The 282,815-nt window shown below is 54.6% G+C and overlaps 2 protein-coding genes across 2 annotated transcripts; one reads left to right on the top strand and one right to left on the bottom strand.

Annotated features, from left to right (window-relative positions):
- The first annotated feature begins 54,746 nt into the window (after positions 1–54,746).
- Positions 54,747–162,734, top strand: HPCAL1 (hippocalcin like 1). The gene is made up of 4 exons (XM_080813049.1): positions 54,747–55,035; positions 156,533–156,928; positions 158,832–158,937; positions 161,667–162,734. The coding sequence occupies exons 2-4, from the start codon at positions 156,551–156,553 to the stop codon at positions 161,762–161,764; spliced, it is 582 nt and encodes a 193-aa protein (XP_080669175.1). The 5' UTR covers positions 54,747–55,035; positions 156,533–156,550; the 3' UTR covers positions 161,765–162,734.
- Positions 162,735–171,895: 9,161 nt separating this feature from the next.
- On the bottom strand, positions 171,896–179,812 carry ODC1 (ornithine decarboxylase 1). Its single transcript, XM_080812944.1, has 12 exons — positions 179,518–179,812; positions 176,453–176,600; positions 176,057–176,190; positions 175,623–175,796; positions 175,260–175,432; positions 174,681–174,815; positions 174,483–174,564; positions 174,214–174,297; positions 173,368–173,530; positions 173,170–173,282; positions 172,869–173,083; positions 171,896–172,372 (listed from the first exon to the last, which is right to left on the bottom strand). The coding sequence occupies exons 3-12, from the start codon at positions 176,156–176,158 to the stop codon at positions 172,228–172,230; spliced, it is 1,386 nt and encodes a 461-aa protein (XP_080669070.1). The 5' UTR covers positions 176,159–176,190; positions 176,453–176,600; positions 179,518–179,812; the 3' UTR covers positions 171,896–172,227.
- Between the last annotated feature and the right edge of the window lie 103,003 nt (positions 179,813–282,815).

Genomic DNA, 282,815 nt, shown 5'->3' with positions numbered 1-282,815 from the left:
TCCAGGTTACAAACACACCTGTTTATTAACCTACCTGGTGAACTTAGCAAGCCCTGCCCTTCCCTGGGCCTCTGTCCGAGAGCCAGGAAGCCCCTTCAGCTTGGCCCCTGCAGACTCCCGGGGCTGGGATCAGGTGGTCTCTTTCCGTGTCGACAGATGCCCTCAGAGAGGGGGAGAAGACCCCTAGGATCCTGGACAGCGGGGAGCAGGGCTCGGCCGGGAGGCAGCCTCCTTTGGGTGTCATGCTGCCTCTGGGGTCCTCAGCTCCAGGCTCCTCCAGAAAGCCCGAGGCTGGACTGAGGGCCTAGAGGGGAAGTAGGAACTCAAAGGAAGGGTGGGGTCTCTGGGGCCCTGGGGGGCTGGGGGAGGGAGGCCATCCAGGGGCCTGCCCGGAGGGTATTTTCCACGCAGCTCCCCGTTCCTCTCTGACATGACCTGTTCGTGGCACGGACCTTGCTAAGGAAGTGGAGGCCTAACCACCAACAGACACTCGTTCCCCCAGTTCCTTCCTGAAAAGAGCTGCACTCACGCGAATACCAGGGCCTGCCCTCGCTCTGCTTCTTCCCTCTGGAATAATTCAAAGACGTGAGACCGAGGTTATTGCTGGATTCCCGCTGGGACGCCCGCTTGGTGTTGATGACCTGCCTCGGTGGAACATCACGCCACCCGGTCCCTCTTCCAGGCAGCACCCAGTGACCGGCCCTGCAGGGGCCTCTTGTCGCATTGGGGTTTTTCCTAAGGGACTGTTAGCCCCACAGGAAGAAGGGCCACTCGGTGTCCTACCATCACAGATTCAGGCGGCACGGAGAAAGGATAGAGAGTGGGACGCGGACTCGGGCAGACGGAGTCCAAATCCTGTTTCAGTCCCTTACCAGCCATGGGAGCCCCTTGTGATTCATCTTAGAGCCGATGACACCCCACTGCTCCCCAGATCCCCCTCCCAGGTCTGCCTCCTGTCCTCCCTGCCCTTCCGCGTGGTCATTTGAGTGGGTCATAGCGGGCGGAACATGAGCGTGCATCTTGAGCGAAATTCCTGTGTCAGGGATTCTGAGAAGTAAGGATGCGCTCTCCCACGTCTGTTGTCCTCTGTCCGCTGAATGCAGAGGACGTTGAGGCCCACGTAGCCGGTGGAGCCCCAAGATGGAAGGAGTCGTGGTCTCTGAAGTTCTACCTCGAGTGAGAAGCAGACCTCTGTTGTGGCCGGGCCATCGTGTATTCTGGGCTGTTCGTTGTAGCATCTGGAGCTACTCTAAGTAACACTGTCTCCTAGCACTGTTGGGGACATGGAATAAAACATGCAGCAGGGCCTAGCACGATACCTGGAACACAGAGAATGGGGGTACTTACTAGATGTTAGCTTCTTTCTTTCTTAATTAGCATTAACTTTTCCCAAGCACATGGGTAGACGTGGCCTCGGACCTTTCTTATGACTCTGGATTGATGGCTTAACCTATTTTATAATTATGTTATTGGCTAGTATGAATTGTAATATATATATATTGTCATTTTATTATGACTCTAAGCCTAGACTTTGCTAGGAACCCAGTTTTGTTTTTTTTTTTAATTTTTTAATTTATTTGAGAGAGAGAGAGAATGAGCAGGGAGAGTGGCAGAGGGAGAAGCAGACTCTCCGCTGAGCAGGGAGCCCAATGTGGGGCTTGATCCCAGGACTCTGGGATCATGACCTGAGCCAAAGGCAGATGCTTAATTGACTAAGCCACCCAGGTGCCCAGGAACCCAGTTTTTAAGATGCCACTATCAAATACTTTGTGTTCACAAAGCTGTGGCAGTCAGAGAACTTTGGGTTGTAAGCGACAGAAAACCACTTCAAACTGGCTTAAACAAAATAAGCAGTTGATTGGCAAGTAAAGACACCAAAAGGAATGCCGATGCTTACAATGTGTATGCAGGTATGGCTGTATCCAGGCACCCAAATGATGCTTCCGAGTTCTCTCCCCACCTCTCAGCTCACCTTCCCAGCCGGGGGAATTTTCTCCTGTATGGCCACACCCTGTCAACTCAGCACCCAGCTCAGAAGAAAAGCCCCTCCCCAACATTGCAGTTTTGGAGGGAATATTTACATTTTACACATCTCACATTTGACTGCAGGGACCAAGGCACTGCCACTACTGTCCTGAAGCAGTTTTACCAAAGTCTCCAGGTCCCTTTCTAAATACCCAGACCAGAAACTTCCTCTTATTTCTGCCCCTCAGGCCTGCCAGACAGAAAACCAGGTCACAAGGGAACAAGGGAACAAGCAGAAGGGACTAGGAAAATTTTAAGCTGGAGAAGTGATGCTTGAGGAGGTCAGGAAACTGTCTTCAATCTTTGAAGGGACAGCTGGATTTTGCTCAAGCCGAGGGAGCACTTTTTGCAAGTCAGGACACCCCAGTTCTGGAAGGGCTGTCTTGGGGTGGTAAGCTCTCTCCGAAGTCGTGAGGGTGCTCAGCCTGAGGGGACATTGCAGGCAGAGTCAGGACCCTGGGGAGGAACGTGCTTCGGGGCTCTGCTGTGGACCTCCGGAGCCCTGGGTTTTCTTCTGCCCAGAGGGATAATGATAACGCCCTCCTGGTGTGGAGATCAGGTGATGGTAATTGAGGTGGTGTTTTGCAAACAGTAGCATGCTAAAACAAATATGACCAAGTTCGGTCCAGGAAGCTTCAAGGGCAGAGGACAGTGGGAGCTCAGGGTCAAGTGCGTGCACATGCAGACTGTGTGTGCAAACATTAGGGGAAGAGTCAAGGCCAAGAAGGGGTGCTGACTGGGTGCCATGGGCCAGAGCTCTGCAGAGGCCGCTGACCAGAGTCTTCAGGTTCCTACAAAACGCCAGGCTCCCTTCGTAGGGCAAGGGAGACAGGACTGGAGCAAGCTTATTGCTGAAAGAAGGTGTGATCAGTGCTTTGGGGGGAACGTGGGGCAGGATAAGGGAGGCTGAGGGCGGGCGCTCAGGAGCTGCACGTTCACAGACCTCCAGGAGGAGCTGGGGTTCCAGCAAGAAGAGGAAGCGTGTGAAAAGTCTGAAGCCACACTTCCCACTGGAGCCGGTCCCGCCCCGCGAGCCTGGCAGCCCCGGCTCCCAGCTGGGGGACTCCCCCAGCGGGCTGAGCTCAGGAGCCACTGGGAAGAGCAGGATGGGGTGGGAGCAGAGGCTCTTCCTGTAGGAGAGTCAGGGGGACTCAGAGAGACCGAGCCACCCTCCCCCCAAGCAGCCCCCAGGCCACCCGAGGTCACAGGGCTGGCCTGGAGTCTCGGACATGCCGGCAGACCAGCAGGCGTCATCTTACCAACATCTCAGGAAACACAGACCTGTGTGTGCGTCCCTCTAACCACTTCCCGTCCGTGGGGCTCCAGGCCAGCCCCTGTCCGCTTTCCTGGGAACATCCTAGGGGGCGGCTGTGGGCTGCAGAGTGGGCAGAAGAGGGTTCTAATCCCCACTTGACCCTGGGGCTCGGGATCCACCGTTGGGGGCCTTCGTCCCTTCTGGAACTGAGGAAGGTGGCAGCTCCTCTTAGGGTGACGGTCAAAAAGGTCACGACCAAGGTGTGGAGCCGGCGCCTGGCTTGTGGGCACTGCTCAGGAATTCCCAGCAGAAGTGGGGGCGCGGGCAGGAGGCAATGGGCCTTGAGTGGTTGTAGCGATCTGGACCCTGGCCCCAGCGCTGCCATCCTCCCAGTGGGACTGTCGGGAATGTCCCAGGAGATGATCACGGGACAGGGCTCCTCAGGGAAACAGGGGGCATTACAGATCATCCCTGTTTCAGGATTGGGAATTTTCCAAGGAGCTTCTCAGCAGCTCGTTGTCCTCAGATATGGCCTTCCCTGTCTTCCCAGGACTGTTCCTGAAAGAGTAGGAAAGTCATCCCATAACCGCTTCCCACCCTTCCCATCCGGGAGCACCTGCTCATGAGGACGTGGCAGTGACTCGTGGCTTCTGATTAGTGCTGTGGAGTTTACGAAGTGAAGCCACATCTGCTCTCTCAACTTGCCCTCAGACACCCCCCGGGGTTATGTCTTACTGTACCCATTTTCATAGATGAGAAGACTGAGGCCCAGAGAGATCAGGTGCCATCCTCAGGGGTACACAGCTGGCAAATGCTGAGCTCAGCCTAGCCCAGGTCTTCTGGAACAGGGTGTGTGTGTACCTGGTGTCTTGACGGGTCTCGGGTATTTCTGTCACTCAGCACTACACCCTTTGGTTGTGTGCCTTTTCCGCGCCCCAAAGCTCCCTGTTTGGATTCTAAGTTACATGGTCTGACATGAAGGCCATGATGGTTTCTACTATATCCCCGATGATGTGCAGGGGTTCAGCCTAAATGGGAGATCACAGCCCACCCTGTAGAACGGGGGGGGAAGGGGAAGTAATCCGCTCCCCCTGCCCTCTGCTTCAGGTGGATTGATCCCAGTCCAGCCTTTTCCAGCACCAGACGGGCACTTCCCTGTCTGCTGTCCTCCCTTCCACTCCTCCCTCTCCTATTCCATCCTTCCAGGACTCCCTGCCGCTCTGGCCACCTGCTCCCCCCAGCTCTCCAAGAGTCCACACGCAGACACCCCAGCGGATCCCCACTGGGCACTCTCCAGGGACAGCTCTGTCTAAAGATATGGGTGTGGTCCAGCGGATCCTGATGTGCCCCCATCCCTCACCACGGGGCACCCACCCTCCCCCCCCAGCTCTCACCACTGGGGACCCACCTTCATCCAGAGGCAGAGCTCAAGGACCCTCAACCAAGTCAGCCAGACATTGCCAGGTGCTGCTCCCCTCCCTCCTTTCCAGCCACGTCTCACTCAGGGTACCCATTGCGCTGACGGACCCTGAGACCGATGTTCTAGGTCCAGGGGGTGGCGGGAATAGGAGGGAAGGAGCCCCTCCAGTTGCAGACCGAGCCGGTTGGGGTGTAATGGAGCCTGGGACCCTGTCTGCGGTAGAAGGTACGTCCCAGATCCAAAGAGCAAGCGTTCGGAGACATCGGAAGGGTCCCATGAAATGCGTGACTCCCGTCCGAGCTCAGGTAGCGGGCGGACGCGGGGGCGGGTGACTCACGCGTGGCTCTGGGACGGATCCCCGGGAGTGCCCTGGAAAAGTACAAAGCCATTATTTACAGGGCAGCGTGACGCCAGCTTCCTTTGACATCGATTGTCGCTGGGCCGCTGCTGCCTGCATTTCTGAAAATGCCTCCGGTGGGTGACATTTATCAGATCAAGTGCTTTCTAGTTTTATTCCCCATTTACATAGACAATTCTCTTTGTAGCTGACGTTGCCAGCCCACCCAGGCCTGCGCGTTGAATGAGGTGAATGATCCAATCGTAGATGGCACATCTCCTGCCGGCGGAGAGAGGGGATCGCGGGGCACGGGGAGCAGAAAGCGGGAGCAGCTCGTCCTCTTCAGCCTTCTCCTTCCTAACGGTGCTGTGTTGGTGCAGATGGGGTGAGGTGGCAGGGCCCTGTCCCTGCTGGCGTGGTGCACAGATCTTTGGAGACACTCAGGCCACGGAGGGCCTTCCTGCAACCCGACCCCCGAGCTGGGCCCCAGCCGGGCCGCGGTGGGAGGCGTGAGCAGCAGCCGCCCTCCTGTTGGTGTCCAGCTCCGGAGAGCTGTCCATCCTCGTCAGCCAGGGTGGCTCCACCGTGGGCCAACACGAGTGATCAGCCCTGCGACCCCACCCCCAACTCATGCTCTCTTGCCACCTGTTGGAGGAAGCGCTGTGTGCCAGGCCCTGTGCCAGGCTCTCCATGGTCATCCCGTCTACCCCCAAGGGATAGATTTTAGTCTCCTCCCTTTTTATGGGCAAGAGTGTTTCCCTGCCCAAGGTGACCCGCCTGGCGTTGGGCAGAGCTGGGGCTGTGTCCCTTCTCTTGCCCTCTGTGCTGCGCCCATGACCTTGACACTGTTGCATTTGCTCTTCCTCCCGGCATACACGGGCGGCCCTGCCAATGGCTCCCTAGGCTGGGCTCTTTCCAGGGTCAACCCTGAACCTCAGGACGCGCTGAGGGGCCCTTGGCAGAACCTTGGGATAGAGGAAGCCAAGTCTGAGATCCAACTCCCAAACATCTCACCTCTGATTTGGGGAGGCACCCCTCTAGAGGCAGAGCACAGAGAGGTCGAGATGGCCTCCCAGGCCCTCCGGCTCCTGCTCCCGCTGCTGCCGTGTCCCGTGATGTCCTGGGAGAAGCACGAGACCAGTCACTAGACGGACGACAGTTCCTTCGGAGCGGCGCCTGAACACCGACAGCCGAGCACGGTCTCGGTCAGGACAGACCCGCAGGATGGCCAGAGCCGGGCCACGCACCCCCTCGCTCAGCGGCTGCTCCTCTCCGGGCTCTCGGGGCTGCCGGCAGGGGCAGCCGTACCCGACGGCAGGTAAGGCAGTGAAGCCCCGACACGAGAGCCCTGCCTGCCGCCCCCTCCACAGAGGGAGAACCTCCTTCTTCCTGCCTCCGGATGGGCACCGAGTGGGTGAGCGTTGTGACGTCTCAGACCCGCGGGGTCATCTGGGTTCCACCCTCTCTCTGTGCTCGTGAGGAACTGAGGCTCAGGCGGGCGGCGTCCCGGAATTGGAGGCAGAGCCTTCCAGAAGTTTCATCTTGGAAGACGTTTCATCCCCAGCCACCCACTGTGCGCCCTCCTTCCTGCAGGGGGATGAAGTTTCATGTATCTTGGACGGGTCTCGGCTGTTACTCACGCACATCTGTGTCTCGGTCAACGATGCTGGTAATGACCTAGCCCACCCTGACTCCCTCGCAGTGCGGGCTGCCTTGACGGCATTGGTGTTCCTAAAGCCGTCTCCTCGCCCTGAGGCCTGAGAGTCAGCCCCTCCCGTCCCTCCACCACGCCGGAGGAAGGTCCAGGGGCTTGGACCCAAGGAGTCTTGGTGGCAGGCAAGACAGGAAGGAGTGTGACTCCTTACCGTGGGCCTCACAGAGGCCTTGGGGCCAGGTATTTCTACAGCACCCCCCTGAGGGGACAGAAACTGCCCGATGAGACATCTTGGTGCCCCAGATGAGCTGTCCTTTCCAGCTGGCTTCCGTGGAGTCCCCACCTAGTCCCTACCTCTGCGGCCCGGCTCTGCGTGAGGTCTCAGGTGACCCTTCAGAGGCGGGGCGGGGGAGGGCACCAGGCCTTCCAGCCCACCCCACCCTGAGGGGCTCAGCCTGCATTTTCAACATCTACTTAATTCTCTTTCAAATGGAAAGGAAAAAAAAAAAAGGCCAAGGGAAGGTCCCAGAAGCTCTAAAAGGTTTTCACTGCTCGGAGCACTTAGGCTGCTGGCTGAGCGGGGAAGTGCCAGGCGTGCTGGGGGGAGGGCACACAGGGACACAGAGTCACAGGCGGAATTTTCCATCACGCCCTCCTCCCGTCATGGTGTGTGTCCCTGGGAGGGGGTCCCTCAAGACAGAGTGTCTCAGAATCCTGGGGCACCTGCTTTGTTCAGCGCCGATCCCCAGCCACCCACTGCGTGCCCTCCTTCCTGCAGGGGGAGCAAGGGGACCCCAATGCACAGGGGTGAGTCAGAGGTGGGCTGGGCTTGCAGTGCTGGCGGAGAGGGGCGGTGCCTAGACTCACCCCTGAGCGGACGAGGCCCTACTGTGTGCTGGCTGCAGGAAGCTTGGAGGGGGCATCCCAGGCAGCAGCACATCCTAACCCCGAGGAGGCCCGCTTTCTCAGGGGAAAGTGGTTTCTTTTAACCCAGAGCCCGCACCGAGCCGTAGCCCCCTTGGAAACCCCTCAACTCACACCCAGGCCCTCGGCCTCACCGTGCCCCTTTCACACCCCCGCAGATGGCTGCCCCGGCCCAGCCGAGAACAGTGCATACAACGGATTCACTGATGTGCGCTTGACCTCCATCCCATGGCGGGGCAGGTCCTGGGGGCCTGCGGCGGGTTCCCTCACCTCCCCGAGCCTCAGTGTCCTCGTGTCAAATACAGCTGGTCACATCTCCTCCCTGGGGGGTCCATCTGTGCGGCTGGGGCCTGCCTGGCTAGAAGGCCCTGGAAAAGACCACTGCGCTGCACGCACACGTGTACACACACGCACCATGCGTGTGCACACACATGTTAGCTGGCACACCAGGGCTGAGCAGAGGTTTGGCAGGGAAGAGCTCACGGGCAAGAACCTGGGCACCTGGGTCCGCACGTCCCGGCAGGAGCGCGGGGGACTGAGAGGCAGCGGGCAGGGCCGGCTGGGGGGCACGGTTCCTGCCTCTGCAGATCCCAGTAAAACCCCTTCACACCACAAGTTTCCTGGGGTGATGGGGGTCCCCAAGCCAGGAGCGTTTCCCAGAAATGGCTGCCTCCTCCCTCATCACCATCTCCCGTCACGAAAGCCCGGCCTGGTGTCTGCAGTTCGCATTTTCCAGAGCCACAGCCTCGGAGATGAATCGTTATCTGCAAACACTGCCTATTCATCACGGTCTCGGCAGGGCATGAGCCGCTGCTGCTGGCGGTTCGGAAGGAATGAGGTGGAGGCCGTGAGAGGCAGGCAGCCTCCACCGTGGACTGGAGGCCGCAGATCCGGTCTGCCGGCCCCGAGCAGGCCGACGACCGCGGCCGGGACCGGTGCCGGGACCTCCGGGGCTCTGAGTTGTTAATTCTCGCGGCTCCCCCGGCGGTGGGGCAGGACTGGGGGCGGGGGGCTAGACTGGAGGCGAGCACACCCACGTTCAAGCCCAACTGGCCGCGCGAGACCCGTGCCCTCCAAACTCGCCCCCGGGACCAGCCCCTACCTTCTCCCAAGTGTCTTTGGATCATTCAGCGGCCTCTTCTTCGGGCGCAGAGATTTTATAAAGCAGGTCAGCCAAGGGCACTTCTGACTCAACCTTGTATTTCTAAGAAACACTCACATTCATGTGTAGCCTTCCCCAGCCACGGATCGGCCCCACGCTGCTGACCACATCCACACTGGGTCACCACTGCCAGCCCAGCTCAAGCCAGCTGGAGTTTGGAGAAAATGCAGGAACATGCTGTTTCTCCACATTTAAAAAAAAAAGGTTTATTTATCTACTTGAGAGAAAGAGCGCCGCGCACGCATGCACACACACATGGGGGAGGGGCAAAAGGAGAGGGAGAAGCAGACTCCCCGCTGAGCAGGGAGCCGGATGCGGGGCTCGATCCCAGGACCCTAAGATCATGACCTGAGCCGAAGGCAGAGGCTTAACCGACTGAGCCTCCCAGATGCCCTTATTCTCTCAATTGTTAAATGGAGTATTTAGTTTCCCGGGGATGTTGGGGTGTGTCCAATGCTGTGACGCATGTATGGGGAGTGACCCTACTCCCATCTCACTCTTTCTGACGTTAGATGGTGGGATCTGCGGTTGGATGAAGCTGCGTCTTCGTCTGCTCACACGAGCCTAATTCTGTGCCTGGTGTCCCCTCCTGCAAGTGGGGAGGTGGCAGCAGAGACCGCTCAGGCCTCTTGCGGCTCTGGGCCCTTCTGGAGGACACCCCGGCCGGTGCGCACCAGCCAGGGCTCCTCGCCAGCTGTAGGGCCCCAGCCCCTCCCCGCCCGAAGCCCCTCGCCCCTCGCTGCGGAGCCAGGACGTAGACGCCGCCCAAAGCATCCGTTGCTGTCCTGCTCTGTGACGGTGGGGTGTCGAGAAAGGGGCGGCCCCAAGAAACTGCCTCTGACCTTCGCTAAAATTAGGTCCTAAGTCCCAAGGGGCAACTGAAATGAGGATGAAAAATGAGAAAAAGAATTGAGGCACCGGAGAATGTTAAAAATATGCGTCTATATTAATGGAAGCCATGAACGCAGGGCTCCCACAGGCCGTGAAGCGCTTCTGTGGCCATCATTATTATCGTCGTCAGAACGTGCAGGGCCCCAGGGGCCCCGGGGAGCTCCTGCTCCTCCAAGCCTCTTGTTCTACCGACAGGGAAGTTGCCCACGGCTCTGGGCGGGGGTGGGGGGGGCCGGTTAGGGGGCAGGGACGTGTCCGAGGCTGCAAACAGAACAACCCTAGGCCAGGCAGACATGTAGACCCAGACACCGCCCTGGAGGGAAGGACCCTCAGCCTCGAAGGGGCAGGATTTGGTGTGCAAGGGAGGGTTGCCTCAGCCCCTCCCGGCTACGCAGCGCTTATCACTGGGCCCGGCATGTAATCGGTGTCTAATAAACTTCGCTTATTGCCTTCATTATTTCATATTGATCAGTGGAGTGGAGTGACGTGAGGACAATGTTTGCAGGAAATGACTTCTCCCCAGCGGACTGGGTAGGGAGGGAAAAGCAGGGCTGGGCCGGCCCTGGGCTGGGTGGGGAGGTCAGAGCGGCCAAGGGTGTGACGCCTGGGTTCATAGACAAAGCGGCAACAGATCAATGATGGGAGCCCGTGTTCCCCCTCTAGCCAGGCTTCCCCCGCCGTCTTTCACCCCTGCTGGCCTATAGACCCCACCCTGAGCAGACCCCTCTCCCTGGAGCTCGCCTGGGGCAAAGGGCACTGGTTCACCTGGTCTGCTCTGGGCCTCAGTTTCCTCATCTATTCGGTGAGCCCCAAGTAACCCTAGAAGCCTCCAGCTGGAGAACAAGCCCAGGATTGCCTCCCGGGAAAGTTCTGCGGGTCTGGCACAGCCTTCATCCTCACGTGATGTCCTCTCCATGGGCTGGGGCCCCGCGCGATGGAAAAGGGACAACTTTCCTTGCCCCCGGTAACTAAACACAGAGACCAGGCGCGGGATGGCGTGGAGAAGCCCCAGTCCTGCCCTGGCAGGAGAGCACCCAGGACCCCAGGCCCTGTAGGCTCAGAGCCCCCTGCGGAGCCTGGTTCCAGGACTAGAGGGTGGGAGGGCGGAGGCAGACGGTAGAAGAGGAAAGGGGCGAAGAGCGGAAGGTGGGGGGCTCTGCCCCCTCCCTGGGTTCCACCTGACTTGTCTGCGCAATCGGGACGTGTATTGGGGTGATTTTCCCCGCAAGTGACAAAATTCAGTGCTAACTGATTTCCGTGATAAAGTCTATTTGCTCCGCTGGTCTCTATTTGAAATATTTCATAATACAAATACAAACACGAAAATGAGTGCTAAAGGGATGAACCGCTTCGTAGCTCCATCAAGGAGAAGGAACGGCTCACCTGCAGAAAGCCCAGGCATTGTCATTTTCGGGCCTGGTTGGAAGGGTCCTGGCTGTTTCTCCGCAGGTCTCCGGGCTAAGCCAGCATAACGGGGACGCTCCCGGTCACCGGGGTGAACGCAGCCTCACTTGCTCTCTGGACACAGAGGGGCTTTCCCACAACCTGATTCGGGGCAGGACCCTCATGAGAGGCATCCCACAGGCCTCACACTGTCTCCTGGGTGTGGACGAGGCGGATCACAGCTAGGCTGGGCTACAGAGCAGGATAGAGAGCCCAGAAATAAACCTGTCCTTGATGGTCAGGGACCGTGCAACAAAGCAAGCAAGGATGCACAATGGAGAAAAGACAGTCTCTTCAATAAACCGTGTTAAAAAAAAAAAAAAAAAAAACAACAACCAACAAAAAACCAGACAGCTCCACGCAAAAGAATGAAACTGGACCGCTTGCTTACACCGTACACAAAAATAAACTCTAAAGGGATCAAAGACCCGAGTGTGAGATCTGAAACCATAAAACTCTAAAAGCAAACAAAGGCAGTAATCTCTGGGACATCGACCTTAGCAACGTAGTTATGGATCTGTGTCCTCAGGCAAGGGAAGCAAAAGCAAAAAGAAACAAGTGGGACCACACCAAAATAAAAAACCTTTGCATAGCGGAGGAACCCATCAACAAAACAAAAAGGCAACCTAGTGACTGGGGGAAGATATTGGCTAATGATATGTCTGATAAGGGATTGCTATCCAAAAAACACAAAGAACTTCTGTAACTCACATAATCCAATCAAAAATGGGCAGACGCCCTGATCAGACATTTTCCTAGAGATCATTTATTTATTTATTTATTAGAGAGCCAGAGAAAGCACGAGCAGGGGGAGGGGCAGAGGGAGAAGCAGGCTCCTCGCTGAGCAGGGAGCCCCATGCGGGGCTCGATTTCCGAACCCTGGGATCATGACCTACGTTGAAGGCAGACGCTTAACCGACTGAGCCACCCAGGTGTCCTGAATAGACATTTTTCTTTCCAGAGAAAATACACAGATGGCCAACAGACACATCAAAAGATACTCAGCATCGCTCATCATTAAAAAAATGCAAATCGAAACCACAACGAGACATCACCCCACCCCTGTCAGAATGGCTAGGCTCAAAAAGACAAGTCGTAACCAGTGTTGGTGAAGATGTGGGGAAAAAGGAGCCTTGTCACTTCGGTTGGGAATGTAGTTTGGTGTCTCTGCCTAGAAGCCTCCAGTGGCATCAGTCCCAGGGCAAACCGCACCTCGTAATGTCCTGCAAGTCATGGGCCTGGTCTGGCTCCGCCCCTTCCAGCTCCCTCTCCTGTCACCTCAGCTCTTCCTCCTCCTGGACACCCAGAGCTGCCATGTCCTCAGGGCCTTTGCACAAGCTCTTCCCTCTGACCTCTGAAAGCTGGGCTCTTCCCGTCCCTCGGGTCTCAGTGTCACCTCCGTGGAGAGGCCCTCCTCGACAGGAGTCACAAAGCTGGGATACATGGAAGGTTTGGCAGGTTGAGGGGAATAACGAGACATGTGTCTTTTGGACAGAAATGTCCCGGGAGGTCCCATGCGTCCTCTCCCACACCCACCAGTCTTAACTTCTGACCCAACCATCCTGCTTGCCCAGAGCCAAGAAACTCTCACTGTGCAGTCCACGGGGCTCACTCCGAGTCTACCTTTCACTCACTCATTTGCGTGTGCATGTGTGTGGCGGCCTGTGCAATGGTGCCCCACGTGCAGCCGTGTGTAACCACGGCTACCATCGAGATCCCCGATGACGCCACCCCACAAGGCTCCCCACGTTGGGCCTTTGGAGTCACGCGCGCATCCTCTCCTCTCCCATCCCGAAGGCACGGCTCTGTTTCCACCTCTGTGATGACGTTATTTCTCGAAAGCCACAGAACTGGAATCACGGGGCAGGTATCCTCTTGAGATTGGCTTTTTTCCGCTTCCCATCACTTCCTTGCATTCTAGCTGCACTGCGGTGTGTTTCAAGAGTTCATTTCTGTGTGTTGCTGCAAGGATAGAAGTTGGCTTTTTTAACCATTAACCCCTTGAAGAACATGGATCGTGTCCACTTCGGGGTTACCGTGAATAAAGAAGCGTTTCCGGAACAGCCCTCCAACGAACTTGTTGGAATGAAGAAAAGTAGAAGCCCGAGAACACTGTGTGTCTGTTGTGGTCCCAGGGAAAGGGATGGCGGGTTGAGCCAGGATGTTGGCGGGAGAGATGGAAAGATGGTCAGATCTCCCTTGTGTTTGAGGTGGAGTCAGTGAGGTTTGCCGACGCGGGGAGTCGAGAGCAGAGAGGAATCTTATGGTTTTGGCTTAAGAAATAGAGCAGACAGTGGTGCGCCAGGGTTGTCCCTGTGTCTGAGCTGGAGGGCGGGACGGAGCCGCAATATTCGCACGGCGCGGGCGCTCAGGACGGGGTCTCGGGCCGCGCACAGCTGGAAGGAGCTGAGGGTTGAAGGCCTGTGCTTGCTGCAAGTCCCAGAGACTCCCCGCTCGCCTCCCATCACCTTTCCTGCCGCTACTCCCCTGCACGGAGGGAGGCTCTCAAACTTGAGTGCGCGTGACAGCCACCGGGGACATTCGAGCCTTGGCCTCGAGACTCCGATTCGGAAGTCTGCGTGCGGCTCAGGACTCTGCTGGTTTCGCCGGCTCCCACAGTGGGTCTGGTGCAGCGGGCCTGAGCCGAATCTTCCAGATCCCTGCAGAGCCTGCAGGGGTCAGTGGGGGAGCGTGGAGGGTGCACGGGCCCCACCACGAGAGCCCCCGTCCCAGTGAAGCCCTTGTGTGTGTGGGAGAGCAGGGGGAACTCTTGGAGGGAGATGAGCTCAGTCATTCGTTCTTAACAGAGAAGGGTGTCTCCCTTGAAGGTCTGCAGACCGCAGCCCCCCGGTGAAGGTGACAGCAGGGAAAGAGTGGGGTGTTGGGGACATTCCCCTAACAGGAACTCGGCTCCAGCACAGCCCGTGTTCGGCTCGAACGGAACACACCTTGCACTCCACGGTTCAAGCAGGGGACGATGCTGGCACAGCTGCCGCGGGACAGAAGTCTAGGGGGCGTGGGGTGGGGGGTAGGGGGAGAACGCTGTCTGACCCCCGGGCGGGGGGGAGCAGGCTCCTCACAGCAGCGACCCTCCCCCCCCCCCCCCCACCGCCGCCTTGAGGAAGGATGCTGCCTTTCCGGAGATCTTCTCTGTGCACTGGTCACTGGCCCCTGGGTCACTGGGGACACGGAGGGAAAAGCGAGGAGGCAGAGGGCAGCGGGGGCTGCATGGCTAGCGCAGCCAGATGAAATAGGGGGTGCTCAGTTAAATGGGAGCTTCAGATAAACCCCAAGTAACTGCTTTGTATTGATCCCAAATAAGGCACAGTTGTATTTGCTCAATCTGGCTGCCACGTGCACAGGACATGAGGGCCTTTTATACACTAAATACTCTGCTGAGTGATACTTTCAACTCTGCCCTTTGTTCTGTTAATTAATACTGATGGGGCGCCTATTAGGTGCGAGGACCATTCTAGGGGGAGAGAGGGATTCAGCAGTGAGCAAAGCAGGCGTAAACCCCGCCCTCTTAGCATTTGCCTTGGAGGAAGGGGACAAGAAGGAAATAGGCAGATAAAAATATAACGTCAGGTGGTTAAAGAGCTAACTAGAAAAGAAAGAAGATTGATGGAGGAAGGGGGGGCTCTGTTGCTAACCTCCGTGGGGAAGAAGAAAGTCTACTCTGCGCAGAGACAGGCAAGGAGGAGAGCGTGCCTGAGCGAGGCACTGCGGGCAGAAGGACCAGCATGTGCAAAGGCCCTGAGGAGGACATGTTGGGAGACATACAGGTGCAGAGAGGCTGGAGCAGAGGGATCAGGGGCTGGTGCTATAGGGAACAAGGTGGGAGCAGGACCCACGTGGTGTCAGTCACCACGGGGTTTGGTTCTGAGCAAGACGGGAGCCCTAGGAGGCTTTCAGCCTAAGAAGTCCCAAGAGCTGCTGTCATGTTCGAAGGCTCACTCCCGCTTTTGATACTGGATCTCATCCCATCCGCACAGCGGCCCTGCGCTCACTCTACAGGTGGCCAGATGAGGGCTGGGTGCTCCTAGGTGCTTGCCTGCCCTGCCTGCTTGCTGATCTCCGGAAGCCAAGGAGGGACGGGACTTAGAGGCAGCTTCTATTGGCAGCAGGAAGGAAAGGCCGGTCTGAAAGCTGCTTGCTGGGAGGGGAAAATGTCACTGTCATCCACCCGGGTAACAGGAGGGGAGGGGCCGGGCAGGCCCACATCCATCACAGAGAGAGAGCTGCTGACCGTGCCCTGCATGGCCACCGGCGTCTTCTCTAAGGGCAGCCTGGGGCTCCCAAAGCAAGAGGTTCACCCATGTTCATGACCAGACTCAGGTTCAGGAGCCCCCATGGCTTCCAGACCCAGGAAGGGGCTCTGCAGTTGCTTTTTGTGTTTTCATGCATTTTTTTCATTCATTTATGTCCCACAGATGTTTCCCGAGGGCATGGCAGGTGCCAGGGGCTCTGCTAGATGGCATACCCAGGATCATTCCAGAAGGCAACAGTAATGGCAAAGCCAAGGACAGGGCAGGCTGACGCAGAGCCGATGAGGGGGTGGAAGATGGGGGAGACCAGAAAGCCCCCCTGAGAAGGGGGCACCTAGAACAAGGAAGGAGAGCGTGGACAGAGCTGCAGGGGGAGGCGGCGCCAAGCCCTGTGTCATCTGTAACCCCCAGGTGGGTCTGCAGGTGGGCATCAGATCTCAGTGCCTGGGGGCGGCATCTAGTGGGTGTCAGGCTGAACTTGAACCTGGCCTTGGGGATGGCAGTCTTCACTCTTATGGGCAGCTGGGGTGTGAGTGCTCCCAGGAGAGGCGGGGTCATCCTTCAGCGGCCAGCAGAGCCCAGATCTCTGTGGCTGCTTCCCGCCCAGGGCTCTTTCTGTCCCCAGCTCCGTCCCTCTGTTTCTGGTCTTGCGTGGCCGGCCTGTGGTCCCGGCACCCTAGCTGACCCCAGGGAATCCCCTCCAGCCTGTGGTCCTGGCAGCCCGTAATGGCCTTCAGGTGAACACTCTGGCCTGATACTGAACTGAACACTCCTCCTCCCGTCCGGGACCAGCCCTGCATTTTGAACCTATTCCGAAAGGTCTGCTCTCGGGGCTCCTCCCCAGAGAGGGGTGGGGGGCAATCAAAGAGGCCCAAGGCCTGGTGAATGCTCAGCCGGCCCAGCTCGGTGCGCCTTCAGGTCGGGGGTGGGCTCAAGATGGCCTCTTGACTGCCCCTGGGCCCCCGTCTCCATGCTTGGCAAAGCCAACTCTGCGGTTCCAAGGATGGCGTTCCTCTCCCTGATTTGGCAGGACCACGGCTGCCTGCAAGGTGATGAGTCATGGCCAGGCCGGTGGGCGAGCCCCGCATCCAGCAGCCACCTACAGACAGCCCTGCTGCCGGCCGGGCTGCGGGCGCCGAGCAGACGCAGAACGATGTGGGGAAATGCTCGTCTTCCTTGAAAAATCCGCTGGGCGGTGGGGAGCTGTTTGCTGGGCTCTGTGTGTATGTGTCTATGTGCGGTGGGGGGGGGGGGGTGGTGCGTGTGTGGTGTGTATGTGTACGCAGTGTGTGCATATGGGGTGTGTGTGTGTGCATGGGGGAGTGTGTGTATGTGCACATGCACGCGCGGGTGGAGATCCTTGTGGACACTTGGCCGGGGGCGGGGGGCCCGTATACACCATCAACACAGCTGCAGTCCCATGGAGCCTGGGGGTGGAGTGGGGGGGGGTTGTGCTGGTGGAGAGGTTGGGGGCTGGGTGCCCCTGCTCCCGACTTCTGCCCCGACCCCCCACAATCATCATGATTGCCCAGGCAGGAGACCCCCAAGTCATGCTCTATGTCTGCCCTGTCCCCGCCACCCCCCATCTTGCAACCATTTCTCGACTCTGCTGGATTTCCCCGCACCCCTCCCAGACAGCAAGAAAAACTGGTGAGTGGCACAGCACCTGCAAGGAAGGGTGCCTGAGTCAGTGGTTCAGAGGCTTCTCTGGGAAGGGGGCTCCTCCTGGACTTCTTCCATTCTGGATCTGGAGAGGATGTGGGCTGGGAGCATTAGCTAAATTCTGAGGGCACCATCGGGAGGCTGCTCTGGCAAACAGCACCGGCTTTCTGGAATGTGCCGGAGTCCTGTTAATTTCATCCCTCCCTTGGGCTCGCTGGTGTCCCCGAGGCCACCCCGGGACATCACTTGCCAAGAAAGAAGTGGAGGCCCAGAGAAGGCAGGCAGTGGGTGGCAGAGTGGGACCCAGGGCCAGGACTGTGGGAGCCCAGACTGGCCCTTCCGTCTGTCACCGCCGCAGAGCCGGGAGTCTGCTCGGTGACCGTCACCTACGCCACGCCTTGGCACCTGGGAGGGCTGAAGGGTGGGGGACTTCCACCGGCTGAAGCCCCCTGACTCTCAGCCCACTTTACAGATGAGAAAATGGAGGTTGAGCAAGCTGCGGGATCCTCGGTGAGGCCGAGAAGCTGAAGAACCAGGAGTCAGTCCAGGGCTGTCTGGCTCCAAGTCTGGCTCCCCTCAAAGTCCTCCGGGCCAGGGTCCTCAGGGAGGATGGGTTGTGTGGGGCGAAGGGGTGGGGTGGGGGGTGTGCTGAAGGCGGAGCCCTCCCGCGGCGGGAGTAGGCGGGGTGGCAGGAGTGCCACGGGGAGGACAGCGCGGGGAGGACGGTGTGCAGAGCTGGTCCCGGCTGCTCGGCCCAGAGGAGCGGCCCTCCCAGGGCATTGAGCTGCTGTTGCTGGGCGCAGGCACAGGTCAGAGCCGTTCCCAGGAGGGACAGAGCCTTCCGCATATGCTGCTGCGTTGTTTTGCTTCCAAGGAAAAAAAAATGAACCTTTGCCCTAGCCAGCTGAGCGTGTCCCCTGGTAGCTCGTGACTGAGCCCCCACAGCTCCCCGGTGGGGCAGGGGTGGTCACACTGCCAGCTGGACCAGGGACCAGAGCCCACTTTTCCTGCTGAGACCTGGGAGGGTGCTGGAAAGGGAGGGGAGAGGCACGATGGAGGGAGGGCATATCTACGGTGACCCCCTCTTTTGATGGCCCTCACATGCCTGTGAGGGATGGGAGTGGGAGGTGGCCGGCAGGGCACCCCTTTGTCCCCCTGCTGCTGGAGGAGGGGTCTGCTGATCACCCAGGTGGGCCCGTGCCCTGGCAGCCTAGGGAAGGCTTGGGTTAGGGTTGGGGTTAGTTCACTGATTTAAATGTTTGACTCACAGAAAATTCGCCTCCCAGAAACATCCAGAATAATGTTTGACCAGAGACCTGGCACCGTGGCGCAGCCAAGTGGACACACAGAATTGTTGTTATTATTATTATTATCATCATCATTATTTTGCTCTGATCGAGAGGAGACAGACCAACAGGACAGGAAGGGAAACTTCCTGTGGGCTGGATGCTGAAAATCCCCCCTCCGGGTGGCCGCCATCATGGGGGACCCTGAGGGCCGAAAGGAGTGTGAGAAAAGGGGTAGAAAGCCTCGGTGGTAACAGACCCCTTGAGTGTGGTGCTTCTGGAATTCACCAGCGGTTGTTAACTCTCTGGGGCCTTGTAAGAGTTCCTGGCCAAGGGGGAACCCCAACACCATCTCTCGACTCCCTTGAGGCTGATGCATCCGTGCTCTACTCAGTGGTCCCCACTCAAGCCTGGACCCCACCCCCTGTCTATGGCACCCGTCATAGGTGATAACCCCTGGCTCCCTCCTTTCCCTGAAACTGAGGGTAGGGCCCGCGCCCTATATCGGGGTGCCAAGATGGCAGGAGAGACCCGTGGTGTCATTCTGAGAACCTGGGGTGGGGGGCAGGACCGAGACAGGCTCCCAGCGGGCCAGGACACTGGTGAGTGCAGGTGGGAGGGACCCAGTGGGGAAGTGGGCTGCCTGGGGTTCTGGCGATGACCTGTGGTTCTTAGGGTAGCCCAGCCAGGTGCCCTGGGCCTCGTGAAATGGCAGAGGAGACCGTCCTGCTCCTTGTCCCTCTCCTGCCCCCAGCACCCCACCTTGGGGGTCCGCTGTCCTTGCCTATATGATTTGCCCTAGCTCTCCATGCTGTGCCTGGGGCCGCAGGGTCGTCCCAGGTGTGGGGGTTAAGGCCGCCATAGTACCCAGCATCCTGCCTTCCCCAGCCCTGGAGCCCTGGCTTACCTGCCGATGCCTCTTGAGACTCGCTTTCTGGCCGTTCAGCTCCCAGCCCCCAATCCCAAATACAGCTCTCTGCGTTCCAAGGTGAGCCCCCGCCTCACCTGTGGGAGGTGCAGTTTCCAGGACCAAATGCGGGGAAGGTTCTGATGCACGGTCTCTCCCAGGTGCCTGGCTGTGCTCCCTGCCAGGAACTCAGTCTCCTTCATGCCCTCCAGCCCCTACCTGGCCAAGGCAGGGAGCGCCGGCAAGGGCTGCTTCCAAGTTCTTCCTCCCTCTGTCATTCCAGCGGCCCAGAGAGAGAACACATTCCTGCTAGACTTTTCCTTTTCTGATCATGAGCAGCATTTGACTGGGGATGGACTGAGCCAGTGGGTTGGAGAATGACTCTGATCACAAAGCTGGGGTTTGTAAATGTGCTGGAGTCTTCCCTGCCCTGGGCCTCCCAGGCTCAGACCCGCAAAACCCAGAGCAGACTTGTCTGTCTGCAGTGAGTGTGATTGTCCCTTATTGTCACCAGGCCCAGCACCTCCTCCACCCTCTCCACACTCCCATACCATGTTTGTTACCGGCATCGCTGCACCAACCACTTGTTACGTCTTCTATTTGGTGGGCACTGCTTTGTACCCTCCTCGCACCATATCTTATCAGATATGGCCCCCAGCAACAAACAAGCCAACGCCACAAACGACAGTGACAAGATTACATCCAGGGACACACAATATACCTGGAGCTTTACTGGAGGTTGGTCGCTGGGGGACATGGTGGGCTGACTATGCTGGGAGGGAAGGAGGGAGCTGCGTGAGCCCCCAGAGCCTGAAGAAGGCTGTGGGGGAGGCGAGAAGCCTGGAAGACAAAGTTCTGCTGCAGACCCTCTCGGGGACCACCTTGTTCTTGTGTCTTGCCTGGGTCTGCCCTCTGCTTGTTTTTGAACCTCACGCAGAAATAGCTCAAGGTCGCACACTGTGTTTCTGTGCCAAGCCAGGGCCTAGAGACACCCAGCAAATGTAGCCTCTTAGAATCCCCCGGTATATCGGAGCAGAACACACTGCTCCCTGGTCCGCGTGGCCCGTGAAGGTGAGCTCACGCTTGTGCGATGTGAGTTCCCGCCCACCTCCTTCAGCACCTTCGAAGCCCCTGTGGGCTCCCTTCCTTTGTGCTGGGCTGCCATTGTCTCTGGGACCTGCTCCCCACATCCCCTCCCCCTCGGCCAAAACGCTTTCAAGCAATGTCAGGGAGGAGGGTAGCACAGGGGTCTTCTTGTTAAAAAAGACACCAGGAGCCAAGCAGATCTGGGAAGAAGCAGGGGCACAGGAGGAGAGTGAGGGCTGGGACGGGGAGACACACCTGTTCCGCAAGGCCCCTCCTCATTCTGCACGGGCCTCAGGTTAAGGGAGCCCCAGGGAAGGCTGTGGTTCTGGAACAAAGCATTGCTCTTTAGCTTCTCTGAGCCAGGACGTAGGCACTGATGACCTTGTCTTCCTTATAAGCAGCACCTAATACCTACCTCTCCGTTCCCCCATCTGCCTCTACTGGAGCCGGAGGATCAGGTGAAGACAAAGGCGCTTTGCGCACTGCAAGTCAAATGAGAAACAGGCCGCGTTGTTTCGCATCTGTCTGATAGGAGTGTGTTAATCAGCTGGAACTAAAAGGAATTTATTTATTTATTTATTTATTCAATAAACATTTGCAGAGTGATGTCCCCAGTTGTCTTTGCGGAAGTCGCCCGCCCAGCGGCCAGGTGGGAAGGTTCCTAATACCACCCCACGCTGTTAGCGCAGAAAAAACAGGACTTCACCCCTAAGCTGGTCCGTGATTCCCATTTCTTAAACCACCAGAAAAAAAGCAAACCCCTGTCAGGCTAGAACCAGAGGTCCCCTCCAAGATCACACACTGGGGAGCACAAAGCAGGCCAATAGGTGGGTCTGTTCCCAAGGGCCCCGCCAGAGCTCCGAGCCTGCCGCGACGGCCTGACGCAATCCGAGCTCATGCCCAGTGATGTGCCCATTGTGCTGAGCGAGGTGACAGCCTTTGCCTGGAACCCTAGAGCCTTTCCAGCTGAGGAGAGGCTGGCCCAGCCTTAGTGTAGGTCTGGATGTGCGGCCGGACCTTGGGGAGCCCAGAATGGACCCAGTGCCTGCCTCTGTCTCTGCCTGTGGCCGGAAGCATGGGCCCCAGGCGTCCCGCCGAGGTTCCTGCCTGTCTCCTGCACGGCCCACAAGCTCTTCTCTTCCGGGGTTCCCACCTGGAGCCTCAGGAGAGGCAGTGCTGGGGCGTCCCCGAGGGGAGTGGATGCCCTGGGCTCATCAGGCACTTGTGCACAGAAGTCTCAGGGGGCCTTGGGGCTGGGGCCGCTGTGTCCCAGGTGCGAGAGGGAGGGCCAGTGTCTTCCCGGACTGACTCCCTGGACCCTCACAGCAGCCTGAGCAGGAGGCACGATCAGCACCATTTTATAGAGAAAACGGAATTCGAACCAGCTCTTTCTAAGTCCAAAGGGCCTTCTTGCCTGAGGCTGTCGTTAAATCTTGGGGCTTGGGTATGACTGGAGCCATCCCAAGGGGCATCTAACGGCAACAGTGGAGCCGAGGCATCTCAGAATTCCACTCCCCCAAATGCGGTGGGCGCTCTCTGCCTCAGTTTACCCGACATCACCTAGGTACATCACCTCTGAGACGTCCTGGACAAATACAAGTTCACTTCCAAACTGCAGGGCACAGCTCTCCAGAAGGATGGTTAATGCCCATTGTTCGGGGCACACCTTGACTGCCTAGCACCCAGGAGTGGGGTGTGCAGTGTTGGGAAGGGGGTGATTAAAACTTTATTGCTCTATTAAGTTTCCCTGTGGCAGACCCAGTGCCATACTTTGGAGACAGGTGAATTAAGCTAAGTCAGTGTCCTCGAGAAGCTAAGGACAGAGGGAGACAAGAAATGTCTTAAGAGCCAGGAGCCTTCTGGGACACCTGGGTGGCTCAGTCGTTTTAAGTGTCCACCTCTTGCTTTTGGCTCAGGTCATGATCTCAGGGTGGTGAGATCGAGCCCTGAGTCAGGCTCTACACTCAGCACGGACCTGCTTGAGATCCTCTCTCTCCCTCTCCCTCTACCCTTCCCCCACTCCTCTCTCAAATAAATAAATAGATCTTAAAAAAAAAGAAAAGAAAAGAAAAAAGAACCAGGAGCCTTTTGGTTGCCTATGGAAGAAATCTAGACCATTCCAAAAGGAATCGTCTTTGGCCCACATGGCTGGGGAGTGCAGGGGTGAGGCAGGCCTTAAATGATTCTGTCTGGGCTCTCACTGTCTCCTCCACGTCTCTATCCTGTTTATCTCGGCTGCTCTGGGCACATTAGCCTAATGCTCTCCTGCTTCAAATGGGCCCCAGACTTAGGAGGAAAGAGAACTGCTCTTTCCTCTTTTGGTTTGCTAATTGAACTAAACTAAAAAGAGAGAAGAACGCTCCCTTTCAGCAAGCATATGGACGATCTCCTAAGGAGGGTTGTAGAGCGAGCTTGGGTCCTAAGCAGACGTCCACAAATTTCAGTGGCTGCAGTATTGGCTGGGGTTGGCTGATCTCGGCTGGGCTCTCTTCCGTCTTTGCATTCAGCTTTGCCCCTGACCCGTGGGCGCAGGCTCGCTCCCCGTGCATCTGCTCTGGCGGGGCTGAGGGCGCAGCGGGCATCCGGAGAACCTCTTTTCATGCTGATGGGAAGGGAAGTGCAAAACTTGAGCAGAAACACTCAAGGCCTCAAGCCAACACTCAGAACTGGCACCTTCTCTCTCTCTCTTAGTCCCGGGGTGCGCTGGTCGGCAGGGGTCCCTCTTCCCCTTGCTCAGGTTGATGGTGTGAGGAGGTGGGGCCTTTGGGAGGTGCTGAGGTCCCCAAAGTTTGGGATTAGCGCCCTGGTAAAGGAGACCTTGCAGAGCTCCCTTCCATGATCTCTGTGAGGGTCTGGAGGAAAGACGGCCATCCAAGAACCCAACACCCAAGTCTGCTGGTGCCTTGATCCTGGATGTCCAAGCCTCCAGAAAGGTGAGAAATAAATTTCTGTTCTTTATAAGCCACCCAGACTGTGGTATTTCTACTATAGCAGCTCAAATGGACCATGACCAAACCCGAACTTCAGTGTCATGTGGCGAACGTTCTGACTGTAGGAAAGGTGAAGGGTTGGAGCCAATCACACCTTGACCACAGTTATGATGGGCCTGATGGGCGCACGACATCCCACTGTGATGGGTCAGGTCCTGGCCAGGTGCCTGGATAGAGGGCCCCCCAGAACCCCAGGACCTAGGGAGAGGGTGGACAGCTCCCCAAGTGGACAAGGGTGCTGGGCAGACAGAACCCCACGCACGTCCCCTCCACTCAGGAAAGCAGGTCATGGCCTCCATGGGACAGAGCAGTCATGAACCCAGAGTGAGGGGAGCCTGGAGGGGCTGGGGAAACCCTTCTGGAATGAGACCCCCAAACTGAGGCTGGAGTGTGGGCAGAGGGCCGTAGGAGCAGGGGAGCCAAGCATGAAGGGACCACCATCCAGGGAGAGTGTTTGGACCCCGGGTGGAATGCGAGTGGCGACAGTGGGGGTGGGGAGGCGGGCAGTGGGCAGACCATAGAAGAGCCATGGCCAGGGGCAGGGGCTTGGGGTTGGTCCCAAAGGCAGTGGAAATCCCTGTGGGGGTTTAAGGAGGGACATGACGTGATCAGCCCAATGTGTGGGAGGTGACGCCAGCGGCAGCAGGAGGATAAATGGGGTGGGTCCTGCAGACCGGTGAGGGGACAAAAGATGCGGAGGCTGGAAGAACAGAGAGTCCACCCAGAGACACCCGGCACGTCGATGGCCGGGGATCAGCTTCTCTCTGATGGGAGATAAGGGAGGTGGGGAGGGGGTGGAGTGAGGCCAGGTTCAGCGGGCGGGGACCTCGCCGTCTCAGGAGCTCAACACAGAAATCTCTGTCGCTCAGGCGATAGTTGGATCTGAGTGTCCGGGGGGTGGGGTGGGGGGCAGCTCTCCTGGGCAGCTCGAGGTAAGCAGAGACCCGGGACCCAGGCTTCTTCCATCTCGTAGGGCTACCCTTTAGCCACGTGGCTCCCAAGGTCACCCTGCGGGCTGCCTCCCCTCCAGCCCACTAGGAGGGAAGAGGAGAACAGAGGGTGAGCACAAGAAGGTGGTGACGGGCCAGGCCCGAGAGAGCCGTAAGTCACATCCGCCATCCACCCCAGTCCCTGAGAGGCCTGATGGACGTCTACGCGGGTATCTAAGCGAATGCACTGCCATGGAGGGGCCAAGAGGGCAGGTGGGCGATCTGGGGGAGGAAGACCTCCGTGGGGGCTCTGAACAGAGGAAGGAGGAAGGAGTTCCTACCAGAGCCCGAGTCCCGGGAACACCATCTTGATTCTGGAGACAATGGGGAGTCATTGCAGACCTTTGAGCAGGGGAGTGACCTGTGTAGACTGCTTTGAAAGGAAGGCCACCCCTGGGGGCCCCCCACGGGGAAGGGAAGCTGGGGGGTCTAGGGGCCGGGGGCCAGGTTCAATGAGCCTTCTCTGAGCCCATGACACAGGGAGGGGTTTGGTTCTTGTTAATCTGAGTGGAAGCTTATTCCTTGTCTTGAAGCTGTTTTTGTTTCCTGATTAAAGCCAAATCCACTGAGAAAATTTTTGTTAGGAGAAAACCTCAGACATTAGAATCAGGAGAGAGGAGGGTTGATCTGGACCCAAGTTAATGGAGGTTTTCTGTTTTAGGTTTCTTTATAGTTTCTGCAAAATACGTGACTGCTAATGTTTTAGCTTTCAGTGAAAGCAGAGACTGGGGATAAAAAAAAAAAATCAGGAAATTAATCTGCTTTTTCTCTAATTGAGATCTAACCTATTTTCCCTTTCATTTTCTTTCCCTCATTTGTCATATACTTCCTTGATTCTATTTTCAGAGTCTCTCGTTGGTGCGTTGCAAACCCCTCCTGAACCCAGGCTCCCCGTCCCTACATTTGTGCTTCGTGTCCTCGCTCCCTTGTGACCTGATTCTGAAACCTGATGATTATCAGGTGCTTTCCGGGGTAGGAGGGGAGGGTTGGGGGAGGGGAGGCCACAGCCTCCCAGTGAGCGTCCCCTGCCCCTCCCAGTCCACCAGCACCACCGGCTCCAAAGGCAGGCGACACCCCCGCCCTTGTTGGAGAGCCCTTGGCTTTCTCCTTACCTGGTGCTTTTTTGGTTATGTCTCCTGCACGTCACCTTGGTCCATACATTCTTTTTTTTTTTTTTAAGATTTTATTTATTTATTAGAGAGAGAGCGCAAGTGAGCACAAGCAGAGGGAGAGACAGAGGGAGAAGCAAGCTCCACGCTGAGCAGAGAGCCCGATGAGGGACTTGATCGCAGGACACTGGGATCATGACCTGAGCCGAAAGCAGAGGCTTAACCATCTGAGCCACCCAGGTGCCCCTGGTCCGTACGTTCTTGAGCTCAGTGGCGTCCCGAGTAGGGCCCCTTGACTCTGGTTGGTCATGGCTTCTGATACCTGAGAATAACTTCAACATGGATAATGTATTCGTCTCCCACAGGTGCTTAAAACCATGCACGTTCAAGAGGATGAGAACACAAGCTCCAGACTGGGTGAGAATATTTGCAGAAAACATACTTGATAAGGGGCTGTTACCCAAAATATACAAAAACCCTTAAGGCTCACCAATGAACAAATAACTTGATTTTTTAAAAAATGGGCTAAAGATCTCAAGAGACATCTCACCAAAGAAAATACGCAGATAGCAAATAAGCAGATGAAAAATGCTCCCCCGTCATCGGTCTTGAGTGAATCGCAAACGAAAATCACAAGACAGCAGTTCGCATCTAGTGGATCGGCTAAAGTGCAGAGCACCGCCAACACCAAATGTGGCGAGGCCAGGGAGCGAAGGGACGCTCACTCACCGCGGGTGGGAACGCAGAAGGGGCTGCCACTTTGGAAGACCATTTGGGGATTTCTTACAAAACTAAACATACTCGTATCATATGATCCAGCAGTCATGCTCCTTGGTGTTTCCCCAAAGGAGCTGAAAGCCACTGTCTACACAAAAACCTGCACACGGATGTGTGTAGCAGCTTTGCTCCTAATCGCCAGCGTTTGGGAAGCACCCAAGACGTCCTTCAGCCCGTGAGCGGATAAACCGAGGTCGTCCAGACCACGGACTATTGCGCAGCACTAAAGGGAAATAAACTATCAAACCATGACAAGACACGGAGGAAACTTACATGTATGGTCCTGAGTGAGATATTGCAGTCTGGAAAAGCTGTAGACTGCATGATTCCAGCTACACGACATTCTAGAAAAGGCAAAACTCCAGAGTCAATAAGAAGATCAGTGGTTGGCAGAGGTTATGGAGGGGAGAGGGGAGGGATGATCGGCAGAGCACGGAGGGTTTTTAGGGCCCGGAAACTACTGTGTCTATGATCAGGGTGTTCACATGCACCTGTGTATGTGCCCAAACCCCTAGAACGTACTACACTAAGACCAGACCGTGATGTCAGCCATGGACTTGGGGTGACACTGCTGACGACAAGTCACTGTAGGGTCGCCAACTATAAAAAATGTCGTGCTCTGGAGGGGGCTGTTGATAACGGGGAGGCTGTGCCTATGTGGGGCAAGGGGTAGAGGGGAACTCTCTGTACCTTCCTCCTAATGGCGCTGTGATCCTAAAACCGCTCTAAAAAATAAAGTACATCCAAACCCAAAACACCGCATGTTAATTCCTTTACCGTTCTGGAGGTCGGAAGTCCGAAGTCAGGTTCTCAGAGCTGAAACCCAGGTGCTGGCGGGGCTCCCGGGGAGAGTCTGTCTCCCTGCCTTTCGGTTCTCGGCGGCTCCATTCTTGTCCCACGGCCCTTCCCACCACCTTCAAGGGCAGCAGTGGGGGCATCTTCAGATCTTTCTCCGATTCATCTTCTCCCCACTTTCTCCTCTCTGGGAAAAAACTCCTTCTGCCTCCCCCTCCTAAGGCCACCCGGGGGTGTGTTTAGGACCCTCTCTGATCACCCGGGATAAAAGTCCCATCTCAAGAACTTCAGCCACACCTGCAAAGACCCTTTCTCATACCAGGGAACATTCACAGATTCCTGGGATTAGGACACGAATGCCTTCTGGGGCTGTGACCCAGCTGACAGCAGGCAGACAGGGGCCCTGGGCTGCACACGACCCTGACAGGAGGCCGGGCTGCCCAGAGTCCCTCCTTGTGGCAAGAACACCCCTGACCCTGGTCCCCGCCCCATGCAGTTGTTCCCTGGGGTCGGCTTAAGGCTGACCACTCCCAGGACCCCACTCTCCCCTTCTGGGTTCTGGCCGATCTGAGTCTGGTGCCCAGAGTTTCAGGGTTGAGTGGGACCTTGGGATGATTCCCCTTCTGACCACAGGAGACACTGTGAAGCTCATGGCCGGGAGGGCCAGTCAGCGGGAGGGCACACTTGCCCCCTGGGACCCGTGCGCCCTGTCTGAGGCTCTTCACTCACACGGGCAAGTCCAAGTCCAAATGTGGGCGGAACTTCTCTGGAGGAGGCTGCCCCAACCCCCGGACCCAATGCCAGAGGGGCTGGCCTCTGTATGGTCCTTTGCCTCGGAGGCTTGTCCCCCTAGGTCACCTGCTCTGGAGGAGGAATTCAGCTCACCTCCTTGGCAGACATCCTGCTCTGATTCGGCTGTCTCCTCCCCACCTCCTCTGAGCTCCCAGGGAGGTGGTCCTAGGGGCTCCTGGTGTTCTGCGGTCCCCAGGATGGGGGAGGGGGCGTGTTCTTCAACACGAGTAATGGGCTGCCTGGTGACCAGCTTGGGCCCTCACTCTCCAAGGAAAGGGTCCAGGGTGGAATTTGCTGACTCAGGACCAACCTCGGTTTCCCTGGGGAACTTGTGTCTCCTGGGGCTCAGGGTTCTTTCTTGTACCACGAGGGCAAGCTCTTGAGTCCATCCCGTTGAGTGCCGGTTCCCGAAGCCCCGAGACTGGCTAGCTTTCAACTTGACCAAGCCCAGGGCAATGATGAGGTCTTGGTTGGTCTTCATTTTTTGTTTTAAATCTTTTTTTTTTTTTTAAGATTTTACTTATTTATTTGAGAGAGAGAGAAAGGGCATGCAAGGGAAGGAGCAGAGGGAGAAGGACGAGCAGACTCTGCACTGAGCACAGAGCCCGACACGGGGTGCGATCCCACGACCCTAAGATCATGACCAGAGCCAAAATCAAGAGTCAGACACTCAACCAACTGGGCCACCCAGGCGCCCCGAGGTCTTGCTTTTTTTTTTTTTTTAAGATTTTGTTTATTTATTTGAGAGAGTGTGTGTGCAAGTGGGGCGTGGAGGGAGAAGCAGACTCTCCACTGAGCAGGGAGCCCAACATGGGGCTCTATCCCAGGACCCTAAAATCATGAACTGAGCCAAAAGCAGAAGCTTAACTGACTGAGCCACCCAGGAGTCGCGCTCCCCCCACCCCCTCGACCTCCCACCCCTGCCCCGAAGTCTTGGTTTTTAAAGACTTGACAAAGTGGCTCTCAAACTTTTCACTGCAGAGCGCCTGATGGCAGAAGTCTGAGAATGAGTGGTCTGGAGGGTGAACGTCTTAGGGTATCCCAGGGGGCCTGCCTATAAACCAGAAATGTTCTCGAAGATTCCCGGTTCTAATCCAAAACACACAAACATAGTTATTTTTCATTTACTTCCATAAAATATCTATGTTTGTTTGAACATAAAAGTTATGCTTTCCTTCCCAGTCTGTGAGCGGAGAATGCCCCGGGAGCGCCCAGCACCAAAGCAGTGCCTTGTGTACGCTCAAAGCCCACCCTCTGAGGCACTCACACCCCAGTTTGAAAAGCCCAGGTTTCGAAGATACGGGGTTCTTGGTAAAAACAAACACACAAAATAAAAAAAATGACAAACAGAAAAAAAAAAAAGAGGGAAAGACCTTTATTGACTTCGCCCCCAAAGTGAGTCATTTATATGGGGTTTTTAGGAACTATTCCAGGATCGTGGTGGAAAAATATATGGGTTCTATTCTGTGCCTCTCACATCTCCTCCCTCCTTTACCCTCCACACTCTGAGACCTGCCTGGAATGAGAATGAGGACCCAGACCCACAAGGCAGGCTCCCCCTTTCTTTGCCTGTTCCCAGCAGTTTGGAATGACTGAGGAGGCTGCCCTGATCGCTGGCTTTGTTCCCTTCACCTTTCTCCAAGTCCTGTGAACTTTCTAGAATTTTCTTACTCACAGCTGGCATCTCCACGAGGACACCCCCAAGGAGCTGCCCCAATGCCCCCAAAGGCCTCCAGACGGTCCTTGGCCCCTGAGGCTTGTCCCCCTCGGGCCCCGTAGCCTTCCTCGTGTCCCCCTCCTCTGGAGGAAGAATTCAGCTCACCCCCTCTGCAGACGTGCTGCCCCGATTTGGTGAGAATTCCTGAGCGTTCCAGCTGCCTTAGCTGTGAGCGCCCAGGGGGCTAGTGTAGGAAAGGCCACACGAGTCCGTGAGGGCCCCGGGTCTCAGTCCAGATTAAAACTTCACTCGGTGGCTCAGCCACCTCGCTGCTCCTTCCCCTGCCCACCCCCTGGTGAGTTTAAAATATTCAGTTCCACAGCCCTGTCTTCGGTGCCCCACACTGCGATGGGTCCTGGCCTGGGGGCCCCGGAGAGAACAAGGAGGACAATTCCCCGGAACTGTAAGCAGGCGGGGAGCTGTGCCCAGCGCAGGGAGGGGGGGCCCAATTGGTGCCGTCGAGAGGCACCTCTGACCAGAGGACGTCCCCGGAGGCTACCCTGGGGCCATGTTCCCCCCAAGCCGCCTTTCCTCATGAGGATCTCCAGATACCACCTCTTGTGCGGAGCGAGGCTCCCTGCCTGCTGGCACCGTACGCCCCGCAGCAGCTGCCCTGCGATCCGCCCCCCTCCCCCGCCGCCGCCCCAGCTCTGCCCTCCTTCTGCTCCCAGGAATGGGCCCTTGCCAGCTAAGGTTTCCCGAGCTGACGGGGCAGAACCTGCCAGTCCCCTTTCTCCGACAGCTGGGGGTTGGCTGCGCGCCGAGTCTCGGCTTGGGAAACGAGGCTATAAAAATGGAAAAGATACCCTCCCTCCCCGCAGGTGCCCGCAGCCAGGTGGGAAGGCAGACCCGTGGGCAAACAGGGCAACAGCTTGTCCCCGGACAAGTACACAAGCCGAGGAGGGAAGAGACGAGACCCACCCGGCGTGCCCCAGGAGGCGGGGAGCCGAGGCTGGGCTGGAGTGTTCCTCCTGCAGTCTGCGGGCTGGCCTCACCCCTGCCCCATATCCCTGCCCCAGCCTTCAACTGCTTTCTGTTCCAGCCAGTGCAGGCTGGGCCGCTGGTGCTGGGAGCAGTCTGGAGAGGCCCCCCCATCAGTGATCATTATGATCCAGCGTCCCCGACTGTAAGAGACCACCTACTAAAAGACCTACCTGCAATGGCAAAAGAGCGTGGCGGGGTGGGGGGGGACACCCCAAATGTAGCTGGATTGGGATCAGGATTTTACGAATAGTGTCCCATCGCGGCAGGGGACGCGGCTCAGAAGCAATGAGATGTGGTGAAGGAAGATGAGGTTGGAAGCAAACCGCACCACAGAGATGGTAGTGCAGTGGTTCTCAAAGTTTGGTCCAGGGGCACCCCTGCAGAACCCCAAGACTGGCTCGAGGAAAATTAGTCCAATAAAAATAATAAGACATTAATTGCTTTTTATTGTTCTTGTTCTCTCATGAATGTGCAGTGGAGTTTAAACGCAGAGTCCTCTATCAAGCCAAACATCAAAGGTTATTTGCAAAAATGTAAAAGTATGGGGACGCCTGGGTGGCTCAGTTGGTTAAGCAGCTGCCTTCGGCTCAGGTCATGATCTCAGCGTCCTGGGATCGAGTCCCACATCGGGCTCCTTGCTCGGCGGGGAGCCTGCTTCTCCCTCTGCCTCTGCCTACCACTCTGTCTGCCTGTGCTCGCTCGCTCTCTCTCTCTAACAAATAAATAAATTTTAAAAAAATGTAAAAGTATGATATTTTTCTCACTAAATTTGAAAATACAGGTTTTTTAAATTTTATTTTTATTTTTTAAAAAGATTTTGTTTATTTATTTGATGGAGAGAGAGAGAGAGATCACAAGTAGGCAGAGAGATAAGCGGAAGCAGGCTCCCCGATGAGCAGAGAGCCCGATGCGGGACTCGATCCCAGGACCCTGAGACCATGACCTGAGCCGAAGGTAGAGGCTCATGCCACTGAGCCACGTAGGCACCCCCCCTTTTTTTTTCATTTCAAATGTTATTATGCTAGCATGGAATGGACCTATTTTAAAGCGAATCAATAAGAAATATTGCTGAAATTGTTGTTTTAATTCCTAACCCAGTAAATATCAGTAAATACAACTCCACGACACAAAGCAGCTTTTGGGTCCTCAGTAATTTTTCAGAGCGCAGAGGGGGTCCTGAGACTGCTGGTCTAGAGCTGGCCCTAAAATGAGATCTATTAAGATGTGACAGAGTTACATCAAGTTCAGAGATGACTCTGAACTTGAAGCAGCAGACAAAGGCTTGTGGGCTCTGCACACTTCATCTCTCTGCCCGTCCTTCTCCTCCTGTGCCCGGGATGGTAATTCCACTCCACACCCAGTGTGTGTGTGTGTGTGTGTGTGTGTGTGTGTGTGTGTGTGTCCCCGAGGAGGGACTTGGCTTCAAGCCGAAATTCTGTGCAAATAATGACTTTACCACCTTTCTCGTTGGTCCTTGTGCTTCTCTGGGTATCGGGAGGGCATGTGGCCAACAAGAAGTCCAACTATGGAAGCCACGTAAGTGGTAGACGGGGAGTGGTTTCTTTCTTTCTGTTTCTCTCTCTCTCTCTCTCTCTCTGACACACACACACACACACACACGCACACACACCTGCTGTGGGAGGTTGCTCAGGGACTGGCCTGTTCTGGGCAGGTGAGCCAGGTCTTCTGGCTTTAAGAGCCGGGGAGAGCAGGCACGTTACCGGGAACAGTGGCTGGCCAGTAGGGTCACCTTGGGCATCTTTTTCTTCTGCCATAGCCTCAGTCGGCCAGCCCTGAAGTGAGAGGGTCGGAGTCTCCTCTGGGAGAGGGACTTCTCCAAGGGGAAGGTGCCCAGGGACCAAGCCCATAAGGGCTGCCTGGCTCCACCTGGCAGACGGGCCAAGGGTGTCAGCCGGGCCCCGCGGCCATGCCGGCTGGCCTGCCTGGTGCCAATCCCCTTTCCTGGGCCAACACAGGAGCCTTATCAGGTGGTCCTGCCCAAGACACCCCGTCTAGAGCTGGCAGACCTGGCGTCTTGGGCTGAATGGGAAGCGTGTGTGTGTGTGTGTGTGTGTGTGTACGCGCGTGTGTGTGTGTGTGTGTGTGTACGCACATGCGCATGCTCACATGCGTGCTCTCCCTGTTTACACCAGAAGGACGTTTCTAATCGGCCCCTCCTTGACCTCAGGAAAACGCAGAGCCAGAGGTCTCCGCACACATCTGGGGCTCCTGCCCCAGAGGGACGGCTTGCCCCCAGCCACTGCCCAGGGTGGAGGTAGAGAGGTGCTGTCTTAGACCCCTGAGTGCCAGGCAGGGGTGCGGGCTACAGGGGTTGGGACCATGCTCCCCTACAAGAAAGAGGTTCTGAGGGACACCTGGGTGGCTCTGTCCATTAAGCCTCCAACTCGGTTTCGGCTCAGGTCATGATCTCAGGTTTGTCTCAGGGAGTCCCCTTGAAGAGTTCTCCCTCGGACCCTCTCCTAACCTGTGCTCTCTCTCTCCCTCTCTCTCTCAAATACATAAATTTTTAAAGAAAAAAAAGGTTTTGAACCCAAAGAATACAAAAAACACTAATTCAGGGGTACCTGGGTGGCTCAGTTAGTTAAATGTTAGTTAAATGTCTGCCTTCGGCTCAGGTCATGATCCCAGGGTCTTGGAATCAAGCCCCACATCAGGGTCCCTGGTCAGTGGGGAGCCTGCTTCCTCCTCTCCCCCTGCCCACCCCCGACTCATGCGCTCTGTCTCGCTTGCTCAGTCTCAAATAAGTAAATAAATAAATAACCACGCTAACTCAAAGGGCCCCTGCAGCCCATGTTTATAGCAGTATTACCTACAATAGCCGAGACAGAGAAGCCGCCCGAGTGTCCATCAACCGACAAGCGGATAAAGAAGACGCGGTGTAGACACGCAACGGAATATTATTCAGCCGTTAAAAAGAGAACGGAAACTTGCCGTTCGCAACAACATGGATGGAGCTAGAAAATGCCAAGTGAACCATCCGAGAAAGAGAAGCAGCACCTGACTTCACTCATGTGGGGTTTAAGAAACAAAAGGACAAGCAAAGGGAAAAACTGAGGGTGTCAAAGCAAGAAACAGACTTTTAATTACAGAGAGCAATCTGAGGGTTACAGGAGGGGAGGGCGGTGGGGGCGATGGGGGAAAGAGAGGGCGGGGAGGAAGGGGGGCCCTTGTCCCGATGAGCACTGGGGGAAGTACACAGGGTTGAATTACTATATTGTACGCCTGAGACTAATACCACGTTCTATGTTAACTAAGTGGAATCAACATAAGAACTTGGGAAAAAAGAGGTTTCGAGCACACACCCTGCTATGTACACCTTCGTTCAGCTTCATATTATACACAAGTGTTCCTGTACCGTGTTGCATAAATTACGAAACATTCCCCAAAGAGAAATTTTAAAGGGCGAATCCAATCCCAAGGCGAGGCTTTATTTTGTCCCTTGGGTTGTTCCCTACCCGCACCCCAGGTGGGTCTATCCCCCGACTTGGGGGACCTTTGGAGGGCTCCGGCCTTGGAGGACCTGAGCCTGTCCTACTCAGGTTGTGCTTCCCCCTGGTAGCAGAGCCCTTTCCAGGCCCAGATCCGGGCTGTCCCCTGAGGCTGGCATCGTGCCAGGAAGGCCCGGCCCCTGCAGGTGCCCCCAACCCCAGGGGGCATCCCCACCTGCTGCCCAAAGCTCGCCGTCGCACCCACGGCCAGCCTCTGCCCTGCCCCGCATTAGAAACACAGCAAGACCCCGAATGAGCAGAGGCTGAGCCGATCTGTAGGACCCTGAACCCATTCTCGGCATGTGTGTGCACTCTGTGTGCGTGTGTGTGTGTGAACCTGTACCCTCCCTCTGCTTCCTGCCAGTGCTTCCGTTGCGAGGTGTAGCTCCTGAGACCGATCGCTTATAACCCGCCTTTTCCTTCCCAGAGACTGGAGTCCAACACCCCCAGCCAAGCTGGCAAGAGGAGAAAAACCGAAGTTTCTTTGGAAGGGTGACAGACACTGTCACACGGGGCCGGACTCCATCCGCGCGGCCAGGCAGACCACCTCTGGAGAGGCAGCTACGCACACACACACACACACACACACACACACACGCACGCACACAAACACGCACACACCCCTCCCTGCTTTACTCATTTTCCTTCAGACCGTCTGGCCGATTCATATTTTCCCCAAGTCCTGGTGACCTCACCACGTCTTTATCGCTCCTGTGGTCGTGGCTGGGTTAAAATGTTTTTCCAACTTCCTTTTACTCTTTCCAGCTGATTTAACTTTCCACGCTCAAGGCCAAACTACACACCAGCTACTCCCCGTGAGCAGCGGCGGTACTGGTTCCCGCCGCGGTGCAAGGTGCTGGGTTCCGAGGGGGGAGCCCCCTCCCCACGTGCTCTCCACACAGGTGGGAGGCGAAGTCCTGAGAAGGGAGAGGCAGGGCCGGGTGGAGGGGACCCAGGACCTGTTCTAGAACAAGGAGGCTTCTCCTGCTTGAGCCCACGTTCCATGCTGATGGCTGAGACCCGCCTCCCCTGCCGGTCGCCCCGAGTGCGTCTCCCCACCCCCCACCCTCCGTTTGCCCGGAAAACTCCTACCCATCCGTCAGGACCCGGCTGGGGCAGTGCCGGCTTTGAAGCCCACTCAGATCTCCCGGGATGGACCTGATGCTCTTCCCTCCCGTGAGGGTTGAATTCTGTTCCCTCCAAATTCATACAGCGAAGCCCTAACCCCCCTCAGAACTCGGCTGCACCAGAGATAGGGCCTTGAAAGAGGTAATTAGGGTAAAATGAGGTCACACGAGTGGGCTCTCTTCCTAGGAGACTGGTGTCCTTAGAAGAGGAGATTAGGACACAGAGAACACAGAGGGAAGGCTGTGTGCGGAACAGGGAGAGGAGGCCCGGCTGTGAGCCCAGGAGAGAGGCCTCGGGGAAACTCGCCCCGCTGACACCTTGACCTTGGACTTCCTGCCTCCAGGACTGCGAGAAAATAAATGTCTGTTCTTAAAGCAGCCCACCTCCCCCACCCCTGCTGCGGTGTTTTGTTATGGAGGCCCCAGGCAAACTAATACCCTCCCTTGGCTTCCCTTGGCTTCCCTCCAGGCTTCCCTCGGCCCCGCCCCCAGGGAGCACCTGCTGGAAACACTCTCTGTGCCTCTGTTTCCCTCACCAGCCGGCCACTTCCCTGGAGAATTCGGTCCCTTCCGGGCCTGGATCTTCCACGGTTCAGGAAACGCCTCTTGGAGTGAACTAACCTTTTTTTGGCCTCAACACACCACACTTTGTACAGCTGCTAGGTTCACCGAAGACATCAAGTGTGGACGCAGGTTCAGGTCTTTTCAGCCCTCTCAAGGGCTCCAGGGGCACCAGATGGCTCATCAGCCTCTGCTTCTCCATTTCTGACCCGGCACAGAGCATCTCCCGCTGTCCCTGGGGCGCCTGCCTCCCTGGGCGGCCGCAGCCAGAGGGACCTGATCACCTGTCAGTCCATTTCGCTCCCAAATCCATTTATGTTCCTTACCCTTATTATTATAACGACATGGCGTAATTCAATACACATAAAATGATAAAGTAGGAATTCAAAGAGAGGGTTTCTCTATGAACGCTAAATTAAATGCTTTGAAAAAGATTCATTAAGGGTGAGCTGCTTTAAAACCATCGCTGCCGGATTAAGCTTGGTGGGACAGCCAGTGTCCACACTGGCTCCCCCCAGGGCCGGTCGCCTCTTGGTGTTCACAGCTTCTCAGGGGCTCTCCCACACGGGGTCAAGACTGCTCTGTAAGACCCCAAGAAAACGGTGTCTGTGACACTGTGTCTTCCGAGGAAAAAGTAAAAGGCGTTGCAGCCTCTGCTGGACCTTCCCAGATCGTGAATTCTGGAGGAAGCTGTCCACGCTGCGAGGACACTCCAGCCTCTTTGGAGAGACCCACGTGGAGAGGAGCTGGGGCCTCCCACGGGAGGGCCCGCACCTGCCTCCACCGTGGGGCTGAGCAGATTTGGAGGCCGAGCCGATGGCCCAGAGCAATCCTTCTCTGGAGGGCAGGCCCGGGTGCCAGCTGGCCACAGCCTCAGAGGAAACCCTGGGCCAACCTGTGTGATTCACCACGTACTGGAGTCATTTGTTACGTGGCCAGAGGTAACTAGCTCACACAGGCAAGGCCTCTGTGACAGAAACACAGAAAAACGATAAAAATCTCAGTGGAGCCCGCACTTGGCCTGTCTCACAAGTGTTTTTAAGCTCGATTTGGATTTCAAAGAAGTACTAAGCAGGGGTCAGGAGGACGGTGTGGGGGTTGTCGGAGGGAGAGGGCACACTCTTGCTCCAAGCGTGGGACCCCCGCCCAGAGAAGCCTTTGCCCCTCTGTCCAAGTTGACTGGACAGAGGGGAAAAGAATTTCAGTTAAAAATAAAAATTTTAGGGGCACCTGGGTGGCTCAGTCAGTCAAACGTCCGACTCCCAGTTTCGGCTCAGGTCATGATCCCAGGGTCGCGAGATCGAGCCCCGGGCCGGGCTCCACACTCAGCAAGGCGTCTGCTTGAGATTCTCTCTCCACCCCCCTGCCCCTCCCAGGCTCACCTTCTTTCTCTCTCAAATAAGTATGCCTTTTAAAAAATTTAAAAACTAAAAATTTTAAGGTAGGTTTGAGTTTTTACAAATAATTTTCCGCCTTGACCAACTTTTTGGTGAACTGAAGCGATACCAGCCCTGAGAGGTCGGGAGAGGGATTCTGTGGGCTTCTTTCTGCTGATACACGGGGATGCCCCCTTGCGTGGTGACCTGAAAGGTTATGTGTCGATCGGACTGAGAACAATCGAGTTACACTTCAAACACCCAACCAGAGGCTTCACACAGAAAGGCCCGTAACAAATCCTTTCACCTAGTTTGAGTTCAGGGCGGCACGTCCGCGGGGGGGGGGGGGGGGGGGGGGGGAGGACCGCTACAGAGAGCTGTTCTCCGTGGGTGGGTGGCCCCTCCCGCCCTGAGCCGCCGCCTGACCGAGTCCTTTCTTCCTCTGCGTTTTCACCAACCGAAAGAGGGTTGACAGAGGGCCTGGCAGCTCTGCCGGCCACTGGCTTTCTGCGTTGTGCTAGGTCTGCCCCACACGGCTCCTCCCCGAGCTCGGCTGCTTCCTCCCGCCGTCACCCCCCCCCCCCCGCCCCCAGGCATCCCTGCCCCAGGCCCCATTCCTGCAACCTTCTCTCCCTCACCCAAACCCTCACCCCTCTAGAGCCCTCTTCCAGCCCACGGTGCTGCCATCCACCCCGCTCCTGAGCCAAGAGCCTGGGCTCTTCTCTCCCCTGCTCCCCTCCAATCACCTCCCTTTTTGTTCTCATGGCCTGAGGACCCAAGAGAGGCTGCCTTGGGGCCAGGAGACCTGGGTCCCCAACCGTGATATGCCAGCCAGGAAGAGGGTCTCCAGCAAGAACGATCTACCGACACTGTGACCTCGGACTTCCCCGCCTCTAGGACTGTAAGAAATAGTGGCTTAACCCCCCCCACCCCCCCTGTGAGCCCAGGCTGACGGCCTCAGAGACCAACCCCAGGGGATCAAGCTCTTAAGAGGCTGTTCCAACAGGGAAGAAGTTTGGAGGTTGGCCATCCAGCGTGGGAATGAGGGTGACTCTCTCTTATCTGCCCTCCTGTGTGTCTCTCTCGCACACAGCATGGTAATTCCACCGCCTCCTGAGCTCCCTCCGGGCCCTGGGTCTGCAGGCCGGGGTCAGCATGTGTCTCAGCCCCAGCCCTGCAGAAACGAGGCAAAGGGGAAAGAGCTGCTCCTTTCTTTGGAAAGCGAAAGCCCAGGGCTCTGGGGATGAAGACACACCAGAAGCAGGCCGGGAGAGGGGAGTGCCATGCCGTTAGGCAGGACAGTGACCGTGCCCGTGCCCACGGCTGTTTCCCCGGTGGGCAGCCGGGAGACACGGCAGGCACTCAGATTGAAGAGAGGGAAACACATCCGCACAGGCACACTCTCCCAGTTCCTGCTGATCCCGGTCCCCCCACAGGGTGCTCCTGGGGTCCAGGGTGCGTCCTCCGGGAAGCAGGTGCAGGGTGCTTCGGCTAATTCCCAAGGTGAGGCTGCACCCTGCGTGGAGAGCTGCCAGGAAAGAGAGGGAAGCAGTGGGAGGCCCGGGAGCCTCGAGGGCCCAGCTGTTCTGGACTGAGTGTCCTCTGCTCCACTCCTATGTGACTCCAAGGCGAGTTTCTCCCAGAAGAAAGGGCCTCTACGGGGTACTCAGAGTTAAGTGAGATCATGAGGATGAGGCCCTCATTGGATAGGACTGGTGTCCTTAAAAGAAGAGACACCAGAGAACCCTTTCTCTCTTCTCCCTCCCTTAGCCTCAAGGACACAGAGGGAAGGCTGACTTTCAAGCCCTGGAGAGCTTCCTCACCTAAACCACATCTGCCACCAACTTGATCTTGGTCTTCTGGCCCCCAAACTGTGAGAAATGAGTGTCTGCTGTTTACATCACCCACTTTGTGGTATTTTGTTATGGCAGCCTGTGATACTGTGATTTTTTTTTTTAAGGATTTTATTTATATATTTGAGAGAGAGAGAGAGCACGAGCGATCCCAAGCAAGGAGGAGGGGTAGAGGGAGAAGCAGGCTCCCCGCCGAGCACGGAGCCCGGTGCAGGCCTCGATCCCAGCACCCTGGGATCATGACCTGAGCCACACAGGCATTCTTTTTTTTTTTTTTTAAGATTGTATTTATTTATTTGACAGACAGAGATCACAAGTAGGCAGAGAGGCAGGCAGAGAGGGAGGAAGCAGGCTCCCTGCCGAGCAGAGAGCCCGATGCGGGGCTCGATCCCAAGACCCTGAGATCATGACCTGAGCCGAAGGCAGAGGCTTTAACCCACTGAGCCACCCAGGTGCCCCGCCACACAGGCATTCTGATAATGTGATTGATAATAAGAAATATATATTTGGTCTTCATTTCTCCTGCCCCGCCCCACCCTACTTCCTGGCACAGGGGTCCCAAGTCCTTGGAGTTTCCTAAGTGATAAGAGAGACTATGCTTCTTTTCAACCACACCTGAGTTCACCTTATTGAGGTGACTTTTGGTAAGCCCCTGAGGGTGGGGGCTGGTTGCCGGGGAAACCAACCAAACGATTAGAGGCTTAGAACTTTCAGTCCCAACTCCTGACTGCTGGGCGGAGAGGGGGACTGGAGATTGAGCTCAGTCACCAATGGCCAGTAACCTAACCAGTCTAGCCTCTCTAATGAAGCGTCCGTAAGAACCTCGAAGGATAGGGTTCAGAGAGTTCCAGATTGGGGAAGGTGGTGGAGGCCCTGGGAGGGTGATGTCCGTGGACAGGGGGAGCTCCACCCCTTACCACATCCCTGGTCTGGGGAAAACCCACATGTTTGGGATCCAGAGTATTCTGTGAGTGGACGGAACCGAGGAGTTTTTCCTAGACACAGTGGGTTTGGGACCAATACTGTGAGCAAGGAGTCGAAGTCACCTCTGCTTTCTACGCTGTCCCTGGCGGGGTGCCGGGCCCAAATCTGTCCCAAGGAGGAGAGGGATGACTTGTGTCCCTGGTCACCTCTGGCAGGGGCGGAGCAGTGGCGAGGAGCCCACCTGCGTGCAGGGAGGGCTCTATGGCCTTCTCCGAGCGCCTTCTCACCCGGCACATCCCAGGGAGAGGGGGTCCTCGGGCCCTGAAACGGGTTTGGCAAAAGAGCTAGGAAAGGTAGGGAAAAGCGGGGGAATGTCCCAGCTGTGGCCTTGAAGCCAATGAAGCCTTGGGCTGTCCTCCGAGGGCCACCACGTTGCCTCTCTGCATCACACCCCTCCCCCACTACCTCAATTGTCATGAGAGGTCACCAAGCACCACCCAGCTCGGAGGCCTGTCCCCAGCCGGAGCCTGGCGGCCACGCAGCCCCGTCCGGCTGGCTGGTGTTCTGGGCACTTCAGTTCCGGGCACGTAAGTGCCAGCCTGTGGGGAGAGGTTCGTTCTTCACACCCAGGCCCTGGACCCCTATCTCAAGGCCACTCGCAGCCCAGCCCTCCCCCAACAAGAGCACCTCATCCCCACTCACCCCTCCTGAATGGAGGGGCCCCTTTGGCCGTAGCAGCTCCCAGCCTGGGCAGCTACCCCCTGTCTCTCACCCTTGTCTTCTTGATCTTTCCAACCTGAGGCCCTCGTCTCTTCTTTTTCCTTCACATCAGATCCCGGGAGGGCCTCGGTCCACTCTCTGCTAAGGCCAGGATAGCTTAACTTCCAGACACTTTCTGGATATAAGGGGAAATATTTGCATTTTCTCTTGGGAGGTGAACTCAGCCCCGAAATGGGTTGGATCCCTCTTAAGCAACAAAGAAAATGAAGAGGGAAAAAAAAAAAATCATAGTTTTCATATCAAACTAGGTCGTACCTTTATTTCCTGTCCCATGTCATTCAGCTGTTTGTTGTCAGGGCCCTAACCATAAACTGGGGGCGTGGAGGGGAGTAAGACCAGCTCCTGCCCTCGGCTCAACTCGGCCAGAGCCCAGCGTCACAGCGCAGAGGTGGTGCGGACTGAAAGGGGGCCCCGGGCCACTGGGACTCTGGGGCAGAGGCTTCCTGCTAACCCATCAGGGAAGGCAGGGGGGGCTCCCCTGGCCTGGCTTCAGGACCCAGGCCTCAAAGCACGGAAGCAGGAGGCGCTCCAGCATCCCGGGGAGAAGGGCGAGCTTGAAGAGAGCAGATACCACCCCTGCTTTCCCTCTGGGAGGTCCTGGGACTCCCACGCCTCAGGAACTCTTGGAACCAGGGTGGGAGCTGGGCTGCAGGGAGCGGGGGCAGGGGGTGGGGGTGGGCAGGGGTGCCCTGCCATGCTCCAGGCCTCTCTGCCATTAGGGTGCAGGGAGCTGAGGCCTGTGATGGGCTTGCCTTGTCGGAGCCTGGCACGGATGCCAGGTGGAGTACAAAGCCGCATTGTGCCGTCTGGCAGGCGCTCACGGACCCCGTGCAGGGCTTGGCACCAGAGCGTGGCTGCTCCCGCAGGCTCCATTTGCGGCCGAGCAGAAGCCCCTTCCCCCGGAGATCTGAGCATATCGCCCTGCACAACAGCCTCAGCACCCAGGATCTCCAGGACAAGCGCCTCTCCCCGCTGCCAGGCTGGGTGTCCCAATGCGGGGCTTGGAAAACACAACCACGGATGCTATGCCCGCTCGTGGCCCCAAGACCTGGCCCCGAGATCGTGACCTCTGCGAACCGTTCTGTCCCAGTGGCACTCACCTTTGCAGGCCTGCCGTGACACAGGGCACTTCCTGAAGGGGAACTCGTCCGAGCCCCAGTACACCCACAAGAGGGAAGGCCACGTGCCGTCGGAGCCGCCTCCTGGAGCTGGACGTGGGCAGGAGTGAGGGCTCTGCCTCGGGGCCCGTGGCAGGAGCAGAAATTTGTATTTGAGTTTGAATTCAGTCCATGGCTTTCCCTTTGCCTCCAATGGGCCTCCCCTCTTGTAAGGAGAGAAACTCGGGGAGCGCCTTCCCAGAGCAGGAAGGGAACAGACCTGCAGAGAGGCCCCACGGGGTACCTAAGGGCTGCAAGGAGGGGGTGTGAGGTGCTGGGAGCCACACCCCCTCCTGTGGGGACCCAGGTGCCAGGGGGGAGGGTTCTCAGAGACCAAGGCAGGAGGGACTGTCTGGAGCGGCCACAGCAGAAGCTGCCCGGGGAAAAGGGAAGAGAGGGCAAGGCACCTGTCGCTGAGCGCTGAGCGACAGGATGTTCAGGGCAAAGGTCACGGTTACTTAATTCCTGAATCAGCTCTGGGAGGAACGCTGAGCTGCAATCGCCACTTCCCAGAAATAAGCAAACCCAGACTCAGAGAGGTTGTGCAACACGCCTAAGGCTACCCAGCTGCAAATGGTTTATAGGAAGCTCCAGTCTGACCCCTGGTCCAGGGCTGGCATCTCAGCAACACAGGCCCCAGGTCCTAGGAGGGACGCGAGTCCCCGCTGGCCGGCCGGCCGGAGGAAGTGGCTGGGCTCTCAGCAGGAAGCCAGCCTCCAGTGCTGAGTCACTCTGGCCCCTGGCTGGTGTGGGGCAGGAGGAAGGTGTGGGCCCAGCAGCCCCGTGGGTCCTGTCCAGCCGTGTACGAGCCAACCCACTCACCTCCGGGGGCCTGCTGCACGGGTACTGGACGAGGGCTGCTGCGTGCGGCTCTCAGCATGGGCGGCCAGGGTACAGGCAGGGGACCAGGTAGCAGGGCTCCGCCACAGTGCTCTGAGGGGGCCACCCAGAAACTGCAGGCACAGGCCGGAGGGTGTGGGGGCCGCTCGCGCTAGCAGCTGGAAAGGTGCTTAGGGACATGACATTGAGCCTTGAGACAAGTTCTGAAGGGTGAAAGGTGCTTGATAAGTAGGTAATGTGGGGGCTGCTCTCTGGCCCGGAGCTGCAGGTGAGGCTGGCGAGCGACAGGAGGAAAGAATTCCAGGGTGGGCCTGTGCAGACTGGCCTTCAGGGGAGCAAGGGAGAGAGGAGGCCCATTTTCTGGCTCTGCAGGCCTCCCGGACTGTGGTGGGTCCTGCGTTCTCAGCCGACTCCACTCTAACCAGCTCCTAGGTGGGCTCTGAGCAAGGAAGACTGGTGTGGCTCCGGGAGGGTCCAGAGCTGGAAAAGTCTGCAATGCCCTCCTGTCTTTACCGAGCTTAGAAGACAGGTCTTGGGTGCCAATCCATTGGGCGGGTTCCTACCCATCCACAGGCTTCCCTGGATGTAGAGCTCTGATGGGGAGTCCTATCTGGAGAGCAGGCCTGCTGGGGCAGGGCGACGCCAGGCCTCCCCTGCCTCTGGTGCAGACAGCTGCTGGCCTTCCCTTGCCTGTGCCCTGGGCCGGGCCACTCGGGCCCGGGACTGCAGACGGTCTGTGGGCACAGGGCCCAGCTCCCTCTGAGCTGGGGCATCCTCTGACAAACCAGGACGGCTGGGGTCTCCTGGGAAGGTGGTAGGAGAACCAGAACAGCCCCTGAATCCGAGCTAGCAGATCCCCCTCCCCCACCCACCCCGAGCAGAGCCTGGCACCCTTCCAGCTGACCCAGCACACTGGTAGTCCGCAGCCCTGAAAAGAGAAACAAAACAAGGGGCTTTACTGCCTGCAATGCTTTTGAGTTCCTTTTCTTGCTGGTGTCTTGCCCACCCCTCCTCGGGGACAGTGATGGGGAGAAAGCTTCTGGCCTGGGCTTTGGGGCAAAGGAAAAGAAGGAGGGGATAGCACAGAGTGGGGAGGACCCACTGTGGCTTGGGTGGGGCCCAGAGCCCTGGTGTCTGAGCGGGAACTGTCACTGGCTCGGAGAGGGACCTGGGTCCTCTCACCCTCCTCCACCTGGAAGTGATGTGGGTAGAATATTCCAGACCCAGGCTCCCCGAAGCCGCCTCCTGTGAGCCTCTAGACCATCTGCCCAGGACTCGGCTGAGACGTTCCTGCTAGTATGTCAAAGCCGGGGGTTCTATCGGCACCCGGTCTGAATGCAGGGACCGTGGGCCTAGAAGGGGCCGTCTTTTCCCCAAGCCCAAACACAGCGCTGCTCAGCCAGCCCGGGTTGGGCCCGAAGATAAAAGCCGGGCCCACCAAGCCTCTGCGGCTCCAAGCCCCTTTCCCAGGGAGATAAAAAGAACTTGGGTTACTTCTTTGTTTTGCTTTCCAGGAGGTGGGGAAGGCAGACATGGAGACCCATACTGGGCCCCTAGTTCGTGAATTCAGCCACTTGGTGACAGCCTGCTTCCGTCCAGGCTGTCCAGGAACATATAAGAAAAGTCCTGCCCCCAGGGAACTCACAGTTTGGTGGCAGAGACAGGCCGATACTGAGTTTGTGACAGCTGTGGGACAGACTTCCGGAGAAGCAGGACAGGCAGACAGAAGCCTTCTGCGAAGCAAGGATCCGGGCGAAGAGAGCGAGGCCCTCACCTTACACAGAAGATGTAAACGGGCGCCAAAAACTCAGTCCTCAAGACAATTCAATTTTAATGTCATGTTTTTAAAACTCAAAATTGATGTAAAAAAATCCCTGATGAACAAAATATCGAAAACTAAACAGAGACAGGCTGTTGTTTCTTGTACGAACCTGCGTTACTGAGCAATGGGCACAAGTGTGTCTAATCTACCCAAGGTCACGGCCGATGGGGCCTTCTTGTGCCCTGGACAGATGTGACTGGGGCCAAGGCCTTGTGTACACACTGGGCGACTTGGGGTTTCCATGTAGAGTGGAGTGTAGAGCTCCCTTCCCATTTGGGTTCAGAAATGGGACGAATTGTGATAAGTGTACACAGAGGTGCACACTTCCCTTCAGCCTGGGGCTGTGCTGTGGTTCAGGACTCGGGAGGCGCTTCTCAAGGCTAAATGTGTTTCTAGGTGGAGGAGGGGTGGGGAGAGCCTTGGGCAGAGAGCGTGGTGTGTGCAAAGGCCTGGAGGCAGGAATGCTCTGCAGGTGACTGCCAAGAAGATACAGGAAAATGAAATCTTTTGTTGTTTTTATAACAGCTTTATTGAGATATAATTCACATAGTATGCAGTTTACCCATTTAAGTGCACAATTCAATGGTTTCTGTATGTTCACAGAGCTGTGCAACCCACACCATGACCAATTTCAGAATTTGTTTGTCACCCCAAGAAGAAACCCATCCCCTTTAGCGGATAATCCCGCATTGTACTCATCCCTGACTCCAGCCCTAGGAAACCATGAGTTTACTAAGAAAGTAAAGTGATTTACTAAGAAAATAAGTGATTTTTCCTTTGGATGTTTGATCTTTGCAGATCCTAAACCTGTCTCCGTGGTACAGATACAGATCTGTGAGGACATTTGGATCGTGCGCCTTTGTCGGGACAGCCCCAAGACCTTCACATGGTCAGTTTTCTAGCTTGATCCTTTCCCTTTTAAGCATGCAAAAAAAAAAAAAAAAAAAAAAAGGAAGAAAAGGAAAAAAATATATATCAATCAATAACTTCATCATAGAAATCTGATATTGTGAAAATCGGCCTCACAGTGGTTCTCTTCCTGTCCCTAACATCAGGATCCGCAATTTATTTGGAACTGCAAAGACCCTTTAAGACCCCATTTATCTGGAGGGCAAAGGCCCCATTTCCAGCTTCCTTATTGAAAGGTGTGGCCATATGACTAAGTTCTGGCCAACGGAGATGTGAGCAGAAGCCCTGTGTGGCACTTGCCTTCTCTTTAGGAGGAGGGGATGGCCCTCTTCCCTTTCCTTCTTCCTTCTGCCTGGACAAGGATATAAATGCTGGAGCTTTTGCAGCCATTCTGAGCCATGAGGTGACCTTGAGACCAAAGATCATGGAAGGAGGAGAAACACAATAAAAGAAGACTGTGTTCCTGTTATCTGGGACCATTTTTTTTTAAATTTTATTTATTTATTTGACAGAGAGATCACAAGTAGGCAGTGAGGCAGGCTGAGTTGGGGGGGGTGGGGAAGCAGGCTTCCTGCCGAGCAGAGAGAACAATGAGGGGCTCAATCCCAGGACCCTTAAATCATGACCTGAGCTGAAGGCAGAGGCCCAACCCACTGAGCCACCCAGGTGCCCCTATCTGGGACCATTTTAATCCCAGACTTCCTGTCTCTGGACTACTTTAAAAAAATTTTTTTTAAGTCAACTTTATTGAGTTCTAATTTACTTAAAATGTACCCATTTTAAGTATATCGTTCATTGGGGCTTGACAAATGTATGCCTGTGCACCATCCCAATTAAGATGTAGGCTATTTCCATCACTCCCCAAAGTGTTCTGCAGTCCTCTGCTTTCCACCCCTGCTGCCACGACCCTCCGCACAGCTGCCTCAGGTACCGCCTTCCTGCATTTTGTCCTGTAGACTAGTTCTGCTCCGGGCTGCTCTTCAACGAGAAAGAACTAAACGCTTATCTCGCTGAAGCCAATATTTGGGGGGCCTTTGTGATTTGCAGCTGATTCTAATGCAGAAGTGACTATAGATATATTACACACAGCCTCAAAGAGAGGTTCCTAAACACACTGTAATATTGTCTTGACTGCCGTTAGCCATCCCATATCTTCGATTGTTCCCTAGGAAACAGATTGGGAGATGAGATTTTCAAACCGGAGGTTCATTAGGGAGTGCCGGTGGACACGCACCTCTGCGGGAGGGAAGGGCCACAGGGCGAGAGCAGCTGCACCAGAACCTCAGCTGTCCCCACGTGGAACTCTGAGGCCAAGGTGACCTTCAGAGATGTCCTGGGCTATGTGCCCAAGTCACCAGTTATTGGATGGGGGCTGAACCTGGGGAGCAGGGAAGGCAGCTCTTTTCACTCAAAGGCAATTTCCAGGAAGGAATCAGCCAAGAGTCATGAGCAGCCACCACTCCCAGCAGCGGAGGGATGTGTGTCCCGGCTCCAATGGGGAAGCTGGGAAGCGTGTCACAGCAGTCGTGACACTGTGTCCTCAGGGGTTCCATGGCTGTGTGGGAGCAGCCTACACCTGCTTGGAAGACCTTGGAAGACCACTGATGGGGCAGATGCCTGGCTCTGTGGGTCCTGCCTTCCCCTCTGCACAGGGTCCCCTCCCGCCCAGGAAGCTGTGGTGTCAGACGCTTTCTCTACCTTTCTCTCGAGCTGACCCTTGGTGGGCTGTCTTTACACACGCTGACTTTGGCAATGCCTCCCTGTGTCCTGGCCCTTCCTTATTTTGAGCTTCACGGCGATGCCACTGATGCTTCTCCAAAGATGTGAAATTGAACATCCTTCTGAGCTACGGGCATTTCTCTGCTCTGAGGATGGCTCACTGGTTTCCCTGTGTCTGCCTCATTTTACCAGCGAAGGCTGAATTCAGGACCTGGTCTGCCTAACAGTCTTCTCTGTGGCAAGAGCTGCCCCCTCCACTTGGTCTGAGTGCTGCGTTCCCACAGGTTGGGGTTCCCGGCACTCTGCCATTTTACGAGCACCGGGCATGACCATAAATTAGGATCCAAACTTCGTAACAGATGAAATGAGGGACGAGGGATACTGTTCATGTTACTTTTTTTTTTAATGAGAAATATTGTAAAACACAGATAAATTTAGAGACACATATATATCAGACACATTTATTTCTGCAACAGAGTTGCTATCGGAACAGATTGGCTTCATATTTTTAGAAATAATGCCCGTCAGGTACAGTCGATTAGCACTGTACTCTCTTTCCCATCTCGCCCTGTCCCAGAAGCAATCACTTACAGCAATCCCTGTGCTGTCTTTCAGCCCACGTTGATGCTTTGGCTATGTTTGTATACATTTACACAAATGTACATTGTATTGTTATAGCTGAACTTAACAGTAACATACCATTCTGTTGCCATTCTTTTTTTAAAAAATTCAGTGCTTTTTAAAAAAGATCTCTCCACGTTGATTCGGACATACCTAGTTGATGGATTTTACTACCATTTATAGTAAACCGTCGTGTGAATATAAGGGGCTTTTTTCACTCCTCCCCCCTCCCCTGCCCCCCATGCAGGACACTGAGGCAGCTTTTCTCTCCTGTATTGGGACATGTTCTCTCCACATGGCTTTTCGGCTTATGTATGCACAGAGGTTTTCTCGGGGTGGGTAACTGGAGGGACGATCGCTGGGGTGAGGGTATCTGTCTCTCCAACTTTGCCTGATATTGGCAAATCGTTCCCCCGAGGGACTGTTGCCATTTACACTCTCAGCTCAATGCCTGGGAATGTCTCTTTCCCCATGTCCCCTTCATGACTTTGTAGCAATTACGAAGAATGCTGCTATCAACATCCCGCCCAAGTTTTGGGGTGGATACGTATTGGAAGAACTGCCAGACTGGCCTCCACAGCTAGCACACCGTTTTGTGCTATCACCGGCAAAGAACGTGGGTGGGTTCCAGCTTCTCCGGTCCTCACCAACACTTACTGTTCCTCGTTTTGATTATAAAAATGCTCGTGGGTGTCAAGTAATCTCATCGGGGTTTTGCTTTGTATTTCCCTGATAACTAATAATGTTGGTCTTTTCATGTGCTTTTTGGCCCTGTACGCATATTGTCCTTAGAGAGATGTCCACCCAGAACAAATCCCTTCCCATTTTTAAGTTGGGTCGTTTGTCTTTTTATTGTTGAGTTGTGAGAATTCAATTTATATGCCATAGAGACTCCTTATTAGATATACAGTTTGCAAATATTTTCTCCCCTTCTGGGGGTTGTCTTTTCATTTTCCTGATGGTGCCCTTTGAAACCTCAGAGTTTTAAGCTTTGTCAACTTTTCCTTTGATTGCCTGTGTGTTTGCTGTCATACCTAAGGAGCCATCATCTGATCCAAGGTCCCAAAGATTTACACTTGTGTTTTCTTCTAAGGCTTTATTGCTTTAGCTCTGACATTCAGGTCATTGATCCATTTGGAGTTAAACTTTTGTATACGGTGTGAGGTAGGGGCCCAACTTCATTCTTCCACGGGTGACCGTCTGTGCCCATCCAGTGGTTCCAACATCACTTGTTGGAAAGACTGTTCTTTCTCCCACTGAATTGTTTTGGCGGCCTTGTCAGAAAGCAATCGGTTACCAACGGGAGGGCTTATTTCTGGATCTCGATTTTGCTCCGTTCATCTGTATACGCATCCTGATGCCAGTACCACACTCTCTTGATTACTGCAGCTTTGTTGTAACGATACAGCTTTGCCAGCTGTATATTATAAAGCGCACTTCATCTGTTTCAGAAGACTGCCTAGGCCAGTGGTTTTCAAAGTGTGGACTTCTGACCGGCAGCAGCATCATCACCCGGTATTTTGTTAGAAACGCAAATTCTCAGACGAGACCCTACGCTTTGTGGATCATTAACTCTGGGGGTGGGGCTTAGCCATGTGTGTCCTTGCAAGCTCTTCAGGGGATTCCAACGTACGCGAAAGTTGGGGATCCCTTGCTCTGTATCCATCTAAATGACAGCCGCCGGTCGCCTATGGCTATTAAGCACTCGAATGGTGCTAGCCCGAACTGAGATGTGTGATAAATATAGAACACACACTGAATGTCAAAGACTTAATATGAAAAAAAAGAATGCAAAATATCTGATTCATAAGTTTTGGAGTGATTGCATGTTGAAGCAATAATATTTCCTCTATGTTGAATTGAAACATGTATCATTCAAATTAATTTTGCCTGTGTCTTTTTACACTTAAAAATGTGTCTGCGTATGTGGGTCACATTCCCTTTCTGCCGGAACGTGGACAGTTGGCTAGAAGGTGAAATGAGAGACAAGCAGTGGTGTGGGGGTGTTATTTCCATTCCACATTAGCCGCTGAACTGTTCTGGGCAGAGAGTCACCTGCTGTCCTGCTCAGAACATGTACCAAGTTCTCAGGCTGCAGGAGCTCCATTTCTCCAGAAGAGAACCCATCCGGAGCTGAGCTGGCAAGGCAAGCGGCCTTTTCCGGTTCAGACTGGTTGGGAACAGCGGTCAGAGCCGCTGTTTGTGTTTGGCTTTGGGTTTCATGCTTGAGCCGGAGTGTGGTGCCGCCAAACAGACTCTTGGCTGCTTCCCTCATGGTTCACCAGCGTGCGAAGGATGTCGGGCCGGGTGTGCAGCTTTCCCGGGCTGGAGGCTTGGCTGGACATACAGGGGGCCTGGCAGGCTACTGCTGGGTGCGCCCTGCCTACCCTGGGTCTTCGTGCGGGACACGGACACCGGCCCCCTTGCATCCAGCTGTGCCAACCAGCAAGGTAGACCTGTCCCGGGGCTCCAGTCCTGTGCACGGTGAGCATGGTGCAGCCACGACTTCAAGATCGCCGCTCGAAGTCCGCAGCAGGTGTTTCGACAGGGTGTTGGGCCACTTCCCAAATCCTTGCTGCATCTGACCCTCTCCCTTGCCCTGGTCACCTGTGGGGAGCGCTGTCCTGAGGAAGAAAGCTCCCAAAGGTTAGGGGGTCTTGTTCAGGTGACACAGCTAGAACGTACCAGAACTGGGGCTGGAACCCGGGTCTCCCGAGATTCCCTGGGATGCTCTCTTCTATACATTTGTACTGAGTCGGTCAGCCTTTGGTGAGCTGCTGATGATGCTGAAGACAGTGTCTTATCGAGTATCTACCATGCCGCAGGCCCTTTTCATGCATTGCCTTTTTTAGTCCAAGGGAGACATGAATATCCACGTTTTACAAATTAGGAAATCGGAACCCTGGATTAGGGTTCAACCGGGATGGCTGAAGAGAATGTTTTGGACCTACTAAGGGGGAAGGAGGGAGGAGGGGGGAGGGAAGGAAGAAGGGAGTTATTACCAAGGTCCCCATGCTGGTGACAGCGGGATCCTGACCTGCCTGTAGGTCTGCCTGCCCCGGAACCCGGCTCACTCTCCCCTGCACCTCAGTGGGCGTGCCTTCGGGGACTCTGAGAGACAGCCCAGCTCCTGAGCCCTCACCGGAGAGCCAGGCTCCCCTCCACACCCTTCCCCTGTTCCTCGGGGAGCAGGGACAAGTGGGTGAGGCACTGCTCAAGGAACAAAACAAGGTCCTGAGAGCTCTGGTTCCTGACGATCAGGTCCCGGGGCCCAGCTTTGAGACTCGAGGGGGACAGCTGGGCAGGTGGGGTGGGAAACGGAAGATGAGAAGATATGTTGGCCTGTCTTAGCTTGTGTGGCCATAACAATATCCTGAGACGGAGAGGCCTGACATTTATCTCTCGCAGCTCCGGAGGCTGGAAGTCCAAGACCAAGGTGTTGGCGGATTCAGAATCTGTTGAGGGCTCCTTTCCGGGCTCGCGCTTGGCAGCCTTCTCGCCGTGTCCTCACATGGCCCCTATGGAGAGCCAGAGAGATCTCATTCCCTCTTCCTCTTCTTATAAGGCACCAATCCTCTTGGATGAGGAGCCCATCCTTACGACCTCATTAACCTGAATTACTTCCTAAAAGCCCCCTCTCCAAATACAGGCAGGTGTGCTGGGGCTTTAGTGCACGACTTCCGCAGGGGCGCAGCTCAGTCCCTAGCAGGGGAGTCTCTCTAGGTGAAGGGAGACGCTAGTTTATCTTGGTACCTGGGCACTTGCAAGGGGGAAGGGGGAAGGGAGACCCATCTGAATGTGCCTCTGAGTCACGCTCCCTAGGTAAGCCATGGGTCACAGCATCTGCCTCGGGGTCCTTCACGAGCACTGGTGGACCTCAGGGAGAGGCAAGGTGGCCTCACCCTCCCATTTCCCCACCACTGATCCACGCTGACCCCGGGGAGGATCCAGCCATCCCAGAAAGTCTTGCTATTGGTGCTGCCAGCAAGTTCTCCAACTGTGTCCTCCGGGTTGAACTTCTGGGATCAGGGGCAGGGTGGGCAGCCAGAAGGGCTGTATCTAGCCCAAGGGAGCAGGGCGCACTCCATTCCCAGCAGCCACACTTCTCCCTTCTGCAGTTACAATGACACAGAGGACCAGAGTCAAAAGAGGACCTGGAGAGAGCGGGCCTTCACTTTTTCAAGCTTTCAGAAGCAGGGGTCTGTGGGCTAGAACCCTGGTTATTGGAAAGGACCTCCTTAGATAGGATTATCATTATTATTTTTAAAGATTTTATTTATTTATTTTGAGAGAGAGAGAGCATAAGCACGGGGAGCAGCAGGCAGAGGGAGAGGAGAAGCAGGATCCCCACGGAGCAGGGAGCCCGATACGGAACTTGATCCCAGGACCCTGGGATCATGACCTTTGAGGAAGGCAGACGCTTAACCGACTAAGCCACCCAGGTGCCCTAAGTCAGTTATTATTAAGACTAATGAGGCTCATTCCTGACTTAAATTGTTTATAGCCATGGTATGGAAGACAAATTGTATATAGAGCAGGCCATCTCTAACATGTTGAATTGTTCTCCCATAAAGATGTTGAAGTCCTAATCTCTGGTACCTGTGAACATGACCCTGTTTGGAAACAGCGTCTTTGCCCATGGTCAAGCTCATTAGAATGGGCTCTAATCCAGTATGACTGGTGTTCCTCTATAAGGGGGGGAATTTGGACATGGAGGCAGACACACACAGAGGAACGATGACAGGAAGACAGAGGGAGAAGACAGCCATCTGTAAGCCAAGAAGACCCTACAGAAATCAGGGGAGAGGCCTGGAACAGATTCCCCCTCAGGTCCGTCAGAAGGAACCAACCTTGCTGATGCACGGATCCTGGACCTCCCAGCCTCCAGAGCTCTGAGACAATAAACGTCTTGGTTTGAGCCAGCCAGCCCGGGCTACTTCCTTACGGCGGCCCCAGGACACTCACAGGGAGCCATATCCCGAGTTTGCGTGTTGCTTTGCTCTAGTTTATTAAATTCAGAAGTACCTACTGAGTCACTACCGCACGGCCTGCAAGAACGAAAGGAAGAGGTCAGGTTGTCTCTCACCTGAGGGAGACACTCCTCCTTGAGATGCTCTGAATCGGAGGCGGAGACATGGCGACGTGCTCGCCCACTCCGTGGTTTTCTCCCGGGCACAGAGGAAGCCTGCCATTCCCGGACCCCTGGCAGCCAGGTAGCCCCGTGTGACTCATTCCGGTCCCTGAATGCGGACCCATGTTATGCGTGCCTCCTCTAGGCCTGGCTCCCAATGACCCCGAAACCCCCCCCCCTTACCACCCACCCCCCCAGCACGATCTCCTCCCTCGTTGCTGGCTGGAAGTCAAGGGGCCAGTGGTTCCTCCTAAGCCCTGAAGGAAGAATCTTGAAATGGAAGAGATGTTGGCGGAATCTCGAGACGGAAGGGGCTGGAGTTCCCGAACGCCCGTGAGGAGTCTTCCCCGTGCCCCCCCCGGCCTGGCGCCAAAGCATAGCCCGAGCGAGAAGTGGGTCTTACGTGTGACCACAGCAGAACATGACCCACGCCACTGAACCCAGTATCTGTGGTCACCCGGCTGACGGGCCTGGGCTTGACTGGGGTGCGGGGGCTTCTCACCTACAACCCTACCCTCTGCGCTGTTTGGTGGCCCTGGCCCCTGGTCTGCGGAGAAGGAGAGATGCTGCCCCTGGGTACCAGAGCCATTCCGTGTGACCTCACCACAGCCCTACACGTCTGACTCTCACTGTCATTATTGCGTTTAATCCCCACAGCGGGGCTGCCTAGGAGACTAACTCCCTGTGGGGCTGGTTTTGCCATTTGCTTGCTGAGAGAGAGGTCTGGGCTCTCAGACCACCTGGCCTGCCGGCCCCTCTCTTCCCGCCCAGCCACCCACCAACATTCCTCTCCGCGGCCTCCCGTGGAGTGGGAGTTCACTCCCCGTGTTTTTGTGGAGGAGGATTTGCAGGAGGATTTGAGTTTTCCCCTAGAGACGCCGGAAAGACAGTCTGTCTCAGCCTAACACTAACGCCCAGCTCCGCATTCAGGGCTGTTTCTGTGGTTACCTTTCTTCGGGGATGTTTGGGGTGGGCGGTGGTGGTAGTGGTGGGTGTGGGTATGTGTTTGCTTTTCCCAGGGCCCAGATTTTCCGGAGCTACTGGGGTGAGAGGCTCTGGGAAGCACAGTCCCTTATTCCTTCCCTCTGTGCAGGTGCCTTAGGAGGGGGACAGAGGAAGTCCGCAGGAAACACAGGTCTGTCTCTCTCCCTGACTCCCAGGCCACCTGTCCCTGGCACCGAGATGTCCACCAAACCCCTTTCTCAGCAGAGACTGAAGACCCACAGCATGTCGGGGAGGGAAGGACCAGAAGAAGCCTGCTCCTCCTCCCGTCCATTTTATAGATGGGGAAACCAAGCCCTCCGGAGTCTCAGGGACTCGCCCAAATCACCCAGAACCGACAAAGGCGACCGGAACTGGAACTCGGGTGTCCCTCCGCCGGGTCCTCAGCTCCTTCCCAGAAAGAGGCGCGGGAAGGCTGGTGGTAACGGCTCAGGGGCCTGGCGGCGAGGGTGCCCGAGGGCCCCGGGAGGCGGCCTGGGCCGAATCCGGCCTCTTCCCTTTCTGGGCCACACTTCCTGCAGAGGACCGGGGAGGCGGGGGAGTGGGCGCCGAGCCGATCCCTCCCGGTGCCGCCTCCCCGCCTCTCCCACACCCGCAGGCCAGAGGCCAAGGGTTAGGGAGGCGGAACCGGTGCTCAGCTCGGCTCCTGCCCCGAAATCCACCCAGGCCTGGGGCCGGGTCAGGGCCTTAGCTGGGCGGAGAGCGCGCTAAAGAGCAGCGAGGGACCCGGCTCGGACGGCTCTGAGGCCCGGCACCCGAGGGCCAGCAAGAGGCGTGGCTAGGGACAGGGGCGCGACCCGAGCGGGGTTGGTGGGCGGGGCCGAGTCTGGGGGCGTGGTCGGGGCGGGGGCGGGTCCGCAGGAAACTTGAGCGCCGGCCCCGGCCGCACGCCCCGCCCCCGGCCTCCGCCTCCGGGTCCCGCCTTCAAGTCCCTTCCTTCCCGGCGCTGGCAGGCGGGCCGCGGCGACTGCAGGCGGCGGACGGGCGGACCGGCGGACGGGCGGGCGTCTCCACCTCGCTCCCTCCGTCGCTGCCGGCTTCCTTTTGTTTTTCTGGGAGGCGATGAGCGCAGGGCCGGCGCGGAGGCTGCGGGCGCACGGAGGCCCGCGCTCCTAGCCACCCTCCCGGCCTCGGCGCGCTCGTCCCGGGCAGCGGCCCGCGCCCGCCCCAGCACCAGCTGCGCCGAACTTGGGCTCGGGAAGCCGGCGGACCGCGTCCTGCGCCGGAGCAGGTAGGGCAGCGGGGGGCTGCCGGCTGCGGAGAGTGCGGGCGTGTGCACCGGCGTGAGCTGCGACCGGGCTCTCTGCGTGTGTGTGTGTGTGTGTGTGTGTTCCGCGCGCGTGTGTGTTGGGGTGCCTGTGTTTGCGTCGTGGAGTTGTGGGTGACCGCGGACCGTGGTGTATCCCTGGAATGGCGTGTCCTCGTGGGGATCCGTGTGTACAGTGGGTGTGCACATTTTGGGTTGCGTTTGTGGAATTGTGTGTCCGGGCGCAGTTGCTGGTGGGGACGGGTGCGGGGCGGGTGGCTGGTGTGAGCGGCTGCGCGTGGGGCGCGGGCAGCGGGGTGGGCGTGGGCAGTCCATCCCTGCTTGCGGAGCCCTCTGTCCCCCGCCGGCCGGCGCAGTGCGGAGCTCCAGGGGCCCCGGGGACAGCTGGCATCCGAAGGAGCTAGCGCGGGCCTCTGGGGCAGCGTGGGCTAGCCCCCCTGGGGGGCCGGTCCGTGCGGCCCACGTGGGTGGCAGGTGCGCTACGGGCAGGGTAGGGGACCGGCTCGGCGGCCATCTGCTCCCTCCCCGCTAGGCCGAGGGGCGACGGACAGAGCCGTGCTCCGGAGTTAGGAGCCCTGGCCTCGCCGTTACCCGCACAGCGACCTGGGCCAGACACGCCACCTTCTCTGGTAGAGGTTTGCTTCTCTAGCAAACGGGGACAGTTCTTCCCTCGGGGTCTGCCGTGACATTTCAAAGGAGAACGCACCAAAGATGGCTCTTGGCCCGGTGCTTGGCACATAGTAGGTGCTAAGTTAATTGAATTAGTGTCAATTAGTGCCTCTTTTTTTTTAACCCCTTTTTTTTCCTTTATCTTGGGTGGGGCTATTGCATCCCCTGCCCCCCACCCCCACCCATCACGCCCCTAACTTAACTGCGAAGCACCGAGATTAGAGAAAGTTTAGGCTGCCGGCTGCGCTGCCTGCTCGCCGCACCTCCCTGGCGGCGCCGCCTCGGGCGTGCAGCAGGGAAGGCTCCCGCGCCCGAGCTGGGGGTCCCTCTCCTGGCCAACTGCGGCGGCTGCTGAATGAGTCGGGAGCCTTTTTGTTCAACAAGTGCCTAGTCCCCGGGGCTTGCGGCTTACAGAGTCCGACAGCAAGGGTGTGAAAGTGGCGCTCCCCGCAGAGACGGACCTGGGGCTCCCAGGGCATCCTGGCCGGGCCTGGTCAAGCTGAACGCCATCCCCTTTGACTCCCGGCCGATACCGAGTCCCCCTAGAGGAGGGTGTTTGTCAGGATCGCAAGTCCTGCCTGGGGCCTCGGTTTCGGACCCTCCGACCCTCCCCCCATCCACCCAAGGGCGGTTCTGTTGATCAGCCTTACGCAGGAGCCCAGGGGTCCGGGGGATCCTTCCTCCCAGTCCTACACCTTAATTTTTTAAAATATTTAGTTCGAAGCCTACTACTACGTAGCGCTGAACTGCAGTGAACGCGCACACCCTGGAACCACGATTCGCTCTCAGGGAGAGTCCTGCCAACTGCAGCATAGCGCTTGCTAGACCCAGCGGGGCCAGCTGGCCCGGGCTGGCCGGCTGCCTTCTGCCAGAGCTGGTGATTCCTTCCCTCCATCGCTGTGGTTTCTTTCTTCCTCTCAGGACCCTTCCCAGTCGGAAAAACAAATAAGCTTTCGCGAAGGGAGTAGCGGACGGCATGGTGCATGGTTTTCTCAAAATGGAGCATCCGCCTGGAAGGGTCTTGGGGGGGGGGTGTGGGGTTGAGCAGCTGGGCTGTGCCTAGGGATGGGATTTGTCTCCCGGGGTCACCTGCCTGCCGTGGGTGTGCTCAGGAAAGCTGGAATCCTTTGCAGGATTTTATGACACAGGAGCAGAAAGCTCTTGCTTGGTCTGTCTTCTGCCGGCCCCAAAAGCCGAGGTCTCGGCGGTGTCGGCAGGCCAGGGGACCTGGAGGAGCTAAGTTTTCATCTGATTGGGTGTGAGGGGCGCACTTAGAATGCAACCTGCTTTTTTTCTATTGCAGAAAATGATTTTATAACCTAGAGGAGAAAAGGGCTTTTCATCTGAATCCTACTGGCTTCCCCATAATCAGATTGAGTAATAATGGGGGAAAAAAAATCAGGCTGGCTTTCTTAGCTCAGAAGACAGACCCAAAGCTGGGCTGTTTGTTGTTGCGGTTGTTGTTTCGTATTTTCCTGCTTAAAACCAGCCCTTTGTCTCAAGCAAACCAGTGCTTTGGCCCTAGATCTATTTCTGTTTCACTTTTGAGAGCGCCTCTAATTACTGAGCTCTTGAGGTTTTGTTGGATAAAGTGCCGGAGGGAAGGCCCCGGGGCCCTGCCTCCCGCCTGCCGTGGGATGTGCTGACTTTTAGCCTTGCCTGCTCCCTTCGGGTCCCACTTGGATGCTTTCCGTAAGGTGAAAAATAGATGTCAACGTGCGCTAGTAATTTGGGATCCCGGGCATCGGCCGTCAGACGCCTGGAAGCGCGGACTGGTGCGGAAACAACAGGTCAGACCCCAGCAGAACAGAGATGGGCCCAAACCCGAGCCGGTGACCCGTTCGTTTCCAGTAAGCCCTCTAGAGGGAAACTCTAGGAGATGGAAAGGAGCTCAGACTAAGGCCTTCAGAATTTTATCTTAATGCCCCTTTCTGGCCACTGGGCTGTGCAGAATTAGAAATACAAGCTGTTGAGGGACAAGGAGTGGCCTCGCCTTAGTGCACAGTCCCCATGGGGGCCTCCTCCTTCCGGAGCTCTGTCTCTACCTGGAGCTGCTCTGGAGTTTCATCCTGGTAGAGCAGTAGTGCTGTCTTTTGGGGGGGGTCCCGGGGGGGTGGGGGACTTGGACCCACTGCCTTTTTTGGCTCCACGTGCACACTTACTTGTAAGGGTTGCTTTTCCCCATAGAATACCCTATTGAGCGTTTGTGTATCAGGCTGTCTGACTCCCCCTTACGCCTGTGGTCCTCCCCTCTGCCCCAACTTATCCTGGGACCTTGTATGGCCACTCGTAAGTGACAAAGCGCCCAGGTCACTTGGGGACCGGTGTTAATCCGGGATACTATTAAGGAGCCCCACAGTTATTTGGCACTACGGGGTAAGCTGTTTGGCAGCTGACATTTTATCTAGATCAGGATCAGGTTTGTGTTAGAACTGAGTGTGCCAGCAAGCCCTAAATGAAGCTTGTTTGTGAGGGGACAATCTTTCTAATTTGTGAGTCGCCGGCCTGGGATCAATGGGGGATTAGGTGTGTTTTGCTAGTGTGTCAGTCCCGGATGTCATTGTGTTTGTGGAAGGAGGGCGCTTACCAACCTTAATCGTGCTCTGTCTACCTTGGGATTCACCATCCTTCTACAGTCTCATTGGATTTGTTTGGTGTTTTCCCCGCCCACACGTAAGGCTGTGCATCTCACGTGGCTCTTGTCCTTTTCCCTTTGGGTTGAGTTTCTAATCAGGGGATGACAGGTAGTGGTATATGGAGATAGCAGAACAGGCTTAGGGGCTGTCCCGGTGACTCTTGCTCCATGGGGGGGAAAAATGTTTCTTTCAAATCACTTTCCACCCCCCCCCCCAAAAAAAAGGTTGGAGTCTAGTGGCATGGGTTTTAATGTAACTTCCGGTAATCAGTATGGTTTGACAGGTGAACGTTTCTTAGGTACTGATGAGCAAGGTGCCAGTCTCAAGAATTATTTTTTTTTATCATCAGGAAAGCACAGTAAATCCTTTAAGAGAGCCCTGCCTCGGCCATGTCCTTTCAAGTATAATTGAATTTCAGAGGCAAAGCTTCATATCTCTGCATTTATGAGGCATGACTAACTAAAGACACTTACGGAGAGATCCCAGGCTCTTCCTGCCACAGCCCTCCCCTGCTGGCATCAGGTGGGCAAAAATGTCTTCTTGGGGCTCTTTCCATCTACCTTTTTTTTTTTTTTTTAAAGATTTTATTTATTTATTTGAGAGTGAGAGCAAGTGAGCGAGAGGGAGCGCATGATGGCAGGGGGCGGGGAGCAGAGAGAGAGGAAGAGACAGACTCCCCGCTGAAGCAGGGAGCCCGCTTCGGGGCTCGATCTCAGGACCCTGAGATCACGACTCCTGAGCTGAAGCCAGACGCTTCACCGACTGAGCCGCCCGGGCGCCCCTTCATTTACCTTCATAAGCCAAGTGCACCCCGCCCTCCGCCGCTAATCCAGCAGCCGTTGTTTTCCAGGAGACGGATCAGGGTGCTGGCATCGGTCTCACCTGCCTCCCTCCACGAGAAGTTTCTGAGGAGCGAGTGGTGGGTCGGTGACCCTTGGCTAAGAAACACTCAGGCTAGTTAAGTTTGTATTCCCTGGGTAAGGCTGCCATGATCTGCAGACAGGAAGAAGGCTTTGGGGGGTGTGTGGTTCTCGTGGGAGGGACCCTGTTGCCCCAGCTGGAAGCTTCCTTTGCTCTGTGCCTCTTTCGGCCAGGGAGGGGTCCCTTAGGCACCGTTCTACGTGCTCTCCTCTCACCTGGGCTCGCGTCTGTGCGCTGGCAGGTGAGCAGACCTGAGCTCTCCCCACGCTCAGACCCAGCCCTGTGGTGCCCGCTCCGTGCTGCTCCACATCAAAGCAGAGCCCAGAACTGTCCTCCAGGCGGGTCCCTCTGCCTGTTGTAGTGATTGCCTCTTGCCTACTCGTTCATTACAGCTAGAAATCTCAGGAGTGTTTCTGGGCTCTTTCCCCTTTTTTTTGTCCGTCCAGGAATCCTGAGTTGGTCAGTCCTCTGAGGCCCGAGCCCTCCTCTCCGACCCCACGACTCTGGTCCCTACAGGGCCGAGCTTTTTCATCCCTGATCCTGGGGCCCTGCTTCCACCTGGGTCATTGCTGTCATCAGGTCACTGTGGGAAACAGATTTTGTCATCTCACTCTACACTGTGGTCCCCGCCCCGCCAGTCCCCCACCCCTGCTCCTCCCCACCCCAAGTTCATGCTCTTGCTCTGTAAGACACCTGCTGGGTGCCTTGCTCTAAGCAGGACTCTGAAACCCAGACCCAGGCTTCCTCCCTGCCAGAGCCCAGCTTGGGCTGCGGGTTGGGCAGCCAGCCTGAGGAGCCCTCAGACCTTGACAAGTGCTCCAAGGAAGCTCCTCCCCCTGGGCTGGGGGGCAGGCAGGGGGTGGGGGGGGGTGGCTCCCAGCTGTGCTGGAAGGGGTGCAGGTGTCTGGGGGGAGGTGGGACCAGGAGGGTGAGCCTGGCGGGGTTGCCACAGCACCTGCCTTTCTTCTCTCCCACCCAGATTTCTTATCTGCTAAACTCCTACTCATTCTTGGGGAAAAAAAAAAAATCTTTTTAACTAACAGCTTTATTGAGATACAGTTTATATACCGTGAAGTGTACCCATTTCAAATGTACAATCCAGTACTTTTCAGTAAATTTACAGAATTGTGCAGCCGTCACCACAATCCAGTTTTAGAACCTTTGCATCACCCCAGAAAGCTCCCTCCTGCCCATTTATTGTCACTCTCTGTCCCCGCCCCCATCCCCAGGCAACGGCCAATGGGCTTTCTGTCTCTACATCTGCCCTTTCTTCCTCCCTCTCGGTTTATAGATTTGGCTGCAGGGCCTTCTCCTTGAGGCTTTCCTGGAGTTTTCCATTGAGAATTGGTTGCTCCCTCAGGCTGATCAAAGAGGCTGGGTGCTCGCCCGCAGGGCCGCAGGGCCGGCCAGCTCTTTGATGCCCTGACTTGGTCCTTCTGGCCCCCATCCCTCCCCTAGTGCAGGGCTGGGCCCCTGGGCTGCTCCCAGGGCCTGTTGGCTGCGCTCAGGTGAAGTTGCTCCCCACCATTTCTTTTGTCGGCTTCAGAGTATCCAGCAGGGGGGTTCAAATTTAAAGTACAGGGTGAGGCAAAAGGGGTCAAAGCCATTATTTATTTATCTACGTATATATATATATTTAAAAGATTTTATTTATTTACTTGACAGACAGAGATCACAAGTCGGCAGAGAGGCAGAGAGAGGGAGAAGCAGACTCCCCACTGAGCAGAGAGCCTGATGCGGGCCTCGATCCTAGGACCCCGAGATCATGACCTGAACCGAAGGCAGAGGCTTAACCCACTGAGCCACCCAGGCGCTCTAAACCCATTTTTTAAACGAAAAAATCTAGGATGCCTGGAGCACACCAACTTACCTAAACCCTTGGGCAAGGAGAAGAACCAAGAATGAAGCCAGGTCAAGTTCTCTCCCACCCCTGTTTGGTAGTCAGGATCTGCCCTTCTGGGGCTTTTCCCAGAGTGATGTTCAGTTTCTCTTGTCAGGGTCTCCAAGCCATGGAAATTCCTTATAGGGCATGAGCGGTGCATGGCGCGTCTCCATTTGCCCCAGTACTTGGCTCACAGCTGACGGGGTAGCAGTGACGTAAGCGTGCGTGGGTGCAGGGAGGTCTCCCGGGAGGTAGACAGACAGGGGCCCTGGGAGGGGAGCGCGCTTGCCTGGGTTGTGCATTTCAGAAGAACTTCCTTTCTTGGGTTATTTTTGTTCTTCAAGGAAAAGCAGAGGAGAAGACCCATTTTGCAGATGGCAAATTGAGTCACAGAAATGTACAGGCAGGTAGATCTGGGTCGGGTGTGTAGGCCACTGGGTCCCAAATGGTCTCTCTTCACTGTCTGTTAACTAACAAAATTAAAAAAACAAAAACAAAAGGAAAGCACTCCAGTAGGGGTAAAAAACAAAACTAAACAGAAAGCACAAATGGTCTCTCTCTCCCACTGAGGCAGAGAACTTTCTCGGTAGACAGCAAGAGTGTCTTGTGTCTTTCGGAAGATGGCGGATGTTGGGGTCCGGCAGGCCTGGGTTTGGGTCAGGCTCTGTTCCGTCATTTATCTTCTGGGTGACGCTTTCTGAGCCTGTACAGGAAGGGATTCCGGGGCCACGTTAGACTGTCACGTGGGACGTGGATGTAGAGTTGTCACGGTGGAGTCATCAACTGGTCACGTGTCTGTGGTTAAGTGGCGGCCATTATTGCTGTTTAACGTTCCCGGGAGGCGTTCCTCCTCCGCCACTAAGGTTTTCTTCTCATATTCGGGTTTATTAGGCACCTTTTGACCCAGACTGTGGGAGCAAAGCATCTGTTGTGAGAGCCTGTGCGTGTGTGTGAAGGCTCCAGGAAGGGAAATAGTGTGGGCCATGATTTTGGCGGTCAGGGAGCTGCCATCTTGGTTGGCCCAGCTCATGTCTTCTCAGAAGCCTTCCTGAGGGTCTCTGACACAGCCGTGGTGCACTCGGGGGGCTGCCCAAAGCGATCTAGGTGAGGTCATTCCGTAGATCTAGGTAGGTTGTTCCTCAGACCCAGGGAGACCCTGATCTCTTGATCCCCTGCCTCCAAGAGTGGTTGGAACCATTTTTTGGGTTGGCTTGCGAGCGTGTTCGTGTGCCAGTAGGCTGCCTGGAGACTCTTGGGAACACCGGCAGCATTTCGATTCTCTGCGGCTGTGTGTCTGGATCACAGCACGTTTTATCCCCCCTCCAGCAGCAAAATGCTCAAGTCCCTGCTTCCTTCCTGTGCATTTAACAGACGTTTCCAGAAAATAGAATTGACGACAGCTCCCCACCCTTCCCTGTCACTCCCATCCTTTCCCTTTGCCGTGCTGCAATCCATTTTTGGAGGGAAGCGAGAACCTCTAAAAATCAATCATCTGGGTTTAAAAACAAATCATTTCCAACATCGTACGATTTTCTGTATTTACATGTGGGGCTGGGGAGTCACTCCTGCCAGAGTGAGTGTGGGATGTCTAGAAAAGCCTGTGCCCCAACCGTGGGCCCAAGGCAGGGCTGTGGGTGGGCAGGACTGGTGGCTCTCTCTCTCTCGCTCTCTCTCTCTCAGCCCTCTCCAAAGCGTGGGGCGGCAGTGGCAGGAATAAGCCTTTATTAAAAATCCTCAGTCATGCAGTGCCAATCCCATGCTTGGTGACGCAGCCTGGACAGTCTGGCTCGGCTTCCAAGGGTGGGAGACGAAATCTGTTGGCTGCTTTGCCTTCTTTGGGTGTCTTTCTTGTAAGTACGGGAAGGTAGGAAGAGGCCCGGGACAGGTGCTGAGGCTCGGCTTTCGTTCACGCCGCACCTTTGGCCCTTAGGGTCCATTCTTATTCTCTGGGGTGTGTTTGTCCCTCCTCTTTCTCTCTAAAGGTGGGATAAAGAATTGCCGCTTTTATTAGCTTATGTTCTTGGTGATATGCTATTATCTGCCCTCAAAACAAATGGCCTGGCTGATTGTTTTCAGAGCTCGCTGTGAGGAGAAAGCTCATGCATTTGGGAGTGATTTTTGCTGTTGTTGGAGGAAGTAGGGGGAGGGGATTTGTAGCACAGGTGAGGAATTCCAGGTCCTCTCCACCAGGGCCCCCCAAGCAGTGTGAAGATCTTACTGTGGCCCATTTCTCCCCTGTGCTGTGTCCTGGGCCACATGCTGGCTTCCCAGCACACCTGTGTTATCAGTCTCACCATCACTATCCCCGTCATCACCACCATGACTATCATCACCATCCTCCTCCCCTCCTCCTCACCGTCATCGCCACCATCACCGTCATCTTCCTCATCACCACCATCCCCTTCTCCACCATCATCACTATCCTCTTCCTTCTTCCCATCATCACCACCATCACCACCATCACCATGATCATTCTCTTTCTTCTCATCACCATCATTACCATCACCTTCCTCCTCCTTCCCTCCTCCTCACCATCATCATCCCATGGTCATCATCATAACTATCGCCATCATCACCATCATCATTCTCTTCTTCCTCCTCATCACCATCATCACTGTCATAACATCACCTTCCTCCTCCTCCTCCTCATCACTACCATCCACCGTCATCACCATCACTATCACCACCATCGTCACTGCCATTACCATCATCATCCTCCTTATCATAATCATCACTGTCACCGTCACCGTTACCACCATCACCACCACCATCATCATCATTGCTGTCATCATCATCACCTTCACCACCGCCATCAACACCACCATCCAGTCTCCACATTGCTTCCTCATGTTTGGGTCGCTGCTTCATAGAGCCCATTTCTGTTGAGTTAGCTGTTCTTTGCCAACAGGTTGTGGGGGGACACCTACTGTTAGGAGGGTAATGAGGAGAGTTAGTACAAGATGATGGTAGGCATAGAGAACCCAAATGGGTGGGTGATGGAATGTTATTCTAACAAAGGCTTCGTGAGACTCACTGATCAGGAATATTCTTGGAAAAATCCCACCTGTGATGGTTAATTTTATGTGTCACTTTGACTTGGCTACGGGATGCCCAGATAACTGGTAAAACTGTATTTCTGGGTGTGTCTATGAGGATGTTTCTGGAAGAGATAGGCATTTGAATTGGTAGACTGAATAGGGAAGACCCCCTTCTCCAGTGTGTGCAGGCATCATTCAATCCCCGAGGGCCTGAAAACAACAAAAATGAGGTGGAAGGTGGAATTTGCTTGACTTGAGCTGGAGTGTCTGTCTTCCCTTGTCCTTGGAGATCAGTGCTCCTGGTTCTCCGGCCTTTGGACTTGGATTGACACTTAGACCATCAGCTCCTTTGATTCTCGGGCATTTGGAGTTGGGCTGAATAACACCAGCTTTCCTGGGTTTCTAGCTTGCAGTTGGGAGGCTGTGGGACTCTTAAGCCTCCAAAGTCACAGGAGCCAATTCCAGTAAGTCTCTTTGAGAAATCACCTGCCTGCAGGCCCAGGAGAGACCCAGTGGTTCCTGTTCTGTTGAGCTCCACATGGCCCTTCCAGGGAGGATAAATTTGGCCCCTGTTGTATTGTGTAGGCCCTTTGCTGGCCCTCTTCGCCAGTGCTGGCTGGAACCTCACCTCCCTGGTTGTGCACTGTGCTTGTCTCCCTCTCCTAGGGCAGTGGGCCTCTTTGCATGTAGGACCTTGTGGATTTCTCCTCCATGGGCCCCCATTCCCGGCACAGAACCTGGACCACAGTGGATGCCCAGATGTGTGCCTAAACCACGGCTCCCTTCCCTCGGCTGGAGGATGGTGGGGGAGTTGAAGTAGTTAACCTCAACGCCTTTGCCAAAAGGGCCCGCTTTGCAGGCTGGGTGTGTGATTGGCGGGGCAGCACTATTTTCTGTGCTCATCACTGATGGCAAGTGTTTTTCCCATTCGCTAAAATTGCAGCACCGTGGTGTCGAAGCCATCAGGGCTTTCTGGGCCGGCGGAACGAGCCCCACCTGATTGTCGGTGTCTGGCTTTAACTTGGCGTGAGTGGTTTTTCCTCTCTAGATCTCAGTTTCTTGGTTTGTCGAACGGTGCTTGGGACTAAGTAATCTCTACATTCTCTGTCAGCTCTACAGCTCAGGAAAAATGTTTAAAAATGTAAACTTGAGGAGCATCTGGCTGGCTCAGTCCATGGTTCGTGCAACTCTTGATCTCAAGGTTGTGAGTTTGAGCCCCACGCTGGGTGTGGAGATTACTTAAAAATAAAATCTTTTTTTCTGTAAAGACTTTATTTATTCACTTGAGGGGGAGACAGACAGTACGAGCAGGGGGGGAGAGGGAGAGGGAGAAGGAGACTCCCCACTGCGCAGGGAGCCCAATGCCGGGCTCGATCTCAGGACCTAGAGATCATGACCTGAGCCGAAGGTAGACGCTTAACCGACTGAGCCACTCAGGTGCCCCTTAAAAATAAAATCTTTAAAAAAAAAAAATGTTAACTTGAGTTATAGGGCACACTCAACATAAGCATGGAGAGGATTTTCCTAGCTCAACTGACTGCAAAACAATGAACGTTCTAGAAAGCACAGACACCTTAGCAAGTGCCATTTCATGGGCCGGCACCTTGATTCAGAAGAAGCTGGTCCTGTAGATTGACAAGCCTGTGGAGCACAGATGAGAAGGAAGGGGAAGGGTCAGAGGATACTGAACTTGGGGAGGTGACCTCTGTATGTTTCATCCACCCCTCCGTCATTCAGCATGTTCCTGTAACTTCCTGTCCCAGGACCGGTGCTGTATATGAATGAAGAGGAAAGGGCTCATGGTACAAAGGCGGTGAGCGACGTTGGTGGGAGCACAGAAGCCTGACGGTGGAGCCGCCAAGTTCTCAGGCCCTAGATCTGGTGCCTGATTTAGGAGCTGTTGACTATCCCTTTAAGAGGACACACCCAGGGAAAACCAGTGCAGAAGACAGAGCCCTCCTTTTTGTAATGGTGCAGCTCTCTTCTTGCTGGGAGGCCCTTACCGCTGATGATCACCAAACTGGTAGACTCAACTTTCTGTTTGGACTAACCATGACTCAGGGAGAATCAGGGAGTATTACAGAAGACGAGGAATTGTGTTATTCTTGGACAAAAGCGTGTGTTAACACGAACTCCTGAATTAATTGAGCTAATGTAATTATTGAGAATTCTTTGAGGGGCACCTGGGCGGCTCAGTGGGCTAAAGAGCCAACTGTCGGTTTTGGCTCAGGTCAGGAGCTCAGGGTCGTGAGATCGAGCTCTGTGTTGGGCTCTGTGTTCAGGCCAGAGTCTGTTCAAGGGTCTCGTCTCTCTCTCTCTGCCCTTCTCCCTGTGCTCTCCCCAACCCCATAAATAAATAAATAAACAAACAAACAAACAAGTTAATAAAATCTTAAAAAATAATTCTTTGAAATGAGCGCATTTATGGTTATAGGCTGCTAGGTTTTTGCTAAAGGGGTTGAAAACAAGCAATTTAGGCACGTCTCCTCTATGTACAGGGTTGGGGAGCAAGGTGGAGAGCTGTATGGACAGTTTCATTCCAGTTATGGTAATGAGGGGAAAAAAGAGAAAACGTGAGAAGGGCATACACCGAACTTTCAACAGTGGTCGAGTCTGATGGGATCATGAGTGGTTTCTCTTCCCTGCCTTTTCTTATTCCTCTACGCTCTGAATTTTCACCAATGGCTGTGTGTTACTCTTGCAACTAGAAGGAAAAAAAGGGTTTTAAAAGGAACCCCAAGGACACATTCCTCTGATAACCTTGTTTACCCTGTTATTTGCTTAGCAAACTTTCTTTTTATAGTCAGACTGTCTGGAACCCATGAATTCCATAGTTGTGATGATTTGAATTAATGGAAATTTATCGTAATGCATCATTAGAATTTGCTAGTCTCATCTGAATTCGATGCAGAGTAACTTTATTAACTGGGTATGAAGAAGGATGTTGTGAGCCTTCTTAGAAATTCACCATTTCAACATGGCAAAGGGTAGAGTTTGTTTAAGGTCGAGAATATGCTGCTGCTTTTTTTACTTGCTCGAATTTGGGGGTTCCCTTTGTTTCTTGATCTGGAAGAGCCCTTGTGGCTCCCACTGGGTCTGTCCAGGGTGTTGGAATGAGGTGGTCAGTGTCCTCACCCCGCCCATGGCTGGTCTCGGTTCTTACTGGTTTTCCTTTGCTTTTCTCACCACCCGGTGTTCGGCACAGTGGCCTTCCTCCAGGATGGCCTCCTTGCTGGCTGTCGGTTAGGCTGCTTTTCAGCTCCCTTTTTGAAAATAACTTTTTCTGTTCCCCATCCTTGACCTCCCTGGCTTCATGCCCGCCCGAGAGCAGAGCTGCTGGTCTTCATGTCCTTCCGGTTAGAGGCGAGCCTTCCCCGCTCCCTGTGCTGCTGGGGCCTCAGACCTTGTGTTGACCTGGGTTGGTGCTGGGTTGACATTGGGTTGACCGTCTTTCCTTACTGGTTGGGGAGCAGGACCCCCCGCAGCCCTTGTTAGGGCCGCGCCTGACTTGTGGTGGCATCGCTCCAGAAGTTTCTTAGGCTGCTTTTTTTTTTTCAGAGGTTCGATCTGCCTGAGTCCAGGATACTGAGTCAGCAGTGGAAGGTTATGAAGTTGAGGCCGATCATCAGAGGACTTGGCTAACATGAAGGATAAATTTCAGGGTGAATGAGGGAGAGATCGTGGTGGCTGGGCCGTATAATGTGAAATACCAGATGTTGCCTCTGCTCCTAGGCTCAGAGTCTGCTTATAGTTCCCTGGATTTGAAATTAAAAAAAAAAAAAATCACATCTTTATGGTCTGAGGTCCATATTTCTGGTCCTGAGCTAGAAAATAGTTGTCAGCAAAATTCTGTACACATCGGGTAGACTATGTCAGGATCTTAACCATAAGGAACCCATATTTTAAAAAAAAATTAGTCTGGTTACAGTGTTCAGAAATTATTATTTTTGAAAGCTGGGTCCTCAGTTTATTGTAGGATTCCACATGGAGGCAGGAAGGAAGCCCTCCAAATCACTGGAAACAGGTAGGTTACCGTGGAGACCGGGCGTGTCCCTGTGGTTTCCCAGTTGTCCTGGAAAAGCAGCAAGCCTGACTTCTATTTCTGAAATTCTGTGTGTGAATTAAATTTTTCTAAACAAGGGTCATACTAGTGATTTCTGACATGATTTTGCCCTCCTTTCTGTTTGTCTAATTGTTAATGCTATGTGCCCCTGCCTTTCCTGCCCGAAACACTAAAAAAAAAAAAAAAAAAAAAAAAAAATATCAAGGGAACGCCTACTGGAAACATCAACCAGAACAAAATCTTTTAATAAAGCTAGGGATGCTCTCTTTAGCGCGAACGATGATTACTCTACAGTTCGGCAAATTAGTTCTACTCTTTTGTCTTGTACGCCGGGCTGGGCTCTGGGCCCTGGGGACCAACAGTGAGCACGATGTTGGGGGCCCTGTCCTTGCCAGGCTGGTGTTCTGGTTGTGACCCATAAGGAGACAGTGTGAAGCCAGGAGAGGTCCAGCATGAAGCCACGGAGGGGCCCCGGGCCGATCGGCAGCCGGCTCCCACCAGCAGCCACGGAGCCACAGGCAGCCTCCCACAGCAGCAGCAGCTGGAGGCTCGTGGCGGGCCTCCCTGCCTCCCTCCCTCCCTCTCTCTCTCTCTCCTGCTGAATGCTTCCTTCCGCAGAGAAGGCATGTCCTCTTTGTCCTGCCTGATGCACGTTTGTAGTAAGCAAGGACCTGTGCCACCTCACCATTGGGTGGCCCGTTTTGCACAAGCTTGTTGACTGGTGGGGACCTCAGGTGGGCTTGTCACAGCCTGCAGAGGCTGCCGGTAGGCACGGGGCAGAGCTGGTGGCCACACTGAGCGTCGGGGACGTTGAGGAAGCGGCAGACTCCAGCGTCTGTGCACCCCACGCTTAGAGCAGCGGTCATGGCCGCAGAGGATGCTGTCATCTGAATGAGAAAACCACCCTCAGGCCCCCAGGGTCTGGGGCCCCGAGGAGACTTCCTGCCTCATCGAGCTGCAGAGGGTGACCCCAGACTAGAGCTGTCTCTTCTTGTTTTGTTTTTTTAAAGTAGGCTCTGTGCCCACCATGGATCCCAATCTGGGGCTTGAACTCACAACCCTGAGATCCAGACCTGAGCTGAAATCAAGAGTCGGGTGCTTAACCGACTGAGCCACCCGGGGGGGGGGTGGGGGGGACACTGAAGATGTCTCTTCTTGACGCTGGACTGACTTCTGTTCTAAGGGACAGGGAACAGACTGTTCTTTTCCAAAGGAGAAAAGGCACCTGCGTGGACTCTGTCCCTATCTTGCTCCACTTCCAGAGGTGTAAACAGCGCCCACTGTTGCTTACCGTGCAGGCCCCTTGGGTCTGCTGGAACACAGCCCCGGGAATCCCTTTCTTCATCTGACGTGGGAATTATAAAACCCTCCCTCCCCGGATTGTTGTAAGAATTCGCCGTTAGAACTCTTGTAAACTATAAAGTGCAGTATTCATGGAAAGACTGTAACCATCATTGTCATCATTAATCTTTTTATATTCACATCCTGTAGTCCCTGACCCATGGTGGTCTAACTCGGCAGGTCTACCTTGCTGGGTCTTTATGCCCGCTCCCCTCCCCCGAAACCAAGTTCTGAGTCTTCTGCCCTTTTTCTTCTCCCACTTGGGGTTCCCATTTCCCTCCTGCAAGGTGTCAGCCCGCAGAAGAGGCCCGGAGAACTATATTGTCTGAGACTCACAAAAGAAATGGAAATTTGTATCTGCTCACCCTTCCTCTGGGACTCTTGGATCTTTTCCATCTTTCTAAGTCTGCCAGGAGGGGAGTCACTGGCTGATTGTGTGTCGGGCAGCCTGGAAACTTACTGGTCAGATTAAAAACACTTGTTCAAATACAGACAGTCAGGCTGGGCTCAGATCAGTTAGTGTTCAGCAAGCAGGGCGTTCCCCGTCTGGGGTCTTGGTTCTTGGGTTATGGGGAAAGAGAACACTCACCTTGACTCTCATCCTTTGAGGAGGGGACGCCTCCCCCCACCACCTGGTGAGCCCCCACACGTCCTTCAGGAAGCTTCGAGAAGCTACGCCTTTTTACCTGCCTGCGCCCTGCACACCTGTATTTTACTGTCATTATCAGAGCATCTTTTAGAGGGAATGGCATGAAAAAGTAAGTCTTTCTTCCCAGCACACAGAGTCCCCTGGGGAGTGGAGACCAAATGTGTTCCCGTCCATCTCTCTGTTCCCTGTTAGGCGGCTGGTTGGGGCTGTTACTCCCCTTGTCATGGAGATGGATGTTGAGTGGCATTGGCGGGGTGGGCCTGAGGCAGCTCCAGATGAAGGCTCCCGGGTGAGCCCCTCACGGTTGCACCCCTTATACTTACAGCCCTAGAAAGGCACCCCTGTCTCCAGACTCGAACCACACTTCTCAGGATGAAAATAGTAAAATCTGGAGTAACCAGCACCATCCCAAATGGCCCTTGATCTCGGGCCATGAGAATTAGCCCTCATTCATTCATTCGACACACAGTCGCCCCCAGTGCCTGCTCTCTGCCGGGGACGCAAGGCTGGAGGGATGTGTCCGTGGGGAAGAAGAAATCTCTTGGAGCTCCTCTTGGAACTCACCTGTGCTTCCATTGTCGCTGGTCCACGCTCCTTGAACGAACACAGAAAGCATTCGAATCAGATTTCCCTCTCAGTGTGATGCCAGGATAGTCTAAAGGATGAACTCCAACCTGGGGAAGGTCCTACTGTCTTCTCAGAATAAAAAAGGAGAATGAAGCAAAAACCTACTTCTAGAAAGTCAGCGAAGAATTTTTCCAAACATGAAAACGCTAAATTACTAGCTTTCTTGGGTGCTTTCTTCGGTCCGCCTAGGAAAAACTCCCTCGCTCTGTTGTTATTAACAGGGCGAAGCCCAGAGGTTTAGTTATGTAAAAGCCAATTAAAATAAATTAAATGCAAATACTGTTTCATTGTAATGTAAATTTTGGGAACTGGATCAATCAAAGGTTGTGGAAATGCCAAAGTTGTTAAGACTTTGGTTGCCATGACAACGGCGCTCTGTCGCGAGTGGTCTGTTCCTGGGGAATTCTTGGGGGGCCTGGCTCTTGGAGTGGCTGCGTCTCTGGGAGCAGGGACGGAGCTCTCTGGAGGGAGGTCCCAGTCCAGCCAGGCCACCTGTGTCATGACCTTTTGGGGAAGCCAGAATAAGAGTGCCCGGGGCGGGTGAAGGAGCTGCTCCTGGTCCTGCTTTGTCTGTCTTCCCTGCCCTTTGGTGAAGGTGCTGTTCTCTGTCATCTTGGCTCCCGGCCAGCGGGGACCTTACCTGCCCTGTCGCTCCATTCTGGGTGGGGGTTGGGGAGGTCGGGTGGGTTGTTCGGATGGAACCCACCAGCTGCCATCATCACACCTTCTCAGGGCTTCCGGTTCACAGACAAGGCTCTCCAGCCTTCATTTCATTTTGCTCTGGAGCCCCAGCCTCTGGGGCCATAATTATTTTACAGGAGAGGGATTTACAGACGTTGGGATTCAGAGCGCGACTTGCCCAAGGTCTCAGGGCCTTAAGATAGCCGTGCCAGGATTGCCTTGGGCTCCTGGGTGCTGGGCAGAGATGGCACTGTGTCCCACAGAGGCCCTGGGGACCCACACTTCCAACCCTTTCCCTGCACCTGCTTCCGCAGAAGCCTGATCAGACCTGGTCCCCTCCTCCTCCAGACTCCAGCTGACCAGGCCTCTTGGTTCCTAACGCTGGGCCCAGAGCCGCTGTGATGTCTCTTTTGGGGTGTCCCTGCAAAGAAGCTTCCTAACACGTACGTGCTTTTAGGATGTCAAAATCCCACACAGCGGGTGCATATGAAGCCTCTGCTCTCTTAGCGGGAGGAGGGCCCCCAAGCACCTGCCAGGTGCTAATTAGTGCCTCGGCGGGGCTGCGGTCCAGGGCCTTGTGGATGAGACCCCACGGGCCTCTTTCCGCTCCATGGAGGGGGCTGGCGATGGTTGGGAGATGCTGCTGCAGTTGGGGATCCTTAAACTCTGTAGGAACGAGTTGTTGCCCTGCCGTTCTGTCACCTTCCACAGACCAGTCCGTTCACACCCCAGACAGAGCGACAGCCTGATTGGTCAGCGGACCATGAGGCCCGGAGGAGGTGGAGGCCTGTGAGACTGAGGGCTGCAGGTGGGCCGTGGGCTGCCCCGTGTCCCCTCTCTGCCGTGGCCACGCTCCCTCTTGGCGTGCCTGCCCGCTGGTGCCCGGTGATCACATAGGGGTGGAATAATTCCAGAAGGTATCGGTTTGCGCTGGAGGACAGGTGGTCTCCCCCAGTCTGGCCTGGGGGGTGTAGAGTTTAATGAACTTAGCCACGTTTTCTTGGAGTTGCTTCTCAGAGTAAGCGCGGGGGGTGTCCCTGCCTCATGGGGCCACGAGCAGATGCTGCGCCAGTAGTTGCGGGGAGGGTGGGAGGTTGCTTTGAGCGTGTGTTGAAGGAGGCTGGTGTGTCATCTTCTCGTCCTCAGACTCTTAAAGTGGGTGGTGGGAACCCTGTGGTTGGTCCTGCTTTGGACACCTTGACCTTTGACACTCTTATCCTTGACCTCCAAAACCTTGGCAGGCCACTCTTTGGGGGCGTGGGGGCTGGACACCCGGGCCAGGAGTGAGCCGACCTGGGGCCTGCCTTCGCCTCTGCCCCCAGCCTCGGTGCCCTCACCCGTGTGTTAGGCTCCGCCGGCTTTCTGTGACTCGAGGGGAGAGTGTGCAGGGCTGGCTTGAAGTCTGGGGTGTCCTGCGTGAGGGAGTCTCCTTCCGTCTCGGCGGCAGTGCTGACAAATATATGAGACAGGGCGTTTCTCCCTTTGGGGAGAATTGGGGCACTGTCACTTGACACATATTCTGTCTTTTAGAGAACGCTGCCCCCCCTTCCCCCTCCCGTGCACTTTGAAGTTGGCTGGTGCTTGCTAACAGATGCTCCGGGCTCTCAGCCTGGGCCGCGGGCCACCGTGTCCTCCCCCGGATCCACCCCGCGTTCCAGCTGGGTTGGACCGTCGCCACCCCGCAAACACATCAGCGAGTCCTTCTGGCCTCCGGCTCGCTGTCTTTGCCGTCCCTCCCTCACCCAGCCAGAGCGAGCTTTGTGTCCGGGTGGCCAGAGCACGTGGGGCTGCTCCCTACTTTGACCTGTGGACCCCACATCTTAGAGGGACATGGCCCAGAGCCTCTCTGCTGCGGCGTCCCCAAGGAGGGGAGCCCGTGTGGGGTATGCGCTGAGGCTCCTCTTCCCCGGGACCCCGGCCCCCATGCAGCGTGTGCAGGGGCTCCTGTCGTCCGAGTCTACCCAGAGTCCAGCCTCATCTTCCCATTACTCCGTGACTCGCAGCCGTGGCCGAGAGTTGGAGAAATCCTTGCAAGTGTTCTAGATTGTGCTAGAATCTCAAAATGTGCATTTCGTGGCTGTTGGTTCTGTAACCCCAGAGTGTATAAAACGGCTCCCTGGGCGGCTGTGGGGGGCCTGCTGTCAGAGGACCAGGCCCGTCGCTTCTCGGGATCTCCCGCGGCTCCGTTTCTTGGCTCCGTGAGCCCCGCACAAGTCACTCCGAGCCTCAGTGTCCACCGTGTAAACTGTACTGGCCTGGTAAGGCTGGCGTGAGGATTCTACGAGCTTGTTTATATTAGAGTGCTGTGTTTGTGTTAGTTTGTTAGTGTACTTTTAAGACGGGATAGGAACCAATTTGCCGGTCATCTGTGGGCGTAAGTCCTCTTACCTTCAGTCATTCAGAACAAGAGCCTTGTCTTGTTCTGCCGGAGAATGGTGTTATTCAGAGCCCGGTTGTATGGGACTGAATTCTCCGGGTGGCATTCTTTGCAGCCGGCGTTCACGCTGATGACTTACTATATATGTACTCGCAAGTGGGTAATTTATGGTTCACACTCAACCCGTAACTTTTCATTTCCTGGCTGATGTATCAGAAGCTGCGTTTGTAGCGGCCTGTAAATGTAGTAAGCGGAAAAGGACATAAGCTGAGGCCATTTCTGTCCACAGCTGTGTGTGTGCTTCTAGAATCCTGGCCCTGTGAGGCACGGAGGGGGTGGGTGAGGGGCCACCCTGTGCACCTGGCTGTGTGTGGGCTCAGGTGTGTTCCCCAGCAGGCCGGTGGTGGCAAGGATCCCACTGCACAGTGGGGACGCTCGGGCCCAGAGAGGTTAAGCGACTTCTCCGAGGGTTCACAGCTTGGAAGTGATGATGTGCCTGGCGGTCCGGTGTGTCCCACTCCAGCATGGGACAGTGCCTCGCTTGGAGCAGGTGCTCAGTCAGGTTTTGTCCAAGATCTGGTTGACTCGCCCACCTGAATATTCTGTACCCTAGACATTCAGGCCCGCTGGGGTGTGGGGGTTGTTGAGGAAGATGATTAAAATGCAGCTTCCTGGCCCCAGCCCACCTTGCCGGCATTGGGGAATATAGGGCTGAGCCTCAGAATGCCTTTGAGCCCTTCTGGGGGTCTCTGAACCCACAAGTTAGAAACCACCATTCCTGCTTTGTGGAATCCATCTCCTTCACGGTCACGCGGCACGCGGGATGGTGGCCTCCCCCCCTCCCCCCACCTCCCTGGACGGGGGTCCACATCCCTGATCCTAGTAAGGTAGCCAAGTCAACCTTACATGGGAAAGGGCTTGGCAGTGCAATTAAGATCGGGGATCTTGGCTCAGGGACCGTGTCGCAGACTCTCCAGGTGGATCCGTGACCCCAAGAGGGAGGGGCCTCCCGCAGCTGCAGCCGGTTTGACGCGATGTGACTGAGAACGGGCTGGGAGATGCCGGCCAGCGCTGCGGCTGGCTTGGCGGAGGAGGACGGGGCCACCAGCCAAGAGATGTGGGCGTCCGTTCGGTGCTGGGAAAGGCAGGGAAGCAGAGTCCCCCTGGGAGCCTCCGTGCAGCCCTGCGGCCCCTCTGTCCCGGCGAGGCCAGTCTCTTCCTCGTCACTTCCTGCTCTCCCTCCAGAGCATCCCCCCTTCCCGCCCCTCTGCCCCCACAGCCCCACCCCTGCCGGTGCCCAGAGTCCAGGACTTCGGGGGGCCTTGGGCCAGCGTGGTTCCCAGCTGCAGGAACTCGGAGTTCAGGATCTGGCGGTTTGTGCGCATTTAAGCGGTGCTGGGCCCATCTTGTCGCATTTTTCCTGCATGACGTGGTCTAACCGTCAGAGGGGGTGTAGGCCATGACCGTGACCGGTGGTGCCGGGCTCCAGGACCCTGGCCTCTTCTCTGTAGCTCACTCCCTCCTTCCACCTGCACACTTGGCCTCCAGGGTCCGCAGCCCTCAGAACACTTCCTGTTATTTAAATCTTGGTCCTTTTGATTTTTTTTTTCCCCTTTCAAACTAGAGACTTGACTTCGTACAGTTTTGTGGTGAGCCAGATGCATTTTCTTTTTCCGAGCGGCCCGGTGATCTCTGAGTGTGTGAGGAGGGCCTCGTAACGGGGTCTGTGAGGCCCCCTTGGTGCTCCCCACGTAGACACCTCTGATGAGGAGGAAAGATGATCGTCTTGAACTTTCGGGGGGACATTTACCAGGCATAGAATGTTCTCATAGGAAATGGTCTTCGTCCTTTAAGGAGAGTGGTTGGGAACATTTTCTTTGGAGAGGCCTAGGGGACTTGGGTCCTATGCCTCCCTACCCTTACTGGTGAGTTCCTTAACTGGGCCTCTCCCTGGTGGGGGGGCTTACACATCAGAAATGTCTCCTCACGGTCCTGGAGGCTAAAGTCTGGAGGCCTTCCGGGCCTTCCTGCTGAGGCCTCTCTCCTTGGCTTGTGGACAGCTGCCTGCTGACTGTGTCCTCACGGGGTCGTCTCTGTGTGTGTATCTGTGTCCTGATTTCCTCTTCAGATAAGAGCACTGGCCAGATGGGACTCGGTCATTCCAGTCACTTCTGTAAAGAACCTGTCTCCAAGTCCGGTCACATTCTGAGGTCCTGGGGTTGGGGCGTCAGCGTATCAATGTGGGGGAAACGTACACCTCAGCCCACAGCTGAGTTCCCATTCACATGGGAACTACAGTGCTCGCCGGAATCAGGTTGGTACGGGATTAATTTGAATGCTGATGTATTTAAGTGCTTGGCACACTCAAGAGGTGGCAGCCAGCACTAGCTGTGGAAAATTTGGAGGGATTTTTCTCGAGTGCCTCTTGCATGCCAGGTCTAGGTTCTTGCTAGACATTAACTTGCTTCACGCACCGGCAGTTGCTGTCCGTGTTGTGTTTCTGGAAATGTGGATCCTATCCACATCTATCCAAGACCGTAGGTACCTGGGCCCCATACCAGGCTTTGGGAGTCAGACACCGCTGGGCAAGGGCCTGGGAATTGCATTTTAAGTAAGTATTCCCAAGCACACGAACCGCAGTGCGAGACCCAAGCTCCCGTCCACGGCCCTCATCATTATCTTGGTCCACGCTTGCCCCTCTCCTGTGGACTGGGCTGTCCCCCCTTCCCTGGATGGCTGGTTCCCTTTCCACCTCATACGTCCATCTGTCCTCCCGGCTGCAAGAGTGACTTCTTTGAGCCACATGGCCTCCTGCTCTACGCTCCGAGGCCTTGCCAGCAAACTGCAGAAGGCAGCTCGAGCTCAGGGGACTGCCTGGCGTCCAAGTGGGTCCTGCCTGGCCTCCTGCCCACCTCTCTGCCACACGCCAGGTGTCCCTGGCCCCAGGCTTAGAGAGCCATGTGCCATCTGCTGAGCAGGGCACCCCTCCTGCCTCCTCAGCTTCGCACGTGTCCCCCCCCCCCCGCGCCCCGCTGGAGGACCCTCCCTGGCACCCCTCCTCCTGTATTTCCTCCTGCCTGTGTTCTCAAGCACGGGCTCCTTCGTGTCCTCTGTGGCCCCGAGCACGGTTTCCGAACCCAGAGACACTCAGGAAACGTCTGTCGGACGAGTGGATGTAAGAAGTGATTTTCCAGGGTAGGAAATGAGCTCCCAGTAGCTTTCTTTTTTTTTTTTTTTTAAGATTTTATTTATTTATTTGACAGACAGAGATCACAAGTAGGCAGAGAGGCAGGCAGAGAGAGAGGAGAAAGCAGGCTCTCCATGGAACGGAGAGCCCGATGCGGGGCTCGATCCCAGGACCCTGGGATCATGACCTGAGCCGAAGGCAGAGGCTTTAACCCACTGAGCCACCCAGGCGCCCCGCTCCCAGTAGCTTTCTTGAGGCCGCATCACGGCCCGCGGCCAAGCCGAGCTGGTCATCCTGTCTTCCCGGGCACGCTCCTCGGGCGAGGCCGCGCTTGCCTTTCACGGAGCACCCCCTGCTGTGGTGAGTTCTCGGGTCTCCTACGGTTTCGGTCTCCTTCTTTGTTCACGGCTCTTCTGGTGTCTCCAGCCGCTTCTTCCTTCGTGTCTGATCCTCTGGGGACTTGGAAAGGATCCCGGCGTCACCTGTTGTCATTTCACCAGGGAGCTCAATGTCACCTGTTGTCAGCTCACTGGGGAGGTCTGTGTCACCTGTGTCATCTCAGGAGGCAGCCCTGTGACACCGGTCGTCATTTCACACCCTTGGCTCCTGGCTGTGCGGTAACCCGCCGCACACACGGGCTGCCCGGCCCCGAGCCTCAGTGTGAGTCCGCCCCGGGCCGGCGTGGGGTCTGGTTGAACTGGGGAGCAAGGGGCAAGCAGCCCTACCTGCCTTCCCATCTCAGCCCCCCACCCCACTCCCCATGGGTGCATTTTAGTGAGGTTCTGGGAGTTCCTTTTTTAAATCCTTAGCCAAAGTGTCTGAAAACACGAACCCAGGCGATCTCTAAGGCCCTTCCCGTGCCAACCTTCTTTGGCTTCTAGAACAAATCCTTCATAACCAACCATCAGTGGATTTGCTGGAGGTCAGTGAGGTCAGGTTGGCCTGTCCTGGGTGTCACTAGGAGCTGTCGTGGTCATCCAGAAATGACAGGTGAGCCTGGCTGAGAGGGAAGGCAGCGTGGGGTGTGGTGGGGGGGCTGGCATTTGCCTGACTTTGGGTGTCCGTGGCGTCGCCCCGCCGGTCACTGGGCAGAGCGAGGTGGCAGGTAGGGAGCCTGCTCCGGGTGTACAGCAGAGCCTGGGGCCGTGGCCTGGAGGGACCGCAGCTTTGGGGAGCAGGGTGATGTTGGGGGGGTCCACGCCCCAGCTGACGGGTGGTGGCATGTGCCAGAGGCTGAGCGCCCTGGGCTTCTGTGGTTGGTCAGCGAGTGGCCAAGCCCTAGAGAGAGATCACAGCCTGCTGGTGAGCTGTGACGAGTTTCCTAAAAGTGTGTCAAGTCTCAGCCGGTTGAACTCAGAAGTTAAGTTCTGACTGTTGCTTTGCCCTGCGGTGTGCGGAGACAGGCTGCTGTACGTGGACTTCGCGTGTCACGCCGTGAGCATCCTGAGTGTGTTCCTCCTCCCAGGGCAGACCTGTGTCCCTCTTGCCAAACAGACAGACGGACGGACAGGAGAGAAGAATGGCTCGTTTTGTTGGGACAGTGGTTCCTTATCTCTCGTCCTCTTCCTTCCTACTTCCATGGAAGATGCCGGAGGGCGATTCTGGGGGAAGTGACTGGCCCAAGGTCACACAGAGTTGAAGTCACACTGGGACCCGAGCCCCGTCCTGTCACCACTTTCCCCCACCCCTCCCCCCGCCGACCGCCTTTTTCCTTCTCTCTCCTTCCGGGTCTCCTCCACGTTGACCGTTCACTCCATGGGAGGCCTCACGGCAGCACGACAGTCACCGTGTTCTCTGACCTTTTCCCAGCCGTGTGTTTAAGGCCCATCGGCCTGGCCCGCCGGCCCGGTGTCTTGGGAACTGTCTCGGTGACCCCCAGTCCTCTCTGGGCAGGTGGCGGGGTGGGGGTCACGTGCAGGGCGGGGCCCTGAGCTCCCCGGCCGGGCTGCTGGCTGTCAAGGAAGGACCATCCCCACGCGTGATAAGCGGTGGGGGACCTAGACTCAGGAGGGAGAGCCGCAGAAGGGAGAGCACGGCCCGAATGAGCGGGCATGGAGCCAGCAGGGCTGGGGTGGGGGGCAGTCAGCAGACAGTCCATCGCTCATCGGGACCTCCAGGGTTGGAGGAATCTTGCTGGGCTCGTTGCTCAAGACAGGCCAAGGGTTAATAACACATCCAAGGTCAGGGATGAGGAACGGGGTTAGGGCTGCGGGGGTCAGATGTGGAGGGTGGGGGACTCTCACTGACCTGGCCGAGCGGGGCGGGCGGCGGCAGCCAGGAGGGACTCTGGGGGGTGGTCTTTCATTAGCCTCTTAGGGATTGTGCACCTGTGCAGGTAGAGATATTTCCCTTTAAAGTCACTTGTTGGGGCGCCTGGGAGGCTCAGTGGGTAGGGGCCTCTGCCTTTGGCTCAGGTCATGATCCCGGGGTCTTGGGATCGAGCCCCGCATCGGGCTCTCTGCTCAGCGGGGAGCCTGCTTCCCTTCCTCTCTCTCTGCCTGCCTCTCTGCCTGCTTGGGATTTCTGTCTGTCAAATAAACAAATACAATCTTAAAATAAAATAAAATAAAGTCACTTGTTCCCCTGTGATGAAAGTAATGTGTTCTCACCGTAGACTCAGGAAGCAGAGAGGGCATCAGTTGGGTGGTCATAACTTTTGTACCCGTGGCGCCTGTGCTCTGGGAGTTGGCTTGACCCCCCCCAATCCGTGAGCCCTCGGGGGGCCGGAGCGGAGTGCCCAGGAGCTTGCACGCTGCTGTCGGCAGCTTCTTCCCTTCAACACCGGCAGCAGAAAGCCCTTCCCTACAGGGATGGGAGCCAGGCTGCCGTCTCCCACACAGCTCCCCGGGGGCCTGACGACCTGCCACTTCCCCGGGCCACCCCTGGCAGGCTGCCGCCTAGGATGAGCTTCCAGGGGCCTCTGTCTTCCGAAGATGCAGGTGTTTCCCCCCAAACTTTCCCCTGTAAACTGGAATTCCTTTATGCTCTCAAAACTCATGTACTCCGGTATCTACTGTGGCCATTTTACTGTTGTGTTGATTTAATCTTTGGAGAAATTTTTCATTTTCCTGCACAAAATTCTGCATCACTTTGTAAGATGGGCAAACACAGAAAAACAAAGGGAAAAAGATCCTTTATAAAATTGTAAACACTACCCCCCTCATGTAACCCTTGTTAGGTTTCCGTTGTGTACCCCTCGAGCCTCACTTCTGTCTACAAAACGGTGTCCATGATGTCTGGAAGTGTAGGCAGATAGATACAATGTCATCTTTAATCTGTAAAAGAATTAAAGAGTGTCCTCTGTGTCCAGACTTTATAGATGTCCTATAGAGACGTATAATAAAACTTGTATATATTTTAGCAAAAAAAAATCATAGTTTCATTTCATTTTGACTTACTGTTCTGTAAAGACCCATAAACGTGACAGGCCAGCCAGTGCCCAACCTCTCCTTCTCTCTGCCCCGCCCCTTCCCCAGGGCGCCCCTCTGCTGAGGGACTGGGGCTGTGTCCATCCGTGTTTTGGGTTCTTGCCACAGGCGTGGTAAGAGCTTTAAACAGACATTAGTTTCTATGTGTTAGAAATACTCCTAAATCTACTTATTATTCATATCTTTTAAAAAAAGATTTTATTTATTTATTTGTCAGAGAGAGAGAGAGCGAGCGAGCACAAGCAGGGGGAGGGGCAGAGGGAGAGGGAGAAACAGACTCCCCGCTGAGCAAGAAGCCCCATGCGGGCCTCGATCCCAGGACCCCGGGATCATGACCTGAGTCAAAGGCAGATGCTTAACTCACTGAGCTACCCAGGTGCCCTATTCATGTTGTTTTGTAGTTTGGCCTTTGACAATCCATCCAACACTGTCTTTGAGGTCAGTCCTAGTGATATGTAGATACGGTCCATGATCTTCTTTCCCCTCTTTTGTTAACTGCCGGATAGCGTTCCCTTGTCTCAACAAACCGCATTTCCCAAGTTGTGTCCAGTTTTTCCTTACCGTTACAGAGAGCGCTGTAGCGAGCACTGTATTTTTCTTGAGGGCCCCGGAAAGCAGCCTTGGACATGGTGCCCACTGATCCCGGCATCCTGTGTGATCCCCTGCCCTTGGGTGTGGACCAGACTTACTGATTTGATTCCAAGATGGAAAACAGCAGAGTGTTGTGATGTCACCTTATTAGGTTATAAAAGGACTGCGGTAACCAACTCGGGCGTTCTCTCTTGCCCTCTCTTGGGTCCCTTGCGCTGGATCAAGCCAGCTGCCACATGGTGAGGGCACCCTGTGGGGAGGCTGCCAACACCCATGGGAGTGAGCCCAGAACAGTGCTCCACCCCGACCCTCCACCACTGCCTAGCAGCCCTGGACGGAAACCGAGCTGGAACCCCATGACTGACCTTGAACCAGAGCCCTCCCCACCCCCACCGCCCCAGCTAAGGTGCAGCCAGATTCCTACCTGAAGGACCTGTATTTATTTTATGCTGCAAAGTTGGGGGGATACTGTGTTACACAGCAGTGACTAGCACGAGCGCACTATGAGAGTTCCTGGAGCCGTACGGAATATTTACCAGGGGAGCTGCTGGGTCCTCTGCTCACGCTCCCTGTTACTGGTTCTTATTAAACTGTCTTCATGGCATTTGCGGTGGCTTATTCTCCCCACTTATGAGGGTAAGAGGTTCCTTTCCCCCACACCTCTCCAGCACCGGTCTTCTCCGATGTTAGCGTGTTAACCCGTGTATCTTATGCGTGTAAAACAGTATCTCACGGGCTTTTAATTTGCACGTTCCTGAGTTCTAGTGAGGTTGAACACCTTTTCAGCATATTTGCTGTCTCCTCCACTGTGACTGGCATGTTCCTTCCTTTTGTCCAGTTTCTTTTAGGGGGTACATTGTTTTTTCCTCTTGATTTATAGATATTTTTATATTTTGGAGACTAATCCTTGGTCAGTAATACTATTTCATACTCTGGTTTTTTAAGTTAAAAACATATTGAGAACATTTTTCTATGCAGACAAACACTTTTTTAGCTCTGAACTAACTGAATATTTGATTGACCTCATATGGTAGAGATACGTATATATACACACGCATATCTAGTAAGATATACACGTACTTATGTATAAATACAAGTTGTATATAACACACATGTAACATATATAAACATTGTATATATCTTGTAACATATAGTATGTTATCTGTTAGTACGTATATGTATTACGTTCTTTAGCTGGTCGGTTCTGTTGCTTGCCGTTCTGCGTTAGTAGGAGTGTGGCTGTGTATCAGTCAGCTAGGTTATGCTCTGGTAACAAATGACCCCTTAAATCTTCTGGTTTGCAACAATGTAGGTTTTCTCTTACTTAAGTTACATGATTGCTGGCTATGGCTCTGCTCTCTACCCTTGTCCCCCTGGGGCCCAGGCTGGTGGAGCAGCCCTTTGAGACATTGCTGGTCTCATGATGGAGAGAGAAAAGGTCGCGGAGCAACAGGATGGTCAAGCTTCCTCGCAAAAGTGGAAATCGCCTGTGCCACTCGTCGGTCCTCCCTCCTTTCTTCCTCCCTCCCTCCCTCCCTCCCTCCCTCCCTCTCCTCTCCCTCCTTCCTACCTCCCTCCCTCCCTTTCTTTCTCTCTTCCTTTCTTCTTCCATGTAAATTTTAGGTAGTTAACATACAGTGCACTACTAGTTTCTGGAGGAGAATTCAGGGATTCATCACTTACATACAACACCTGTGCTTATCACAAGTGCCCTCTTTAGTCCCTGTCAGCCATCTAGCACCCCCCCCCCCACCCCCCACCCAGCATCTTTCAGTTTGTTCTCTGTCCTTAAGAGTCTCTTCTGGCTTCTCTCTCTTTTTCTTTTCCTCCTTCCCATATGTTCATGTTTTCTTTCTTAAATTCCACATACGAGGGAGATTGTATGGATTTGTCTTTCTCTGACTGACTCGTTTCGCTCAGCATAATACCCTCTCGTTCCATCCATGTTGTTGCAGATGGCACGATCGCTTTTTTTTTTTTTTTTTTTTGATGGCAGAGTAGTATATACACCACACCTTCTTTATCGTTCAGCAGGTGATGGACATCTGGGCTCTCTCCACAGTTTGGCTATTGTAGATAATGCTGCTCTACACCGGTATCCCTTCGAATCTGTATTTTTGTAACCTTTGGGTAAATCCCTAGTAGTGCAGTTGCTGGTTGGTAAGGCCGTTCTCTTTCCCCTCACACTGCAGTGGCTAAAGCAAGCCATACGGTGAGGCCTGATGTTAGTGGGGTGAGAAGTATCGTTCCCCCCATGGGAAGGGACAATGATGATTTTGAGCAATAAAATTTTCCATGTGCTGTGATGAACGTTTCTAAACCCCTTGCCCTCGCCACTTCGTGTCATTAGGCCTCAAGATTCTTAGAAGTAGAATTGCTAGGTTAGGAACATGCACATTTGTAAAGCTTTTGCTCTTTGTTATATTAGATTTTAACTGTTACTGAATTCCTGCTGTGAAATTATAAATAATTATTAGTCCCGATGACTCATTTTCAAAGGAAAAAAATACTATTACATTGGAAATACTCCCCTGCAAACCGCCCCCCCCCCACCACGGCTATAACAACTTTATTTACTTCTCGTAGCTGCTTTGTGAGGTTTGGTGGTGCAGAGTTTTATCACTCTTTCATAAGCAAGAAGCCCGAGGCTCAGAGAGGTTGAGAAATTTGCCCGGGATTGCACAGCAAGTAATGAGGAGAGACCCTGACTCCTAGTCAGGGCTGGGATCCTTCTCTGCCCCTCTGGCTTTTGGAGTCTGTGACGAAAAGCCCCCCAACCCCTATGTTCCCCCCCGCCCAGCCCCTGCTCCATTTGCAGACGTGCCCTGTGGCTGGCTGTGTGGCCCTCCAAGAGGTGCCTGGCCCAGGCCCTGCTCCGAGGACACCCATCAGGGCCTGCCCTCTGAAGATGAGCCGGCCTTGGCGACACTGGCTTAATCGGCATTAAGGTATCGCTGACCATCTTTGGACCTGGGGAGGGGATTTACTATTATTAGTAAACGTAAGGGAACGTTATAAATCCTGTTAGCCCCCAGAACTGAAGACAGATGCTTGTTTTTCGAGGAGGATGCCTCTTTCCCGGAGGCGGCACATTTTGGACCCGGGGACCAGGGCACGTGTTGGGTGCGTGTTGTAGTTGAAGTAAACCTCACAGGGGGGCCCAACGAAATGCCACATTCCTTCCTCGGCCCCTTGTTGAACCTCATGCCTCTGCTTGGTCTCCAGACCAGAGGAGGAGCTGAGCTAGGAATGGATTGCTTTGAGATCGAGGTGACGTTTGTGTCACGTTATTCATTGTCTCTGGGCCTGCCATTGGCTCATCTGTCAAATGTAAAATTTGGGGCACCTGGGTGGCTTGGATGGTTAAGCGTCTGCCTTCGGCTCAGGTCGTGATCTCTGGGTCCTGGGATCAAGCTTTCGCATGGGGTTCCGGGCTCAGCGGGGAGTCTGCTTCTCCCTTTGTCTCCCCCTCCCCTGCTCATTCTTTCTCTCTCTCTCTCTCTCTCAAATGAGTAAATAAAATCTTTAAAAAAAAGTAAAATTCTTTCCTGCCTCCTTTCCGTGCTGACTGTGGGAGCCCGTGAGATTTCCCAGAGGTGTGGTGTGAGCTGTGAATGCCTAGACCGTAAAGGGATCACCTGCTGGGAGGGCCGGAACCCAAAAGACGGACAGTAACAAGTGTTGGTGATGAAGGGGAGAAATTAGAACTCTCATAGGCGGTGGGGATGTACACTGGGGCAGCCACGCTGGGGAAACAATCACGCAGTGTTCCTCAAACAATTAGTATATAGAGTTACTATGTGACCCGTAGCTCTGTTTGCAGGTATGTGCCCAAAAAAACACACGTCCACACAGACCTGCACACAAAAGCTGAACACAGCAGCGGTGTTCCGAAGAACCGAGAGGGGAAACAACCCACGTGTCCCTGAGCTGGTACATGGATAAACAGAGTGTGGTCTATCCGTGCGATGGAACATTAGTGAGCTGTAAACAGGAGGAAGGTGCCGACTCTCGCTTCGGCAGGAATGAGGCTAGAAGACAGGGTGCTTGCGCAGAAGGCGCCAGACGCAAAAGCCCCATCTCGTAAGATTTCACTGATACGGAACATCCAGGACGGGCAAGTCTGAAGAGACAGATAGTGGATCAGTGGTTGCCAGGGCCAGAGGTGAGGGGGGATGGGGGTGTCTTTGGGGGTCGCGAGAACGCTCTGAATTAGACAGTGGTGATGCCCGCACAACCTTGTTGATACGCCAGGAACCGCAGGACTGTGTCTTCTCAAACAAAACAAAGGGAATGATAATGAACAATATTTCAGTAAGTGATTAGGAGCAACACAAGGGGACAGGGTGTGAACTTCGAAATCCGAAAGGTCTAGATGTTGTGTGATTTTCATCCTTTTGAGCCGCAGGCTCCCTGTTGGTAAAGCGGGGGAGTTGCCACTCTGGCGGGGAGGACGGACTGGGCAAGGTGATGTTTGCATCGGCCGGCCCGAGCAGGTGCTCGCAGAGCTGTAGCGCTTAGGGTTAGGCCGCATTCTCTGGGCCCTGCCCCGTGTGGGCAGCGGGCTATGAAGACGGTAAGGCACAGTCACGACCTGTGACTTGGCAAGACCCCTTGACACCTTGTTTTTGGAGGCTCTCCAGAGAGCCACCCCTGCACCAGTCTTCCTCTGCTGATGTCCCCTCCTCTGATGTCCCTGATCAACCCAGTGCAAGTCGCCAGTGCAGTTAACACACCGCGGACCTGTCTGATGTTTTAGCTTCTTGCCGGGCACGCTCCAAACACTTCCGTCAGCTGACAGCTGGCAAAATCGTCTCACCCGAAGCCTATGTCGTAACCAAGGGTTGAGCATCTCGTGTAGTTTACTGAACACTGCCCTGAACGTGAGAAACAGAATGGCTCTGGGGACGCAGTGTGGCTGTCCGTGTCTCGACTGTTCGCCCTCGTGGTTGCCGGGCGGCATGGGAGCCGCGGCCGCCGTGGAGCATCATGTTGCCAGCCCGGGAAAGACCCAAATTCAAACTCAAAGTCCAGATTCTACGGAATGCTGGCTTCTGCACACCGTCAGGTCAGAAAGTGTTTGTGGCGCCATCGTCTGTCAGGGACTGGCTGTGTCCCGTAGAGCTCTGAAGTGTCCCTGTGAAGTGGACCAGGCAGGTGACAGTGGCCCCGCCCATAGACAGAACAGCGATGCATGGTGGTGGTGGTGGCAGAGGCCGCCTGGAGTGTGGCTGTGGTGGCGTTGTGTCGGCTCACTTAATCAGAGCAAGGGAGGGGTGGGGGGGTGAGAGGGGGTGGAGAGATGGGGGGGTTGGAGGGGGGGCGGGGGTGGGGGGCTGGGCAGGGAATGTGCCCAAGAGGGGACAAGAGGCACCGTGTGCTGGCCTCTGACGCTGGGTCGCGGGTACCTGGCACTCATGGTACTAGTCCTCTCGTGTATTGGCAGTTTTTTTATGAGAAAAAGTTTTAAACACCGACATGGTGAGGTAGGACGCTGTTCTCTTCGTTGTGTAGAAAGGGAGGTCGAGATACAGAGCATGCGAGGTTAGGGAGCTCGCCGCCCTCTTCCGGATGGTGAGGCTTAGGCACCAGGCTGGCAGGGCGGGTCCCCTGGGCCAGGGGTCCTCTTGGGGTACTTGCGACCAGTACTTCCTCCTGCTAGAAGCCTTGAGGAGCCGGGGTTCCCGTGTCCCCAGCCACGGCTGATATGCTCCCCTCTTTGCCTATCACAAGAGCTCTGGGCCTGAGAGATGGGGGGGCGGGGCAGGGAGCCAAAGGCCACAATTTGGGGATTCTTGGTGGTTCTGGCCTTTGTGATGCCGAGGGTTCATTCACCAGATTCTGTTAGTCTGGTAGAGTCTGTGGGCGCGTGACGTCACTTGGTTTCTCATCCTGTGACTTTTCAAAAATGTGGGAATCAAGTGGGGGGTGGGTGCCTGCATTGCTTTCTGGCGCGCCATCCCCTTCCTTGCAGAGCAAAAGTCCCACATACCTCACTGTGACGTTTCGTCCCTCCCTGGCTGCATGGCTTTGCAGGTGTTGTCTAACTTCTCGGAGCCCAGTTTCCTCCCTTGAACGGAAAGGGTATTAATGCCTCCTTTCCTTATTCCTGGAGCTCCTCAGCGTGGGCGTCCGGAATGTTCTGACCACGTAAAGAAATGGTAGGGCCTGTTGCTAGAAACTGCACGATCTCGGTAAAGGGTGATGTTTTCCGGAGGCTGGTGGAGAGATGTTCTGGTTATTAGTGTGTCTTTCCTATTGGATAACTCAGAATACCGCTTATGGTAGAAGGGGGGTAAATTTGAGAGACCTGCTGTAGGGGGGCGTGGCATACCCCCTGCGGGGTGCCACCCCGTTTGTCCCCGCAGTTGCAGGCTCAGAGGGGGCTGAGCTTGCTAGGCCCATGCTGTTGCTGCCCAAAGCTTTGCTTTTAGGCTCTCACTCCAGATGCCAGGGGAGGCTCCTCTGGGACTTGGTTGTCCTGCAACGCCCTGTAAATTTCCTCCTGGCCCCGCCCCCCAGCCAGCCCCAGTGCCTGTAGCCCCTTTCCTCTCCGGTATCTGGGTATCTGCGTGCCTGTCCTGTTTATTGTCCTCTGGGTAAGAAAGAGTTTTTAGAATCATGATGATTTTACTTAATTAACCCTCAGACTTCTGTTCTCGGGGCTAAATCATTCCCCCCCCCCAAACACACCCAAACATCTGTTATAAATTCTAGATGCTATATTGGATCTGTCTTAAACTCCAAATGAATTCCATGTGATGGCCCGCTACACTGTAATGCATCTAGACAGGATCTCAGTAAGGTTATGCTTTCAATGGGCTGTCCTGGGCAGTTTTTCTGACAGCCTGGGTTGACGACCCAGGGGTCTGGATTCGTAATGGAAATCCTGGCAGAGACCGAACTGTATTCACGCCATCGGTCCCTCTCTGTCAGGTTTGGTGGTGACCCCGGGGTGAGGGCTTGTGGGGTCTGGGGTCTTTAAGCAGGAACCATCCCTGATAGGCTGGCAGCTGCCCAGAGACCCAGAAACCTGAATGGGAGCCCTTGGCTTTGTTAAAATTGGAAGTGATTCTGGGGCTGCTCTGTCTATTATAACCTCCGAGGGAGGGCGGGGCCAGCAGCCAGAGCAGGGGCTGGCGGGTGGGGGGCGTAAGGGGGGTTCTTGCCAACAGTGCCACTGTCTTAGGGGCAGCCCCCTCCAATTTCCCTGGAGAAAATGCAAATACTTCTCAGAGTTCCCCAAATCTGAACTTAAAGGAAGGGGTCCTTCCTTTCACAGCGGTGCTGTCGGTGTCATTTAGGTGGGATTCGGTATGAATTAGGATGGCATTTCATGGCTGGTGAGGACTCTGTGATTCCACACTGAGCAAGTGTGGGAGGTGGGGGCTGTGTTTCCCCGGGGGTGGGGGTGCGGCGGGGGGCTCACCGCCTTCTCTCCAAGGCCACAGCCCAGCATCCCCTGTGCCAGGCCAGATAGTTCAGGGTCCTGGCCTCGGGCGATAAAGACTCCAGCCCGATCAGGGAGGGGGTACACGAATAATACCGCCCACGGGGACAAGTGCCCAGAGAGCTCCAGGAGGAATGAATTAGCCCATCCTGGGCGGGGTTAGGGAGGCCTCCCAGGGAGGTGCGTTTGCCTGGGCTTCTAACGATGCTAGACGTTTGGCACGGGAAGAAGTTGGGGTGGGCGCGTTCCAGGCATAAGGAACAGCATATGCTAAGGGGTCTGGGCTGTGAGGAGCCAGATATGTTGAAGCCCCTGGATAAGCTTCCTTCTGTGGTTCTTTCTTTCTTTTCTCTAGCTGAGTTTTGTTTTGTCACTGGTCAAGGACCAGTATGTTCCCAGGCTGGGCCCTCTGCCTTCCAGGGGCTGGGCCAGAACGTTGTGGCCTGGTCTCTGAGGATTCTCTCTGTCTGTCCTGTGTGGCCTGAATCCAAGGCTGTGGCGTGTACGTGGCTGTTTTGTTTTTCCTCTCAGCGGCCTTCATCCCCCTTATGGGCAGGCGGACCCTCAAGCCGGGGCGTGGCTGAGCCACGCAGCAGAAACACGCCGGGCTGTGGCGATGGCCCGCTCCCGGTCAGGGTCCCATGTGGGACAGGAGGGAGGAGGAGGAGCTATTTCCTTCCCCCTACCTAAGGTCAGGGTTGAGAATGGCAGATTTTAGGACAAGAGAAACATTTGTTCCTTTTTATTCCTCTTTGCACCGCTTCCCCTAGCGTGTCCCTCCTGCTGGAGACTGTTCCTTCATAAGGTGCGCACTCCAGCAGCCCGTGGAGGCCTGTCCCACTTCCTAAAACACAGCACGCTCATTACTTCCCCCCTTTCCCTTGCCTCCACTAAGGCCCATCGTCAGAGAGTGGCGTTCTTCTGGAGCAAGAGGAGTGAAACCCGCTGGTAATTCTCACTAGTGTGTGAAGGACTGACCGCACCCGATCGCCCCCGGGACTCTTGGCAGAGGGTGGTGGGCCACCAGGCAGGGGAGTAAACCCAGTGTCTGCCCGCTGACTTCCGCGTAAGCCCGTCCTGCTGTTCCCAGGGTTCTTTCTCTTGGTTCTGGATTTGGAGGTTTCTGGAAGGCTAGCATTTTCAGGGTGAGGAGTGGCTTTGGGTAGAGGACCTGGTGGACAGGTTTGCAAGCCGCAGGTACCTTTGACTGTCGACCCTGGACTGAGCGAGGCCCCTGCTGGCTCAGAGTGATCCAGCTGGTAGTGACTAAAGCCAAAGGCCGGAAACAAAACGCATCCTCACGGAGGGACATTCAGATCAGCCGCAGTGGTGTATAAAGTCTTTCTGCTGTTCTCTTGTTGGGCGGTGGGTCAGGGGTGAGGGGTGTGGGGGGACCAGAGAAGAGAGAGAAAGGGTCCGTCTTGGGTCTCTCTGGTGCAGGCTGGACAAATGGCCTGGGGCCGCACTCTTCCCAAGCAAGTAATTTGAGAGCCAGCCTCCGGCTCAGGAAGACCGGCGCGGCTCTCTGGGTTATTGAGAACATCAGGGCACCCGTTCTTTGAAGTCACAGGCGGCCCGGCCTGAGCCCGGCTCGCGCCTCCGCGGAGAGCCCTGACCTGTTGTGTTCTTAACTAGGTTATTGAGTTGTCGAAGGAGCAGGGATGAAGGGTCTCTTATTAAAAACTAAAACAAGAAACAAAAAAGGCAGGACAAGCCGAGCAGAAGAGGGAGTGCTACGGTGAACTCATCAACCCCGCGGCTTTGATCTTGGAGGACAAGGAGGATGTGGTCTTTGATGTCCGCTCCCCCCACCGGCCGTCCCCGCGCCAGCCGGCAGAGTGCTGCGCCTCTGAGCCGGGATGAATTATGTAAGAGAGCTCCGAGCTCCGATCTCCGCGCGGGAAGGGGCCCTGGCAGGCTCTGCCCGAGTGCCCCCCGGCGTCTCGGGATTAGCCTAAGGCCGGCTGATCTGGGAAGCGTGAACAGGCTCATGTCTGGGAGGCAGGGGCACCGCACGGCGTTTCTTCAATTCTCCCGTTATTGTCTTCATGGAACTCCAGAACAGCTTCTTGGATATCACTCTTCAGGTCCCTGAAATGGAGCCCTGTGCGGAGAAATGAAGAAAAGTATCAGGGCATCCGCAGCCGCTGTTAGACCATCTGGCGGCTCAGAAATATTTTATAATCAAATGAGTAAGACGGGCAGGCGTCTGGCTCGCCGCGCGTAAGAGGCTCCCCTTCTTCCCTCTCCTCCTGTTTGTGCTCCCTGCTGTCTTCGGGAAACACCAGAGAAGCCTTTTGCCAGGTGTGAGGACACCCCTTTTCCAGCTTTGACCTTGGGCGGGCCGGGCGACCTTCGGCCGCTCTGTGGGCTCACTCGTCCTCGCTCCGTTCCCGTGTAACATGGAGGCAGTCGTGCTCAGTGCTGCGAAGGCAACCGAGGCGAGGTTAATAGTGTGTCCTGCTAGGAGGCTGTCCACGCTACTGGTCTTAGAAAGACTTTTTAAAAATTGTGCACCAAGGGGCGCCTGGGTGGCTCAGTCGGTTAAGCTTCTGCCTTTGGCTCAGGTCATGATTCTGGGGTCCTGGGATCGAGCCCCGCATGGGGCTCTCTGCTCAGTGGGCAGTCTGCCTCTCCCTCTGTGCTCTAGCTCTCTCTCAAATCAATAAATAAAATCTTAAAAAAGATTGTGCACTTGAACTTTTTCTGAACAGAACTGTGATATATGCATATTCACAGTAGAATAATTTAAAAAATTAAAGTAGGAAATGAATTCATTTTGTACAATACCCCCTCCCTCCAAAGGGGTGACCACTGAGAATTTGGCCACATTTGGGAAGGTTTCTGGCATGGCTTGCGCACACACACACGCACACACAGAGATGATCTGTCTGCCTAAAGCACGAGGAGTAATTGTGGACACGGATGGAAGCACGAGTCTGAATGTATCTGACGTGTGCACACGTTGTGCCCTCAGAGCTCTCCAGGTCAGAGCGAGGCCCTGGCACATTTCTGTTTGTGCCTTTCTCTCAGAGGAAGTGAGGGTGCTGGTGTTGCCGGGGGACGTGGTCGGGGGGCAAGGCTGGCCTCCCCTGCTGTCCTGTAGGAACGCAACGCGCGTCCCGGGATGGCCAGGAGGTAGAAGGAGACAGACGTACAAATGCTCGTGTGTCTCGTTCAGGACCAGCGTTTGGAGGTGCTCCCTCCGTCCCCAGCACTAACTCTGTCTGCCTGTCTCCCCCCCCCCCCGCTCCCCACCGTGTACCGCCCCTTGTGACTTCTTGTTTTGAGTCGGGAGGCCGATCTGTCTTTTGAGACTGTTAACGCAAAACAAACCTCCTTACACCCTTTGAGGGAGCTTAAGTCTTGAGCCAGTTGGAGCGAATGAGCCCTGCAGAGTGTCCCCCGCATTGGGGTAATGGGCAGCCGAGCTGAGAACCATAGACCCCAGATGGCTGGTGGTTTGCGCTGATGAGGTATGGGGAGGGCTTCATCCGGTGTGGAGCGAAGCAGAAATACTGTGTTTCTGCAAAAACACTCTGAATTCTGGTCTTCTCCCAGGAAACCGAGATTTGCCTGGTGTGGTGTTACTTGAACCTTCTTCCGAAAGCAAGCCTGCCTTTCAGCCGGTGAACCGAAGAACTCCGTGGAGGGGCCTCTCTCAGCTCCAGCCAAATCAAGGGAGTCGATTTCAGTGTTAATTAACTTGCAAAGAAAATGGCAATGCACTTGAGCCAGGGAATCCTGATTAGTGTGGTGTTCTGTATTGCTCCTTTTCTGTATTTCTTGTTGACCTTCTTAACGTTGGGGTGCTTCGTTGGCTCCAGAAACAATGCTGGCCAGGACAGGGTGGCACTTCTGGATTCCTTCCCAGTGTTAGCAGGAAGTAATAGAATCTGGGTCTTAAAAAAAAAAGTATTTTATTACACATTTTCTCTGCTGTAAAAGCAATGCATACTCACTGGAATGTTTTGAAAAAACCAAATGGTAAAAGGGAGATAGAAAAAAAGTGACATCTTGTCACATCTGCCCAGGTAACCGCCATTATATTTGTGTCCCAGAAGAAGCCCTCTTCCAGTGCCATCGGCCCTGGCAGTGAGCTGCTTGATTGAAAAAGATCAGTAAAGAAGGGATCCAAAAAATGATGCAGATGCACCTGAACGTCTTATTTTAACATAAAACATGCATTTGTTCCACCTGTCCATGCCTAATTTAGCAGTGATCGTCCCCAAATATCCAACATTTGTTTCATAAAACAATTCCTTTTTAACTCCTATTCCAATGGTTTACATAAAATTTAATTGTTATGTAATTACATAAGTACAACCTGTGTAGGCAGGTTTGAGGACAAGCATGGCTGAGTCTTGGTGAATTCGGAGAGCAGCCCCCCCCCCCCCGCCCTGTTCCTCACAGGGAATGCTGAGCATCCCATAGTCCAAGGGCAGTTCATGGAGGCATCTGTGCTCATTTTACATATAGAACATTTTACACGATTCCTTAAGAATCTCTTAACTACCCAAGAGAAGTCTCATAATGTTATCAATTCCAGGCTGAAATTTATAAATTAAATTAAACACATAACAGCTAATGTCATACTTAATGGTGAAATACTAAAAGCTTTCTCTCTAAGATCAGGAATTGAGACAAGGATGGCCACAATGGCCACTTATTGTACTAGAAGTTCTAGTCAAAGAGAGCAGTTAGGCAGACAAACAAACAGACAAAAAAACCACAGGCAACCAAACCAAAAACATAAAACCCCATAAATAAATGAAAGACATCTAGATTGGGAAGTAAGAATTAAAACTATTTGTAGGCAAGATGATTTTGCGTATAGAAGAGCCTAAGAAATCCACTAAAAACACTATCAGAGCTTATAAACAATTTCGGTAAGTTTGTGGGATACAAGACTGATATAAAAAATGAATTGCATTTCTGTGCACTTGCAGTGAAGAACCTGAAAATTAAATGAAAAAAATAAATCCATTTGGAGTAGTATCAAAAAGAATAGAATATTTGGGCATAAATTTAACAAAATAAGTGCAAGATTTACTCTGAAACTGACAATGTACTTTGAAAGAAATGAACAACCTCAGTAAATGGAAAGACATCCCATGTTCATGGATCAGAAGGCTTAATATTATGAAGAGGGCATCATTCCCAAATTATAGATTCTGCACAACTCCCTATGAAAATTCCAGCAGAATTCTTTGCAGAAATTGACAAGTTGATTCTAAAATTCATAGGGAAATTCAAGGAACACAGAATAGCCAAAATAGTCTCTAAAAAGAAAAACCCAGTAGGAGGGCTTATACTTCCTGATTTCAAAGCTTATTACAAAGCAATAGTAATCTGTACAGTGTGGTACTGGCACAAAGGGAGATGTATAGATTAGTGGAATAGAGTTCAAACTCCAGAAATAAACTCTCATATTTACAGTCAATTGATTTTCAAAGGTAGCAAATAATTCTGTAGACAATAGGCTTTTCAACAAATGGTACTGGTACAAATCAATAGTCCCATGTAAAAGAATGAGGTTGGGCCCCTACCTCACACTGTTTATAAATATTAATGGATCAAAGACCTAAATGTAAGAGCTAAAATCATAAAACTCTTAGGAGAAAAATAGGTGTAAATCTTCTCGACCTTGAATTAGGCAGTTGTTTCTTGAATATAATAACAAAAGGATAAATGACCAGAGGACGAAATAGGCAAATTGGACTTCATCAAAATTAAAAACTTCTGTGCTACTTAGGACACTATCAAGAAATTGAAAAGACAGCCCACAAAATGGAACACAATATTTGCAAGTCATATGTATTCTATACTTGTACCTAGAATAAAGAACTCAGAACTTAGTATTAAAAAAAATAATAAAAAAAAAAGTAGTAGGGCAAAGACCTTGGACAGGCATTTTCCGTGGTATAGGCCCATGGAAAGATGCTCGACATGATTAGTCATCGGGGAGATGCAAATCAAAACCACAAGATACCACTTCACACCCACTGAGATTTCTAGAGTCGACAAGCCCGATAAATGCAAGTGTTGGCGAGGACTCGGAGAACTTGGAACACTTCAACACTGCCGGTAGGAATGTAACTGGTGTGGCTGTTTTGGAAAATAACCTGGCAGTTCCTCACAAGTTTAGACAGAGAGTTCCCACATGACATAGCAGTTCCCCTCCCAGGTGTACATCCCAAGGAGAGGAAAACTCACATCCCTGTGAAACATGCTCGTACGTGTGGAGACAAGCCAGGTGTCCATCTGCTGATGAATGAGTAAACAAAATGTGTTAGAGCCGCAGAGTGGAATATTATTTGGCAATGAAAAGGAAGTCCCGTTCACGTGTTATACAACAGAAGAAGCTGGAAAACAATATACTGAGTGAATGGAGTAAGTCATGAAAGACCACGGATTATGTGATTTCACCTTTATGCAATGTCCAGAATGGCAAATCTGTAGAGACAAGAAGTAGATTAGGGTTGCCCAGAGCTGGGACTGGGGCTTGGAGGGAAATGGGAATGACTCTTAATAGGCGTGGGTGTCTTTTGAGGGAGACGAAAATGTCCTGAAGTTGATTGTGGTGATGGTTGCACAACTCTGTGTGATTACTGAGTTGCATACCTGAGATCTGTGAGTTGTGTGCTTTGTGAATCATATCTCAAGAAAGCTACTATTTTTTTTAAAGGTTTTATTTATCTATTTGACAGACAGAGATCACACGTAGGCAGAGAGGCAGGCGGGGGCGGGGGGGGGGGTGAAGCAGGCTCCCCGAACAGAGAGCCTGACGCAGGGCTCGATCCTAGGACCCTGGGATCATGACCTGAGCCGAAGGCAGAGGCTTTAACCCACCAAGCCACCCAGGCTACTATTTTAAAAACAAAACACCAGGAGCCCTGCTGCCTATCCACACTACACCCTCGACCTCTCCTCTCCGACCCCTTCCCTTTTCTCTATCTCAGATTTCCAGTAAGAGGTCCCCTTGCAGTATTTGGGACTTTGTTCCTTTCCTAATCCCCTGAGCCCCTCAGGTTTTAGAATATACCTTGATTCCTGCCCACATATTGCTGAAACTTCCCCATTCTGGTCTTGAGTCTCTTTGTTAATGGACTGATTTCCCAGTAGGTTTGTGTCTAATTCTAAATTAATTATCCTGGAAACAACTGACTTCATCCCCCGTCGGCAGCTGGTTCCATTGGCACAGGTCATGCATGCTGGGGCAAGACCCAGGCATGTCCCTTCCTCTCTGTCTCCTGGGGAACTGGTTTCAACATTGGGGGTCCTGAGAGCTCAGGCCTCCACAGAGAGGTGTGGAAGGAGCTTAAGGCCTGGCGCTCCCAGCAGGAGCACTGTTGGAGTCTCCCTGCTCTGCCAGGCCTTCTGGAATGTTCCAGATGTGGAACGTTCCAGCTCTCTGCACTCTCTGGAGCAGAATGAAAAAGAATCTTCTCGTCTTTCTGACCAGCCAGTAAGTTCTTTAAAGGCGGGTACCATTCTTGACATTAAAAAAAAAAAAAAAATTGTGAGCACGTTAGACACTTAATTTTTTATTTGAACCGGTCACTGAAAACACAGACTAAGCGAAGATGATACTTTATCAGTCCTGCTGTCAGAGGGTGGTTAGATGTGTGGTTGGCCAGGATAAGATGAAGGCAGAGAGACTCCGCACTGCCTGGGGCTGGTAGGCCATCAGTGAAGACACACTTCTCTGCCTGCGGTTGGTTTGCTGGAGGAACATGGACGGGGCATTTGGCCTTTCTGTACCTCAGTTTTCTGTCTTGCTAGCCTCGAAGGTTTGTTTGAGAACCAACAAAGGCCTGTGCACGTGCCTTGAGCATGGGACCATGAGGTCAGGGCGGCATCCCATGGCAAGGCAGGTCCCCCGCACTCCTTTGCCTCTGCTGTGGGCATCCTGGGGCTGCAGCCATCCTCGGAGGTAGCAGAGGACCTAGGGGCGTCACACAGGTGCTTCACGTGGGAGGTTGGGTCTTGGAGGAGTGAGGCTGGGGGGGTGAAGAGAAGCCTGAGGGAAAGTCAATTTTTAGGCCCCAAGGAGGTGGCAGGAGCTCCCAGACTTTAGGATCCGAACTGGCAAAAACAAACGAACAAACTAACTAATTAATTAATTAATAGATCAGGGCCCATATAGGGTTACTACCTTTAACTTTTGTCACATAAGGGCATAAAACATTGTCACCTAAATTATTCTTTGTGATAGAAGGGACATTTTCGTAGCAATGATCGTTAAGGGAAAGTGTGATCTCAGAAGAAAAGAGCGTCCTCTGAAAAGGCACCTCAACTTGTAGAGAAACCTCTGACATGGTCATCCTTCCTCTCTCTCTGCTGTGTCTGGTCCCAGTGCTGGCAGTGGGGGGCCCTGGTGGGAGGCCACTGGTTCAGGGCCCCATGGCCTGTGGTGATTTAGAGACGCCAGGACTGAGAGGGTCAGCTTTCCGCGTGGGTCTGGATTCTGGGAAGCCTTCTTTTTCTTTTCTTTTTTCTCTTTAAATCTTTTTTATGGTAGAAAATTTCAAACATAGGCAAATGCAGCAATAGTAAAATAAATGGTAAAAGGTCAAAGAAATTGGGGGGTGGGTGCCTAGGATGATTTAAATTGGGCCTGAGGGCAAAGCAGTGTGTATTATCTGCTAGACACTCAGGGGGGAGCCAACACTACCAGTTGCTCACAGCTTCACTTGACGAGACCATCCCTCTAGAACGAGGGGCCCAGGGCCTAATCTGGCCCCTTGCTTGTTTTTGCAAATAAAGTTTTATTTGCACAGCCATGTTCATTTGTCATTTATGTCATTATCTTCTCAGTAGGCAGAGTTGAAGAGTTGGGGCAGAGACCCATAACCTGTAAAGCCCAAAATATCTACTCTGGCCCTTTACAGAGGTTTGCTGACCCCTGGCCTAGCGTGTAGAATGCTGGAAGTCAGGTGGAAAGGGACTGAGAGAGTTTTTATTCTAAGCACCCACGCAGTGCTTGGGGTTTTCAGCTGTACTATAGTTTTATGACGTGATCTTTCATCTGCTCTGGGCTTGCATTCTTCCAGCGACGGGGTGCTCACCCACCAGCTGCCGTGCGTTCCAGCATCGTGCGGTTCTTTTCCTTATCGTCTCTCAGTTGCAGCTCACAGGTCTTTGTTTGCAGCCCTGCAGGCCCAGCGGGGTTCTGTTTCCCCCTCCCTACGCACAGTCCCTCAGCTGTGCGCTCATTCTCATTGTCGTCCGTTCCCGCCTTCGTCCCACGGGTGTTTTCTGAGTGCCTTCTACTGCCGGGCGGTTACAGACTTCTTGGGAGCCTCAGTGCCTTCGTTCTCCCCTTCACTGTAAGTGGTCCCTCCACTCCACTGCTCCCGTGAACAGATCTCAGAAATTCGGGGTGCACACCGAGGCCGACTTTGCCAAGTTAATGCCGGGTCAGCTAACAGTTAATGCTGTTATCTCCTCCTGGCACCTTACAGGTTCCCTTGCCAAGGGGGCCTGGAGGCATCAGTGTCGTCCTTGCACGGAGGAGTAAACTGAGGCTCCTGGCTCGCCGGGCGACTCCAGCCTCACACTCTGAGGCCCCGCGCTGTCCAGCGGGGGACGGGCTTCTGACTACTCAGACCTTCTTTCTGCCTCTCTCTGGGTTCTTGCATAGCTCCGGGTTGGGGAACGGGGATGGGGGCTTATCGTACAAGTGACCTAGACTTCCCGAGGGCTTCTGATCCTAAAGGTGCAGCCCTGTGCATGGGCCTAGTGTGAAAACTTGTGATGTGACCTTAGTTTTGCAAACTGCTGTTACCTTCTCCCAGCTCCTTCACCTGTCAAGCGCACGGAACCTCCTCCACGAACCAGGCATGGCTGGTTAGGTGCTCTGGAGCACACGGTGGGGAAGACGGTGTCCTTGTGCTCCTGGAGCTCACCGGCTCGTGGGAGGTCAGAAGACAGATGGGCCTCTGCACCAGCCTTCTGAAAGCCCCGGGGGAGCAAGTGGTGGGACACCTTCCAGAGGCGGGCGGTGGCAGCCAAGAGGGAGGGCATGTGGATTGGGCATTGAAGGGTGCATAGGAGTTTGCGGGAGTATCAGCATTAACTGAAAAGGAAGTGGAGCTCTTCCTGGAGACTGTCTGCGACTGTGTAAATTTTGTGGAGAAATACCTGACGACTGGCTGGGAAAATCGATAAGGGCTTGACCTCCTTTGTTATCTGCTTCCCGCCCAGGGAAATGGAGAAGCTAGTTTTGCAAAGGCCTGGGAGCATTAAACTCCGCGTTAGATGTACGCATTTTTTCTAAGTAGATAAATAATGACCTTTTGCACGTTTCCTTTGGCTCCGAGTGTGTGGTGGCGGGGGTGGGGGGGGGGACGACACGGTGCGGGGCACAGGGCATTGCTCTGAGGGTCCCAGGAATCGGTACCTGTTTTCTCTTATTTGGTGAGAGGAGCCCCTGGCTGAGGTGCGTCTCGGAGAGTGCGTTCTCTTCCCCAGGAGCATTAGTCAAAACCAGTAATTTACCTCAGCAACTGCACGGAGTGGGATGGTGGCGATTTGTTGGCCTTTCGGCAAAACATGCTTGCTTATAACTGGCGAGAGAAGCAGCCTGGAGACGTTCTGCGCGACGCCCAACTGCACAGTCACAGCGAGGGCCTGCCCTGCTCTCCCCGTACAGGGGGAGAGGAGAAGGAAGGGATGCGGGGGTGGGGGCGGTGCGGGAGATGCAGAGACAGACAGCGAGAAAGAAGGTGAGGGGTGAACAGGAGGAGGGAGAGGGAGGTTGGCCCCTGCCCTGAGTCCACCCCCACCTGGCCTTTCTCTCTCCTTGGGAAGCACCCTTCGGGGTCAGGCCCCCTGGCTTGGGATCCTCAGGGCCCCTGTCTCACATCTGGGAAGGGACAACGTCTCCCAGGTGCAGGGTTAGGCTCTCCCTCTCTCTGAGGAGTCGGGGCACCTTCTACCGCCCTCCCTCCTGCGTGGGCCTCCCCCGGCCAGCCAGAGGCACCAGCTCCAACGTTCCGGGCTTCCTCGGGCTTGCGAAGTCAGCTTTCCACTCCCTGGCAGGGGCAGTGACATCACCCACGCATGGAGATCCCCCCCCCCGACCCCCGCCCCGCCATCTGCGTCACCGAGCATCGGTCCTGCCCCAAACGCTGTGAACGGAGCTGGGGAAGAAAACATGCCTCGTGCCTGCCCTTGACATGGGCCCACATCAGCGTGCCCCAGCCCGCGAGGGGCTCGGTCCTGATGTCAGTAACGCCTGTCACATGCTCACTCTGCGCCAGGTCCTTTCCTCTCCTTGTTTGTTTATTCGTTTGTTCATTTGCTCTTGCGATTCCAGCAATGACCTTCTGAGGCAGGTCTTACTGTCTTTGTTTCATTATACATTTAAATTGATGCCCAGCAAGGTTAGGTAACTTCCCTAAAGACACACAGCACCTAAGTTCATTGTGGGATACCCCTCCTAGCTTGGGAGGACCTGGGGGGGGGTCTTGAATTAGTCCTCAAAGGACAGCTGAGAAGTTTGAGGCAGGGAGGGGCAGGCCAGGACAGCGGCAGGCGGGGGGGGGGGGCAGCAGGAGCACTGCTCTGTGCCCGGCGCCCGGATGTGGCATCACGCACACAGTCCCCTTCACCCTGCAGGCAGCTGGAAAGGTTAGGTGGCTGGGCCGACCTGTAAAGGTAGGACCGGGACCCAGCTCTGTCTGATGCCATAGTCGGTCTGTGCCCTCTATCCACACCACCCTGGGGCATGGCCATCAGGAAAGGGCACCCCAGTGTTGGTGGTACAAAGTGAACAGTGGGTATATGGTAAAACCCTCACCTTTGTTGTCAGGGCTCTCCCATGGGGTCCTGGGCCCCATGGCCCCGGCTTTCCCCCAGGTCTCAGCCGCCCACCTCCCCTAGGTCCAGCTCCTGCCCTGCCCTGCCCCCGTGCGGGCCTCTCCCCGCATACTCCTCTGGCCTGACCACGTTCAGGGGCTCGCACCGGCCCTGCTCTCATTCCACAAACCCTCACATAACCTCCTTTGCAAAGCTGTTTAAAATAGTGATCTCTCGACTTGTGGGTGAGCACCTGCTCTGGTGTTCCCAGGCCGTCTGTTCAGGGACCTGCATCCCGAGGACCAGGGAGGGGGCCAGAGGCGGTGTGCTGGGAGTACAGGAGTCCGGGACGGCGGGGGGGGGGGTGGGGAGGAGACGAGGGAGAGCCTCGGCAGGTGAGGGCCAGGGGATGGCATTCATGACTCCTGGTCTAGCCCAGGCTCCTCCTTGGACGTGCATTTTCCTTGTTATGTGGCAGCGCTAGCTTGTCTTACTTCTTCCTTGGGGGTGTGAGCTGTGCCAGGAGGCCGAGTCTCGCACCTTCTGCGGGGCTGCCGTGGCCAGGAAGCCGCCACAGGTGCCGCGGACGCCCGCGGGTGGATGCGGGAAGGAGGCTCCGCGCTGCGCGGTTCTGCCCTGATCAGTTTCACACCATCACTCGCGATGCGTTTCCTCCAAGGAGTGTGCTAGGAAGAGCGCAGGTGCCTCTTGCCTCTTTATTGGATCACTCTAGATGGGGACCCACCTCCGAACCAGCAGGTTCTTTTAAACATCGTGACCTTCCCTCCCCGAGAGGTGTCTGCAGAACAGTGATATTTCCTCCTGTCATTTGCCCGCCTGCGGTGGAGAGAAGAAAATCAAGAAACCGTGTTTTTCTCCTCCGCGCAGTCCCATCCCCACCGGTGATAACGACAGAGCTGTCTTCCTGTAGGAAACGGTGCCTCGTCTTTAGGCAGAGAAAGCGTCTTGTTGTGTTTGCCGGGAGCGAGACAGCGGAAGGTGGTGGAGGGGGGCATGGCTACGCCTCCCCAGGTCTGCACCCCCCAGAGCTTCTGCCCCTGGGGGGGGAACATGGCTGTGATTTGGGGCCATAGCCCCTGCCCGTCCTCTTCCCCCAAGCCTGCTTCCTTTCACGTTTCAAACGCAGCTTTGCTGTGTGCAGCTCTGATGAGCACAGCCTTTCTCTGGGGCCCCAGGGATTTGCTGCAAGAAAGAAGAGGGTTTGGCTCCAGTTTCTGGCTACATGTGTCCCTGATCGCAATGCCTCTGGTCTCACTTTATAAATGGGGGACAGATGTGATGTCCGGGATCGCTGGGTTGAGCACCCCCTTTTTTAAAGACTTTATCCATTTATCTGTCAGAGAGAGAGAGAGAGGCAGGCAGAGGGAGAAGCAGGCTCCCCGCTGAGCAAGGAGCCTGAGGTGGGACTCGATCCCAGGACCCCGACATCATGACCTGAGCTGAAGGCAGATGCCCAACCGACTGAGCCACCCAGGCATCCCAAGCCCCATTTTTTTTAAGTAGAAAGTATGAAGAGAAAAGCAGGGGTGAGGCAGGGCCATAACCATCTAGAGAGCCTTTGGAAATACGGTCTCTGGAAATGCCGGGTGACCCAGAGGACGACCGGCTAGCAGCAGGGGTGCTGACTGGCCAGCGAGGGGCTCCAGGCAGCCCTCAGGATGGAAGCGAGGTGTTGTAGGGCAGTGGCTGAGAAGCTGAAACCACGAGGCTTGGTTGCCGTCTCTTCTTTTCCCCATCCTGATGGCCTGTGTGGCAGCAGCAAGTCCTCGAGTGGGCACGGGGACTTTTCTTCTGCTCTCTGCTTCTTGGGGAGCCACCAAGCTATGGGGCCTTGTCTCTCTGGCCCTCTGCCCAGGTAGATAGAGCCTCCCACCTATAGCCCTGTGGCCGTGGAAGGAAGGTTCTGGACCATTAACCCCGACCCCCACCTCCCAGGCCCCCTTGGGTGGCTGGGGCCTCACCCTCCAACCCCAGACAAACCACAGCCCTCGCTTCCCTGCCTCCCGGGATCCTGACCCTGACCCTCACGCCACTGCCTGGTGGGCGGACGGTCAAGCCAGCTCCTCTCCACTCTGAGTAAGGTGCCCCCCTTCCTGGAGGCCAGTACCCCCAGCAGTGGTGGGCAGTTTTAGCTCCATATTTACTGATGCATTAATGGACACTTTTCAAAGAAGGCTGGTTAACTCTGCCGTCTTCACCAGGCCCGGGAGCCCTTGAACTTGCCTCTTAACCCCCTTCCTTATCACCAGCGAGTTTGCCTTCTGGGCCGATCAGTGCCTCCTTTAATTTCTCCATCTGTCCATTCATCCATCATCTGACAGTCCACAGGTCTCGTGCTGTGGGGTGTGGGATACTAGCAAGGGCCCCCAGTCCCGAGAGGGCAGTCATACCCCTAAAGGGCGCATTGACGGAGGAGGCATGGGGCTGGGGGAGAGGCCCTGACTCCCTGCGGTGGGTTGGAGGGTATGGGGGGTGTGTCCCTGGAAGGGGCTGCACGGAGCTGCTGCCTTGGAGCCCCCGGGGTGAGGGTGCCAAACAGGGAGGGCGTTCGGGCTTAGGAAGCCTCCCCCAGGAGACCGAGTTCCCCAGACACCCAGCACGCGTGAGCCGGACCCGTGAGCCAAGGGCTTTGGCTGTCCCGTTGCACGAGAGACTTTCACATAGTTACTGAGTGCTCAGCTATGAACGATGAACAGTGCAAAGCAAAACCCAAAATACAACAATCCTTTCACTAAACTTTCCTTTGGAAAACAAATCCTATGTGACGGGAGACCAGCCATCTTCCAGTACGAGAGGGAGGCCTGTGCACATTCCAGAATTCTCTGGGGTTCTTTCCCTTCCTCTCTCCCTTGTCCCTCGCCTGCCTCCTCCTCCCTCTCCTCCTCCCTCCTCCCCTCCTCCCTCCTTCTCTCTCTCTCTCCTTCTGAACTTTCTTCATTGCATTTTCATCCCTCGTCCCTCAGCCTCCGTCAGTAGAGATGTCAGGGCTCCTGGCGTGTGCCCCGCGTGGGCGGAGCTCTGACGACACAGGGGAGCGAGGTGGCTGGATGTGGGCCCCGCTCTCATGGAGCTCCCCATCCAGCCTGTTGGTCGGGGGCCCTATTTCTAGAATACTACCTGAGGACGGGTGAGCCCGCTGTGTACGGTCACCCCAGGACACTGTCATGGCTCTCTGAAATTTGAATCAGTTACCCTACTTGGCTTCAAATTATCAGACGACAGAATCTCTAACCAAAGTCCTTGACCAGTCCCAGCTCCCTGGACGTTTGTGGTGCCTCCTCTTCGGGGCTGTGAAACCATCGTGTTTGGGAACCTGAGATGAATGATTCGCCGGTTATTTTAAACTGATTCCCTAAGCTGTGTACACAGTGCTTACCGTTGTGTTTAAAGCTCTCCATTTTGCAGCAATTACTTTGGTACATTGGAAGGTTAGAGTCTCTGTTACGGTGATGATATCTTTTCATAATAACATTGGTAACATTTCTGTAGCCCTTGAAAGCTTGCCGATTGCCTTCGTATACTTTAGGTAATTTGAGTCTCATGGTATCAGCTGCAGTTACCCTCTCAGCCATAACAGGGACACAGAAGCTCAGAGAGTGCAAGGAAGGTGCTCAGGGTCACACAGCTAGCGAGCTAGAGAAGGGGCCTAGGGCTGGTTCCACTTGACTCTGCCCCATTGAATCTGAGTTGCTCAACCAATGAGTCTTTATTGAGCGCCTGCTGTATGCTAGCATTATGGAGGTGAGCAGGTACACATGCGGGATCGGCGGGAGCAGGTGGTGCTCGAGTGGTGGTGGGGACAGAGGGTGGCAGCTGGGGGCTGGGACCCAGGCAGGTGGGAGGAGCCCTTGGCAGGTGTGTGGCGGGCATGTCCGGCTGTCAAGTGAGGAAGCGAGGGGGGCATCCTAGGGAAGGTGGAGTGACCGCAGGCCGAGCTCCGGATGGCTCTGGGTCCTGCTTCCCAGAGAGGTCAGGCTGGAATTCTCAGGGGTTAACATCTATGGAGGGACGTTCCGGGGCGTATGAGGGACGGAGCATCCAACAGTGGGGAGAACAGGGAAGGACCGTTTCTGCTTGTCTCTATTTCCTTATTTAGATGATCTTTTTTCCTTCAGGAAAGAGAGATGGGCCGTGGGGATGGAGGGCGGCCGAGGCCTTCACCGTGACCTGATGTAACGTTCTGCCGGTTGGCAGCCCGACGAGGGACACGGCAGTCCCGGGCGCTTATCTGCAGAACCGGATCCCATTTCCGCGGTGGTGGGAGAGGAGGGAGGCAGGCCTGGAGACCGTGTGGACAGCACAGAGGGCCTCTCACGGGCAAAACTGCAGCCCCTTGTGGTCCTGTGCCAGAAAGAAGTGCCCAGCCCCGGAATTGGTTTCAGTGGTGGCTTTTGCACCTCGACGGCCTGGATTAGAAAAGATACGGTCAATTTACTCTGGAACAGAGACTCCCAGGCTCAGAGGGGGAAAGCGGATTTCCCAGAGTTACACCGCCCCAGTCTCCCTCTGTCCCGACCTGTGTCTAACTTTATTTTTTTTCTGAAGTTGACTGGAAGATGAGAAGATTTTTAAATTTTTTATAAAGGCAGTGTCGAGCAGAGCCACAGAGAAACAGATTTCTCCTAAAATGGTCTTCTGAGGTCAATGTGACACCGTGGCAGGGAGCATTTCTGACTCTGGAGAACTCTGCGGTGTGAAGTAAGCCGTGAGCCCTCGCGGGGTGGGGGGCTGGAGGTTTGTGCCCCAGCAGCCCCGTTCCTGTTCCCCCGAGCCTTGGATGGTGCTGGAGAGACACGTGGGACTTTTTTTTGGCTGTTCGTAGAAGCTGCTAGAAGGGACCTCTTAGGATGTGCTGGCACCTAGGCAGGTGTCTGAGTCCTCCTTGTGGCACTCCACTTCAGTGACAGGTGTGGGGCGTCTTTATGTTTCTGAAAGGTGTGGCCCGCCCTCCGTCGGACCCACCAGGCAGCTGGCAGGCTGAGGTGCAGACTCCCAGGTCCTCGCAGTCCTACTGATCAGGGTCTCCAGGGCTGGACGAGGCAGCTGCGTGTTAAGTGGGCCCCGAGGTCACCCCTGGTGTGAACCCCCCGGCCCAGAGCCTGGATCTGGAGCCTGCGTCCGTGGGCTGCTTGACCTCCAGGGACCTGCTTGCCATCCCCGAGCCTTGGGTTTCTGGTCTGAAAGGTGGATCTGCCACACCTACCGTTTTAGGTCACGGTCACCTAACGTGGAGAAAGGCCACCAGCGAGCGGTGGCCTTTACTGGGTCTGGCAAGCAGTTTGGGGAGGGCGGGTGGGATTTAGGGCACGGAGTGGGGTGCAGGCCCCTGGGCTGGGGGACGTCCCTGCTGCTGGGAAGCTGCCTGGCCGGGATTGACAGGGGCCTCCAGGAGGAGTGGGGGGGCCTCTGGGAGTGGGGAAGAGGCTGCGGTTTGGGAAGAGCCTACAGTGATACTGGGTAATGGTGTCCTTTTTGCCTTTGCCCGAGGGCACAGGCTCTAGGGGCACCCAGAAGGGGGATCCTGCTTGGGGTAGCCCTGCTTGCTTTTCAGCCCGGGCTCCCCTCCCGTGGCGGTTTTCCCCGAGAGATGAGGAGGGCCCAGCGAGCCGGACACAGCCACGGGGGACCTGCTCAGCTATCCGGGTGTGGCTGTGGATGCAGGGAGAAGGGGCCGGGACCTGGACTGGGGTTGCCAGGGAGACAGAAGCTGGGAGGAGGTGTGTGCAAGGGGCGGGGGCAGGGGACCCTGGGAAGAAAGAGCCCATAGGTCCCATGGGAGGCACCCTCCCGGCTGTCCACTGATTATCAGAAGGAATGGTTCCCTTTCCCGTTGGCTGGTTTTCGAGAAACTTCCCTTCCCTTCCTTGACTTCTTGCCGAGGAGTCTCCTCCTGCCCGGAAGGTTCTGAACTCTCTCCTCTTGCTGCCGTCCCTCCAGCAGGTGCGGCTCCCCCTTAAAGGAGGGGCTGATTGAAGGAGACGGTCCCCTCCCCCTCCCTCGCAAGTTCCCACTGCTTGTCCTTTCATAGCTGGGGCCTGGGCCCATGAAAGCTGGCCATACCCTGAGCCGGGAGCTCCTATGTGAAGTCACCCCGGTGTCACTGGGCAGGTGTGTCCTGTCCCCTCTGACCACCAGCCTGGAAATGCCGCAAGTCCCGGGGAGCTGGATGCGAGGGATCTGTGGCCCCTTTGCCTGCACGTGTGCAGACCCAGCCCCCAGAGGCAGTCATGGGCAGGGCTGTCCCCGTGCTCCGGAACTTGGTCATCGACATGGTTTATAGGGGAGGAAGCGGATGTCTTGGAGCTGGAACTCAGGCTCCCTGACCCTGCTTTTGCTCCTCTCCTGTGATGTTCTAGGACAGTCAGCTCCTCGCTATCTCTGCGGGCAACCCCACCTTCTGTGCACCTGCTCCAGGCCTGTGCGTGTGTGTGTGCGCATGTGTGTGTATGTCTGGGGTAGGAGGGGGTGCTGTTTGCCACCGACTGAGCCCTGACTCTGGGGCTGTGCTTGGAAATCAGTGCACCGTCTAGCACTGGTGCACGGGTGGGGCGTCTGCCCAGAGTCCACGCGGGAGGCGGGGGGAGCTGACGCCCGGCCTGGGAAGGGACAGGCAGGTCTTCCTCAGAGATGGCCATTTCTGGGGCTTGCAGCTGGGAGCCATTGCTTCTCTGTCCACCCGATCTGGATGGTTCTTCATCTACCTGGCCCCAAAGTCTTCACCTCCCTCCCCGGCTGCAGAGAGTAAGTCGTAAGGACAGCGGACAGACACCAGGCTTTACAGGTCACCCCACCGTCCCTCAGGCTCCCACTCATCCTCCCACTCATCCAGGACCAGTGGCCTCTGGTCCTCGCCTCAGGAACGGGCTCCCAGAAGGCGGAGTATGAGAGTCCTGAGCTGCTGGTCTGGACCAGCCCCAGGTCTCTGGTTTCTGGAATAGCATCGTTCCTGTAGAAGGACCTCCTCGGCTGGACGTGCGTCCCCACCCTGTGTCCCCAGAGGCCCTCCCCCTGAGCTCAAGCGGACTGAATGTGGACCGGGGAGGGACGCTTTGTGTACCAGACAGTCTAGGACAGTCGGCTCCCACAAATAGCCCAGTCTCCCGGTTTGCTTTCAGGGCTGGTTTCCCGAGGGCACGTCCTGCTCCAGGACCAGGGGAAGCACCCGTGCCAAGCTCATGGCGTTGGCCCATCCTGGTGTGCCCCTCCCCAGCCCATCCGCAGTCCCATTCTGTCTCCTCAGGGCTTGGGTGTCACTTCTGGAAGCTTCCGATGCCTGCCTTGCCTGCCATGGTCTCCCCCACGGGCTGCTGTCCTAGTTTCCACCCCCTGATGTGGACACCACCGTGAGGATCTCGGCTCCCAGCAGTGGCACAGGGGGAACTCAGCACCCCGAGACAACAATGCCGTTTGGCTGTCAGATGGAGGATGTTGGGGTCCCCGGGGCCCCCGAGTATATCTCATACAGTGCCCTTGTTTTCGGGGCTGCACCAGCCTGGGACTTTCCGGTGGGGGCCGCCAGTGGCCAGGCAGACATCGGCTCCCCCGGTGTGAGAGGAGGGGTGTTCGGCCCAGCAAGGGGAGCTGGGAGCCACACGGAGTGGTGCCGGCCCTGCCTGTGCCGAGAGGCCCCCGCGTCGCCTCGTGGGGAGTCCGAAGGGGAGGGGTCTTCTAGAGACTTCCCGCCGTTCCTCTAGTTTATTGTCGTCTGCCGAGGACTTAAGGAGAACCTGGTCCCTGCGTGCGTGGCATGTACTGTGAGATATTTAATCTAGGCAGGGTGGGCGGAGACAGATGCGGTTCTCGGGGGCACTTTGTTGTGATTTGAACAAAAATTTTAATATCTCTCTTATTGAAAATTCATAAACTTCAGAAAGAAACCAGTAAAGCAGAACAGTAGTTTTGCCCGTTCTGATGTCCATTTTCAGCTTCCCAGCGTAAGTGTGTCAAAGTGCCGGGAGACACCCTCTCCTGTTCTGCAGCCCCCGCCTGAAACTCCCACGGAAAGCCGTGGACCCATGCTGGGTGGGGGTGTGCACACAGCCGCCCTGGAGCGGGGGCAGCCCTCCGCCCCTCACGCCAGAGCTGGTTCCGTGTGGGATCCCTGCACCTCATCTGGTCCTTGCCCTCTCTACTGTGGGACTGTGCATGTGCACCCGTGTTCATGTGGGCATCTCTGTGCACAGGTGTGTGTGCATGCACACATGTGTGTCTCTGTTGCCAGTGGGCATATATGCATGTTGGTGTACATGCTTGTGTGCACGCTCATGTGTGTCTGAATGCCAACATGCACGTTAGCATGTGTGCTCATGTGTGGGATGTGTGCATGTGTCTGCATGTCAACATGCATGTCTGTATGCTCCTGTGGGGGCATGCATGTACATGTGTGTGCGTGTGAGTTCATGTGTCTTCATGCCACACATGTGTGTCACTGTACATATGTGCCCGTGTACTTGGGGGCGTGCACATGCTTGTGTGTGCATATGCGCTCATATGTCTATGTGTCTCTCATGCAGGCCAGTGTGTACATATGTGCCCATGCACGTGGGGTGTGTGTATATTTGTGCATGTGTCTGTGTGTCACACGTGTGTGTTTGCCCATGTATGCAGGGGCATGCAGACGTGTGTGTGCATGTGTGTGTGTGTGAACTTGTGCCTGCATCTCCAACAGGCATGTCAGTGTGCATATGTGTATGTCCCTGTATATGGGGGCGCACATCTATGTGTGTGCATGTAAATGTGTGTGCATGTGTGTCTGTGCACACATCTGTGTCAGTGTGTGCGTGCATGACCGATGTGCATCCACATTTATTGGACTAGAGCCCCCAAGGGCAGGGCGGGTCCCCTCCTATCAGCTGGTCAGTGGAGCTTTGGGGACGGCTTCGGTGTGGCTGGAGAGCCCCCTGACTCCCCCGGGTGCACTGAGCCCCCTTTCCTTGCGCTCAGCGCGGGTCCTCAGCGTCTCTCCAGCGGCACATCTCCTGAGGCATCGTCAGCACTTCTTTGTGGCCGTGGCTCCTCCCCGGGACCACCGTTCTCAGGGCCTGCTGGCTCTGGCTTCCTCCGGGAGCCGGCCTCCCGCACAGCGCCGGGCACCAGGGCTCAAGGTCGGCGCGTATGTTTGGGCTTGAACGGTGGCGTGTTTACTGGGCTGCTCTGCCACCCACACCAGCAGCTCCAAATGACATTTCAGGAATTGAATTACATTTCAGTACTTGCAGAATCCAGGAATAGATCATTTGATTGTATCTGTTGGAAGTCATTGCCACAACCGGCTTCATTTTCTTTGCCAACATCTATCCGAGTCGGGAGACATGGCAGAGGAATGCCATCATGACCGGATTTTCCCAAAAGCACGTCTCCCGAGTGGGTGGCGGCCCATGCTTTCCCCCCAGACTGGGGGACGGCTGGCACTGGACACTGCCACCGCCACTCAGTGCACTCAGTGCCTGATCCAGTGGCAGAATCTGCCCAAAGCACGGCCAGCCCAGTCCTGCCGAAGACGCCCCTTTGGGGTGGCTGCAGTGAGGGAGCTCTCCCTGGCTCTGTGGGGCCGGAGGGAGGGAGCCAGGAAAGTCGTGGAATGCCTGTGCCGGATTGCCATGCCCCATCTGGCCTTTTAGGGGTATGTTTCCTCGGGGGCTCACTTTGCTCTTCTCTCACCCCCCTGGGAAATTCTCTTGGGGTTTTCCCAGCCTCGTGGTATCTCAGATGCCCTTCCCGGCCCTGGTGGGCACCTGCCTTCCTGCTGTCCGGGTGCTGGGTGGTTACAGGACCAGGAGGCTGGGGGCCGGGTGAGGGCAGCCACTTACCCTGTGCTCGCATTTGGGTTCTCTGTGGAGCCGGGCCCAGGGCCGGGTTGTGAATCCGGAGCTGCCTGCTGCTACAGAGAGGTGGGAACGGTCAGCAGGAAGCGGGTTTCAACCCCAGTGCACCTCCTACCCCTGCTGCTTCTGGAGAGAAGGGAGCTTTCCTAAGGAACTCCCGAGGGGAGAGCCTGTCTTCCAGAAAGCCAGTTGGCAGCCCTCTGCCGCTGCTCCCGCCCCCTTCCCAAGCCCCAGAGTGGTCCTTCTCTCCACCCCACCTTTGCTGTTGACTTGAGGGAGTCGGCCTGGCCTGTCTTGCTCCGGGGTGGTTTATGCTTCAGGTCAAACTTGGAGAGATCTTTCGTCTCCCACTACAGTTCCCACCTGGTGTTGGGCACGGGGCTGTGTGAGTACAAGTGGTCTTGCCCTGGGAAATGAGAATCAGGTCTCTGGCAAAAGTCAGAGAGTTCATAAAAACATGCTTTTGTGTGTGGTGATTTTAACAGGTGAATGCATGTGCCCGTGGATGGTTCTAGATGCATCTGCTCATGGATATTTCTAGATGTGCGTGCCCATGGATGGTTCTAGATGCGTCTGCCCATAAATGGTTCTAGATGTGTGTGCCTGTGCGTGGTCCTAGATGCGCATGCCCGTGGATGGTTCTAGATGCATCTGCCTGTACATGGTTTTGGATGTGCGTGCCTGTGGTTGGTTCTAGATGCACATGCCCGTGGATGGTTCTAGATGCGTGTGCCCGTGGGTGGTTCTGGTTGTGCACACCTGTGAATGGTTCTCCATATGTGTACCTGTGGGCCTCCTGGTCACTTTGTATTTCAGCTCTACCTGACAGGCATCAATAAGCACTGCCTGGTGTGGGAGCAAGTTCCAGAACTGCAGGCCCCTCCCCCGCCCTGGGGTGGGTTGGGGTGGGTGGCTCACAGCAGGTGGGGGATGGAGATAGGGCCCTGGTGTGGCAGGAACCCTGGAGGGGTCCCTCAGGCCTTGTTGGAGGAGGTGGTGGCTAAGCACAGTTGGAAACTGTTCCCTATTAATCAAACAATAACGAATGTGCCGTGTTTGGATCCACCAGGGAAAGTGCCGTGAGCTAAAAGGCAACGTGAGCTCAGGCAGGCCAGATTTACTTGGATTTCGAGAAGTTCAGCTTATGGTTTTGGAAAAGGAAAAGGCTCTGGCCTCACTGGGTCACCCCCCATGTGTCCTTGAAACCTTTTCCCTTCTTGAAATGTGCTTCTTAACATTCTGGAAAAAACAACTTTCTCCTTCTATATATGGACCTTATCTGGACATGCAGACGCATACCTGGTCCTCTTATCTTCAGCAAACGACTGGGTTGGGCCCTGGGGAGGTGGTGGGAGGGGTGGTAGGGACACAGATATTGGATTTGGCCTTGGGCCCAGCCAGGTAGGGCTAAACACTTGTGTGGGGGCCCTTGCTGGAGATCGCTGGGAGCCCTTTGCGGCTTGCCTTCCTGAATTTCTCCTTTCCCTTGGAGGTGACGACTTCTCCGGTGCCCGGCAGTGCCGGGGCCCGGTGGGGCGTGTGGCAGAGGAGAGAGGGGCAGCATGTGTGCGTGTCCCTGTGTGCCCACAGGGACATGCATGGAATTGGTGGGTGGTGGGGGTTGGGATTTCGGCCTGGCGAGTGTGGCCGGTTCCACGCATTTGTGCGCCCCCGTGGTCGCTCTAGGGCCTCGTGCAGAACTGGCCCGTCTCTGTGAGGGGCGGTTAGTTCAGTGCTGACAGGAAGAGGCTCCAAGGAGTGTCGGAGGTGCTGGCCTCGGGGTGGGTTGTTGTGTCTGACTCCAGGCGGGGTCCCCCATGGAGGACAGAGGGGTGACAGTGAGCGGGCCCTCGGACAGGCTGTCCTGGGATGCCTGGACACGGGGGTCGAGCTCCAGACACGAGGCGACCACTGACGCTGGCCCCTTGCAGGCCACGGGAGCCTGCCCAGGGGGGTGACCCACAAAGACACCACCAGAGCCACTCGGTGACAGAGGAAGGGTGCTTGCCTCTGTCAAGTGGCACCCTGCTCCTGGGTCACGACGGGCTTGCAGGTGGCGGCCACGTCGAGGGAGGCTCAGGTTCTAATCCCGACCCCCCCCCCCACAAGCTTCTACCCTCCCTCTCTGTGGTCCTCAGTCTCCCCACCTGTAAGGCGAGGGGCTTATCTGAGGCTGTTACTGAATTGGACATGTTATGGGGTGCCGGCCCGACCCACAGCCTTCAGCCCCAGGGTCCCCAGCAGGGAGAGAGGACCCTGGAGGGACCGCATCCTTCTTCCCATGGCCCGTGGACACTAGCCTTCGTTTCCGGGTGGCCTTCTGCTTGGCCTCCTCACCCCCTGCTCCGCACTTTCCCCGCAGCGCTGCTCCGTTCATCTAGAGAGCCCCCCCGAGCGGCCAGGTGAGGCACCCAGGAAGTCCCCCCTGCCGGGCCTGGGCCGTCTCACCCACGGATGGCAGGTGCCGTGGAGGACAGGGACCTGGCTTCCAGCCGTGGTCCTTAGCTGCCCTTGTGCCGCTGTGCCCGGGTTTGGTCCTGGTCCTGGTTGCGAAACTTCCACACAGCTCCTCATGGGTGATGACACAGAGACCTCGGGGCGCAGGCCAGCCGCCCCCTCCTCGTGTCACCACTGGGTCTTGGGACTTTTCTCTCTCCCCCAGAGGCCCGTTCTTCTGGCCCCGAGCTTCAGAGATGATGGATCGCCCGTGGGGGTCTTCCTCTTACATTAAAGCCCAGCGGCGCGCTGCCGGAATGCGGGGGCACAGCGGACGGTGCCCGTCTAGGGTCACCAGAGGTCCTGATTTCACGTCTGCTTTATCTCCGCTTCTGGTCGTCCCTGTGTGGGGCTGAGGAGCAGAAACACTGCGTTTCCTTGGCGTGAGCCGCACTGGAGGGCCGTGGGCCACACCGCCTAAGGAAGGGGGAAGACCTTGCGTGAGAGGCACTTCCTTGGGGCGCCGTTGGGAATCCACTCAAGTGCGTGGAGCGCCCACTCCATGTCCTCCGTCCATGACCGAGCGCCTGTTGTGTTCCAGACACTGTTCCATGGAGGGGACGCGGGATGGGGGAGGCGGGCCGCCTGCGAGCCTCCGGTGGGGCGGCAGGGGCCCCGCAGCTCCCTGGCCCCGAAGCCAAGGCTATTCCTGGAGAACGTGGCCAGCTTGAGGGTTTCCCCCGCCCCCTGCCTCTGGAAGAGCCCTGGGTACCCCCTCTCTGCCCTTCATCCCTTCGGTGCCCTCCCTGGTGAGCAGAGCAGTGCTCCAGGCCCCCCAGAAAGGGAGCACTGCCTTGCACTGCCTGCACGTTGACCCGACCTTCCCGTAGGAACACTGAACAGGCTGCTCCCCAGAGCAGCAGCCACGGGCCGGGCCTGTGAGGACAGCGGCCCTGAGTGGCTGAGGACAGTGGCCTGTGGGCCTGTGGGCCGTGGGCCCGGGGTGAGGGACGGGTGGGCCAGATCGCCTGACTGGAAGGGGAGGCAGGAGAGGAAACTGAGGCCCCGGGCGGAGGGGCTTGTCCAGGAAGGGGCAGCGCGGGGCCTCCCAGCAGTTCTCTCTCCACCACGCAGAGCCGCTTCGCCATGAATAAGACATGTGGTGGGTGGAGGCCTGCAAGTATCGTCCTTCTCCTCTGACTGATCATAGAAAAATTAAAATTTAAAGTGATCTAAAGTGACAAGTGACAGGAGCGTTCCTAGAAACCGGAGATTGGGTGTGGGAGCGGATCTCAGTGTGGACGATGCCATCACAAAACCCCCTGCTGTCAGTGGGGTTTTAATGTTTCAGAGTTTTGTCAGCCAAGGAAATAAATAAGGTCTCTCGGTTTTGGAGATGGTGGGAGTTCCTTAGTTTTCGCCCCCTCGTGTCCCAGCTCAGGGCTCAGAGTCACACCACAGTGTTGCTTCTTGTGGGAAGTCCTAGGACTTCCGTTCCAGGGACCCTAGGACCCTGGAGTTGGCACCCTCGGACCTGAGGCCCCTTCCTGGCCAGATTCCCCACTGGCCTTGAGAAGCCGGCCCTCTGCCCCGCCGGCCCTCCGCCTTCTGGAGCCAGAAAAGCCTCCCAGATTGGGTATGTCTGGGCCCTTGGGCAAGCTGGAAGCCCTGGCTGGCCCGGCCTCCTCCCCAGAGATCTGTGGTGTCCTTACTCTGGATCACCTGGCCTTGTGCTTGGGATCTCTCTCCGTTGTCCCGATCTGGGTCAAACCTTGGGAACTCACAGTCCAGACCCACCTTAGCCCCCGCTCACCTGGGCTCCTGCGGAATTGGACTTTGTGTACATTTTAGCTTCTAGGTCAGTGTTTTCCCCCTTGGGCCTCTAGCAAACATAGTCTGGACAGGTCCTCAAGTCCCCAAGTCTCCTGACCGGCTCTTCCAGGAGCTGGAGGCAACCTGGCTGGGTAGGCAAGGCCGCCTCCTTGCCGTGACTCCAGGGCTGCCTTCCCTCCCTCCTTCAGGGTGTCCTAGATCATCCCCCTCACGCACCGGGCCCCGTCTTCGAGGTCAGTGGGGCAGAACACGAGAGCCCAGGAGACACTGGACTGCCTGAAACCCTTACTTTAATTAGAAAAGTTATGTAATGCAATACATGACACGCATCAGGAAGTTCGAGAGATATAGGACAAAAAAAAAAAAAGTCACCCATCGTGGCCTTCCAACATGGATGGTCCCCCCCGCCCCACGTGTTCCCTTCTGGCCTTGTTTGTCTTCATACACACCCCTGCCTCGGGGCGTTGCCTGTTGACCCCTGACCTCACCGTTCTCGGGGTCTTTAGGGTGGTGACAGGGAGCAGTTGCTTCTCGTATGGGTATGAAGGCCAGGATGCAGGGACAGAAGCCTGCCCTGCCCCCCGGGAGCTGCCCACGCAGACGGGAGGCCGGCGCTGGCTCTGAGGGAGGTACGGCTTCAAAGCAGCCGCGCCCTCTCGGAGCTCTCGGGGAGGCAGGCACAGGGTCTGATTCAAAGGCAAGTCGTGGGACAAGAGTTGAGGTAGAGGCGGGAGCACGGTGCTGAGTGCTGGGTGGAAAGGGAAAGAATGCTTTGGACTGTGTACATCTGAGAAGGCTTCTTGGAAGAGCCTCTCCGGAGGGCCTGGGAACTGAGCTGAGGGTCCACGGTGGGAGGAGCTGGGCAGAGGGGAGGCGGGCAGAGCCTTGGGACGGAGGGCAGAGGGGAGGCGTCCTGACCCCGCCTCGCCCACCAGAGTGGAGGCTCCATGGGACAGGACCCTGTTGGTCTGCTCGCCACCTGGAACAGGTTACCTTGAAGTGTTGAGTGGAAGGGTGGGCAGACAGGCAGGTGTCTGTGTCCGTGCCTGGCCACACAGGAGTGGTCTTTGGGAGATCTGGGCCTAGAGGGTCTTTGGAAGGATCTGGAGGGATCTGGGCCCAGAGATCTTTGGCGGGGGGAGGGGGGGGATCTTCCCTAGTCAGCTGTCTTTAGGGAAGGAAATCCTACAAGAGCAAAAAGGTGGGGGCAGGGGGTAGAGGAGTCCTACCCGTAATCCCAGCCTAAGAGACCACATTCTGGTACCTGTCCTACCCCAGGAGGACAACCCTGCAGGTACATAGCCCTGTAGATGGCATTTCGTACATGAGATCATTCCTTAGGTACTGTGTGAAAACCTCTTTTTTTCATTCAGCAACACTCTGTTCTCTGTAGAATTCTCCTGGACATTCGGTGGCTCGTCTTGGGCCTGGGGGGTCTTGGGGGCTTTGCTCGTCCCCAGAGCTGTGTCAGAGGCGTCTGGGCAAAGGAGAGAGTACGCAGGCAAACCGGGCAGAGGGCATGGGATCGACAGCCCCCCCTATTTCATAGCGTGCAGGAGACTCAGACTAGATGCAGAACGAACAGGGACTGCAACCACCCCGTTGTCATTCACAGTTTTGACAGGGACCCCATTGTCGTTTGCTGGGATGAACGTGACTTCTGAGGTCAGGGTCTACCTGATGGAGGGAGGCCCCAGACCGTCCTCTTCGTAGCCCTGTGACCTTGGGCGGGGGGTTCTCTGTCTGACTGTGGTTTCCTCCCTTGTGTCCCGGATGCAGCACCTCCCTCAGAGGGTTCTGGGAGAAGATGAGACCCAGGGAGGTGTCTCCATGCCAGTGCCTTACGCGTACCCGGCGCTCAGCAAACGTCGGTTTCCTTTCTGCCCTTCTTTTGTATCTGGGGAGAGAAAGAAGAACCAGCTGCAAAACCACCAATTAGTGAAATAATTAGGAGAGTAGTTGGAGAGAAGATAAATATTTCTATTAGCCGTGACTGCTTATTAATATATAATTTTCAAAAATCCCAATGAAAATGTTATGTCGGGGATCATACAACTGGGTGCATTTGTCAAAACTCACTGAACTGTGTACCTAAAAGGGGTGAGTTTTAGTATATGTAAATTATACCTTAAAGAACTTGCCTTTACAAAAAAAGATCCATTCTTAATGCTGATAAAGCAACTGAAAATACCCAGGTCTTACATTAAGGGGAAATGTGCCCGGTCTAGATGAAGAAGAAAAAACCCCGACATTTAAATTTTTTTGACATTTAAATATTTTGCTATTGTTATTTCTTCGCTTGTTATAGAAGATAGACACGTGAATTCAACAGGTGTGTATTGAAAGCCCGCTGTGTGCCAGGCACTGTTTTCGGCTCTGAGGATACTCCTGAAACATAAAATAACAAAGCTCCTGCCTCAAGGACAGGGGTGGGAGGGGACCAATGTGATAAGCGAGCAAATTACATCACATTGGGAAGGAGCGGAGCAGGGTAATGGGGAGTGGGGGCGTTGGAGGGAGGGGCTTACACTTTGAGATAAGTCAATGGTGGCAGACCTCATTAAGAAGGTGATATTTGAGGGGTGCCTGGGTGGTGTGGTCCGTTGAGCGTCTGACTCTTGGTTTTGGCTCAGGTAATGATCTCAGGATTGTGGGATCGAGGCTGCGTCAAGTTCCACGCTCAGCGGGGACTCTGCTTGTCCCCCACCCTCTGCCCCTCACCTCACTCATGCTCTCTGTCTCTCAAATAAATAAATAAAATCTTAAAAAAAAAAAAAAAAAGAAAAGGAAGAGGTATTTGACCAAGTATGGGGATCGTCACTAGGGAGGATGGTCTAGGCAGAGCCAGTGCCAGATCCAAGGTGGGAGTGGGCCTGGCGGGCTTGGGGGTGGGGGTGTGGGGGGGGAGAGCAATTTTGGAAACAATAGCACCTAGCCTAGCAGGGTAGCCCCGGATCACACTGCCTTATAGTTTCTAGTCTCATGAATGTCAGAAAATGCGTGTCTCATTAAAGTTCACTATAATGAGACTATTTTTTACATACTGCATCATAACCTGTTTAATATAACTTATTGAAAACATTCTTCCATTTTATTAAAACCATCGTTCGTGGCCTGATTCTGCAGGCTTTGGACGTGTTTCATTCCTGGGCATGCACTGCTTAGTTCACAGACACCCTGCTGTTCAGCGCTAGGTCCTTCTAGAAGGCACCGTGGAGAGGTGGGGTGAGCTGGACGGCGTAGGCTGCACCCACCCACAGTGGGTGGTCAGTGGGAGGGGGCTGAGCAGAAGCACAGCTAAGACATGGTACTTGTATGTCCAGACCTGCTGGGCACTCGGGATTCATTCTAGTTTTTTCCACTGCTTTAGCACTTATCCGGAGAGGTGTATGGATAGGACTTGAGAATGTCACTGGCCTACTGCTGGCAGGTGAGTCTGGGCTCTGGCACCCATGTGCCCGGCCGTGCTGGACCCCCCCAGTGGGCACATCCCCTTCTGGTCCTGTGTTGTACACTTTGCTCCTCCTGGCCCACATCCAAGCCCACCTCCTGGAAGGTTCCGTTCCTCTCGGCTCACGTCATGCCGCCACCTACCTAAATGTTGTACTTGGAGGGTATCCGGCAGATTAGCAACTTCAAGGTGGAGCCAAGACCAAGTTACTCACTGTAACACACAAACGGAGGCCGGCTCGCCTCTCCCCCTTCCATTTGGCCCAAGGGCTGTGTTTGGCACTGAAATACGAAAGTGGTTATTAGGGAGTCCTGCCCTGAGGAACTGTCAGCCCAGCATCGAAGGTAAACCGATACACACAGAAGAACATCTAAGGTCCTCCTGGGCACAGCAGGCTGTCCTCTGAGAGGGGACAGGGGGACACGCAGCGTCTGAGCAGCGTGCAGAGAGGGGCTGCTGGAGAAAAACCACCTCACTTGGGGCCGAAGGCCTTCCTTGAGCCAAGCGGGCATTTCCAGGCCGTGGCCTCCCGTCGGCCTGGATGCTGGAGACCAAGATGACACCAGCTCTTTGGGGTAACTTGCTTGGTTTCAGGGCTCTTAATGGGATTTGTGACATTGTGGGATCCTGAGGGTGGATTCAGCTGCCTGCGTCCCTGGGCATTTTCCAGATCCGCTCTGCACCTGCTTTGCCCACGGCAAAGTGCAGGGAGATATAATTTCAAGTTGGGATTGTTTTGTTTTTTTTTAAAGGCTGCTTTGGAGGGAGGTGTGGGACTCACCTGTGCGAATAATCAACACTTCCAAGGTGCTCAGGGCTGGGGAAAATTGGTTGCAGCCGTGTTTTACCCCCTGTCTCCAAAGTAGGGCACTGCCTGGTACAGGGCCCAGCCGCTGGGGTGAGGCTACGGTCCGCTGGGCACCGGGGCTGGAGAAGCGTGTCCTTCAAAGTATTTTGGGTCTGGTTATATAGGTTCGGTGCTCATTGTAAAGAAGGTGAAAAAAAAAGAAAGCAGATCTAAGCCCCCGTCCTGCAATTCAGAGAAATCACAGCTAACTTGGGCCGTTTCTTCTAGTTGGTATGTATTTATATACAGGACGGTGAGTGGACACAGTGGCCATACCACAAATTCATTTCATATCCCACCTTTCCAGTGGGCATCATAGCCCATTCCCCTGGGTGGTTCACAAGCATTTATAAACTTAACTTTTTTTTTTTTTTAAGATTTATTTATTTATTTATTTGTCAGAGAGAGAGAGGAGCGAGAGTGAGCACAAGCAGACAGAGTGGCAGGCAGAGGGAGAAGCAGGCTCCCTGCCGAGCAAGGAGCCCGATGTGGGACTCGATCCCAGGACGCTGGGATCATGACCTGAGCCGAAGGCAGCTGCTTAACCAACTGAGCCACCCAGGCGTCCCAAACTTAACTTTTAATGGCAAATCACGGAAGGTTCTAGACATGGACCCGCTTCGGTTCAGCCTCTCGTTTCACGGGAGGCCAGCCTTGCCCTCCTGGGGATGTCAGGGGGGAGCGGGGTGTGGGCCCGCAGCCACCGTCGTGAACGCCGCACCCGCCCGCCTGCCCCCTCCCGCCGGGAGCACGTTCGAGTCTCCAGCACCCAGGCCTGGGCTGTCCACCTGCGCAAGTCAGCGATTCCAGAGACTGGATCTGAAGTTCGGCCCCGTGCTTCCCCCAGACCCGGTCTCCTTCTTTCTGTTTGCAAAATGTCCTTCACTGCGTGTTTCTAGAAGAACTGTGGAGGTGGGTGAAGTGTTAGTTGTGGGGGTGACTGTGATGGGGCCCTCCCCGCAGGCCTCGAGTGGTGGGGCCACGGCGACCCTGGGCAGCCCCTGACAGCTGCCTTGGGCTCGGCCCTGACTGTGTCTGCATCTTCCCCTGTCCCCGCTGCGTATGACGTCATACCTACGTCACCGTGGATAAAACCGGGGCGGGTGGGGGGGCTCCCAGAAGCTCTGCGAGGTTGAAAGGATGAGTTGAAAATGAGCTGAAACATAGAGTTAAAGGCGGGCCTTGCACTTTGGTTCAAGCGTAGATGCGTTCATTCACGAGTGTACAGGTGTGAGAAAGACCCGAGAAGCCGTGCGAGGCGGGTGCGTACCCCCCGAGTCCGCGGCTGTTCCCCATCGGTGGGACAGGACACGTCACAGCCTCTGCCCTGGAATCAGGAGTGGGCCCGGGGCCGTGTCCTCTGGGCAAAGTGTCTTGTAAGGGAAGATGGACTCCCTACCCTGGGGCCACCTGGGGGTCCAGGCAGGAACCGTCACCCCCGCAGAGGAGCTTGGCACAATTTTAACTGTGCCAGAGCCCGCGCCCCGAGGGGGCCCCTGGAGGCTGCTGGTGCTGCTCTCTTGGCCATAGTAAACTTGAAATTAAAAGAAGAATCCAGCTCTCAGGAAGTGTGCAAGCTTGCTTAGGCCTGGAGACCCCAGGCTCCCTCGCCCTGGGGCCGCCAGAAAGGTAGGTGGGCAGGTGCATGGTGGCAGAGCCCTGGGTCTCAGGCTGCCCCGCTTGTGGGCACAGCGGCCCGTGAGAACCGGCGAGGATCTGGGCAGGGGTGCTGCTGTGGGCAGGGTGTGGGTGTAGGAGTGTTTGCTCTTTGCGTCTCGAGTACACCCAGCCCCTAGGCTTTTCCCAGCCAGGCCAGCCGCGCCGGAACAAGCCTGCGGCCACCTGGCTGCCAGCCTCCCTGACTGTGACCCACCCAGGTGCCTTGCACGTGGGAGCCAGGGGCACCGACCGAAGCAGCCCACTGACTATGGTCTGTCCCTAGAGTGCCTGGGCCCCGAGGGCCTGCCTTGCCCTGTCTGGAAGGAGCTTCTTGGGAAGTCCCTGGCAAGGCTGTTCCCTGCAGTCCTCCTCTCTGCGTTTCCTCTCCCTCTCTGTATGACCAACGCATATTCATCCTTTAGGTCTCTGGATGTCACCTCCTCTAAGAAGCCTTCCCAGATACTTAGGTAGGGCTGTAGGCCTGTCCGTGCCCATGGCCGCCAGCATCCTGCACTCAGCTCCTCATGGCACATGTCACCTTGCCCTGGAATCTTCTGGCAGGGGGCCTGCTGCCATCTCTCAGAGGCATCTGTGTGCCCCAGAAGCAGGCACCACCAGGGAGGTCCATCTAACTATGAAACACCCAGTAGGCCCTTGACCGAGCAAGAAGCCACCTGTGCTCCTTAAAGATTAGAGGTGCTTTGAGCAACAGTGCAGGCCTGAGTCACTGAGCCCCAGGAGAAGTCTTGCCCAGGGACCTCAGATCCCCCTTCCCGCTCAGACCTGTGCCGGCCTCCCACCTTCTCCAGCCCAGGCTGCTAGGTCCAGAGGGTTGAGGGACAACGTGGATGCGGTGGGGTGGGCGGTGGGAGCATTCATCTGAGGCCGAACAAAGGAGACAGACGTTTACTGAGTACAGCGCGGCGAAGTGCGGGCAGGACCTCTGCCGGGAGGCAGTGGGTGGGGCCTGCTTTTAAACGGGGAAGATGAGGAGATGCGGCAGAATCGGGAATTCTCCCTTTTTGGGTAACTGGGCCTGGTTGTAAGTAGCCCACGGGTCAGTTAGGGCCTGTGGGTTTGGGGGGGGGGGTGTGCAGAGCGAGAAGGAGGGAGAGAACCTTCAGCAGACTCCACGCCCAGTGCAGAGCCCGGTGTGGGGCTCGATGTCACAGCCCTGAGACCGGGACCCGAGCTGAAATCAAGAGTCTGATGTTCAGCTGACGGGGCGGACCAGGCACCCATGGATATGTTGAGGGGCGTCACCTGAAGGGCCTGTCCAGGGGGTCGCCGCCGTGGGACCTTCTACCTTGCATTGCTTAAGCTGTTTGCCTCCAAGCGGCCTCTCTGTAAGGAACTGCATTTGTCAGGCTCCCTCTCCCCTGAAGAACTTGGGGGGCGGGGCGTGCGTTGCTGATACCTTTTGTATAAACTCCCCACCCAGGTCCCCTGTACCACTAGAAGAACCTCCCGCCTGTAGAGCTCTCTGATGGAACGTTTGAGAGTTTGGCCTGCAGAAAAGACCCCCTCTTGTGGGATCTTACAAAAAGTTGGGGGGGGTGCGCCTGGGTGGCTCAGTCAGTTAAGCCTCTGCCTTTGGCTCAGGTCCTGATCCCAGGGTCCTGGGATCGAGCCCCGTGTCGACCTCCCTGCTCCGTGGGGAGCCTGGTTCTCCCTCTCCCTCTGCCCCTCCCCGCTCTTGCTCCCCCTCCCCCTCTCCCTCTCCTTCTCTCTCTCACATAAATACATAAAATCTTAAAAAAAAAAAAAAAAAGGGCACAGAAGGAAATGGCCACATGCCAAGTCCCGCAGGAAGGGCCGTGGCCGAGCTTCCCAGCCCACGTCAGCCAGAGCAGAGGCCCTGGGCTGCACCCTGGCCCGTGTGGGAGGAGTGTCAAGTGCATGTGCCTGCCGTCACGGCCGAGTGTGGTCTACGCAGGGCTGCATGTCTTCCTGTCCCGCCCAGCCACACGACAGGTCCTTCCCCAACTGACGCGAGTCCTCGACCATTGGAACTCGGCTGCCGAGAGCCCCTCCCTGCTGGAGAGAAGCGTGAGGCGTGGGCTTGCTTGTGCAAGATGTTCTCTGTGCCCTGCAGGACCGTTGGTCCTTTATTTGGGACGGAGGGACCTGCTTCCATCAGGGAAGTCCTCACTCAGGGCAAGGTTCTGTCACCAGATGGGGGCAAGCAAAGGGGCTCTCGCCCCCTGCACAGCTGGGGGTCCAGCTTCATCATTCTGTGTGGGGGGTGCGGAGGGCTCCTGTTCCTGGAGAAGGTTCAGGGGCGTCCTTGGCCTCCGCCTGCTAGATGCCAGGAGGGACCCCAAGCCCCAGTTGTGATAACCAAAAACATCCGCAGGCACTTCCAAATGTCCCAGGGGAGCAAAATTGCCCGCAGAGGAGAACCACTAAATTGTGTGTGTATGTGCGCGTGCGTGTGTGTGTGTGACAGCATGCACACACACGCATGCACACACACTCCTTTCTGCAGGTAGCTGCGGGTGGGCAAGCTTGCTCTCCGGCCGGAGTCGGCTTCCTGTCCCTTGCCCCCGCTCGTTAAAACAAATTTCCCTTTCATACACAGACAGCCAAGCAGCTGTTGACCGCCGCCCTCAGGGTTGGGGGGGTGGCAGCGTGGAGGAGGTGGGGGCCCCGGGCTGAAAGGTCAGTCATTTCTTCAGTCAGGTCAGAAAGGTCAGAAGGCGTCTTTGTCCCCAGGAGCCCGGCAGGGCCTGGAAACCCCGCAGGCCAGGGCGGTTCTTGCGCACACGGGTCCTGGAGGGGCGGGGACAGAGGGACGAAGCCTGTCTGCTCCTGTCACATGGCACGACTAGCTTCTGCAAAGAGAAAGTGGTTAGTTTTCACTCCCCACGCTAACCCTGTGGCTCTGGGCCAGGCGGTGTGCTAGGCCCCCAGGGTAAGACCTCGTTCTTCAGGGCGCCTGGGTGGCTCCGTCGTTAAGCGTCTGCCTTCGGCTCAGGTCATGATCCCAGGGTCCTGGGATCGAGCCCCGCATCCAGGTCCTTGCTCAGCGGGAAGCCTGCTTCTCCCTCTCCCACTCCCCCTGCTTGTGTTCCCTCTCTTGAGAGAAACATCTCTCTGTCAAATAAATAAATAAAATCTAAAAAACAAAAAAACCTCAGTCCTTGTTCTGTCCCTCTGCTTGTGGGACTCCAGATGCTGGTCAGCACGTTGCAGCAAAGTGAGCTATAGAAGGGAGTGCCCGCCGGGAGTTTGGGGCGGGGTGAGGGGCGCTGAGAGCTGGGGTCCAGAGGAAGGAGTAAGTAAAGACAAGCGCGTAGCTCGTTGGTGGGCCAGAGCTTGGTACTCAGAGAAACCTCCAGGCTCTCCTTCCAACTGTGACCCGAGCTGAGCAGATGCGAATCAAAGATATAAAATTGGAGATGCGAGGCTCTGCAAAGACCCCGCTGTGAGCGGCCTCCGCTGAGCGCTGGTGCGTGCAAGGGCTTTGCAAATGTTCTTTCTTGCCATCCCCCAAAAGCCCACCAGGGCACCTGGGGCCACAGAGGCGAGAACCTGCCCTGGGTTGCCCAGCGGTGCGAGGCTAGCTGTGCTGTGATCGGTCCAGGTGATTCTTCCTGGTGGGCCCAGCTGGAAAGTGCAGTGTTCCCCGCCCCCCCCCCCGCTTTCCCCCCCTCGCAGGGCTGAATCCTGGAGGTGTCTGGGCCCAGAAATCCGCATGCTAGCCAGCAGGCCAACTCCGGGCTTGTGTCCCTGGTCCAGATGGTCGACCCTGTGGCCCCCGGGGGGAGCGGTCAGGGTCAGGAGGTGGTGGGTAAAAGGCCAGTCCTTCAGTGTAGACGCGCTCTGCACAGAAACCCCACGTCTCCCAGGCCAGGCCGGGCTGGGCTGTGATTTTCCATTTGACGCTGGGTTGATGTCACTCGTGGCTGCAGGGTGGAAAGCCGTGTGGGCAGGTCTCGGGCGACAGCCGTCTACATGGGGTGACGGCGGAAGCCAGTGTCTGCTCCGCAGAGCGGTGTTGCTAATAGGATTCGCTGAGCCTTTGGGGGTGTTTGTGGTGCCTTGGCTATTGCAGGAACTGAGGGGCTGCTCATTTGTGGGGAATGAATAATTTATTTGTGTTTTCGGATGACTTACTCCTTCATCACAGATACGGCGGCCGAGCTCAGCATGCTACGTTGGCCACTGAGTAAATGGCTTGAGCAGGAGACCTGGCCTTCATCCCCATGGCCCCGGGCGCCCGTTTCCTGGCTCTTGGTTGAAGGCTGCGTTTTGGGGGAACCAGGTCTGCCCCCCTCGGGCCGCTTTCCTTTCTGTCTGTGGGGAAATTGTGCTTTCTCTGCTGGTCTCCTGCTTCAGCCCCCAGCTGGCTTGGGGTGTCTAGAGTCCAAGCTGTGTGTGGTCACAGTCGCCCTTGAAAATGTCCCATTTGCACAAATGCCTGTGCCTGGGTTGCTCCCCGCTTTGGCCCCCCCGACACCAGCCTTCACAATGCCGTCCTTCCCGCCCAGCCCGCCCAGCCCGTCTTCCTCCAAGCCCACGCCCGAGAGTCCACCATGGCCCTGTGTTCCAGAAGCGACACGGAGCCCCGTGTCACAAGCCCTCCGTGGGCCGGCCCTGTCGTTGCCCTGCAGCCCCACCCCACGTCTCGTCTCTGAGCTGCCAGCTCCCTGGTTCGTTCATCAAGCAGGGACCAAGAGCCCCCCGTGCCCCAGGAGCCGTGTCGGGGGTTTGCTGGGAGTCGCGGAAGCAAGACCTGCTCTTCCGAGGGCCGGGGAGCCCCAGCAGAAGGGTTCTAGGCAGGCCTCACCGACCCCCAGCGCCCTGGGGACGCTGGGGACGCTGGGGACCAGGGAGGGTTGATGGCAGGGAGGCTCAGAAGTGTTGGCGTCTTTAACCTGCCACACCTGCGGGGGAGGTTGGGGCCCCCAGCGGTAAACCACCTGGGTTGGGGGGGCATGGGACCTCCAGCGCCTTCAGTGGGGGCGAGAGCCCGGCACCCGGAGCCTGGCCTGAGGGGACCGCTCTGCAGGCAGCCTGGCCCGGAGCCGCTCTGTCCACCCCCCTTCTCGCCCCTGCACCGACCCCACCTCAGGCCTCCCCTTTGCGCTGCCTTCCACTTCCAGACGTCCTGGCGCTGCCCTCCTTGCTCTTTCGTCGATCCCTGAGGGCAGAGTCGGGTCTCCGGCGTCCCTGTGGCCGGTGGGGGACACGTGGCCTACAGGCCAGCTAGTCTCAGTGGGCACAGTTCTGCCTGTGTGGCCTTGAGAACGCGGCTTCCTGTTTCTGAGCTGGGTTTCCCCATCTGTGGTTGGGGCGGTGACCCCAAGAGTGGGACGAGGTGTGGATGGGCCCACAGGTCCTGGGGTAGAGCTTTAATCGCCACCGTTAGATCCCGGGGTCAGGCGTCGGGGCTGCAGGAGCGTCCTCGGGGCTCATTGCTTCCCGGGGTCCTCGAAGCTGCTTCCGGGCGCCCAAGAGCAGGAAGGAGAACCAGCCCCAGAAGGACAGGTGACTTGCCCAGGGCCACATGGCAGTAAGTCAGAGTCCAAATCTGACGCGTTCTGGGCCTCGTGCCTGGGAAAGGGAGCTTCGTACCCTCCCCTGCCCCCCACTCCCAGCGCTCTGAGTACCTGCTGTCCCAGAGGCCTCCAGGCGGGGAATAGGTTTTCTGTCCTCTGCCACCTGGCCAGCCCCATGGTTATGAGAGGAGGGGACTTTGGGATGGCAGGCGCAGAAAGGGTGCCCCTCACCCCCCCCCCCCAGCTGGGCCTGCATCTGGAGAGCAGAGAGCCAGGCTGTCCCCATGCTGCAAGGCTTGGCCCCCGTCCCCCAGTGACACCTTCCTCGGATCCTGCTTCAAATGCCAGGCAGAGCGGCGGGGGGACCGGCCAAAGGCCACTCCCACAAGTCTGGGACCAGCCTCCTCCCTGGGAGGAGCAGCCCCCTTGACCGTGGACCGGGGCAGCCTCCGGGCGTGACCGTGCCTCAGCCCACTTCCCTGAGTCGCAGTCCGGAGCCCACGCTCCCCTCCTCTTCCTGGCTCTGGGGCTCCAGGGAAGACCCTGAGCTTGTCTGGGCCTCAGTGTCCTGGTGCATGAAGCGGTGGGGAGACTGATTTGCTGTGCCCACCCCGGGCTGTCACGGAGGCTGGCTGGCATTACCCGTGTGGACCCGTGGCTGCCGTTCACCCGACGTGGAATGCCCGCGCTCTCCTGTACCACGGGCGGTCGCAGAAAAGGGCAGTCTTGACAGCCCGTCCCAAATCTTTTCTGTCGCTCATTATTAACTCCAACCTCCAACCTCATTATTAACAAAACTTCGCAGGGCATTTAAGGGAGAGGCCTGTGGCCTGGCCCATGGGCTGCGTGGCACAGAGCCTGAGCACCAGGAGTCTGAGTGTACCCGGCAAACCCAGGTGCCTGCGTGCCCCCAACCCCGAGTTTGGGGCCCCACTTATGTTTCCCCTGCGGTCACCTCATTGTTGTGATGTTGGCAGAGGCTCGATTTTTCTTCGTCTGACCGAACAGGACACGCCTCCGACACAGCCGGAGAGGAACACCAGAGCGGCGATTCTGCGGCCTCTGGTCCAGGGCGTGGGGGCATCGGAGAGCGGGGCAGTCTTAGAACACGCGCTAAAGATCTGGGTGCTGACCTGAGAGAGCAAGACAGGAGGACTGGGGGTTGCTGATCGGGTGCCCCTGTTGCACTGGACAAACTGGAGAGAGACCCATCATCGGTCGGGGGAAAGGAAGGCAGAGGCTCTTAGATGAACGAGCACGTCTGGCTGCTGAACTCCCGGTTGGAAACATGGCCCTGGGAGTTCCACTAGCACGAGCGCCCCGAGGGCTACCCCAGCCCTTCGCTTTGCCCGTCCTCCTTCGAACTTCGAGATCTCTGAGAATCTCTGTCTTTCCCAATGATCACACACAACCCCTGGCCACCGTGGCTTGGTTCTGAGATGCTCCTTATGGCTGGTGCTCGCTGACAGATGACATCAATTATTATCTATCGTAAAGAGGGGAGACCCTTCCCTTGTGAGGCGAGGTGGCGGTCGGAGCGATTTCCTTTCTCCCCACCCATGACCAGCGTGGCGGTCCTTTATGGGTGTTCCAGTGCAGTCTCTGTGTGTTTGTTTGTTTATTTATTTTTTGCCTTTTGACCCCTTTCACCCATTTTTCCTGCCCCCCCCCCACTTCTGTCTTGTTACTGGAAAGTCAGCCCTTTGAAGGCAGACTGCTTGACAAAACCCAGGAATCCCCAGTGCCTGGCACAGAATAATTTCTTATAAATTTCAGCCTAGTAAGTGCATGGCTGGTGTTGCGGGGAGTGCAGTCTGGCCACTCGTAACACAGGGCCGTTGCTTCATGGACGTTCACATCCCTGGGAGCCTCTCCGGACAGATGTGACAGCCGTGCTCAGGTGAGGAAGGTGGGGTGCGGAGAGGCTAGCCAGCCTGGGGGAGGTCAGGGCTGAGCTGGCTTGCTGTCTTCCAACCGTTTCACAGGTGACAGGTGATGAGAAGACACCCCTGGGCTATGGCCTCAGCCAGGCTGGGGAGTGCTGGGAATCCTTCAGCCCTGCTCGGGGAAGGCCGGGGGTGGGGGGATGCAGGGATCACAGGGGGTGCTTTGCTCTCTTTGCTTGGCTTTTTGGTGAGGTTTCACTTGTGTGCATTCAAGTACACATTTTCCCAAGGGGAGACAGCGCCCAGAAGCCCCCTTATGACTTTCTAATCCTTACCCCCGCCAGGCATAGCCAGACTCGATTTCCATCACCGTGCATTTGTTTCGCCTGCATCCATTCTTCTCGTAAATGGAACCCTAGAGCATGAAGTATTGTGTGTCCGGCCGTTTTGCTCAGTGCCCTGTTTGGAGATGTGTCCGGGCGCCGCTGAGGTTCATTCTGATGCTTTGTGGTCTTCCGTCGGTACGAACACCCCACAGTTCATTCACTGGTCTGTTGCAGATGGACTTGGGCATTTCCAGCAGGGGCCGTGACACATCTTGTGTTTTGGTGGACGTGTGCCAATACGGCCGCTGCGAATCGAGCAAAAGGTTGAGCTCCTAGTGTATGCGTGTGTGCGGGCACCTTGGTAAATAACTCAACAGTTTCTCAGAGCGGTCGGAGAGAGGCTCTTTTGGTTTTGTGGCAGGATCACAAACCCCTGGTGACGGGAGCGGCTGCGGGCGCTACCACCAAACAGCAGGCACACTCATTGGAAGTCGGGGAGGCCGTCGGCCACCATGCGGTGGCCCAGGTGGCCAGGGGGCTGGTGCCAGGCCATGTGCGTGGCTGTGCCGGGCTCAGGCATTCTTCCCCTGGGTGTCCTTTCCAGCCCTGCTCCCCTCTGTGAAACTTGTGGCCTGGGTGGGGTCCCCTCTGGAGGGCGCGCAGCCCCTTGCCGTCCTTGAACCGAGCAGTGGAGGAAAATGCCTCTCGCAAGCGGCTGTTGTGTGAAACGTCTGTGCACAAGCATTCTGCGAGCGTCCTGGCTCACACCTGGGGACCGTGCTGGAATTAGTCGTTCCTAAGATCGCAGTCCCCTCAGACATAGTCATAATCCAAAACCCATCCGTCTGGACTCCAGACCCCACTCTATTTTCCTCCCTCGGGGACTTTGCTCTCTAATGAAGTTAGAGTTCAGGATATATTAAAATAATTTGTCAGCTCTTGAGCACACATCCGCCCCTGGTGTGAGCGGCGGGAGAGGCCGTTGGGTTCTCTGCGGGTCCCAGGCGTGGTGGAAAGTCTGTGTCCGGGTGTGAGGAGGCATCGGGCACGGAAGGAAGATGCTTTCTAGCTGTTTCCTCAGGACTGGCCAGCAAGGGCAGTCGGCACTGCGTCCCTCCTTGTGTGGGTCCAGGAACTGGCCCCAGAAAGGCCCCCAGAACTGTAACTCCTTAGGTGGGGCGGGGAGGGGGGCTGCCTGGGCCATTTCGGGAGCTGAACTGAGTGTTCAATGCCATGTCCCTCCCTGAGTGTGTATCCTGAGAGACCACCCCCGCTTCCTGCCGTGCACTGGGTCACGCCCTTGACTGCAGAGCAATGGCGTGAACTTGTGTCTGGGCCCACCCCGGACATGGGGTGCACATCTGAGCGTACCCAACTGGCCGCTGGCTCAGAAGTGGGGCTGTTGTCCCTGCGTCTCACACATGCGTCGGGCACACACGCAGCTTGTGTGCAGAGTACACGCTGTGTCTGGCAGGGGTTCTCCGAGGCAGGGCTGCAGCTCAGCCTGCAACATGTGCCTAGGGGACACGTTCCCGGGTTCGAGGCCACCAGGCTCTGGTGGGTAGCCCTGCGGTTTGCCTACCTGCTCCTGTGAGCCCGCTCTTTGCCCTTCTGTCCATACACCTTGACCTAGAGTCCTCCCCCCCGCCCCCAACAGCTTTGTTGAAGCATAACTCACATGCCATATAATTCACCCATTTAAAGTACGCAATGCACAAATAAAGTACACAATGCGATGGGTTTTAGTACATTTGCACATGTGTGCAACCATCCCTACAGTCAATTTTAGAATACTTCCATCACCCTGAAAAGAACCTCCCATACCCTTTGGCTGTCCTCTTCTATCTCCCCATCCCCCAGTCCTAAGAAACCATGAATTCCTGTCTCTATAGATTTCTTATCTGGACACTTTATATAATGGGATCATGTCATATTTATCCTTCTGTGTCTGATTTTTTTCACTTAGTGTAATCTTTTCAGGATTCAGCTATGTTGTAACATGTGTCAATTTCATTTCTTTTTATGGCTGAATAATATTTCACCATATGAATATACCACGTTCTGTTCTCATTCATCTGTTGATGGACATCTGGGTTGTTTCCGCCTTTTGGTTATTATGCGCAATGCTGCTGCGAACATTGTGTATGAGTCTTTGTGTGGCTCTGTGTTTTCCTAGTTCTTGGGTATATGCCCAGGAGCCAAGTTTCTGGGTTACATGGTGACTATATGTTTAATCATTTGAGGAACTGCCAGACTGTTTTCCAAAGCAGCTGCACCATTAAATTCCTAATAGCAATGTATAAGGGTTCTGATTTTTCCAAATCCTTGTCAGCGCTTGTATTGATCTGACTTTTTAATTTCTAGAAATCTTAGCAGGTGTGAAGTGGTATCTCATTGTGCTTTTGATTCGTGTCTCTCTAATAACTAATGATGTTGCGAATCTTTTCATGTGTTTTATTGGTCTTTGTATGTCTTCTTAGAGGACTATCTATTCACAACCTTTGCCCATGCTTTAATTAGTTTATAAGTCTTTCTATTGAATTGTAAGAGTTCTTTATATATACTAGATACAAATCCTTTATCAGTTACATGATTTGCAAATATTCTCACCCAATTTGTGGGTTGTCTTTTCATTTTCTTGTCTGTGTCCTCTAAAGCACAAATCTTAAATTTTGATGAATTCCAATTTATTTATCTTACCTGGTTTTTTTGGCTTTTGGTGTTGTATCTAAGAATCCTTTGCCAAATCCGAGATTATGAAGATTTAACCTTATGTTTTTTTTTCTAAGAGTTTTATAGTTTTGGTTCTTACATTAGGTTCTTTGACCCATTTTGTGTTAATTTTCTATATGATGTGAGGTAAGGGTCCAGCTTCATTCTTTTGCATGTGGCTATGCAGTCGTCCCATCACCATTTGTCTACAAGATACTCTTTCCCTATCGGCTAGTCGAGGCACACTGGTTCCAAATCAGTTGACCAGAGATGTGTGGGTTTATTTTTGGATCCTTAATTCTGTTTCATTGATTCTGATTCATGGGCCAATACCATACTATCTTGGTTATTATTGCTTTGCAGTAAGTTTTGAAATTGAGAGGTGTGACTCCTATGTTGTTCTTGTTCTTTAGGATTGTTCTGACTATCCTGGGTCCCTTGCAATTCCATATGAAATTTAGAATCAGCTTGTCAGTTTCTGCAAAGAAGTAAGCTGGGATTCTGGTGTGGGATTATATGGAATCTATAGATTAGTTGCGGAGTATTGCCATCTTAATAATGTTAAGTCCTTCTGATTCATGAACATGGATGTTTTCCCAATTATTTAGATCTTCTTTTTTTCCCCCCAGCAATATTTTATATTTTTGAAAGTATAAATTTTGCATTTCTTTTGTTATATTTGTTTCTATTCTATTCTTTTTGATGCTATTGCTAATGGAATTATTTTCTCAATTTCATTTTTGGATTTTTCATTGCAAATATATGGAAATACAATTGATTTTTTAAAAAGATTATTTATTTATTTGACAGAGAGAGAGACACACACAGGGTAGGGGAACACAAGCAGGGAGAGTGGGAGAGGGAGAAGCAGACTTCCCATCGAGCAGGGAGTGAGATGCGGGACTCCATCCCAGGACTCTGAGATCATGACCTGAGCTGAAGGCAGATGCGTAATGACTGAGTCACCCAGGTGCCCCACGATTGATTTTTGTATATTGATCTTATATCCAGCAACCTTGCTGAAAACTGTTAGTTTTTTGTTTTTGTTTTTGTTTTTGTTTTTTTAGTGGAATCTTTAGGATTTTCTATATACAAGATAATGTCATCTGAAGATAGAGATCATTTTACTTCTTTTCTAATCCTGTACTTCATTTTCCTGCCTTATTAGCCTGGTTAGGATATTGTTGAAGTGGTGAGAGTGGGAATCCTCGTCTCAGTGCTCATCTGAGATAGAGAGCATCTCGTCTTTCACCATTAATTTGGATGTTAGCTTTGTCAGGTTGAAGAAATGCCTTTCTACTCCTAGACTACTTAGTGTTTTTATTATGAAAGTGTTGGATTTTGTCAAGTACTTTTTCTGCATCAATTAAGCGTGTGATTTTTGCTTTTTATTTTTATTGATGTGCTATACTTCACAAATTGATTTTCAGATGGCAAACCCACCTTGCATTCCTGAGATAAATCCCACTTGGTCATGGTGTAAAATTCTTTCTATTCTTCAGGTCACTGGTTTTGGTACGCTAGTGCTTTGTTGATTTTTGTTTGTTTGTTTTTGCATCGGTGTCCATTAGAGACCCGGTCTGTATCTTCTCTGCTGAAGTCTGTCTGGTTTTGATATCAGGATAATACTGGCCTTACAGGACAAGTTGGAAAGTGTTCCCTCTTATTCTGGTTTTTTGGAAGAATTTGTGAAAATTGGTATTGATTCTTTCGATGTTTGTGGAATTCAGCAGTGAAGCCCTTTGGGTCTGGGCTTTTTTGTGTGCGAGTCGTACTTTGCTTGCTGATTCCATCCATGGCCTCGTCCGTCACAGGCATTTTGGATGGTCTCCTTTGTTTCAGCTTGTCTGTTTTTCTCCAGGAAGGTGTGGTGTCCGGGTCTTTCTACCGGCTCTGAGTCCTAGAAGCACGTTCCTTCTGCTCTTTTGGTCACTGTTCTCATTCACTGAGCTCTTCTGTGTGCCAGACACATTTCTGTGCATTAGCTCGTTTAGTTTTTACAAGAACTGGATGAACCAGGTGGGGGCGATTATCATCTCCCTTTTACATACCTAGAAACTGAGGCAGAGAGAAGTTAAACAGTGGGTCAGGGTCACACAGCTGGGCAACAGAAGAGCTAGGATTCGAGCCCGGGCGGTCCGGCCACACGGCCCTCTCCGGTGTCCTTCTCCCTGCTGTCCCGAGGCCCCCGCTTTCTGCTGGGAGCTGGGAGTACAAAAGTAGGTCAGACCTGGTCATTGCCCAAGTGACTCCCCAGGAACCCCAAACCTGAGAGAAGGAGGTATCTTATGTCTAACATGAGCAAGGGGCTGGGGAAGGTGGGGTGTCAGGAGGGACCCCATAGGGCAAGTGATGTGGGAAGCGAGCTTCGAAGGAGGGTCCAGTTTAGGGGTGCTTGTGGCTTCTGTCCAGGCCTTTGTCTTCCGTGTCTCGTCTCTCGCAGGTGCTTGGCAGAAGGGCCTCACAGAGACCCTCACCCTGGGATGCTGATGGCCTCTCCCTGCTGGCGGGAGTCTGGAGCAGTGGGACTGTGCCCCGTGTGTGTCTGTTTGAATCACCCAGGCCTCTGCCCTTAGCTCTTCTGGAGAGGAAGAGGCCGAGCATTTGCAAGACAGTTGCTAGACAGAAATCAGGAGTCACCAGACATAACTCAACATAATTATTTCTGCATAATGACTTCTGCTACTTGATTCAGTCTTGAGCAACGACTGTAATCTTTATCTGTCACGGAAAGCTGGTGGCTCGGGAGCCCCTGTGGCTCAGCGATAGAGCCCGGAGGAAATTTGCAATTTGAGTTAATGGAGTGTTCCCAGGCAGCTGGGGAGACAGAGCCTTCAAGGCCTCCGGAATGATGGACCCTCCTCTGGCGAGGAAGCCTGATGGCAGAGCCAGCCGGCCTCTGAGGGGACACAGCCCACAGGCTTTGTCGCAGATGGGGAAACAGAATGGCAGAGATGACAGGGCGTGCCCAAGTGACAAGGCCACTTAGCGGCAGAGGCACACCCGGAAACAGAGCTCCTCCTCTGCTCTCTTGCCACAAAGTACTTTCCCCGCACGAGCTCGTGTGTGCCTTTGGGACAGGAAAAGCTGTGATGGAAGGTGTCTGTGTGGACCAGGAATGTTCTCACCTGGCACTTGGGGCCCTGAGCTGGTCACTGAGCATGTTGACTGTTGAGGGCTGCCCCCAGGAGGCTGGAAGTGGTAGGGCCTTTGTAGCAGACAGGCAATTGACCTTGACCCAAGTGTGGCCCAGCGGCATGAACCACTCAGTGCGTGTGGTGGCTGAGTGTGTCCTGGAGGGCGGGGTCTCCCTGAGAGGGCTGAGGGCTGGGGGAGCCCTTGCTCTGGCTCCGAGCTCCCCTGACCCACAGGGGCACCTGCTCACTGCATTCCCACAGTCTCCTAGAAGCTCCTGAAATTAATGGAGAGAGCAGGCATGGGTTTAGGCATTTGCATTTTTGGCATCCCACTTAGCCACATCTGACCATGGCAAATGTCCCCAAGTATGTTTACCCCTCTGTAAACTGGGGGTTAGAATGGGCTCTCCCTGCCAGGACTGCTAAAAGGGTAGGACTCAAGGCTTCTAGCACATTCTGCTGCTGGCTCTGTTATTGGGTTTTGCGCAGGCGACCTTGGGGAGGGCCCTTGACCCCGTCTGGACCTGATTTTCCCTGAGTGTCCAAAGCAGAGTTTACGGAGCCACAAGATGGCTTAGGTAAGATCATGGACTTGAAAGCGCCTTTTAAAAATGTGGGACAAGGGGCACCTGGGTGGCTCAGTGGGTTAAAGCCTCTGCCTTCGGCTCAGGGGTCCTGGGATCGAGCCCCGCATCGGGCTTTCTGCTCAGCAGGGAGCCTGCTTCCTCCTCTCTCTCTCTGCCTGCCTCTCTGCCTACTTGTGATCTCTGTCTGTCAAATAAATAAATAAAAATCTTTAAAAAAAAAATGTGGGACAAGGGGGAGCATAGAGGACTTTTAGGGAAGTAAAACTTCTCTGTATGATACGGTCATGGTGGACATATGTCGCCATAGACCCGTCTAGACACACAGAAGGAACACCAGCAAGAGTGGATGCCAGCTATGATTCGGGGTGATGTGTGTCGACCTAGGTGCATCAGCTGTCAGAAACGTGCCGTCCTATGGGCGCATCGATCCTGGGGAAGGCTGCTCACGTTTGCTGTGAACATTAAACTGCTCTAAAAATAAAGTCTATTTAAAAAAAATTATATAATGGAATAAAATATATACATAAATATTTGAAATACCTGTATACACACGTGTGTGTGTGTGTGTGTGTGTGTGTGTGTGTGTGTGTCTGTGGCGCTGTCTAAAAACTCAGTGACCTTCCCGTGGGAATTTCTGGTGGGAAGATGTATGACTTTTCTACTCGAGGCCTCAGAGCCCAGCAGGGAGTTTAAATAACGTACTTGGCTTAGAAGTTCTGTATCGGTGACTTGGGATAGAATTTTAACCCTGAGGCAAGTGCGCTCTGCTTCCGGGAATGTCCCTGTGATGCCTCTGGGGGCCCTCATTTGTCAAATGTTGATTACTTATTGAGTGCCACTGTATACCCGCTGCCAGAAGCGGAGGCAGTCCCTTCCGGCCCTCCCGCCGCTCCGAGCCAGTTGGAGGAGATGCAGCCCCTCCTTCTGCAGGAGCAAAGGTGCCAGGGGAGCCCCGCTCACACCTGCACCGTCCAGGGGCTGTATTTTCTGGGCCGAATGAGCTGCTTGGCTCCCGTCCACCGGACCACTCCAGTGAGTGTGTATAAACCGTGGTCACTGTAGGAGACAACCACGGATTACAGGAAAAGAGCTGGGACGTGTGTTTAGATTAGGAAGAAGAAGGGGTCTCGGGCGAAGAGACGCGTGACAGGGGACTGAGGCTCGAGAAGGAGCCAGCCAAGGGGAGGCGACTGCCAGAGCCCAGGACGGTCTGGGCTCCATTCTGGCTCTGCCGCTTGGAAGACACATGCCCTGGAGCGAGTAGTTAGTGTCTCTGAGCCTCAGTTTACCCACCTGGAAACTGGAGTTAGTCGTTACGCCTACCTCATAGGGCCGTTGGGAGGATCGAACTGGCCAGTGCAAATAAGCGCCCAGAAAGTTCTTAGCGTGGCCCTGGCAGTTGGTGACCATGAGAACATTGTATTTACATGCCCCGTCCAGGGTGCAGCCCGTTCACAGGAAGGGGTGAAGGAGGAGGTCAGCTCTCCGTCAGCCACGCAGGCAGGGTGTGTGGAATGTGCCAGAAGCTGGTGGTGTGATGATTGGAGGGGGTGGGGGAGTGGTTCGGGCCACCCAGGACGCCCACGGTGCCTGGGCATCTCTTCTCACAGTGACCGTGTGACTCCGAATGGTCAGCTTGAGGTCAGCTCGAGGTCGGCGATGCCCTTGGACCGTTTCTGCATGCAGGGGTGGGAGCTTGTCTGCGGAAGCCCCTGTGAGCCTGCTCTGAGCCAGGCCACGGTGTGCACGATCCCGGGGCCCTGATGGTGACCCTGTGGGTCAGAGCGTTGGGACAGGCCCCAGTGACTCAGTGACGCTGCCAGCACCCCAGCCCCGGGTGTGCGGACCACAGAGGCCGAAGGCCACTGGCCTGGCCTGGCTTTTGCTCCGGTGTGTGGTAGCTGGTGCCCTCACCCACGGCATGGCCAGCATCTCCCCCGGAGGGTGCTCCCAACAGGACCGCAGCAGGGCAGCAGGGACATATGCTCGTGGCCCTTGCCCTCGATGGCTGGACCTTCCTGGGCTCAGTGTGGGGCTCACAAAAGCTGTAGTCCCCCCAATAGGCACACAGAAGCCACCAGAAAGGCAGTGGGCTCGGGGCTGGGGCTGTACGTGCCCTAAATGACCCATTGTTCCCCTCTCCCGGGTCATGGTCTCCAGCCCAGACAAGGCTGTGGAACGTGCCCCTGCAGCCTCCAGTCCCGACTGTCTCCACCTCCACTTGGCCTTGGGTGAGTCACTTTGGGAGGCCAGAGGGGCCTGGAAGCAGGGAGGACCCGTCGCTGGGGTGGGGGAGGTCCTGCCTGTCGCTGGCGTGTGAGGACTTCACCCAGCTCAGGGGAAGAGACCAGGAGTCGGGGGACAGCCTGCCCGGCACACCCACGAGGTGGTCGGGAAACAGACTCTGGGTTGTGAAGAGCCCACCCAGGTCCCGTGACCGTTTTGGTTCTCGCCTGAAGCCAGCCAGGTCTTTGTGGTAGGTCATTTGACCTGTGATGCTTTGATCTGGGAATTAGAACATTCCTGAAGCTTCTATCTCCCAGGCCTTGCCCACCTGCTACCTCCACAGAGGGGGAAGAGCTGCCTTCCTAGGGCCCCAGGGCTGAGCCTCCCCGCCCCTACCTCCTTTCTCCCCCAGGCCTCGCTGGGGCCTCTGAAACCTTGAGTTCAGATGCCCCCCTTCTCTGGTCCCACCCCTGTCCTCCTAGACTTTTCTCTGGCCTCCCAGATTTCTCCCAGTCCCTCCACTTTGCTGTCCTTCCTGCCGCCCCAAGGACCTGACCAGCCTTTCTCACTCACAGCCCCGCGCCCCTCCTGCCCTCCAGTAGCACAGCAAGGCCCTTGCCGGGCCCGGCCCCCAAACCTGGAGCCCAGCTGCTGTCCTCTCAGTCAAGGGGTCAAGTCCACAGTAATTCGCATGACCTACAAGCCCTTGGGCTTTTTGAACCCACCACCCTCCGGGCCCCATCTCAGACCGCTGCCTGCTTCGGGTTCTCGTGAGGGCGGAGGGCCTGTAATGGCAAACGTGCCGTCCAGCCCGCAGGCCTTTGCTCACTGGCAGCCTCTGCGTAGACCACCGTCCCCTTCCTTGGCCTGGCCCACTCCTGTCCATCCTGTACAGCGGAGCTCAGGGGTTTCACCCTTTCTCAACGCCTTCCTGGCCCCCGGGGCTGAGCCTACTGCCTGTCCTCTGTCCTCTAGAGGCCCTCCCTAGGGCTCCCTTGCCATCAGATGGTGTCCCCAACAGGAAGTGCTGGCTGTGCACTGAACAAGCCCCCCTGGGGGCCCAGGACCCCACCGCCTCTGCTGTGTTGTCTGTCGCTCCCGCTGGGCTCAGGGTTCGGTTCTGCTCGCAGGTGAGGAAGTAGGTGGTAAATGGGAGAAAGGGCTCTGCCCTTGGGTTTGTGCCCTCAGATCCCGTTGGGCTCACTTCACGGCCTCCCCGCCTCATCTGTAAGAGGGTCAGTCACGCCTCCCCCTTGGGGTGGTTGCAAGAGTAGAGGCGTGGGGAGGCCTCAGCTGCCCCACGGCCCTTCTTCCTTTTCCTCCTCCTGCCCAGCTTCTGGTAATTAGGACAGTGGCTGTCATTAGTCACCGGCCTCGCCCTGCTCGGCCTGGCCCACCCCAGTACTGTGAGCCCCAGCTGAGGCCCAGGATGTGGGGTCTGTGGCCGAAGACCAACCGACCAAGGGGCAGGAGGCAGCGTGGGGGAGGGGCTGCTGGGGGCTCAGCCCTGCGGGGCCAGGCCCAGCCCAGGAGAGCCTAGCCAGAGCCCTCGCAGAAAGTCCAGACTTTTCTAGGCCCTCCAAGCAATCACCTTTATGGCTCAGCTGTGAGGCTACGATTTGCACCCAAAACCTACCTCAATTTCCACCTTAATAAACCACCCTGAGGTGGCTGGGTGCCCTGCACTCTAGCCCTGAGGGCGTCTGAGGGGGCAGAGGTCTGGCTGCTCGTTCCCCGTAAGTCCCCCCAATGGCTGTGTGTGGCAAGTGGGTCCGAGCAGCAGGCTCCCAGCAGCCCCCAATAGCAGAGCACGCCCGCCTCCCTGCTCCCTCCAGGACGCCTGCATCTCTCGGGCATGGGGGTTCCCCCATCTCTTGTTTGGGTGTCCTTCCTTCTCTCATCTGTCCTCCTCACCTTTGTGAGATGCTCCCGTGGTAGCCTCTGCTTCAGGGGAGAGAGGAGCGGGGAAGGTACAGCTTTCATTCGTTCTGTCCCTTTCCGCCAGCCCTGTGGGAGCTGGGAAACAGGCTCTGTGTCCCCCAGAATGCGACACAGAGACGTGAAGTCAACAAATGCTCTTGGGCAATGCCACTGATAGACTAACTTGATGCGTGGTTGCGACAAACCTTGAATTTGTAAAAAATGTATTATCCGCGGGGCGCCAGGGTGGCTCAGTCGGTTAGGCGTCTGACTTTGGCTCAGGTCATGATCCCGGAGTCCTGGGATCGAGCCCCGTGTTAGGCTCTCTGCTCAGTGGGGAGTCTGCCTCTCCCTCTCCCTCTGCCCCCCACCTCCGCTTGTGCCCCCTCGATCTCTCTGCAAATAAATAAATAAAATCATCAGAAAAAAATGCATTATCCACGAGGTACAAGACAACACAAGCCCGGTAAAACTGAGGTGTACCTGTACACGTGTCCCAGCTAGAGGCTCAGGGGTTGGCACGGGTGCATGGGTTGGGGTTGGGGGAGGCTTCTGGCCAGGTCAAGTCCTGCTGAGGCTGGTAGCTAGATGTCAGGAGCAGGGACGGGGCCCAAAGGGCATCAAGAAGTGTTTCTTCCCAGCCCAGGGTCCCAGTGCCCACAGCAGATACCCACTAACCCCTGCTCCCACCCCCACTGCTACCACCAAAAGAGATGAGGAACTCTGGGATTCCAATGGTACTTCTCACACATCAGTATTCTTAGCCGTGGGTGTCCTAGGTCAGGTGACGGCAAATGGGAGGACCCCTTCTTTTTGACTCCCAGGCACTGGAGGAGAAGCACCTGTGTGTGAGGCCGTGGGTTCCAGGCGTCCCAGCAACCCTGCGTTCATTTACTTAACGGATACTTATTGATCACACACTCTGCGCCAGGAAGCGTCTAGTTTCTGGGCTTCCGATAGAGAACAAACCAGAATAAAGCCTGGCCCCGGGGACCTTGCCTTCTAGTTCTGGGGGGAGAGAGACAATGAACTCAATAAAATACAGAGGGAAAAATCAAATAGGACAGGAGAATAAAGAATGTGTGGTGGGGTTTCGGCTTTGATATAATACTAGGGAAGGCCTCGCTGGGGAGCGTGTTGAGGAAAGACCTGAAGGAGAGGAGAAAGCTATTTTATATCTGAGGAACAGCCAGTGCAAAGGGCTTGTGGCAGAAGACGCCCAGGTCGTTAAGGAGCAGCAAGAGGGTTGGTGTCACTGCCTGGGGATGAACAGGTGCGGGGATGGATAGACCAGGCAGGTGGGATGGGAGTGGGCGTAGGTCACACACGGGGGCAGGACACCTGCAGCGCTAAACCCGACGAGGAACACGGGGGATAACGCGCCATCTCAGCGCAGCCAAAATCAAACCATGCAGGGGACCTCCTTGGTCCTTCCAGTAGTGACCCCCTCCTCAAAAATTTCATCTGAGATCCGATGATTTCATCAGAAAATTTCATCAGAGATCTGTGTAGCCACGGTTCTGCGGGCAAATGTTAGGTGAACAGGGGCAGGAGACTTGGGTTTTGGATGACACTGGGCTGACCTCTCCTCTGGGTACTGGCCTTGTGGCCCGCGAGAGTGTTGCTGGTCTGCGGGTCCCAGGGGTCTGTGGGTCCCAGGGGGCAGAGAGCGGTCCCCGTGCCGCTCTGGAGTGGCCTGCAAAGTAGGAACGGCTCCAGTTTTGAGGCAGGGCGCCGGGAGAGGGGAAACCCTTCCTGTGTTGCAAGTTGAGGGTTATTTTTATAGTGACTTGGGATGACTTTGCAGTCTTGCTTCCTGTGGGCATCTCCTTCAAGCCTCAACCCAGGGAGCAGGTCCTGCATGGCGGGCACGGTGGGCAGCCTGCAGTGTGGGCACCTGTGTGTGTGCACGCACAGACACGCACAGACACACGCGTGCGCACGCACCATGGGCGTGCACGACTCGGCTTGGCATTCTCATCCGGTGGGGAATCCACGGAGGGAGTGTTGTTCCGGCCCAAATCAGGACTGCCAGCACCGGGCCAGGGAATCACTGTCTTGGGGATCCCTGAGCTTCTGCTCAGGGTAGGATTCTGCATTGTGTTGGGGAGATGAAAGGCAGAGGTAAAAGGAGGAGTGCTTCACCTGCCGGTCAGCCTTTGCTCTGTGCCGAAAGGGCGGGACACAGAGGGAGCCTCCACATCCAATGAATGAATGAATGAATGAATGCAAGCGATGACCCCAAGATCTTGCAGCTTGTTGGCTCCTGGCCCAGGGCCCCCTGCCAGGTCCGCGTCCACGCAGGCCCTTTCTCTTAGTTCAGCCGACACCCATCCTTCTCGCTTCCAAAGCCCCGATGTCCGGGTCAGCTCACATTTCATGTTTTCTGTCCTGTGGACCCCTTGACTGTTCTTGGACCCGTCAGACTGTATGTGTGGGTTTGTGGCTAAAAGTCCTCCCTAGGAACATACTTCACAAATGTTTGCTCTGGTGGATGCGCCTGGGACCTCCCAGCATCTCCCGGAGACAGGCTCCTTCCCTGAAGTTGAAGACTGTCTGGGTTGGGAAATTCAGAGCGCCAGGAAGGTGGGCTCCACGGGGCCAGGCCAAGTTCCCCACACGAGGGCTGGGCCTGCAGAGGTGCTGGGGGTCGTCAGGCCCACCTTTTCTCCCTGTGTCCCTGACTTCCTTCTTCTCACCGAGTGCCAAGTACTGCAACTTTCCCATGTTTCAGGCACAGTGCTAATTGGTTACAGGCTTCCTCCCAGCTGCGCTCCGGGTGAACGGAGCTCAGCTATGTCCTTGGGGAAGAGGGTCAGGAAAGGACGTGGGTCCCATCCTGAAAGCTAGAGTCTGTCAGTTCCTCCTGGAACACCACCTTCCGTCGCCCCCCTTTATGCCACCAGCCCTGGAGCTCGGTGCCTGGCCAGCAGAGGCGCTCACTCGGCATAGAGAAGAAGGAAGGGATTCATGCCTCGCCTCCCCAACTGCACCGTAAGCAGTCTGAGAGCCCCCGTCCTTCTGTGTGTCCCCAGCACGTTGCACGCTGGTTTTCACTCAGTATGTGCTCAGTTAATGTGTGCCGATCGACATCGTCCGTGCGTGAGTTTGCGTATAGGTCTCCGCTCTCCCTGCAGATCCGTGGCTTCCGGTGTTGTGATTTAAAGAATGAAAATGGCAAAGGGCAGCTTTTATGAGCCGTCTGCACTCCTGATTGGAAACACACTCCTAATGACAAGTGAAGACCGCACCCGCCGTGGTCACCGAGGGCAGCCGGCACATCCCCGTTTGGGGACCTGCTGTTTTAGCCAGGCTGATGCCGTTTTTGTTGCGAATGACTTCCTGTTTTTATTTCTTCCCAAAGACATTAAACATGAATCAAATAGCGTATGAGATGATTCACTGGAAGTTTCCTTCCAAGTTTAAAAAAAAAAAAAGAAAGAAAGAAAAAAATTTCCAGACTAGGGAGCTGCGCCATGAACAAGCTACCAACAGGCCCCTGGTGGCAGCTAGGCACTCCGGGAGGTCTGCTGTGGACAGCACCTCGTGCAGTGGACTATCCTGGGGACAGAGCCACTTGTCGGCGCCCACAAAACCCCAGGGGGCTCTGCGCGTCTTGAAAACATCTTTGAAATCGGTATCTGTAATGACATTTCTTACAGACGGTTTCTATCCTTGGTGTCTTAGGATGTGGCCAGACCTCGTTCATCGGGGGCACGTGAATTCAGAGTTTGGAAGCGGTTCGTTTGGGGCGTGTGTGTTGTGGATTGAGCTGTCACTCAAGCAGGAGCCTGGTAGAAACTTAGCTTTCTACCTGCTGCAGGGAGAAGAGCTAAGCGAATGGGTCTGCCGGCCGGGATCCTGGGAAGGGACGCCTGGGTGGCTCAGTCAGCCAAGCTTTGGGTCAGGTCATGATCCCAGGGTCCTGGGATCGAGCCCCCAGCCTGGCTCTCTGCTCAGCGGGGAGCCTGCTTCCCTTCCTCTCTCTCTGCCTGCCTCTCTGCCTACTTGGGATCTCTGTCTGTCAAATGAATAAATAAATAATCTTTTAAAAAAAAAAAAAAGGAAAAGATCCTGGGGAGAGGGACATACATTCCAGCCAAGCAAGTGGGCTTGCTGAGTGCCATAGAAGCCTCCTCGGGGCTCAGACATGCCCCAGGGGCCACTAGTCCCAAGGCATAATTCACAGATGAGGAAAGCAGCCCTTTGAGGCACAGGACTTCCCAGGGACCCCACTCTGTTCTGACGTTGGGAATGACAGCTATGCTAATAGCCACTCACTTGTTACCATGCAAGCCTCCTCAGCTAGGTCACAGAGCTGCCGGTCCAGCTCTCACCCTTTACCAGAGAAAGAATTCAGAGGCACCTTTTTAGGTATTTTTTGAGTTGGACTTGACACATGTGAACCACACTTTGACTAATTAGTCTGAATTCCTTGGATCTGATGGTACTTTTTCTTCTGTCCCCTAGCTGCCCTCCTCCTCACACCCTACGTTTGTTAATCTATCCCTTTGTTCCATCCTGTCCTGTACTGTTCGGTACTGTTATATTGCTGGCCCAGTCATTGCTCATGAAGGTGTTACCTCAAGAGGTAACAGGCCCAGGGCTGTGGAACAGGGGCCGGTCCGGGCTGGTGGCCTTCTCCCAGCACCCCCAGGGTAAAGTCCTGAGGCTAGCCCTGCCCACCCCTCAGCCGCGTGCCCCAAGCCGGCATTTCTGCAGCCACACTGTGCTCTTTCACGCCGTCACCCACACCTCTGCGGACACCGGGGACTCCTCCTTGAAGGCCACTTTTCAGCCCTTCTCCGCTGGGAGAATGTTTTCCCAGACGGCAGCTCTGGTGGCCTGTCCCCGCCCGCCCCAGCAGAGGCCCCGGCGTGTTCTTCGTCATGTCGGGCCCGCAGTGGCTGCCTTTTTCCAGCCTGGGGTCCTGGTGCCTAAGGAGTCTGTGCAGATTCAGTGCGGGGCAGGATAGCGGATAGCCGCGGAGTGAATGAGCGAAGGGTCAGCGTGTCCCGTGCTGTTTTCTCTAAGATGAGACACCCCCGGGGTGAAATCCTGGCCGTCCCAGGCACTGATGAGTCGGAAAGGTCTTGGTCCTGGGAGCACCTCCCGCCCCTGCCCAGCTAGGCCTGGGTTCTCTTCCGCCGGCTCCAGGGAGCAGGCAGAGGCATTGGGACAGTCAGCGGTGTGTGCATACGCGATGTGTGTAAGCCGTGTGTGTGATGTGTGCGTAGCGTATGTGCCGCATGCTGTGGTAGGGTGTGTGTGTGTGTGTGTGTGTGTGTGTGTGTGTGTGTGCATCCTGTCCCGCATAGATCTGAGCAGCCCAGCCTCCTCAGAATGCTGGGGATCGCTCTGGGCAAATTCCAGACCTTTCCTTCAGTCTCTGCAAAGCTCCCTGTCCTTGCGGGCATTTGTCCTGTGCAGAAACCAGCTCCTACGTGGACCGGAACTGGGTAGAAGCCACAGACTCCCCAGGAGACATCTTGCCCTTAGAGCACAGCCCAACCGCTCCCTGAGGGGTTCCCCCACCTTCTCCCTCCCCCGGGGGCCGGTCACAGTGTCGGTGGCCAGCGGGAGCGGAGCGGGGCTCACGGAGCCTCAGGCGGCTTTGCCGGACTCGCAACCCGGGCAGCGCGAGCTCGCTGGAGGCTCTGCTCCGCCCCCGGAGGACTGTCCTTTCCTTCTCTCCTTTTTCTCATTTTCTCTGAAGAACAGAAGTTAGAATTTCAGGGACTTGGACCTGCACTGGTTGTATCTGGGCCGCCGGGATCCCAGGTTTTCACGCTCTGTGCTGGGCATGCGGGCGAGAAGTGAGTGCAAAAGCGCGGGCAGCCCATGAGCTCTCGCCTGCCTCTGCCTCAGCCTGAGCCTCAGCCTCAGCCTCAGCCTCCAGCCTCCAGCCCCCAGCCTGGCTCCGCTTGATCCTGCAATTAAGCTCATTAAGCTCATTTCCTGTATCCTAAAAGCTGTGATGTGACTTCCAGATATTTGACGTTTTAAATTCGTTAGTCCTTTTATGCCTTCATTTCCCTCTACCCTCGCGGCGACACGGGTCACAGCAGCAGGCGAGGGCTGTTATTCCCATTTACAGTTCAGGAAACTGAGGCCCAGAGAAGTTATGAGACAGCCGAGACCGTGAGGCGCGGCAGGGGAGCCCGGGGAGAGCACGGGCTGCCCATTTTCTGTGCACCCGCTGCCCCGTGTGGCCCCTTCCGTGCACAGCCGCCACCGAGCGGGTGTTCTGGTCCCACGACGGAGGAGTGAGCAGACGCTGGCCTGAGGCACTGAGCCTGGGACCCATCGCACCCCGGGGCCTGGCTCAGGGCACCCCCCGCCTCCCAGGGGCGCCCCGCTGGCCAGGGTGTGTAGGCACCGCCTGTGGGTTTCCCTCCCACGGGGGGTGGGGTGGGGTGGTGGGAGGACGGGGGTCCGCATCCTGGCCGGGAGCATCAGCGCGGAATCCGGGGCTCGCTCGGTCACATGCCCTGCGGATCTGTCCCACGCAGGCGGGGCCGGCGCTGGAGTCGTTCTGTGGCCCGACACGCGCAGCCTGGAGGCATTTGTGCAGACGTGCGGGGGCTGGCGTCCCAGATCTCCATACCTGAGAAGCACAGCTGAGGCGGGTGGGAGCCCCCCCCAGCTCTGTGCCCCCAGGGCTGACTGAAGGGGGGGTCAGATCTACGGAGGGGGTGGGGGGGGACTTCTGAAATCTCAGTTTTCCATTGAAAGAGCATCCAGCCCTGGTGGGCTCCGGATCCCATCTTGGGGTGGGGGAGGCGGGTGATTCCCAGGTGTGGATGGTCGAGCAGCGAGAGAGTCTCTGAGTCCTGGGCTGGTTGTCTCGTTCTGAGGGTTTCGGGGGGCTTGGACACGTGCTGGGCATGGTGAGCGGACATTGGCAGCCTCACCTGCTCCAGTCCCCACTTGTTTCTCTCCTGGATCCTCTCCTCAGTGTTGCGTGGCTCCACAGTCGTCCTCACTGACAGCGTCCCAGGTTCTGTAGCCTCGGGTGGGCTCCCTCCCAGCCTCCCCACCCCTGCGTGAAGCCCTTTCCTTCATCTGCCCACCTGGAGAGCTCCCCGGAGCCTTTAAGCCTGGCCCAGACCTCACCTATCAGACCTCCCAGCCATTGCCTGGGGACAGTCTAGCTCTGCTCCTGGTCCCTCCTAAGGAAGCCTCCTTGTGCACAGTACCCCTGGGGCCCATGGGTGTGCCGGGGGAGGGGCACTTCAGGCACCTTTGTCTTTGTGGTTCATCCAGCTGTTCCCACACCTGGCAGAGGGGAAATGGATCTGCTGGAAATGTTTGCCGGTGCAAGGGAGCAATTTCAGAAACCTCCAACTCCCCCCTCCAGCCTGGCAGGGGCGGGCTCCCACCAGAAGCCCCCGAATCTGAAACTCACATATGGGTGGTCCGACAAGGCAGTTCGGGGTTAAGAAAAATCCCAGGGTCTTGTTTTGGATCCTACCTGGAATTCTTGTCCTGTTGTGTTAGCAGATTCTACAAGGGGGAGGATCGGTCTCCCCGGTCTCCCCAGTGTTTTCTCTTCCTCTGCCCTCAGGCTTTTCTCCCCAGAGGCTCCTGTGTCTGTTCCTCTAAGCCACCTTCCTCCACTGGGCAAGCCCCTCCGAGGGCTCAGAAGCGATGTTGCTCTGGGGGAAAGATCCCAGCTGGAGGGGGCAGTGGGAACCCTGGCTGAGGGCCACCTAGCTGGGGTGTGTTCACGGACAGAGAGAGGGGACGGCACCGGTTTGGTGATTGGACCCCGGGGTCTGACCTGCCCCAGGCAGGCCCTCTGCTCAGCTATGGCTGTTCCCGTGCCAGTAAATGGAACTTTCCAAAATACCAAGTCTGGATTACAGAATGTCCCTTCTTAGAGCTTCAGATCTGGGCAAGAGAGTGCTTTAACGTCCTGATCTGTGATGTGCCTTCCTGGGTCCCTAATACTGGGGAAGTCACAAAATGTTGGAGCGAGAGGGTCCTAGAAGAATCCCAATTTACTCATTCACCAGCTCCTCCATTCAGGCACTGTGCTAGGCCCTCGGAACCCACAACCCCTACTGCAGATGGATTTACCAAGCACCGAGCCCTGTTCTGGGCAACGTGGGGATACAGAGGAATGAGAGGAGACAGAGTCAATAAATGTGTCAGTGTGGTGCCAAGGAGTAGGGAACGCTAGGACAAGCGGGCGGGGTGAGGGACCAGGGCGTGAGGGCCGATGCTGTTTGAGATGGGTTCCTTGGAGGAGGCAACCCCAAGAAGACGCGAGCAAAGACGTGAGCGTTGAGGGAAGGTGCCTTGAGACCAGGTGGAGGGAGCAGCCCACGGCAAAGGCCTCGTGGCTCGACAGTGCTTCGGCATGAATGAGGTATTCTCTTTCCACAATCAGCTCACAGTCCAATGAGGGAAAGACACAAGTAAACAGTGTTATAAAGGCTGAGGTCATAATAGAAATGGGTTAAAAATTGGTATTGGGATGCAAAAGGAAGGGTAATTGTTGGGGGCTGGGACGCACAGCCCCGAATAGGGAACTTGTGAGCTGGGCTTTGGAGGTTGAGTAGAAGTTCGTGGGCAGCTGAGGCGAGCAGTCACATGGACAAACCGGTGTTTTCAGAGGCACGAGACGTGTGGGGAAAGCCACCCACAGTTTCCGCTGCATTAGCAGCTTCTGCGGGGGAAAGAACGGTCTCTTGGGAGTTTCTCTGTCCTCTTCTCCGTCTTCTCCTTTCTCTGAGCCTCATTTAGGGCCTTTCTGCCTGCGCTGCGTGGAGAGGAAGGCTCCAGACAGGGAGGGGTGTTCTAGGTCTCAGCCAAATCCCTCTCTCCCTCCCTCCTTTCTTTTATTATTATTTTTTTTTATAGCTTTTGGGGAGTCATGAGGATTTAAGCTTCGGGGGATGGGTGCAGAAGTCAAGAGGGTTTTCAGCAGGATTTCTCAACCAGAGCTCACTGGCCTGGTAAGCTAGATTTCCAGATTTCCAGGAAGCCCTCTGAAAACGGGCTCCTGGAGGTCAGAGGGCTGAGTTTGGACCCGGGTGCACCCTGTAACTGAGCTCCCGAGGGGTCTGCCACCGCCGGCCTCTGTCCCCCTGATCTCATTCAGGGGCTTCGGCTGTTCTTCCTGAGAGAACACTTTCTACCGCTTCTGATCCTCTGCCGTGTACTTAAGGACCTGGGCCATCACTGCATCTGGCCTCTAGGAAGGCTCTCGAAGCTGCTGGAAATAGAACTTGTGGACTTATTGGGAAATGAAAATGCCACGATCTTTCATTCATGGGTACCTCCCCCAGCTGGGTCGCAGTTAGTAACGGGCCTGTCAGCAGGGGGCTCATGAGCTTCAGCAGTCCCTGTGTGGCGGCCCCAGATCTGCAGGATCCCAAGGATCTACCCAGGGCTGAGCAGCCAGTGGGAATGGAACGTCGGCCACGTTCATATGTAATTTCTCTAGTAGCCACGTTAAGAAGGTAAAATGAAACAGAGGAGGTTAAGGTTATCAACATGATTTTAACCCACGATATCGCAGACGGTGTCACTTATCACTCCACATGCCATCAGGATAGCAAAATCATGATGAGATATAGTTTACATTATTTTTATGTGGGAAGTCCTCAAAGGCCAATGTGTGTACTCTGGGCACATCTGCGAATTTAGACGGGCCACATTTCCCGTGCTCGATAGCCACATGAGGCTGGTGATTACTGATTTGGACAAATCTAGGTTATAGACAGAGAAACTGAGGCACCCGCAACGCGGAGGAGGCGGGGCGGGGGGGGGGGGATGGGCGGGGGAGGCGGGGTCTCCAGTCCGGTCCCGAGGAGTCCGCCTGCCGCGCCCTCTAGCGTCCTCCCAGCCGCGTTGCAGCCTGAGCCGCCCCAAGGGTGCCTTTCCTGCTGGGGGCGATCCGGCAATGGTCACAGACCCCTTGGGACAGGACTGGCCCCCTCCTCAGACCAGCTGCACTAGAAGCCAAGGCCGCCTGCAGCTTGCCTCTCACCCGCTTCCTTGGAGAAGAGAAGGGCCCATTCTCAGCATTTGTCCAGTTGTTAATGGGTCACCAGGGCAAACTGCCCATTTTCTGCAGGTCCCTTCAGCCCAGACTTTCCTGTTGGACCCCAGGCAAAACAAGCGCTCATCCCCAGAAGAGCCCAAGGGTTGCTTGAAGTTCAGATTCACCGCGGATCCCACCCCCTCCCCCCCACGCCCCGAGCCTCATCCTGAACTTTGGCCTTTCGTAAGGACTTGCTTCCTCCCGCCCTTCCCATCGTTTTCCCTCCGAGGGCTTGTAAGTCCGCTTGGCCCAGCGAGCTCTGGAGATCTAACCCGAGGAAAGCATTTTCAAGCGATGGCTGCAGTGTCGACCCATGCCATCAGCCAGTGTGGAGCTGTGATTAATGACACGTTCGGTACTTGGTTCCCCGGAGCCTCACCAAGCATTTGGAAGAACTACGCCACTAAAAAGGCTTTAATTTGCAGGCGATACCTACTTTGGGTTAAATATTTTCATAGAGCTCCCCAGCTACGTGATTGCGCTTTTTTTTTTTTTTTTTTTGGTAACAATTTAGCACATTAAGAACGATAGATAGAGTAACCGAGAGCCAGAAAAATGGATGGATGTAAGTGCTACATTAACCGTCTCCCCATTCTTCCATTACTGGGAATGAAAATGCGATCTTTGATGCATTCAGAAGGCTGTTGGCTGTCTGATCTGAGCCCTGCTTGATCACGAAGCTTTTCAAGCTGAGTGAGACGGTGGCTCTGATCCCGAATTGATCACCCTTCCTCGCACGCCCATTCTTCACCCCATCCGTCAGCGGAGATGAGAGATTTTCTGGTCTACAGATGAAGGATGGGTGTGTGCCCGAGCACCGGGGCTGTGGGGCCATTTCTGCCGAGAAGGGGGGTGGTTGCTTTGTCTCTGCAGAAAGGCTGGCTTGTTAGCATCCATCTTCCCAGCCAGCCAGTCATCAATAACGGTTCCTTGGCTTGATTAGTAAAAGAGGGGTCACTGGTCATGCAGCGTTCCCCCGTCCTGGGTCCCTGGGAGGCTGTGTGCTCTGGGCTGAGCGCCTCCAGGAGAGAGCTAAAACGAGGCTCTCGGGGTTAACTGTTTCATCTGAGTCTTTGGGAAGCACACGGGAGCTGGCCCAGGGAGGGACCAGCGTGAGGGGCTCCATTTCGTCTTCATGGGCGCCACTTCATGGTGGGGGAACTACCCGCTGGGAGCACCGTGGTGGTCTCCATCACTGCCTGTGGCCCCGGGCAAGGAAGGGACCTCAGGGAAGGTCACAGATGAGTTCATGCTTCATGGAAACCTCACTTGTGTCTAAGATGGAGATAACATTGCCCCCTCCCAGCCTGGCCAAGGTGGCCCCCGCCTTCCCAGCGCCTGGACTCTGCCTACAGGTGGCCTGTGGGGGTCGACCTCCAGTGGCTTTTTGGTTTGGTTTTATTTGTTGTAGTAGGCTCCATGCCCAGCGTGGAGCCCAATGTGGGGCTTGAACTCACAACCCTGAGATCAAGACCTGAGCTGAAATCACGTGTTGGGTATGTGACCAAGGAGCTACCCAGGCGCCCTGACCTCCAGTAGCTTTTAAAGTCCTCCTTATAGATGGGGTCCGTTATCAAAGGAGCGAGACTGATACAAAGCGAAGGTTAAGCAAAGCTTTATTTGTGCCAAGCATCAAGAATCAACTGACTGGTCAGGGCCGCCTGTAAAGAGAGCGACCTCTCCCAATTTTACAGGCTACCTTTTATTGGGTAAAACCGCAACCCATATCTTCTTATTTTAACCTACTGGGTTTGTGTGTCATTTCACTCTGGTCATAATTGGCGCCCAAGTTTGGCGGCCAAAAGGTGGGGTTTACATTCTTTGGTGGTTAGGGAGGTTGCATATGTGCTTTTTACTGATTAGATGTTTTCATCTGGCCTGACTCGTCCTTGTATTCTGGGCTCTGTTATCAGGGACTAGCCAACTACACTTTACTGGTTTCCTGGACTTGCTTTTAAGTAAGTTCTTCTGGTGGGGGGGGGTTAAATTAAGTTTACTGCACAAACAACAAAACAGCTGTTTAACCGAAATGGAGTCGCTCTGGCTAAGTATGCCCTTATACTTATCTTTCGGTTTTGATTACGCATACTGTCTCCCTAGGCATACTACCTAGCCCCCCGTCCCTGTGGGAATGTAATCATTTGTCCCAGGAGCACTACCCATCCCCCAACCCCCCACCCCACCCCCACCCCTTCCGTAGGCACCTGTGTGGTAACTGCCTGAGCACATCGAGAACCAGAAGGTGCATCCCTGGCCATTCAGAGGACCCGATGGGCCCCAGGAGACTGCACCCCCTGTGTGCCCAGCCTGGCGCCAGGCCCCGAAAACATGCTGAGGGCCAGGGTGCCCCCACTTCTGGGCTTGGGATTTTGGGGTACAGAGCACCGGCTTGGGGACACGTGTGGGCAAGCATCCCCACAATGAAATGACTCAGGACCCAGTGCAGGGTGAGGTGGGGCACACCAACATGTGGACCTCACATTTCCAGAATCTTCCAGGGAATGCTGTATTCCCTTCCTGGACTCCTTTGCCTTTCTTGGGAGGGGTCACCGCTTGTGGTGAGAGACTCCCCCACCTGGGACCTCCAGACCCGGGGATCTTAGACTGTCAGACCAGGAAGAAACCCTAGTTTGGGAAGGAGGCCCTCTCCCCGCATGCAGCCTCCCAGGAACACCCTCCACCCCCCATTTGGAAGCACTGTGAGAAGGGGGGCTGGGAGGGGGGGACTCACAATCTCGTGGGTCAGCTTCAGGGACACACGTGGGAAGGAGCTGGCAAGGCGTGAAGCCACCCCCCGGGCGCACCGCTGAGCTCTCTCTCTGCCTGTGACCTTCCAGCTTTGGGTTGACCGTACTGGTCCCTCTCCCTAATCTGGTACCTTCCTTTCCGTAAACACGTGTTGCCTCAGGCAGAGCTGGTGTTGGGGGTTTGGCGTTTCTGTGGGATCTGAAAGAACATAAATCACAGACACATCCTGAGGCAGACCGATAGCGTCATTCGGAGTGTGGATTTGGTCTTCAGCGAGGTGAGTGGACTCTGAAGGGACCGATCCTGAGCCCACAGAGCCTAGAACTTGACAGAAGGCCGCTTGTTTCCATGGTGAAAGAGACAGGATGCTAATCAGGGTAAAGGATGAGCCGTTAACGATCCAAGGCGGCCTGGTGAAGGTGCTGTCCATGGCCACGTGGCCCTCCCGGGGGCCGGACAGCCCCGGGCCGAGTGCCGGCTTTGCATCTGGAGCCTGCGGGCAGGTTGGGAGGGAGGCCGTGGGAACCTCCCGGTGCCTGGCCCCACAGACACTAATGGCATCTGCTGACGTAGTCCGTGGCCAGGGGCAGCCGAGCTAGCATCCCAGGGTTGTCATAACCAAGTAACACAGATCGGGCAGCTTCAGAAACATTATTTTCTGATAATCCCGGAGGCCAGAAGTCTGAGATCAAGGTGTCACGGGTTTGGTCCCTTCTGAGGCCTCTCCTGGGCTTGTAGACAGCTGTCTTCTTGCTGTGACCTCGCGTGGCCTTCCGTCTGTGTTTTTTTCTTTTTTTTTTTTTTGAAGATATAATTTTATTGATTTGAGATAGCACAAGAGAGAGCATGAGCAGAGAAAAAGACTCCCCGCTGAGCAGGGAGCCTGACGTGGGGCTCTGTCCCAAGACCCTGAGTGACCTGAGCTGAAGGCAGACGCTTAACCAACTGAGCCACCCAGACGCCCTTCCCTCTGTGTCTCCTAAGGGCACCAGTCACATTGGGTCAGAACCCACCCCAATGACTTCATTTGACCTTAATTACCTCTTAAAGACCCTGTTTCCAAATCCAGTCGCATTCCAAGGTGAATTGAGGGGTTCCGTCCAGACGGCGGCCGGCCTGCCCTGCTCATGCTGGTCCTCTCCCGCTGTGCCCCGCGTGGTATGATGCGCCCCCTTTGGGGACACGGGGACACACGCTGCTGGTGGGAACAGTGCCGGGTCTGGCAGACGGAGTGAAGAACGGGGACGAGCAGGTGCGGAAGGAACCACCCGAGGCCCAGGCCCACCGTGCGTGGGGCTCTGCGGCCGCTGAAGCTGCAGATGGGAGGCCCCACGGGGAGACCCCGGACAACTGTTGGGACCCCGGACAACTGTTGGGACGCGGGCCGCTGGCTGGCACGCGCCCACAGCTCGAGGAGAGCATGCCGCATGGGGGCTTTGAGAGCAGCTGAACTGAAGAAAGGGTTGGAAGTGAGCCCGTTTCAGGCTCATGTGCCTCTGACCTGGGAATGCTCAAAGCCCTCAGGGTGTCCTAGGTGGCGTCTGGGAGCCCCGGGGCGGGTGCTCCTCAGTGCTCCACGGACACAGAGAGGTGAGGCTGCCAGCAGGAAGCCACACGGCGCGTCACCCTGTGTGTGGGGCTCTCAGGCCACCCGCCGGGCCAGCTGGGTTCCAAGTTTTGCAGTCCCAAATTTGCCATGCAGAAGTCCTAAGTGACAGAAGGAGGCCAGGAGGCTGTTGAAACAGAGCGGACAAAGCAGGGCTGCGGCTGGCAGGTGAATAAAGGGACCCTCACGGGAGCAGAGGAAGCACGTGGGAGCTGGGCCAGGGAAGGGTGCCCTGGGGACAGAGAGAACGGAGGATGTCCGTAGCCCTGAGCTCTGAGGGCTCTCCCTGTGGCCTGGCCTGCCCGCTCAGTGGCTTCTATGGGGTCACCTTTGGGGGTCCCCACGCTGCACCAGGGGCCTCCTGGACTCCGAGCTCCCCTGTGTGTGTGTAGACGTGTGTGCTCGAGAACACGCCCCCAGGAGGCTGGCGTGGGCGTGTCTCATGGGGTGCTTCAGCAAGGGGACGGGCCTCAGGGCGGGTCTTGGGGTCACGCCCAAGGCGGCCTGGATCTGGTCCCCACCTTGGAGTGTGGGCAGGAGAGCCTGTGGGTGGACAGATGGACAGGCAGAGAAGGATGGGCACCTGGCCTAAGGCCCTGACAACACCCCCATGGCTTCTCCCTGTGCCCTCAGCTCCGGTCCTTTGGTTTGGCAGGCAAGGCCATCCCAGTGCCCTGCCATCAGGCCCGCCAAGGGGACGCCTGGAAGGGCCGGGGAGCTGGTCCGGGTGGGGCCCCAAGAGCATGACAGAAAACGCAGCATCAAGAGGCAGCCGCAGCCCCAAACCTGGCCTGAAGGTTTCCCAGTGGACGGACATCTGACCTGCTTCTTGTTTGGTTTTCCTTCTCCCGTCAGAATTCTTGATTTCCACATTCACCTTTATTTTTCACGTAGGAATCACAGTGGTCATTACAAAAAAAAAAAAAAAAAATCTTATTAATTAACTGAGTTTCCAAAGGGACCAGAGGCAGAATCAGCGACCTGTGAACGCCAGGACTTTCGGGGGCCTTCCAGACCGTGCCGCTCCACATCCTAGGGTGGGTCAGAGAGCTGGCTGGTGAAGGCGTGGGGTTCCCTGACCTTGAGACCTTGACTTCCTGTGACCTCTCAGCTCCCGTGGAACGAAGGTCATGTGTGTCCTCGTCCTAGGACACGCTGCACTTGGCGAGGTGGCCTCGCAGGTTCTGCGTGGACTGGAGTGAGGCAAGGATGGTTCCCCCAGGGCGGGTCCTGCCCTGACAACTAGCTTCCTCAGACATTTGCTGGCTTCCGCTTTTTTAGGATCAGCCTATAGGTGAGGGCAGAAAGTAGAGATTGTAAACCCTGACGTTGTAAAAATGGTGGTTCTCAGAACAGAAGCTGATAAAGAAGAGGGGAGATCAATAACTTGATCTTACAGAGAGAGAACCAAGAGGGAAGTTTCTCAATGAAGAAATAGAGGTCGGGCTATTTTTATTCTTGTTTATTTATTTATTTTTAGAGATGTTATTTATTTATTTATTTGAGAGAGAGTGTGAGTGTGCCCATGAGCAAGGGGAGCAACAGAAGGAGAGGGGAGCAGGCTCCCCGCTGAGCAGGGGACCGGATCCCAGGACCCTGAGATCATGACCCGAGCCGAAGGCAGAGGCTTAACCGATGGAGCCCCCCCAGGTGCTCCTTGTATGAAGATACACACACAGAGGTCAGCATTTTTTTTTTAAAGATTTTATTTATTTATTGACAGACAGAGATCACAAGTAGGCAGAGAGAGAGGAGGAAGCAGGCTCCCTGCGTAGCGGAGAGCCCGATGCGGGGCTCGATCCCAGGACCCTGGGATCATGACCTGAGCTGAAGGCAGAGGTTTTAACCCACTGAACCACCCAGGCGCCCCCAGAGGTCAGCATTTTAAAATTGCAAAAGGATTTACAATAAAAACTCCCCATTCCAACCTTGTCCATCAGCCGTCTCTCTCTAGGCAATGCCACGTCCTAACGGGTCCTTGCAGACACGGAAACACGCATGTGTACGTTGTTTTCTGTCTTTTTCACAAAGGGCACCAAACTCTGTGCTGCTGTGCACTTTTCTCTTTTCACTTAAAAACACATCTTGGGTTTTGCTTCTCAGTACGCGGTGACGGACGCCTAGGTTGTTATAGAAATCGGGGCACCGAGCCCAGCACACGTACACTCTTTGCCCAGCTGGAGTATCTGTAGCTACTCCTCTGAGGGGAAGAGCTGGGCATTTGCAGCTTTGGAAAGACACGGCTAGGCTGCCCTCCGTGGAAGTTAGGAAAGGAAGTTGAACTATGTTAATTTAAAGTCATAAAGGGGCACCTGGGTGGCTCGGTCAGTTGAGCGTCTGGCTCTTGCTCTCAGCTCAGGTCACGATCTCAGGATCATGAGATCGAGCCCTGTGTCGGTTGGGGGGGGGGGTCTGCACTCAGCAGGGGGTCTGCCTGAGATCCTCTCTCCCTCTGCCCCTCCCCCCCATCGCACCTGCTTGCTCTCTCCCCCAAATGAATTAATAAAATCTTTTTAAAAAGATAAAGCCGTACAGATAACAAGTAAAAACAGGGACATGTATCATAAAGCTAATAAAACCCAAGAGGGAGCCAGGAGGACGTGCCGGGGAGAAGAGATGAGCTACGTCTGTCCTCGTACTGAATGGGGGTGCGGTGCACACTGTTTTGGGTTCATAAATACGGAAGCAGTTCCAAGCGGGCGTCTCCGGGACAGGGGCGGGAGACATTTCATTTTGATGGTCTCATCTTCTGTGTGTTTGAAAAATGATGACTGTTCCGTGTTACCGTCAGAGCCAGACAGTGAAATGAGCTGGGGAGGCGACAGCTGGGTCAGTGTGTGGCCACCATGTCACTGCTGATCAGTCCTCCGTCCGGGCCGCGTGGGGAGCTGCGTGGGGGGCATGTCCCGCGCTCCCACGGCGGCCGATTTTCTACTGGTCGCATTCGGGAAACGTCGTGAGCTGCCCGTTCTAATTCTAGAGCCACCCCACCCCGCCCCCCGCCCCGGGGAGCTTCTCAGAGGCAAAATAGAGAGGGGACACCTTCAGAGTTTCTGGACTCCTGTTCCAAAAGCAGAACGTGGTGCCGAAGAGAGGAGGGAGCCGTTCAGATCCCAGGGTCGTGGTGCGCTCGGCCAGCAGCACCTCATTCCACTGATTTCGGTTGCATCCCGCCGCCCCTCCCGCCCATTAACACACTCCCGGAGTCAGGATGTGCCCACGAATGGTCCCCCTCCCCGCAGGGCGTCTGTGCCCGGTGGGGGCCTCTCCACGCAGCAACCCCCTCCCCGGGGTACCCGCCCCCGCTGACCGCGCCCCCCCCCCGCCCCCGTCTTGCAGGGGTGACCAGCCGCCGCCATGGGCAAGCAGAACAGCAAGCTGCGGCCCGAGGTGCTGCAGGACCTGCGCGAGAACACGGAGTTCACCGACCACGAGCTGCAGGAGTGGTACAAGGGCTTCCTGAAGGACTGCCCCACCGGCCACCTGACCGTGGACGAGTTCAAGAAGATCTACGCCAACTTCTTCCCCTACGGCGACGCCTCCAAGTTCGCCGAGCACGTCTTCCGCACCTTCGACACCAACGGGGACGGCACCATCGACTTCCGGGAGTTCATCATCGCGCTGAGCGTCACGTCCCGGGGCAAGCTGGAGCAGAAGCTCAAGTGGGCCTTCAGCATGTACGACCTGGACGGCAACGGCTACATCAGCCGGAGCGAGATGCTGGAGATCGTGCAGGTAGGGCCCCGCCCCTGCTCGCCCCGGGTCCCTCTGATGCCCCCGGCCCCCTGCCCCAGCGCGAGATGCTGGAGATTGTGCAGGTAGGGGCCCGCCCCTGCTCGCCCCGGGTCCCTCTGATGCCCCCGGCCCCCTGCCCCAGCGCGAGATGCTGGAGATCGTGCAGGTAGGGGCCCGCTCCTGTCCGCCCCGATCCCCTCGCAGCCATCTGCCCCCTGCCCCGGCGTGGACCGCCTGTCACCTGGCCGGGGTTGGGGGGGTGGTCCCTGCCGAAAGGATGATGCAATGTTTTTGGAGGAGGCCTGGGTTAAGGGCAGGGGCGGGGGTCCTTCTCCGCATTTCACAAACTCCGAGGCTCAGAGAGGGCATGTCCTAAGAATTAGCAGAGCTGAAAATCGTAAAGGAGAGGTCCCTTGCTCCCTGCGAAGCCCTTCTCAAGTCTCCGTATTCGAAACGGCGACACGCAGCTTGCCACGTCCCCAGGAGTGTGCCTCGGTAAAGGAAAACCGAAATATTAGTGGTCGCAGAGTAAGAGGCTCCGACTCAGAAGGAACATCTCCCCGTGAGGCCTTTTTCCCCCTTCATGCCTTCATGCCTGTCAGCGGCAGGGGAGGCCGTTTTCCAGAAAGAAATCCCGTTCGGTTCCCTTCACCGGCTGCCTGGGTTTGTGCGAGGGGAGAGAGCCAGAAGCTGCCGCTCCCTGGGGCCCCTGGAGCCGGGGGGATTCGGTTCTAGAATTCCTGAGAAGAGGCCTTCTCAGCATGTAAAGGAACTTTGTGGCCCAGGAGCTAAGTCTTGAGCAAAGAGCGTCAACCCCACGAGCTCCCAAGCCAGCCGCCCATGGCCTGAGGAGTGACCACCCTGCTGCCCCCAGTAGCTGGTTCTCGTGCGGAGTAAGTCAGCACAGGTGGGGCCTGTGCGGCTCAGGTGTCCCTTCTGGTTCTTCGCTGTAAGAGGCAGTGGCAGTGAGGATTCTTTCTCCCCGGAATCCTAGCTTACCTGTCACCCCTTTTGCAAACGGGCATGCCCATCGCTGGCTGAGCAGACCGGCCTGGCCAAAACCGAGACACACCAGTGGGATTGTTCAAACAGCGAATACGGGGTAGGGGTGCGCACCACGCCTGTGCGAATGGGATCTGGCTGCCAGGCGCCCCCAGCACGTTCCCAAACCCTGACACCCTTCCCCGTGGCCCCTCGGCTTGCCGGGTGGGATACTGACCTCCGATACCCTTCTCAGCATGGACTGGAGTTTCAAGTACTTCGGAAGCCTACCAAGACCTTGGTGCTGCTTTTGGCTCTGCCCTTGGGCGTGCTGCGTGGCCCAGTCCCATGAGGATGTCCTGTCCCAGGGAGGTGTGCGCCTGTGCATTCTCCATCCTTCTGGAGAGACCTGTGCAGTCCTGCTGCCGGTCCTTTCTGGGGGTCATGATGTGGTTCTCCCTATGGGTGTCAGGGGCGAAATCTTGCTTGTTTTAGGCGGAGGTCTAACAATCACAGAGTGAAATGCTCACAGCTGTGTGCTGGGAGGGGGTCGTGCATATATGCCTGTAAGACCACCACCCTCAGTGAGTTACAGACACTCGCAGCCCCCCCAGAAGGGTCCCTCAAGTGTCTTTCCGAGCACTATCCCACCTACCATCCCAGACAGCCCCCAGTCTCTGGGCTATCGCTGTGGTGTGGTTTCTCCTGCTCTTGAACGTCTGGCTTCCTGCCCAGTGTGCCATCCGTGATAGTCCCCATGGAACATTCTGGAAATGTTCCTCTAGAAAGCTGAGGAAGGGTCCTGAAGGCTGCTCTCATCCCAACCTCTCCGTGCCTTTCTGTGGCCTGGGCAGACACCTGCCCCACCTGCCAGGAATGTTCCGGAATCTCAGAGCACATGCTTCTACGTGTCTCTTTGCAGGCTATATACAAAATGGTGTCCTCTGTGATGAAAATGCCCGAGGATGAGTCCACTCCGGAGAAACGAACGGACAAGATCTTCCGGCAGATGGACACCAACAACGACGGTAAGAAGTGGGTGTGTGTGCGTATGTGTGATTGTGTGCGTGTGTGCGAGGCTACTGAGAGCAGAGGTATGTTTAGAACACTTCCCTCTCCCTCCGCAGCTCCTCAGGCCTCCCCCAGCTCCCCCTGGCCTGAGGGAAGAGGCAGGATTCAGTCAGGGAGACCTGGATCTGTGTCCTGGCTGTGTCCTCTGTGCCCCCTGTCCCCGGTGAGCCCTAGTGTCGTTTTGAAGTGCTTTTTTTAAAATAGGAGATAGGAGAGACTGTCAGCCTCATGGATGTGTCCCAGGGACGGGGAGGCAGGGGCACTGATGGCGCCTGGACCCTTCTTGGGTTTGGGGGGAGGGTGCAGATCAAGGGTCCTGAATGGTGGGACCCTTGCTGTCATCCTGAGACGGCAGGCTCCCCAGTGGCCCCCAGGGGCTCTGTTGGGGGACCGTGGCAGTGGGGCTCCGTAGGATCCATGTAATAGCAGGCAGCTACGACCCAGTAGGTCCAGGCCTCCTGCCGGCTTTGTCAAATGCAGTCTCAGAGTCAGGGTGGATTTGCTTTTGAACAATAAAGAAATGGGACATTTAGAGTAGAAAAGGAAATACCTCCTGGGTTGAGCTGGAGATGAAAAATAAGCTAATGCATCAGGAAATGCTCTGTGAGGTCTGCAGTGCTTCTGGCAAATAGGTTTAAGGACCGAGCTGGCCCAGGGACAGGCTTACTGTGTGAGCACAGCAGCAGAAGGTACGCTGGATGCAGCAGACAGCATAGCAGCGGTTCCCCAGTCATGGTCACGAGCGAAACAAGACAGCCTTGTGCCTGGCATTGCCCTTGGGCAGATTTAAAGCCCGGCTTCACCCTCCAGGGTAGCAAGACGCAGGCTTCGGACTCCGACGGACCTGCACCGAGTCTTGGCTCTCCTGAGCCTTGGTTTCCTCCTCTGTGAAATGGGCATGATAAATGCAGGCTCATGTGGTTGTGAGGATTCAGGGAGACGATGCCCAGAGTACTGTGAGCACAGAGCCCTGGGCATGGCGCTCTCGACCCCTCTCCCCTGCCCGGCTTCCCAGCCTGAGCGCCCCGCCCCCGCTCCTCCAGAAGGCCAGCCGGGCCCCACCTTCCCAGCTTGTCTGGGACCCTGAGTCTGTGCACTGTGGTGCAGGGCACTTCTGTGAGCCCCGGTGTCCGTCTGTCCCAGGCCTTGGTGCGGGGAGGGAGAGTTGCCGTTGGAGAGATGAAGGTGAAGGCGGGGGTGCTCAGGGGCACCCCTTCTTGAGGGGTCTGCTAGAGGGGGCGGGGCCCTGCACATTGTCTCACCTTCCCTGCCACCCTCCGCAGGGGCCGGGGGGGCCTGGCGGGTTTCCCCCAGCACAGTGCTCTCCCGTTCACATCCCAGCCGTCGGTGTGAATGGAGACTGGCTGAGCGCCAGGAACCCGCCGACTGCTGCCAGACAGACCCAGACTGTGCTCAGGAACCCCCGAGCCCCTCGGGTCCCCCGTCAGCCCCTCACCTGTCCTGCTGTCTACCAGGAGGAGGGGCTCTGCTCTCAGAAGCTTCTCGCTCTGAGTGATCAGCGTTGGGGAAGTGGTGGGTAGAAGTCGCCGCCGAGCACGGGAGAGCACCAGAGCCCGGCAGCCCCTCTGTGTCCGCACAGGGTCCCGGAGAACTTCTCCTCTGTCGAGGGGGCTGCTTCCCAACCCATTCTTGAGCCTGGGTGTTGTATTGTCTCCCCTGGGGCCAGCCTGCCAGCCTCCTGCTGGGGGCCGGGAGGAGGGGGTGTTCCTCTCGGGCAGTGGGCTGGCAGGAGGTCTCTCCCTGGAAGTTTCTGGATGCCTCTTCTGGCTCCCTGGCCCCAGCTTGCTGAGCGCATCTTCCAGACCAGGTCAGGGCTAAAGATCTTGAGACGTGGGAACATTGGTATCTTGCCTGTGGCGGCGTGGCGCGGGCCACGGGCTCCTCGGTCCCTTTACTGCCCATCTGCGGGGTCCCTGTCACCACGGCCTCACAGCCACAGACTCCCCCAAGGCATAAGTCACTGGAACAGGGCCAGCTTCAGACCTAGGTCCTTCCACGTCGGCAGGGGGGGCGGGAGTGTCCCAACATTGGCTTCCCCCGAGAACTCACTTCAGTTTTCAAATCCACTTCCTACTCCCGGTCCTAGCAGTAATGGGGTCCGTGGTGTCGGAGGCACAGAGGATGAGGGCGTCACTGGCCGGACCCAGAGCAAGACCAGCCCGCTCTAGGCCCCACCCGGGACGGCGAGAGTCCCTCAGCAGAGAGCGATCCTGCCGGCGAGCAGCAAGCCATGCCACCACCAGGGGAACCCAGGCACCGGGCAGTGGTGGGTGGGGGGGTCCCGGCTGCCCCCCGCCCCCCCAGCCATGGTCCCCTCAGCTCCAAATCAGTTATGGGTGACTTTCTTTCTGGACGAGTCCCACCTTTCTTACGTAAAGCCTGGGGTGGCTTCCAAAAGGATGTCCCATAAGCCACAGTGCCTGTCATACTCGGGCTGTGTCCTTTAAGGTGCCTGATGCTTTGCCCTGGGCAGTGAAAGAAGAAAGGGATTTTCCAGAAAGGTATGCAAAGTTAGTGGAGTCCCACTTTGGTCCAGCTTCGGAAGGTACGAGACTTAGACCAAAGGGGGCATCCCCTGACGCGGGAGCGGTGGCTGGGACCTCCGGACGCATGAAGAGTGTGGAGCCCTGGCTGACCCCCATTTCTTCTCTCTCCTGCGCCACAGGCAAACTATCCCTGGAAGAATTCATTAAAGGTGCCAAGAGCGACCCCTCCATCGTCCGGTTGTTGCAGTGCGACCCCAGCAGTGCCAGTCAGTTCTGAGGGGCCAGGCGTCCGGACGGTGGCGGAGGAACCCAGGCTCGTCTCGCCGTCTAAGCTTTGCTTGCAGAAGTGGACGCCTCCTCCACCATTCCTGCTCGCCGGGGCCCAGGCGACCTGCCCGGCCTGGTGGCTGGGCCTCCCTCCTCCACCTGGCCTCTTCCTGTCCCCCTGCCCGGCCCCCCCGCCAGGGACCCCCCACCCCCCCGGGGAGGTGTTTACACGCAGGGCTCACAGTTCTGGCTCCCGGGGCATCTCCCCGCCCCAGGGAGCCCGGAGAACACCGCCGAGGACATGGATGGGACTTCCTGAGATCGAGACCAGGCCAGCTGTTGTATGTGGTGATGGCAGGTGGCCGTGGGAAAGGTGGGGACGAGAGCGGAGGGAGAGTAGACGGGCGAGCCCTCCCCGTGCATGGCCCCGCCTCGCTCGTGCGTTTCCTCCGACCAAAGCTGCTTGCACGTACGGATACTGTGGCCTCCTTCCTTTTCGTGTATAAATTATGCCCCTGGTGAAGTGACGTGTGCCGTGTAGGTCCCGTATTTCACGCCTCTGTTGCCTGTGACGCGTGGTCCCCCCCGCCCCAGTGGCCCGTGATCTGCCCCCGAGCCTGATTATTTTGTGGTATTTATGCGCTCTCTCAACCTGCCCGTTTCCAAGGAAATGCATGCGTGCCCAGTGCCGTGGCGACCGTCCGTCCACGTAGTGAACGCAGGCATCTGTGTAAGGTCTGTCCTCCCTGTTGATTGGTCTGGCATTTCCTGTATTAAAAATGATCAAATAAATGGAATTCTCGGAGTTTCGTGTTGGCCCCCGAGAGCCTCTAGGCTGCTCCAGACCCTCGGGTCAAGGTGGGTTCAGCGGGCTGCTGTCGGTCAGCTCGGCCCCTCTCGTGTCCCTGTGTCTGTAAGTCTTGTGCAGCCCCATTTGTGCCAAGAAATGCTCGTGGAAATAAAAGGTGACCATCCCTGGCAGGTCTGACTCTCAGGCCCCGTGAGGACAGCGTGGGGACCAGGGCCATTGGCACGGGCCCGGAGGGAGACCTGGTTGCTCAGCCAGTGGCTGGAGGGACACCTCTGGTCCCAGCAGCACAAAACCATGCAGAAGGTGCTTGTGCTGTAAGATGTTTGTCTCACACGTCAAGTCCAAGGCAGCGTGCTGTAGGCTTGGCTAAGCCAGCGTCTGGAGAGAGCATATCCCTGGAGCCCCTGGGTACCCTCCACCCTCCCTACCACCCCACCACCTGATCTCTCATTTAGCTTTTGTCCTCACACTTGTCTCCTTGGGGTCCCTGCAGTGCAGCTGACACAGCATTCCACAGGCAGGATAAGAGGCAACCCTGTCTTCTCTTCTTCCTGGAGAGGGAGGAGAACTTTCCAGAATTCCCCCCACCAGCCTCCCCTCTCCTTGGCTGAAACCGAGGTCAGTGCCTTGGCGGGGGGGTGTGAGGTGACCGTGACTGGCCAGTCAAGAGGCACCCTTGGTTGAGGAGGGCCCACCTTCCCCGGAGCGCATGGCAGCAGGAAGGGCTGATCAGGACTGGAGTTGTATTTTCAAGACGGGCGCCAGCCGTGTCTGTCATACCTGCCTTGGGCTGCGGGGCCTCTCAGAGCCTCAGTGTCCTCTCCAGCGGGAGGGCTGAAACGGAGAGGCGGGCGATGGAGGTAAGTGGGCAGAGCGTGAACTCAGAGCCTGCCTCGCGGGCGGGCAGGGGAGGTGGCTGTCTTGTTAGCGACTGGGAGCCGTCCCCAAGTGCCTGGCGAGTCAATGGCACTGCCAGGAGCTCGTTCATGGTGCAGCTCCCGGTGTGCCCCCAGCTGTGGGCCTCAGTGGGCGGCACTCTCTGTGCTAGAAGGTGACAAGGTGGTGTCTTGACCACTCTGCCTGGCTCGCGGGAGCCTCCCCTCCCATGAGGGACTTGATTTTTTTAAAAGCTATTTTTTTTAATTTTATTTATTTATTTGACAGACAGAGATCACAAGTAGGCAGAGAGGCAGGCAGAGAGAGAGGAGGAAGAGGGCTCCCCGCAGAGAGAGAGCCCGATGCAGGGCTCGATCCCAGGACCCCCAGATCATGACCTGAGCCGAAGGCAGAGGCTTAACCCACTGAGCCACCCAGGTGCCCCGAGGGACTTGATTTTTACAAAAGACAATTGGTACTGCTTGTTGGGGACGCTTCGGGGCCAGGAATGGGGGTGGGGCATGGATGGGAATGACTGCTGTCGCAGGAGCCTCCGGGGAAGCAGACCCAATTGGAGATCTAAACACACAGACACACACACACACACACACACACCCTTATTATAAGGCATTGCTCCCCATGATTCTGGAGGCTGAACCGTCTCAAGATCTGTGAGCTGAAGCTCCACCCGGGAGGGCCGATGGCATCATTCCAGAAAGGGTCTGAAGTCAAGAGATCAGCATCCCAGTTCAAGACCCTCAGAGCAGAATTGCCCTTGCCTGAGTCCTGCTCTGTTCAGCCCTTCAACGAATTGGCTGCGGCCCACCCACGTTGGGAAGGGCCATCTATCTGCTCTACTCCGGCGACTAACTGAAATGTCAATTTCATCCAGAAATACCTGCATAGACACACCCAGAATAATGTTTGACCAGGTATCTGGGCCCCCATGACTCAGTTAAAATGGTGCATAAAGCTGTCAGGGGCATGTGGGTGGCACAGTCGGTTAAGCGTCTGACTCTTGTTTTTGGCTCAGGTTGTGATCTCACGGTCATGAGATTGAGCCCGGAATCGGGCTCTGCTCTCAGCACATAGTCTGATTAAGTTCCTCTCTTCTGCTCTCCCCTACCCCTGTCCCCGCTCTGTGTGCTCTCAAATAAATAAATCTTTAAAACAAAACAAAACTATCACAAGTGCTTCTGCCCAGATGTGGAAGATGTGGGTCTGGGGGTCCTCTTGGACCCTGCCCCAGCAGGAGGTCACAAAAGTCAGTGTGGCCCCCCACCCCACCCGCCCAAGGACCTACAACAATAGGAACCACTCCCGAAGCAGGAATGTTGTTTCAGATCTAAGGAAGGAGGCCTGGAATGTGGAGGGGAGAGTGGGAGGGCAGGGCTTGGTGTCTAAGGTGTTCATCTGGGCAGGTCATGATCAAGACCCGGGAGGGGAGGGCTATACCCCCCCCTCCTCAACCCTGGCTTTTCATTAATGCAGCCTGAGGCTTTCTCTGGGTAGGCTGGCCTCCTCTGTGGGAGCTGGCCAAGATGTGCGCCCCGATCTGCGGAGGGCTTCCTAGGACGGGTACTGCTGAATGCGCTGCTGTAAACCTCCCATCGGCCTGCAAGGTAGCCGTGACTACCCACGTGGTACAATGGCTGGCCTGGGGTATGCAGAAGTCGCTCGCTCCAGAAAGGGGTTGCAGATACGGGACTGGAGCCCAGGATAAGCTCCCAAGGACCCAAGTTGGGACGGCTGAAGCCACCTTCGGGGCCCCATGTGTCTGGGGAAATGAGGGGCTTGTCCCCGGGTGCCTAAGTAGGGCTCAGCTCAGGGCCCCCAGGCCTAATCCCCACCCCGGGCTGAGGCACTGCGCAGGGCACTGCTGGGGGCCGTGCTCCCTACTCCCTCCTAGACCAGGTGGCCCCTGCTGGACTGCCGGCACTGGCTTCCGGTCCCGTCACGGCTGCCTGAGGAGGGGACGTCAGACTCCTGACGGGGAGGCCGGAGGCCTGCAGGCCTTCCAGAGGGAGGAGAGTTTGTGCGAAAGTCCGTCCTGTCCCCGACCTTTCCCGGAGCTGCCCTGCCCCGGGTTAAGGGGCCAGCAGTGAGCACGTAGTCTGCTTCAAGGAGCCCACCGGCCGGAGGGGAGACTCGGGCATCCAGAAGAAAGGCCCCAGCTCAGAACTGGGCCTGACCGCCTCTAAGGGGACGCGGGGGAATGCGCCGCCGAGCAGGGCGCTGGGCACAGGGCTCGGCCTGTGGGGCCTAAGTTGGCCTCCCACCAGCCACCAGCCTTGGGCCGACCTGACTCCGCTGAGCTGAGCTGGTGCCGGGCGCGGACTCCTTGTCGGCCGTTCCGTCGAGGGGGGCCCAGTGCAAGGCCGGTGGGGGTGGGCTCCGGGGCCCCTGGGTGCTGCAGGCAGTGGGGGGCCTGGCGCCTCTACTTGTTTCCCTCGGCTCGGGGGCCCCGGGGGTCCTCAGGGAGTCAGAGCCCTGTAGCGTGGCCTTCTCCTGGGCTTGGGGGACATCCAGAAAGCCTTTGAGAGGACAAGGGGTGAGAGTAGAGTAGACGTGGGAGACGCAGTGGTGCAGGAGCCGTGTGAGCCTGGGCCTGGATGGAGGCGTGTTTACGCAGGAGCCGCTCCCGAGGGAGAGCTTGGGACATGGCCACGTGGGACGCCACCCAGGGTCAGGGCCCAGGGGAGCCATGGGGTGAGTGCCGCCTGGCTAGCACAGGGACCTGGCGAGAGAAGGCAGCTGCCCGCGGAGGGCAAAGAGTGGGCCTCTTCTCCTCCATCCCCTACAGGACTCTTTCCAGAAGCTTCTGAGACTGCCCTGGGGTGGGGAGATGCCCCTGGGCTCAGACCCAAAGGGGAGACATCACTGAGGACCTGCCAGGCCGCCCGACTCCTGCATTTCACGGGAGGGTACACTTGGGCCCGTCCTGGCCGGTCTCCCTGCCCGTGGGCTGGGTGTGTCCCCAGCTCCCACATGTGTGCCACACACGCACCCTCCAAGTCCGTGTTCTCCGGGACCCTGCTGCTCTGTTTCCAAGGGTCTCTGTGGTGCACCTGCTCCACCTGGTGGCGAGCGGAGAGGAGACTGGGGAGGGGAGGGGAAGTGCTCTACGAGCCATCAGCCAGGCCCCTCAGGCTCGCTCAGGTCCCAGAAGTCAGTAGCAGAATGAGAACTAGCTGCATCATGGCCCCCAGACCGTGCCCCTTGCCCTGGATGTGTGTGTCTGTGTTTCTGTCTGGGTGTCTGTGGGCCAGTGGTGTGTTTGGTTCCGGAGCCTCCGCAGATGGGATCTGGCCGGTCCAGGCTGGAACCTGTGTCCATCCCGTGTGGAGAGGTCACAGACGCAGCCAGGCGTGTCACACGCAGATGTGGCGCCCAGGGTCCGCTGCACCTGGCCTGGGCCTGTGTGGGCAAGTGGCTGGCTCCAGAAGACAGGGGTGAGGCTGCGTTGAGTGGTAGCCCCGGCCGCCCATCCTAGTGTGTGGGGCGGAAACCCCTGTGCCCCCGGCCCTCAGCCCAGCCCGGCTTGGCTGCTGGGGCTCCTGTCCCCAGTTCCGACGACAGCGGCCTTCCTGCCTCATCCTCCCTGAACCACATGCTCACCCACACTCTGGGCCCTTTTTAAGACTACATGCAAATGTCCCTTCCTCCAGGAAGCCATCCCCGCCTCCTCCCAGATGGCTGATAGGCCCCCAGGCTCCCCTCAGTCACAGTACTTCTTCCCTCATACTGACCTCGGATTGTCCACCCAACTCCCTTTGTCCTTGGATCCAGTGCCTGGCCCAGCATGGGGTTAGCGATGGGGAATGATGACAGAGACTCAGCACGTGGCCCGTCCCTATTCCCTGGAGCTGCAGGGAAGCCACAGCCACCCCAGACAACGGGGCAGAGGGACGAGTCTCAGCTTGGCCACTGAGGAGCCCTATGACCCTGGACAAGGCCCTCCTTGACCTCTCCTGTAAGGCAGTGACATTGACCCTGCACATCGGCTGCCAGAAGGGCTGCAGGGCCTTGGGGGAGGGGGAAGCTACTCCCTGAGCCAACACCTGCCCTTCAGACTCTCCAGCTCAGAGGGAGGGCTGCCAAGTGGCTCCTCGATCCCCCGGATGTGGGGGCCACGGGGCCAGAGCCAGGGTTAGGAAGGGACCCCTGCCCCCCACCCCACTGCCATGGAGGCAGCTCTGGTGTGGGAAGAACCTGGGCCCGGGACCATGCACAAAAACGGGGAGGGAGCAAGCCTGGTAGCCTTAGGTACCGATGCATGGAGGTGGGCCGGGACCTGGACCCTGGCTCCCAGGAGAGCACAGTGGGTGGGGATCCCATGAGAGCAGCACCCTGCTGCCTCCCCCACCCCACACTGCAGCAGGGAGGCCGAGCCTCAACGTCACCGTCTTACAGGAGAGGACAGGGAGGGCCGTGTCCAGGGCAAGAGGGCTAGTGGGCAGGGTCACCAGGTCACCTCAGGATGTGGCTAGGGGTGTTACCCACTCTGGACAGGCGTGGGCGGCAAGGCTGGTGCAGCGGGTGTGAAGCAGGAGGGGCGATGGCTGGGCTGGGGGATGAGCTTCACCTATGGGGGCTCAGGAAGAGTTTTGGGGGGCGGTGGCCTGGTTGGGACCAAGGCTGCCTGGAGCCCCTTCCTCAAAGCCCCAGATCCACTACTGTGGCTGGCCCTGGATCTCCTTCTGAGCCAGAGCACGCTCCTGTTCCCACAGACCTCCTGGCACAGTCAGGGCTCTCCAGGGGCCTTGGTCTCGTGTTTGCAGAGTGACTGTGGGACCGGACAGTTGGGTCACGCTCCCAGCTGGGCCGAGGAGCCTGGAGCCTGAGGTGCTGCTGCCCCCTGGTGGCTGTGGCTGGGAATGCGGACTCGGGCCTGGGAGTGCCGATCCCCAAGGCCTCCCCGCCCGGTTTCAGAACCTCTGGGACCTGCTTCACGTCGCTTTCTGTCCCTGCTCCACCTGGCAGACGAGGCTGAGGTTCCGAGGAGCGCCCTTCTGTGGACCACACCGCACACAGGCTGAGGCTGGGCTCCTGACACCCAGGACTCTGAGGCCTTTCGATAGTGTTATGCAGTTCAGTTTCAATTTCAGACAACAAATATATGTCCCGGGCAGTTCTTAAATTCTTCAATTTTTACTTGCTGAGTCTGGCAACTCCACTTGTCCAGCCAGGGAGCCGAGTGTGCGCGGTCCCCAGGGCGGGTCGGAAGCCGCGGAGGCCAGTCCAGCCCAGGCCCGTCCGCTCGCGACCCTCCCCATCCTCCAGTCGGCCTCGGGGGTGGAACCAGCCTCCGGCCCCGGGAACAGCAGCGAGGACTCCTCAGGTGTTTTCACTCCGGGCCCTACATTTGGGGCTTCACTGACCCTCCCTCGCAACCACCGCCAGTGTGGGACTGGAAAGCCTCTGGCTTCAAGTTCAGCAACGCATTTGTGGGCTAAGGGAGGCGCCAAGTGGACGTGGGAGTCATGGGGCCTGCCTCTGGCCTCCGCCGTGGGACGGGACTCGAGCAACTGATTTCTGGGCCTCTTTCCTCACTTGGGAGGCTCGCGATTTAAGATGAGTCTCGCGGACACATGTCCAGGCCTGTGTAGTCTCCTCGGGCCCCCAGTCTCCTCCTGCCCCTTTGTCCGCTCTTCCAGAAAGGCTCTGTGCACACGCGGGAATGTGTGCGCGCGCACACACGCACACTCACACACGCACGGCCTGCTGGGGGTTTGCTCTCCCCACGCTGCTCCTCACCCTGCTCGTGCTCACTCGGGCTGGGACGCGGGCCCTGTCAGCTCTGGCAGCTTCGAGCGGCCCACGGGCCCCGTTCCACGGGCCACCTTGACCGTCCGTACCCGACGGCTGTGTGGGGTGTCTCCAATGTGTGGCTACAGCGCAGTGAAGAGCCCGCAAGGGGGTTTCTGTCAGCAAATCCTTAGAATTGCCGGGTCAGACAGTTACGGTTACTTGCGATGTGGCCCGATGGCCTGCAGAGAGAGGACTCCCGCCGTCCCCTTTCTTGACAACCTGGGTGAGCACCCCTGCTTAGCCGGCACCCGGGGAAACCCCTTCACCTGCCCACCCCCCCCCCCCCCCGGCCACAGGACAGTCCGTTAGTGCGCATTTGAGTCTGGAAATCTCAGACTTCGGGTCCATGTTCTGTCTCGGCCGCTATCGTATTGTTCTGTTCATGACCAGAGCCGTCTAATATGAAAAAAGGCAGCTCGGTTCACACAGTTCTGTTTGTCTCTTACCTTTTTGACTTCAAGTGTGTTAATTTTGTGTCTGCTCTGTTACACGCTCACCCCGAATATATGACCCGAGGAGCTGGGGAGGCCCTTCTTGCTCTTCCCAGGCGGTGACCCCCCCATCCCCACCACCCCATCTCTGGAGTGCAGGGCGGGCCCCGCCACCTGCATTCGGAAGATGGTCCCCAAGTGAACCGAACGCGGAGCCCGATGGCCTGAGACCCCTGCCTTCATCCCGGACCAACAGCTTGAGACCCCCGGGTCCCTTCCTGTGGGGAGCCTGTCCGGAGTCTCCGGCACTCTCAGGAGGAAAATCCGCCCCAGGCTGCCTGGTGCAGGCCCAGAGCCACAGTCACTTCATACTCTGTTAAGTCTGGGAGTGTCCGTTTTCTGTGAATGGCTCAACAGTGTCGCCCCCCCCCTTTTTTTTGAGAGCAAGGACACCGGAGAGCATGGGGGGGGATTCCATGCTGAGCCCAATGGGCTCAATCTCAGTCAAGATCACGACCTGAGCCAAGATCAAGGGTCAGATGTTCAACCAACCAGCCCCCCAGGTGCCCCTAGACAGTGCCATCTTTCTTCACCACCTGGCATAGGTAACTACACAAAGCAACCGAGAACTTGCGGGGTCTTGGAGTCGACACACCCAGCATGAGATCTCCACCCCCCTTGGCTGAACTCATCTGCCACTCCCAGGTCTAAGGACCAGAGGCGGCCATTTGGCCCAGGCCAGGCCATACTATCCTCCAGACCCGAACATGACCTTGGCAAAGCCCGGAAGCTCTGGTGGCTGACAAGTGATTTCAGCAGGCTGCTGGGAGCGAGGCTGAGGCTGTCACGTGGGTGGAACAGGACGACCTGGGGTGGCTTCCATCCCACTGGCGCTGCCCAGCTGGATGGACTGGCTGAGGGCGGAGCACTTTCCAGATCCTTGGCGTATGAGTGCAAAGTACACACACCCCCCCTCTTCCATCTAAGCTCACAGCTGCCACCGTGAGATCGATCTCTCCCTTCCTGTTCAAGCTGAAGGCCTCATGTACCAAGATCCCAGCTCGGGGACTAGCTCCCGTTTCCCAACACCAATTCCTTTATTTTGAACATCCTGAGCAATCAGGAAAGGGCGTGCTCACAGAAGTGGGACAGTCGGAGAGGTTTTCCCCTCCCCTTGGACCCCACTCTAATCAGAACTATTGTGTTTGTAGCTTCTACGTATGTATGTACACACCACAACTAAAACTGTATCCGCAGGTCTAGGGAGAGCAGAGCCGGTGACACGCCCAGCCTGAGCCCGGCTGAGCCGCTGGAAGAGGAAACTCGGCAACCACAGCGATGCAGTGTCCATGGGGAACCCAGGTCTTGGGCAGGGAAGGTGGTTTTTAGGAAAGAGGTCGTTCCCCTGGAATCCGCTCTACAGCACTCCCCGCCATCTGGACTCTGGTCTTGCCACACCTCCCCGGTGTAGCTGGTGGGACAATGCTGCACTGGGACAGCGGGGCCCAGGGGCTTACTAGAGCCCCGTCTGGCTTTTGCACACCTTCGTTTCCCCCATATGGCTACTGCAGGACTTGACATGCTCTTCTTGGAGGTTCCACAGTAGGAGAGCCTGAGGTCCTTTGGGGGCAGGAGGGGTACGAGTTGAGTGAGGGAATATAAACGGCCAGCGCTCAAAGTCAAAGAGAGGAGAGATCCACAACACAGGGTAACTGCGGAACGTATTAATATGAGCTGACCGCCACATGTGCCACATTCCTAACCTGCCGCTCTGCAACTTGTCCCTGGAGAGAAGGTAAGCGGGAAGGGAACACCTGTCCTGCGGCAGCACTCGGGCTCCACGGGTCCCACCCCGGCACAGCCCTGACACACGCAGGTAACGAAGAGCTCTGGGTGCTCCCTCACAGCCACGTCAGGGGACATTCGGGGCCTGTGTCACCCACACTTTTCCCTCCACCTACGTGTGGGCCAAACCCTCTGTTCTTTGTGAGGATCCCCAGCAAACTTCATACAAGACGACTCCCAGACTTGAAATGGAAATGCTGAACAGGACGACGGCATTTCGATGCATTTTCAAAATACTGAAAACCACCAACTTCTAAGTCCTCTGCGACAACCTTCTCAGCTGCTGGGACAAATTCCCACCACTTATAAACACATTTGAGGCAAGCCACTGGGAATGGACACGCTGCAAAAACTCCCCAACGCCCAATTACTTCAAGATACTTTATTTTTAAAACAGGTCACAACACTAAGCTTTTGGCCCGTCCTGCCAAAGTACAAGCTACAAACGCTTGCTCAGCAGCGGAGGGGCGCCCCTTAGTAGCATGTTTGAAAATTGAATAAAAATCCATATAAAACAAATATTCAAATAGTTTCCATAGGAACACAGATAAGTGACCCCATCTCCTCGTCTTCCACACTGTTGCATCCGTGCCGACCCTACTTACAGACATCTCAAAACTAGCAGGAATTAAGTTAAACGGTCCCCCCCGATCCCCCAATCCAAGCTCAACTCGAAGCTAACAGTTACAGGAGCGGCACCTACACGTTAACGCTGGCGGAGGCACAGGCGGCCGGGGGGCGCTTCAGCCCGCTCTCCCGGGCGCAGGACACGGGCAGGGGGCTGGCGTCTGGCTCCTCCAGCTCGGCCGGGAAGTCGCGGCTCTGGATCTGCTGCATCAGTTGCCTGAGAGATAGAAGTGGCAGGTTCAGAAACCCCAAGTCCCCCGGAACCGGGCGGTCTCCCGAGCGTCCCTTCCCCGGGAGCCTGTGTGCTCCCTTGGTCACTACATCCCTAGGAAGCGAGTCAGCACACTCCGGGACCAAGCCTGTCTTCAGGACTACCTTTTCTGTAACAGGGAAAGCACAAGTCACGTGCATTCGTGACATTCTATTTACGCAGATATACCCTAGGCTTTTTTTTTTTTTTGAAAGAGTTACACCTCTATAAAAATCTGAGAATACAGACCACTATCACCAGAGGGTTTTTCCACTTATATTTTCCAAATTTCCTCAAGCATATATTCTTAATGCAGGCAGAAAATGAACTATTTTTAAAAACCTTGTTAGTATTTACACCTAAACGAGATGATTTCTTCTGACTCAACCAGACAAGAGCCAGCAGAAAAGCCCAGGAGAAATCTGTTCTTATCAAACCAGAAACACGCGTCGTCGTCACTAACCACGTCGGCCCCGACATCACGTAGTAGATGGTCGGCCTCTGGAACCCATTGAAAGTAGAAGCAGCAGCGACAGTGTAGGCACCCATGTTTTCAAACACCATCCAATCGCCAACATGCATCTCGGGCAGGTCGCAGCGCTCGACAATGCGATCCAGGCCGTCGCACGTTGGTCCCCATACGCTGGTTGAATAGTACTTCTCATCTGGTTTGGGTCTCTGCATCGAGAGAGAAAACTGTTACCTAGTTGCCCTCATTGCAAACACACATCCTCGCTGCTGTACGGACTGTGCTCAGAGACTACCTTCTGCAGAAGGGGCTTCACGTGGGCATGATCGTAGAGGATGCAGTTGAATGATCCGTACACGCCATCGTTCACGTAATACATAAAGGTTTGTTCACTCGACTCCTCTTCATCTGGAAGGACATTTAAGAGTCTCAATTACCACTTTTTGTACCACCGTGCAGCTATGCTGTGCGATGACTCGGCCTTTATACGTACCATCAGAGCCTGTCTGTTCCTTTAGTACGAGCTTTTTGGCAATGATGTTAACTGCGAGCGTGAAGGCTGATGCAACGTAGTATCTGCCAGGCTCGGCTATGATGCTCACGCCCGAGTCGGCCGGGAAGTACTTGTCCAGGGCTGGGTTGATAACACTGGTGATCTGCGAGAGACAGCGAGGGCTGTCACCAAGGGGAGCTCACGGCAGAGAGAAAACCAGTGCTGTGACAGGACGCCAGCAGCAGGCAGGTTTACTGTCGAGCAAAAGCAGCGAAAGAAAGACTGACAGCAGCATCTCCCTGTGGTTTCATGTGATTTCCCTCTGGGATGTGACGGGTAGGATTCTATCAAACAACACTTTAAATTTATTACTGCTTACTGAGGTATGAAGGTGCCTAAATATTTTAATCTATCAAATACATGTCAACAGGACAGAACTCTATTCTGCCCATCTCACAAAACTGTTAACAAGAAGGTGGATCTAAAAACTCAACCACCACAAAATGGTCCATATTTAGTAAGATGTCCATTTTAACTTCGTAAGTGACTAAAACAAAAAGTTCAAAAGCACAAAATTTAGAAAACCCTATCTGGGGTAACGATGTACCGATGTCCGCATGCTCTTTCCTAATCAACTATTTCCCACAATCTGGGGGGAAACAGACTCACTGTGGTTAAGAAAACCAAAGCACACTAAATACAATTTTAAATAACAGAACTCTCTGAAAATATACCAAAACATTTTTATGTTTATATAATTTCTTTTGTTATTACTTTAAATACTTAACTTCGGAAATACATGAAAATGGAACTTGCTAAAATAGCTGTATTTCTGTTGTAAATTACCTCTTCAAATTTAAGCTTCACGTCCTCAGATCCAGGAAAGCCACCACCAATATCAAGCAGATACATGTTGAAACCAACCTCAGCCTAGAGTCAAGAAAAGTCAAGTCAATCGAGCAGCCTAACAAACCATGGAAATGTATGCAGCAGCTGGGTTTAAGCCTCTGGAATATGGAATGACTTCTGGAAAAGGTTAATTCTAGAACTGAGGCTCGTTACCGTCAGCCCCACTCCCCAGCCCGCAGCCCGGAACTGGGTTTACGTATACTCACTCCCATGTCGAAGACACAGCGGGCATCGGAGATGGCTTGCACGAAGGTCTCAGGATCGGTGCAGCCACTTCCCACGTGGAAGCTGGGGCGAAGAAAGGAGAATATGCTATTTCTGAAAATCACTATTTATAGTGGGAGAAAAACCCGAGATGTGCACTGTCCAGTATCTTAGTCTCTGTGCCACCGCCAAGATCTCACCTGACACCGATGACATCAATATTCAGCTCTCTCGCCCGTTCCAAGAGAAGCCTGCTGATTTTGAGTGTGGCACCAAATTTAACACTGAGGCGACAGACTGCTTTGGAATCATCGGTGGCAATCCGCAAAACCAACCTAGAAGCAGAAAAATTGTATCAAATTTCCCCTGACAAAAGACCACTGATAGCCATGGTAGTAATAAAAAGAATCTGTGGCTGATGCCCTCTGATTTGAGTCTCATACTTTTTTCTAAGGATCTCAATTTATTTACTTGGGAGAGAATCAGAGAGAACAGAGGGAAAAGGAGAAGCAGATTCCCCGCTTCCTGCTCAGTCCCAGAACCCTGGGATCACAACCTGAGCAGAAGGCAGACGCTTTACCGACTGAGCCACCCAGGTGCCCCAAGACTCTCCTACAGCTTTATTCATCAAGAGGATTTAAGATTTTCTACTCTGCCTCTGATCCAGCACACTCCTATACTTTATACTAAAGTATAGAAATCTTGAAATTGGAAACCTGAATTTGACACAACGCGTAGATCCCGTATGTGACCCGCCCGCAAACGAGGAGTCAACTCACTTTGCCTTTGGATGTGCCCTGGCAACCTTCATCAATTCAACTTCACTATCGAAAGTCATCATCTGGACTCCATTGTTGGCAGCGTACTTAATCTGAGACACTTGTTTACAAGGATTTGCATAGATAATCCTCTCCGGAGGCACCCCAAGACTTTGTACCAATTGTATTTCAGTCTGAAAAACATGAGTATGTTATTTATATATATGAAACCAATCAATGAAAGAAACAGGAAAATGGGAGTTCAGTCCCCCCACTTTCACTGCTGTCTATTGCCCAAGAAACCCAACTCTGATCTGATCCGCACTGCTGAGAGCACCAGGGCCATCTGAGATCATCATTCCTGAGTCCCACTGCTTTGCTTACCTTGCTAGCACAGTCAAATCCTGTCCCAATGGTAGCAAGGGTCTTCACTATGGTTCTGCTATCATTGCATTTGACTGCGTAAAAGGGGGTGACCCGAGGAAGAGCTTTTAACCATCTCAGATGTTTCTTTAGAATGTCTCCCAGGTCGGCAACATAGAAGGCATCCTTATCATCCTACAGCAAGAGTGGTTGCAGGGAACTCATTAGCAGCCTAATCACACTTCCACATGCACCTCCCCTCTCGTTCCCATCAGTCTCAAGGAACCCGCTTTTCTTTACCCTGATCACTATTACCACAGAGTGATTCGTAGCTAATAAATTCTTAATTACCTAACATGCCATGTTCCATTCCACTTCCTTAAGACCCCACTCAAGTTTCTCACTCAGGTACCCAGATTTTTAAAGTCGCACCGCTAGCACGGACTTAAACTTACCGAAGATGAAACTTCATTAATTTTTTGGTCCAGAATATCCTTGGCAGTAAAGCCTTCATCGAGGAAATGGCAGTCTAACTCTGCATTACTGAAGTTGTTCATGGTTTCTTGAAGTTCCTCCAAAACGTAACAAACTGCAAATAAGGTGAAAAAATGTACTCAGAAACCATAGCAATATTCAGTTAATTTTTTTTTTAATATTTATTTGAGAGAGACCTTTGGGGGGGGGGCAGGGCAGAAGGAAAGGGAGAAGCAGACTCCCCGCTGAGCAGGAAGCCAGATGTGGGGCTCAATCCAGGACGGCCTGAGCCTAAGGCACAGGCCTAACGGAGCCACCCAGGAGCCCCAACACTCAGTGATTCTTAACAATAACCTGCAACAACCATGAATACTTACATGGAAAACTAAGAAGAGATGGAACTTAAAGAAATGGTGGCCAATTTCTCACAAAGGCAATTCTCCGGAATTCCAAATCCCGCTGAGGATGCGTGCGCCCCAGTGCAGCAGGGGAAATGTTCCGATAAACACCGAATTTGCTGTCCGCCTTAGGAACACATCAAATGGAAGATCAGGCACGGACTGTGATGTGAGCACACAGAAAGCAAGGCTGCACAGGCGCTTTCCGGACATCGCTTGCTCACTCACTGGACTTCCGAATCCCATCCTTCCGGGCGTTAAGCCACAGGATTCCATAAACCTCTCCACTATGCAAGGACACTGCAGATTCAACACTAGACTTTCTCAAAGCAACACACTAAATCTTTTAAGATTTATTTACTTATTTGATAGAGACACAGCGAGAGAGGGAACACAAGCCAGGGGAGGAGGAGAGGGAGAAGCAGGCTTCCTGCTAAGCAGGGGAGCCGGATGGCGGCTCCAGCCCAGGACGCTGGGATCATGACCTGAGCCAAAGGCAGACGCTTAACGACTGAGCCACCCAGGCACCCCAACGCTAAAATCCTACATGTATTAACTATACACCTCAAAACAAGCACTTCAAATATTCATGCTAAAAAATCTATAGAAAGCAGGTTTCAGACTCCTCATTTCACTGAAATGGAAAAATTTTTTATAATGGCCAGTTTATTTGATTTCAGGGATACGTTAACTCTTTAGAAGCTTAAGAGAACATTTCAGTAATTACTGAAAGGCGCCTTATAAACATCTACCTTCTGTTTTCCCTAAGTCTTACACAGAAGTTTTAATAACTGAAAGGCATTGTGGAAATGTCTAAGGCTAAACTTACTGAGTGCTCTGAAGTTTCCTAAGAATTTTTTGAGTTCATTTTTATGCTATTTTATTTTCATGCCATGCATATTTTTAAAAAAGATTTTATTTGACAGAAAGATCAAAAGTAGGCAGAGGCAGGCAGAGAGGGAGGGAAACAGGCTCCCTGCTGAGCAGAGAGCCCCGATGCGGGGCTCCGTCCTCAGGACCCTGAGATCACGACCTGAGCTGAGCCTAAGGCAGAAGCTTAACCCACTGAGCCACCCAGGTGCCCCCCACACATGTATTTTTACAGTGAGCAATCTTCATTATCAACAAAATGTATTAGAGCTCCCTTATCAGAAATCAACATTCTTAAACCAGAGTTGCCGATCAAGTCAGTGATTCTGCAATCTCACCTCATCCTTGCTTAGTTAATGAACAATAATCACGTGGAAGTAATTTTCGGCTAACTTTATGAATAACAAAAATAAGGAGGCAGACACGAATTATGAATAAGCAAAAATAAAGCTCATAACATTCAGAGCCACTGTCCTTGGGTCTTCACGAAATGTGGCACAAATTATTGATTTTTAACCTATATAATTTCTGCTAGGCAGGACTTTCTTTTTTCACTGTGCGACCCGCTTCAGTGCCTGCAGCCTACGGCAGAGAGGCCAGGCAATGGTTCGGGGCCGCGGTTTGCTCTGGCATGGGACACTATGAGAGGCCCAGGGGGACGAGCCTGCCATAAATCCAAACCCATGCACGGTTCAACTTGTCCTTTGTTGTGTGGTTTTTTTTCCCTTTCTTAAGATTTCATTTGTTTATTTTTTTAAATCTCTACACCCAACATGGGGCTTGAACTTACAACCCCATGATCAAGAGTCACATCCTCTAGCGACTGAGCCAGCGGAAGAACTTGTTCTAAGACTTGATCTAATGTGACTTTCTGGCATTGTCAACCTCCTACATTGCCGAAACCACCTCTAGGGGAAGTCAAGAGTCTAAGGGGACAGCAAACCCGTTCTGTCTATATAATCAACACTGAACACAGGTTCGCACAGTAACAGATTGGACTCTTTAGTTAGGATCTTATTAAAAAAGCTTTACAGCAATGTTCAAGCTTAAACCTGGGAAGTTATTACTTTGAAATGTTACTGTTAAGTACCTTTTAAAGCTTTATTTTAAAAACTTGCAACACAATAATCTCACCCTTTAGCGTTCTGTATAGCTAAGTTACTTGAAACGATGGGTCAGTGAGCACAAGACAGCACTCTCCTACTAGGAACTTCTCTTCTGCCAACCGCGAAGTATTACACAAGAGACAGACACCAATTTAAGCAAACTGAAAAAAATTTCACAAGTCAACTAAATCATGCCCAATTTTAGCTTTAAACAAAGCCAACCCATTCTTTGTGCTCCCCAGACCTTTCTAAAAAGTTCTGCTCCCCACACTTACCCATTATTTGGGATTCTCAAAACCACCACAAACAGCCTGTTTGGAAAACCTTAAGGGCTGCCTCCTACGGGTCAGACTGTTGCCTGGACTGGGATCTCAACATTCTAGGCCTTTCTTAGATCTCTAAGTCCTTCAAAGATTCCTCCAGAGCCAACTCTGGGGCACAACTAACGGAGAATGTACTACCGTAGTGAAGACAAGGCTATCTCACATTTGAGCTCCAGCAACTCCGGGGAACTGCTCTATCGGGTCGTTTCCTCCGTACACAGAAACTAAGAGAAAATTCCACGACAGGGAGGCAGAATGGCCTGCCTCATCCTAATAGAAGTGAGCTGAGCGACGGGAGCCCGAGACTTGCTCGGGCCCGCTCGTCCCTCTCCTGCACCTGCTGCCGGGCTGGCCACATGGGTTTTAAAAAAAGAATAGCGGTTGAAAGAACCGCGGGCCTTCCCGACAGCTTCCGGCTCCGAGTCCCCACTGACGTGGTTCGGAAGAGGTGAGACGCAGTCCCCTCCGGCCCTGGCTGCCCCAAGCCGGGGCGATCCGGAGCAGGACGGGCCGCGGCGAGGGTGGCCGCCGGGAGCGCGCAGGATCAGGGGGTCCGAAGTCCCGCTCCACGGAGGGACGCGGGCCCCGGAGGGTAGCGGGGTCAGGGACCCGCGGCCGGCGCGACGACCGCGTGTCCCTCGCAGCTCCAGGCGCAGGGTCAGCCCCGGGCCTCCGGCCCGCCGCGCAGGGACACGTGGCCGTCCCCCCTCCCGCCTCCCAACCGCCCGGACGCGCCCCCTCTCACCTTACAGCACTCGGACGCCGCGGGCCAGCCCCATGGAGATGCCGCCGCCGAGCGCGCAGGACCGCCGGCCGCCCCGCCGCCCCGTCAGCCGGCCGCCCGCCGCCTCGCTGCCTCCCGCGGAGGACCGCCGGCCCGAGGTGGCGCCGGAGCTCTGGCAGAGGGGCGGCGGCGGCGGAGGCTGAGGGGACTGACAAAGCCGACGCGCCGCCGCTCCGCTACTTATAGCACCGCGCGTGTCGTCATGGAGACGCACCAGCTCAAACCAGCCGCGATCGGTTCCGTCCGGGCGTCCTCCGAGGAAGGGGGCGGAGCGCGCCCGCGGCGGCCAACCCGCGGCCGGACGGAGGATGGGGAGCGCGGGCCCTTCAACGTCAGCGGCTCCGAGCGCCGGCGGGCCCGCCCCCGGCCTCGCGCCCCTCCCGGCCCTGCGGCAGACTTGCGCACGCGCACGGCGCCGCAGGACGCCTCCGGCGGCCTCTCACCCCTCCCGGCCCTGCGGCGGGCACGCGCACGCGCACGACGCCTCAGGTCCTGGGCCCGCCGGCGCCCGCAGCTCTCCGGGACACCAGCCCTGGGGCAGGAGCGGGCGCCTGCAGGCGAACGAGCCCGAATTTAAGCATCCGCGCTGGGCAGAACTGTTCTTCCTCTTGGCTTTGAGTGCCTGGTGTCCTAGGGCAGAGAAAGGAGATCGCGGGCGCAAGCGGGCCACGTGGACCCCGGGTGACTCTGGCCCCTCCTGCCAGGCGCCTCCTGTCCTAGGAAAGGGGACCTGTGACGATTCTGGCTTCACCCCAAGAATGGGGCACAGATGCAGACGGGGGCCAGGTGCGTGCTGAGGGTCACCTGCCGCTCCCACTGTGCCAGTAAACGTGTCCAGGTGTGTTCCGTCTGCATGGCCCGCCCCGACGGCCACGCGAAGACACACGGGCGGTGTTAAGCCAGAGGCTTGTTTAGGGGCCTTAAGGGAAGGAGGTAGAGGGGCCACAGGCCACCGAGTCCCTCCACTGCCCTTTACTATAGTGGACGGCATTCGCAGTGACTAGACGTCTCTAAGGGCCGGTGCGAGTGCCTCGCTTTGACGGAGCCCGTAAGTCCCAGCACGGCGACAGTCTGCACAGTGAAGCCGGAGGCGAAGGGCTAGGCAGTCGGTTATCCCTGAGTATGCAGCCTCTGCGGGAGGACGATGCCTCTCTGGGATGTGGGCCACACCCCGCTGCTGACCCCAGGGAGGGGAGAAGGAACGTGGGGCACTTCTTTTTTCTTTCATTTTACCATTATTTCCCTTGAAGACGAAGTGCAACAGTCACATCCCATCCTCGAGTGTGGGGTGTGACCCACCCGAGGGTCCCCGGTGAGGATTTAAAGAGCATGGGACGCTAGTCCAGGCAGGTTGCCAGTTTGGTGCGGAGGGACCTTGGAGGAGCTCAGTGCTGTACCCCCAATCCCGGTGCAGGAGTGCTGTGTGAACTTGGGGCTATTACTTCCCTTCTCTGGGCCTCCAAGGAAGTTTGACCAGAGGATACAAGGATGTTCACAGCTGCAAAATCCCTGTGAGGTTTTGAAAAACTTCCCCTGCACGGTCCCCAAGCCCAAGGCACACCTTGCTCAACTTTATTTTTAGAGTCCTTGAGCAGCCAGTGGGTGGGTACCCAGCACGGCTCAACTAGGGAAGGGAGGAGGGGAGTTATCTCCACCCTGACAAGCTTAATTCCTACCCAAGGATGAGATTAACAACCCGTCAGAGAACCGGACCGCCCAGACACAAAACGAGACGGCTTTAGAATCACGGGAAGCACGCCGGTATTTGTCCCCCCTCTGTGAAGAAACATTTTGTCCCAATGACAGACTTTTCCTCACATTCCGTAAGTCTCGCGGGTCCAGTGCCGTGGCCAAGTGGGGAAGAGTGTCCACACCCTCAGCTCTCTTTGGCAGGTCAATCAGCCCGTCATTGCCAGGAGAACATTGTCCCCGCTCCGCAGCCTCCTCCAGGCAGCGGGGACCGGATGTCTCAGCATGCGGGGTCCTGGTAGCGGCCCGGCGTGGAGGGCAGCACGGTCAGCCCCTGTCTCGCCAGCAGCTTGCTGCCCTCGGAGTGTGACCTGGGCTCCTCCCTGACCCTCTGAGCCTCCGTGTCTCCCTGCATCAAGAAAACGTTTTGGGTCAGATCAAGGGTTCGGTTCCCGCTCAGCTGTGTGATTATATTTTAGATTGAGAGGTATTAACGGAAATGAGAGGCAAGTTCTCGATTGAGGAAGCCAGGTGGTCTGCCCCTGTCCTGTTCATACACGCCGCTCACTCCCGGGTCACGTGTATAGGCTGCTGCTCCGGCTAGCCCACGCCAGACGTGGAAACCCCTGCCCGTACTCCATACTTTCCTCTGGGGAGGCCCCGTCTTGCCCAGATGATCCATCTGACCCAGATTAGGAAACAGAAGCAAAGGAAGGAGGCAGTGCTGCTTCCCCGAGCAGCAGCCTATACACTGGCTGCAGGCAAACTCTTGGAGCGGCCCTTGGCCTAGGGTCTGGGAGTTAGCAGGGCGTGAGTCATTAAACCCAGCTACTAACCTGGATTTGGGAGGATAAATCGGTGATGACTAAACTCGGCCTTATTCACATGCGTGGCATTAATGTCTTTCTGCATATTTTCGGTAGACTCTGTCGTCTCCCAGACTCTCTCTTCCCTCGGAGAAAAGCAACAGATCCTTGTCAACTACATGGTGGCCAATGCCTAAAAGTTACACTAACGTGAAGGTGAGATTTTTGTGTTTGGAGCAGAAGCCGTAATGGCAGCAAAAAAAAAAAAAAAGAAAAACAACCATCAAAAATCACATTGGCTGTGCCAGCAGGATCTGTATCCTTGGTCATCCCCCCTAAGCTATAGGACCAACTGCATGTTTTTTGGCTGCCCCAACCACCGAACTTCTTCTGGAGCTCAGGGCTTCCCTTCCCCTGGCTGGGTCTCCGGCTGTTTGTAAAACGCTCTCCGGCTGGATCGGCGTACATCAACAGGCAAGCTCTTACACTCTGATGTTCTAAGAATCTTTCACAATGAGGCTCATGTATAAATCTACTATATATGTTTTTGAACCAAAAAATGAGGCTATGTCTGAAGAAGGGGGTGTTTTTTCTTCATGAACTTATTAACACGAAAGGGCTTATGAAGGTGTATATAGCAAATTCAAATTTAAGGAGTCACCTTTACTGGAAATAATTAAATAACATAAAAGACAACACTCGGTGAACATTTACGTATCCACGCGGTCGCTACTGGAATAGTAGACATTGAGGGCCTCCTGGAAAATAGGTTTGTGTTCTGTCCACGTGTCCAAGGTCATCTGCTACTGCACCAGATATCTTCCCAGAAACACAAGAGTCAGCTCTGGAGTGAGGCTCGTGACCTCCAGTTACATGAAGACTTCCCAGGATGTCTGGGAAAGCAGTCAGGGGATGCTCTAGTCACCTGTGGATGTTTGACTGTGTGTTCTGACGCTCTGTCACTCCCCACTCACTAGCCTGGCCCTCGAATCACTTGAAGTATTTCCAAAAATCCAGTCCACCCTCCTAGGTGGAAAGTGTGCCATCTTTGCCAATATGCAAATGATGTGCCCCAGGCACAGAGAGTTTCCGGGAGGCCCTCCTTGCTCTGAGCAACGCAGGCGTCATCACAGAAGGGGAGCACCTCCAAAGGTGTCTGTCAGAAGCCAAAGAACAGCTCTGTGTAAGGGGAAGTCCCAGGACGTTATAAAGTGTGGTCTCACGGCCCCACCTTGACCCGCCCTGGTGTGGCTCCCCGGGAAGTTGCTGGAACACAGCCCGGACCACCTGGATCCCAAGGGGGCCCTGTGGCAGGTCGGTGGCCACATGGTACATTGCAGAGAAAAGGTGGCCTCTGTCCAGACATTAAGAGCAGGAGTTCATTTGACTGGCAAATTGATGCTCTCCTTCCCGTAGCCTGCCTTCCGAGCTGCCTGAGGACAGAGTCCCAGGATGTCTGTACTGAGCCATGGTTCACATATGCCACCTTCCTCACCCTGACAGCAGGACAAAGGTTTTCAGATCTGACCACTTTACTCGTTTATCTACACCTCTTCCCTGGTGGCCTTGGGCCCAGAAGGTAAAGTCTCGACGCCTTAGCCCGGCACCCAGGACCCTCTGAGGTCTGTCCCTTTCCCAGTCTCCTCTCCTGCACTGGGCCGTGTGCCAGCCCCTCTAAACCACTTCGTTCTGCAGAGCCTGCCTGCCTGCCATCCCAGCGTGCCTCACGCAGGATGGGCACCTTGGGTCTTGGCCCCTGTCTCTTCCCACTCCCATTGAAGTCAGGACCACAGCTTGCTTACCTTCACACATCCAGTTGCTAGCCCAGTACCTGGCACACGACAGCCACTCAGCATTGTTAGGTTGGAGAGAGGGGCTGCCCCCGGGAAATCTATGACTTGTGGTTACGCGGCTGATTAGCTCATGGGAATTTCTCCCTACGTGCTGTCCAAAATCAGAAGGCAGAAAGACACTGAATATTCTTCCTGAACATACAATCATTCATTCATTCATTCAATCCATGTTCATCCTGAGCGTCTCCTACATGCAGCTGGTGTTCTGGGCGATGGAGGATCCCGGGGCTCCCACTCAGGGCTGGCTGCTTGGGCATCTCAGCACACTGGCCAAGGGCCCGGCCTTCCAACCCGCCACCGCCTCTTTTGTTCGATTTTCTCTGAGGCTCCTGGTGACTGCCTGTGACCCCACGTGTCGTGGCCCCTGTGCTGGGCTTTGCCACTGCCCCACTTCTTGCTGGAACCCTGGTGGTGGGAGCCCCGGGGCCTGCAAGCGTTCGGTTAGTGTGAGCTCCACATCCTTGCCATGTCAGACCCAAGACTGAAGGGCCAAGAGAGTATCATGATGGGCTGAGCCCCGGGGGACCCCGGCATAAGGCAACTTATGTCTGGGCTCATCAGGAGAGCCTGTAGGAGCAACTCAAGGGGATGCATTTTTTCCTGGCCCTGATTCTAGGCCAGGCCGCCTCTAGCTGCCAAGGAGGAGATGAGCCAGGGAGGTCCCTGTCCTCAAGGACTGTGCAGTCAGAGGGGAGCCCAGGTCCCAGGTGAGTGCTCTGTTTCTGGTCACCAGCACGGCGTCCCCACGGGGTACCCCCAGAGGGTCCCAAGGACAAGGGCATGAGCAGGCTCTCGTTATTAGAAACAGTGAAGCCTGGGCTTGGGAAGACTCCTGCAGGGCTGGGCTGAGCTGTGGAGGGGCAGAGGGCACTCAGCGTAATGGCATGGAGAGGGGTAACCATCCATATAGCGAGCTTCACTTGGGGAGAGAAATGAGCGCTGTATGATGGGACTCACCCTGGGTACAGCCTCTGACCCCCAGGGGCTGCTCCTTGGTTGCTCAGACAGATCTCAGTCTGCATTTCCCATCAGCCCAACCAGTTCCTCTCTGACAACAGGACCCAGTGATCTTGAGGGGCAGGAGGAGGGCTTAGCCACCCAGTGCAGGTATTAAACATTCCCCTTTGGCATGCCATGCCCTGTATCATTCAAGGCCTCAGCCCACAGTTCAGTGGAGTGAAGTGAACAGGGGAACTGGTTACAGAGATAACAGAATATCTAACAGCTGCAGAAAGCCCCTACCGCCCACAGGCTGGGTGTGAAAGGGAGGAAGGGCCCCCAGCAGCGCTGTGGCCGCCACAGAGAGGCACTGACCAGAGGGGGCTGGACCCACCGAGGGAAAGCAGCCAATGCCAGGGACACTGCTCGAGGCAGAGGGACAGGAGGAGAAAGACATGGCTTCTCCCATCCCCCACTCTCTTCCTGGGACCTCCTGATTGGACCCTGTTGGCAAGAGATCTGGCAAGTGATTTTCAGGGCTCAGCCCCCGCCCCGTCTCCATCCCGCCGAAAAATAGCCCTGACCTGGGGGCTGGGGGGGATGGGCATGAGATCAAGCTGGCTGATGGCAAGGACAGCTCCCTTTCCAAAGGCCTGTCAATATCTTCTTCCTGCTAACTTGGAGGACACGTGCCAAGAAGAGTTCCAGTAAGCACGGGATCACGTTTCCTATTGGCTTGAGCAACAGGGAGAACTAATCGCCTCGCAGACCAAGGAGTGTCTCGGAAGGGAGGCTCCAGATTCATTCATTCAGGAACACCCGACCACCGCCAACGACGCAGGTCCTGTTGGGTCTTTCTCTCTTCCACGCCCGGGGTGAGGGCCCAGCTCTCTTCATGGTGCAGACGGCTGGCCTGGCTCTAGACATCAGACTCAGTTTATAAAAGCAAAGGCTCGTGGAAGGAGGGAGAAGGCATCTCTTCCTCTATCTCTCTTTACCCGAGCACTACCTCTCCCCAGCATACTTCCCTTCCTGTCTCATTAAGTGGAAAGGATCACATCCCCTTGCCTTTCGGTCTCTAGGGAGGAGGGTGGGGTCTCTAGGGAGGAGGGTGGGCCCTCCCCTCCCTGGTAGACTTCAACTGATTTCTATTCACCCACTAGCACTAGAAACCTTCTCTTATCTCCTGCCTCTCCCGGGGCACACCCAACAGTGTCATCGGGGTTGGGGCCACCTGAGGGACCTGGGTCTGAAGGAGGCCGGAAGTCCCAGGAAGAGCCCAGCTCGGAGCTGGGCCTGGAAGAGTGAGAAGCGGCTGGATAAGGAGAGAGAGAGGCGACCCAGATTGGATTCTACAAAGGCAGCTGCTCCAGTACGGCCGCCCTCCCCTCCCCCACCCTTCAAGACCTGAAGTGCAACATGGGCTGCCCTCGGGTTTGTTTAAACTTCCAGAATGAGGCAAAGGCGAGGCAACCTCCACCTTGCAAGCTGGGACGCTGACCTTTGGAGCCCTGGGTCACCTTGTAAGATAAGAGGCTGCCCTGAGGCCACTGTGCTCTGGGAACCCCAGGCCAGGTGAAGAGTCCCGTGCAGATGTTTTCTCCCAGCAGCACTGAGCTCCTAGCCAGCAGAGAGCCAGCGCCAACACAAACTTTAATCCCACCCCAAGGCAGGGAGTCACTTGGCTACCAGATTTTCCCTGCTGAAGATCCAGACATCATGGAGCGGAGACAAACCGGACGTCCCTGACCCACAAAATCTGCACATGTAATGGATGGTAGCTTTACCCCACTGAAGTTTGGAATAATTTGTTACGAAGCCTTTAAAACTGGAAGAAGCAGCTATAATATTCTTACCAAAAATTCTGAGCAGCGCACCTGGGTGGTTCAGTGGGTTAAGCATTTGGTTCTCGGTTTCGGCTCCGGTCATGATCTCAGAGTCATGAGATCGAGCCCCAAGTCGGGCTCTGGGCTCAGCAGGGAGTCAACTTGGAGATTCTTTTTCTCTCTTCCTCTGCCCTTCCCCCCACAGACGGGCATACTCGATCTCCCTCTCTCCATCTCCCCCTCTCTTCTCCCTCGTCTCTCTAAAATAAATAAATCTTAAAAACAAAAACAAAAACTCTGAGCTGGGCTTGCGTACCCTGGTGAGTAGCTCTCTCTCTGGAGAGCCCAGCTTTGGGGTTATTTTCCTAGGACAGGAGTCGGAGAGCTCTGGCGACAGAGTGTACGGATCTGAATCCCAGCCCTCCCTGGCAAGTCAGGTCATTTTCCTGAATCTCAGTCTTCTCGTCTCTAAATGGGGCAGTTAATAGAAGCCACCTCTTGGGGTTGCCATGGGGATTAAATGAGATAATTTACGCAGAGCACCAGTCTCCTGAATTTGACACCTGCAACAGAAAACTTTTTAACGTCCTTCTCCGTGATACAACTAAATTGTTTTCTGTTAGTAACTTCTGCAAAAAGAAGAGAACGAGAATCCGTACCCGCCAAATACAAACATCCCATGTTGCATTCAGCATACCCACCGCTTACACTTTCTATACAGAAACGACACAGGGAAGGACAGAATAATCCAAGCTCTGTCCTGCCTTCACAACCTTGCGCCGTTGTTTATTTCATTATCTGTCGTGGGAGGTGGACACATGGCTTGTTCCCGGGCTGGGCGGGCTGGGCTCGTAGGCAGGGACGTTCAGTGTCAAAGGCAGAACCGTCCTGGGCAACTGGGGAGGACCAGCTGGTTAGCCTCCCGAAGCTCTGCAAACCACGAGAAACAGCAAACACACGCAGCCAGGTCTGTGTGAATCGGGGGCCAGCTACAGAACTGAGAGATTTCCGAATTACCCGAGACGCAGACTAGGACGGTTATGAACCAGGGGAGCAATGAAAACGTTTCACAGACGTATCATTCAAACGCGATCATGACCGCAGCGACTGTTTAGAACGAAGGAATCTTTCAAGGAGGAGTATTTCATCTGTGCTGCTGGAGAGACTTGATGGGCCAGGGGACAAGGACAGCAAGGCCGCTTCCGGTCAGCTTTATTACCGTTTTCAAATTACCTGCAGACCTGGCAGGTCCCTACTGCCTGTCCTCGGGGCAGACGCTCGGCTCTCCCGCCTGTCTGAAGCCACAGGTCCGGGTGAGCAGAAACAGAAGCTCTCATTACCGCTGGCCCTGGGCTCTTGCGGGAAAGTCTTTCCCCTCTCTGGGAGTGGGGGCATCTAACTGTTATTTTGTAGGACTGCGGGACGTAGGAATTCGCATGGTTGTTGGTTACTGGATTATTCCATAGATGATAAGGTGCCTGGTGCCGGCCTTGACATTTGGGAGCGGCTCGACAACAAACAGTTGAGAACTCTCGTATCTGCTTCCGAATCTACCCCAGCAAGTTCCCTCTCCTGGAATGCCTTCCCCTTAGATCTCTGCTGATTGAAATTTGCCTCATCTCGAATCAGTGAAATCCTAGTAACTACATTCCTACGGATCTGTTTACGTCTGCCCTCTCCTGGATCTCAGGGCCATATCTGGTCTTGTCTGGTCTCTGCTTCCTTGACGAGGTGGTTTATTAGCTTTGAGGTGCACATGTTGTCCTGTTACCCCATGGAACTGCACGTTCGCAGGCCAACAAGGCCATATTTTCCCTTTGTTGCATCCATTTAGAAACCAAACACCCACAGTCCCTAATTAGGTCCTCATTTCTGATGTCTGGGGTCCCATTCCATACAGACTCTTGGTGCTGACTTTAGGGTAGACATGTGGTCCCAGATGACATTGTAAGGTGGGTATAAATCCTGGTTTGCCTGGGACAGTTAGCCCTGGGTTATCCTGTTGTCCCTGTGTAATGACTGATTGTGCTCTCTTCACTCTCAACATGTCCTGGTTTGGCTGAGAAGTCTCATTGTCCCCTCCCTCTGAGTGACCCTCCACTCATCTCTCAGATCTTCTCATGGCCTCCTGGGCACTCACCTCCTCTTTCATTGTCTCTCTCCAGAATGCATCTGCCTGAACCCTGTGCTCAGGCCATACACCCATCTCTGGGATTCTGGGAGGCCTGTCGCCAATGACCTTTCAGATGAGTCTGAGACAGTAGCCTAAGCTTTCAAGTTCAAGTGGCCTGAGTTGAAAGCCGTGACTGGGCTTTCAACCAACAGCAGCATGTGGAGGGTGAAAGCAAGACTCAGGCAGGAGGAAGGGAGGAGCCATGAGCTGCCTGGGACCTTCACCGATGAACCTGTCTGGGCTGCGGGTGTGACAGTCACTCTCCCATACAGCGAGGACACTGTACAGCGAGGACAGTTTAAATCGGTACCGCACTTACCGAATGCAATCTTGCAGTAAGTACGAGAAACCTTAAACATGTTGTACCCTTGAATCTAGAAGACCCACTTGTAGGGCTCTACCTATCCACAGATAGACTCCGAAAAGCAGATGACATTTTAGTCACAAAGGTGTTCATGAAAATGTCATTTATAATAACAAAAATGGGAAACACTTCAAACATCCAACATGAGTGGGAGGAGGGTAAAATTATGCTGTAGCCGTAGGATAAAAGAGTACTCTGTCTTTACAAGTGTGTTTGTAAATGTTTTATAATGATTTGGACAAATGTGCTATGTGATAATGTGAGAACAGATCTATGAAGCTGTGTTCTGGGTAGAACCAGTCTGGCACCTTGATGTAGCTGGAGAATTTCTCCTTGTAGGATGGCCTCACTGTCCCCAGCTCTAAATTTTCTGACCACATGTAGACTTAAAGAGTCTCCCACATGCTCTTGTAATTTGGGCCTTTCTGATTGGCTCCCCAGGTCTACATGATACGCTCTTGGCACCCCCTCCTGACAGTGGTGCTCACTTTCTATGCCTGTACCAGTCGATTGTCTGTTGATGGAAGTGTTGGGTACTTCTTTTTTTTTTAAGATTTTATTTGTTTATTTGACAGACAGGGATCACAAGTAGGTAGAGAGGCAGGCAGAGACAGAGGGGGAGGAAAAGCAGGTTCCCAGCTGAGCAGAGAGCCCAGCCCGGGACTCGATCCCAGGACCCCAGGATCATGACCTGAGCCAAAGGCAGAGGCTTTAACCCACTGAGCCACCCAGGCACCCTGGAAGTGTTGGGCATTTCTGCTGTCCAATATGGCATCTGCAAGCCACATGTGGCTCTTGAAATGAGGCCGGAGTGACTGAGACATCAAATTTATGATTATATTTCATTTTGATTAGTGTAAACTTTTAAATAGCCCTGCCTGGCTGGTGGTTACCATGTCGGACCCCGAAGCTCCAGGGGAATGCGATCAATGTTGATTTCAGACGTACAAATTGCAACATTTGTACAATTTGTACAATGTACAAATGCCCAGCGGCATTTGCGTTTTGAAGACCCTCCGAACCTACTGAGCCCGTGACCTCCTTTCAGCCTGGCCCTCCAGAAACTGTGTTCCCAGGACGGGACCCCGGCCGAGGACAGGATATTCCTTGGAAAGTCTGTTGACTCAGCGCTTCGGAAGCAAGTGGGAACGGCTCCCTGAACCACAGGCTGGGCAGCCTCAGCTCTGACCTCCCTTTGGATGAAAGCACCCCTGGAGCTCTCTGCTGAGGTGTGGGACGTTGCCGGAGTCTGAGAGCCGCCCCATGACATAATTTTAACTTTTCGAATCCACTTTTTCATGCTGCTGGACAAAGGCACTTCCTCCTGCTTATAAAACCAAACCCCTTATTACACTAAATGGACTCTCCTCTAACCATTACTCTGGTGAAGCGCACGCTGGCCGGATGAAGGATCCGGAGGGATGCTGAGTTGCAGATTTGAAGCCCAGGGGAAGTGTAGCCATCCCTGTCCCCCATTGTGAAGTCACACATGGACAACTCCCATTTACATCACTGCACGAGGCTCACAGAGAGGCCTTGTGGCTCACTGACTGCGGGGGTGATGGCTCCTTCCGGCTTAATTGCACCTGTGCGCTCGGGAGAATTACAGTGCTCTGACCTGCACCCTGCCAAGAGCTTGGCCAGGTTGCCTCCCTGTTCCGAGCCTCACTTTTCCGGTCTATAACATGGGAGGGAGAGACCACTGACCAAGGAGCCCTAAGGTCTCTGCAGTGCTGACTTCCTCCAGGTCTAAAAGGAAGCAGAAAGAGGGAAAAGTTCCGCTCCGTGGGGTGAGTGGCCGAACTCGGCAGGAGCTCTAGCTTCCTGTGCACGAACAGAGCCGGACTTCTTGGCGCTTTGCAAGCACCATCTTCATGACCCGCCTTCGCGGAGAAGGAAACCGGTCGGCTTAGATAAGGCTCGGTAAACGCCCGCTGCCTTAGCTAGAGAAGAGCTGAGGTTTTGAGGCAGACATGCTAGGTTGGGTTCGGCTCTCAGGCTTGCCGCGCAATAGCCGTGTGACCTTGGGCGAGTCACGAATCTGGGCACCTCTGCTTCCTCGTGTGTAAAATGAGGAAAACAATATCTGAACAATATCTGAGCCTGTCACTTCTTGGCGTTCATGTCTGCTCTAATTCTTGTGCAACAACTGGTAGTATTAGCATTATCCAGAGTTGGAACGTGGGTGCCGAGACCACGCCCACTGCTTCCATGTCAAAGTAATTCTGCGGTCCGGAGCCTTCTGACCGCTCAGCCCCTGCCTTGAGACCCTCCATTCCCGGAAGAGCTGCAGCCCGTTCCCCACGGACTCTGTTTCCATCTGATTGGTCCGTGTCCGCGTAACGCCAGTTGTTAATTTTTTAAAAATTAAGAGGCTTTATTTTTCAGAACGTTAGGTTTACAGAAAACTCGAGCATAAAACAGAGTTCTCATATACCTGTCCTCCCTATTATTAGCATCTTGCATTAAATGTGGTATGTTACGATTGATGAATCAGTATTGAAATAATACATTATCGTTAACAACACATGCTTTATTTTAATCAAAAACAGATTATAAAGATTGTGTTTGCCGGTATGTCTGCCGGCCTACAATGAAATGTCTTCGGCTGAACATTGGGATGATCTGGGGAGCTTTCAAAATACACCAGTGCCCAGACCCCCACCTCAACAAGTAAAGCAGAAAGCTTGGAGGGGAGTGGTGCCCAAGCATGACCCGCAGAGCCTAGAGGCGGTCCTAGTGTGCTACCAGGGACAAGGACCACTGTCTCCAGCCAGCCCTGCCCTGCAGAGGGAGGCCTGACCCACAGGAGGCCTGGGAACTTGATAGAAATCCAGATTCTCAGGCCCCTCCCCAGACTTAGTGACCCAGAACCTGTGTTTTAACAAGACCAGGGAGATCTGTGGGTGCACAGATGTTGGAGAAACAAAGATCTAGAGCACAGGCTGTGCGAGTAGGATGTGTGATGTCACGTGCTCCCCTCCCAATTCGGGGCCTTCCCGCCCCCTGGGAACCCATCCAAAGGATGAGTGACGGACCTCCGCTCTAGGTCCACACACGGGAACGTTTAAAATTGTCAGGGGTCGGAGCATCTGGGTGGCTCAGTCAGTTAAGCATCTGCCTTCCGCTCCGGTCATGATCTCAGGGTCCTGGGATCGAGCCCGACAGCTGGATCTCTGCTCAGTGGGAAGCCTGCTTCTCCCTCTCTCCCTCTGTCTGCTGCTCTGCCTACTTGTCTCTCTCTCTCTGTGTCAAATAAATAAATAAAATCTTAAAAAAAAAAAAGAATTGTACTGGGTCTCTAGGAAAGGAATGATGTCCACTGGGATATCATCTCTGTATGCTGTTATGGAGAGGAGGGATTTTTCTCTTTACTTTTTACATTTCTGGATTTTGAAAAATGATGAGAAGCTTGTCATTTATGTATGTATGTATGTGTGTCCTTCTTTTTGAGTTCACCTTGTTTTAGACGGGAAGGGGCAGCGTTCAGAGGTGACCATGGGTCCAAGCCTTTGCTTGACTGTTAACTTTTGTCACAGAGCAAACGACAAGAAGACCCGGAAGAACCCACACCCCAAAACCATCTGGCCACCCTCTCCCCATTTCCTTACTTATTCGATATTTATCTAGTGCTTCCGGTTCATGAAAATGCTTCTGCAGGCTTGGTCATCTTTAACTCTCGCCACAGCCCAGCAAGGCAACGACCCTGTCCAAGACGAGGAAAGGAAAGCTCAGGGGAATCCTGTGCCTCTAGTCCAACAGCAGGTGCACATCCAGGCTTTCTGTCCTGAGATAACCGCCTGCAAATGTGCTTCTTTAGGTCTACAGCTGAAGAACAAGCACACAGTTGATGCCCGGTGAAGATGTACGGGCTGAACGAACAAATTAAGGGTAGGGAAGGTTACTCTCTGGGTCTCCAACCTTGAGTTCTGGAAAGTTCTTGTGATGGCCTCCGCAGAAATGACCGGGCACGAAGGCATCATTTGCCTCCAGTGACACCCAACTGTATCCACCCCGGTCACTAAGTGTGGGCCGCGTCTCAGATCTAACTGGAGTCTGCTGGGGTGAGCTGTAAAGGGGCTTCACAGCCCTGCCCGCTTCGTCCAGTTCCCCTAAAGGCCCCAGGTGAGGCTTTACTGGCTAAAGGCCCTCGAGATTCAAGATGGTGGTACCAAGGCAAGGCTGCTCAAGGGCTCCCCCAGGCCGTATGCTGATGGCTCAGCACCCACAGCAAGGGTCTGCCGGAGAGAGACACAGGATGCGGGATGGCTCTTAGGGGGCTGGTCCTGTGTGAGCAGCTGTGGGGAGGGCTACTGAAGGTTTTGGATGCACTTTTACTGGACCTGCGCGCACTCCTAAGTGAATGCGATTACGACAACCAGGATCTCATGGGTTCTAGGGCCATCCAAGACTAGTATTTTTTTTTTTTTTTTTTTTTTTACTGACTGGTGTGCAGCATTTCAAACATGTGAGCTGAGCTGGTTTTGTAGGCGATTTTGGGCAACTGGTCACCTTTCACAGGAGGGTCTCTAGAAACACACACCGTAACTGACTTCCACACGAAGTCTTAGAACACAGAGCCTTCTTCTAAGTTCCAGAAGGGGGCTGCTGCCAAGGGGTCAAGACGCGAGACGGGCTGCGCGCACTGCAAGGAACGCCATCTGTCCTCTGAAAATAGCGATGTGGACGGACCCCATTTCCACCCAGCCTGCGCGAAGGACATGTCTCCTTAGCCGTGATCGCTTGGCCTCTCCTGGCCGCGGGCGAACACTCTTGCACTGAAGGCCTCTGCTCGTCTCACTGGAAGGAAGCCCCTTTGTGGGGAGGACAAGGTCCACCCCGTGGTGTCGTCTGCCCCTTACGAAGTGTCCCCACACCACGTGCTGAAGAAACAAGTCTTGTTTGGCTGTGGGGGTGGGGGGCGGCCCAGGAACGATGCCATGCTTTAGCTCTAGAAGTTCTGCCATCTAGCGGGGGACGTAAGCTCCGTATGGAGATCGGTGCAACCCAGGGCAGAAAGGGACAAGGACAGACATGCAAGGACAGAGGGCTTTGGCTCTAGCCACAAGCATGGAGGGAAGCTTTATGAAGAGGGGCACCTGGGACCCCCCCTGGCGAGGAGCAAGTGCTCACCCCTCTCCTCACGGGCCTCCCTGCTCCTGCTGCCAGACCCCCTTCCCCAGCCCACCTGGTCCTCCCACCTCCTCCAGGTGCCTTCCGACGCTGCCTTACTCCTGCCAGCCTCCGTGGGGACCCGGCCGAAGGCTCTGGGCGCAGGTTGGCTTCGCCCCGTGTGGTGGAGGGCGGGCCGGGCCACCCAGCCCGCTTGTGACGGGGACAGAGAAAGGGCAAGTCCGGGAGGAACGTTGAGCATCAAGCTGACCGAGACCTTGAGTGTCGGGGAAAGAGGTTCTCGTGATAAGTTCAGATTCGAAAAGCTGTCTATTAGAAATATGCTATCTGTAAGAAGTAAATTTTATTTATATATTAAAAAAAAAAGATTCAGCAGTTGAGCCGAACAGAACACACAGGAGTCCGCAGATAAAGGAGAGAAATAGGGCCGGTATTTTAGAACTTGTTTAAACCTTAAATGTTGCGTGACGATTCTTATTTTTTAAAGAGATCATCCAATAGGAAACTGTGTTAGATTTTTTTCAGATTTGCCACCCCTGAGAGAATCCTGAATGCTCAAGCCGTGGGACTGAACTCCAGTGCCTGCCCCTTGCCGAGGGGTGCTGGGGAGGGGCTCCTGGTTTCCCAAGGTTCTGCTTGTGGCTCAAACAAACATGGGGGCAGAGGGGATCCTGGGACGTCAGGACACATCTTCATTGCCCTGGGCCATTAAGCTCATTGAGTCCAACACTCCACCTCAGGGAGGAGGGTCTGAGGCTCAGAATCCAAAAAAGGCAAAAGCAGCACCCACCGGGGTGAGAGGCAGGGCTGGGTGACCCCCAGCCAATGCCCAGTGGTCACAGGGGTCTGCGGGGAGGGCTCTGGTGACTGCTGGTGGGTGTGACAAAGACCTGGGGGAGGTGTGGCAGGGTCTCACGAATCTGAGCCCGGCTGTTGGCAAAGCCAACAAGGAAACAAAAGAACAAGGTAGCACTGGTGTGAGTCGTTCAACTCCATGACGGTAGCGTGTAGGCAATGACCAGGCAAGAAGACGAGTGGGAAGAGGACATTAATGAGCACCTACTGAGTGCAGACCCTGTGCCAGGAGCCTTTTGTGTTCATCAGCTCATTTAATCCTGGCAACCAGTCTCTCTACTGATGAGGAGACTGGGGTATAGAGAGGTTGGGACTTGCCCAAGATTAACCATAAGTCAGTACAGAACCAGAATTCAAATCCAGGCTTGTCCAACTCCAACAGTAATGTTGGAGGAAAGTGAAGCATCCTGAGCCATCCCAGTGTCTCAAGCCCCAGGGAAGGAATTTTGCTGCCCGTGGTAAGAGGCCGTTGAGTAAGGACGGACGGAGTGGTGTGGACAGGCCGTTAAAGCCTTCTGTTGGCGCTCTTTGGAAAGGGTGTCTGGAGGAACCATGTCCCTTCCTGAACTGTTACATAGAGCGAGACCTTCCTAGGAGAGTTCCCAGTTAATTCATGCAACCAAGAAGAGAGGCTATGAGCTTGACCTGGCTTCCGATGCAATAGAAATCCCTTAATCTGGGGTGCCTGTGTGGCTCAGTGGGCTAAAGCCTCTGCCTTCGGCTCGGGTCATGATCTCAGGGTCCTGGGATGGAGCCCCGTATCGGCCTCTCTGCTCAGTGGGGAGCCTGCTTCCCTTCCTCTCTCTCTGCCTGCCTCTCTGCCCACTTGTGATCTCTGTCTGTCAAATAAATAAATAAAATCTTAAAAAAAAAAAAAAAAGAAACCCCTTACTCTCCTGCTGTTGTCCCATGCAAAAGCCACAGCCTTCCCTGTGACCCAGCCAGCTGCCAGTTGTCAGCTGGCCGATGACAAGATCACCCCTCTTGGAACCAGAACCTGGTTGGCGTTCTGGTCCTACTGTGTGACCTTGGCCATGCCACTCCACTTTCTGATCCTCCAGTGTCCTCACCTGCAAGGGAGGGGTCATGACATCAGCTCAAGGATGACCACAAGAATTAATTTAGAGGAGGTGACACGGGTAAAGTGTCCCTGTGCCCGTGCCTGGCTCACAGCAGATGCTTGCTCGAGTCCAAATAGGAGGGAAAAGGGGGTCTACCGGCCGAGACAGTTTTGTAGCCGAGGAGCGTTCTGATCTGAGAAGTGGGTTTGGAGGCTTTGCCCAGCTCACCTGAAGATAGGCCAGTACCCGGGGGCGAAACATGAGTCAGCCTCATTAATTCCCCATAACGCCTGTAAGGCCAACAACATGTACTTACCATGGGCGCTGCAATCAGTTGAGGCCTCCCCATCAATCACGCCTGGGGGCCCCCGGGGAGACCAGCGGGGCAGCCCCGGCAGGCCAAGTAGGGCCTGAGACAGGCGTTTTGCGGTCTTGTTCAGACTTAGCTACTAAATGCTCTGGGGCCTTTGGCAAATTACTTAACTTCTCAATGTCTCGCTCTCCTTATCTGTAAAATGGGGTTAATAATGCTTACCTACCTCACGGGGCTTGCTGCAAGAATTAATTAAAGTTTATGAAGTGCTTTGAGATTCCTGGATAAAAGGCCCGACAAAAGTACAAAGTATTATTATCATAATCTAGTAGGCTATAAAAGATAATTTTGCAGGAAAAGGCAAAATTTTAATTTCCATACAAGCAGAAACAAAGGCAGATATAGTCATAGAAAGTTTAAAAAAAAGTCTAGAAGATAATTTATATAATTTTTAAAAATTATACCGTGTTTGCTCCCTGCCAATAATCAATGCAGCATGATAATTACAGATCTCAGCCAGAGGCCAGCAAATCGTAACAGTAAGTGTCTAATACGTGTGCAGAACCTTGGATTGAGGATTCTCTGCGAGCTATCTCCTGGAATCCCATGACAACCCCACGAGATGAACGTCATCTCCCCAGAAGAGGACTCCAGGACAAAGTCTAGAATCTTCTCCTGGCCTTGGTCACTGCTCTTGGTGCTTGAGCTGGGAGGAGAGCTTGGTGACACGCTGATCTCCCTTGGCGGGTGGTCTTTAAGCAGGTCAGAGACACGACCACGAAGGGAAACGGAGACAGGTGGGGGTCAAGTTGTCTGATGGGAAAGCAGAGGTGTTGCCATTCTGCTTTCCAGCTCATGTTCAAAGGCCCAGCCCTGCAGAGAGCTGCCCAGCCCGCCCCTCTAGGCTTTTCTTCCTGAGAAAAAAAAGGAAACACCGTCTCCTCCGGCCTCTGAGCTGTGTCGGGAGAGTCAATTACCTTCTTTTAAAAACATTAATAGACGATAAATAGATAGGGCTTCCAGATGAGAAGCCCGTGTGCGGAAAAGTCTATATTCTTGCTTCTTTCATCTCCAAGATGAAGACTAGCCCCGTGCGCAATGAAGCCCGAGACTGGGAAGTCCTGGGGCAGGACGGACAGGCAGACCCAGGCCCTGGGGCGGGTTCTCTCCTGGGGGGAAGAGTGGGATAGCCATGGGCCTGGGGTCCGAGGAGACCTGGATCGATTCTAGCGTGGCCCCCAATCGCCGTGAGATTTGGGGGTGAAAGTTAAGCCCCTGTTTTGTATTAGTCATGCTTATAAAGCAACCGAACCCGAGAAAGACAGTGCTATTGTGTTGTCGATCAGATGCCCCGAGAAACAAGAGAATGCAAGGTAGGCAGAAGAGTCATATAATTTCATCGCTTCTCTGGCAAATTAAAAAAATAATACATTGAGACTTGAAAATTATAAAATGAATGGGTATCCACAGAAAAGAAAAGGGTGTATCCGCTTTGCTCATCCCAGGATCCCGGACGTCTGGGGAGCGGTCTGTGCTTGCGGGGGAAGCTGTCTGAGGACAAGGCGGGGGTACCCAGAGGCGACGCCGAGAGCACCATCGGGGTCACAGCCCACCCAAGCTGCTTGCTCTGGGCACCAAACGGAAAGAGCCAATAACTTCCCTTTCTTCAAACCTCAGCTTTTCCACTCGTTTTCTCTGACTCCGGGAGTATTTTCATTTCTCTGGGCATTTCCTTATCTGGAAGACAGGGATGCCCTCCCCACGGCGTGGCCGTGACCGCTCTGCACCTGGGGAACTGCCCACTTTCAGGTTCCTGGTCCTGCGAGGCTCCGCCGGGCCCCGTCTGGACTGGCTCCTTGCTGAAGGTGCTTTTGAGAAGTCTCACTTCATCGGTTCCCTCCAAGCGATCTATGAGGTGAAGTGTTAGCATCTTAATTTTACCTTCCAGAAAAAATCTCCTTCTTCGGAAACAAAGGGAGCAAGATAAAATCTGAGACGTCATGGGGCAGACACGAGAGCCTTCTCTCGGTCTCCAGGGCGCACGCAGCAGCCTTCCGGGAAGGATTTGAACAGGAAGCCGCGGGCTTGGAGAGCACCTGGCAGGCGGGAGCTCGGAGACACTCTGTCATCTCCTGCAAGTGCCCGCATTCCTGGGCAGGTGACTAAGAGCCAGGGAGGGTCCAACACCTGGAGATCACGCCAATGGGGCTGCGATCCCACCAAATATGGGCACCCAGACTCGGCCCCGGGCGCTGCTGGCTCAGACCCCCAAGGCAGGGTTGGGCACAGATGGGCCAGAGGAAGGAAATCCTTTTCCCCCCGATTCTTGGAATTTGAGGAGTTAACTAAGCAGTGAGGGGACTTTTGAGAGAATCTAATTTACAGATAAGGAAGCTGGGACTCAGAGCGGGGCCCGGGGACTTTCCTATGGTACCGAAGTAGAGGACATGCTCTTCCTGGGTGGGGAAGACCAGGGTCCCCTTACTGCATTTCTCACAGACTCTAACATTTAGGGGACCTCCCGGCCTCGGTTTCCCGATCTGCAAAGCTGGGATAACAGCCGCTCCCGGGCCTGCCCCACAGAGCTGTGCAGCGGCCTGATGGTCATGACAATGGAAACTATGGCTGGCAAGGCCACCTGGGGGTGGCGAGGGCCGCCGGCAATTATCTGTGAACAGGGAGAGGGGGCTGGAGGCCGGGCTTTGGGGCTGTGGTGTTTCTGGGCCTGCTTTTGCCGAAACGGCTTCGTCAGGACCTTGCCAGCCTTCTCTCGCAACCTCTGCTGAAGGCTCTGTTCATTCCCTGCGCTGAATCCAGGTGGGCCCCTAGCCCCGGGCCGACGCAGGCCCCGTTTCTGATGAGGAAGCAGGCTGGGGAGGGCACCCTGCTCCCTGACCAGCACTGCTCCCCCCGGCCCCCCACACCGGCTTTCCACTGGCCGGGGCTCCGGATGGCGGTCACTGGGTGGCCGTCTCTGAGAGGCCGTGTCGGAAGACATCAGGCTGCTGTGCGTAGCCCGCCCGGCCAGGGGGTGCGGGAAAGGCTCACCCCCGCGTGTGGCCACCTCACCCCATCCCGCAGTGGAAGCCGCGGGGCGTCCCTGTCCCACAGATGAGCGCACTGGAACTCAGCACTGTCAGGGGACTCACGTGAGGCCCCAGAGTGTGGGGAGGCTGGGGAGAGGGCCACCTCTGTGCACGTGCTCGCCCAGCCTCTGGCCGCTTGTCTGTGCAGGGGGAGATGCAGGGGGCTGAGGGTAGCCTAAGCCTTTTCTAGCCATCCTTCTGGGGCCTGTGGTCCGGATGAGGTCTGGAGGGGGTCCCCGGGGGGCTCTGGCCCTCTGCCTGAGGTACGGCGGAGGGCGGCATGCATGGGACCCGGCCTGTCATCTTGCTGGGCCCTGGACACTTGGTCTGTCTGTGGTTAATGCGAGGAGTCCTGGGCGGAAGCTGCGGTCTCCTGGACCTCCCCGCGCGGGGCTCAGCGGGCAGACAGGAGTCTCTGTGCCTTGGTGTCCTTACCTGTCAGAGGGAAAGGGGTGGAGGTACAGATTTTAGGAATGAAAAAAAGCTTTCATACTCCGCTGAGAGATCGATCTTCAAGATGAATCGAGACATAGAAGCATGTGCATATACAGTATGTGAACTTAAAAGTTATATGTATAAAAAATAAGTTATATGTATATTAGGTGATATAATATGTATATATACATGACATGATACAGATCCACATTTAAAACGTAGATGCAAGATATATTCACTCATTTTTCACAAGAAATCAATATGAGTGAACGACGATGGATTGATTTAAAAAATTTTTTTAAATTTATATTTTTTGAAGATTTTATTTATTTATTTGAGAGAGAGAGAGAGAGAGAGCATGAGCAGGAGGAGGGACAGAGGGAGAGGGAGAAGCAGGCTCCCCGCTGAGCAAGGAGCCCGATGTGGGACTCTTTCCTGGGACCCTAGGATCATGACCTGAGCCGAAGGCAGCAGCTTAGCTGACTTGCTTGACTGACCCCCCAGGCGCCCTCATTTGAAAAGGTAGCCCGTCAAGCAGAGGGCAAGGGCAGGGCCAGAGAGGACATGGGCGTGGAAACCAGACGCCTCCAGATGTGTCTTGTGTTCCCGGGCTAATTTTAGAAACTGCACATACTTACAAAATTAAAAAAAAAACAAAGGTTAGTAAAAAAACAACAAAGCCATCCATACAAAAGAAAACACACTAATTAAGGAAATGTGTGTCTATCAACTTGGTGACATAAACGTCCATGGTAAAGTGGTGTCCGCTGGCACTGTGATGCTGGCGAGGACCATCGCCTGAAGGACCCACCAGGTGGTCTACCCTGCATTCGGTGGCCATCCTCGCCGTGCTAAGGTGGACGCACGGCGCGTGTGAGCGCCGACAGCAGGACCCACGGTGATGCCGCTGAGAACCAAGGGTCTCAGCGTAAGGAAAAGGGGAAGCAAACTGCGCGCCCCGTCTAAGGCCGTGAAGTAAGTGCTCCTGGACTTGTGTGTCTCTGACCTTGAAGGTCCCCTGGGGAGACGCCAGAGGATTTGGCGTCTCCTCCTCCCCCCGCCCCACACCACTCCCCACCCGCCCCTAGCTCTTCATCACTGCCTGGGAGAGTTTTATGGTCTCGGGGGAACCAATGACTTAGTTCGGAGGAACTGAGTTTCGTACTTAAAACCGACAGCGGGGAAGGAGGTGGTCATGAACGGTCCCCTCGGCGCTGAGCTCTCATGGTTCTAGAACCTAAGGGTGCTCAGCCGCTAGGCTTCCGCGGAGCTGGCGCCTGGTTTAACGCAGCACAGAGGCCCCAGCCGGGTGAAACGGCTCCAGCACCTTCCAGCAGAGAGCTGCCTGGTCGCCCCCCGCCCACAGCCCTGCTGTCACGCTCTGTGCTCTGCCTTCCGAAGCTTGGCCTCGTCACTCAGACCGAGCCAGACGGGACCATTTACCATGTCCGTGAACCTGCTCTGTGCCCGGAACTTTTCCGTCTGTCTCCCCACGTCCTCCTCACCAAGACCTCGTGGAGGGGAGGTTCTTGACTCCGTCCATTCGCTCAGCGGAGGTGAGAGGAGCGCGAGGACGCTAAGTGACCCGGCCCTGGCCCCAGCGGTGCCACAGAACAGCCAGACCCCGGGTGTGGCCCGACTGAGCCCAAGGCCCGTGCTCTGCCCCTGAGCCCTGAGCACCTGTCCCAGAGAGCATAGTCTCCCGGCTCTTTCCAAATGTGTAGAATGAGTTCAGCCGACAGAGTGACGCTGACAGAGAGGGGACTTAGTAGCAAGCAGGGGGAAGGGCAGAGGGAGAGGGAGAGGGAGAAGCAGGCTCTCCGCTGAGCAAGAAGCCGGATGCGGGGCTCGATCCCAGAATCCTGGGATCACAGACCTGAGCCGAAGGCAGATGCTTAACCGATTGAGCCACCTGGGCGCTCCTATGATGTCAATCTCTGTCTTAACACCGCAGGCTAGGAAGAGGATGGCCACCAGCTAGAGGAAGGAGCACTCACTCTCTGACCAAGGAAGTCTCTGAGTTGAGGCTATAGGTGCCACATTTTGTTTAGAGCCAAGAACAGAAGAACAGATGCTACAGGTCTAGCCCAGGAGTTCTCGACTGGGGTGATTTGGGCCTCCCAGGGGACATTCAGCAATGTCTGGAGACACCTGGTTGTCACAATGGGGGGTGTGTGTGCCCCTGCCATGTCGGGGGTTGGGGAAGGCCAGGGATGCTGCCACCGGTGTCACAAAGCCCCTAGCAGCCCCCACGATGGAGAGTGATTAGGCCCTAAGGTCAACAGCACCACCAAGGTTGAGAAACTCGCTGTGGTCCAGACCCTTGCGGGGGGGGGGGGGGCTCCCTGTGTTTCTTGTTCTGCTCATGAGCGTTGCAGAAGCCACTCGCTCTTCAAAGCTTCCAGAACATCTCCATCGGCATGGGAGCCAGGTCAGCGGGAGAGGAAGCGTCTCTTTCATCTCTCCAGGAGGGTTGGGTGCTGGAAGACGGGGGCTTGAGAACACCACGTGATGCCAATTATTCAAATGGCTGCTCCTCTGAGAATCCGCTCTCCTCTGAACTTCAAACACCTTGACCAATACTAATTTAGCAACAGAACACCTCAGGAAGGTTCTGTCAGCTCCCAAACCAATTAGTTTAACTCTGGGCACGTTTACCAAACATTCTTCTTTGATCAAAGAATTAATTTTTTTTTAAAGGGTATGATCTTCTACCCATTTGTCTTTCTTTGACATTAATTGATAGACCAAAAGGGAGGATTAAAAAAAATCCTGGTTTGGGGGATGGCGTTAGTGTTTCAGAGTCGGTATTTTTCACTGTTGTTTCTGTAAACGGGTACAGAGAGAGGAAGAATCTTGGGGTTTTGAGGGACCCACAAAGCTCTCAGATCAGAATCCCAAGTCTCAGGGTCTGCTGAAGGAGGAAGGATGCCAAGTCCCTGCTGGGCCAGGACAGGATGGGGCCCACGGTGGGGCTCGCCGGGTGATGGCCTCTGTTTGAATCACTCTCTACTCATGAGTAGCCCCACCTGTATCAAGCCCATTGTGGGGTGCCGGGGCTCCCACAAAGGAAGGAAATGCCATCTGTACACTAACCTTCACAGTCCACTGGGCAAGATATGCAGCCCAACAAACCAGGATGGTACTTTCGTGTGTCTACGGGCTGCCTTCCCCTCTTCCCCTCACTGCCTTCCCCTCTTCTGAACATTTGTACCTACCTGCTGGTTCTTTTCCTGGTCTACTCATCCTTCCAGACCCAGTGAGGGAGCCGCCTCTATCCCAAGTGAAGCCAGTGGTCTGCCTGTCCACCAAACTGCCCAGAGCTGCTCTCTGCAGGGCACTGGGCACGGGTCCTTTGTGTGTTTCCTCTTCTGCCCCCCAAGTGGGAGCTCCTTAAGGTGGGATCCTAGGTTCTTTGTGTATCCTCAACACGTGGAAGATACCAGATACCTGTGGAATGAACAATGGAATGAATTCAGTTGGTGTATGCAAGGCACAAGGGCAGCCAGGAGTTGCGGTGAAGAAAGGCTGAAGTAAATCAAGGAAAACTTTTCAGCTGATGCTTTGTCATCACTATGTCTGCTGGTGCGGTTCTGGTATTTTCCCTCTAGAACAATGCTGACAAGCATCCAATCAAATAAATTAATATTCCCTTCCCACCATGAAAGACTCATTTAGTGGGAACAAGTCCACACAGCAGTGTGTGGGTGTGTGCCCCACACATCAACCCCAGCAGAAACCATAATGTGTTTGCCTGTGTCTTCCTGTCAGCAAGAGATGAGGGGGGTTTAGCTCGCCTCTCTCATGATGGTCGTTGACCCCGGTCTGACCTTGCCACTCTGTAATGGCGGGGAAATGAAGAAGAGGCGGGAAGTCAGAGAGGAGCGATGGAAGAGAAATGTTGCCACTCTGCAAAGGTCATAAACTTTGTGCCTATGGAATATTCTTCTGGAAGTTTCCATTTTAAAAAAATCACTAATTTTTATGGAGATTCTCTTCCCTTTAAGGTAGTAGAAATAAATTTCTCTGGTTTTGTGCGAATTGGATTTAGAGCTAACAGTGGTGGTCGTATAAACTCTGTCACGCAGAGTTTAAGCCACCTCTTAAAGTTGATATTTAAATTTTTGAAGACCAGCCACCATTATTAAGTTGTTCTAGGGGCCGTCGCGCCACTCAGTGTAGCATGAGTAGATGTGCTCACTTGAAAACATTTATAAGCAGTTTCAAGATGGTGAAATGACCCACAATTTTTTAAAATTTAATTTTAATTTTATTTAAATTCAATTAATTAACATATAGTGTATTACTAGTTTTAGAGAAAAAGGTTAGCGATTCATTAGTTTTATTTAACACGGTGCTCATTCCGTCAAGTGCCCTCCTGAATGCCCATCCCCCAGTTACCCCATGCCCCCACCCACCTCCTGTCCAGCAACCCTCAGTTTGCTTAAGAGTCTCTAATGGTTTGTCTCCCTATCTGATTTTGTCTTGTTTTATTTTATTTTTCTATCCCTTCCCCTCTGCAACTCTGTGTTGTTTCTTAAAGTCCACATATGAGTAAAATCGTATGATAATTGTCATTCTCTGATTGACTTATTTTGCTTACGTAATACCTCTAGTTCCATCCATGTCACTGCAAATGGTAAGATTTCATTTTTTTTTTAATCGCTGCATGATACTCCACTATGTCTGTATATATCTGTACCACCTCTTCTTTATTCATTCATCTGTTGATGGACGTCTGGGCTCTTTCCATAGTTGGGCTATTGTGGACACCGCCGCTATGGGGTGCAGGTAAGCCTTCAGGTCACTACATTTTTATCTTTGGGGTAAATACCTAGCAATGCAATTGCAAAATGGCCCACAAATTTGCCTTTGTCAAATCATGATACTCCTTAGTAGCCTAAAGTGATCTAAAGTCTTATTAGTTCCTTGAAGGTTACTGGAGAGCAGAGAAAGAGAGAGAAACATGCATGCGCTGTCATGATTTTTTTTTTAAGATTTTATTTATTTATTTGACAGACAGAGATCACAAGTAGGCAGAGCAGCAGGCAGAGAGAGAGAGAGGGAAGCAGGCTCCCTGCTGAGCAGAGGGTCCGATGCAGGGGCTCGATCCCAGGACCCTGAGATCATGACCTGAGCTGAAGGCAGAGGCTTAAACCACTGAGCCACCCAGGCGCCCCTGCACTGGGTTATGGAAACCAATTCGTCACTTGGTCTGGGCAGCGAATGAGCACTGACTTGGTTTCCGCTAACTACAAAGCTCAGGGAGTACTTGCCACGTGCCAGACCCTGTGCTGAGTACCCGAGATACCCCCCTTGGCGGGTCCCGCTGATGGGCGTGTCACCATCACCACCGAACAGATGAAAAAGTGGAACGAAACACAGCCTGGGGTGCAGATCTTGTACGCCACCAAGCTGAGATGGGAACATGGTGGCCCATATCCATGAATGTTGCATGCCAGGGGAACGTGGGACACAGGCTGTTGCTGTGTTCAGCACCAGGAGGAATCTGCTCCCCATCGATACTCTTTGAGGAAGGAGCCAGCAGAGGCACAGGGCCCTTGGTCTTCCAGACCGCCCCCCCCCCCATAGAGTCAGGTGTCCTCATCATCACTCTCGGCAATCCTGCTTCCTCAGCCCCAACGGTCATCCCAACCCTGGCTCGGTACGACCTCCCGGTGCAAAAGCTTACAATCACCAAATGACTGACCAATGACTGTCCCGGTGTCTTCTCAGCTCCCACTTTCACCCTGATTCCAGCTGGCCTGCCTCAGCTGCCAATGGACAAGCTACCCGAGTCAGGTGGTCCTTACGGGCTGTAGGCACTGTGGGGAGTGAGGTTGTCCCAGAAAGGGTTTGTGGTGGGGCAGATACTGCGTCTCATCGCCCATATGAGGGACAGATGAGGCGAGAATTTCCATTATTGCTTTCTTGCTAAAGAAGCTACAATAAGGGGCTCCTGGTGGCTCAGTGGGTTAAAGCCTCTGCCTTCGGCTCAGGTCATGATCTCAGGGTCCTGGGATCGAGCCCCGAATCCCACTCTCTGCTCAGCGGGGAGCCTGCTTCCCTTCCTCTCTCTCTCTGCCTACTTGTGATCTCTGTCAAATAAATAAATAAAATCTTAAAAAAAAAAAAAAGAAGCTACAATAAGAATATACTGACCAGCTCAGTGTTCTATTAAGCAAAAACTGATAAGCTCATGTCTCCCAGTTTCCACTTCCTAAATATTAGAGGAAAAGCCTCCATGCTGGGTCTTTCTATCAAGATACGGTGAATCAGAACACACCATCCCCACCCTTTGGTCTGTTTTTCTTTTGGGTCTAATTTTTTCCTTCTCCTTTTTTCTGCCAGCCCTCGATCCCGTCCCAGCTCTACCTATAGCAACTCTCCAGGATGTCTATGCTAACAACCCAATACATATCTGCTTCACTCATATAACAACATACAAGCACAGAGAGGGTTTTAATCCTATTGTTTGCGAAAACAAGGTCATACTTCATACAGGTTTTTGCATCACCGTTCTCTTGAAGATGTCAACAGTTATAGCCCCAATTTACCCTTCCTAACGGTTCTATTATAGTCTAAGGTGAGAAGTACTATGTTTTATTCAACCTCTTTTTTTAAATTTATTTTTTATTTTTTAATTTAATTTTATTTTTTCGGTGTTTCAAGATTCATTGTTTATTGCTCCATGCAATGCATACCCTCTATAATGCCTACCACCAGGTTCCCCCAACCCCCCAGCCCCCTCCCCTCCAAAACCCTCAGACTGTATCTCAGAATCCACAGTCTCTCATGCTTCATCTCCTCCTCTGATTTCCCCCAACTCACTTCTCCTCTCCTTCACCTAATGTCCTCCATGTTATTCCTTATGCTCTACAAGTAAGTGAAACCATATGATAATTGACTCTCTCTACCTGACTTATTTCACTCAGCATAACCTCCTCCAGTTCCGTCCATGTTGCTACAAAAGTTGGGTATTCCTCCTTTCTGATGGAGGCATAAAGCTCCATAGTATATATGGACCACATCTTCTTTATCCATTCATCTGTTGAAGGGCATCTTGGCTCTTTCCACCATTTGGTGATTATGGCCAATGGTGCTATGAACATTGGGGTACAGATGGCCCTTCTTTTCACTGCATCTGTATCTTTGGGGTAAGTACCCATTAGTGCAATTGCTGGGTCATAGGGAAGCTCTATTTTTAATTTCTTTTTTTTTTTATAGATTTTATTTATTTATTTGTCAGAGAGAGTGAGCACAGGCAGACAGAGAGGGAGAAGCAGGCTCCCTGCTGAGCAAGGAGCCCGATGTGGGACTCAGGATCCCAGGACCCAGGATCCCAGGACCCTAGGATCATGACCCAAGCCGAAGGCAGCCGCTTAACCAACTGAGCCACCCAGGCATCCCTCTATTTTTAATTTCTTAAGGGATCTCAACACTTTTGACAGGTACATATTTCCTCTGTTCCCACAGTTGTCCAGGGCCGCAATTCTTGAAGATAAAGGCTTATATCCTGATGTTTTTATTTCTATGCTCTAGATTCCCAGGCATGGAATTATTGTTGGGTTGAAGGATATATATGTATTATTTCAAGAGGTGTTACCAGATTGCCTCTCAATTAAGCTGTAACCAGTAACTGAGTACTGATTCACCCATATCCCCAAGAGTGAAAGGTATTATTGTTGTTTTTAAATTTTACTAATTTTATCATTTTGAAGAGTTATCTCAGTTAATATGAACTACCTTTCCTATACCGTTAGAGTTTTGAGAATCATTAAAATAATTTGTTAGTCACTTGGATTTGCTCTTCTATGAATTGTTTCTCCATATCTTTGATTTCCGTTTTTTAACTGGGTGATTGTCTCTCATCAATTTCAGTGGAATAGATACTAAGCCACTGTCTCTGAATTGCAAGTATACATCATTGGCAACTTGTTTAAGGTATCTTCTGCCGTGAACAGTTCTAAGTGGTTCAATATTGATAAACAAGCCTGTCATTTTTTCCCTTTTAATAGCTTCTGAGTTTCTAGAAAAAGGTTTTCTTATTGGTAAATTGTTACGTAGCTTCCTAAAAAAGAAAAGAAATGAAATCCCTCTTCTGAGATTTTTATTGCCTTTCTTTTTCTATTCAAGTTTTTATCTGAAATTGATCATCGCAAATTTGTAAGCTTGAAGACCAATTTATCTTTTCCCATTACTAAAGACCATCATTTTCATGTATTGTTTTTTTTTAAGATTTTATTTATTTATTTTACAGAGAGAGAGAGAGAGAGAGAGATCACAAGTAGGCAGAGAGGCAAGCAGAGAGAGAGGGGGAAGCAGGCTCCTCACTGAGCAAAGAGCCCGATGCGGGGCTCAATCCCAGGACCCTGAGATCATGACCTGAGCCGAAGGCAGATGCTCAACCCACTGAGCCACCCAGGTGCCCCTCATGTATTATGTTTTTAAACATACTGCTTTTTGCTTTCTATTTCTACTTTCTCATTTTGTTCTAGATATAATGTTCTCTTCCTATGCCCATACCATATTTATTCGCACAGAGGGATTTCTGGTATGTCGTGGTTGGGAAATGCAAATTCCTCTAATTATTCTTTTTCAAAAAGTTGGTTTTTTTGTTTTGTTTTGTTTTTTGAGAGAGAGAGAGCGAGCACACACATATGTGTGCACAGGGCAGGGAAGGGACAGAGGGAGAGGGAGAGAGAGAATCTTAAGCAGGCTCCGCACTCGGAACATAGCCCAATGTGGGCTCAGTCTCGTAACCCTGAGATCACGACCTGAGCCGAAATTAACAGTCGATGCTCAACTGACCGAACCAACCAGGTGCCCCTCAAAAAATTGGTATTCTTAAGAATTTATTTTCCCAAATAAACTTCATAATCATTTTGTCCAATTATCTGTCCTAAAACACACACATACACACAAAACTCTGTTAGGAGTCTATTTCGAATTGAATTAAATATATATTTTAATTCTAGGAGGGGCAAATTTAAACATATGTCTTCTCATCCAAGAATAGGATATGGCTTTCCTTTTATTGATTCCTTGGTATATGTAATTTGATAATATTTTATTGCTTTTTTTAAAGGTTTTATTTATTTATTTGACACAGAGAGATCACAAGTAGGCAGAGAGGCAGGCAGAGAGAGAGAGAGAGAGAGAGGAGGAAGCAGGATCCCCGCTGAGCAGAGAGCCCGATGCGGGGCTTGATCCCAGAACCCTGGGATCATGACCTGAGCCGAAGGCAGAAGCTTTAACTCATGAACCACCCAGGTGCCCCAATATTTTATTGTTTTTAGGCAAATGTTTTTCTTTTTTGTACATTGTATTCCCAAGTACTTGATAGTTTTATTTGCTGTTGTGAATATTTTTTTTTCATTTCTTATTACTTAAGGCTAGAAAAGAAACTGTCGATATTTGCTTATTTATCTTGTATCTAGCTACATTAGCAAATACTTTTTAATTTTGGTCACTTTGCTAATTGGGGGTTTCTGAGTATATAGTCATATCATCAAGAAAAATAAATTAATTTCTTATTTTCCAAGGTTCAAATCCGTTTTATAGTATTTTTATCTTATTGCATTTGCTGGAAGCACCAAGACCAAGTTCAATAATAATAATGGTGGTAGTATCATCATTGTTTATAGTATCATCATTGTTTAGTTCTTGATTTCACTGAACATTGTTCTAAAGTTTCACCATTTAGGGGCGCCTGGGTAGCTCAGTGGGTTGGGCCTCTGCCTTCGGCTCGGGTCATGGTCCCAGGGTCCTGGGATGGAGCCCTGCGTCGGGCTCTCTGCTCAGCGGGGAGCCTGCTTCCTCCTCTCTCTCTCTGCCTGCCTCTCTGCCTACTTGTGATCTCTCTCTCTGTCAAATAAATAAATAAATAAATATTTTTAAAAAAAATAAATAAAGTTTCACCATTTAGAAAACTACTCCCTGTTAGTTCCTGGTGAACGGTCTTTTTTCTAAAGTTTCCATGATCTATTATTTAGAATTTTTTAGGAAAGGATACTAAATGCTTGTCAAATGTTTTTTAGGCTCCATCAGTCTGTGTGTGTGTGCGTGTGTGCGTGGGTGCGTGGGTGTGATTTTCTTTACATTGCTCAGACTTTGTTTTCCAAGAACAGACTTTCATGCTTGGAAATTTATACAGGCATCTATCCTGTTTCTCATTCTTTCTGTTTTAATTCATTTCTATGGTTTAACAAAGACAAAAATCAAGGAAATTTTTTATTTTTATTTTCTTTAAAGATTTTATTTATTTATTTATTTGACAGAGAGAGATCACAAGTAGGCAGAGAGGCAGGCAGAGAGATAGGGGGAAGCAGGCTCCCCGCCGAGCAGAGAGCCCAATGCGGGGCTCGATCCCAGGACCCTGAGATCATGACCTGAGCTGAAGGCAGAGGCTTAACCCACTGAGCCACCCAGGCGCCCCAAGGAAAATTTTTATTTTTAAAGACAAAAGTCATGGGGAAAGTTAAAGTTAAAAGTTAAGTTCAAGTGCGGGAAAAAAAACACCAAACTAGGATGCAAAACCTTATACAGCATGATTCCAAGTCCTTAAAAAAGAAATAGCTATCTATACAAGAAGAATGTCAGGAAGGAAATACATAAGGTTAGTAGAAATATGGATGCTTTTTATATTGTTCCTCATAGTTCTCTGGATTTTCAAGATTTTCTACAATAAATTTGTCATGTTGTTATAATCAGGAGGAAAAACTACATTTTCATTTTGAGATGGCCATGGCAAGATTTTTATGTCTTTCAAAGGCAAACAGCACCCAGGGTTCTCCCAGTACAGCCTGGTCGGAGCCCAGTTGAAGGACTGAGGCTCACAGATTCTGCTTAGTTCCCGCCATGCCTCAGTACCACACAATAGTTTCATTATAGGAACCCACATTGCAGTATTTTATTTAATCCAAAGTTCCTGCTCTTTCCGGCACTAGAGAGGGCCACGCGATAGAGGTTCTCTGCAGCCTCGCCTGCAGCGGTAGAGCCAAGTCTGAAATGGGGTCCGGGAGACCAGCCCAGTCTTGGCTCTGTCTTTTTCCTGCTGTGTGACTTTGGGAAAGTCACTTGGCACCTCTGAGCCATAAAATTACTCCTGGCTCATAAAATGGGGGACTCGTACCTGGTCTTCTTCTTCTTCTCCTGGATGTGTGGATAAAAAATCAAAAAGAGACCATACTGGTGGGGCTGTCTTCTTAACCAGCCCATGTAGTACAACCCCAAGGGATTGTTCATGCTTCCACAGAGAGAGCTCCTTGCCATCGTCGGAACAGCTGATTGCAAAATAATTCTATTTAATTGGATTTATCTGAGTAGGTCAAACAATAATAATAATAATTACTGAGAGTGGTAATCATATCAAGAACAACTCACCGTGCTTCCATTACATAACCCAAGCTTCTCTCCAACGCCCCGATTTGAAAGCCTCTCCCATTCGCCTGCTTGTGACTCAGGAATCATAGATCAATCCTGCGCTTGGAGAAAGGCCCTCGGTCTTGTCATCCTTGCCTTGGTCTCTTCACACCCAACCACAAAGTAAATATGAGAGGATTGCTCAACCTGCTTCGAAACACATGTTGTCACTGCCTCACATACAGGTATAACAGCAGATGAAGGTTTACCCCAAGGGGGTAGGGGGGTGTCCTGGTATCATCTGTTCTTTCTGCCAAAATGCATTTAAAGCATCCTTCCCTCACCCATCACAGACGCACCCTGCGGAGCCTTCAAGGATCCCTGTTCCCGATGCCCCTGTTCCAGACCCTAGTTCTTTTCTCCAGCTCCCCAGGGAGTCAGCAGGCGTTGGGGGGTTGGTGTTGAGGGCGCCTGGACCTCTAGTGGAGTTCCTACACTCAGGCTCGACCTCACTTCCCTTCGGTAAGCTTCTCCACTGAGGAGACCCTGCTCGTCCTACATTTCCTCCTGTGACATTTGGACCCAAGAAAAGTCTCAGGTGGTTCCCAAGGGTGGAAGGAGGGAGCATGTTTCCAGGAGTGGTGGGGACCCACAGGGCACAGGCCCTGGCACTCTGTCTGAGCGGCAAACACACAAAGCCTCTCCTTTCGTTCCATCTGCAAAGCCTTCTCACCCACCAGAACCAGGGGCCTCTCTTCATATTTTACTTTTCAGAGAAATAAAAATCAAGCCACCTTCCCAGGGAAGCCTTGGTCATCGGTCCATTTGCCTCCGCTGTACTGTAACTCAGTGCCATTCTCGGCCCTTGGGCCTTTAGGTTGGGAAACTTTTTTTTTTTTTTTTTAAAGATTTTATTTATTTATTTGACAGAGAGAGATCGCAAGTAGGCAGAGAGGCAGGCAGAGAGAGAGGAGGAAGCAGGCTCCCCGCCGAGCAGAGAGCCCGATGCGGGACTCGATCCCAGGACGCTGAGACCATGACCTGAGCTGAAGGCAGAGGCTTAACCCACTGAGCCACCCAGGCGCCCCTGGGAAACTTTTTCTTGAATTATTTTGTTGTTACTTCCTCTCCTCTTTTCTTGGCTTCTCTTTCCGGAATGTATTTCCTTCTATTCTATTGTAAGTGGGTCTTTTGCACTAGACCATTAGTTTTCTTGTTTCTCTTCTCCTACACCTTCACTTACCTTTTTGCTTTACTTCTTGGGAGAGTTCCTTAGTTTTCTTGTCTTTCTATCAAGCATTTTATTATTGCTTCCTTCGTGAGTGGAATTAATATTTCTTTCAAGATTTTAATAAGAATGATCTTTTTTTTCCTTTCCTCTGCACAAACTATTTCTTCTGGCTTATTTGTTTGGGTCTCTGTATTTCTAGGTCCTGGGTCCTTTGGTTGTCTGTGGTGCTGAAAGGGCAATGAGAAGCCCTTGGCATGTAGACAGGGCTGTACGGTCATTGTCGGAGGACTTTTCTTGGGGAGGGACAACCATGTGCGTATCTTTAAGTTTTCAAAACTCTACCATCTCCTTGGTTGGCTGTCTTTCTTTTTTTTTTTTTTAAGATTTTATTTATTTATTTGAGAGAGAGACAGTAAGAGAGAGCATGAGAGGGGAGAAAGTCAGAGGGAGAAGCAGACTCTCCAGGGAGCAGGGAGCCTGATGTGGGACTCAATCCCAGGACTCTGGGATCACGACCTGAGCCAAAGGCAGTCACTCAACCAACTGAGCCACCCAGGCACCCCTCCTTAAGTTTTTATTTTCGTGCTATTGGAAATTCCAAAAGGCAACGGAGTATGACGATACAGTTGGGGGTTATTCGCTAACCTCTTCTGTTTGAGAGCATGGCCACAGGGCCACACTGTCCAGTGAGGGGGACACAAGGGGCAGCAGGACTTGTCCTGTAGGTGGTGGCCCAAGACACCAGACTTGGAAGCCTGGTGGCCCAGCCAGTCTGAGGCTCCAACGCCCCTGGCTTATGTTGTTCCAAGGCAGTGTTTGGGGGCCTGTGCTCCGGGCTCACTTTGGGGGGCCTTCTTTGGGTGCCTCTGACAATACTGACCCAGGACCCCCCCCCCCCCGGCGAGGAGCAAGTGCTCACCCCTCTCCTCACGGGCCTCCCTGCTCCTGCTGCCAGACCCCCTTCCCCAGCCCACCTGGTCCTCCCACCCCCTCCAGGTGCCTTCCGGCCTCGACGCTGCCTTGCTCCTGCCAGCCTCCGTGGGGACCCGGCCGAAGGCTCTGGGCGTAGGTTGGCTTCGCCCCGTGTGGTGGAGGGCGGGCCGGGCCACCCAGCCCGCTTGTGACGGGGGCAGAGAAAGGGCAAGTCCGGGAGGAACGTTGAGCATCAAGCTGACCGAGACCTTGAGTGTCGGGGAAAGAGGTTCTCGTGATAAGTTCAGATTCAACAGTTGGGCCGAAAAGAACACACAGGAGCCCACAGGTAAAGAAGAGAGAGAAAGGTAGGGCTGGTGTTTTAGAACTTATTTAAACCTTATATGTTGTTGTGTGACGCTTCTTACTTTTTGAAGAGAGAATCCAATGAGAAACTTGTTAGGTTTTCTCAGATTTGCCAACTCTGAGAGAAGCCTGAGGGTTCAGGCTGTGGGATTGAATGCCAGTGCCTGCCCCTTGCTAAGGGGCGCTGCGGTGGGGCTCCCAGTTTCCCAAGGTTCAGCTGTGGCTCAAACATGGGGGCAGAAGGGACCCTGGGGCGTCAGGGCCTGAAGGGCTGGAGCTCACTGAGTCCAACACTCCACCTCAGGGAAGAAGGGCTTGAGTCTCAGGATCTGAAAGACGCAAAGCAGTACCCACTGTGGGTGAGAGGCAAGGCTGGGTGATCCCCAGCCAATCTGTCAATAAGCATTTGAGAGCAGATTCCCACAAAACAGGATCAGTTCATAAAACTCACATGTCTATAGCGCTCTAAGAAAGAACGATGCCCGCAGAACGTAGGACCAGACCAAGGAATACCAATGGCACCTACTTTGGAATTTCCGTTGGGTGAGTAGAATCACCCCGGCAACTTAGGGTGAGGATCCAGAACGTTCTGTTAGTCAAAAGAGAACGTACTATACCCACCTGGTATCTGGACAGCAGCAGGGTGTCAGCGACCCGGCTGGTGGGGTTTCTCTAGGTAGCCTAACTCAGTGAGACCCTCCCGAGTGAGGAGCGTGGGCAGAACGTCTGACAATTTACAGCTTGATTCCCCGAGGAATCTCTCAGGTTCATATCCAGTGTCTTCTGTTCTGACTGGTCTCGTTTCTGCCCTACCGGGGAAACTTCCGACTATTTCTGTCCCCTGAAACGCTGTACCTCAAGAACAGCCTCTTCACACTCTCCCGAGCGTCTCCTGTGAACCTGAGTCATGCTTCTCACTATTTGCAATTCCTATCTGAACGTGCTGCATGTTGCCTGCAGGCGTTGGAAGGCGCCACCCAAACCAAACATTTAATTTAAAGACTTAGCCCCCAGGAGAAGAGAGTATTATTATTATTATTATTATTATTATTATTATTATTATTTATCACATTTAAAGTGTTCCATCTCTGAGCCTCTGGGTTCTCATAAAGTGAACAATGGTCCTATTTAAGCACCCAAGCTAGAGCTAAATGTCCTGAGTCGTCAGTTTGAAGCAGGCTATGGAATGAGAGAAGAAGGATGGGAATTTCCAATGATGGTCAGAACGCTTGGTTTCCAAAGAGGGATTTTTAACTTTCAGATATGCCATGAGATCACTAGTTTCCGGGAGCATCCCAAGGTGTTCTCTTTGGTGGAATTCACAGCTCTCTAGATCCAGAACAAGGAAACCCCCTTGTTCTGCAAACATTTGCAAAAGCTCTGCAGTCAGTCCCTGGAGACACAGAGCTGGCTGAGCCTGGGTTACTGCCTCTGACCAGTTCACGGCATCCCGGGGGAAGCAGATGTGAACACCGAGGACCAGCATGCTGGCATCTAGGAGCAAGTGGGTTACTGGAGATCAGCATGGCATCCTAGGGAGTGGAGGGGATCCCAAGAAGCAGTCCTCTTCCCCTTCGATGCAGGCCAGACTGGGAGCATGGTGCTTAGGGGTTCTTTGGACAAACACTAACACATTCAGAGGACCAGCCAGGAGGCCAAGGGGCTTATACCCACGTCCTGGGTGTAACCTGGAAGGACTGTAGGTTTTGAGCTACAAGAAAAGTTTGAGTGGACCCAAAGAGAGGGGAGAACAATGTTGAAAGAAATTAAAGCAAACCTAAATAAATAGAAAGACATTCTCAGTTTATGGATTGGAAGAGCTCATATTGTTAAGAAGACAATACTTCCCAAATTCATTTATAGATTCAGTGCAACCCTTAGCAAAATGCCAGATGAGTGGTTTTTTGGTTTGTTTGTTTGTTTGTTTGTTTTTAGAGAGCGACAAGCTGATCCTTAAATTCATATGGAAATACAAGAGATGCAGAATGGCCAAAACAATATTGATAAGGAAATACAGAGTTGGAGGACTTACACTTCCCACTTTCAAAGCTTACTACAAAGCTACCAATTGGGTACTACTGTAAGGACAGACATATCAATGGGATAAATTTGAGAACCTAGAAATAAGCCCATACACATATGAACAATTGATTTTCCATAGTGGTTCCAGGACAGTTCAATGGGGGAGAGAATAGTCTTCTCAACAAATGTGCTGAGATAGATGGATAGCGACCTGTGAAAGCATGAAGGTGGACCCCTACCTCACACCATATACAGAAAATCACTCAAAATGGATCAAAGGTTTTTAAATATAAGAGCTAAAACTGGGGTGCCTCGGTGGCTCAATGGTTAGGCCTCTGCCTTCAGCTTAGGTCATGATCTCAGGGTCCTGGGATCGAGCCCCGCATCGGACTTTCTGCTCAGCGGGGAGTCTGCTTCCCCCTCTCTCTGTCTGCCTCTCTGCCTACTTGTGATCTCTGTCTGTCAAATAAATAAATAAACTTAAAAAAAAAAAGCTAAAACTATAAAACCCTTAGGAAAAAAAACACTTAGCTATGAATCTTCATGAGCTTAAATGAGGCAATGACTTCTTAAATGTAACACCCAAAGCACAAGAGACAAAAACATTGCTGGATTAAACCTTATCAAAATTAAAATTTTGGGGATGTGGCTGGCTGGCTCAGTGGGTGGACCATGTATCTCTTGATCTCTGGGTCATGAGTTTGAGCCCCACCTTGGGCACAGAGATTACTTTTAAAAAATAAGACCTTCAAAATTTTAAATGTTTTTCAAATCATCATGTTGTACACTTCAAAAATCTTACAATTTAACTGTCAATCATACATCAATAGAGCTGGAAAAATTTTTTTTAAATGTTTGTGTGTCAAAGGATATTATCAAGAAAGTAAAAAAAAAAAAAAAAAACCAAAAACCAGAATGACAGAAACTATTTGCAAATCATATATATATATATATATTTTTTTTTTTAACAATTCAGATTCTCTTTATTTCCGAGGAATGTATATTGTTAGTCACGGTTGTCAAGGGACACATCAAAGCGGAAAAATATGGAACGCTTCACGAATTTGCGTGTCATCCTTGCGCAGGGGCCATGCTAATCTTCTCTGTATCGTTCCAATTTTAGTATATGTGCTGCCGAAGCGAGCACTGCAAATCATATATTTTAAAAGGGTTTAGTACCCAGAATATATAAAGAGCTCTTATAACTCAACAAAAAAAAGACAAAGAATCCAATTTTAAAACTGGGCCAAGGTTTTGAATAGACATGACTCTCAAGAAGACATACGACTGTCCAGTAAGCGCATGAAAAGATGCTCAACATCGTTAGCCATGAAGAAAGTGGAAATGAAGCTAGATTGGCTGTAATTTAAAAAAAAAAAAAACAGAAAATAACAAGTATTAGAGAGAAATCATGAGAAGCAGAAACAGCCAACAGGTTTGTGTTTAAAATACCTGGAGGGCTGGCAGGTGGGTGAGGGCCCCGTGGCTCTCGAGTCTGTGCAAATCCAATCCGAGCTTCTGGGGTGATTTACTAAATCCTGGATGATTTGCTAAGGATTTACTAAAATCCTCATTTTTAAGAAAATCTACCAGTGTAAGGTGCTATAAGACAGCCCTGACCACTTTGTAAGGCAGTGAGTTCCTTGGCACTGAAGGATTCAACAAAGCAGGGATTGATCTGTCTGGCTGAGCCCCTGGAGAGGTTACTCAAGTGTAGTTTAGGAAGGCAGGGTTGGACTAGATGACCGTGCACGTCCTTTCTGACCGTAAAACACTGTAATTTCAAGACAGGGTAAGAGGAGGTCTCATGAGCACACAGTAGGTGTCTAGAGGAATGTTTGCTGCGTCCAACTGCTCATGAATTACCCCTTGAGGCCCTAAGGCTTGGGCTGCCTTCAAGGTACTGAACCTTACACCACAAGGAAGCCGGGTGTCTCACCCTGGAGATGACTTGACTTTGTAGGTTCGGAGACAGGGTCTGCCTGTCCCCTGGGCTGGCACCTTGAGATCCAGATAACATAAGAAGAACAGGGGCCAGAACCACCAGTGGTGGTTTCAGGAACCTGTGTCCTCCCTGCGCTGGGCCCTAGGTCACCTTTCACCGGAAGCGTCTACTTTGGCAGCTGGCCTTTGTTTGCACTCCTCACGGGCTATTTGCACAACCCAGGCCATGACGCTGGGTCAGAGCCCATGTGGAGAAAACAAGCTTTCTATAGATCACATCCTGGAAAGAGGTGAACCCCCAGGAGAGAAGACGATTACCTAATAGGACATGTACACTGCCTCGTTGATTCACCCGGAAACCATTCAGGGAGCCATCAAGGCTAAGCTGTTTATTTTAGCAGAACGTGGGACAGTGCCGTGGACTCGGGTGAGCTCTGGAGACACCCCTGCGCCCGATGCGGCCCCTGAAGTCGGTGGGGAGCTACAACCCAAAGAGGACCACGGCGGCTTTTCACGGTGGGATCATGGAGACTGACCCTTGACACACTGAGATTCCCTGAGTACTGAGGCCAGTACTGTCTGGCAAGAATCACGCTCCCCTTACACAATACCATCCGCAGAGGACGTCCACGCGTGCAACCTTGCCCAAGCTTGCCAATGACCCGATGTGTTTATGCCCATTTCACCGAAGAGAACACTGAGGATGGGTAGAGCTGCGACAAGAATCGAGGTCACAGATGCTTTCTGTGACCTCCTCCTATGGGAGGGTGGGACCCGTGGTTCCCCATTTGAATCACTGGGTTTCCGTGGTGCGAACGGTCCGATGCTGTGTGACTGGGTCCAGCTGGCGTCGGTGTGCCTGTGGTCAGGACAAGAGGCTTAGAGTCCCCTGCAGAAGGGGGGGGCCATCTGTGAGAAACTTATCCCACCCCAAACAAACCCCGCCGTGGGCGCACCTGCTCCAACGCCCTGTCCCCTTCCTCCTCTTTCGCAGGATTCACTTACTCCATCAGGGCGCCCGTGACCTGGCCTCTTATGCACTACGCAACCCATGGTTTGGCTATAGTGCTGGTCCATCCTGGTAGAACTCTCCAGCAATGGTTGCGCTGTCAATCCAATGAGCAAATGTCCTATCTTGCCAGCCCCCGTCCGACATTAAGATTGCTCCCAGATCCTCTTTCCATCTTGGTTTCCATGACTGCTCCCTCCTTCCTGCCCTGCTCACCCTTTATGTTGAGGTGCCCTTAACTTGACCCCCCCACACACTTCTCACTTTCAAGGATCCACTCGAGGGACCCAACAGCGTTGGCTGTCACCTTTCCGCTCACAATGCCAACCCTCAGTTTCCACCCATGGCTGAGGCGGAGGCGCTCACCTCCCGGAGAGTTTCAGTGGGAGCCACGTTCAGCCTTGGGGTCCATCCCACGTGCCTTCCTCTCCACTATTCAGATTCCACAAGTCATCCCAGCCAGGCAGCAGGGTGGGGGGGTGCCCAGAGCCCTGCCTCGCCTCCATCTGATCAAAGCCTAGCCCTGCTGATTTTTCTCTGCAATGATACCAGCCCCTTCGCAGGAGCGTCGCCGCTGGTCCTTGGCTCCCTCCAATCTTCTCCCCATGGCTGTGAGTGAAATGAACTTTCTGAAAATCATCTCGCTGTAAGCCCTTCCACCTGGTGCAACCCCCAGGGCTCTTCCTGTCTCCAGATGGAGGCCCAGTGACGCAGGCAGCCACCGCTACCGCCGGCCGGCCACCTGCCCAGCTTTGTTATCTCCCACACTTGGTGTCACAAGCCACCCTCGTCCAGAACTGCCTGGGGCCCGCCGTGCGCCCCGCGTGTTCGTTCAGGCTGTCCTCACTGCAGAAATGCTCTTCCCTGCCTTGAGCTCGGCTGCAGACCTCGAACAGACCTCATCTCCTTAGGAAGGCCTCCTTTTGGGCTCGTCTCCAGCAGACGGGCTGTTGATGGCTGCCTCCTCGATTCCGCTGCAAGCACTGGGAGCCCTCCGCTCCTCGCCTTCGACTCCCCAGCCTGCTTTAGAATCAGCCGCAGTAAAAATCCTTGCTCAATCTGTCCCATGTCAGTCAATGGGAACCAACCCGAGCGTCGGCCTGACCCACAGACAATGATTTTCATTTAACCATTTTATTACGAAAAACACCAGACCTGGCCAATGTCGACAGAAGGGCGCAAGGACCCCGTGTGCCCCTGGCCTCGCCTGAACACGTACCATCTTTGTTCCATCCTTCTGCCACCCACGGCCCCGCAGCCTGAGGGATTTTCTATAATTCAAGATTTTTCCTGCATTTGCATCGGGCCGTTTGACGGAGAGGGGACGAAAAGAACCGTCGAGCCTCGTTCCGGCTGCACCGGTCGTGCCGTTCGCGGACACGCGCCAATTCTGCACTGGGCACGTGGGGCGTGGGCTCCACGGCATCGTAGCATTGAACTTAAGATGCCGGGAGAAGCAGGTGCCGTCACATCCCAGGTTTCCGGCTGGCGGAACAGCTCAGAGATGCTAGAATGGCTCCCAGAGTCCCAGCCGGCCAGGGGCGACCCTCGCCCCCACACTGACCTGTCGCCCCAGCCCGTTCCGTGTGCATCACTGACCCCGATGACTGAAGCTGCCCCCGGGCCGCTGGTGGCTGGTCACAGAGACCCGTTGGGAGACAACCCCAGGTCCCACGGAGCCCTGGGCGGGCATTCTAAGCCACCTCACCCCAGGAGACAGAGAGGCTGCTCACGACACGCTCCCCGTAATGATCTGGGCAAGAACAGGAGCCGGGGTGCCGAGGCAAGACGGGGCCCGCCAGCTGGCGAGGGAGGCCGCAGGGAGTTCCCGGCATGATGCATCGCGGGCCGGGACCGGGGCTGGGGCGTTGTCCTGCGTGCTGGGTGGGTGACCGCGGCCGGGCGTGCGGGCTGTGATGTAAGAGGCCGTGGCCGCTGCAGGCTGCCAGGGCCACGGACTAACTTGCCTCCTCTGTCAACGGCCTGGGATCGCCTCCCCCGAGAGAGGGGGTGGGTGTGGCGGGGCCCGCAGCCAAGACAGCCGGCCCAGCACGGAACAGCAGCCACGCCACCAAGCAGCCTCTGTGGGCAGCTAAGGCTCCCCTTAGCCCCGGGCCAGATGCACGCACGGCTGGGTCCATCCCGGCAGAGAGGGCGGCGTAGGAAGAGAACGAAATGCAAGGCAGGCCCCCAAAGCGGGGCGTCCCTGCACAAAGGGGTGGATATGCAGCAAGGTTTTCTTCTTTTGACCTAGAGAAGGAAGTAAAATAAGGAAATGCTCATATGTGGCGCACCTGCTGGGTGCCAAGTGGGCGTAAGCGCCCTATTATCCTACTAAGTCTTTACAACTGCCCAGTAAGGTGGCTGGCCTGCCTGCCTCCCTCCCTTCCTTCCTTCCTTCCTTCCAGTATTTCTGAGCACCCCCCAGGTGTCAGTATTCACATGGTTTTACAGATAAGGCAATTGAGGCTCGGAGATGCTCTGACTCCCCAGGCCAGGCTGTGGCTGGTGCTGAGAGCCACGTTCCTGTGCTCCAGAAGGGGGAACATCTCTAGGAAGATACAGCCCCCACCAGGCACTCGGCTTGGCGAGGGAACCCCTTAACCAGGAAGGCCCGGCTCTGCCCCGCAGATCCCGTGGCCAGTGGGCAGTGGAACCCGGGCCCCCGAGATCCTGCCGTACACCCTCTCCTGAGCCACACCACCTCCCTCTGCCAGCAAAGGACTCACGGTGGTGATCACCTTAATGGACTCTCTGGCAAAATTTATAAGCTGACATGGATGTTTCTGGTTTAAATAGGAGGCGGAAGATCTCTTGTGGAACAGCGAGTGGCCGTGAGCCCAGGAAGGCTGGGGGCTGGATCCAGGGGCTGGGCACGCCCCGTGGAAGGGACAGGAGTCAATGCCGGGTCCTGCACCCCTGAAGGGGGGGGCATGAGTCGTACCCCATGCAGACCTGACTGCAGCTTTGGTTGGCCCGCGTGAGCCCTGTTTTCTAGCAGCTGAAATGTTCTGTAGAAAAGAATAAAGGTTGGCCTGGGCTGCTGTAAGGATACGTGCGTCAACCACCAAGGAGAAAACTTCATACATTTCTAAGAAGAGCCATCGAGAAGAGGAAGGAGCTGCCTTAAACATAGTGAGGTCCTCGTCGTGGGAGGTATTCAAGCAAGGGCAGGCTAGCCTCCTGTTCAGGCCGCATTCGTATGGATTGCGTAATGTCAAGGGGACTTTCCAATGGCGAAACTCAAGGATTCTGATTTGTTTGACAAACCCATTTAGGTGACTGCCTCAGGTCATTGTGCCAGAATTCCTTACCATGCAAGTGAGAATCCTGGCCGTCAGGGCCAGGCCCCTGAAGAAGGAAGTGAAGGATGGTTGGAGGGGTTGTGTCCAGGGGTGCGTCTGGGGGAGCCAGAGTTCTGGTAGAGCCCCTCCCAGCTGTCACCCCAAGCTGGCTCATTCGTGTGTTTCTCTGGGGGGCCCGGGCCGGTCCTCGCACTGCCGGCCCATCTCCCAGTGGCTTCCCCCAACACCCCGGCCCGGGAAGTGGGGGCAGAAATGGAAGGTCAGGTGCCCACGTGAGGCCCAAGCACCCCAGCCTATCTACACTGGCCATTGTAATAGGGATACTCTTCTACACCAGAGGTGTGACCTCTCTGGCCCCCAGGATTCTGAGCCCCCAACCCGGCTGGGCAGAAAGCACCCACTCTATGTGGATTGATTTCACATGCATAAATAACAGGAATGAATGAATGAATGAATGAATGAATGAACAATGTGCACAGCACTGCTGTGCCCTAGGGCTCCTCAATCCCAAAGACACCCCGAATGGTCAGGCTCACCGCTGAAGTCTCCTGCACCAGTGGGGGTGGGAGCCGGACCACAGGGGCCGGGAAAGAAGTTGGGTGAGCTGGGGGTCCCCCTGGAAACTCTCTTTTTTTTTAAATCTGTTTTCGATCTCGACGATCTCATGTCAGATTGCCATTGAGTAAGAGTTTGTGGTTAAAAAGGTTGGACTACTTCTGGTCCAAAGTGCTCATTTCATCAGTGAAGGAGCCCATGACCATGGGAGGAGGAAGTTGTCTGTCCACAAGCTGCACACCCGTCCCATACCATACACACATACTTCACACACACACACACCATACACACACCGTACGCCCACACCACACATGCACGCACACACCACACCACAGCCCACACCACAGCCCACACAACACATACACCCACACAGTCCACACTCCACACACCCGGCACACCACATACACACCATATCCTCTGGGCATCCCGAGCCTCCGTGGGCGACAGCCTCCAAGGGGGTGACCCCCCAGCACAGAGCTCGGGGCTGGCTTTGCTCCCGCTGCTGTGACTTCTTCACATGCCCCTGCCTGGCAGCCTGCCTCAGTTTCCCCATCTGTAACGCGGGACACCGCTGCCTCTGAGGGCTGCAGTGAACCTTCCCTGAGGTAATCAGTGTGAAAGGCTGTGGGGAGTGCCAAGCACTGTGCTCAGTAAAAGCTAATCATTATTATTTGGCACGGGGCCTGTTCCCTATTAGCTGTTCAATTAACTTTTTTCTCCTTCCCAGCCCCGAGGACTTGCGAACCCAGGAGGCTGCTGGGCCTGGGCGCTGAGCACCCCCTTAGTCAGAAGCCCCATTGGAGACTAAGAACCGGCGCGCCCCTCCCTCCCTCCGGGGCAACAACGTCTCTGGGCTGCCGCAGACCTGGCAGGGCCCCAGCCAGCAAGCGTCAGTGCCGCCTCCCTCCCGGCCCGGCCTGGTTTTGTTATTGGGGAAGACAATCAGACAATCAGATGATCAGAGAGACACCGGGGCACAGGCCGGCCTTTGCCCTTCTTCCTGCCCCCCCCCCCCGGTACCTCTTCTCTCCGTCTGCACCCTCCCCACCCTCAGGCTTCTCCGCTCTCTCCCCGGTCTTCTAGGATTAGAGGACTGCTTCAGGTGTGGGTGTATCTGGCTGTGGGTGCATCATGGCGAGTGGAAAGTGGGCTCTGCGGCTCTATGCCCCTTTGGGCCCACAGATTTGGGGTTCAAGCCCTGTCTCCGACCCTCGTGCTGGAGGTTGGATAGGGATTTGAGAATCAAGCAGGCCGCCTGACCCCTATTGCTTGCCACACTCCAAGAATTGACCAAAAGGAGGGCCGAGTCCACTTCCTCCAAAAAACACTCCTGATGGAGCCAGGCCCTGGGCCAGGCTGGGATGGAGCGTGAGCTGGGCCCCATCCTCCTGGGAGCCTCTGGGGAGGGCAGGGACCCGCAGGTGGGCCCCTGGAGCCCTCTGTGAGCACAGCTGGTCCCCACGATGTAAACCACAACCCTGCCCACTGTCCTAATGGCCGTTAAGCTCCCACCAGCTCTGCAGGCCCAGCACCGGGACAAGTCTGGGACGGGGTCACAGCCTCGGATACCAGGGCCCGGTATTCCCGGCCCTATGGAAAGATTCGTCTCCTCCTCCACCGACACGACCAGCGTGCATAGGCAGGAAAGCCCCTCGACTCCCGCCAGCCCGCCCCGCATGTGTCCTCACATGGCCCACCGAGGTGAAGACAGACGCCCCTCTGGGCTCTCCCCGCTTCAGCCAGTCTCCTTCCTCTTTTCTGGATGCCTCCCCCCACCCCCAAGTTTCTCCTTTGCCGTTTCTCCCATCGGCCACTGCCCAGCCACCCTTCCCGCACCCCCAGCACCCACCGGCCTGCTCTCCCTGACCCAGCGCTCCTGCGCTTCCCCAGGGCTGCTGTCCCGGCCTTGCCACGCCACCGCTGTCCTGAATCCCCCCACCTCACCCCCCACTTCGGTGGCACCGCTCTGTCCAGCCAACCTTGCCCCGCTCTGCCCACCTTGCCTCGGCTGCCCATGCCAGCCCCTTTCCTCAACCCACCCCTGACAGACTGATGTTCCCAGAGAGCCCAGACACTCCCAGGTCTCAGATGCCACCTGCGCCCAGTGACGTCCAAGTCTGGCTTCTTCCGGACCTCGCTCCGATCTCCTCCGAGCCCTAGACGCACAGATTCGCGCACAGCCCGTCTCTCCGCAGCTAGGCTGCGGCAAGGTCTGCAGGCACCCCTTCCTGGACCCTCCCTCAATGAGCCGGGAACCCCAACCTGCCCCACGGCCACGTGCCCCTCCACACCCACAACATGGGTCACCTGTCCTGCTCACGGTCCCCATCTGACTCTTGGGTTTGTCCTGCTTCCCACCTGCCCGGCTCACGCCCCCATCTGACTCCTGTGCCTGGCTCAGCCTCCCTGCTCTCCGCCAATAACCTGGAAAGAGCAGATCCGCACTGACAGCTCGTGGTCTGTGCAGAAGACCTTCCTTCCTCTGCGGGCCCTTCCGCACCTGCAGTCTGGGCCCTGGCCTCCGTGCCTGTCTGCCCCCCGCCTCCTGCGTCAAACTGAACTCCTGCTTCTCACCACCACCTCTTTGCACAGGCTGTTCCCTCTGCCTCCGATGCCCTTCCTGTCTCCCCTGCGGGGAGGTCTCCTTGTCAGTCCTCCGATCTCCATCCTTCTAGGAGCCGCGCTATGCCCCCCCGTGGGTCTCTTGGTTCTCTCCCCTCTGGCATCGACCCCAGCCCTAGGGTCACCTGCACACAGTCAGTTTCCCTCTGTCCCCAGGGCCCCCAGGGGTGGCAGTCTGTCTGTCCTGCCTTCATGTCCCCAGCCCAGGCCCGGCCCAGCGCTGGGGCCGAGCTGTGAGCGGTGCCCCAGAATCTCGGCTGCAGAGGGAAATGGGGGTCCACGGGGTGGGGGAGCCAGGGGTCAGGCAGCAGGAGAAATTCCACCCCTCACAATTAGGAGCCCAAGAACGTGGTCAAACCTGCCCAGGGCGGCAGTTAGTGTTCTGATTAATTAGGGAACTCGGTAAAGCACTTTGAACGTGAAACGCGTGATATAAAGGCTAAGTATTATTAAAAAGTAAAAAGCTCTCTAATACGCCAGGCGGGAGAGCCCCAGGCTAGTCTAAATAAATGAAGAATGCAGAAAATTAAGCAATTAGAAGGTGATACTTCAGGATTTGCAAAGAGCTGAAAGTACCAGACGGCTGTGTGTTGTGCCAGGCTCTGTGGACACCATCCCTGCCTCCTCGAGTCCCAGCCACAGGCCCGGTCCCTGGCTGGGCTGGTGGGCAGCCCCCCCCCGACGGCCTCAGGCCCAGCCTGTCCGCAACAGGTCTGGGAAGAGCTGGGGAACTCGGGAATTGGAAGGGGGTCTCACATCTAGGAAAGGCTGCTGGGCTGGCTGGAGCCTCTTGCGTGTGATGCAAGCTTTGGCAGGTTGGCACGCCCCTCTGAGCCTCAGTTTCCCTGCCTGTAAAGTGGGAGGGCACGGGCAGCTCCAGCCCTGGCACTACCCTTGCCCCTACCCTACTAGAAGTTTCTGGATGGAGTCAGCAGATGTGGGGTCGGACAGCACCAGGCTCCAGCTCTGCCCACCACATTGCCAGCTAGATGGCCCCGAGCCTCAGGGTCCTCGTCTGCCACGTGGGGAGAGTCATGTCCCCTTCACGGGACTGTTGTGGCCAAGAAATGAAAATCAGATACGGGAACGCAGGCAAAGCTGGGGTGCAGTGGGGTTGCTCGCGGTCTTGTCCTTCGAGCTTGAAATCCTGGTGCCATTTCAGAGTTCTCTCTTCCCTTTCTAGCGCTCTGTCCCGGAGTCGCAGGGCCAGGGTTCACCTCCTAGGCCTGCCCCGACAGCTCTGAGACTGGGCTCTTCCAGCTTCATGAGGAAGAGACGAGAATTCCTACCCCCACCCCCACCTCGCTGTCCCCTGCCAGCGGCCCTCAGTCCAAAGTCGGCCTCGGCAGATAAACAGGTGTTTCTTGTTTGCTTTCCTCCCCTCAAGGCCAGCCAAGGTCTGGGCTAAGGGGAGGGCCAACAGAGACGAGAGAAAGCCCTCTCATGCCCCATCTCCACCAAAGCTCCTTCAGGCGGGTCAGGACTCTCCTGGCTCGGATCTTTGCCCGACGAGCGTCCGGGGCTCCAGCCGCTGCTTGTCCCCGTGGGAGTCCTGCCCCTGCTCCTCTCGCCTCCCTGCCGGGGTAGGGGGCTCAGACCCTCACATCAGGACCCCCTCTGAGGCAGGCTGGAGGGGTCCCCACGCAACCGAAGAGGAAGGCGAGGCTCAGTGAGGCGGCGACCCTCCAGGTGTGGGTCCCCGACACCCTCCCCTGCAGGGTGCCCGTGGCGGGCAGATCGCTCGGAGAACAGAGGGGCCGCTGCAAACGGGGTTCCCAGGCTGGGACTCAGGGCACAGCACGACTCTGAGGCCACTAAGTCTTGTGGAAGCCGAGGGCTACACACAGCTTTCAGCTGACGGGGCTCCCCCAAACCTGGACGAGCCAGCGGTCCCCGTCTTCAAAGGGAGAAACACGGCAGAGATCCCAAGGAGCCGAATTCATTAGAGACTCCCCAAAACTTCCAGGTTGAGTTACCGCATTTAGATCCCAGGGACTCAGGAAACTGGGGAGACCTCACAGTTCCCCTCGCCCAGTCTTTCCCAAGCCGAGGATGGCCAGTCATCGAAGACGCCATTTCCTGGAACCTGCCACAGCCCCCTGGGTCAGACCCTCTGAAGCTAGGACCAGGAGGACTCTGACCTATAACAAAATCCCCGGAGGGGGACTGTTGGGGTCCCTACTTTCTGGTGACTTCCCATCTCGCCAAATCCTTTGTCTTACAGAGCAGCAGCCCAGATCCCCATGGTGGCAGCAGACTTTCTAGATAGGCGGGCAGACCTATGGCGAGAGAATGCTTCTTGGTGTCCCGTAGGAGAAGGAGGCTGGCGCGGTGACCCCACAGGTGTGTGAGGGGAGAGCTGAGGGGCTGGGAAGCCTACGCGCCCCAGAAGCTCCCCAAAGACAGGCCTCCCGTGTTCACCACGGCTGGGTCCCAGGCCTTAGAAAAGTGCCCAGCAGAGAGTAGGCACGCCCATTTGTTACACTCATGAATGAAAAAAATGAACGAAGCCGGAAAATGAAGTTGGGCCCGTCTCTAGGAAAGTGTGGAATATGAAACTAAAGAACTTGAACTTCATTCCTGAAGACCGATGGCGGGTTTCTGGGTAGGGGGGGAGCCAATGTCATTGTGCTCAAATCGTTCTGGTGGCTGATGTGTGGTGCTTACCAAAGTCTGTGCTGAGCTGAAGGCCCCTTGACCCCGAGGGAACCACGTGGCTCTTAGGGGACCCTGAACCAGCCTCCGGGTCCCCATCGCAGAGGCTGAGGAAGCTTAATTTTGCCCTTGTCGTGCTGAACCGCCATTGCCAACAGGCACCGGTCCACAGGCGCTGAGACCAGACCTGGGAGAGGACATCGTCTGCTTTCCCTCCGCTCGCCCCCAGCCTGACGCAGCTCGGGAGCCTATGCCCAGATTCAGCCCTGCCGCAGCCCTTAGGGTCCCCACTGTCACCGAGCCCCAGAAAACCCGGGCCAGGACTCCTGCTTTAACACTTTTAACTGAAATGCAGTCAAATAAATACTCGCATCCCAGCGGAGAGAGAGAGAACTTGGCCAAGACCTTCCAGACAGGAATTCGTAGTCACTTGCTTCGACCCAGGGAACTTGCACCTGAGAAACTGCTCTCCAGAAATAGCTGTAAGCTGAATTGCTCATGATCATGAGAAACCAGAAAACCGCTCAAATGTTCAGCATTTAGGGCAATCAGTAACAAGCATAATATAACATTAAGCATCCACAAAAACTGAGTTTCAAGGAATGTTTAATGATGGAAAAGATTTGTTGACAATTAAAAAAAAACAGGATATAAAGCTGTGTGACTCAAATTTCATTTAAAAATATTTAGATTGGCACACCCGGGTGGCTCAGTCTGTTAAGTGTCCGACTCTTGATCTTGGATCTTGGGTCTTGAGTTTGGGGTCAAGGGTTCGGAACCTGCACTGGGCTCCATGCTGGGTGCGGAGCCTACTTTAAAAAATACATATGCATACACATGCATGTATATGCACACACATGATACACACATGCACACATGATACGCACAAGCGGCAGGCATGGTGTGCACATATATGTTATGCATGCATATACGATATGCACACGCGTGTATATGCACACGCCCACGATATGCAAATATGACATATACATGTATGTTATATGCACACACGTATATGCATATGATATGCACCCACATCTATGACATGCATACACACGTAATATGTACACAGGTATGTATATGTGTGCGCACACACATGTGATATGTGCACATATATGTGTGTGTGTGCATCAAATAAGGATGAAAGTGGACTCTATAAAATAAAACAAAGAGGAAGGCAATGAAACCCGCACCTGTTCTTTGAAATGATCAACGACAATGACCAACCTTTCACTGAACTGACCAAGAAAAAAGGAAAGATGTCACCACTTTCCAAAATCAGGAATGAAGGAGGTGAACATCACTGCCAACTCAACTAAAATTAAAGGATCGTAAGGGAATCCCATGGAAAACTCTATGCCAACAGACAACTAAGATGGAAAGGACAAATTTCTAGAAACACAAATGACCAAAACAGGCTCAAAAAGAAAGAGATCATCTAAATAGACTTTTAACAGGTAAAGAAAGTGAAGTTGTAATTTAAAAACCTCCTACAAAGAAAAGTCTGGGCCCAGATGACTTCACATTTAAAGAAGAAATAACACCAACCTGCCACAGACTCTTCCAGAAAATAGAAGAGGAGGGAAGGCTTAACTCTGTGAGGCTAAAATTACCCTGATGCCGAAACTAGACAAGGACATCACAAAGAAAATAAAACTACAGACCAATATTTCTTATAAGTACAGATACAAAAATTCTCAAAAAAAAACCTAGTAAACAGAACTGAACAAGATATAAAGAGAATTAGACACCATGACCAACTGGGATTTACTGCAGAAATGCAAGAAAAATCAATTAATGTGATACATCGTAAAAATAGAATAAAAAATAAAATCTCATGATTAGCGCAAAAAAATGCTTTTGAAAAAACTAATATTCATGATAAAAATGCAACAAATTAGTAATAGAAGGCAATTTTCTCAACCTACTTTACCAAAAACCTAGAGCTAATATGATAATTCATGGCCGAAGGCTAAATGCTTTCTCCCTAAGACTGGTGACAAGCCCAGAATGATCAGTCTCACCATTTCTATTCATCTCTCTAGCGGAGGTTCTGGCCAGTGCAATCACGAAAAAGGAACAAAAGGCATCTAGATTGGAAAAGAGAAAAGCAAAACTGTCTTTATTAGCAGACAACATGATCCTATATATAGAAAATCCTAAGGAACACTCACACTCACACACTGCTAGAAGTAATGAACAAGCCCATCACGGTCACAGTTTGAAGTTCAACCACAAGTATCAATTAACAATCCAACAATGAAATTACAAAGGCAGTTTCACTCATGATGGCACCAGAAAGTATAAAATATTTGGAAATAAGGTAAACAAAAAGAAACACAAGTCTTGTACACCAAAAACATCTCTGAAAGAAACTGAAGATTGAAATAAATGGGAAAATGTTCCATGTTCATAGATTGTAGGACTCCATACTGGGGAGATGGCAATTCTCTCCAAAGGGAAGGTACATACAGTTAGTCCCTATCAAAATCCCAGCAGGCATTTTTTCAGAAATTGACAAGCTAATCCTAAAATTTATATGGAAATGCAAAGAGCCCAGACTAGCCACAACAATTTTGAAAAAGAAAAACAGAGTTGGAAGACTCATGTTTCCTGATTTTAAAATTTATTACAAATAAGTTACAATAATTAAGACAGTATAGTACTGACTTAAGACACACACACACACACACTTAGATCAAGGGAACAGAATCAGGAACCCAGAAATAAATTTTTACACTGTGGTCAATTGATTTTCATTTTTTAAAAAGATTATTTATTTATTTATTTGACAGAGATCACAAGTAGGCAGAGAGGAAGGCAGAGAGAGAGAGAGTGAGGCAGGCTCCCCGCTGAGCAGAGAGCTCAATGTGGGGCTCGATCCCAGGACCCTGGGATCATGACCTGAGCCAAAGGCAGAGGCTTTAACCCACTGAGCCACCCAGATGCCCCCAGTCAATTGATTTTCAACAAAGATGCCAAAGGAATTCAAGGATGGTAAAGAATGGTTTTTCAACAAATGAAATAATTATACACCCACGTGCCAAAAGATGAATTTAGATCCTGAATTCACACCGTACACAGAAATTAATTCAAAATAAATCCTAGACATAAGTATAAGAGCTTAAACTGTAAGATTTTTAGGAATAAACGTAAGATAAAACCTTTGTGATCTTGAGCTGGGCAAACAGTTCTTAGGCAAGTAGTAAAAGAAAAAAAAAGGATAAATTGACTTCAACATTAAAAATGTTTGTGCTTCAATAGACACCCTGAGAAAAATGAAAAAACAAGCCACAGACTGAGAGAAAATATTTGTCCACCATATATCTGACAAAGGACGTGTACCAGAATATATAAAGAACCCTGACAACTCAATAAAAAAACCCCTAATTTTAAAATAGGCAAAATATTTGAAAAGACACTTCATCAAACAAATACACAAATGACTCATTCGTCATTAGGGAAATGCAAATTAAAACCATTTCACACTGACCAGAATGGCTATCATTTTTAAAAACTTGCAGTAATACGGGTCCCCATGGCTACTGGGAACACAGAACAGGCTAGCCACTCCAAAAGAACAGTGTGTCAGTTTCTTAAAAAGTTACACGTAAGCTTACCATACACCCCAAGATTGCCCCTGTGAGCACATACCCAAGAGAAATGAAAAGAGAGGGCTGGACAAAGGGTTGTACACAAATTTTCACAGCAACATTACTCGTGGCCAAAATGGAGAAAATCCAAATGCTCTTCAACTAATAAATGGATAAACAAAATAAGTATCTCCCTGCACGGGGTGATACTCAACAGTTAAAAGGAACAAACGGCTGGTTTGTGCCACAGTGCGATGCCCCTCAGAATAATTACGGTAAATGCGACAGACCAGGCGAGGAAGACTTCCTATTGTATGATTCCATTTATACGAGATGTCCAGAAAGGACAAATTTGCCGTAAGCAGATCGCGGCTGCCTGGGGGTGGGAGGGGGACAGGGAGGGAGAGCAGACAGGCTCGAGGGATCCTTCGAGGTGGGGGAAATGTCCTATGGCTGGGTTGTGGTGGTGGTTGTACAACTGTGTAGCTCTACTGGAAGGTGTGGAATTGTGCCCTTGAAGCAGATGACTTCCGTTGTGTGTAAATTATACCTCAACGAAGCTGTTAAATAAATGTATTCATATAATACATTTATATGAAATGGAAGAAAACATGTCCAAATGAGTTCTTTTGTGTTTGGGCAAAAAGGATCGTGAATGACTTTCCTTTTCTCCTTATTCTTTTCTGTGTTTTCTAGATGTTCGACAATGGGCCTGCGGCTCTTGCATAATCAGAGAAAGAGAGTGGGTGTGCGTGCGTGTGTGTGTGTGTGTGTGTGTGTGTGCGCGCGCGCGCGTGTGTGGCAGGATGTGAGGCAAAGCTTACTTGTTTGCTTTGGTGAGAGAAGCTGTCGTGGCACGATTGCCAGAGGCTTCTCCAGCAGGAAAAGCACAGCTGGTGCCCCGCATTCTGGCAGGGGTCCCGGAGTCGGTTACACGCACGGAAGAGTCGCAGGCCCTTCCTGGATATAATCCTTGAAACACAGAGTTTAAGGGTCAAGGCAGCGGTGGGTAAATTCACAAACAGTAGGAGCCACTTCCTGGAGGAAAAGAGCGAGACACCTTGACCTCTCTCCTTTCACATTTTTGAAGAAAAATTTTCGTTGATTAGAACCTGCCTCAGAAAAGCACACACATTCTAAGTGGACAACTCGGTGAATTCTCACAAGCCGAACCCGGCGCCCAGCGCAAGAGACAGAGTATTCTAGAAGCCACAACTTGTGGCCCTTGTAGTCACTAACGCCCCCACCCAAGGGTAACCTCTTTTCTGACTTCTGCCACCGCACACCCTCCTCTGTCCTGTTTTGGAGGTTCATGGATGAAAGTCTGCGGCGTGCTCTCCGCAGCTCAGCGGCCGGCTGGCGTCTACACAGGCTGCTCAGAGAATCAGCCCCGTGGCCTTGGCCATGTCCTATTCCATCACCTCAGTTCTGGGAGACTGATTGATTTCCTGTGAGTAGTCCCTCACACACTTCTGTGCACGTGTGTGTGCGCGTGGCCGTTGGTGGGCGCTGGGACTGGAGGGAGCTTCTGTGCAGGTCCAGTCGAGGGGGCTGGGCAGCTTCCCGAAACAATTGCCCCCATTTTCACCTCCCAGCAGCAGTGATGACAGTTCCAGGTGCCGACCCCGGTGGTGGATGAAGGAGACTACAATTTTCTTTGCTTCCTTTGCTTCCTGGCCGTTGGATTTCGTCTCTGGTGAAGAGCCTGTTCAAGTTGTTTGCCCATTTCTTTGTTGGCTTGTCTGATTATTAGCGGTTCGTGAAAATATTTAAAAATATGTTCCCGGTCCACATCCTTTGTCACAAATATGTATGGCAGGTCACTCCTAGTCTGTGGCTGGCCTTTCCACTCTCTTCATGATGATGATATTGTCACTGATGACAGAAAGTTCTTGATTTTAGTCAAGTCTGACTTTCTAGTCTCTTCCTTTATGGTTAGCGCTTTCGGTGTTTTGTTTAAGAACACTTCGCTCACCCCAAGACCATGAGGATTTGCTCCTATTTTCTCTTCTAGAGGCTTTGTTGTTTCTCCTTTAACCGTTAGGTCTCCAGTCGACCTGGAATTGATTCTGTAAGTATGTGGAGTGAGGCCAGTAAGGTTCAGCATCATCAGAGCCTCTGAGGTGGGAGAGACAAGGCCCCAGGAGGCAGAGGACTTTGGAGTATGTGACCAGGTAGGAGCTGGTTGAGCTCTCCCCAGGCCTCTGACCAGAACACACACACGGCTGGCCTGGCCACTGCCCCCCTGGGATAGAGGTTCTGTGTACTAAGGGCTGGGACCCAGAGGGCACAGGTGAGCTTGGGCACAAGCACCCTCGGTCTGACACACAGCTGAGGGATTGTCCAGGGGCAGCTAGAGTGGAGCTGATGCAGGCAGACCACGCCTCCTTGCTGGTACCCCAAGGAGCCGCCTCCAGGCCGGTCGGAATGTCCTTGAGACCAAGGTGGGGAAGATACCGAGATGGACCTGTGTGTGGCAATGATCTTTCATGTCCACAATGAAACCACTGCAGAGGGAAACTGAGTCAGCTTCTCTACAACTGGAGGCAGAGGGTCTGGTCCTTTTGAACTGAGTACCTGAGGCTCTGGGGCAATGGCTCAGCTGAGTCATTTGAATACAACAAGGAGAAGTGGCTGGGCACATGGGTCACACCAGTAATGTATATAAATAAATGAATTACTCTTCAGGCCATCAGAATAGCATGTTTACTTGTGCTCAGCTGGAACTTCCTGCGGGAGAGGGATTCTCCACACCCAGCCTATCATGTGAACAGCTGCTTTGGAAAATGTTATTCTGGGTGAGTTTCCACTACGCAGTATGGGTCAGTGCTTCTCATCAGTGTTGAGTAAAAGGTTGCCTTCCAGAACTTTCCACATGGTCTACCAAGGGAGTAACAGAGAAATTTAAGCCTTGCCCTCCATTGAACAAAAAGGCCTGTTCCAAGGGCTGCGTTTGCCTTTCTTGTCCCGCTTCACTTCAACTCTCACAATCTCCTAAAAAGGGGGAAATCATACTTACTGCACAGTCACCACGGGCACCAGGAGAGTGGGGCCCTCTCCATTCACTCTCTCCTCTCCCCCTCATGACAACCACCACCTGGGTGTCTGCCTTTCTCTTAGGTCACAAAATCCTAGAAGGTCTTCTATTTTGGTAGAAAATGGGTAGGCCTTAGGATGGATTTTCCTGGGATGATTCTTTCCTCTGTCATTTCCTGCTAACTGTGAGACTCTGGGCATGTACTTAATCCTTCTTAGCCTCAGCTCTTTTATCTGTGAAATGGGGACAGTGCCGATCTCATAGAGGTGTAATGAGGAAGAATCAGTATAATGAATTTCAGGAGTTCAAGTGTCTTTTTGGAATACGGTAAGCACTCACTAATATTAGTTCCTATTCCATTTTAAGCCGTCATCTCCGCTGGGGGTAGGTGCAGAGCCCACCCATTAGAACAGTTCAGAGACAACGTGTGGGGCTTTGGCCCAGCCCTCTTTAGAAATTCGCATCACTTGGAAAGCTCCATTGTGAAATATCTGAAACATTGATGTGGAAGAAAGGAAGACAAAGCCCAGACTCTGAATCAACCGGTAGGTGTAGCGTTTCGGAGACTCAACGTGAGGGTGGGCCCCGTGACTCACCACAGTGATCCTTTTACTTTTCCTAGTGGCCAATCTGATTTTTCCATTACACGGCAGTGATTCAGCATTCGCTGTCGCGGTTATGTAACTGGGCTGTTTGGAGTTGGGGTGCGCGTGTATCAGTGCTTCCATGTCACCCTTTGGGGAGCTTGGAATCTTCTTTATCACTCACTCTGTTACACGCTGTCATGACCACTTGTTGAAAGCCATCCTTAAGAATGATATAGCCTGCCTCCCTATGTGTCAAGAAGTGGGCAGGCAAATGCGGAGAGTACCCTGAACTCAGGAGACCCTGGCCCAGGTTGACCTTACCTCAGACCTCCCTTGTGGGTTCCTGACCTTCTCTGGCCTCAGTTTTTCCACCTGAAAATGAGATGTAAGCTTCGATATTCCAAAATTTACAGGACTGAACTTTTCTCTAAGAGTTTTGCTAGACAATAGATCCCAGAGCATTTGCTATCAAATCCTAAGTGCACGGCACTACAAAGGTGGGCATGGAGACTAAGGTAAAGGGCCAGGTGGGGTCAACAAGGAATTTATGCTCGACTTCTCAATAATAAGTTAATCCAGCCTTCGAGGAATGGGGTTCCCATCTTTTCCTCCATCTCTCTTGGGCTATACACAATAAACAGAAGAAGGGTCAGGACATACTGGCACCCCAGCTGTCATTCTGATCATGGCCCTTTGCAGCCCTAGGCGAGGAAAGAAGGAATGGACTTTGCAGAGACAGTTATCACACTTGAACTTGCTTTGTTCATGCCCCTGCAGGAGCTCCGAGTTCCAGGATGGGCTGAGTAAATCCACCCCTGGGACATGTCACTGGTCTACCCTGCCCATAAGAGACAGGGCTGTGATGAGCCCTCAGAGTCTGAACATCCTTTTCACTTTTGATTGTTCATCTTTGGCATGTGTTGGGCTCCTCAAATCTATGAATCGACCTCTTTCATCAGTTCTGGAAAGTTCTGAAACATTATCTTTTCACATAATAGTTTGACCCCTCACTCTTGCTCTTCCTTTTGGAATTGCAACTGAATGTTTTTGGACATTCTCACTCCCTCCTGCCCATCCCTGAACCTCTTTTTCATGGTTTTCGTATTTTGGTTTCTCTGCACTATCATTTGATGATTTCTTCTGTCCTGTATTCCAGTTCACTGATTCTCTCTTTGTCTATATTTAATCTATGAAATCCACTTACTGAATTTCAAATTCCAGTTACTGTAGCTTTCATTTCTATAAAAAAAAAAAAAACCAAACATCAACATTTGTTTGATTCTTTAAAAAAATCAGCCAGGTCACTTTTTTATAGTTCTGTTTCCTGCAGATATTTTTAAGTTTGTATGTTATTTCTTTTAGCATACTAAACAGCTTTATGGCTTGCTTCCTACTATTTCAATGTATGAAGCATTTGGGTGTCAGTTTAGCTATCTATTTTTTTCCCCCTGCTTATTCTTGCTCTTGTTGCCTTATTTCCCTTTGGGCTTTTTATATTTTACTGAATGTGCTTACTATCCTTGAAAAATTGCTTAGTGGGAATTTTTTGAGGATGGGATGAATGTGACTTCTTCTAGAAAGGATCTGTCCTTGCTTCTGCCATGCACTAGGAACACTGAATTACCATAACGTACACCTGCTTCTTTAAGTTTTTTGGATGCTTCAGGTAGTGTGTACTTGGGCCACCCATTTGCGCAAGGGTTAATATGGGGTCAAAACTTCCCAGAGCTGAGATTTTCCCCCCCAATTTTTTCAGTGCCAAGAAACTGTTCTTTGTATTCTGTACAGTGGTGGAAGAAGGTAAGATTGACTTCTGGTCTGCACTAATCCTGGATGTGTGTTGCTTTAGAGTTCTAGCATAACAGGTTCAAGATCTTCTAGTAGTGTCACCACCTTACATGGGTCCTGGGCTTTGATTTTGAATCCTAGGTTAGTTTTCTTCTTCTAAGCATAGTGATGAATCTATGGAAGTGTGCTAAATCTCAGAAAATTATGAAAGGAGACAAGGCTCCTTGAAATGAAACTGATGGCATTCTTTCTGCTGCACCGGACATGGTATTTGCTTGTATTAAAGATTCTGGAACTATAAATGCTACAGAACCAACTTTGAGAATTTTAGGGTTATTAGACATACAAGATGAATCAGGCAGGAATGCTTTCAACTACAAATAGTAGAGACCTAAGAGATAGGGGCTTATTTTTCTTATATAATAGAAGTCTAGAGGTAGACTACTGGGAACGTTGAGTCAGATGCTCAAGAATGCAGTGGGGGGAGGGGTGCAGTCCAGACTCTTTCTACACGTCCCCTCATATGTGTTGACTTTTCTTCATGTTGATCATCTCATTGTTACAAAATGGCTGCCATAACTCAAGACATCATACCCTGGTTGCGGGCAAGAAAAGAGGAAGGAGTTAGAGTCCCATCTGTCTGTTTTACCAGGAAAACCAAAGCTTCCCCAGCAGACCCCTCCCTGGCATCTCACTGTCCAATATGTGGTCTCATGACTAGTCCTAGCTATGAGGAACCCTAAGAAACCAAGTATCCAGCAAAAGGAATCAGCTTGTCATGATTAAACCAGTCTTGGTCCTCCCCTTGGACTCCTCACACTCCTGCTCTGAAGACAGCCAAGACCATGTTAGAGAGGCAATCTAGGGCCTGACATGCTCGGCGCTCACTGTGCTCACTGCCCCCCTTCCAGTAAAGCAGCACAAAGCCAAGCCACGGAGCTGAGAGCCTGCCGTGTAGGGGAGCCTCCAGAGGTGGGCTTCTCAGCAGGAGGACAGTTCTCCTAATCCCTTGTTGTTTTTAAATCCCCAAAATGCCTTGGAGAGATGACTGCCCTCGATAAAGCGTCCGGATGGATGCAGATGAAGGCAGGGGAGGGCGGGGAGTCCAGATATTGTCAAAGTAGAGAAAGCAGGCAGTCTCTAGGCCAGGCCTCCGGGTGACCAAACCCATCAGGGTTTGTCCTCTCGGTGCCAGAAAGAGGTGTAGGCGGTGATACTGGAACCGAAGGAGCTTCCCACTTTTCACAATCCCTCTGGCAAGTTACACCCAAGCATTTTCTCTCCGCACAGAAACATCAGATAGGGCGCACCTGTTGTACTTCGAAGCTGAGGTCTGTAGGCATCAGTAGCTGTCTTCCTCTTCTGGGTAGATAAAGGAGGACCTGGCTTGGTTTTTACAGGATTTATGGCTGGGCCTATCCTTGGAGACCTAAATCTGGAGCCCACTGGGGAAATACACTGCAAGGGCCTCCTGTTTCCATATTCCCACCAGGGGCAAAAGATCTCTGGTCTTCAGTCTTAGAAGGCTGGTGAGTGATAGACAGGGCTTCCGGGAGTGGGTGAGTCGCAGGGGGAGGGTGTGGAAAGGCAGAAATCCATCCCTGCAGGGATATTCTGGGAAGGAAAGAGCAGGCTTTTTCTGAGCTAGCCACATTTTTCTTATTTCTCTTATGTTTCATACACTTCGGGGGCCCCAGGACCTTTGCATATGCTGCTCTGCCAGAAACGTTATCTCCCAGCCACAGCCTGATTTAGATACTTCTGCCAAGTATTCAGATCTCAGTTTTGACATCAGTTCCTCATAGACTCTCCGAATCAGGTGGGTGTTCCTCGTTTGGAAAGAGCCATCTGGGAGCCCAGAGAAGGGAGGGCTGGAGAAGGGGAGGCTGGAGACCAGGACACCCACGAGTGGTCTTGGGATTGTAGGGGTTACCCAGCTCTCTGGGCTGTTCTGCATGTCAGTCAAACTCTCTAGTGAGAGTTTGAACCCAGCACCCCACAACGCCTGACCTGCGTGGGTGCTCAGTGGAGCAGAGGAGAGCAAGGTTCATCCAGGGCCCTCCTGTGTAGTGCCACAGATGCCTGCCCCGGTCAAGGTACCCAGTCAAGGTCCCCGGTCAAGGCTGCACCACACCCTGCTTCCTGTTCAAAGGGCACACCTCGGCAACACCCAGGAAGGGGGGGCGGGGAGCTCCGGCCCTGCTGGAGGGCCACATCCAGTCCAAGTCTTTCAAGCGGTGTAGGTGTGAGCTGAGCAAGGCGGGGGAGGTGAGGAACCTGGCACCAAGGGGCTGCTTGATTCAAGGTCAAGGTGCAAGGACAGCGATGGAGCGGTGCAGCCGGGAGCAAGTGTTCTTGTTGGGGGGAGGCCAGAGCCGAGGCTGAGGGACGGACAGGGCCCCCCATCAGGCAGCTGCGCATACCCCGAGAAGGAGCAGGGGCTTTGTCTCGGTGGCACTGGGGCACTGGGGTCAAGGGGGCATTCCAGAGGGGTCCATGCTGGTGTGTTTGTGATGTGGGTAGGCCCCCCGCGCAGTGGTGTGGAGGCGGCACAGGCAGGAAGCCTGAGTCGAGGCTGTCAATTACTTGGATAAGAGGAGCCAGCGGTGAGAAGGGGGAGGAAAAATCCCCCCACCCCCCAGATTTAGGAACCAGACTGGGAGGAGCAGGTGATGACCCAAGATGGAGCCTGGGGGGGGTGGGTGGCGGGGTCTGGCGTGCTGCTGCCCCTCTCTGAGTAGCTCTCAGATGTCAGGGATCTGTGCTGTTGGTGGGAAAAGTGCCAGGGATGGATCTGTCGTCCCCCGGCCCCAGCCCCGCCCTTCCCCGTTGGGCTCTGGGGATGCAGGAGGGGGACCCTGCAAACGGCCTCGCCCATACTCCCCGTGGCTACCTCTGCTGATGGGGCCTGGAAGGTGGAGGGGAGGGACCTCCTGCCTATTTCCCACTGGGCTCCCTGAGGTCCTCGATGTCCTGGCAGCAGCCGGCCTGTGTCTGGGGACCCAGGAGCTGGGCCTAGAACCTGGCGGCACCCCTGAGCCCCCCAGTTCCGCTGACTACATGCCTTCCCCTTGGCGGGTCCTCCATCTCCCATGTTTATGATTCCCCCTCCCACCCCGGATGGCCGGTGGGGGGGCCGGCCCTTTGGCCGGAGGGGCCTATAGTATTTTATGGGGGCCTGTCCCCTGGAATGGAACCCACCAAGGCAAGGAGTTTTCTGTCTGGTTCATGATGTGTCCCCAGCACCCAGATGCAGCCTGGCACCTGTGGTGGTTTGATGGAAGTTTGTTGAGTGAAGAAACGAGTCATGAGTGAGCTAGTGGACCTCTGCCCTGAGCAGTGGGCATCAGTGCTCTGGAGGGGCCGAGGGATGGGGAGGAAGGGGTGTGGGAAGCGGGTGGCAAGGCCAGAGCCTGCCGATGAACTGGGCAGGGGGCTTCGGGCCCACAGAGTCCGGCAGGCAGGGGGAGAGCAGGGGCAGTGGGCAGAAGGGAGGGGCACAGACATGCGGGGGGGATGGGGAAAGGAGAGGGAGGGGGTCTGGCCTGGCATTAGGGAGGAGGGGTGGGTGTGAGGCCGGCAGAGGGAAGGAGGCCAGTGCGGCGGCCACATGCGCTGGCACCGAGGTCAAGGTCACAGGTGCCAAGCTGGAAGGGACGGACCCCCATGGAAGTGGCCAGGACAACCTCGCAGTGGCCCATCCCGTCAAGTCCAGCCCGCCCGGGCTGTGTGGTGCACCTCTGGCCTGCTGCAGCCCCTGGGCCTTACTGCGCGGGTGGCAGAGGTCCACTGGCACCCAAGGTCACGGGGACGCGGGCCTGAGCCCACCGTGCCGGGTGGCTGTGTGGTCCTGGGTGAGTCGCTTGCCCTTTGCATTAGCTTCCTTGTTGCTGCTGTAACAAGTCATGGCTTAGTGGCTTGTAACCTGATTTATGTTTCCAGCTCTGGAGGCCAGAACTTTGAGCTGAGTGTCTCGGGGCTGAAGCTGGGCGACCTCAGAGCTGCTTAATTCGGCGGCGGGAAGAGCTGGTCCGTGCCTGTCCCTCCGACTCTGCCGTCGGCGCTCTCTCTGCTCTCTGGAGGGCCCGTGGTGGTCACACTGGGGGCCTCCCCTCTTCTCCGGAGCCTCCGCCCTGTCCGCATGGCCCCTGGGGACATGTAAGCCACACTCTGGGGATTAGGACGTGCAGGCCTCCGGGGACCACTACTCAGCTGACCACACCTCCTGTCTGAAACCTGGGGGCGGGGGGTGGGGCAGGGTCATCGTGAGGCTCCAGGGAATCACAAACAGGACATTTAGAACTTCTGGCACGGGGACCGGGTGACCAGCCACCACGCCCTCGTGCTGCCCTGCGATTCCTGCCCTTGGGGACATGGGACCCAGCGCAGCCGTGATGATGGCCCCTCCCTGCAGCACCCCTCGGCACCCTGAGACTGTCGCCCAACACTGCACACGGGGGTTCAGGGGGAGGCCAAGCCGCTCAGATGAGCCCGAGGTGCTTCTGGGTGGCTGTGAGGACCACCCCCACCCCACCACCACCACCACGCAGAGCTGGGGAGGTTCCAGCGTTCTGATCCCGCACAGGCTGGCCTCTGACCCGCAGGTAGAGCCGGGGCCCAGGGCTCTGGGGATGCCAGACAGCCCCCTACCGCGAGGGGGTGTCCCTGTCTGGAGTGGGAGACAGGATGGAGGTGAAGTCCATTCCTGGAAGGCCTCAGTGCCAAACTGAGGGGTTGAAATCGAGAGGTTTACAACAACTGAGACTTAAAAAAAAATGTAATAGGGTTGGGTTTTTTGGGGGTGGTCTTAGGTGTATGGAAAACTGTGCAAAAACTACAATTCCCATACTCCCCCTCGCCTCCCATCGATTTCTCCCAGTGTTAATACAGGGCAGCGGCGCGGTGCGGTTGTTATAACTGATGAGCTCATGTAGATGCATTATTGCCCGGAGTGCATAGTCTAGAGTCACTCTCGCTGTGGTACCTTCTGGGCGCCTGGACAAGTGTGTGATGTTGTGTTTGCCCCACGACAGCATCACACAGAGTACTCCCTTCCCTAAAACCCCTCTGAGCTGCCTTTGTCCCTCCCCTTGGCACCCACTGAACTTTTTACTGTCTCCACAGTTCTGCCTTTTCCAGAATGTCATGTACTTGGACTCGTACAGTAGTGCCATTGAGGACTTCTGAATGGAGAGACTTTAGGAGGGCAGCCCAGGCAGTGGGCCATAGAAGGGACGGGAAAGGGAGAGGCTGGAGGCAGAGAGACTGATGGGGAGGGGTGCATATAGCTGGCCCGGTGGGATGGGTGCGAGGGGGCAAGCTGCAGGCTTCTGCCCTCACCCCCAGATGCCTGGACCATGGGCGTCTTAGATGACGGGGCGGGACTGGGTGGTCACCAGGGGCCCGGGAGTCTCCCGACTTGTTGCCTCTGCCCTGTTTGTTGAAAGCCTGCTGCATGCTGGGCCCCATGTGGCCCCCGGAGTGCACTGCCTCATTTAACCTTGACCACAACCCTGCCAGGTATGCACTGTTACCCCATTTTGCAGATGAGGAAACTGAGACCCAGAAAGCGGCTCCAGCTGACAAGTAAGTGGCTGAGTCCAGGTCCCACACTCCAGTGTACAGTTACGGGTGGTCGGGCCTCAGCATGTAGGAGAGACAGTCACACGGAGCGACGCCCCAGGGCAGCCCAGAGGGGGAGCCAAGAGTGAGTCCAAGCTTCCCTGTTCCCACAGCCACCCTGCATCACGGCCACATGAAGGAGCCCTTCCTAGACATTTCCTTGGCCCTTCTGCAGGGGCCACCCCCTTCTCCCTGTCCCTGCACACCCCTTGAATCAAGGCTGGCTCTGTCTTTCTCCAGGAAGTAAACTGAGGCAGATGAGCGGCGGGAATGCAGCAGGTGGGGCCGGCAGAGGGGAGAGCTGCGAGTCCCAGTGGGGGATCCCCAGGCAGAGGTCGCCAGATGAGCTCCCCCAAAGCCACCCTTGACCGGGCCTGGTCCCCCTGAGCCGGAGAGTTTTTATTTTTCCCTCACCAGCAGTCACGAGGGCCAGCCAGCTCCCCTCCACTCACCAGTTTCTCTGCATTGTGCAAGGTTACCCACTGCTAATAACAATAGGTCCGCTGTGCGGAGGGCCGGCCTGTGCTGGCCTGTACCTCACACAATTATTACCTGCCTTCTAGATTAGTGACAACCGGGGCTCAGACAAGCTAAGTGACTTGCCCAGAGTCACCGGAAGAGTAAGGGGAGTGGGCAGGATTGGAACCCGGGGCCGTCTAAGAAAAGCACCCTTCCCCCTGCCACGCAGGAGCCCCTCAGCCACCCAGGAGCCCGTCCACCAAAGGGGCACGCTGTGACTCTCGCTGGCCTGACACACACAGGCAGAAGTGACTTGAGTCTGAGTCTCAGTGGTCCAGAAAACCAGCCTGTCCAAGCTTTCTACTTAAGAGAGAAGTCAGTGGGTGTCCTGGGGAGGGGGGCATAATAGAGACTCCCATCTATCTAGCACTTTCCATAACTGCTTTGCACGGTTGATCTCATTGAGCCTCATGGTAACTATTATTCACTTTGAAGATGAGGCATTCAGAAGGCCAATACCTTGCCCCAAACTGTGGGACAGCAAGGAGGACCATGACCCAGGTCTGATTTCTTGTACTGTCCTCCGTCCACCAAACCCCACAAACCCCTGGGGGGTGGTCCCTGGGGAGTTGTTTCACAGCGAAATGAGTTCCAGAATCCCTGCTGGAGCCCAGGCTTGGCCAGGCTGTGGCCCCACTACCATCTGACAAGCCCAGGGACCCATCCCAACAAGACTCAGGTCTGTGTGGAGACAACTGTGCAGTGACCAGTCCCCAGACGAACCTTCTAGCACCATCCGAGGCACTGAGCACTGGCTCCAGGGGTGGGGGCTGGGCTTTCTTCCTTCTTGTGGCGCCTGGGTTCCCCATCTGGCTGTTAATGCCAAATTTCAGCTCCAAGTAAAGAAGTGTCTGAGTTATAAACCTTTGAAGATGCAGGTTCTTAATGAAAACGCCGAGAGAAGCCAATTAGAGTGGCATGAACAGTCATCACGGTAATAAGTGTAATTGAGTTGGATTTATTATAGCTGACGACGGGCTTTTTCCCCCCCTTAAGTGAAGAAAATAATTTATGATATTAAAACATGATTTAAGTTTTCCTTCACGCCCCTGGGAAACGGAGTGGTTTCTGGAACTTCAGCTCAACTGTGAGGCTGGCAGAAAACGAGACAAAGCTACCTTTAGCAGCTTAACTTTCTTAGGTGGGAGCTCATCTTGTCAAAAGTGCAAGCCAAGAAACCCAGCAGAGTCTGGGAGTGTGGGGGGAGCCGGGAGGACAGAAATTGGGTAGTCACACTCTCTCATTTACTAGCTGTGTGACTTAACCAGTTTCTCAGCCTCTTTGAGCCTTAGTTTCTTCATCTGTAGGATGGGATAATAATACTAACACTGCAGGGTTGTTGAGGAAATTAAATTAAGCTAAATTACATTACATTTAATTAAATACAGTATATAATACATCTGGCAAGTGGTAGGCACTCAATAAATGTTAACAATCTTCCCTAATAGTAGTGAGCTATCTATGGAAAGAGCCCAGGGCTCTAACAGTCCTGCCAAGGCTTTTTAATCTTTTTTTAATAAGATAAAAGTTTATTCTTCTGTCATGTGAAGCTCCATGGGTAAGCAGTCTTGGGCTGACAGGGTGATTTCACAATCTGCAGGGATATAAGTCCCCCTCTTTCTTGCTGTTCTGCCACTCTTGCAGGAAGCTCTCACCTCCCAGCCCAATGTGGCTGCCAAGCTCCAGCCACTACATCTAATTTCCAGCTAGCAAAAAGGAGTAAGGAGTGCCTCTCTTTAAAGTGCCTCTCTTGGGGCGCCTGGATGGCTCAGTGGTTTAAGCCTCTGCCTTTGGCTCAGGTCATGATCTCAGGGCCCCACGTCTGGTTCTCTGCTCGGCGGGGAGCCTGCTTCCCCCTCTCTCTGCCAGCTTCCCCCTCTCTCTGCCTGCTTCTCTGCCTACATGTGATCTCTCTCTCTGTCAAATAAATAAATAAAATCTTAAAGTGCCTCTCTTTAAAGGGCACTTCTTGGAGTCACACACAACACGTTAGCTTATAGACCTTTAGACAGAATTTGTCACATGGTCCCACCCAGCAACCAGGAATTCCGAGGAATGTAGTTTTTATTCCAGCACCCATGTGTCCCGATAAAAGTAAGGTCTTTATGCTCAGGAAGAAGGGGGAGGAACATTGGGAGAAAATAGGACATCCCTGCCAGTTGCGCCATCTGATGATTGTTGTGTACTTTGATAGAATAATGTACATGAATCTTCAAACAGTGTCTTCACCATGTCAGGGCAGAGCCAGGTTTCACCCCCTCTCTCTGCTAGAAAACAGGCTTGTCTTCTGGAGGGGTCTTTTCTCCATTATACGTCGGTGCCTCCAAATCTCTTGGGCCTGGCTTGCTTGGCCCAAGTCCACCCATGAAGCCGACCAGCTCGAGGTGGAAGTTGTGGAATGGAGGGACAAAGTGGCATTTTTATTTAGGTATTTATTTGCCAGTTGGGATTTACCGTGTGCCGGGCACCATGGATAATGTAACCTCTCTAAAAATTTATGTTTGAATAAAGTGAATTCATGTTTTGCTTTTGGATAATGTTTATCAATGTGGGAAATCCCACAGACTATTATACTCAGTTAAAAAAAAACAGCGTATGAAACAGCAGGTGGTATGACCCAGTTATAATAATCTTTGAAAATTACATTGAGACACTGAGAAAAGCCTAAAAAAACCAGACCCCAAACACCTCCTGTGACTGCTCAGCATTTCCGTCTTCTTCGTTTACTTTCCTCTATTTTCCCAGTTTCTCACAAGCATGGGTCTTTCATAATCATAAAAAGCGATTCACCTTATAAACGTATATTAGCTAAGGGTGTCGAGGCCGTGGTCAGGTGGGGCAGCCGGGGCAGGAGGATGGGGAGGAGGAGTACTTCTCTGCTCTGCACTGATTTTCAGGTTTGGGACAAACCCCAGGGGACCCTACTCTGCCTTGTGCCAATTGGACAGTGAACACCGGGGCTCTGGGTCACCGGAGGCCACTCGCAGGGAGAGCGTCCCTCTACCAGGTTCTCACGATCGAGCCCCACACTTGGGCTTTGCACCTGCGAGCCAACGGAAATCTCAAAGATCTTAGATTAGACCCTGAGTAAGCAAAACGTGGTGGTGAGTGATTTCTCGATCTTTCGCGACTGTGGGGCCGGAGCCCGCTCCTGAGGGCTGGGCTCTGCTCTCTCCCTGGGCCGTGTGTGTACGGCTTCTCATTTCTTCTTGGTACAGGGCCTCGGGGGCAAGAGACAGGGGGTCCGGCTGTGCAGCCTGACACTGGGGGCCAGGGGTGGTGCCCGGAGAGGCTGGGTTCTGGTTCCCGCTCCAGGCCTCAGTCTCCCAACCTGTATAATGGAAGGGCGGGGCTGTGCTTCCCGGGTTCTTCCTGCTGAGATGGGCTGGCCTGGTACTGGAATCGGAGTCACTAGATTCAGAGACATTCCCCGGCCGGGTCGCGCAGGGCTGGCCGCTCACCTTCCTTTCCTCAGAAGAGCTGTCTGGTCACCCTCCCGGGCCACTTCTTACGGACCTTTCTCCAACCGCGAAGGACACGCTTCCTTCCCCACAGCCCATTCTCAGGGCCTGAGTCTCCGCACACCCGGTGCCCACGGACTCCCCCTCCTCCCTTTTCTGGACTCCCCCCACCTCCGCCCCTGCCCCCTTTCTGGCCTCTCTTCCCCAGATTCCCGGCTCCCCCAGCAATCCCCTCAGGTCAAATTCCCTCCTACCCTCCCTTTCCAGCCCTGAACCCCAGGGCTGGCTGCCAGGCCCTGCTCCTCCCGGGATATAAAGCCTGCATTATGCGGGCTCTACCTGTGCTGGCCTCCCCCCCCCACGCTGCCAGGAACATCCCTCTCCAACTCACAGCTTCCCTGCCTCTGTTCCCTTTAATTTACTCAAGACGCTCCTGCCAGACTCATTTTCTCTTACACTCACCCGGCTGGCCGGCTTCCCCCAGACGCGGGTTCCGGACCCCATCCTGCTCTCCCTTGCAGCCCCCAGTCTGGTTCCTTCCACAGGGCCCTCTCCCTTGTCCCGGGTCCCCAGATGCCCCCACCCCCACCCCCACCCCATCACTCCCGCTGGTCACCGGCTGCCCAGAGCCCCACTGGTGGGTCCCACATGCCCCTGTGGGTCTCCTCACCATGGTGTCCCCCTGGGCTTCTCTGATTGCCAGGACGGCCCCTGACCGCGTCATATTCCAGGAGGCTCCCAAAGCCCACAATTTGATACTCATAATCGTGGGTCCTTTTTCTTAAACGGAGTGAGCTCCAGGCACCGCAACACTGATCTGCCCATCCCCCACACGGGCAACTTTCGAGAAGCATGGTTCGGAGACGGTTCTGTTGACCAATAGTCCAGCTAGGTTCTGGTGCCCTGCGTGACGGCCAGGGAGACAGGCTTGGCTGGGTCTGGCCTCATACTGTGGATGAGCGCTGTCGGGCCGCCGCTCGCCGCCTGCAGGGTGAGGCCCCCAGGGGTCAGCAGTGCGGCAGGCCTCCCCTGGGGCGGGTCCTGCCGGGCCATCCTGAACCCAGACTCGGACTTCTCCTCAGTCAACTGGGGCTGTGCGTTGAATTGTGTGCCCTCCCCGCCAAGATAGACGGATGTGCTAACCCCCCGAGCTTCAGAACGCGACCTTATTTGGAAACACAGTCCTTCCCGATGTAGTTAGTTAAGATGAGGAGTAGGTAGGCCTATGATCCAATATGACCGGTGTCCTTATAAGAGGAGGACAAGAGACACAGGCACACAAAGTGAGAACATCACGTGACCACAGGCAGAGATTGGAGTGATGGATGCTTCTAGAAGCCGAGGAAAGCCAGGGATCACCAGCAAACCACCAGGAGCCCGTCTAGGCAAGGCAGGACTCCTCCTACAGGTTTCAGAGGGAACGAGCGCCCTGGTGATCAGCGACTGCTGGACACAGCCGGCCTCTGGCTGGATGGCTCGGACCACACCCAACCCGAGATGCCTCTCTCAAGGTCACAGTTACTTGGTATCTTCCATGGCTGACATTCAGCCTAGGGGCTGTTTCTCAAACGAAGGGCTGTTACTTGCTGTTGAAAATGTGGCTTTGCTCCTGGAGCTGGGCATCTGCGCTGTGGTCCCTCCATCGGGGCTGACCCGGGTCCTCTGGTCTACCACCTTCTGGTCTGGCTAGACACTTAGGGCATGCTGGCTCTGCACGCTCTGCCATCCGGGGCCCAGGTCCCCGCACAGAGGCCCGAATCAGCTAGAAAGCCTCCACCTGCCCTCGCCACAAAGCAGAGCCTGCGGTATACCCATTCAGTACCGGGCAGCCCACAGAGACATCGTGTCTGTTGTCTCCCGAATCCGCAGGGACCCACCGTGCTTTGCACCTCTTTCTCAGTGTAGACTACAAAGTTCACTTGGCAGGGAAGACACCCAACAGTCCCAGGAACTTGGCTCCGGTGGGAGGGTTATCCTATCCTCGGGCACACGGAAGCCTCGCAGACGCATTGAGATGATACCTAGAACTTCCTGCTCGGCAGGCGCCTGCGGCATGGCGTTATCCGTGTCATGGTCCAGCCCGACGTCTTCTGCAACAAGGAGGGGGTCATGTCCCTGTGGATGACATTGTAGCAAGGAGCCAGAGAGCAGCCCTGGAGACCCAGAACCCTGCAGGTAAACAACCCCACGCCGTCTGCATGGTAGGCTGCCCAGGGGCCCTTCCCACATCCATCGCTGCCCGGATGGGGGACCACTGCCCATATTTGCTCCAGCAAAGGGGCCCTGGGGAGAGCAGCAGCTGCAGGTAGAATCCCCCGCCCCCGCGATTAAGCTGCAGTGACTCTACTGCCATTCTCTAGGACCCGGAGGTCCCCGCAAAGCCCAAACTGATAGGCTTTTGACCACAGTCTCTCCATCTTTTGAGGCTTGATGGTAAACACGGTATCTCCGATGTCAGCCGGGGTGTGTAGTGCTTTGATACTTTTTATAAGGAGAGGGAGCTTTGGAGACCTCTGCGTAGCTGGTTTCCACTGTGACGGTCCCCGTTCTGTGAGCTGGGAAGCCGGTGTGGGGATTCCAGCCACACAGTCGGGAAACTCCCCCATGGCACGGGGTCCTGGTGCCACGGACTTCTGTGGATGGACGCACCCAAGAATGTGTTTTATCACTGACTCCCATAAACCAGTGTCAGCACTGGGGGGCTACAGTCATGAAAACCTACTAACTCGTCCTGGGTCGTCAGAGCTCAGGATCAATGTCAGATCGTCCCCGCAACGTCTCAGTTCCTCTTTGCCCAGCCCAGAGTTCCCACGATGGCCATAGATGGCTCTGGAGGCCTTTGGCAGCTTTGCAGCGCTGACCTGTGGAGCTCGTGCCTGTGGTGTTACCTCGGGGAACGTCTCTCAGGAATCCCAGAGGCTCTGAGGTCTGCGGTGTGGCTGAGCACTGTGACACTCCACCACGATGAATCGAGCCCGGTCTCTGCTTGTCGGGCTGGAAGTTTCTTTGGTCGTACGAGTCAAGGAGGACCTCAGCGGCTGTTCTTCTGTTTCGGTCCCGGGAATCCTGCGATCCGTGGGAGACATCCGCAGGCCACTTGGGTCCTGCTGCCCATCTCAGGAACACGGCCCCCTGGCCCCTCAGGGATCCCATCGTTCTCTCTGAATCAGAGCCCATCTCAGGGGCAGCAAATCCTAGGCGGTCCCGGCAGCCCCGGGGAAGGACAGGGATAGTCACTTCATCTTTCTTCAAAGACGCTGGTGAGAGGCACCTGGGTGGCTCAGTGGGTTAAGCTTCTGCCCTTGGCTCAGGTCATGATCTCAGGGTCCTGGGATCGAGCCCCACATCGGGCTCTCTGCTCAGTGGGGAGCCTGCTTTTCCCTGTCCCTCCTCCCCTCCCTCCCGCTCCACCCACCATACTCTCTTTCTCGCTCTGCTCCCTCTCTAATAAATAGGTGAAATCCTTAAAAAAAAAAAAAAGATGCTGGTGATAGCCTTGACAGCTGGTCTCAGGTAAAGGGACGGTGTCTGCAAGGGGACAGCAGGGGTGGGGGAGGGGCTGCGTAGATCCGCCCACTGTTATTCTCCGGGTGTGTGCGGACTCTTTGCTCCACGGTCGTGCAAGCCGCCCTTCCTTTCTCTTAGGCCCACAGAGCCCAGGTTCCAGCCCGTGACTGGCCCACGGCACTGCTCCCAGCTCACCCAGCAACTCCAGATTTTTGCTAAGAGCAGCTATATTCATAAAATCAGCCCAGTCTAATATTCAGTTTCTTTCTTTCCAGTCTAATATTCTCAAATCCATTCTCACATATATTCCCCGCGTTTGGGATTCAATGAATTGGCAAATTTGGGGGTTTTGGTGGGGGAAGGTGATCTCCCTCATCAATGGGCAGCCAAGGCTGGCGGGTGAGGAGGGAACGGAAAGGTCGGGCTTTATCAGCTGGGAGGGACGGGCTGCTCTGTGGGCTCCGGGGGCTTGGGGATCCCAGCAAAGCAAACATTCCCAAAGAGTCCCAACAATCCCCAAGGTTCTGGCACTTTCCCTTAAAAGACCCAGAGGGACTCCAAATGCACTTGGTGTTAAAGTCAGACTCTGCTCAGTTTTGTTTTGTTTTGTTTTGTTTTGTTTAATATTGAAATGGCAAGTGAATCTTTTTTTTTTTTTTTAAGGTTTATTTGTTCATTTTAGAAAGTGAGCAGGGGGAGGGGCAGAGAGACAGAGGGAGAGGCAGAGAAGCAGACTCCCTGCTGAGTGCGGAGCCCCACTCGGGGCTCGATCCCAGGACCCTGAGCTCACGCGACCTGAGCGGAAATCAAGCGTCAGATGCTTAACCGACCGAGCCAGCCAGGCGCCTCTCTGCTCCGTTTTGAGTCTTATTAGCCAAGACTACAAAGACAAGCTCTGTGATTCGTTGCGTGTCCTGAGCCTGTCATTTCTTTCTTCAAACCCACCACATGATTAGGAGCGGCAGCCGCTCATCTCACAGCCTTCGCAGCGGTTCGCCCCAGGGCGCCTGGGGGGCTCCGTCCGTTAAGCTTCTGCCTCGGGCTCAGGTCGTGATCCCAGGGTCCTGGGATGGAGCCCCGAGTCAGCGAGGAGTCTGCTTCTCTGCTTCTCCCTCTCCTTGGGCCCCCCCCTCCGCTCTTGTGCGCTTGCGTGCTCGCTCGCTCGCTCGCTCTCAAATCAGTAAAGTCCACAAGTGGTCCCCCCAGCGACCCCACGGCCGGCCACCCCTGGGCTCCCCAGGCCTTCGTTCCAGAGCACGGGCTGTGAGCGAGGTGACCGCTTCTCCACCCTGGGCCACACGTCCCCCTTCTAATGGCAACGGGGCCGCTCGGCCTGCAGCTCTCAGCGAGGCCAGATCCCCACTTCCCGAGGGTCTCGGGGTGCGGACGAGAGCCCACTGCAGCCAGGCTTGTGAGGCTCAGAGCTTCGGAGAGCGACCGAGGGCTGGGCTGGATGCCGCTCAGCGGGAGGAGCCCCCGTGGGAGAGACCCTGAAGGGTTTCCAGAAAAAAAAAACCCACGGCTGGCCTGCCGGTCACCCCCGTTCCTGATGGAGGCACAGGACAGATCAGCCGCCCAGCGCTGGGGTCCCCATACTGGAGGCCCAGGCCCAGCCCCCGGCTGCTCTCGCTGCTCCTCGAGGTCCTCGAGCTGCCTTTCCGGGGTCATCAGGGGACGAGCCGAGAGGCCCACACGGAAGGCGGTGCGGGTGTCTGGCTGCGGGCCCGACAGCTGTGGCAGCCTGGAGGGCAGAGCCCGTTCCGGCCGGGGGTCCCAGAAAAGGCTGCGAACCGGCCTGGGGAGCCGCATTCCACGCGGAGGGCTCAGCCCCGCAGAGGCCGTGGGCCCGGGCCCGGCGCAGGCGTGAGAGCTGGGTGCTCCGGGCCTGGTGTCCGCACTGCCCGTCAGCAGCCCTCCGCGGAGGTGGTGTCGGACAGGGTAGCACAAGGTCGAAAGCGAGCAGTGGGTCTGGATGGTCTCATTTAGTCCTCAGGGTGGCTCTAGGCCCTTCGTACTGATTGAGAAACTGAGGCTCCGGCACCTTCTCCCAGATGGAGGTTGGATTCTCACACTGGCAGCGTGGAACCAGGAGCTGGTTCACTCCTGTGCTGTAACTCCTCTATCCTACCCGGTGGAGCCTCCCCTCCGAGATGCTCTGGGCCTCCGGGCATTACGCTGTGGACCTTGCTGACATTGGCTCGTCTTCCCCGGTCCCCGCTATGTCCCGCCGGGCCCAGGCCTTGCTCACTGCAGAAGCCTGTGGAAGGAACCCCCGCACCACCTCCTGGCGGACCCTCCGCACAGTCGCACAACCCGCAGGAGGGCGGACCCACGGGGCTTTGCCCCGCACTCGCATCTCCAGCTACACACGGGCTTGGAGCCCTTCCCAGGGAGCCAGACCTTGGAAGAGGCAGAGCATTTGCTGGTTGCCCCCTGCTCTCAGCCCGTCCTCGAAATCATCTGATGTTCTCCATGGTTCTGGGAGACACAGAAGGCAGGGCTGCTCTCCCGACTCACAGCGGGGAACCCAGGACCCAGGGGGCTCGGAGCCTTTGCCGAAGTCACACACCTGGTAAGAGCCAAGGGTACTTCCTGCCTCTCGCTGGTCGGCGGGCATCTGGCAGCGCTGCCCGGAGAGCTTCCCTGCAACCCTGGGTCCTGCCTGGGCCTGGTGCTGGAGTCGCTGGGGCAGCAGACTCTTGTCCCACTAAATCCGGGGCTCTGGGGTGGGGCCCAGGCATTGGGGTTGCTTTTCAGTCCCCAGTGATTGTGCGTGTGGAGCATGGTTCTGGAAAGACTGGGGATCAATCAGGCCCGGAGATCGTTTTGAAATCCTGAGTTCATCTGGGGACACGGGGCTCTGTCTAACCAGCTCAGAAATGTCCGAGCAAGACAAGACACATAAGCACGTAGGGCTTTGATGACGACAAAGGAACTGTGATATTTACATAAGAAATAACAACCAAAAAAGAAAGAAAGAAAGAGAAAAGAGCAGAAGAGCATACAGGACTAAGCTCGCTGAGCGTGCTTGTGCCCCAGCGGCGGCCCTGGGAGATTTCAGGTTCTAGAGTGCCTCTCCGTGTCCTGCTCCTGGCTGACCGATGCCAGGGCCGCCTTCGCATACCGTGAATGAATGTCAAGCCCCGGGAGGGTCCCTGAAGCCGTGCTGCCTGCCCAGGCCCCCACCCACCTGGTGGGGTTTGAGCAGTTTGTCGCCACTGGACTCTCCTCCTGGGGTCCACACAGTGACAGCCCCCGAGCTGTGCCCAGGCCACTGCCGAAGTCGCGGAGAAAACCCGTGGGCTCAGTGGTTTGCACAGCGTGCAGAGCTGTGTCACTCTGCCGGGGTCACGTCCTGCTTCCCCTCCTGCCACCCTAGCCTCCCGGGCTCCGGAAAGGAGACCCGACCTGGACCAGTCCCCGGAGTGGGGGTTGAAGTGCTGGGTGTAGATGCCTGGTCCCAAGGACAGCCCAGAAACACGCACATCTCCCACTGCCCCCTCAGAGCCCCTCGGGGGCACAGATCTCCTGGCTTGGTCCCTGGAGCCACCTCCCTCCTAGGGAGAACCTCTGTTCCTAAAGGTTTGCTTTGCAGTGCTCACAGGGTACATTGTAAGGTTCCTCCCAGAAATGTGGGGGTGGCCTCTCCTGTCTCCTGAACCCTTTCCCACCTGCTATGTGAAGACTCAGTTTCTGCGGCTCAGAAACAGAGACCACGGCCCCTAGACCAAGGGTGTGATGACATCGTGTTGGGAAAGCATCCTTCAAAGGTAGGAATGGCGTCGGGGGGGGGGGGCACCAGCTTCCTTTCTCAAACGTTCCCAACACGGCAGATGCGGGCCAGCACCTGGGCCCACACATGGCTCCTCTCTCACCTCCGACTCTGGGTTTTGGCCCCAGAGAGACCTTCGTTCAACTCTGAGCCCTGGGCTCTGAGCAGCTGGGAGGCCCCAGGAGACGTATTTCATGCCCTGAGCTGCTGAAGCCGCAAGGAAAGCTGGCCTGGGGACTAAGAAGGAAAACCAGGTTGGGAGGCCCAGAAAAGAGAAGGGCCCGACTGGAGGGCCACGGATTCAGCCACGGGGCCCAGTCAGCTGGGGGCCCTGCTGAGCTTCGTGGCTGTGGCTGCCAACAGGAGTCCCGTGTTTTGTCCCCTCCCTCCAGAGTAGGTTCCGACCTCCGTGGCTCCTTCCCAGCTGCCCTGGACCCCGGTGGCCCTGCTCGTTCATCTGGCCTCCGGGGCATGTGGCCGGAGCTCCAAATGGGCCCCAGGACCCCTCAGCCGTCCACCTCGGCCAGCTGGGCAGCCCTCAGGCCTGCCACGTCCGATGTCAGCTCAGGCCTGCTCTTGCGGGGAGAAGGTTAGAAGGAACTCGCTCGCTCTGGCCAAGGATGGGGCAATGAGGCTGACCAGCAGCCCTCAGGAAAAGGAGACACTTAGGTCACGATCAGCTCCGCGAACAGCCCAGCCTCCTCCCCCAGAGGCTGCGGAGTCCGCCCCGGGGCCGGCGATGATTCTCAGTCTTCCCTCCTGCAGCCGCGCAAGCCGAGGACCGGCGGAGGCCGCGGCTCACCCCCGGAGATGCTGATCCAGGGGTCTGGGGGCTGTTGGGGGGCCTGGAACCTTCATTCCCGGCCAGCCCTGCTGGGGTTCAGAGGCCAGTGGCTCCTCTCTGACCACAGGCTGCAACACTGGGCAAGGGAGGAAGACGAGACTGGCTCTGATGGCCGCTCTGAGCAGGCCCCGGGAGCCTGACCCCTGGCCTTTGAGGAGGAACCCCGGATAGGCCAGGGGGTACCCAAGAGGGAGTGACCGCGATGGGGCGGTCTTCCTGGGTGTGTGATCTGTGCTGTCGCAAAGGGCCCTGGGTTCGTGCAACCCTCCACTGTTGCTGTTTTGTAATGTGCTCTGATTTCTGAACCAGGGCCCCACAGTTTTCTTCTGTACTGTGGGCAGATGATAGAAAATACATAGATTATCTCTGTCCCTGGTTCTTGGCACAGAGCTCCGAAAACCTTTGCGAGGTCTTAAGTGATAAGAGCACTAGAAGCATCCTTTGTTGGAATCGTTGGTCTTTGACCGCAGTCTGACACAGAGCTCCGAAATCCCTCGGGATTTCCTGGGTGATAGCCATGTCTTTGTTCTACGGTGAGTCTGGGTGTGCTGCTGGATGGGACCGGTCACCGGAAGACCCAGCCGCGATGACAAGGTTGGAATTTCCAGCCTCACCTTCCGTTCTCCAGGGAGAGGAGAGAGGCTGGGATGGAGTTAATGATCCATCGTGTCTGTGTGATGAAATCCCACCATGGTGTGGCTGGCAGAGCTTCCCGGCTGGGGGCACGCGGGTGTGCTGGGGTGGGGGGTGCCGTGCATGGAGGGAAGCTCCTTCCCACACACCTCACCCCACCCGTCTCTTCCAGCTGGATGTTCACCTCAGTCCTTTGTTGTATCCTCTTGGAAGGAACAGTGAACAGTAAATAAGCCGTTTTGGTGAGTTCTGAGAGCTGCTCCAGCCAATTAGTCGAAGGAGGAGCTTGCGAGTATCTACAATTTGTAGTCGGGAGGTCAAAAGCACCGGTGGCAATCTGGACTCGCTGCTGGTGGCCAAAGGTGGGGCCACAGTCTTGGGGACCAGAACCACTAACCCGTGGGCCCCGACACTCTCTCCAGATGGATGGCGTTGGAAGCAAGGTCAATGCTGGGACAGCCAGCTGGGGTCGAGGACTCGCCCAATCCAGGGAAAGCCCCCCCCCCCCCCGCCCCGCCTCTGGTGTCTGAATTGTCAAGGGTGGCAGCAGCGTGACACAGGAGAACAAAGGGGGGTTTCCTGAATTATTAAATGTTTCTACAAATTCCGTAGCCAGGCCCAGCCGGGGTGGCTAGGCGCCTTGGAAAGCCTGCACCCCGCTGCGGGGCTGGGTGTCCTACCTCGGAGAGCGTGGGAGAGTCACGGAGCAGGAAATGATGAGCAAACGTCTGGGGGACGAGCAGAGAAAGAAGACTCGGGCTTGGTTAGGGCGACCCTGAGGGGGGCACCGAGGCTGGTGGCTGGTTGCTGGGGGGAGGAGGGCCGATGGAACATTAGAGCCGCTGCGGGGCTGCAAGGGGCTTTGCTCCCCCTTCCACCGGGAGGACGTGCTCCGGGTCGGAGACACCTGGCCACCTGGAACGTCCTTCTTGGCACCCGGAGCCTCGGTTGAAGGACCTCAGTTGCGTCTGGCGGTGCATTGAGAGACCGCCATGGGGCGCCCAGGGGGAATGATGACATCCAGGTCTCCAGGGCATACAGGGGCCCCTTGCCCAAGGTCAGACCCAGAACAAGCCTGATCGCCTGACTCTTGGTCTTCACAAGTGTTATCACATACGTGGGATCTTCCCCAGGTGCGGGCGGGGCTGGGTGGCGCCGCAGTGGCCAGGCCTCCTAGCGCGCCCGCCGGCGCTGTCACCTGTCTGGGCCAGCATCCCATATTGGCACGGCTGCGCCCTGGGACTCAGATGGAGAGGCACCTCCCGTCCGACATCTCCTTGGCCATTAAAGGCAGAGCTGGCTGTCCCCCGCCTCCCCGGTGCTGCCCCGGCCATGCCTCGTTAACAAATCCACTTTTAGGGCGCCTGGGTGGCTCAGTGGGTTAAAGCCTCTGCCTTCGGCTCAGGTCATGATCTCAGGGTCCTGGGATCGAGCCCCACATCGGGCTCTCTGCTCGGCAGGGAGCCTGCTTTCCCCTCTCTCTCTCTGCCTGCCTCTCTGCCTACTTGTGATCTCTGTCTGTCAAATAAATAAATAAAATCTTTAAAAACAACAACAACAAATCCACTTTTGCTGGCTGCTCCGTGCTTAGCTGTCTGTCTGCTTAGCTCTGTTTCCAGGGGCAGTCCAGACCCAAAAAGATCAGGGCCTTCCCTATCTCAGCCTTCGCAGACACACCAACAATGGAGCCTGGTTGTTTGGAAATTCCTTGCCCTGGAACTTAATACTCTTCTGGCTTTTAGTTTCAATCTCGTGTCTGGAAAACCTTTTTTTCTGAGACTGGTCACGCTGATTGTAGCTCAAGCAGGGTATTTGAGAAGAGAAGCCTTGTCTCTTCATTTCTGGGTTGAGTCGGTGCTGGTTTGCCCAGGTCTGTTTTAGCATGAAAGTCCCCCAGTCACGCCAGGCCTATGGTCCACAGAGGGGGACTCGGCGATATCAGAGTCGGGGGGTGGTTCCCCGGAGAGCAGGGCTCTGAGGCTTTTCCTCCTCTCCTGCCCGGCCCTCCTGGGCAAAGGCAGCTCGGAGGCCCGAGTCTCCCCAAGCCAGGGCTGTTAGTCTGTAAGTGGAAAGTCTGAAAGAAAATCAGTCTGGCTCTAGGCCAGGGGTAGACGAGTAAAGTGACCAACAGGATAGACCGTTCATAAATGTCTCCATACGTACTCGGGCACCTGCTAGCCAGCATCGAGGGAGAGGGGCTCATCGGAAAGTGGGGTTGAGAAAACTGGCCCTTGTTTGTGCGAAATTAAGCTGGACTCCTCTACCTTGTAGCACATCGTGAATGGTAGACTCCAGCCGGGATAATAACTTCAGTTGCAAACCCGACACAGCCACACCTCGGCTTAGTGCCCTCGCAGATGCCGTGTTCATTACACACTGGAGGTTCACGTTAACCCTGCATGCAGCAGGTCTCCCGGCGCCAGTTTCCCCACAACAGGGGCTTGCTTTGTGTCTTTGGTTGGTGGTTGTTTTGTTTTGTTTTTTTTAAAGATTGTTTATTTATTTATTTGACAGAAAGTGAGTGAGCGAGAGAAAGCATGAGTAGGGGGAGGGGCAGAAAGAGAGGGAGAAGCAGACTCCCCGCTGAGCAGGAAGCCCGATGGGGGACTTGATCCGGGGACTCTGGGATCACGACCTGAGCTGCAGACACCCGACTGAGTCACCCAGGCGCCCCTCACTTTGTGTCTTTGCACCACAATTTGGTAATGAAATAGTTGGTAAATATGTCAAACTTTCTCATCATGATTTCATTTGCTGTGGTGACCTGTGATCTGTTATGTGGTCAGCGATTATGACTCATTGAACATTCACATGATGGCTAGCATAGTCTGGCAATAAAGTACTTTTTGATTAAGGTACGGACACTTATAGACACCGTGTGATCGCACACTTAAGAGACTGCAGTATAGTGTAAACATAACTTATATGCCCTGGGAGAACAAATATTTCATTTGACATGCTTTATTGCAATATTTGCTGTATTGCAATGGTCTGGAACTGAACACGCAATACTTCTGAGCTGTGCCTGTAGAAGGAAGCTATGATAGAGAATCTGTGTAACCTAGAGACTGCAAAATGCTTCCTGAACAAGACCCCAAATGCATACACTATAAGAGAGAATAAAAAAGATACGGATTCTGCTTCACAAGCCCCACCCCCGTCCAGACCACAGCCGTCCTTCCCACCCCCACGACTCAGACACCTTCCTGCTGGCATGTCCCATCTCCAGGTCCTGGACTCTACACGTTCCCACGGTGTCCTGTGACCAGTGATTGTGTCCCACTTCCTGGGACAAGTCTCTCAGCCCTCAGGATTCTGAGTGACAGAGTGTCTTGTTTTTCCGTGGTGATGGGGGAGTCCGGATACTTGATGGGAGCAGACGACTCAGGACGGGGGCTGGCCGCAACCGGAATGACCAGCTGTGTGAATATAGGGTTGGGGCTGAAGCTACACACTCCCAGACCCGACCTGGGGGGCAGGATGAGAAACTAGAGGTTGAGGTCAATGCCACAGCCAATGGTTCAATCAGTTGTGCCTACGTAATTAAATGCCAGTAAAAATGCTGGATGCCGAGCTCGAGTGAGCACCCCTAGAGGACAATAGCCTTGAGTATTGTCACACTCGATGCCAAGAGAATGACCCTCACGATGGTGCGGGCTCTGCATTCCCGAGTTCTGTGTATCTCTTCCTCTGCTCAGTTCTAATTTGGATTTTTGGCTATAATACAGCTGTAATCATCAAGAATAGCACTTTCCTGAGTTCTGTGAGTCCTTCTAGGGAATTATCAAGCCTGAGAGTGTCCATGGGGACCTCCAAATTCATAGCCAGTGGCTCAGAAATGAAGGTGGTCCTGGGGACCCCTGAGCTTGGGGCGGATGTCCATAGTGAGGTCTCGCTTGTGGAGGATGGCCCTTAAACTTGAGTTTGGCTAGCTCCAGAGAGCTCCCCTTCCCAAGGTACCACCCCACAGTTACAGTGCCCCCCCGCTGGCTCCCTGCTTCTTGTGTCTCCTTCTCTCTGGATTGTCCTCCAGTCTGCCATCAGAGAGGATTTCCTAAAAAAACTCACATATTCTCTGACACTCCCCTTGAGCCATCACTGCCTCCCATTACCCTGGGGGGAGAGTTGAAACTCCGTGGCCTCTCACACAAAAACCTAGAACCTGGCCTCTTGCCGACCTCTCCTCTGCCCAGCTTGACCTCAGGAAACTTCTTTCTGGGCCTCACCCCACTCCTTCTATTTTCCTGAATCTTATTCTCCTGACATCAGTCGTCTCTATCTTGACTTTCAAAACTCAGCCCGTGTATCCTTTCCTTCTGGAAGTCTATCTTTGACCCTTTTCCTATGACTCAAGGCTGATACAAGGGACTCCCGCCTTCTCCCGGGCACCTGTCATCACCTATGATTCTGATACCTGATAGTGGGATTGTCGGCTTGCCCTTCTGGGTCCATGACTGAACTGTGTGCTTCTCGAAGCAATCGTATCTTCCAAATCCCCACAGCATCCGAAAGCCAGTACATGTTTGTGGGATGAATGTGTGCATGAATCACGCAGCCCCAAGAATCCTCGCTGACTCAGTTATCCTAAGAGAGTAAGATTTACAAATATTTGTTTCTCGGACTGACACCATCAGAAGGTTGCTCCTGCGTGCAGAATACAGGGAGCCCTCGCCCACATTCTGCCTGATGTTTTGTCTCTTTTTAGCATCGTGTGATCTTTACAGATCACTTGTCCCCAGAACAGTCATGAGGGACCTATGGATTATATGTCATCTGATTTTAACTACAGTAACTGTCTTCAAATGGAAACGCGGCCTCAAAATGGCTCAGGAAAAAAAAAAGATCCTAAAATTGAAAAAAAATCAATTTGTTTTCAATAAATTGAAAATAATAATAGTGGATATGGTATTTGTCCCCAGTCCCCGGCACAGAGCTCTTAAAGCCCCGGGAATCTCCAGAGTGTTTTGTATATATGCTAATGAGATGACTCAAAGGGTGCTAGAAAGTTCCAGAGTGGGTGCTGGTCCACAGAAAGACCGCGCCGTAATTAGGGCGTTTGAACTTTCAGTCCCTCCAGGGAGGAGGGAGGGTCTGGAGATCGAGTTCTGTCCCAGCTGCCAACCATCTAATCAAATCGTACCAAAGTCACAAAGCCTCCGTCAAAACCCCAGAAATGATGGGGTCTGATGAGCGCATTCCCGTTCCAGGAGGTTGGCACACCCCAGTTCCAGGGGAACAAGGCTTGCACGCTTACAACCCTTCAGACCTGGCCCCGTGCTGCCCGTTTGTGCCCACTGGGATAATAATCGGTGACGGTCAGGAAGGCAGCGTCCTGGGTTCTGGTAGCCATTCCTGTGAGTTATCGACAGGGTGGGAAGCCCTGAATTTGGAAGCAGCTGGGCAGACGTGTGGGCGCCCTGGACACCCCACCGGGGCTCGAGCCGGAAGCGGAGGTAGTCTTACAGGGCTGAGCCTTTAACTTGGGGGTGTCTGACACGAGCTCCAGGTGGACAGCCTCGGCAGGGAATTGCACAGCTGGTCACCAGCAGGTGTCAAGGGGATGGGGAATTGGTCGCGGGTGTGCAAAAGCAGCGCGCATCTTGTGCCCGCGGTGACTTCAGCGCGCACCGCACAGTAGGGCGCGGAGCTGACGAACACCCCATAAAAACAACGCAGGTCGAATCTGCTGCGGTAGCAATCAGCCCATTCTGAAAACCCACTGAGGCTCTTGGGAGCGGAGGTTGGTATCCATTGCGATTGCGGGCCAGACACCGGCCTCTGGGTCTCTCGGGCCCTGACCGGGGTGACGCCCCATCACTCAGCAACACGTTGGGAAACCCAGCACCCGGAGCCCAAGGGGCGTCTCCACACCCTCCGGGATGTCGCTGCCTCCTCCGGTTCCGCACCAACCCCGGCACGTTTGATGAAACGTGTTTAGAGGCTTCTTTTGAGCTCGATTTTAACGGAAAAACTCTAAGAGGCATCACCGGCGGGCAAACGCTTGCATGGGTCCAGGAAGGGACTAGCAGGTGACAGCAGACGCCAGTCGTTTCCTCCACCGTAAACGCTGCTGCAAATGCCCGAGAACAGCGGGTAAACCCTGAGCAACCGTGAAACCACTTACTCAGCCACAAGTGTGCTGAGCCATTGGATAAAACTACAGTTCCTGCGACTGTATCTGGAAAAGATTATTTGTCACTAAATGAAACGCACAAAGAGCTACTTCTTTTTTCTTTATGAGCCACTCAAGGAAGGTATTTTCTCAACTGTAAATGACCTCTTTAAAACAATGTGTTATTGAGAAGCTCTGCGAGCTACCAGAGCCGCATGTTCACTTGGAATTTTTTTTTAAGAGAAGAATTCCGGATCCGGTTACAAAGATAGTGAAGCAGGGAATTCGTTCCTTTCATTGTTGAGGAAGCCAAGGTAATCCATGCGAAACAACCGCATGCAAATATAAGTGGGTACTTTTATTAAAACAAAACCTTGGGGCGCCTGGGTGGCTCAGTCGGTTAAGCGTCTGCCTTCGGCTCAGGTCATGGTCTCAGGGTCCTGAGATCAAGTCCCGTGGCGGGGGTCGGGCTCCCTGATTAGTGGGGAGCCTGCTTCTCCCTCCGCCCCTCCCCCTGCTTGTGTGCACTCTCTCTCTCTTTCTCTCTCTCTCTCTCTCATGCCCTCTGTCGAATGGATAAATAAAATCATAGGAAAAAAATACCTTCAAACATAGTGGAATCTTCTCCATTTTTTGCGATGACAGAGGGAAAAGAGCATCTTTTGTTCCACAAAGGTCCAAACGTGATCTGTGACAGGACAGTGAAAAGGCCCACAGAGCTGAAGACAAACAAAACTCAAGTGTCCCAACTTAGTGACCCTTTCTCTGAGTCACGGGACTATCTCCTGGTAAGTGCCTCAGGCGCACACACGCAGTCTGTCCCTTCCGACGGAAATGACATTCTGGTAATGCCAAGAAATTGCTTTATCTTGTACAATTGAGCATTTTGGAACATTTGAAAATGCTACCGTTGTGTGTGTGTGTGTGTTTTTTTTTGGTGGCGGGACCACTGGCAGTGCATCAACCAAAGAGATTCCGATTCTGCACGCTTGAAAACCCTGAGCACGTAATTCTCCAGCTGGTTTACGAACCGTCGCGATGAAGAGATTTGGTGAACTCCGAACACATTTATTAAAACTCTAAAACCTTCCAGTTAGTTTACACAAACCGCAGATGACAACCGGGATGATGGAGAGCTATTAGCCAGATTTTAACAACCAACAAAAATCTTTGCGTAATTGGTAGATTTGAAAGAGAAACACGATTTAGCCCAAGTAAACGACGAGGCTCTGGATTCATTTATTGATTTGTTTTTTGTTCTATCTTTATTTCGTTGCTCAGCAAAGAAATAATGTCTTCAGGGTTCATCCTCGTGGGCATGGGTCCCAAGGGCGCCTTCCAAGTTGAGGTCCCTCCAGACCCCAGCAGGACCTTTGCCGTCCCAGCCAGCCTGGATTATCGTCTCCCCGTGACGGCCAGCACGTGCCTGTCTCCGACCCTGTCTTTGCACATGCCGTTTCTCCCTTCGGGAAAGTTCTTCCTTTGTTCTTACCTACTCCTGCCCCGCTCACGCCTTGGAGCTCAGCCCAAACCTGACTTTGTTTGGGGAGCCCTCTCAGATGACACCTTTAACCCAGAAGGGGCTGGGTTCTGTGTCCCATGGGGCTCCTGATCGGACCCAACACACTGGGCATTGTCCTCTCTGGGCACCTTGCTTCTCGGCCACGTGGTCAGCTCTTGAAGGAACACTTGATGTTATGTGTCCCCCGTACCTCTGACACCCTCCACACGAGACCACGCACACAGTGGGTGCCTGAGAGGCAAACAAAAACGTGTGAACCCTGGCATAATCTGTGCTAAGCATCTGCCGCACATTTGGATCAATTCAGTGGGCACAGACTCTGCCTGCCCGCCCAGTCTGGGTAGACACAGCTCAGCTTGGAAGACCGAGGGACCAGTTCCAACTGGGCCACTCACTGGTTGTGGGAACCTTGGTCAGAGTCAGTTTCTTCATCTGTGAAATGGGCAGACACTATGGGGCCACCAGGGTCAGTGTGAACCGCAGTTGGACACCACGAGTAGCATCTTACACAGTATCTAGCTCCTATGGGTGTGAAGTGCACCCTGGAGAGGTACCCAGATGCTGTCCCATGGCCAGGGTCCCTTACCCACCCTAACTCTGGGTCCTTCCCATGAAGCCAAGCCCAGAAGCCGTGCGGCTTTAGCCTTTTCTTACCGGAGCCCAACTTGGTGGCTGCAGGAATAAACAGTATGGAAATAGAGATATTCTCCTGAGTCCTTTCACTGGCAGACATGCATGTAACTCGTCCCAGGCTCCTTGACCCTTGTGACTACCTGACATCTCCCCACCCCCACCCAGAGCCGCATCTGGAATTCCCGAAGCTTTTCTCACCCGTGACCCCGAGTCTGGCTGACCCCACAGTTGGAAACGAGTCCCATTCCCAGAGAAGGCTGTGAAGAGGCATTCCTGGGTTTTTATCTTTCCGTGCTAATGGCTTCTTTTTCTAAGAATTGATTTTAAATATTTCCTTTTGAACTACAGGAGTCCTTCAAAAGCAAATAGGCTTCAAAAACAGAAACACAATGCCGGTGTGTATAAAGGAAGAGATAAAGGGGCCCCATCCCCCCCAAGCTGGGAAGAAACTGTTGCTGTCAGGAAAAGAGCCACAGCTTGTTCACATCCAGGGCCCACCCAGGGGAGCTGGTCCCCGGCACCCAACATTCTGTGTCCTGCCGCTCCTACCAGCGCACACCTCCTCAGTGAGGCGGTCGGGGCTGCTGCGGGGCTCCAGCTCCAGAGGTCCCCTGTGCTTGTGGCCTCAGGACACACCAGAAAGCCTGCCTCAGGGCCAGGGGCTGCCCTGCACCGGCCCCCTGACCGCATTCCTTCCTTCCTGGAGGCCTCTCCTCCCCTGACCTTGGGCCTGCCCATGGGCTCCATCAGAGGCTTCCTTCTCAGCCGCTGGAGGGAACTTCCCATCTGGAAAGAACTGGATCTAAGGAGCGAGGTCAGCCAGACCTGTCATCAGCCTCACTTGGGTCCGGAGTGAGCTTGGCATCCCTCACAAAGGGCCTGTCTGCAACCTAAAAGAGGTAATTTTTAGAACGCAAGAGGAAAGCGTCAGCGGACAGAGCAGGAAGTTGCCGGGTATATTGTGTGACTCCCTGGCTAACCGGGCATTTAAAAGATCGGATCAAATCAAATCAAATCAAAACAGTCACTATGGGCCAGATGCTGAAAAGAATACAAAGAAATGTAAAACACAGTCCCTCTCTTTAAGGAAATTGGAAGTTGCGGATATCACCGTCAATTGAATATATTAGTCATCCCATCCGGCGCAGAAGGATCCAAAGCAGCACCCTCCAGTGTTCCAGAAGGTCAGACCGTACAGGAGCTCCACAAAATCACCGGGATCTCTGGGCTCCTCCCGGCTTTCAGAGACTCACCCCTCAGGTGTATCCTTTGCCCTCACGGCCCAAAATGGCTGCTGAATCCTGGCCACTGTGCTGGAATCCCAGCCCCTGGGGAGGAGGCAGGAGATTAGGAGGGATGCTCCCTCCTTAAGGAAACTGACTCCCAGAGATGGTACTTACCGCTTCTGTCCTACCCCCTGGTCCAGAACTTACTGGCATGGTCACACCTAGCTCCAGGGAGGCTGGGAAGTGGACTCTTTGTTCCTGGGGGTCCTGTGCTAACAGTTGGGGTTTCTGTTGGAAGAAGGGAGAAGAAGTGTTGGGGATATCGTATCCTACAATCCCAAAACCTGAAGGAAACAGTGGTGTTTTGGAGGACAGTGGTATCAGGCAGAAGCTGCCCTATAGGGCCTGGGTGCTCCGGTCAGTTTTAAGGATTCTTAGAAGCTCCAGTCGAAAGGCAGTGGAAGGCCACTTGTCCCCGTACCTTCGGCCCCAGTAATGGCTAACGCTGCTTCTTATGGTGCGGTTGCCCCTCTTCTGTTGGAGCCCACCGCTTGCTGGGCAGTCATTCATCGCCTGCTGAGGCAGTCTGCATTTCTTTGATTCACCTGGTTCTTCTCTAGCTTGTACTTAAACCTTCTAGAAACTTCTATGCAGTAACAATTAATGCAGCAACCTGATGGGGTGCAGGTTCCATGAGGTGTGGGGGGCACGGGGGACTCTGACGTAGCTCCCGATGTGTGCACGGTGGTACTGGACCCGGAGGGTGTGGGAGCATGCCCTGTGGGCCAGCGGGGCAGGTGCCCTGAGAGCTGAGAACCCACCACCATCAGCAGTAGCCCCAGCCCCAGAGGAAGCTGAGGGAAAGCCCCACATGGCAGCTCCCTTGTGAGGGCAGTGTGTGTGGGGGGTGCCCCCCAGCATGGTTCCCCAGGCCCCCACGTTACTATAGGCAGTGGGGAGCCCCCAGGTCCCCCGAAATGACACTGCCCTTGTTCTCGGAGGAACAACAACTCCACGGGCTGCAGGGGCCAAAAAGGGTCAGGCGGGTAGGATGCCATTCGCCAGGCGTTTGGGAGCTGGAGGCCGTGCCCGGGAGCTGGAGGCCGTGCCCGGGGCCTGTGGCAGGCTGGCCGCGTCCCCCAGGGCCTGGCCACACCAGCCGGATCAGGCAACCTGCGTGTCCTCTCCGGCTTTTTCCATATTTCCCCCTGAGTGTTCCTTCAAACAATGAAGAGGAAATACTCCCTACCCCAGCTGTCCAGGATACACGTGTCTGCAGCCTTTTTCCAGAGCAGGAGCCTCCGCTCGGGGGCCGCTGGCCACGGGAAGGAAGCCCATCCCGCACGGCCAGGAAGCAATAATGTGGTATCACTGATTTCACGGCCGCTTTATTCTTCAGGCCATGAAAGAGAGGCGCTGCCCGCATCCTTCCTCCGGCGCGGACTGGCGGCCGGCCCCAGCGGCTGCTGCCGGGCTCCTTCCATGGGCGCGCAAGAGCCAGGTGGAGCGAGGCTCGGCGGCACCGATTTCCCTTTGAGGGCGCGCAAGGCCTTGCTCACGGCCCAGCATGGCCTCCCCCAGCCACGCGCGACCTTTCCTTCCACTGCCCCGAGCGCCACGGGACAGATCACAGGAGCCGCGGGAACCCGCGGGCGTCATCGGGGAGCCCCTGGGCCTGGCGGGGAAGAGCGAAGGGGGGCTCCAGCCGGGGCTGCCCGCCGAGTCGGCTTGCCGAGGCTGCCAGAACAGCACCGCGCTGGGAGGCTTCCGCGACAGACGTTGATGTCCCAGTTCTGGAGGCCGGAAGTCCAAGGTCAAGGCGTCGGTGGAGTTAGCGCCTTCCAAGGCTGCAAGGGGGGATCTGGTCCCGGCCCCCCCCTCCGCTGCTGGTGGTTTGCCGGCAATCCTTGGTGGTCCTCGGCTTGTAGCAGCATCATGGGGACGCCTGTCTTCTTCACACAGCACCCCTCCAGCTATGTGGCTGCGTCCAAATCTCCCCGTTTTATGAGGACATGGGGGCCCACCTTAATGACCTCGTTTTAACCGGATCATCTGAATGACCATATTTCCAAAGAAGGTCACACTCATAGGTATGGGAGGTTAAGACTCCAACATATGGATTTTAGGGGATACACTCAGCCCATAGCAGAAGGCCACCTACAGGTCCCCAGGCACATGTGAATTTCAGCGGGTCCCGTGCAGGAGTTGGGACGTACTTAAACTAAAACATTATTTGTTGTTTATCTGAAATTCAGTTTTCACGAAGCAACCTGGTACATTTCTTCCTCTCTCTCCCTCTCTCCATCCCTCTTTCAAAGGGCAACCCTACCTTAAGCAAACCCCACCTTTGAAAATTCAGATATTCTCAACAGAAAAGTGGGCTGATTCTTTTCCTTATGAAACAATTGATCCTAGGATGCCTTTAAATCGCAAATTCCTCTGGAGACGTTAGGCGGTTGCAGTAAGGACCAGTCTCTGTGCAGACGGGGCAGAAACCCTGTGTCTGTCCCACATCTAAGGCTGGGATGGGGGTCAGCATGGCGGGAAGATCAGAGGCGGGATTCTTGCTGGTTTGCACGCTCGGGTGTGCGCATGTCGGGGACAAGCTGGGGCAGTGGGGGGGCGAGGGGGTGGGGTGTGTGAGCGGGAGACCCACTCTAAGCCCCCGTCCTGGGACCATCTCTGACCAGGTGGTCACCGGCCCTCTGAGCCTCAGACTGCGCATGAGCCTCCCATGTCCCTTGCTGCCCCCCAGCTCTGTGGCAGCCCCCTGTGCCCCCCCCCACACACAGGCCCACCACATGGCAAAGGGCGACGGTTTCCCTTCTGAGCCTGGGACGGCTGGGACATCTGTGTTCTCCAGTTAAGGCAAGAGGAAGAACAAAGCTGCCCAAGTGGGCGGTAAGGGGATGGAGAGACCGAAGGGACACAGAGGCAGGAAAGTGAGGTGAGGGGTGTTTGGGGGGGGCAGGTGCTGAAGAAGTCCCCAAGTCTAGCCCGGGTGCAGGTCCCCTCGGGGAAGTGCACACCTCCTTCCTTCAGGTGAGAGGCTGGGAGCCTCAGCCCCTCTGATGTGAGGCTGGAGGCCCGCCCACGCCCGAGGAAGCCCAGCCTGCACCCGGGGGGGCCCGCCCAGGGTTTCCACACACACCCAGCGGGTGCCCGTCTGCAGGAGGCAGCCGGCGTGGCCACGGCCCGCTGGTGCTCAGAGATTTCTCCACTGACGTGATTGGAGGGAAAGTGGAGAGCACTGGTATTCTGGAAAAATCCAGATTTTTCTCTTGTGGCCAACAGCCCACCAGGGATAATAGCAGGAGAGTTGTTCAGACAGATGGCATCAGATGTGGTAGAAGGCACCCCAAGATTTTCATGCTGAGAAGCTGAGCTCCATCACGGCTGTGATATGAAATCATGGTGTCGATCCGAGGGGCCTTAAGCAATGTGACTCACCAGCAATTAGACGAGGGGCAGTTAGGAGGACCCGGCAGAAATCTGGGGGGAACAGGGTCCCGGCTCCCATGCCTGGTGGCTCAGGGCTGGCCCAGCGCTGTCCTGCTGACACGGCAGGGCTGAGCACGGCAACTGAGCTGGCATTCGCTCCTGGCAGCCGCAGAGGCCCCGTCATACCTTCAAGCTGTATTAAGCATCGCCTTGGAGTCCAGGAGCCGGGCCCATCACGCTTGACTTGCATCTTCCCTCTGACAGGCTACTCACTACCTCTCGCTTGCTGGCTCCCGTGGAGTCTAAGGGGTTCACTCCCAGAAGAGCTCACACCCAAGCAGTGATGAGGAAGGCACGAATCCTTGGAGCCTGGCTGTGGGTGGCCAACGCCCATTAGATGAGGAATGGGCTGTTTGCACAATTTGAGGAATCTGACAAATAAACTGGATGTGACTCAGATGGGTAAGTCTACCCCATCCTTCCAATGCATCACACCTTGTGTAATAATACCGGCGTCGGTTTTGCTCTCCTTTATTCATAACTATTATTTACTATCCATGCTCATTGCTTCCCTGGATGATGAAACTGCTCCCAGAGATCCACCAGGAAGACAAAATCCCTGCCCCCAGAGCTGATGGGCACTGATGAGCACGCGGGGAGGAGTGCGGGGTGCAGGAAGGGGCTGATCAAGCTGGGTCTGCAGGGAGGGAGCTGAGGGTGTCCTTGAGCAGGGAGCCTGACACATGAGCACACTGGATAGAAAGGGACCGACTGTCCTCGGACAGTGGGGGCCGGAGCTGCCCTCGATTCACTTCAAAGGAGCTGAAAGCTGGGACTCAAACAGATATGGTGTCCCCGTGTTCATAGCGGCATTGTCCACAACAGCCAAAATATACGGAAGCAACGTGAGTGCCCGTCAAGGTGAATGGATAAGCAAAATGCATATATGCAGGCAAGGGGGTATTATCCAGCCATTGAGATGAAATCTGGGTACATGTTACCACCATACAGGTAAACCTGGAAAACATTATGGTAAGTGAAGTGAAGCCAGACACAGAAGGACAAAGACTGTAGGACTCCCCCTCTCTGCGGTGGCTCGAACTGTCAGCGTCGGGGGGATGGAGGGTAGGATGGAGTTTTCTGGGGGCTGATGGGGGAGGGGGCACGAGTGCTTCACGGGCACAGGGTTTCTGTTTGGGGGGATGAAGAGGGTGATGAGGGCAGCACGACCACAGGAACACACTGAAGCCCACTGTGCTGTGTACCCGGAAATAGCAGGGGAAGGGCAACGTTAGGACAGAGCAGGAGGCTGGCCCAGGGCCCCCCCAACCGGGGGCCGCCCGCTCTTTCAGGGGCCCCCGCGTGAGCGGACGGGGCCAGACTGGAGGCCGGGGAGGGAAATTCAAGTTGACTCATCTGCAGGATATGCGGATCCGGACAGGACCTCCACGCTTGGCAACCTCGAAGGAAATGATTTTAATTTTTTCTTCTCTTTTTTTTTTTAGACTCTCCTGTAACCTAGACACTCAGCTGGGACTCCGTTTCCTATTTCAAGCCTTTTCCAAACAGTTGTGTTTGCGGAGACCTTCACAAATTCACGTCCAGGGGAAGGAACCCGAAGGAACGCGGCTTCTCCGGGCCGGCCGTTCAATTCCCTGGGCTCGCGACCCCGCTCAGGTGTTGGGCAGGAAGGCAGGGTGGGGACACCCGGGGGCAGGAAGCTGTGGGGAGCAGAAGCGCTTTTTGGATCTGACCTCCCGTCCCTGAAAAACAGTAACATGGGATGTGGGTCAAGGAGGCTTATGAGCATCTGGGCCTCCGCCTCAGGCCTCCAGGCACAGGGAATGACAGTCAGGGCCTCCTACCTGCGCCGGCCCTGGCTTTAGGTCTCAATGCAGCTCTTCCAGCAAGATCTAGAAACCAACGCACGGCTCATTCGCGCACCCGTGCTCAGTGGGCATCCGCGGAGCCCTTCCCAGAAGCTGGCAGCGGGGGCTTAGAGCCAGAGCAGGGAGACCCGGCCTCTGCCCTCGGAATACCCCTGAATTGTGCCCCTCCTTGTGGGCTATTTGCAGGGCTAAGGGTGCTGCTCGCCTGACTGGGGCCCCGCCAGGGAGGGATGTGAACAGGGGTGCAGAGCCCCTCACTGCTCTCTCCCGAAATCCCAGCTTCGGCTCCTTTGCATTGCTGGGAGGCCGGCTGCCGGGGTGGGGGTGGGGGGGCCGCCCTGCAGGGCCCGGGGGTGTGAGCTCTGCGGCTTCCAGCCAGAGGAGGGAGGCCGCTCAGACAGAGCCTCCGCCTCCCTCCGCCTCGATGAGCCATTTACCGTTTTTGCCTTATCTCATTTTGGTGGGGGGGGGGGGGGGGTTGTTTTCTTTTGACTAAAGTCTTGAAATGTAGACTTAGTTTTTTCAAACAGATTTACAGAAAAACGGAGACTATAGGGCAGGGTGTCCCCTGTCGACCCAGCACCAGGGTCCGCTGTCAGCACCATCTTGTGTCTGTTTGGACCGTGTCGTGCAGTTCCTGAACCAAGGCCGGTACGCGGATATCAAGTTCATGCTTCGCACGGATTTCCTTGGTTTTACCCGCTGTCCTTTTCGGGTCCCAGGATCCTACCTAGAGTACCAGTAATGCTCAGTCTTCTGGTCTCCCTGTGTAAGGGCCTATTTAGCCAGAGCGATGCCATCCAGTTAAACAGTGATTTTGTTGTTTATGCAGGAAAACTGAAACTGTCCCTGCCCCCCTCCCCCAAGGGACTTATTTAAAAATAAGTCCTGGAAACCAGTCCCAGGTAACAAAGCCCAAATACAAGGGTGGGTCAGGCCAGGTGGGGGCGCATACTGTCTCCCTAGCTACCAAGGAGTATGGGCCCCACCTTTTAGCCCCGCCTTTTGGGCGCCAATTCTGATCAAGGTGATAGGCTGGTTCAAATATCTACTAGGGTAAACTGTAATTCAATTGGCCACCCGTGTGTGACCTAGCATGACTGCCAGGCCCAACCACATGGCCTTTGGCCTTAAAACTAGTCTGTAAGGCAGAGAGAGGTCGCCTCTTTGCAAGAGACGGCCCTGGCCGGTCCGTTTGATTCTCGATGCTTGGTGCAAAATAAAGCTTTGCTTGACTTTCGCTTTGTATCAGTCTCGCTCCTTTGACCATGGACCCAACACCGGGTGTGGACTGTGGTCCTACTTTGTTACACCGGAAACCCTCACAGTGCCCAGAGCAGCGCTTTGTACCCCCACCCCATCCGCCTGAGGACTCAAGGGTCGGCCGGGGACGAAGGGAAGGGGCCAGCCCCTGAACTTGCCCCTCTGCCCAGCAAAACCCAAGCCAACTCTGTGAGGTCTGCTGATTCCACAGCCCTGTCTCTGGAGAGACAGGGCTGGGGAAGGGGGTGGGAGGGCTGTGGACTTGGCTTTCCTGGTTACACTTCTGTGATGTTTAGTAAGTCTTATAAAATAACCAGCATGTCTTTCTCTTCCGATTAGCAACAGTAAAATAAGGCCCAGCCGTGGGGTGAGGCCTGCCGGCTTGCATCCCCGGCCTCCCCCCCCCCCGCCCCCACCCTGCACACAAGAGGCTGGTGCCCACCTAAGATGACCAGGGCGCGACATGGGCCCAGAGCATGGGTTTCCCGGCTCCTTCCTGTCCTCACGCACACAAGGAGTCAGAAAAGGCAAGGGCTCCCAAGCCTTTGGTATAAATGCCATCCAACGCACATGCAAACCACCCGTTTCCTCCTACAGCATTTGGGGCCCCCCAGCCCCGCCTCTGAAAAGAACCGACGGATTAGCAGCCCTTGCCTGGAGGTGAGGTGATCGGGGAAGCAGGCGGGTTAAACGGGCCAAGTCATCCTCGGGCTCAAGCGGCCGCCCGGAGCCTCTGCTCCAGGACGGAGGCCCAGGCCCTCGGGGCGCCCGGGGCTCACAGGAAGCCCGCGGCCCCCTCCCGGGGCTGGGCCCTGTGCCTGGAGGTTCAGGCCCACCCCACCCTGTCGCTGCGCGGCTGCCAGGCCCTTCCAGGCTGAACTGGAAGGAGGCGCCTGGTCTTACCTGTCTCCTAGGAATCCCACCCCTGTCGCCCCCACCCTGCCCAGAGGGCAAAGGGCTCGCACCGGCGCTCGGGGGAAAGGCTTCCCCGTAGAGTCCGAAGAACGCTCTGATTGAAGAGTAGCTTCAGAGATGACGGACGTAACTCTCTGGAGCCCCAAGTCCCCTTCAGAGATCAGGTCCTAAAGGAGGAAGCTGGGGATGCGGTCAGGTGAACGAGGGGAACGAAGTCAGGGTCTGCAGGCCCTGAGGCCCCCCCCGCTGAAGGCGGCAGTTTGGGGCCTTCCTCTGAGGCATTTGCCGTCCCTCCACCCCCAGTCACTCTTGGGCCCCCTGTCTGACCCCCTCCCAACACCGGCACGGCTTCTGGGGGTCACGTGACACGCCGATCCTCCAGAAACACACCAGCCACACAACGTGCAGGGGACCCCACGGTGAGATTTTGCCACCAGAGATTCTGAAGCCAGAGATGCTAGAAATGTTTCATAAAAACTCCCGAGTTATAAGCCAGGTTCATGTATTGTGTTGTGATTTTTTTTTTAATTTTTTAATTTTTTAGAAGATTTTATTTTATTTGAGAAGAGAGAGAGAGAAAGCACGAGGTAGGGAACAGAGGGAGAAGCAGAGACTCCCCGCTGAGCAGGGCACCCAATGTGGGGCTTGACCCCAGGACCCCAGGATCCTGACCTGAGCCGAAGGCAGACGCTTAACCGACTGAGCCACCCAGGCGCCGGGTGTGGTGATTTAAACCACAGATCTGCTTTTGAAAAAAGGCAACTATTTGAAACCCAAGAGATCGGGAATCTGAAACCAAAGGGAGAAAGGCTGGGGTGGATGGAGGCGGTGAAACACTTGAAATTCATTCAACGGTTGGGGTTCGTTCTCATCCAGAAAACAGCCGGGAAATGAGAAGGGATTTTTCCACTGGGGTCTTGGTAACATCCGAGCGAGGGGAAGGTAGGCGTCGGCAGATCACCAGGCAGCCTGAGCCATAAAGGAAGTCTCCTGTGTTCTTGGTCCAAAGAGATGACTCTGGAAAGACGGAATGTACCTGGCAGGTGTATCAGGAAGGGGGAGGGGCAATCTACTGGAGATTTTGGCTTCAGTTGATGAACAGGTGGTGGCAGTGGGGAGGGGACCCCAGGACTCCAAGAACCCTATTTCCCTGGTTTCGGTGTCTGTGGCCCAAGTGTGAAGCCCATGTCCCCAACATAGGGCCTGGGACCTCATTGGGAGCAGGAGCTCCCCGGGCACCATCTTGTCACGTAGTCAGGTAACTGTCCCGTGGGCAGAATGGCGCAGGCCCACACCTGGGGCGAAGCTGGTCCATGCTGGCGGAGGGGGGGTGATGTTGAACACCCACCAGGAACCTACCATCTCCTAGGCACTGTTGGGTTCTTTGCACACCTTACCTCATTAAATGTCCCCACAGCCTTGTGAGGTAGAAATAATCAGGCCCATTTTACAGATGAAGAAATCCAGGATGTTTTAGTAAGATTTCCAAGTTTGCAGCTATGGTAAAGGGCAGATCTGGTCCTTGCCCCTGAGCGTCTGTCTGCCGGTGGGAGGCCCAGTGGGGGGTGGGGGGGATGGTCCCTGTGAAGGACGTTGCTATGGTTACCGGCAACTGGAAGGAACTTGTTTCACTTGTTTGCTAAAATTCACAAAGGGGCAGACCACTCAGGCCTTTTTGGAAGGGCATGCTCAGTTCCAGGACGGGGAGAGTTCTGTCCTTACCTCCTGGCCTTGCCGATGTCACCTTGGTCACCAGGTCCCAGCCAGGAACCAGAAGTGGGCAGAGGTGCATGGTGTTACCCACCCCCCCCCACCACCACCCCCCACCACCACCCCTACCATTGCCCTCCCTGCGTCTGCATGGGCTGAGAACCAGCAGACACGGCCGACCTCCTGGCACCTGCCTGCTGGGGCTTCAAGTGGTTCATTTGAAGGTTAAGGCTAAGGCGGACGGATAGCCGCGGGCACGGACTAGCTAAGGTCTAGATAGTAGTGAAAACTGAAGAACAGAGAGCCAGGAGGTAGGGACGGAGCTCCTGGGTGGTGCGGCCCCCGGACACTCCCCAGGCCGAGGGCGAGCTGGCCAGTGTCTGCCCCAAAACCTGAGTCTTTTCCTCTAATTGCACATAGCGCCTGCCTCCGACTCTCCAGGAAGAAAGGGGAACATGTTGCGTGTCCTTCCTGCGGGGCTGCCCTTGACTACATGAAAGGCGGGGACCCCGCTTGCTGGGCCAAACCCCGAGGGCAAATAATTACTTCCCAGCAGACATTTCTTAAAGGATTCTTCAAAGGTCCACCTTCCATCCCCCTCTGCCGAGGGGGTGCCCCTCCCAGGTGCAGAGAAGCCCACAGGCCTGGAACAATCTGCCGTTCACGAGAGCGGCCCGTCAGCGGGGGCCCTGCTGCCCGGAGCCCAGCCTAGGGACGAGGCCCCCCTCCCCGCTCGCCTCCGGGGGCCTGGCCTCCTCCCCCGGCCCGCTGGCCCGTCTCTCCTCACCCCCCGTCTTCTGCCTCCCGCTGCTGCCCCGGCGGTTTCTCACCAGCAGGAAACCTCTGCTAGGAAAAGCAGCCGGTGTCTGTGGCTCTCCGCCGGGTCTGTCCCTGGTCTCCCTGTCCCAACCCCCACTGAGATCCGTGTCCCTATGACAGGAAGGTTCCCAGGTTGGTGCTGGCTCTGGGAGGCCTCGGCCCAGGGTCGCCTGGAGCTTCAGCTAAGCTGCCTTAGCAGCCCTGTCCCTCCTCCTCCGTCTCCAGCACGTTCTTCCTTATTCTCCACCTCAAAGCCTGCTTTTCCTGAAGCCATTCCTATTTGACCATCTGTGGCACGTCCCCAAGAGCTGGTGTTTCCGGTCAGTTTATTTTTTTATTTTTATTTTTTAAAAAGATTTTATTTATTTATTTGACAGAGATCACAAGTAGGCAGAGAGGAAGGCGGAGAGAGGGGGAAGCAGACTCCCCGCTGAGCAGAGAGCCCGATGCGGGGCTCGATCCCAGGACCGATCCCAGGACCCGGGGATCATGACCTGAGCTGAAGGCAGAGGCTTAACCCACTGAGCCCCCCAGGCGCCCCTCCGCTTTCTTCCTTATCTTCCTAGCCTCATCTTTTGCTCTGAAACTTCAGTAATTTATTAACATCTGCTCCCAAACCTTCGCCAGGGCCCCCAAACTACAGCGCGGGGTCCATGAAGCACGAGGCCGAGTCCAGCAGCTTCCCCACACCCATGTGTCCGGTGATCCGCTGATCCATCCAACAAGGCTGGACCCAGAGCTCCCCGTGTGCTGAATTCCATGCCTGGCGCTTAGTGAGGCTGTGCGAATGCCACTGCGCTGGCTGATGGCCTGTGGACAGATGCCCAGACGTTTGGTCAGACAACCTCCCGGGGGGTGTCTGTGAGAGTCTCTGGATGAGATCACATTTCAGTTGTTCGACTGAGTAAAGCCGATGGCCCTCCCCAATGAAGGTGGGCCTCATCCAATCAGTCGAAGACCCCAATAGAACAAAAAAGCAGAGCAAGAGGGAACTCCTGCCTGATGGCACCGCCGGGACACAGGTCTTCCCGAATCTCCAGCCCGCTGGCTTCCTGACGGCAACAGCGTCTTCCGCTTCTCAGGCCTCTGGACATGGATGGAGCCACGCTGGCTGTCTGGGGGCCCCAGCCTGCTGACGGCAGATCTGGGGACTTGGCAGCCTCCGTCACCATGTCAGCCAGGCCCCCACAGCAAATCTGTACGAATCTCTTCTGTCCTGTGCGTCTGTTCTCTGGAGGACGCTAACAGGACCCGCATTACCGGTGCCAAGACCATGTCTCCGTTCCAGACCCAGAGCCTACGGAGTGTCAGGCGCTGTGAGCTCATTAACCCCAAATCAGTTATGAAGTGGCTGCCCTGTGCCCCAGAAGGAAGCTGGTGCCATCCATGCTGTGGTGACAAGATGCCAGCGTCCCTAGTCACAGTGACGGCTGCCGCCAGCACGACTCTCGGGCAGGAGCTAGATGGTTCTTTATTACAATAGAAACCAGCAAAGTAAATTTAGTTATTATTGTGAGATTTATGGCCACACCTTTTTTATGTGTTTTTCAAACAAACCCGTCGTCGTGGCAACTCTCTTAAAACAAGATGCGACCTGGTTTAAAGAGCCTGAGAGCTAATTACAATAGTGCTTTGTGTTTAGTTACACCTTTCTTCTGAGGGGTTTAATGGACCTCACTCATTAAGCTTCACAAACAGCCTCTGAAGTCTTTAGGGGACAGATACTATTAAACCCATTTTACAGACACAGACACCAAGGCACGGACGGGTTAAGTGACTTGGCCACGGACTGGCAGCCGTGCCGCGAGCGAGTCTGGGCCCGACCCAGGCCTCCCCTGGTCTCCTTCTGCTGTCTCCACTCACCAGACTCCATTCTCGGGTTTGAAAGCCCTTCTTCATGAAAGGCTCGGGTTCCCACAGCATGGTCCGCTGCCCTCCATGTGCAGAGGAGGCCCTGGTGGGGAGGCCGCAGGGTTGAAGGAGGGAGAGGAGCAGGGGAAAGGGGAGGCGGGGTTGCCAGAAGCCGGGGGCACAGGACGTGCGGCTCCCCTGGCACCATGTGGCAGAGCCAGACCTTGGTGGCTGACACCAGGCTGCTCCTGCCTCGGTCATGAGGGTCTGCCCCTCTGCACGGCCACCCGGGGGTCTCTGCTGTGGCTCAGTGGCTCTCAGAGCAGGGCCCAGATCCGTGGCATTTGCCATTTTCCAAATCAGCAGAATCAGAAACTATTTCACAAGCCGTCCAGCCTCTGGGGGCTTCTCCAGGATCTCAGCCTGGAATGTTCCTCCCCAAGATGTCCTTCAAGCCTGTTCCCCGATCTCACGTCTTCACGGGCCCGTCCTGACACTGCCTCCTTAACACAGCAGCAGGCCCCCTTCCGGGCCTGCTCGTGGGCCTCACCTTCAGGATGCTCGGCGGGCACCGCCCGTCTCCCCATGGCTGGACCACGCGGGTTCCACACCAGGGCCTCCTGCCTGGTCACTGGCAGGGAGTAGTCAGTCAATAGCCACACGAACCTCAATTTGTGACCCAAGAGGAGGGACGGGAGGAACATGTATTTGGGTGGGGGGGGCATGGTGCCCATGAGTCTGGTTTTGGGCACGTTGAGCCTGAGGTCCCAGTGGCCCACACAGACAAGGGGGGCAGCTGTTTGGGGGATGGCTTGGCGACACCCGGGACAGGTGATCCAGTGGTCCAGAGGAGCTGACATTGAGGAGGGTGAATGAAGGGTTCCAAGCAGAAATCCTGGAGCACGTCAGCACCAGGGTGGGTGGTGAGGACAGGAGCCGGCGTGAGACCAAGGGCCTGATAGTGTCCAACGTGACAAAGGAGTCAAGCACAGTCCGAGAAGTCTGGTCTTATATCTGGCAAAACGAGGAGATGAGCTTCTGGCCTGAGAGCTCCAGTCCTTGGTCATGGAGCAGAGCCCGGAAGGTGGGTTCTAGCCAGAAGGAGGGACTGTGCAGGGATGCAGACAAGGCCTCGGGATATGGGCGGGGGGAGACCTCAACTCGCTGAGTAGAACCGTGGGAGGCAGAACCAGCAGGGGTGGGAGGAAGAACGAGAAGGGGTGGGTGGGGAGGAAGGTTTCAACTCCTCAGTTTCGAACTCACACTTGGAGTAACTGAAACGGGAGAGAGACCGCTCATCAGCTGGGTGTGTAAGCAGGAACAGATGGGACAGTGAGTTCACGGGTGGGATGGTGGAATTCCAAGCAGGCAGGTGCTGTGGCTAAACGCGAAGGTTCCTTCGAATCTTGACTCTCGGACTCATGATCCTGTCCTGGTCTGAAAGAAACCCAAGTCTACTAGAAAAATACAGGTGGCCTCCCGCTGCCCCCCAACAGGAAGGCATGTGGCCCTACGACTTTCAAGTTCCCCCTACAGGCACCCACCACCATCAGGGGTTCCCACTCCCCATCGGAGAGCTGGGCAGAAGCGTATCTTCCAATAAATTTCTCCACCCAGTACGTGCTCAGGCATGAGGAAAGGTACCTGCTCTGAGTAGGGGACACACCCTAATTCCCAAAATAGCTCATTTGGACATAACTGTTAGATCTTTGTATGGCACTAATTAATTTAGGAAAATTCACATGGACATAAAAACTGACTTTCAAGAATGAAAATTACTAGGACTGGAATTTTCCATGCATGTTCAAGAAGAGATATGGTATCCTAAATCATGTTATTAGCCGTGCCTAAATAGAAGGTAATTCCAAATATAAGACAATCCTGTATGTTCCCCAGGGGGAGAAAACAAATTATGCCAACTTTTTTAGGGATGTTGATAAAAATAATTGAGCATCTAGTTATTTATATTTACATATATACACTGTTTTCTAATACTTTGTTCTTCTCTTTCAAAGTGTGAATACAATTTAGCCACTCTAAGACTCAACATATTCATTTACTGTGGACTTTCTTGGACTAAAATACATTACTTTTGGTATTCTCAAATGTCAAAGAGAGGCAAGTTTCCTACTAAATATGTAATGTGGAAATAGGTCTCTCTTACAAAGCGTTAAATGGTTCTGTGAGCCCTGCCCTCCACATTCCCTCAAAAGCAATGAGTGTGTCAACTCCATAATTCTGTTTCAGTCTCATGGCTACACGGGTAAAGTGAAGTTTGAAAATCATTTCAAAACCAAAATCAATCAAGTAAAATCCCCAACTTTTTAATGCATTGAAAATTTGCCTAAGAACTATAAACTCTTTCACATTTTCTTATAAAACCACGAGAGCTTCTCTTGTATAAAATCTGTTTTGCATTTATGGGGCACCTGGGTGGCTCCGTCCGTTGAACCTCCAGACTTCTGGTTTCGGCTCAGGTCATGAGGTCCCTCTCCTTTTCCCTCTGCCAGTCCCTTCCTTCCCCCATGTGTGAGGCTCTCTATTTCAAATAAACATTTAAAAAAATCTGTTTTGCATTTAAATGATGCTGATGATAGGGCTTTGAAAAAGAGTTAAATATTCATCTTGTGCATTTAGTAAAAAAAAAAAAAAAAAAAAAATCATGGAAGCTCCAGCAAAATGTCTCACTACACAATGTATCACAATTACATGCAAGTACACATCTGGGAGACAAACCTTACGGGCTCTGCACTGTGCTCCCGGAACGCCAGAACACAAACCACGTGTTAGGGTCTGCAGGGATTTTCAGCTTGGGGCTGGATCCATCATTAGTGGGTTGTAAAGTCAATTTAATGGGTGTAAGCCTTTCACATGGGTAGAGGTGGGGAGGGTGAGGAAACTGCTATAGGAGAGACTAGAAAAATCTCAGCGTGCTTTATGGGTTATGGTTTATAACACTTTGGATATACATGTGTTTTGCGTCACAACGTCAAATGTATTTCTTACCATGGGACAAAGTACAATACATGAAAACACTAAGGTAGAATTTTGGAAATCCAGAGAGGCAATAAAACCAGGGAAGAGAAAAAGCAGAGCCCGCACTTCTCCACTCGATGTCCTGTGTTTCATTACTTTGAGGAAGCAGTCAGGTGTTCTCCAAAAATGATGGTGAGGTGGGGAGGTAGGACGGAGAGAAGGATCAGGACAGGCAGTCCCGTGGGGTTTAAGAGATTCAAGCAGAACAAAGGCTCTGAATCAAGAGTGAGCGCGGTATGTCAGCACAGACATTCAGAACCAGGGGAGTGGCGGCCGGTGGGGGTAGTTCCCTTTGGTTCAAATCTTGCTTCTTATTTCAGGAGGAAACAGAAGGAATTAGAAGGGAACGCCCACCTGCCTCCTGCTCCTTACCTGCCTACCCATCACCTACCTCCCCGAACACGCCCGAGTACCCTGCCTCTTCTCTCCCTACAACCTGCGCCTGTGTCTATGGAAGGTCACTGCCTCGGTCCGTGTCCTACACCCCACTCCCTCCTTCGCTACTGTGCTGAGTCTAAACTATGTCTACAAATCCTTTCTAGGGCTCCCCGAGCTAGCCAACACAAATGCAGGTCGTCCATTAAATTTGAATTTTGGATAAATAACAAGTAATTCTTTAATGTATGGCCCATGCGATATATGGAACTCACTCTGGGAAGTCACGTGTTCATCTGAAATTCAAATCTCACCGGGTGTACCGTATTCACTTCATTTAAATAATGGAGCCTGATGCCCCTCGCACTCAGAAGATGGCGTTTAATTCCTCTCCCGCTGAGCGTGTGCTATACGCTAGTAAATGGAGCGTGGGCTATACTCTGCTAGTAAATGGAAAAAAGGGTCAGTGATGACGTCTAACCTCTGCTACAGGTGATAAAAGCACGGTGGCTTCCATCCTGGTCCCTCACGTCCTCGGACACCACTGCGGGAAGTGGGCTGCCGTGTCACAAGGAGGCTCCGGCAGCGCCATGGAAAGGTCCACGTGGCAACGAACTGAGCCCGCCAGCCTGAAGCTGTGCATCCGCGCGAGGAAGGGGGTCCTCCAGCCCAGGCGGCCCTGGCTGGCATCTTGACTGTACCTGCACCCCAGCCACCCAGCCAGCCTGCTCCTGAATTCCTGACCCACGGCCACGGTTGGGTAACTCTGTTCTTTCAAGCCACTAAGGTTTGGGGTAATTTGTTACACAGTGATAGAGACCTACTGCCCTTACTTACGGGTCACTCTAGTAACTGTCTTCTCTCTCTGATGTCAACACTTCTTGCTTTTCCTGGATGATTCCCAGAAACACGCAGACATGCTGGGATTTCTCCTGTTTTAAAGAAAACTCCCTCTTGATCTCACAGGTCCTATCTTCTGCTCCCTTAAACCCAGTAACTGCCAAGTGTTGTCAACCATCCCTCCTTCAGATTCCCTTTTCCCTACTGTCCTGAGCTACGCCAGGGAGGCCTTCCAGCCTGGAAACAGCTCTTGTCGAGGGAGAATTGCCCCTCTGGTACTGAACTCCAAGTTCCATCTAACTCAACTAGTCATTTCATACAAATTTATTGCATAGCGACTACATGCCAGGCATGGGGCTGGGTGTACAGCAGGGAATACAGACAAAAAAAAAAAAAAAAAAAATCCCCCCACTTACTGAATTTGCATTCTAGTGCGGGGTGGGGGACAAAAACAGTAAATACACAAGGCACCATGAGTATCTATGTATCATAAAATACTATACCTGGAATCAAAATATTTCCAAGTAATGGGGCCAGTGGGTAAGAATAACGATGAAAAAAGATTTGTTGTTAATTACTGAGGTGGGTGATGGGCACAGGGGAGATCATGAAGCTGTTTTCTACTCTGGTGTACGTCTGAAATTTTCCATAATAAGAAGTCTTCTACGAGCACATTGTATTGGGTACCTGCTGCAGTAAAGGCGTGGGGAGAGGGCCGCAGGCAGGGCCATGACTGTTTTACACAGGATGGTTGTGCCCTGAAGTGTGACACAGACGTACCAACGGCGGCCGACGGAGAGCACTGCAAGCAGAGGAAATGCATCTGTAAGGCCCTGGCTTAAGAGAACACCCGGAGTGTTCTAAAGCTCCAAGGTCAGTGCAGTGATGACGATTTTACTTCTGGATCTGTCAGAGGGACAGCATGAGAGCACAAGCAGGGGAGCAGCAGGCAGAGGGAGAAGCAGGCTCCCCGCCGAGCAAGGAGCCCGATGCAGGACCAGGACCTGAGTGAAGGCAGACGCTCAACCAACGGAGCCACCCCGGCGTCCTAGAAAATTCTTAATAACCAGAATTGCAGGCGTAATAACACTCCATAAGTGGTACCGAAGAGAATGTCATTAAAATTAGTCTGATTTTGCTGCAAGGTATTTGCCTCTGCTCTTTTGACAAACGGTGGATAAAGCTAAAACTATATCCTAACCAGGGAACTGAAATGCTCTCAAATCCCATATACAAAAAAGGAAGAAAAAATGGGAATGACATTTAGATTGCTTCACTACATACAGGTGTTTCATGAAGTTACTATGTCCATTTAAAAAGTAAGCTGGGTTATGGGGCACCTGGGTGGCTCAGTCGGTCAAACGTCCGACTCTTGATTTCAGCTCGGGTCATGATCTCGGGGTCCCGGGATCGAGTCCTCTGCTGGGCTCTGCACTCAGTAGGGAGCAAAAGTATTTTCTCTCTTCCTTTCCCTCTGTCCCACCCCCCACTGTTGCATACTCCTTCTAAAATAAATAAGTAAGTCTTTTTTTTTTTTTTAAAGGAGAAAAAAGTAAGTTTGGTTATACTTACTACAGATGTGACTTTTTAAAAGGTTCTTTCTGTGGATTTTTAAGCATAATCACCAATAGGAGAAGAATTAGCTTACGGATGATGAACCATGTAATAAAATACTCTGAAGTTTATACAGAAGAATGAAGGACATCTCTCTCTGTCCACACTTGAGAAAATTAGTTAAAAAACTCCAGG

This window comes from Martes martes, assembly GCF_963455335.1.
Source record: "Martes martes genome assembly, chromosome: 9".
NCBI lineage: Eukaryota > Metazoa > Chordata > Mammalia > Carnivora > Mustelidae > Martes > Martes martes.
The sequence above is the reverse complement of the archived record's forward strand: the minus strand, read 5'-3'. Positions and strand labels throughout refer to the sequence as shown.

Coding starts and splice junctions, on each gene's coding strand:
- ODC1 (XM_080812944.1), bottom strand. CDS start 176,158: ATGAACAACTTCAGTAATGCAGAGTTAGACTGCCATTTCCTCGATGAA. Junction 173,084..173,169: donor TGAAGCCCCTTCTGCAGAAG/GTAGTCTCTGAG, acceptor CTCTCGATGCAG/AGACCCAAACCAGATGAGAA. Junction 172,373..172,868: donor GTGATGTCGGGGCCGACGTG/GTTAGTGACGAC, acceptor TCTATCTCTCAG/GCAACTGATGCAGCAGATCC.
- HPCAL1 (XM_080813049.1), top strand. CDS start 156,551: ATGGGCAAGCAGAACAGCAAGCTGCGGCCCGAGGTGCTGCAGGACCTG. Junction 156,929..158,831: donor AGATGCTGGAGATCGTGCAG/GTAGGGCCCCGC, acceptor GTCTCTTTGCAG/GCTATATACAAAATGGTGTC. Junction 158,938..161,666: donor GATGGACACCAACAACGACG/GTAAGAAGTGGG, acceptor CCTGCGCCACAG/GCAAACTATCCCTGGAAGAA.